We start from the raw sequence: 288,358 nt of genomic DNA, 5'->3' as shown, positions 1-288,358 counted from the left end.
TAGTATTTATCAGAATATCTCCAGGAAAGTCAGAACTTAGGGAATTTAAATGACTTGTTGTATGGTCCCCAAAATAATAGGTAAACTGAACCCACAGAATCTTAAGGATTCCATTTTAATGCAAGATATTGTGTTCTCTGTTCACATGTGATAAATCAGTGCAAGAGAAAGCTAAACCTCTGGAGGAGAAAAGTATGCCATAGTGCATGTTTGCACTCTGCATTTTCTCCTTTCCATATCTCTGTGAACAGTTTATTAAATCTTTTTAAAGACAAAACAAAACCCAAAACCAAACAACAGTATGGTAGGGAAAAGACCAACAGCTTTAAAGACTGAGGCAGAAAAGATAGGAGGGAGATACCATTATGAAAGCAGAGGCCATCCCAAGAAACTGAGAAAAATAAATTAAAAAGAAATAAATAAATAAAAAGAAAAAAAAAAACACACCAAAAATGTTAGTATTTGAATGATGTGAACTCTGGTAAACGCCAGCATGCAATATGGCAAAAACGAATCAATCAGTTCAGCTTAGTTCAGCCTCTGCAACTGGCCATCTGGCGCAAAATCAACCAAATGTAGCCCTGCATATTCATCTTCATTTTCACAAATACTCAGGAGAATGTCATTCTAGGGCAAAATAAAATTAAATCACCATAATTTTTAAGACATCTTTTCCTCTCATGCTCTCTGGAGATTAGCGTGTTTATGTGACACTACTCATTGCTATAGGGTTAGCAGGTAATTTCTAAGGGGGTACTCTCTCTCATATTTAAAATCACATTTCACTCACTCAGGACACTTAAGCATAGATTTTGTGGTAAACATTCCGAAGCAAGGATCACATGGGAAGTTACTGTGGCTACATGGACAGATTTTTCCCCCAGGGTCAATAGAGAGGCATTCTGCATTTAGCTTCCACAGCCATCCCCACGACACACCTGTGTGACCTACTGATGTTGTGGGACCATATTAGATAGACCTGAGGGCAAGTCTGGCACTTAATCCTTAAAGCAGATAACGTAAAGCAATGGATGCCTGAAGAGTGAGGCCACAACCAAATATCAGCTGTGATTAGGACTGTTTCAGATTTGGTACACATTTTGTCTATACAAATCACAGTGATGAGTACAGGGTAGAATAGTAATCAATATGAAAAAAAAAAAAAAAAAAAAAAAAACCAAAACAGGAGAAAGAAAATGAGAATGAGTTGTGGATGGAACCTCTACATGTCACCATCCTGTTAAAGTTAGAAACCACACTACATAGCACAGTCCTTTATTCAAGGTAATCAAAAAAATTGCTGGTCAGGATAGATTATTTGAGACTTTATCTTTTAAGTGCTTGAATTAAACTCTAATCATATTCCATCTAGAAGCCTTACTCTTAGGTTTATCTATTTGTTTGATTGAGTTAGGTGCTCCCAGAGCTGAGTTAGTTGTTTCGTTTTGGGTTGGGGATGGGAGGGAGGAGTTTGATCTAGGTTTAAGGTTGGTTGTTGAGTATTTGCTTTCTTGCAGCATTTAAATTATATTACATTTTAAGAAGTCGAACAAAATGTATCTAAAGTTTGGCTAACAAATGACTTCTTGAGCATATCTTCTGATGTTGATATTTTCTTCACTGAGTACTACCTTATCGCCAACAAAAAAAAAAAGCCTAAAGGTGCTTCTGCTGATACCATCTCTTTGCTCTTGTCCTAGAGCTGTCCTACTTCATTTGATAAGGCATAAACAAATGCCTGGCCTCATTTGAATAAATATGTTAAGCAAATGTTAAACAAGATGCATCAAAAGGCAATAAATACATTACAACTTCAGGCTGCTAGGACACACTAGCTCAACATGGAACCATGTTTCCACTCAGACAGGGAACATGAGATAGCTAAGGCCAGTTAATCTACTTCTATCTATCTGTCTTAAGGATTTAAACTAAAGCCTGTCACCATAGTATCTGACAGAAACTACTTCCTCATCTATTTACTTATGCTACATACAAAACTGTTAATTCTAAAAAGGCCTCCTGTAAAACTTAAATACAGTATATACAATTAAATATAGTATTATTGACTAGATTTTTCTTCTGAATATTTTAAAAAATCCTTTTATTTTGTTCTGCTGTTTTCAATTTGGTTTTGTTTTTTTAACTAAAGAAGGCTAAAATTACAGTTATTATTTTTGCTTTTGAAACCTTGATTATATTAATCAGTTAAAATTGAGTTCAGGCACCATACAACAATAATTTTATTTCATTTTCACATCTATCTGAAGTTTTATAATCACAAAACAAGAATATGTTGAAGAGAGTATAGTTCCACAAAAAAACTCAAAACCAAACACAAAAAAACCCCAACTGAACATGCACACACCTAAAACACAAATTCTTGGCAAACATTAGACTTGAGAATCTCTTCCAGTCCTCATTTCTATTCAGATATCACTGTGCTCATGAAAATTGCTGCAGTTCTACTTATGATTGTTTATTTTAGTATGTCACCAAAAAAGAAGTATTTACAAGAAATAAAGTAAGCTGTTACAAAATGTTTTATATTTGTTCTTCCATTTTTGCACATTATCATTTTGTTGTTTACATATTGGTATATTAGCAAAATGACAACTCTCTTTTTAGATTAAAACCAGATATTTATAAAACACGCCACGTAGGATTCAGAATGTCTAATTCTGAAACTGCCTTTGCCAACTATGTGACACCAAATTTATGTTTTATCTTCAGTTATGAAGAGGTTTGAAATAAATATTTTGTGCTGTTCAGAGAAAAAGCTGATGCATCACTTCATAACCTCACAGAGAGCCTTTACACAAACAGTGCAAACTTATCTAAGGTCATAGTAATGGCTTCAGTAGCTATAAACTGCAAGACCAATCTCATCTTAAGCTTCTCAAATCTGACCTTCTATGACAGAGACAGTTTTCTGTTTAGGATAACTTCCCTTACAAGCTTTTACTTGCTTCAGTACTTCCTGAAAATAAGAAAACCAGTTTGTGATTGCTGGACTAAAGCTTTGTATTTGATGTTAAATACATGCATTTTTTACTAATGTGTGGCAAGTTTTTGCATCCTAGCTTTTTTTTTCTAGAATGACAAGTGATCCTAAGATCTAGAAGAGTGTGTTCCTCCTCTCATTTCAGCATAGTCAAAGTATCTATTTGCATTTTCCCACTTGTTTCTATTTTCCACAAACCAGTACAATCATGTGCAATGTACAGCATACAATATTCTACAAGGTAAAATGCTAACACTCTAAAAATACTAGAAATTCATACATAAGAGTCCTATAAATTAGCCATATATTATAAGAAATGACCAAAAAAAATCTGTAGAATAATTTTTACTGTAATTGTGCCAGTATTTTGATATGTAGTAGAGCTTTCTCCTTTACTAAACTTGTGTTTGAACTTTCTCAACTTGAGAGAAATAGTAAAATTGTTATTGACTCAAAACAACAAGGCTAGTTTTATTTCTTCATAAATAAAACAATTTTTGCTTTATAATTTGTCATCCATATAATATTGGTTAGTATTTCTAATTAGTTTCCTCACAGTTTTCCAGAAACTCTTTGAGCAGGCTCAACTGAAAGAGCTCATTAAGAGGAAGAGCTTGCAAACATAACAGAGAAAATCGTAATCCACATTTTATTGATATTTGGCCTTCAAGTACAATTCTTGCCTTTAACATTCAGTCTTTTAAAATCTGAGCATCAAACATGATTAACTGAACATGAAGCTGGGTCACGTAGTTTTTAGCTCATGTAAGACCATCCTCAGCTTTACTGAGAGGGCAAAGTGAGAAAGACCCTTGCCAGACGCTGTTATGGAGCAAAGTGATGACAAGATGCAGTGGCACCCAGTGGGACTGGGACCAGTGCCTTAACATATTTTTGAAATTGCAATACCAGATAAGCCTACAGAATTTTTTGACATTTATGTCAAAGCCAACATCACTGACACCGATAGGACACACGTTACTACATAGGTGACTTCCTAAAAGACCTTTCCTAAAAGACCCTTTGAATGGGTATCTACTTCCAGTGGTTACAGTAGGTAAAATAACCAACACCAAACCAAGTATTAGGACTCTTATAAAGTGTTCACACCAACAGTATATTCAGTACAGCAAGTTTAATCCTAAGTCTTTGCTACATCAGCCTATTAATACTATCATAGACTAGCAAGATACATTCAATGAGAAATTTAAATATTTGTGAATTACATAATATACATAATTTCTATTTTTTCTGAAATTTAAATCATTACCTATTTCCTATGAGCCATGTCATTTAGAAATTGAATGCTGTTTAAAATAAATATAAAATCCTTACTGATTACATCAAAAGATGACAAATATTTTATGGTTCCTCACAATCTTTATTCACTGAGCAGCACATGCAAGAAGAAAAAAGACATTTAAAGGAATCAAATAGTTTGAAGTCAAACAAATCAGACAAACAAGTTTGAGCACAGCACTACAGAAATATTTGAGACATTTCCCCTGAAATTTGAAAATTAGACAAAAAAATATCACTTTATGCTTCCCACTACAAAACTGTCAGGAATTCATTCCCATTTCACTTACGCCAGTGCTGTTGGGAAGCAACGCTGCTCAGAAAAACAGAAACACTTCAGATTTACATTACTGTGTTAATGAAGTAAGACTTTGGCCCTAAGATTTAGCTCTTTCATTAGTAATTTATACCCTCATTAGGGATTTATAGAAATGGAAATCTAGGATCAAATGCTAATTGAGAATTGTCAGTTGTAAATAAGTGCTAACAAGATAAATTTGCTCCTGGTCACATTGAACAGAGACCTGCATTTTACAAAATGAAACTCTTCCTATAATATAAAAAACCCAAAACTCTTGGGTTAGTAGTATGCAAGGAACACTGCTGCTCTAACACATAGCCCCTCACAGGCAGAGCCATGGCTACTGTCTTTCCCCTGCCAGCTCTTGCAACCAATGCTCCAACCTCCCCCTCACCCCACCCTTCACCCACCCCACACCCACACCTCTGCAGGGTGTGGACATGGCCAGGACTGTGTATGTGAGATTTGAGGACTCTCTTTAGTTCCAGTGAAGACCCTTTGTGCTCCTGCACTAGCGCAAGCAGAGAGAGAGCCCATCCTGGAAGAGCCCTGTGTGGGCAGTGTGTGATCAAAACGCTGTGCGTGGTCGTGTGGGAAGGGAACTCACAGCTTGGCCAACCAGCTGGTCAAATCAATGTGAATTGACAGAGGAGTCTTCTCCCTAAGCTGTGCCAGTCCCTCACACACCAAACTGCACTGGAAAGAAACCCAAAGAGCACCAGAGAGGAACCAGAGCAAAACCTGGGCAGGTTTTTCACACCAATGACCAGGACACAGACAAGGATCACCTCAAAATGTGCAGCCACTAGTCAGTCTAGATACAGATTAAGCCACAACACTGAGGTAGGATTTCAATCTCTCTATATTCAGTGGAGATGGGTAACTGGAATTCTGATCCCTCAGTTTAGTTAAGCTTGGCAGTATGGTCTAGGTCACATCTCCAGCTGAATACTATTTTAATTTTAATCCAAGAAAATATATAAATTACAAGAAAGATATGTCAATTTCTGGATAAGGCATCTGGCTCATGTAAACCTGCAACAGCCAAACTGAAACTTGATCTCAGCATCAGAGAGAAAAATTCAGTTTTAATCCACTTTCCCATGCTCTTTCAGAGAAAAATAAGTCCTTCCTCACTCTGGGTATCTTTCACACTGAGACAGAATCTCTCATGCAGCCAGAACAAAGTGAATTCCACGCAAGAGTCTAGTCATCACCAGGAACCGTAACCACCACTCAAATTTACAATGGTTGTATACTATTTTCTGTTAAAAGGAAATCAACTTAATCTAGTAAATTGCTGTAGGCAGCTATTAAGAAACAAAACAAAACATTTTATGTATTTAAGGGGAAAAAATTATAAGGAATTTCCAGTTTTGCTTGTTTGTTTGTTTTTAAAAGAGACATCATTCAGTTCTTTCAAAACTCACTAACCAAACAGCAACAAGGGGCAGAACCTTAGCTGTTCAGAAAAAATAGATAAAATTTCTGGTTTGGTTTGGTTTGGTTTGGTTTGGTTTGGTTTGGTTTGGTTTGGTTTGGTTTGGTTTGGTTTGGTACAGTACCAAGAGCTCCTAGCGATGGGCTGTCCACTCAGTATTACGTACCTGAGCCAAAGAGAATTTCTGGGTTATATTTTACTGGTATATAACTTGCCATGTGATACACTGAAACACTGCACAGTATAAAGTTTCATAAGATAAACCTGTTGTTTTTTCCCAGAGTGACAGTCTCACCACCATCTTTTTTGCCTTTGCAATATCTTAAAGCATATTTTTTTCAATATCCATAGTTCCCTCAGAATAATTTTCTATTATACCAATGTGCTTCAGAGTCATAACCTCAAGTACAAAGGAAAAGGAGGAGAAAAGAAGCAGAAAGCTGCACTGTGCCCCATCATTAAACACACTCCTCCAGGTGAAGTGTCTCTCAGGCTTGGCACAGAGGCACATAGAGGCTTTCCTCAATCTGCCCTGACCAGACAGTAAAATATTAATCTTGGGATTCTTTATTTCAGTCAAAGCCTAAAAGAAAGGGGTAAGAAACAGAAAAAGAGAGGGAGACACAAACATTCTTTAGCTTAAATTTGATAACTATTTATATAACCCTTCTAGGTCAACTGGGTACACTGTTTCCCAGCTTCTCTTTGCTTCCTGAACTAGGGAGATCTTAGGTTAATAGCCTCTAAACTGCACAATGACCCAGAGAGGAAAATATCTTGGAGACAGAGGTAGTGAATTTAAATTTCACTTCCCCACCACACTTCTCGTGTGACCTTGAGCGAGTTACTTGTAGTGGGGATCTCAAAGGAAGGTACCTAAGGCACCTAAACTTTGCTAATTTCAAGTGGAATCAGATACATACTCTAATGAAGGCAGTTTCATGAGTTTTGTAGTATTGACAGAATATTTCCCATTTTACTCTCTAAGAACAGGTGCCTGAAACATAGAGATAAAAATTTGGTTGAGATTTTTTTTCTTTTGCTTCATCGGGGATATATTTTTAAAAAAGATTGATTAAGCACTCAGTGTCTACAGAAATTAAAGCAGTAAGAATAAGAAAAGTGCTCCTGTTTGGGCCTCTGCAAAACTAATGAACCCCTGCCTACTACTTGTATCCACCTTAGTACCAAAGTGTGCACAACACCTTACTTAGTTTACTCTTTTATAATGCTACTTTCCTCATCTTTAAAGTATTTTTCTTATTTTTACATCTCTAAATGTCTATCCTGCTTCATCCACTTTCCTAGCCTTTTTAATCTTCATTTCTTTACACCCCAAATCCCTCGTTGTTTCCCCTTATCCCACAGCAGGGCACACCATCCCTTTTCTCATGGCTAGACCCTATGGTCCCCTCTCCAGCTCTCCTGCCTCTCAGCCCTACACTTCATATAGCTACAATTTACTCCTTTCTCACCTTACCTCTGACAACTGAAAAATAATTTTCCTGGAAAGAGGAAGACAATATTTTTAAATCTGTGATTTTAAAACCAATATGTCTCATTTCTTTGTGCAGTTCCACATATGTTTGTGTTTAGATATTACCCAACTGTAAAAAAACACTGCTATGAGAAAAAAAAAGTCACTGCTACTGTGCAGTCCTGAGTCCCATAATTTAGGAAGAATGTGAAGTTCTTGAATGTGTCCAGAGAAGGGCAACAAAGCTGGTGAGGAGCTGGAAGGAATGTTCTGTGGTGAGAAGCTAAGGACTTTGGGCTTGTCTAGTTTGGGGAGGGAGGTGCTGATCTCTCCTCCCCAGTATAAAGTGACAGGACCTGCAGTGAGTGCTGCTTGATCCTGGGCACATCCTCTCCTGCAGAAGCTGTTTGCAGACACGTTGAATTTAGCTCATATTTTCTGGTCTTGATGGGGAGAAGCAGGGGATGCTTCTTCCAAAGAGATATTCATTCCTGTATTTCTTGGAAGATTTTAGGCTAAGTACAGCTGCTCTGGTCCTGTGTTCAAAACTTGTTCTCCTACTGTAGCAATTTCCACAAATGCCCTTCATTCAGTATCTCGTGTCTCTCCACCTCCAAACATGGCTCACCTTACATGTATTTCCCAGAATCGGACAGAACATGTCAAATTCCTTTATTCAACCTTAAACCTTGTGTTTGACCATCACTGCAAAATCCCAGGTAGCCACACCTTCCAACCACCACCATTTCCATAGCAATTTGTTCAGTCAGTAATAACCTCATACAGCAACAAACAGCTACATGAGAGGCCATTGCAAAACCCACCTGGCACCACTGTCCTACATGTGATGCTCAGTGGAGACGAATCAGCGAACCACAATGAATTTATTTATCAATTCATTGTTTGTCACTTTAAACCTCAACTTTTACCCCCACTTGACACAGGCAATCCTTAAGGGGGGAGAGTTGTCCCCTGCTTGGTATCATTTTGTTACCTATTGCTGGACACAATGGAGCCTGGACCCTTTTGACATATTAACTATCTTTAATCATACCAAGGTGCCATAGCTGGGTTATCAATGTCCTCTTTATGATTTAGTTTGACCATGAAGCTAAAAATATTGTTACTGCAGAATGCAGCAGTTAGTACTCGCCTAGACCATGCAAAAAATAGTGCTTGGTATACAGATCTTAATACTGTAACACAATTTATAATAAAAGCTTTCCTTAAAATAAACCAGGTGTTTAAAAATACTGTAGGGAGTATTCACATGATTAGCTGCCATTTGAAGCCAGTATGGTTTCTTGTATGAAATAAAGTAAGTGCATTTACTCAAGGCATCATACAGGGATACATAACTGCAGGACATGAAAAATCAGCTGTGTTAGCATCACGGTGAAACCTTCATTTCCTCTTCTGATTCTGTCTTTTTTATTTTCTCTTTTTGAGAAAGCATTTCCCATTTAAATTAATAAAATTGTTAATATAATTTATGCTACCATGAAGTATAGTTGGAATAAGTACCTCAGGGAAAAGATAATTAGAGAAGAAACCCTACCTCATAGGGTTTGTGGTCTAGAATGGTTTCCTCTCATAAAAATATTAACATCTTGTGCACATTCCCAGCCTGCTTCTGAGAGGTGCTGAGTGGACCTGTCAATGCAATAGCAAAGGGGTTTTAATTAAGGCAGAATCAGATTTAGAAATCTTCCACCTTAGGTAGGCCAGACCTATCCCTTTAACTGCTATTGTCATCTTCAGGAAATGCAGAGTATACGTAAGTAAACATTCTCACTTTTTTTCCTGTATTTGAACATTTATCCGTATCATAGAACCATGGAATTACCTGGGTTGGAAGGGACCTTAAAGATCATCTCCTCCCAACCCCCCACCATGTGCAGGAACACCTTTCACTAGACCAGGTTGCTCATAGCTCCACTCAGCCTGGTCTTGAATACTTGCAGGGATGGGACATCTACAACATCTCTGGGCAACCTGTTCTGGTGCCTCACCACCCTCACAGTAAATAATTTCTTCCTAATGCCTAATCTAAATCTACCTTCTTCCACTCTGAAACCATTCACCCTTGTCTTGTCGCTACATGCTCTCGTAAATAGTCTCTCTCCATCTTTCTTATAAGCTCCCTTCAGGTACTAGAAGGCCACAATCAGGTCACCTCAAAGCCTTCTGTTTTCCAGAGGCTGAATAATCCAATCATGTTGGTGGCCCTTCTCTGGACTTGCTACAACAGGTCAATGTCCTTCTCATGCTGGGGGCCCCAGACCTGGACGCAGTGCTCCAGAAAGGGTCTCACAAGAGCAGAGTAGAGGGACAGAGATGCACTTCTTTTAATTCAGCCCAGGATATGGCTGGCTTTTTGGTAAAGTGCAAGTGCATATTGCTGGTGCATCTCCAGCTTCTCCTTCACCCCAAGTCCTTCTCAGCAGGGCTGCTCTCAATGTGTTCAACCCCCAGCCTGTAATGATTCTGGGTGTTGCCCCAAACCAGGTGCAGCACCTTGCGCTTGATCTCGTTAAACTGCATGAGATTCCTACAGATCCACTTCTCAGGCTTGTCCAGGTCCCTCTGGCATCCCATCCTTCAGATGTGTCAACTGCATCGCTCAGTTTGATGTCAAGTGTAGATTTGGTAAGGGTGCACTCAGTTCCTTTGTCTATGTCATTAAAATAATGGTCTACATGTAGTTCATTAATTATGATTAATCCTAACAGGATGACTCTATTCTTTATCACAGTCCATTTACACAGCACCTAAGTTATCTTTGACTGACTAGGTAAATATTATCACTTGAAGTAGGGTTTTCAAGCTTGTTTCTAATGTTATTTATTGAACTTGTTAAAGAATATATCATCCTAAAAGAGAAGCAAAGCCTTATTCTGGCAAGTCTGCAGTTTAACCCAGATCTAACACCTCTACTGTGTGTAGAATTTTTATGCAATGGTTACAGTCCCTTCCCTTTTTCCATCACAGGAGCAAACATCAGGCTGGCCAATGTTAATTCCAGCTAATTGCACTCTACTAGGGCAAATGGAGTGCAGACAATAATGCTGAGGTGAGAGTCAGCTCTCCAGGTTTCAATACTCAGCACACGATTACTCTGCAAGTCATTTTAGCAAGAGCCCCTAAATTTTCAGCCCAATGTGGGAGGTGGTTTCCCTGCCCAGCGCTGCTGGCAGGATGTTTGCAGAGACCTCGCACACGTTGCACCAGCAATACAGCAACAGGCTGTTGTAGCTGCACTTCAGCTTCCCTTTATCAAACCCCTGTCGGCCCTCCTGATGGTGTCTGTCAGGTCTCAGGACTGAGGAAAAGCTACAGCTCGTACCACAGTTGAGGTCAAAGATTAAACCCTTCGGATAACCACACTCCTCTGTGATAGCTCACACAGACTGTCCTGCTCCTGCCCAATGACCTGATCTTCCCCGGCACCCCATGGTACACTGGATGCTAAAGTTTGTGGAAATCATGGCTTGTAATATGTTTTGTTTCTCCAAACTGTAGAGAGGGTAGACCATGCAACCCATTTTTCTGCCAAGATTTCCCATTATCAGACTACATACGTGGGTCATGGGGAGAAAAGAAAAAAAAAAAAAGAATCTCACAAGCAAACTTCTGAACCAAATTCTTCTGTTGCCAGTCAGGTCTTCTAACCTCTTTCCCTCACTCTTCATTAGACTAAAGCAAAGAGAACACTCCCTTGTCCATGCCAAACCAACATCTGACTATTAGTTAATTAACCTTTGTATTCATAACATTCTAGAAAATTATAGAAGAGAATGTGTGGGAGGACAGAGGATAATTTGAAAGAAAAAATGTATATAGGTAAAATAAATGTGACAGAGAGTGATATACCATGCAGTAAGACAAGAATAGAGAAAAAGAATTGAATTAGGTACAGGATATAGTCAAGGATGGTTTTTAACCCAGAGAGGGATATTGAAGAATGGAGACCCTACTTTTCAGTAGAATGTTAGAAACTTGTAGCGAGAATACAAGCAAAAGTCCACATCTTTCTTAAACTTCTAGAGAATTTCACAGTGGTAGCTTTTAAATATAACAGTGGGAATTTGGACCTTTGACAATAAACTAGTTTTGAGCCCTGAAAATCTGAAAGCAAAATTTAAAACTCATCTCAACCATTCTCAGAAACTGTTAAAAAATGCCAATCCACCTGGTCACTTTGATCCTCTTGTCTAAAGTCTCGTTCATCAAGCCAAAGGATAGCAAAAGAACAGAGACATGAACTCTCAAGCTAGTATTTTTAGAGGTAAGTCTCTGGGACTGACAAAATATAGCTGAGCATCCTTGCAAAGACAAGGGAAGCATTTTAAATCACAGCAGAGCATTAATTTTCCAACTTTGCACCTTCTGCTGTTGTTGGTTTGGCTGCTTCCCTGAATTGTTCTCTGGGAATTAAGACTGCTGTCCTGAACATTGTTCCCAGGTCTGCTTACAGAAACTTGCTCTGCTGTAAAGTATTTATGTGTAGAGCAGTTTACTAGGAGTTCAAAAATGTTTTGGGTAGGTATTATTTGGCACAAAGAGCTGACTGGCTGCCTTTAAAAAGGAAGAGAGGGGAGGAAAGGTCCATAAAATCTGAAGGATGTTGGCTAGACTGGGTATTACCAAGAAGCAGTTCATTTCAAATTTCAGTTAAGTAGACTTCATCAAATTAGCTGGTTTTTAGCACTGTTTATCTGCCTTCATACATAACATGCTATCTAGTGGTTCCCAAATAAGTGTCTCAAGGCACCCAGTAGAGCTATTAGTGGACATGTAATAGATCACTCTCAATGAAAACACAAAAAAATAATTCTTAGTTCCTATTATAAATAAATAATAATAATGGCCAGTCTTCGCGAGCGAAGATCCGGGGAAGGTCTTTACACCTTCCAGCCTGCGCGTTGGATTTTTTAGGTGAGACACAGTGTGCGTGGAACTGAGCCCACCCTTTAATCCTAAGGTTCATCTGCCGGGGCCAAGCGAGCTTGGATGGTTGCAGCGAGGTCCTTAGGACATAGGTGGGTTGCCTTTAAGGGCTAACGAGCCCCACCTGCCCGGGAGTGGCCCTGACCAGGAATCGAACCCGGGTCTCCGGCGGTGATAGCGCGGCGCCTTTACCGCTAGACCACCAGGGGCTCCTATTATAAATACTGACCCTTGATAAGCATAAAATCAATACAATGTTCATTGTACAAAGCACTAATTACTAAAAGATGATTTATTTGTTCCTGGGAGTAATGGAATTCATCATTCCACAGAATTGTGTTCCAGGGGAAAAAAAAAAAAACAAACCAACCAAACAAACAAACCCAAAAAAAAAAAGAAAAATCAACAGAAAAATAACACATCACACTAAATCTTGAGTCAAATAATCCAAAGTCATTAAAACTAGCTTTTTTTTGTGTCCCCCCCAAAAAAAGTTCCTGGTTTGACTGAAAAAGCAGTTACTTTTAAGAAACACCAAATTATTTTAAAAAAACCCCAATAAAAATTACAGATTAAGAGAGTAGAGCCAAAATGATGTTTTACACTGGAAACCTCAGATCATTAACTCCTACTAAATTCCACTGCCAAAAGGGCAAGTGAGTAATAAAAAATTAAAATCTTGTCATTTAACCTTTCATCTAGTATGGGTGCTCACATGCTTTGTTTTAAATGGGGGAAAGTACACAATAGAACAGAATTCAACATCTTTCATTTCCATTTCATCATAGTGTACTTGATGATACCATACTTTGCCGGTAGACATAGAATACTCAGTTGTCAAGAAAATAAAATAGATGTGACCATTTAAATGTACTGAAACACAATATAAATTAATTAAGTGAATTATGTGTATGATACATCTCCAAACTGTAATCTCACCTAAAAATTGCCATCATACACATAAAAGCAAGAAATCAAGAAAGAATGGCATGATGAAAAGGTTTTATTGGTTTTGTATTAAATTGTAGTACTGTCATGAGAAACAGGCAACTTATGCAGACTGCTTCAAATGAGTTCTAATTAAGACAGCACACTGTAGAAATATAAGCAAGACATAAAATATACAAACCTAACAGGAAAAAAACGCTATCACAGGATATTTCATTTTATATCCTTCCACTTATAAAGATAGCTGTGCAAATAACAAGCAGAACTGATGTAGAGAAGCAATGAGCTAAAAATATTAGCAAAACTTTTAAGAAGGCCTTTGTTAATTGACAAATCTGTTATAACTGCAAAGCTCTTATAGAATGAGAAAACTGTCTCACTCTCCTGGAAGTAAAAAAGCTCCAGTGCATGCAGACTCCTGTTTGCACTTCTGAAAAACTCTGGCTTAGAACCTAGCAACAATCTAGATTTTCATATTTTCTATTCTGAACCTTCATGAACTGCAGTTTGTGCTAAAGCTAGAAAGCCTACAAGCACCACAGAATATTCCTGACCTTTGCCCAACAGACTTTTCTCTGTTGGTCGTTTGCATGGACACACTTATATCACGACTTTGTAACAGAAATCTCATCTCTGCAAATTCTCATATGCCTTCAGGGTATTTCAGTGAACCATGGTAAACAGATCAGAGCAGAAATGGAGGATGCTTCTCAGAGGTTTTGTAAGTCTGCATCTTCAAAAGTGTTTTATCACTGTAAATGCTTGAACAAAGCTGGCTAGCAGGGGATTTAATCAGTGACTCCCAGTTTTTCAACGTATACCAGACCACTAACAAACTCCAGTCGTTACTGTAGGTCACCTGACACCCATATCATACTCTGCTTGATAACACTATATAATTTCTTTCTGTGGAGCAGGTGAGGAACACCTCCAACCTCAAAACCATTCTTGGAGAACCACAGAGGAGGCAGTAGAGTATCCCTAATATTATCAAACATACCTATTTTATTATATGTAAGGACAACCACAACCACGATCACCTATAATTAGAAACAGTTTTGGAACCTTTTTGTATTGGAATAAGAGATACTTGCAATAAATTCAAAAAATGCTGCATTTACCTCTTCAGGTGGGCAGTATCAACTGGCAGCTATCAAAACCTACCATCATAAAATATATTCTTTCTTCTTGACTTTCTTAATACATAAAAAGCAACCAACCAAAAAAAATATTTCAGAGTGACTATTTCCAGTTCTGCAGGAAGATTAAACAAGTTTAAAAGATCAGTATGCAATAATAATACCACTGACTAAAATTAAGAAAGCCAAACAGCCCCTATTCCATGAACCCATAACTTTTCAAAGCATTGATATTTGTAAAATTTTAATAAAATGCAAAGAGACAAGTTTTTCTCTCTGTGTTTTCCTCCCCAAGACAACATCTAACCATGTATTTTGGGCAGCGTTGCAGAAGAGGAGACCGTAGTGTGAAGCCAAGGCAGGAAATGACCACTGGTGTGTGTGCTTTGACTTGGTGGAAAAACAAGCAGAAGCAGTTGAAAAGCTGTTCCAGAAAACACACTCACTTCTCTTTTTTCTGTTACATGGACATCCTCCCTACTAACCAGGAGCCTCCTCATTAAACTCACTTCTTATGTGTCTTTGTACCCAAAGCCAATTGCAATTTGTCCAGAACTTGCATCTGTCCAATAAAACCTATGAGCAGTGCTGCGTATTTTTGCACGCCATCTACTGGTACATTTTACTGGAACTATGACATCTATCATTAAAAAAAAAAAAAAAATGTTGCCATGAAAGGCATACTTGAGCAATTTCAACCTTTCATGGAGTTCAAGCTTTTGCAGCCAAGCTGAAGCAGTTCTTGCCTGCAGCAAGCTGAATTTTTGCTGCGTAGATTATCAAATTTTATGTGCTTAAGCAACTAGTCATCAGGTGCGCAAGCAACAGCTTCCTTTCCAAACCCCTGCACCTGCCTCTGCAAGGAGTTACTGCCTCCATCCCTGCACACCTCTGTGATGCTCATCCATCGATGCACAGCCTCATCCCCAACACATCAGCAACAAACTTTATTCTCTCAGGTATCCTCTCCCCACATTTCCACAGTTCTTTACTGAGGATTTGTGAACAAACTCGGCCCCCTACACAAACCACCCCCACACACACAGAATGACAGAGGCTTTTTAAAGCCTTTTTAATAGTTATTTGATCTCTCTGAGCTATAAGACTTCACAATAATTTCAGGCCCTTTCCTTAGCTTCTTAATGCTGCCAGCTCTCCCACTTCCATGAACCAGCGTTTCATAAAGACCCAGCTGCTGCAATCAAGATATCTGCAAGGGAAGCTCAAATCTTGTTTTTAAAGTAAATTTCCAGCCTTTGCAGATGAAAAGTCTGAAAGTACCAGAGCCCTCAGGCTCAAAAGCAGGCAAACAAACCCTAAATGTATTATTAAAAAATAATCAAAGCTTTGGAAAGAATGACTCATTAGTTTTGAATTCTTTAGATACATCATGCTTATTTTTGGTGAACACTTCACCACTCAGATTCCACCTTAAAAAAAAAAAAAAAAAAAAGGCTATAAAAACAGCTTTCAAACCAGCCAACAGCTTCAGCCCTTTGCTCCCTGCCACTCCTCCCAGCAGGCCTTCAGCTCATCAGAAACTGATATCGTAGGTCCCAAACTCCTGGTCTACAAGGAGCTGAGACCTTCCAGCAGGTATGCTGTAATCAGCCTGCTCTTAAATGGAACCACATGTCACAGGCCTTTGAAATAAATGCCTTTATTAAAACATGGGACAAAATCTCCACAAAGGTACAGTGTTACTGTGTAGAACAGGAGGGAAAATTTTCAATGTGAGTAAGAGTGAAGGTGCATTGAGGTGTGTGCCCCACGTTTTGTTGAATCCCACACAGCTCTGAATATTCTGTGCTGTTAGTTAATTGAAACTGCATTTACACCCAACAAAGCATGATATACCTCTGACGCAGTCTTAAATGATTATTCTGTGTCTGTCTTTGCCAAAAACACCTTCAACCATAGCACTACATCCATAACACTACAATTTTTGGGGTGGATAAATAAATAAGTACCTTAGGAGGTAAATCATATATTCTTTTTCCCTATATTTAAATATAGCACACTTTCTAATGAATGAAAATAACCTTGGTATTCAATATCAAGGAGAAGACTTACTAAAATAAACACACAGATGTTTACACACATCTAATTTGCAGATTGAATACCCAGCATATGTGTATGCAAGATCTTTCCTTCATCAGTCTATAGTGAAACGTGTGAAAACAAATGTAAAAGGTGTAGCTATTCAAAGGTTTGTCAGACAGATTATCTGTACTAGACTAAAATTTGGCTTTTCCTTGTTGGATTTTCAGAACTTCATTTTATAAAACCTTGGTCTATATATCTCAAAATGTAACAGAGCCTACCCAGAAATAAGTTGGCTGGAAAGTCTTCAGCAAGTAGAATGGATACAACTCACATATGAGTAAAGCAGTCTTCACTGGATCTAAGATAATTTACAACAAAAGCTTCCAAATTCTCTTAGATACCTGGAACAGTTACTGTAAAGTAAGTAATTTCTAACCCAGGAGGTACTGTAGAGATGAGAGAATATTTTAAAAATCCTTCTACCTTAAAATATCAGTGTAAGGAAATATGAAACTATTTTAAACCCACAAATGTTGTATGAACACACAGATCATCTTGTGTTTTCTGAGTACTTTACAGTAGCTCTCTCAAGCTTCTTTTATCTCTTAAACCCTTCTCCAGCTCTATACTGGCCTTCCAGCCTAGCATACATGTCCCATGGACAAAGTGATGGTGTCCTCTCCTTCTGATCTTCATCACCTTAAGCCACACTTTTGCCTGCAATCCATACTCTGCAATTTCCATCCTTGCCAGACTCACATGCCTTACATATCCCCAGTGGCTTGTGTTTGTCTCTCTTGGCTGAAGCGACAAACTCGTAATGCAGAAATGTCGGCGTGTTTTTAAAGCACTGTGTAAAGATGGTGCTCTATACTAAAGATAGATTTGAGTATCCTGCCTCACTCCAAGCGCTATCTCATTCTTCCAATAGTTCCATTCAATTCTGTGGGCCAAATTTTGTCATTCCCTTTGTCATGTAGAGTAGGATCTCAGCCTTTGAATAGTCCCACTGATTTAAATGGGTCTTATTCACACAATCAGCCATTAGTAAGAATGGAAAGAGGAGCTGATATTATATAGTAACATTTCTAATATATGTCTTCTGATGGCACAGAACAACCTGCTAATGATGAAACCTTTGCAAAAAGGTAACTGTCTTTGCTTTTTTTTTTTTTTGACAAACTAGAAAAATCCTCACTTCTGTGAATGATATTCCTTTTAGAGAATATTATCCAAAGTATATCACAGTGATGCAATGAAAGCTCAGAATAAAGCAGACCTGTGAATCTGTTTTTACATTACAGTAAGCAGAAATGATGCATTATCTAAAAGAAGAAATGAGTTGTCTACAACTGTTTAACACCAACAGTCCATCCGTTCATAAAGCAAAGCCATGACAAAAAAGAACACAAAGAAATAAATATAGACCTAGCTCACCAAAACCATATACAGGTATAAATAAAATGCAGCAGTTTAAAAATGCTTTTATATATATTTTACACAACATTTTAAGGTAATCATAGATTAACATCATTAGATTTCAGTAGACAGAAGCATGAAGCCACTGAGCATCCTGAAGACTAAGAAACACAGGGCAAGGCTTCCAAACATATAGGAATTTAATGTTTGAAATGGTCATATATGCTGAATTAATGCATTCTCTGTGTTGTAGACCCAACCAAAATTCGAAAATAAAAGAGCTCCTTTAAACAAGCTCCGGTGAAAGAAACAGATCTGTTAAAAATAACATTGCAGGTGCCACAATATTATTGTGTATATATTGCCGCTGTATTTTTAATAGTCACTCATTCCTTTGGAGAGAAACTTGTAAAAGAATTATTCATTCTTTCTGTGCATACATTTTGAGAATAATTCACTGTACTTTTCCAAATTATTTTCAAAGTGTACACACACAGGATAGGATACAAAACTTTTCCCAGGCTACATTTGAAAGCTTGTCAGCACTCAGAGCTAAGGCCTTTAATCCCAGGCTTTAAATAATTTAGGTAACACTTGATTACTCCATTGCTGGAACGTCAAGCTCTGCAAAACCTGAGTAACACAATATTTGAGGGGGAAAGAGAGAATACTCTACTATAAACACTCAAGTAAAATACATTTCCTGCAAATAAAATGTGAACTGCAGCCTGATGTTTGCAATGCAAACTGTGGTAAAGCACCACTGAGGCTGCCCTCCAAATAACACTTTATTCCAGTTTCCACTAACAAAACCCTTTAGTGAGGAGTTCTTTGGTACACTACTTGCAGCTTGCATGATACAAAGTACGATATTCAGAGGGCTTAAGGAACAGCTTTTCCATATGTTCATAATATTTAATTATATACCCTAGCTAAAATGTGCACATCGACTTCAGAACAAAAAAAGCCCACCCCCCACAACACGACACAACACACACATATGATTTAGTTAGGGAAAGAAAAAAAAGTTTTTTACCTTTTTTGTGGACTACATTTTTTCTTGAGAGAACAATTTCATTTTCTCAGGTAATCCACAGGGGATTCAATATTTGCTGTCTCTATACATTTACTAAATAAATTTAAAAAATACAGTATAAATATCTTTGTTCTCTTAGGTACATCTTTACCTGTACTGTTAACAGTCTGAACTACTTCAATTTTTCAGTTGTGTTCTCCACTCAAAAAAGAGCTCAAACCAACAAAGAAAACTTCTCTGTACGAAGTTTTTTATATAATTTTCATGGGGGTAAGAGACATGAACATCATCATGTGGGCTGTATGGCAATCTATGCATATTATGTTACATAGAAGCACCAGCTTACTTAAGAATATTAAGACAACCTAAAATTTTATCAGAAGGCAACAAAGAAGAAGAAAAAACAAACAAACACCTCCCCCTGAGAGTTAAATTATCACTTATTAGGTCCTTTAAGATCCCTTTTCACTGCTGCCTTTGAATACTTTCTTGCACAGAGGAATACAAAGGTTTTTCTCTTATACCCATTAGTTCCTTTTCCCTCCAAAGTGCACCGTTTAGCCCTGTGCAATATATATTGCCAGAAAATCAAGATCAACAACAACAAGCCCACAATTGCACTCAGCAGAGTCAATAAATGGCACATTTGACTCTCTCTCATACTATTTTGAACCAAGTTCTCACACAACTTCTGCCCTGACACCTCATCCATCAGCTCTTAAAGCACAAGAGCAGCACCCCACAAGCAAACCTCTTCTCTCCTATGCCATCTCCAGAGTTGAGGCCCAGATGAGAAACAGCCTTATCTTCCAATATAGCAAGGATACACCTCTAAAATCAGACCTTGGCAATTTGGCCTAAAGCTATCCTTACTTGCAAAACAAAGTCTCCATCATCTTCAGAGCAAGAAGGAAAGAGAGTGAGAGGGAAAACAGGGGTGGGGGTAGGGGGGAAAGTCCAGTCCTCTCTGACCTGATTGGAAACTTTGTTGTGGCAAAAAGAAAAAAAAAGAATCTCTTTGGCCAGTTGAGAAAGTGCCTATGGTTGCTCTTGTATTGGGAGGGTCTGTTCAGGGTTTCTCAATCTTCTTTTCTCTCTCTCTCCCCCCTCTCTTTCTCCCCTTCTCTTGTTTCAAAAGGGGCCTCTGGTCAGCGCTGATTAATAAGTGTTTTTTGTTGTGAAGTGTTGAATAATAGAAGATGGCCAGTGACCCAGGAAAGACTAAACCTTGTGCTACTTTATTGTGGCAAGCTGAGAAAGGGGCTTTAGGACAGAGACCCCAAGCACTGACCCGCACACATCCTGTGGATTCCCTATTCATTCTCACAGCCTTCCAGTCGCCCAGAGCTCCCATTGTTTGCCAAGCAACAATGGAGATTTTGCACAGAAAGTAAAGCTCTCTTCGGATTCCTCCCTGATGTTTTGCATTTGGGGAAACAACCATTCTTAACAGGTTTTATTTTTCCCTATACTGAATTTCATGAAAACTCTTAGGATTTGGGCTTTTATTCTCATTACTCAAGACTTTCTCTACAAACCTAAGAAAACAAACATTTTCTCTTAATAATTTTTTTTTTTTAATTGCATAACACATTTTTCCTGGGGTACTGCTTCCCTAACGATTTAAGGGAAAAAGTGAAGTTTCTTTTCTTCTATTTCTTAGCGTATCAGTATATTTTAATGCACACTACATATCACTGTAATTCCTAAAAATAGCAGTATTCAAGCACACTCTTTTTTGAGTGAAAGCCAACTGGAGAGTGCTGCTTCTTTCAAAAAAAAAAAAAAAAAAAAAAAAGGCAGAAAATTGAAACTTCTTAGTTTATTTCTGCCCTGATTAGGCAAGCCTAGCTTTTATGTCCTCGAAGGCTGGCCCTTTCCCCACACTCCAAACAAAGAGTTCATCCACAACCACCAAGGAGGGCAAATGCCACTCCATAGACTTGCTCTGATTTACCTGTAGGGTCCAAACCACATTTCTCATTTCTCATTTCTCAACCTAGGCATTTATTTGTAGTCTAACCATGTGGATAAAAACTCTTGCAGTTGTCGAGCCTTTGGGTAGCAGAACAGTTAGACGAATCAAAGGCCTCAGGATCTCAGAATTTTGTTTAATTGCTTTCTCTGGCCTGTTATAAACAGATTTTTATTCCTCTATGGAATCCACTTACACATGTCACCAAGTGGCTAGGAGGTTTGGGTGTTTGGTTGTGCCTTGCATTTGCAGGTTTTGTGTCTTCTTGTGAATTTACTAGGCATTAAAAAAACAAAAACAAAAACCCAAGCCAAAAAAACAACAGCACACACAACCAACCAAGAGCAGGAGGAGGTTGCAATCAATAGGACAAATTCCTGTTAAATTGCTAAGAATGGGATTTCTTCTCCCTCGGTTATTTGAATTTATAAGTGACTGAGCATTATAAGTCCTGATAAAAAACCATTTGATAAAAAACCATTTTATCAGGACCATTGGTTTCTCTCGGCGTTTACACCTGCTTAGGGAGGTCTAGAAATCCACTCTTTGGAGGTGAGGAAGAAAAGACCAGTCTTTCAGAGGAACCTTTAACAAGTGAAGGGGGAACAACAGTCTTTATTAAGGATATTGGGTAGCAGAATTACCTTGGCGGGGGCGGGAGGCGTTGTAAAACATCCATGTGCAAAAGGCTCTCAGGCTGAAACCCTTTCATCGGTGGCGAGGGGAGGGGGAGGCAGGGCGGGGGCTCGCAAACCCCCAGCTATCTCCATTTGTCAGTGCCACAGAGGAGGGGTCGTAAAGCCAGCGGTGCGGAGGGGTGGGCTGCCCGGTGGTCCGCCAGCCCCGCACACCCAGCGGCTGATGCACGAAGCGGGACGCGGCTACAAGTGCGCTGAGAGCGCCGGGCTCAGCCCGAGGCATGCCGGCCTTTCACTTTCATGCCCACCACATCAACGCTAGGAAGAAGGGGGGAAGGAGAAGGGGGGCAAGGCAAGCGCCTTGCCGTATTGTTCCACTGCCGAATTGATATGCTAATTCCCCTTGTGAGGGCATCACAAAGAACACCTTGCACTTCTGAAAGACTTTTGTGTCCTGGACGGAGAAGTTTATTATCAACTAATTAGCAACAACTTCTAGCAATGAGTAGGGTTACATTTTCATAAGCTTTGAACAAACATCCCGAGCTGCGTTGTGTCAGGATGATGGGCTCGCTGAGGAAAATAGAGTCCTAAATCAGGGAATGAGCTTTAATAATTAGCGCCTGCTATATATGGAACCTCTGTCGACGTAGGTCTTCTTCCGAGGCTTTTGATTCACGTTGCTTCCAGGCTTGCAAAGGACCATGGCAAGCACTCTACAAAACAAAATCTTACTCAGGGATGACTAGCCATTTTTTCCTTCATAATAAGGCTCTTTTCTTCCAACCGAAGAGCATTTCAGACTACCCCGACAATGCACCAAGGATAATCAGTATATGAAGAAGCTCAGCACAATTAAACATATTCATATTAAATATTATTTTGAGAGGCTTGTTGTAGGCAGTCTAGCACTTCAAATATAAAAAATCGTCTGGGAAACAGGAAGGTCATATTTGGAATTACAAAAAGGAAACATCCATAAATTTCACGGGTTTTCTCTTAGTTTGGAGGTTTTATTTGTTTGTTTGTTTTATTTTTTGTTTGATTTTTATTTCTGTGATACTCCTATTATAGTCTTTCCAAAGAAGGAAGAGCCGGTTTCAGTACTAGGTTAGCTCAGTCCTCTTCCTCTGGACTTTCTGTATCTTTGGAAGCAAAAGGATATGGTGTTTCCTTGGTTGAAAGCAAAACTAGGAAAAAACAAAAGGACTTTATTTTTATCACTGTAGTAAGTGCTAGTTATTTTCTTATTGACTTTATGCAATCAAAATAGAGCAGAAAAAACCCTCTGAAGGTAAGGATGTTCTAGGGTTTACTGATAATTCTTATTGACTGGGAACAACATACTTACAGCTCCACATTTTCGTGTGGGGTTTTGGCTTTTGAGGTGTGTGATTTGACAGAGGGAGGAGGTGGGTGGGAGTAACATATTGCAGTTCAAATCAGTACTAGGTTGATTTTGGAGTTTATACATGGGGCTCCAGTGTGGCCTTCCAAAACCTGTCCTGGTCCTGAGGAAGCTACAAGCCTTGGGCCCATACTGGGATGCAGAAGAAAGCAGATCAGCTGTGGCTGCTTTTGCAATTCACCTTATTCTCTGCTATTCCATTCATTTAATGGGTAAACACACTCTCCATCACTTGGTCTCTTTCTGTCCCCTTCTCCAAACCAATTCATTTGTTTAAAATCCTAAAAGGTGGTATAAGGTCTTATTGAAACCCAGCAACGTAAGGGGTGGGAGTGGATTAGATTCCTTCATTTCCTTTCAATAATCCTAAATGCAGCTATCTCTGGTTCCTTAATCTCCTCTAGAGTCGGATTACCACCCATTTGAGCAAGTGCAGCTGGAATTAGGAGATGACAAGCATGCAAAGAAAGTGCCAAGAACTCCTGAGGTGACCAAGATGTCGGGGTGGCCCTGGCCACCCCGCAGTGCCCAGGGGTCCCTCAGGGCCCTGGACCATGGATCGAGGGGACGGTGAGTGGCGCTGGCCCGGGCAGTGCCCACTGGCACCCAGCACGGACCAGCCTTTCTTCTTGCTGTGGTTCCGCAGCTGCAGGGCCACCGCTGGGTCGCTTTGGTGCTTCATTTGCATCCTGACAGACTTCTGCCAGCCCCGCGGCTCTCTGACATGACCAGGCTAGCCACACTCTGCCGTACACGAAGATGTAATATATATATATATATACACACATATGTACACACGTACACAGGGATGGCTGTTCCCACATTTGCCAGAACAAAGAATTGACATAAAACAGTCAGTGAAATGTGGTGTAAGTTCGACCTTGCTTACGCTTTTCTCTGTCCACCTGGAAAAAAGTCAGCACACATTAAAACACATGTATGTGTGTGTGGTTACTTTTTGAAACAATGACTCATATTTGATTGAAATGGAATATGCTACCATGTATATTTAAGATTAAAGCTTTATTTTTAAAGGCCTGTAATCCTTTCAAGGAGATTTTGTTGATATAAGACTTCATCAGAAAGTAATTGTGGATTGTATAGCTCTGACCTTTGCAGCAAGCAGGGTGCAGGTCTGCACAACTGAGAAATACTGTGCATCAATTTCTTGGGAAACCCCTCAAGACCAGCTAAATATGCATACAAGTTCAAGAATTTATTTAAAAGGTTGCAATTAGTGGTTCAGTCGTCAAAGTTGGGGATGTGGTATTTTTATACTGAGTGAAATACGTGATTTAAATATACTTTAAAAAAAAATATAAGGCCAGGCCTTCTACACAAACTGGAGGCAGCTAAATGCTCTTTTGTGCCTGCAGCTCTAAGGAGGCTGTGATGCATGTGAAGGAAAGTGACTGAGTTAACTCATTGGGATTCAGGGAACGACCTGCCCTCTTTTGGAAAAAAAAAAAAAAAAAAAAAAAAAAAAAAAAAGGCAAGAAGAAGAAAAGTAAGTGTGTATGTGTGTGTGCGCGTGTTCGTGTTCCTGTATGTGTGTGTGTGAGAGAGAGAGAGAGGAGAGAGAGAGAGGAGGGGGAGACTCACACAGAGTCCTGCTTTTCTGAGCTGAGAGCTGACGGTTCCTAAGCAGAAAGTATTAGGAGAAACACAGCATCTTGTCTCTTTGCTGCATTTACACAATGAAATCACTTCTATTTTTATTCCTGCTAACCGACCGGTTTTGCTTGAATCCACTCCGAGCGATGGACAATGGGAACAAACAAGAACTTAAAAACTACTAGGAAAAAAAAAAAAAAAAAAAAAAAGAGGAGAAAACCCCAAACAAACCCAACCACGCTGGGATGAGGATTACTCACTTTAGCGCTGGCTGTAAGTACGAGGTCTCTTGCTGTATTTCAGAGCGATAGTGACAGGCTGTTGTTTAGGTTGGGGTTGCTGCGGTTTATTTTGATTCTTTGTTGGTCTACCTTTTTTTTTTTTTTTTCCTATCACCCCCTCTTTATCAGTCTTCTGCCGACTTACTGAGATAAGAAAATAATAGCGGGTGAGGGGCGGGAGGCTGAGTGGAGCGCGACGCGGCGGCAGGGCAGCAACCGGGGCTGCGGGGCTCCGCGGGCGCGGAGGAATGTCCGGAGCTGGCAGTGCGGGGACCAGAGGACTGTTTTCGGCATCACTTTGTGGGCTTAACTGAAAGGAAAATGCGGTGGTTTTTTTTTTCTTGGCACGGGAATTTGCTCGCCTGTGTGTGTGTACATACACATCCCCAGGCAGCGTGGTCTGCTCGGGTCTGTGCAGTACATCGTGCGTCCGCCCAGCTTGAAGGAATGCGGTGGTCAAAACAGCTTTCCAGATGTTTGGTATCTTACGATTCCAACTCTCCCCCCCCCCCCCGCTCCTCAAGTGTAAATGTGATAGTGATATTTTTCCCTGGAAGGATTTGCTTTAAATAAACTAAGACCAGAACTGTCTCCCTCTTGCCTAACCTAGTTGCTTTTCTCGCCCTCCCTTTCCTCCTTTCTTTCTTTATTTCTGTGAGAACGCTCCTGGGAAAGCGGATCGGTTGGAGGGGAAGGCTTTTGAAATCGTGGGGGAAAATGTAAGAGAATTGAGAGGGTCCGGGCTTTCTTTGTGTGGTGCTGAAGCCGCGGAGCTGCTTTGTGCTTTGGAAGGAGAAAATGGCGAGTCCTATTGTGTTTAGGCCGTTTTCTTCCGGTACAAGGGTTTTCCCCCAAATCTTAAATACTTCAGGGCTCTTTTGAAAGAAATCTCACAGCCTACGAAGTGTAAATGGCTTCAGCTCTGCCTTTTCCCCAGCCAGTAGCACCTCACATTCGAGAGATCCCACACATTTCTCCTTTGCAGGGCTAGTGCACAATTTCTAAAGCTGCTGCATTCAGACCCTCTTGCAGCGGAGGGGCTATTTCAGCTGCTCTTTACAAGCGTTATTCAACTCAGGAGAGCAGGTTATGAGAGAAGTGGGGACGGAAGAAATAACATTACGAGACCTGTCCTTCCTTTTAAATGTTAAGGAGCAGCGTTAGCCAATTATGTGTGTGTGTGTTTATGTGATCTGAGAAAAGATTCGTGAAGCACAGTCTGACTTTTCCACTAAATTATTTAAACTTTATGTATGCATACATATATGCGTATGACGCAGAGAGTGTATCTGTGTGAGCGTGCATGTAGCCACGGAGCAAGATCTTTCTTTTAGGTTCGGAAAGAGGCCATATATACGTAAACTGAGATTTTAGCGCACATTTAACCACTGTGTGCAAGGTATTCCCGTTGCAACGTGCAATGCAAAAAATAGTTTGCAGTGTTGTCAGTTCTTTTCAGGTCAGCCCATAGGTAGGTACCAGTTACCAAAAACAGCTTTTGAATTTCCACGTTAATCCGTTTAAGGAAACAAATGAGAGTCCGAGGTTTAAACACTCTTGTCCGATATTAACCACTTTACATTAGAATGTGGGCTTGCTCAGGCGTCAGTGATTAAAAGCTCTTTGAAACAGGAGAGCTATCAAACAAAACCCAAGAAAGGTAAATCCTCACCACCACCACCACCACCTCCTAAGGTTCTGAATTTAAAAAAAAAAAAAAAAAAAAGCTTTATTAATAATCACAACAAAGTAGAGGCGTTGGTGGAAGTGCCTCGGAGGGGTCGCAGGCTCCCCGGCCCTGCGGTGGCGCGGGCGACGCGGGCGCGGAGGGGCGCGCAGGGCCGCCCGCACGGCCGCGGGAGCAGCGCCCGCTGCCGCCGGCGGGTCAGGACCATGGACAGAGACCGGGAACAGACGGGGCCGGCCCCTGTCACCCCGTGAAAAGGGGGTGAGCGGGGCTGCCTGCCTCCACGGAACGCCGACGGCCCGGGCTGCTCTGTTTTTCTTGCTATCCCTTGCGTGTTGCTGCTCAAATTTCTAAGCAAAATACTTGAGAAATTACATTTATAATTCTCCTGCAGGAGAGCAAGTTCTGTTAAAATGCCATGATAGGGATTTCTCTTCTTACTACCTGCAAAAGAAGTAAAAGGATCTCTCCATTCTGCATACGAATGCTTTTTTCCCTTCAACTCCGAGCCAAAAATAAACCAACCTACTGCTCGGATCGGCTGAATGACAGTGGTGTAAATTAAATTGATTTTATCAGTGACCAAGTTCCACAATTGGAAAAATTAAATGCCACTTTGACAGACAAGGATAATATGGAACAGATCTATAAAACAGCTCCTTTGAACAACAACAACAACATCAACCCAACAGGAGTCTAGATATGGCGATCCCGTCTTCTTCATCCCGCTTCGTTATGTCACATCATCTACTTTGCCTTTCTACAGAACCGAAATGATTGAAACCATTATTTGATGCAAAGGGACTAGCGATGATGAGTCATGGACTTTATGCCACAGCAAAGGCAACAGACATGATTCTCAGGCAAATTTTTTTATTTTGATCGTGCTTCTAATTGGATTCCCTTTTCAGATGCATTTTGCGGCACTTTCAACCCACCCCACAGCTCCAGCAAACTCAGGGCTGAGCTCCGGGAAGGACAAGCCGCTCTACCTCAACCTAAGAATCGCACAAATGCAAATTCCAAGTCCTTTAACCAGGAAAAGCCCTACTTCTGCACCTGCCGCCGGGCTCCTTAAGGCGAGAGGAGGCCTTGAGCCACCTTCGCCCTTCCTGCATGCCCTAGTTCTGCCCGACCCGGCTCGGCTCGGCTTGGCTCGACTCGCTGCCCGCTCGATGGGGCCTGCCTGCCGCAGAGACACCGCGTAGCTCCGGGCCCGGGGGAACGAGCTGTCTCCGCAAGGAGACTGAACCGCTCCCGCCCGCTGCCCGCCGCTGCCTCGCCGGGACGGGCACAGTGGGAACAAAGCCCGCGGGGCATGGAGCGGCCTGGCCCGGCTCCGTCGTGCTCCTGGCCTCTTACTGGGCTCCAGGGTGCTGCGGGCGGGAAGCTGGGGCGGCGCTGGGCCGCGGGGCGCGGCAGTGCCGCAGTGAGGGGGGGTCGGCTGCCGTGCGGGGAGGGTGACCTCTGGGTGAGCCGGCGATCAGGCTCCTCTTCCTCGTTGTGACTGTACAGATTCATGTGACATTGAGGTTGGGGAGGTGGAAGGAAGGCGGGGGAGTTGGGGGAGAGGACCCAGAGGGAAGGGGGAGGGATGAACTTTCTGCCGGGCTCGGCTTTTCACACCTTTCTCTCCTGATGATGCGTGAGGACGTTTTGGGAGAGAGTGGCTTGGCGGGGTCCCCTCCGAGCAGGTCCCCCTCGACCTTGAAGGGACCCGGCCGAGCGGCGCGGGTCTGGGATTGTGCCGGGTTTCAAGGACACGGGAGATGATCAGGACTTTGGGAGCCAACATCTGCCTGGCTGGTGACGTCAGCAACCCCGTGTAATCCTCTTGTACTGAAGGCAGATGCCTTATTTGTTTGGCTGGAGAGGCATTAATCCCTAATTCTGGAGCAGCAAGCGAGGGGGAGAGACCGGACCGCTTTCTATCCCCCGAAAGCAGCTAGCAGGGTTCTCCTCTCCTGCTCTCCGCGGCTCCGACTGGGCGGAGGAGCCGTCCGCCCCCGGCAGGTTTGACCATTTTCTTTTTGATTATGATTTTTTTTTTTAGTATCCGGAGTTGTTTCTTTTTTCTTGTTTTTGTTTGAATGGTTGGATTTCCCCCTATGGATTTAGTTCTTTGCTCTCGTACGCTCTTCAAGCCGAGAAAGAAGGGGGAACTGCTGCTCCCCACCCCCCTCCACACACTTTTTTTTTTTTTTTTTTTCATTTTAAGCTTTCCCCTGTGCTTGTTCTCCGGGGATTTTGCAGCGGCGGGCAAGGAGGTTGCTCTCTGCGGTTGCCCGAGGCTGGCCCCTTCCCATCTTGCTGCAGAGACCCAGATGCCCGCTCGTCCCGGCGCTGCGGTGATGGGCGTTTCGCCCTGTCTCTCCTCGGCCGCGGACCGAGCAGCCCCACAGGCTTGGGTCTGGCCGGCCTCAGCTCCGCGTCAGTCCATGTGGCCCCCCTTCTCTTCCCTTCCCTTCCTTTCGTCCCCTTCCCTCCCCGCCCTTCCCCTGCTCTGACTCCCCCCTCTCTTCCTTTTGTCATTGGCAACCGCGCGGCGTGCGGCTCCCGCGCCCTTCCCTCCCCGCCTGCCTTTCCTTTCCCCACCTCCTGCCTTTCTAACGCTCTTGCTTTGTCTGTTTTCCAGGCGGCCGCACGCAGGAGCTGCGGTGCCGAGGAGGGTCGGAGCCGTCTGCCCAGTTTGCCCCCAGATGCCCCGGCAAGCTACAGGAAAATCTCTGGGAAGCACAGCTCGCCGCAGGAGCCCGGGCGCCGCCGCAGGCAGCCGCAGCACATCCCGCTTCGCCTCCTCTCTCTCTCCCGGGCCCTGGGGCCGAGGAAGCAATCGAGGTCAGCCGCCCAGTTCCCGGGGTCCGACCGTGGTACAGCCCGCAGGGTGATGCAAGGTGCCCGGCTGCTCCGCTCCTCCCTGGCGCGCCATCGTTACCGAAAAGGAATGGTCCCCGTCCTGAGCGGTGAAAGATGGCAAAAAGCGTAATAATAATAAAAAAAGCTTAGGCTGATTTTATTTTTAAAACATTATTGTAATGACTTCACCCCTCATTTCCTCACTCGCCAGTTCAGTGTAGGCAGGCCAGATGGGCTGCCCAGACCCTCCCGGGAAAGGGGCAGGTGCGAGTGAGTTAAATTTTTTTCCGCTTTACAAAGAAAGATGACACGTCCTGCCCTTTCATTTTTCATCGCCGAAAGACCCCCTCTCCCCCTCCTTCCCCCGGCCGAGAGGAGCGGGGATGCTCTGGGGGTGAGGGCTCCTCCCGCCCGTGCTCCAGGGAAGCCGCAGGACCAGGCGGACCGAGGCAGCGGGAAAGAACGGTCATCCCCTTGAGCCAGGGATGCCAAATCACAGACGTCGAGTCGGGGAGAGCCAGCTCCTGTGTTTAAAATCACTCGAAGACGCTGGTGAAATTAAAGCAGTCACCTGGAAATGTGTAGTAGGCACACGCTTAATTTCTCTCCCTATTTTTTTTTTTTTTTAATCCATTAAGTACATATTTAACAGCTTCCTGAGCACTGCAAACAACAGACGGGCTAGTAAGAAAATTCGAGCATGAGTTATATGCAGCCCGGGCCAGGATGGGACTAGGGCAGAGCGAAATCACCGGGTTTTTTTTCGGGGATCAGTTGCTGTTCTGCTTCCAGAGAGAGAGAGAGAGTGCGAGCGCTCTAAGGCTCTGACTCTCCGTGTTCACAGCGGACCTTGATTTAATGTCATACAATTAAGGCACGCGGTGAATGCCAAGAGCGGATCCTCAAAGCAGCATGAAAGATCTCGCTAGAACATACCATAACAAAAACGTTAATAATAAAAGTAATAGAAAACTGAACATTACAAAAAAAAAAATAAAAAGGAGAGACATAGTAATAAAGAGCTCGACAACCTGTACTCACCTACGGAAACCGAGACTAACTAGGACTGGCGTACTGATCGGCTCAGCCCAGTGGAGAGGAGATGTCGCTGCCACGGGACGGGCGCCCGCGGGGGCAGCTGTCATCAGCAGGTAACGGGGCCGTGGGGGACTACTGGAACGGTGGGGTAGTCGTGGTGGTTTTTCAAGGTAGTGGTGACTCGACCTCTTGCTTTCTTGGGCTGAACCATGTAAAGTCGATTAATGGGAAATAAATACATTTTCTAATATTATCATCGCGAGGATTGTTCTTTGCGCATCACCGAGCCGGTAGCTAGGAGTGCCCTCTCGGTAATGGCTCCTCCTCTTGCGGGGCTCCTCTGGAAGCCGAGGAACGCGGGCCCCGGGGCAGCGGAGCGGTGCGCGGGCGGCAGCGGAGCATCGTCTGTGCCGCGGGCCGGCAGAGCCATGTGCGGCGCTGGTGGATGGGTTCGGGGGGTGCTGGAGGTGCGGCGGGGACACTGCAGCAGAGCCGTGTGCGGAGAGGCAGCCGGGATGCGCGAAGAGGAGTGTGCGGCTGTTGCGAAGGGGGAGTGGGGGAGAGTAGCATACGGGGACGGTGTGGGGAGAGCGGCGCGGAGCGGTGCCGGCGGGCAGCGAAGCGGTGTGCGGGTTTTGTGCGCAAGGAGGCGGCTTGAGAGAGCGGAGCGCGGGGGTGGCGGGGTAGTGTGTGCGGGGCAGTTTACGCGAAGGAGAGGGCGGCGGGGCGGCGGTGGCAGCTCGGCGTGCGCGGGGGTTGGGGCGTGTGCGGCCGGGGCACCGGAGAGGTGGCTCCGGTGGAGGCTACGAAGTGGTGGGGCCACGCCGGCGGGGGCGGGTGCGGGGGGGGGCGGGGGCGGGGACAGGAGAGGCCGGGGTCTCAGCGCTGTCGGCGGCGGAAGTCTTTGTTCCGCGGGGCCTCGGAACAAAGGAGTGGAGGGACCGCGAAGGGGCCAGGTGGGGGCCGGGACCGCGGCGGCAACCAGACCACATGTTCCCGGTCGTGCAGGCATGTCCCGGTGGCACTGGGTGGTCCTCGTGATGGGAGCGTTCCCGACGGAAGAAAACCTAGTATCCATGAGGGTACGGCAGGAGAGCGGCTTGGCCTGTGCCTTCGTGTGTGCGCAGTGCACAGCCGCTGCCCCGGCGGAGTCTCCCGGCGCATCCCTCCCGTCGAGTCCTTCCCACCCCCACTCTGAAACAGCCAGGTTGGAAACAGGTCCTGCGGGGGCTCTGTCACGCTCCCGTCCCGGCTCCGTTCGCGGCCATCTGCCACGGCCTAATTCTACTCTGCCGTCTATCAAACGGCAGCCACAGCCAGCCAGGGCAGGGGATGCTCTTAAACACTAAATAAGGCAAAACAACTAAGAAACAGCAATAACTACAAGAACTATAATGATAACAACACCATCTGCCTGAAGGTCGTAGAGCTTTGTCCTCTTTCCTATTGCGATCAGGAGACAGCGCTGACTGCAGCGAGTTTTTTACCAAAAACTGGATTGCAAATTGGACTGATCACCCTTCTCTGCAAAGGGATAGAAGAGGAGAAATCCTGCTTTTCCCCCAGCCTCTTCATTTCCTTGTAATCATCCTTGCGCTGTCCAGTAGACAGATGAAGTACATGGGCTACTCCATCCTTTTTCTTCAGCTCAGCAAGCTGGGGACGAGTCTTTCTCAACACACTGCCTGCTCCTGCCACACCACGTAGTTTCTCTCATTTCTTGTTTTTGAGATGCCTGTTCACATATATACATCTATCTGCACGCACATATGCACATTTGCACATTTTCTATGTACATTCAGATTGCCCTAATTTCTATTTATCATTTCTTCTTGTTTATGTGTCTTTTGTAAGACCCAGCACTTCGCAGGATCTCAGGAGAGCCATGCAGAAAACAGAGAAAAGTCCATCTTCACCTGCTCATGTGTGGGCCAGGATGATGCACAGCTGAGATTAACCCTCATGCAGGTAGAGAGCAGGGAGGTCTTTTAAATGTGTTGTGTCCTGAGCAAGCTGAAGGACTCAGCTAAACTCTGCAGGATTACAAATGTGAACTGACTGCCCCTGCACCAAGGCATTATCTCCACCATACCTCACTTCTTCTGGTTTTCTCGGAAATCAATGCTAAAGATTTGGTATAAACATTCCGTACTTCCATAGCAAAAGAAACATAAATATTTAAGTGAACCTGCTACTGCCAATCTCTCAATGTAGTTTTAAAAATATTTCTTAATGCTTGGAAAGAAATGGAACTGTGGAATAGATGGAGGTTTCCTGGAAAGCTTCCAGAAACAGGGAACCTTCCTACTTCTAATCTACAGTATCAATAATAACGGTGGTTATGATGATGATGGAGCACCAAAAAAGTGGATGTAAGGAAGGTCTGAAGAGCCAGGTGATGAACTGTGCCATCCAGAGCCATGTGTTTCCCCTCCCGATGTCACGTTGCTGCCGTAGGCGCGTTGAGGTCTCGGTGGTGGCATCTGAAAGTAACCTGCATTTAATATTTACCACTTGCCTTCTTACTCCAAAAATAGAACAAAACCCCTGCTCTCAGCAATTTTTCTTGGGAGTAGTCTGATTTCCAAGGCTGCTCACGGGCAGGGAGCACTGCCTACCAACCTCTCCTTGAGTTAGAAGACACTCACGGCTTCCCACCGCCCCCCTACCCCCGGCTTTTTTTTTTTAATTGTTTTTCGGTTTTTCCTCCTTAAGCAACTCCTGCCCGGAACCAGGGGGGCAGAGCCTGGCCCCAGGACGGCCCCGGGCGCAGCGCCGGTGGGGCCGGCCGGGATGCGGGATGCGGGATGCGGGACGATGGGTCTCCTCCGCCGGTGCGGCCGCGACCCCTGGCGGCCGCGCCGGAGCAGCGCCCAGCGCAGCGCAAGTTCCGCGCAAGCCCCGCTCAAACCCAGCGCGGCAGGACGCGGGAAGCGTCAAGTGCGAACAGTTTAGAGGCAATTGTTCCGGATCAAAAATAGCTTGAAAAAAAAATGTCATTCTAAAATGTTTTGCAAGGTAGGGAGTGAGAAGCGAACTTTTCGTGCCTCCCCAGTGGGAAACAAGGCTATCTGTCTCGTGTAAATTCAGGTCTGTACAGTATCTGTGACACGAAAATATGAAGGGAAATGAGCTACTACCTGCTTACTGCAGCTGTTGAGGCAGTCTGGGGCAGCAGTTTCACTCAGGGACAAATGGTCCTACTATAGCAAGAGGCAGACTTGAGGTATTGTCCAGTTTACAGACATAGACCAGTCATTTTTTGAAAGTTAAAATCTAGCGTTTGAATCAGGATAATTAAATGCCAACATTTCATTTTGTTTCACTTGTCATGTACTCAGAGTGGTGGCTAAGAAAGGTGTAGAGCACAGGTAAGTCAGGCAATAAGCAAAACAAACCCTCAGTCAGAACAAGCACTGTCCCACTGTCTCCACCCTGCAGAGATGTTCCAGCAGCAGGATCTTCCAACTGAGAGAAGCAGAGGAGAAGCAACGTGTCTGGTGCTTCAAGGCCTACTGCACAGCAATGACTGCCACAGGCAGGAAAGTGGATGAGCCAGCCAGCAAGGTATGTCATGAGATTAATTTTCACACTCTGCACAAAATTCTTCACATTTCTTTTGTATTGCTTAGCTCCTCTGGTACTGATAAATTACCACAATAACTGAGGAGTGAGATAATAGAGATAGTAATTTGCAGTCTAATGTAAATTAATTTTTATTTAATCAGGAACTGCTTTAATAGCATGGTGGGTATTAAGAGTACCGCACTACTCAATGCTAAATATTTATGTGCCTGAAGTAGTCTTATAAAAACCTGACTAGAGAAGTCCCACAGTCAGAAAACAGGGAAGAATACCAGATCTTAAATATGTTGCTAGCATAAAATATTTTAAATTATAAATCAAGGACAATTTAATTAACACTAGAGACCTGTTAAATTAACTTTGTGTACTGTTCGTTCTAAGATTGTTTTATAATTTGCCATATTAAAGTAATTCTGTTTATAAGGCAGTGAAGTAGAAGTTGCATGTTAAATAATATTAACTAAATACAAGTTAATACCTGTACAATAGTACTTATGATTTAATCTGAAGTTGTTAACTCCATCACTAATAGGTTTTGTTTAAGTTTTTGGTACAAGAAAATGCAAGATGAAATACTCTGTTTACAGTAACTAACTAGTGTGTATTTGAACTGATCTTAATGAATGCAGCTGGCAAAGAAGTTAATAAGCAAGACAATGCCATTATTTTCTTAGAAATTTAAACAGAGAATTACATAATTATTTGAAGCATTATTACAGTACTTGGAACATGGAAAAACCTGACAGACATAGGTCTTTTCAACTTCAGAGGGTTATGACCCAGCACTGTGATGTCATTTGGTACAACCTTTATAAAACAACTATTCAGTCTTTTCTGAACCTAAAACTTATTCCATACATGATTCCTAGATCACAGACTAGATCTACGAGAGTTATTGAAAGTATTTTCAGACCATTTAAACCATTATTATTTGATTTACTGTTATATGTCCAATGTATGAGACAATCAACTGAGAGAACATTTTTTTAATGAATGTACAGGTCTCTGTAAAAAGCTCTTACCTTCACATTGTCATTTTTCAAACCTAATTAAGAACTTTTTGCTATTTGTCCTTTCCTTAGATAATATATGGTCAGCCTACTAATATTTGTGGATAAAATGAAAAGAGCAGCTGTGACAGGAAAACTAAAGGTACAGCCTTTAAATTTTTACCATCGACACTTCCAAGTAATCTGCCAGACTGGGTGAAGTTCATTAAAAATCAAGGGCACAACTTCTTTCAAATTAGAAAAATTTGAATATATCTGACTCCTATTACATTGAACAGAGGAATAAAAAAATTATGTTGCTGTCACTAATTAAAGCAATAATTAGTGAGATGTTGACCTATTTTAAAGATTTATAGTTCTCATCTCTCCTCTACAGAGGATTCTAAAGGCCAATCAGAATAAATAATTTCCTTGAAAAGAGTGCCAAAATCCCAAAAGAAAACAGAAAAATCAGTGGGTTTTTCTTCTTTGCATTTCTTTTGCTCAGTTTCAAACAATTAAAATGTCGGGTTCCTCACATTAGTCAAACCGGTGACATCAGCTGCAGATTTCAGGTCACGAGTATTTAAGAAATACATAGAAACCTCTCAGGCAAAAAGCAAGTGGTAATTTTATCTTGGTAAGTATAAAATCAGAACAATATATGTGCCTGTTCAGATAGATCTTCTGCACATATATGTTCACAAACTTAATTTCAGTAAGCTTGACTTTTTAGCAAGACATTGAACTCTTAGACCAAGAGTCATGTTTAAACACGCATGGTGAAGATTTGCAGCACATAGGGTGCAACACACATTTCAAAAGGAATTCCATCCTTCCGTAAACGAAGTCTTGATTTAGGATGGCGCAGCTGCACACACTGCAGTCCCCAGCTGTGCTTCAGATCCACAGCTCTGTACTGGAATACGAGCCCCGCGAACTGCCAGGACAGGACAAACACTTTGGGACTGCTGAATCCCTTTGAACTGAAGGTTCATACTACTCACACAGCAATGGCTCTGACCAAGGTCAGTGTTCACACTATACTCTCAGTGCAGTCAATTAAATGCATCCAAGCGCTTCCTAATAACATATGTGCAATAAAAATAGAGCATTAATCCTGCATAAAGAGAAATAATACATAATAATAGCGGAGTTGGCCCAGAAACACTTTTCTGTATCTATGAAAAATGTAGGACTCCTGGAATATTGTGTGAGACAGAACACAATTACTTTAAGGACTGGGAATAACAGAAATAGAGCAAAATGTCATTTGAGAACATGGAACATCACACTCTGGAATAAATGAAACTTTTTCATGTTGTTAGTTAGGACTATGAGTGTCTGGAAGCAGAGGGAGGAAGAGGACTTGGGATATTATTTTGTTGCATAATATCAGTATGCCAGGTGTGTGATATACACCTGAAAAAAAAAAAAAAAGCTAGTGGGGTACTATTAGAGGAAATTATTTTATGCTGTAACCCTGTATGTAGGCAAGCCTTCATTGGGATTATGTTGCCTCATTAATTGTGGTCAAGCAAAAGGCTACCACAATAGCAAAAAGGATGAAGAATCTCCAGTCATGAGCTGATCACAACAGCTTGATTTGTCAGCTCAGCAAAGTGGAGTCAGAGGGGAGGTATGACAGCTCTTGGCAAATACCAGAGAAGAAACAATGCTAGGATAGACAAAGAAGTAATTCTACTACTAGGATGCTAGTACTAGTGTTACCTTGAAAAAATTCCAAAACCCTAACCTAGGCATAAAGGGAAGTAAATTAATAAATAGCCTTCTCATAAGTTGGTGGAGGACAAGAAAAAATTATTTTAAGAGTGAGTAACTGAATTCATTTACTAGGAAGAGTATTCTGACTATTTTCTACTGAAATCTTAAAAAAAAAAAAAAAAAAAAGAAAAAAATAAAATAGATCTCAGCCTGGATCAAAAAAAATATTTCATGTGTATTTAGGAGCTCAAAATCTAGGACAGTTGTAAAATAAGAGCATGTTTTGAAAGGGAATGAGAAAAAGAATGAGAACAAAAGAGAAAGTGAAAGAGGAAGAGAGAAAGAAACAAGGAGAAATAAAGAGAAACAGAAAAAAAACTGAGAAAAGGAAGGAAGAGAAGTATTTTCAAATAAAAGACAATGTTCACAACAAGGTGTTTTAATCCATTCATTCAAGGTGAATTTTTGAATTGGGTAAATTAACAAAACGTACAATTTCACTGCTTGGTTTCAATGAATCAGCAATTTTTTTCTTGCAAATATTAAAAAATCCTAAGTGCACTGCTATATGAATAACCTGTGTTCTTCTTCGAAGTGTTCCTTCTGTCACTATGCAAAACTTGCATAATAAGATACACTTTAATATGTCAATAATACTGTCAGCTTACAGGAACAGAAAATCCGGGTATGTTATGGCTGTGCTAAAATTATTGGAAATAAATTCTCTAAATCAAGGGATTCAAAAGCTTTTCTCTTTTTTTCTACTTTTTTTGATTTTAAGCAAAGAGATAAGGCAAATGCAAAGATGACTTGTTTATAGGTTTTGTAGATTGACAGAACATTTAGCAAGGTTTATGATTTGGAACACAGATGCACTGTTTTTCTCTGCATGGTGATTTGTGTACAGGTATACAGAGATTAAAAATATGAATAAATAAATGCACCCCGGATACCAACTTTATTAACAATAATCCATTTTCAAACAATTAGCAGTCCATAAAGGCATGTTACATCACGTTATAAATTTCAGCAATTTATAAACTTTTTTCCTTTTTTTTTCTTTTTTTTCTTTTTTTTTTAATTTTCTTTCAACTTTGAAGACAAAGAACACATCAGAGAAAAGTCACCTAAGGATGCAAAATCTTAAGGAAATCCTAAATACAGGAAAAGAAGAAGTTAGAAATGAAAACACCTGTTTTTACCATCTTAAACTACAAAAAAACCACTGTCACCTTTGCAGACACAACACATGAGCCTGTAGGATGTGGATGTGAAGGAATAAAGACTACCTAATCTCACCTGCATGGAAACTGTGAAAATACCTGGAAAATCTGGAGGATACTGAGCCGAGCATTTATTAGGAAGATTGCCACTGATTCTGAGTAGAAACAAAGAAAGAGTTCCATTCAAACTTAAGTGAAGAGAAATAATTCGGCAACTTCAGAAGTTTACATAGCAATACAGAGAAGCACAGAAAGGAGTCAAATAGTTCAAAGTACAATATAAGTTTGAAAAGTACTTTTTTTTTTAAATTTATAATGCATTTTCTTCAGTTGCCTGTGCTCATCCTTTTGTGTTCAGCTTAAGACATTTGTGCAAACAAGCTTCTTTAACATTTTGTGAACAAACACAGAAATTGCTAGATTTTTATGTCTCCACATGCACATGGTTTCGTTCAATTTATTCAAGCACTCACCCTCTCAGAAAGTAAGAACAATTTTGTCCAGCAAGCAAGAACTACAGACAGGTCCCGAGTGATTAACGGATGCCTTTGAAGAACCTTTTTCTGGTGAAAACTTGTCAGCAGAAGATGTGTTTGTCGGACTCCTGACTGCAGCATATTTCTTCCTTGAGCCACACGAAGTAGGATGAAGGGCAGAGGAGATAGCGATTTGGGATAAACCTGGAGCACTGGGACTACAGTTCCAGCCCAAAGCCTAACTTGAAGGAGGGGATATGACAGTCTGAAAAGGAACAGGAGGACAAATCCTTTCTTCTTCTAATGTATGCCCAGATTTGGAACTTAGAAAGACCAATAAAGGCAAGCAGTAGCTAAGTACAGGCAGGAAAAGGCAATAACAACTCATTTGAAGCAATTACAAATATCAGAGCTAAATCAGAAAAGCCCTACCAGTGAAAGACGGCTGATCTTTTGAAATGCTCCTGAAAAATCCCTGCAAAATAGGCACTAGAAAGTTGGCTTTGAATCTGCTAGACTTACAGAGAAACACCAAATTATTGCATCACATATAGACTCCTTACCTAATGCAATACAAGTCAATGTAACACACACAAGTATTCCATATTTCCTCATCCAAAACTCTACATTTCCCTGTCATGTTTCAGGGTTTGCATCCTGTAGCACATGATTCCTACATTTTCCTTAATTTTAGAAACCTAGCAACCTAGTCATACTAGCAACCTCTCTTCTGTCTGAGAAGGATAAGGCGTTGTTTTAACCATCGACACTGCTCAGCGCTAGGAATAAAGCTGGATGAAATGAACATTCTACCCCTAGGGGATATGGATTGGAGCTGGAATGCCCAAGTTGCATACAGAGTTGCCATGTCCTTCTGTCCTTCCTGAGAGCTGATGCATGTAGAAACTGATTATATTGGTAGAAAGGGATTAGCAGACACCACACTAACAGATCATGCTTTCTGAAGGTTCTAGAGGAAAAACTAAGGAGAGATAGAGAGGTTCTGGAGACCAAATTTAGTGGAATTGAATTCCCTGCTTTTTCAGTTTGCCTAACAGTGAGAAAAAGTATAGTGAAATAGGTATCTTAACAGGGTCAAAAATTGTCTGAGCTCTCCCAAACAAGCAGCTTCAGAAAAACAAAATCGTGGAAAATGCACAGTAAGAACTTGAGAATTTATCAAGATGAATACAGAAAACTGATCTGACACTCTGTACTTAAAAATCTTCTATATTCTGGCTTCTGATTACAAATTATTTAAAAAGTGTTTGGAAAACATCATCACTTGTGGCAAAAAAATCTGTATCTCTAAGGAGATCACAGATTTGTAGACAGTATCCTAATTTATTATCTCAGCATACCACCTCAGGGGTACCCAGCTGCTGGCAAAAGTGATTTTAAGATTTTATTCACCCAGTTTTCTTTCATTTTTTTTTCCTCCAAATATGATTCAATAGGTTTGACTACCCTTCCTCCAGGCAGCTCCCAGGAGAGCTAGTGAAGACAGCATGGTACGGCAGGGTCTGCAGAACCACACCAGTAGCCTCAGACACTCTCAGCAATTCAGCCAGACAACTAGTATCTAAATTCAATAATATTCACAATCTTCCACCTGATGACTGGTTTTCACCATGGAGAACTCCAGGGATGGTCACTTGCTGGTAAGCCCACCTTTTAGTGCTAGTACTCAGTCTAGGCTTCAGCGACTACCTATTCAAAGCTCTCGAGACGCGCCTACCCTGGCAGGAGCAGAGAAGCACTGTACACATCATCCAGCCCTTTGGCAGGTTGTGTCCCCAGTGCTGGGGTTTGGGAAGCATCAGTACAGCTTATTTAGGTTCCAGCTGAAGTTTCTCAATTCCCAGTGTAAGAAAGCTGTGACCACCCCAGTACTGGTTATTAGAGAAGCTCTCTCATTCAAAGTCATTAAGTATTCTTGCAGGTCAAGCACTGGCAAGGTAGACGAGCAACGTTACAAACATTACATTTTCAGGATCTAATTCATGTGATTCTCTCTACTGCTATCTATTACTTATATGATACAACTGTTTTTATAGCAAAGTAGGGCCAGTAGGGACTACTTAATTGGGATAGTCTAACATACAGACAATTGTTCAAACCACAAATTATCTAAATTTTGTATAGGTAGAGATGGATCTTAAGAGCTCTATAGGCATCAGAGCTGTTAAAAAACTTCTAAGGGGGGCTTTGGGAACTAGATGGGCATAGTCAGAAAATCCAGAAATTCACAACGAAGAACTCTCCCAGTTCACTTTAACATTGCGATAAACTGCTCAGCCTGTGATTTTTTCCCTTTTTGTTACTAGTGGGGCTGAAAGTGTTTCAGAAGGGAGATACTTGGAAAACTTGGTCAAGCATGTTGTTGGGAAGTACTATTGTATAGTCAAATTTTCCTGCCAGGGCCCTCCTGCTTGATGCTACAACACTATGTTTGCAAGCTACATGCTTATTTATTTCCGTGTGTTACATTTGGACATCATGTGCATATAGTGTGTGTATATATATATATATATACACATATGTGCATATATATATATACACATACTTTTATGACACATCTACTGAAACGAAGGGATCTCGGGAAGAGAGAAACTTTAAAATATCACATTTACAGAAGAAGAAAAGATAAAAACTTCCAAAAAACTTAATTCTATATGCTTTTTAATTGTTCCTTTCACCAAGGTAAAAGTGCTTTCACTATACTCAACCTATTAAAGTCTGAAGACATCCTTGGTGTTTACTTCTAGTTCTAATCCAGCTCCTTTGTTACTGAACCAGTTCAGAAAAGCATTTAAACATACACTTAAGTACATTCTTAATGTTAAATGACTTCCTGAATCGGTCTAATAATTTAAAGTAATATTAATAAACATTATTTAATAAACAATTCCATTTAATATCTGTTAACAATGCAGTGCTGCTCTCATATTCTTTCACGTTTCCCTACTTTTACTACTAATAGTAGTACCAGTAATCAGATGCAGAAAGTTGCTTCATGCTTTTGATAGTCAAGGCTTAATGGCTTTGAAGAGGCTCATTTTCAGAAGCAGACCACTTCAGAAAATCAGGTTCTTGACCCTACATCAGTAATTTTTTGGGCAAACTTGACTTGCTCCTCTAGGTAAACTCTTATATCCATAGCAACACACAAAGGCTTCCAGTTGGACTCTGTGGTTTTGTAACTATTGCCTTGTGAATAGTTGTTGGAAATGATCACAGCTGGTATGTGCATATGATCATGCACACATCTCTGTGTGTGTGTGTGTGTGTGTGTGTGTGTGTGAGGTACAAAGTGATGTTTGCAAATACAAAGTGTCCTGTCTTCTTCTCTTTCCTCAAATCTCAGTCAGACAAGTTTCCACGAGTAAATAGATTTTCCTAAAACACTCTCCACCAAATATCTTTCTTTTCCGCAAAAAGCACGTGTGTTAAATTCACTAATGGGACAAATTCTGTGGCCAAGTGCTTCAGCAGTGGTACAGCAGAACAACTGTGGAGACAGTGCAGGAGGGAGAAGGACGATACACCAGCATTGCACTCTGATGCCAACCCAATGATCCCGGGTGTGCTCCAACACAGGGTTGGGTATTACTGTTCCTGACAGTATGAGGATGAGAGCATTTCCACTTTCTCCATCAATTACCCCAGCCACGCACCCCCTCTCTCCCACTACTCTCTCAGCTCTGGAGCTGCAATGGGAATCTCCTGTTTCAAGGCCTACTCATAACCTTCAGGGCGCCAGTGAAATCCAGAAATTTTTCTCCTATATTTCAGCAAATGCTACCACAAGTTGTACTTGCACAAGGACAAAAACACAAGGAAGAAATAAGCAACAGGAAACTGTGTAAGGGGATGGGAAAAAAACAACACTGTTACTGTTTTTGGCACATAATGCCTTTTAATACAAAGCTTGATAACTGGTCACACTTTACAATGGCCCAGGAACTACCCAGAAGCTCCTAAGTGGCATAATTTAACAAATGCCCTGAAGAATAGGCTTAGTTCAGAAGTGCTCTGAAGAAAAAAAAATTGAAATGCATTTGATATGTAAATCTAACCAGCAAGCAGAGCTGCTTACAGAGCCATACAAAAGGGATTTATCCTCTTTTAGATTCCTGGCTTTATAATGGCAGTGGTGATCTTAGGGACATCCCTAGTCAACTTCAGAACTCCATATTTGGTATAAATATGCTAGCTTAATAAAGTGAGGCTGACGAAAAGAAATTGAAAAAAAAAAAGTGCTAAGATTTCCAAATTCATCCTTTTTTCATATCAGAGAAAAAAATTACACTTCTCATATGTTACTGGGGATGGTGTGTGAAGTGGGATGAAGCCACCATACAGACATACACACACCCAAGAGAGCATCTTCCTCCTGCAGTCTTGCTGCTACAATTTTCTCAAACCCAAAACAGCCTCTCTCCTCTCAGAAGTGGAAAAGAAACATACCATTCCAAACCATGGTTAGTCTGATGTTGTAGCTACTCATGTAGCCTCTCCTGTGACAAGGACAACATTTGGCAAGTCCTTGTCTCTCGAGAAGCTGCGTTTAGTTTGTGGCACTGCCACAAAAGTAGACTGTAAACACAGAACTTCTACTTAACACACCAATAAAAATCCCAACCTAAAAATGTTCCAGATGACGTTGATCCAATATTCCTCCTACACACACAAAGCCTAAGATTGCCATAAGGACTGCTCTTCATTAAATTTTCATTAAATGGACTGTTACAATAAATAAGCAAATTACTTCTTAGAACCACAGCACACGGTTCCAGTCAGAATAATGCAGAAGGTATGACTTGTATCAGGCAGATTTTCAATCCTATTACCAAAACTATCAATCATGTCTTGTCTAACAAGAATCCTTCAACATTATCATTTCAGTGTTATTTATACAATTTATAATTTAATACACATTATAATTTAATGTTACAAGGAATGCAGATTGGCTTTAAGTTGTCTTCTTTATGCAGAAGAAATTTTGTGTTGATGTACCTGTATGCATCTCTACTGACTTCAGTCAAATTTGCAGGAAGATGTAAACAAGATAAATGTTGTCTGGAGTAACATGAGCTAACCAAAGCCTCACTTGTAGACTAAGGGTCTATTTCCCAGCTTCTTTTGGTCTCAAAAAGACAGAAAAAACAATATTCCTCTCATATTTTCATGGAAGAAGCCTCTGAGCTGGAGTTAAAATTCTCAGTCAAAACCAAAGAAAGTACTTGCCTCAGAGATGTTCTTCAGCTTTACTGGCAAACTCAATCAGGAAACCTCCTCAGATGAAGGTCTCAGAGGCAAAGCATTAGTTATCCCTCTAGCCTAAAATATCTAGTTAATCTCATACAAAACCACTAAAATCTGTCTATCAGATATGTTGAGAACACACAGGTTTATAGGCACTACAGATTTACAGTGCTTATGCACAGGGCCTACTCGCATTCTCTGGAGAACAGTTTTTTGAGGAGAAAAAGTAAGACAGTCTCCTGCTGTGGAGCTGAGATAAGTTTCATGTATAAGCCAACAAAATTAGAGCAGCATTTGCATTACCTTAATTTTCCCAGTATTGACCCCTTGCCTTTGAGCATGGGAATGCATGGCTAGGTTTTTGTTGTGATTGGCTTGTATAGACTGTGATATCTTGTAGATCATCAGCTCTCTAGCTGGCTACTGATGGGAAAAACTGTTTTCTTGTCAATCCCCTGTGAGTCCTGCAGTTTATCATAGCATGTGTCAATAGGATAACTCTGTCAAATGTTTCCAGTGAAAAAGTGGAAAAATACCTGTAAAACAGCTTGAGCACACACTTCAACTCTTTTAGTTGTGGAAGGTCCTTCAAAGCCAAGGTCTCTCCCTGCTAGGCACTGCATGTGTGGGTTACTCTTAAGGGCCTCTTGACTGCTGTCTTTAGATGAAAAAATATATAAAATTTAAAATTTGTGAGGAGTTGAAAGAAATTATGGTAAGTAGCAATTACAACCCAGTTCATTTATAGTCCTTGTAAGGTTACTTTGAGATGTCACAGAAGATACATGCCCTCTTGCTTGTACATCTGAGGAACAGATCTAGATCAGTGGGATTTCAGTGCAGGAGAGTGACCAAAGTAGATAATGTGGTCTTGCATTGCTCACCGACTTCTCATCCCTTTTTGATTAAACCAATTCATTTCCAGTCCTCTCCTTTCACTTCACCTGGCTTCCACCTGTTGAGTTCTGATTGATTTAAAGATGTACTTGAGCATCTAATGCATTCATGGGGTGTAATATTCTCAGGGTAAAATAATTCCTATTTTTAAGACTATGGGAGAAGCAAAAGCCCCCTTTAAAACAAACAAACACAAACATAAAAAGAAAATAAACCCCAAGATGTAATCCACCACACTCAGTTTCTGTAAGAGCTGAGATCACAGTCTCAGCTGAAAGAAAGCATTGGCAGGCAGGCAGGTAGGAACTAAACTTGTACCTCCTTTCCTTACACTACAAAGTGATTACCCCATTTAATTTAACTTGACAAATCCCGTAATTGTTAACCTTAATGGGTCTTTATATGGCCTATCCTTTCTCAGAGATAAAAATAAGGGTAATAGAGATGGACATGGCAACAGATTGGAGAGCCAGGAAGGTTTTCGCATGCCAGTACCCTAGGATGAACCATCACAATGCAGCACTACGGACATGAGCTTAGACATTTTCTAGGGAACCTAGAGCTGAGGGAGACATTTTGTCTTAAGGGTAAAACAAAACCAACTATGTATGGCAGTCTTTGTAAAATTAAAACAAATTAAAAATGTTCAGTGTCACGGTTTCCTGGGGTGATTATGAAACTACAGTTTTCCTGAGAGGTAAAAGGAACATCCTCCACTCAGTTCTGTAGTTTATCATTTGCATGAAAAGACAGAGATATTAGTCTTACCTAGACTTGGTGCCCCAAAAGGAGCAATTCATTCTCCCACCTACCTCTTGGGGAAGAACCTTTTCCCAGAGGTTCCTGTCTCTCTCTACCTGCTCTAGAGGAGCTCCAGCTCAGGCTGAGTGGTTTCTAGGCAGCTCAGGCCTGGCAAGGTGGATCCCAGTTTCCCTAACCCCCAACCCTAGGGTCACATCTAGGTGTAAAGACTTCAAGATTCAGGGCCATTACACTGGGCACAAATATAGGAAGATGCACTTTAGATTCCAGGGACAGAAGCTTAGTATATCTTCTAGTGCAATTTCTAAGCTGACAGTGCTGTCTTTGCTGCTTTAACAGCTTTTATGGAGATGTGGTCTCTGCAGCTACTGATAGGACAAGAACAATTTTCTTGGTATTGCATTCACAGCACTTCCTTTAGAGGAATTATGTCTTTTCCTGGTTTAAACAAATAAAATAGCATTTGGGCTACATGTTTCAGATGATTAAAACACATTCATTTGTGATACTGCTTATTCCCTGCAAGAGGGAGTGAATTTTTCGGATTATGCACATAGCTAAAAACCCATAAATTTTGTTATTCATATCCATAAGCAATATGGCAAGCTCGCAAAAGCTATTACTTTTCAGTTACACAAGTGTGTTAAATTACTCAGTCAACTGACATCTGGCATGAACTATAAATTGCTCTCAAAATTCTTTTAGAAAGATTATTATATTATTATTAATTTGCTGTGTATGTCAAAGCATATCACACACACAGCAATCCTGAAATTAATTAGCATTTTCAAGGATCACGCTGAAAAGGCCCAGAAAGCCAGCGGAAATAATCTCCAAGATACTAGCAGGTTAAGCAGTGCTGGCACAACTTGTCTTCAACGTATTTCCTTCAATTCATCTTTAAGAATAAAACACAAGAAACCTTTTTTAAACAAGCCCTTTGTCACACATATCCTTGACTATTCCAAATTAGGCTAAGGTTTCATTTGCAATTTATATTTATGAAAAACAAAGCATTTTGAAAAATGACAGCATTTTTTATGCATTTTTTACTCATTTACTTATTTCCAAATTTACTCATTTGGCAATTTAAAGCCACCCTGATAAGATACCCAGTTAAATAAAGGAACTCAGGGAACATCTTAACTACCTAAACATAATTTTGAACACAGGGCTCCTTTCTGGGTTTATGGTGGTCCTTCAAAATAACTAGATAGGAAAACAAAATAATATTTCAATAAAACTATAATTCAATAAAATTTCATTCAATGTAATTTTAAATAAAAAACATATTCAAATAATAAAGACAAGGTTAAATTCAACAATGTTTTATGAATTACTTTTGTGATTATTTTTCAGCACATGAGCAATCCTGATGAAATCTTATTGAAACCTTTTCTAGGTGCTTATTACAATTTTTCCCAGAAATACACCATGACATTTCACCCAAAGCCCCTCAACTGAAAGATCAAGAGCTACAGAAAAGAGTAGACACTTGAAGAACTTGGAATATGCTGGAATCACAGTTGTCTGGGAAGCCTCATTGCATCCTCCTTGAAGCACTGGCAGCACAGTCACAGAAATATCACATGAAATCCATTTTCCCAGTCATGACTGCAGCAGACAGCTCAGCAGGATGAAAGCAATACAGGAAATCCAAATTTGGAAGTTCCTGCTTCCAGGATTTTAGACTTTGCAAATTACCTCAAATGTATTTAGCGATGATCCTGGAATATGTTCTAGAAAGGAGGTGTTGAAAGCCCACTCACCAAGTTGGAAGCTTCACAGCATTTACCACCCATCTCTATGCACCACTGAGTATAATTTTACATGAATATAGAAAACATAACCTTTAAATAACTTAAGGACTATTAACTCTCTTCTACCCAGCAACTAAAATTTATATTTCCAGAAATATCATATTTGAGGGTTGACCATAACAAAAAACACCAGTGTTAGTTAAGCAATGCCAGTTTGCAGAATGAAAGCAACACCATTTTTGAGATCTCTGTACTTTGAGGGGTCTTTTTTTTCAAAGAAGTGAGGATAGGAACTAATTTCTCAATGGCTCTCCACAGCCTTTGCTTTGGATTTAAAAAAAGGAATGGTGATAAGCTTAAGACTGAAGTAAAAAAAAAGCCTTCAAAACTGGCATAACTCAGCATAATTGATACAGAAACACTTGCTTGGGTCCGCAGGAAGCCTGAGACCATGCCATAAAGTGAAACAACAAAGAAAAAAGATGTTTATTTCCTGAATCTCTTCTCTGAACAGCTAGTAGTGCAAATTACAAGTGGCACAGTCAGCAAGATGTCCACACTGCCTCTGTGTGTATGGAAACCAGAAGCCTTTCATCACTGTGGGGTTTATCTGCGTCACCTACTTGATGCAAACACAAGTATCCGAACTGGAGGCATTTTCTTTCCCCTGTGGGCCACTGTCTGTGTCAGTTGACACTACAGTGAGCTTAGGCTATGTCAAAATTAACACTTATACCCTGAAAGGAGTGGATACATACACTGAAACAGCTGGAGCCAAGAGCATCCATACCAAAAGTTTTGCGGGGGCTTTCCTCAGTCTAATCTCTAATCCTCATGCGGGGTCTGATTGCCTTAACACTTCTAGCAGATAAGGTGTGTTTGGAGAGTGACTTTGCGCTTCCTGAATAAGGATTTCTTCACCTCATCCTAAAGAAAACAATTTTGTGTGCTCTGAGACCACCCTGTGGTGCTTAGGTCGAAATATCACTTCTGATCCAAACTTAAACACTGGAACAGAGGTTCCTGTCCTGCAGGCTGTCAGAGGGAGCAAACAAGGAAACACTTGGACAACCTGAACATACTCTTTGGCTGTCAGCCTCGCATCCTCTTAAGCATACATAAATAAACTGGCTAATGCTGGGCCCGTCCTCACCTTCGAGGTGGATGTTCGGGGGAATGAAATTACGTTTCATTCTTCGGGAAGCCTTTTTTTTGACAGGCTGCCCCGCTGCCCAGCGCACGCGTGTTTTTGGACGCGGCACAGGCTTCTCAGGCTGCCCCCGGAGCAAAGCGCGGCCGGGACGAGCCCGCTTTGGGTGGCGGGGCGGCGGATGCACAGCCGGTCGCGGGGTGCCATCTAGTGACGGCCGCGGGCACGGCACCCACCGGCACGGCCCCGGCCGGGAGGGAAGCGCGGGACGCTTCGGACGCCTTTATATGTCTATAGGATTTACGTTTTCAAGCCACCATTCGAACATTGAATTAAGCGAAACGTTTGATTTTTATATACTCAAGTGATGCCAGGAGTCAGGGATTTTAAAAATGACCAAAAAAATTCCCTTCACAATCACAAAATCAGAAGAGTTTGTAATACTTTATCCGACTTAAAATTCAGGATTAGGGTAATCAAGTTAGTGTGGCCTTTTATAAGATTGTAAAATTATCCATCCATGGTCCCACACATTCAAGAAAGCCCTTCAAGTTGTTCTCCTATAAAGGTCAAAATAGCTGTACTTCACAGTAGTTTTCAATGAAGTTTGTAGCATTTTGCTATTTGTCTGACTGTCAGCAGTTATATTCATCCAGCAGCAGGCAAATACATTAAGAGAAGAAGGCAAAATTAGAGTCATGGAGAATTGAGAACTCAGCAGCTGTTTCCCCTTGAATTATCTACTTAGGAGTCCCTTCTCTGCATGCCTGACACGGGAACAAAAGAGGCTGCCGTCCCTCCTCCCAGCCGTGCCTGACAACCTATGACAGACTATCTGGCAAGCTGCAGATCCATTACTGGTTTACTGGGAAGGCTCAGGAGACATCTATGATGCCACTTTCAGGCAGGGCCCTACACCTGCTAAAAGGCTGGATAATTCCCATTCGGGCTCTTTGGTGAAAAGCCCTCTTGGGGCTCTCCATGTTTTATTTAGCATTTTCACGTCAAGTTGCTTCAAGTGACTGTACAAGGACACGAAGCATGTCTCTGTCTCTGGAGAGACGCATCTCCCGAGATCACCATGCACGGCCCTTCAGGATGTCCTGTCTTTCATATATAGCTCATCTCTCAGCTGGTTATGATGGGTAAGCTCTTTTGGCACTTTCTTCATCTGATCTGGACAACCCTGGAGTACACATGAGTTAACTTCCTGCAGCTCTGCATCCTGATTGACGCTTCTTTGCATCAACTGGATTCTCCCCTCAAGATATGAAAACCTTGTCACATGTTGACAGACCTTATTGTTCCATGGAATAACCTGAATTTTATTCTGAAAAAGATGCTTTGTCTCAGCCAACATAATTAACATGAGCAATGGCCTTTCTGGGCAAAACTCAAAGTTTTTCCAAAGTCGCAAAGTCATCCAAAGCAATTTTCTGTTCTTAGCTTTGAAATTCGAAGAATATGCTTTTATGTGAATTGTTATTTTGCTGTTTGCAAGAACCTAAAGAAAAGTGATCCAAGCTCTAATCATTAAAGCTGCTCAAGGATGACTGGAGAAAATAAAGGGAACAGCAAAAAGTGTGAAAAAATTCACCATTAAAAAGCAGAGAAGATTACAGAGTTCACGGAAATGATCAATTACTCAAAACCAGAAGCCAAACTAGGACTGTTTTTTCACTTTTGAACATCTGACAGACTTGCATGCAGAAAACATGGTATCACTCACTTGGCTCAGTGATGCTGCTTGGCCTCTGCAGCAGCAATGACATAGTTTGACTGGAAATATGAGTAGAAGACACCTTTCCTGGCTGCCTACAGGACAACAGTGCTGGTCATGCAGATAGCCAAGAGCCTGCCAACAAAATAACCTGCCAAGAGTCACTATGTGACAAAGTTGGGCTGCTACCATATTCACAGCTGAAGGCCAGATAGAATAGCATATGATGTGCCAGAAGCTAGGGATACTGCTTCTGCAGAAATATTTCCACCCAGAAGAGCAAAGTAAACTAAGGAGAAATCTTTCACTAACAATGACCCAAGAGAGATACACTCAGGTGAGGGGCTTCAGGTGCAACCCCATAATCACACAAAACAACTGCATGGTAATACTAGCCCCTTGAGGTTTTTGGTATTACTATCTTAAAGGATTTCAACCTTGCCAGCAGGGATTCAGAAGGATAAGTCAAGTATCTAGACCTAAGTTTCCAGAAATATTTCTGATTCTGATTTGCACAATTTTTAGGTATTCCTATATGAGGACCTGAAAGGGTCTCAAACACTCAACGGAGAAAGAACCTAGAGTCAAAAAAAATTACTGTGGATATATATATAGTCACATCGCAGATGACTTAAGTTATTTTTTCCCACAATTATCACAAAATTATCCTGATAATAATTGATGGCAAAGTTTAAACATCCTGAAACACATAGTCCCAGCAAATAATCCCACTTAAAACTCATTCTACCCAATTCAAGACTAGGTGATATATTATCAAAAACAAGCAAATAATCCCAATCTGCCTAATTTCTAACAGCAAATAGGGAGGGCTGAAGTTCCTCTCCAGCCTACACTGCATACCATTTTCCTCCAACGATTCACCCCAGAGACATCTTACCTTCTTTCCACCTTTCTTTTGTCTATGTGTTCATGTTCAGATGAAATGTCAGTCTATTTTAAACCACAGTTTATGCAAGTTTATGAACCTTTCAGTTCACCACACAGCACTTGAAAGGTCAGGCTCTAGGAGGATTCCAGTTTTCATCCTAGTTGCCCCTCCCTTGTGCCCCCTTTCTCCCTCCCCACCCCCCCTCCTCCTTATTTAATCAAGTCTGTAAAAAGAAAGTTCACAATGTGATAACTATGTTCATTTTGGTCACACCCCACCCAACCATATGCTGTTGTTTTTTAGCACACATGGAATTTTTGCACGCTAGCAATATGTTGGAGCTTTTTGGGCTTTAAGTGCTGAAATTAAATTACTTCTGGTGTGAAAACTGAAACCACCTCCAGCAACACGCAAGAATTTCTGAAGTTGTTGCAGATTCCACAATATTTTGGGTGTGGAACAGAGGAGGTATACCTCTTCTTTCCTGCTTTCTTAAATCAGCTTACAACACAGAGATGCTTCAGCCAACTCATTTAGGACACATCTATACAGCACAATGCAGTGTGGCATGAGCATGGTGCAGTTTTGGGAATAATTAGTCCTCTTGAAGACAAGTAACACAAAGACAAAGACAAAGCAGTAACGTAGCAACATTTAGCTCAAGATCGTTTGATTAAAACGTTCAAGCAGAAAACATGGACAGCGACAAGTTGTTTATTCAAATCTCCTGAATTCCTTGTTTTGCATTAATAAGGTAATGCATGATGAAAGCATCAAAATACAAGTAGGGGTTTCAGTGAATCGACTAGAGTTTAAACACATCCTTATATAATTCAAAGAACGAGGAAGCAGAACTAGTACTGCAGTTCACTCCTTCTTCAGAAGCCAAGTTTTCAGTATCAAAAGACATTAATAAGTCGTTGCTTATTGCAAATCGGCTGCCACGTTTAGCTTTAAAATGTTATTTTCTTTTCAAATTTAGTATCTATAAAATTACATTTAAGTATTTTTAAAATGTATTTTGCATATGTTGACAACAGAAAACAATTCTGAATTATGGAGCAGCTTCTACTGGGCAGCTACATATAAATATACTTGATTGTTTCATTAGAAATTTTTAAACAGCTAGTTGTACCATATTCAGATAACTCAGTATTTATAGCTCCAATTACACATATTCAAGAATCTTATAAACTTTACTGTACTTACCCACATGCCACCAATGAGATGTATTTAACAAGTGCTCTAGGATAGAAAAAGAAGAGCTCCAAGCTTCCAAAGATGACTAAGTCTGGACCAGTCTTTCCTTTAGGTGAGACACATTTTAGTAGGAGGTTGACACAGAGCTCAGATTTTGACATGCAGAGACAAAAGGTTTTGTCTCACAAGGCTGCAGTTCCTTGGTTTTGAGTCCATCCATCTTGAACTGCACAGGAGCATCCCTCCTCTTCTGCCACCTTAACTCCTCCCTTTTGTCCTCCTCCATCTTTGATTCCCAACACCACCAAAAACAGCACCTTGATATTGCCACCAAAAGAGGCTTAAAATCTTTCCCCGGCCTCTCCTAGCTGAAGAGCAGCTAACCTACTTTTTAAATAATCCTGCTGGACAAACGAAAACATTTCATTCCCCCTCTCTGAGTCCTCTCTGAATAACAAGTTGCTATATGAAATGTAGATTTCTACCTCTTCCTAACATCTTTTGCTTCTACCCCTTCACCCACAACAAGCTAGGTCACTGGCTTAATCTCTCATTTTCTTTGACTGTGATGGTTCCACTTTTCCTTTCAGTTAGTCCATTTCTCCTACACCATTTTATCTTCATACGCCTAAAGGTTTCTGAGCTTTATTATATATAACAATATTATTGAACCAGCCAAAACGTGGGGACCTGCTACACTGTCTTTCCAACATCCAGAGACAGTCTTTCAAACATCAGAAATCACAGAACTGACCCACAGGCATTATGAACAAGGATTCCACTCTGCTCACAAATCCAACAGAATTCTTCTCAAAAGCTAGTCAGATTTCAAGGAGTCAGAATCAGTGTTTTTATGAATTACCATCACTATAATGCGCTTTATTAAAAAAAAAAAAAAAATTGGTCTTCTGGCTTTGCTGTTTTTTTCTGCCTTAAGGATACATAATACTGTAAAATAGCATATTTTTAGTCACAAATGAGAATTGCCTTGGAATCATCCAAACAACAACAACAACAGAAAGTTAAAAAAACCCTGAAAGCCTGTTGTCCTGGTTCTGACCCAGATCAGTGTGGCCAAGACATTGTGTTATTTGATACCACATTACAACACTGCCAGGGGTGGGAAAAAAGGACTCTCTTCGGCTTCTGGAAAGGAGGGGCATCCCTTTCCAGTGGAAAAAAAGTGTGGCAGGATAGGGAACAGCATCCACCATTGTTGGTGAGCATTTTGCATGTAAATCACCCTCTCTTTGTACACTTTTGTTATTAATATTGTTGCTGTTACTGCTCATTTTCTTAATCTCATTGGTGTTTCCAGTAAATTGTTCTTATCTCAGCTTCTGAGATCTTTGTCTTTTGTACTTCCAGCTGGAGAGGGAGGGGAAGCAAGTGCCAGCATAGTTTTGGTGGGAGCACTAAACTGGGGAATATCATTCCTAAACCATGGCACCTGAAGAAGCATGATGCCTGTCTAAAGAGAATTTAGTAAGCAACAATGCACAAACATAAATATTTGGTACTGATGGCACTGTAACATTTAAAGAATCACCAACAAAGGAAAAGGTTTCATGGGAACTTACAACAAGAAGTCCAAACTGAATCTCATTTTCACTACATTTGGATCACTTTTGTCTTTCTTTCTATAATGATCAAGCACTGAAGCATTTCTTGGCTGAACACTGTTAAAAAAAAAGTATTGTAATTTGGTAATACTTGCACTTCAATGGCAGTGGAATTAAGAATTATTTCTAGTCACATTTCCAGATGTCATACTGAGTCAAAGATGCAGAATCAGTTACAGTTCATAGACAAACCATGAACTAAAAAGAGGAAAAAAAGAAAGAAAGAAAAAAAAAAAGAAAGAAAAAAAAAAGAACAAAAAGAAAAGGGGAAAAAAAAGGTGTATCATTTGGGACCTATTCACTGAAACTGCTTAGGGTAGATAAGGGGAAGCATCAGTTTCACGAGCTCTGAAAAATGCAATATGCTTCAGGTAGAACTTCCATCACCCTCTGTGGAGTGTGATTTCTTTTTTAAGAAGGCAAATAAACACTTTCCTCCCCCAAAACAAACCTTAAATCAAAGCTTCTTCTCAGAAGCTCAGATATGCCTTGTATAAGTTTTAACCATACACAGGTATGTATTTTTTAATCCAAAGACTCTCACCAGCCTCTTCTAGTATTCCGCCAGCATCATGAACCAGCAGCCATCAGCACGTGGCTCTGGGCAGATTGGTAACACCTTCTTAGGAAGGGCAGGAAAATTGAGGCTTTCTGTTTCACTTCCAGGAAAACCCAAGCATAGGTCTGAAGTGTTTTGCAGACCCTGAAACATTATTTTCTTGGATTCTAAATATAAATGTTTATTATGATAAACAGCATTCTGCACTGGCGTGTTACGAAGCCAGAGGAAGGGCTACTGACGATATGGTGTGGTGTCTTTCCTCCATTTAAATGTTCAGAACTACCTTTGGACAATTAGGCATAAGACTATATTTCCTAAATTTGCATAAAATGAGAATCACACAGATGGACAACACATGCTTCCCATAAGTCCAGTGTGAAAATTACTCTATCACTTGTCGTTGTACCCAATCTTTCCACATTTCTGGCAATTCACATCTTAAACAAACAAGAATTGTGACAAGCAAAACAGATGGTCTCTCCTCCTCCTTCCTAAAAAGTTCCAAAGGCACATTTCCCAAAATTCTTGCTTTATAATGGTGCTGTTCTACTTGTCACAGCAGTTTTGAAAGAAGTTTCAGTAATACACAAATAGCAGGCCTAAGCTTCTTTTACACCAAGGTCCTGGAAAACTTGCCTTAGAGTGCAAAGGATCCACAGAGGGAATACGCTAAAGCCCCCAGATCTTCTAGGTGAATTTAAAGAGACAACAGGCAAGCTGTTTAAAACAGGCTTGCTATTCAAAGGCTAATAGACAGATTCTGTTTCCTTCTCCATTTATAAACTAGAGTATTAATTGGTGTTTGGCATCAGGTCATGAGCATCATTTGGCATTCAGCATGCGGGAGCTTTATCAAACCTACAGATTCCCTAAAGAAAAAATGTCCTGCAACAAAGGGCACTCCTAATCAGTGGCATATGAGCTTTTTCATGGTGAATGTAGACAAGGTGTATACAGCCAAGAGTGCCTGTGCCCCCCAATGTGTCCCTCACAGCATAGCAACATTTTCATTTCTCTTTGGTCTCCACCCCATGTGGTCTTCTGCTCTAATGTGCCAACTATGGCTACAGGTACCCATCTCCTACTCAGAGCAGTGCAGGGTTTGGAGGGATGAGACAGGCTTGTTCACCTTGCAAGGGTTACGAGAGACGTGGACCACTATGTGGAGTGACTTATGGGCGAGCTTACAATGGGCAATGTCAGGTGTGAAGAAATCCCTGAGGAACCCATATGCCCAAGAGCATAACCTGATTCTGTCTCTAAGCAACACCACCTGTAAAATCAATTCCTGACTTCACAGGGAACAAGAATTAATAAGCAACACAGCCATCATGCCAGTAACCTCCTTAGACTTTGCATTGCCATTTCATAAGCTATCCTCAGTCTCTACCACTATGTGTACACATTTTGTAGGCATACAAATTAATTGGACTTACAAAGTAAGCTGTGTCCATGCCTTGTCACTGTCCGCAACTGAGCAAGCAGTTCTTGGTTAAGGTGTTGCTGAAGAAATAGCAGCTGTGCATCCCATTAGAAAATGAGACACAAGTCTGGCTCTTCTCTTGCTGCTTGTTTTCCCACCATTAGTCTATTGTGGAAAAGGTGTGGCATCATCACCACTATCTCTAAAGAAAACAACTGCAGTCAGCTGCATTTTGGGAGAAGTCTGATAATGTCAGAGCGTATCAGGTGGCAGCTTAAGGAGGACTTAAGGAGCTCCAAAGCCAACTTAGAGGATGAAACTGTATTCACTAAACACCATAAGGCGATGAAGAGGCCTGTGACAGCCCTCACCATGCACAGAGGGGCAGCTCCAGGAGCCACTAGGTAGCAGGTTGGCAAATGGTTTTTCCAGGTTCAATTTCAGGCTCATGTGCCTCAGTATTGTCTTATGTATAGCACTTTGACTCTAAGCCTTGTTTACAGGCAGGGCATTTAGTCCCCTGTCTAGGAGATAAAGGAAGTGCTACATATTCTATAATATGCTGCAAGCTTGCACTTCTTCTGCATCAGACTTGAAAAGTGTGCTTTTCTCAGTTACAGCTTAATGCATAAATTCAGATGCTTCTAGTAATGAGCAACAAACTCATACTTAATGGAAGAGAGTGCTATTAAAAATTTTCTGTATTTGTAGGTCATCAAAATCATTGACATCAGCTTCATAATTAACTGACTAGATGGCACCCAAGGCTGATTTGCTGGTTAAAAAGAAAGAGAGAATAGAGAAACTCTCACTAAAGATCAGGATCCGCCACTCTCTCACTTACAGTGTATATAATTTCACTGCCTAAACTATCTTTTCAGTTTCAGCTGAACAAGTCAAAACATTATCAAATAAGGTGAAGCAGTAATTTATGCCCAAAATACTCCCACTGGTACTACTGGACAATTTCTGTAATAAATTGCTATTCATGTTTATCCCCCTTATTGTTCCCTTCCCCTAAACAACAGTGAACATATCAGGAGTAGAGGTAATTTCGTATTAAAATACATAACAAAGGCAAGAAGTCTTTTCTGAGGCTTATAAATTTATATCCAGAGAGTGAAGTCTTCCATATTACCATAAATTCAGCATACACAACCACAAGTTTCCCCATTCCATCTACCCTGGCAATATGTTTGGATCCCAGTTTGAATTAATCACTTCTGAAGCAAAAAAATCATTCAGCTCATTGAAACCTCTGCTTTGTGCATAAAAACTGCATGTACACTGCACGGTCAGAACAAATTCTGCTTCAGCTGCACTTAAAACTAGTCAGGGCATCTTTGTAGCATTTACACCTATTAACAGGTATCTTCCAAGAAAGGCAATTAATCTAAATATGAACAATGTTTTTTTTTTTTTTTCTGATGAGAAACCTCTTTTGAGTTTCAAAGCCAAAACACGGAACTCATTTTGCATGTCACAAATGGACCTGGTCTACAGAGTGAGAGAATAAGACCTGTTAGCAGACAGCACACATAATTTATACACTGAGCATTTCCTTCCAGGAACGTGTCCCTCTGTTATCATCAGCACAAGCAGAAGTGTAAATACTCCACAAAACTGAAAGGCAGCTATGCACAAACTTTGCCTCTCAACAAATACTTTGTAGTGGAAGACTGAAGGCAAAAGGCAAGGAGATTCCTGGGAACGCCTGTGCCATTTGCCATATTACTTTCTGGTGACCAAAACTGCAGATTCAAGAGCATTCTCCCTAACTTCAAAAGCTCTGGGTCCTTCCTGATAAGCATGCAGGAATCTGCCTGGCTTGAGTCACCCCAGGACATTGCACAGAGAAGGAGCAAATAGGCCAAGTTCTTTAAAACTAATCACCACAATCTGGCAAACTTTTGGCATGCAGCCACCCCCAGCAGCCATTCAAACATGCCAGGTGGCTCTATCTTGCCAGTGAGATAATTTGGCAGAGATTTTGATATTAAGCAATTCAAAGTGAAAATCATCTGCCCTTTCCAAACAGAACTGTCTCAAACACTTGATTAGATTTCAATCCAAAATAGATATTTTTCTGTTCAAATTAGCTGACTGTGAGATAAGCCCTTTTTGCCCTAGCTTGTCTGGCTGATTGTGCCTCATAACAAACAGTGGTATTTCTGCATGTTACCTTTGCTCAGGCATGGGCTCTATTGTGGAAACTGGCAGGATAAATTTTCTACCCTCAGTAAGTAAGAATTTCATATTCATAAAAACTCTTGCAAGCCACAATGTACATCTGCCTGCAGCTTCTTGCCACACAGTATCTCACTTTCAGCAACAAGACTTACTAGGAGCAATAAAATAATGTGAACACAGCAGTTGAGAGGATGCTAACACAATTTTTTTTGTTTATAAAATAGGCTAGTTTTATAAATTTTCGGTGTTCAGAAATAATTCCAATCTTGAAACTGCTCTAAGATCTTATTTTTATAGGTTTTATCTTCAAATAATTTTACTCCTGAGTTGAAGATAACTTTTTGTTGAATGTGATTTTATTTACACCACGAGGAATTTAAAAGTTTTGAAAACCAAACATCCAAGCATATTTTAATTAACCTAATGCAAACTGCCTTTGTTTGTTTTTCTGGAGGAGCTTTTTGCAGTCCACAGTACCTAAGTATCAGAGATGTACGTGGGTTTTACCATGCTACAAAGCAAAATGTATAACTGGCTCAACATGTCTTCTTGCATAACAGTTTGTAAAGTTTTTTCCCAGTGATTCCTCCACCAAACTCATCCGTGCTTTAGATGTAGCAATTTTCATCCATTTTGACTTGCGCTTTTCAAGGAGAGGTGTTAAATTCTGTCAAGCCTTGAGGCAATAAAGCTGCCTTTTTTTAAACTCTCCTTTGAGATCTCTTAGAAATAGTCCATAGAGACCAAGAGTCTCCTGTCTAAATTGATTAGAGCTTATTTTGTTTACTGCTTCACCTGTGCGCGCTCCTGTCTCCCAAGAGCTGCCTCTGCTTGCACAGACTCAGATAACCCTGCAGAGAGCAGCAGAACTTCCAGCCAGGTGTGATGTTTAAGGGATGGGGGAGCAAGGGAAGCAGATTATCTCTACCACCTGTTTAAGTGTTCCACTCTGCACAGTGGTCTGAATCACCTTTTCCAGATCACCAGGATCTTGAGACAAATAAAGCTTAGGTTGCAGACCCAAACCAAAAGCCACCTGAATCTCTGTAATACTGAGTCCTGCTTAGTCCAACCAGGGGCAAAATGCAAGTTTTTTGTTATTATCTCTGTAGCCCATTGCTGAAAACACATCTGATCCTTTGATATCAAGTATTGCAGTTTATTTTCAGATATTAAAAGTCTATGTAATCTGTTTCTTCCCTTGGACTACTGCTCTCTTTCTCTTTGTGCCTGTTGCAACCAGACACAAGTGAACTGCAGCAGCACCAAAGTCAGAAGATGTGCAAGCAGGCAAGGCTTTCGCCATTAAGACTCTATTCCAGGCTAATTAAAGTTTCAGTTATTTAATTTGTCCATTTTAGGATTTACATTTTGCTTCAGGTCCCCACTTTGTCCTGAAGAGAACAGAGCTAGATAGTGCTGTGCAACAGAGGATCAGTCTCCTCACAAGGCCAGAACAGGGTATTTTGAACTCTACCTTGCACTACCTTGCAGCAATCTTTTACCAAGAGTGCCAGGGCAAAATGTAAACTGTCATAAAAAAGCAGGAGGCCACAAAAGCACCCGAATTAAGTAAGCACACTGAGCCTCCAGGTGGGCATCAGACTACAGGGAAAACTCTTCTCACCAAGGAGAAAAACCTGTAGTCCTGCAACACCTTGAAGCCTTAAGCCCACTAGATGTATTTGAAGTTTTACTATTTGTAAACTACAGTGTTTCCAGGTCGGGTCAGACTATTCCTTCTTGAGTGAAAACTCTTGGTTTTGGTATTAGGTACTCATAATGGAATCCTAGTCATACTTCTTGGAAGCAATACTCCTCCTTGGGCAATTTTGTAAGTGATCTGATGACAAAGGACTGAAATGTGATGAAAGTGCTACATAAACCAGGTTAGAATTGAAAGACAGAATTTCTAAGAGCAACTTATCCACTGTTTGATAGGTGGGGAAAAGAAAAAGGGAAAAGAGAGTGCTACTGAGGAAAGCATTGTCAGAAACATTTGTTCCCTCTGGACAGTAAATTGACCAACACCATGTTCCTAGGAAAGCAGGAGCTGCCTTCTCACAAACTGGGCTGTGAGATTAAAAATTGTGTTAAAAGAAAAATAAATTAGAAAATCCAAGCACTCCGTACTTTACAAGAGAAAAAAAGAAGCTGTCTGTTCAAATTTCATCCAATTGTTTTGTTTATAAGCACTGTGAGGTAAAATACTCTATTGCATGATATAGAATACAGACTGTGATATGGCCACAGCATCATATCCTAGATTCTCTGGGTGTGCAGAATAGCTGATGTGCAAACTCTTACTCAACCTTTCTCTGTACTTCCTTTCCAGGGATGGCTCAGGCATTATTTGCAGTGCCACAGACCAATGTCTTATGAATTTTCTTTGATGATGTCATTTCATAGTAACTGATCCATAGCCAATATGAATTTATCTCTCTGGTATGCCCGAAAGATGAGAGCAGGGACTTTGCAGAGGGGAAGAAAACTCAGGCACTGAGACATTTGAGTCCTTTTTAGTTGATTGTTCTTCAGGTGATTTTCCATTTTGCAACATCATCTGGCAGAGAAACCTATAAAAAAATCATATGTATAACACTGACAACATAGTATCTTAGCTCTGTAGCAAAAATAGAGATTCCACCTAGTTTTCCAAGTGACATTCCTGACGTGATCTTGTAGACTTCCTAACATCTATTAGTAACTTACATGAGGTTTGCAAAGGTAATGCTGATTTAGGTATTTCCCTACACTAATCTTCATTGCACAGAACTCTGTTTTATTTCTTCATGAACTGAGGCAAAGCTGAGGGTTTCACATCCACTATAGACACAGTTAACATTCATGTTCCTTCCCCATGCACCTCTCATATCTTTCCTATGTCACCTGAGATTCTCCCTCTGGTCCCAGCCACAGTCACCATCATCTTTTTGCTGCAGGGTAGCTCAGATTTTCAGTCCCCACCAATTCTTCCTTTTTCTTTTTTTTTTTCTGCCTTTCTATTTCTTCTGCAATCCCGTGAGAGAGACCTCTCTTTTTAACGCAGACACATTGAGAGGAAGTACCAAGAGAGCAAGACAGGTGTGTAAGTTCAGCAGGTATGACCAGCTGAAAGCCAGAGACTTACAATGAAAAGCAATAGAGAAACTGAAGTAGACAGTATTGCTAAATGCTCTGTCTTTAATGGGTGCAGTGGTGACTCCCACAACGGTGTCATTTTAACACAAAGAAGACAATTATCTGACTGTTACTGAGTTCTTGCCTCAGTTGTATCTCGTGGCAATGGATTCCCCAGGTAACAACAATAGCACCATAAGGTCTGGCCTATGCGTCAATGTTTCATCTATATATTTGCAATAGCTAAAAGTTTGGAGGAAAAGGAAACTCAACATGCTACAAAGAAGTTAATTTGATTGTATTAATTTTATTACTTTGATTGTATTAATACTTTGACTGTATTAATTGTGTCTCCACCAAGACAGTTTGCAAAGCCCCAGCCAAGGCCGTCTAAGGCAGACACACATACCCTTAGCACATAACAGTGACAGGCATCAAGCACCGTGAGGTTTCCTCATCTCTTGGTCCCAGACAACAAGCCCCAGAATAATCCTGAGAAGTGGTTTATTGTGATGTCTGTCCTCCGCTCTTGAAGAAGAACAAACCTCACATAACAGTTACACTAGGAACAGGATTTTAACTGCCTGCAAACCTTCTTAGCAGTAAAATACAACTCTCTTCTATGCTGTGCCACCGGCAAAGCACTTAGCAAGGCACTTGTTATAGCTGTCTGCTGTAACGCTTTCTTTTTACCAAGCTCAAATTCCTTTTATTTCAGTCTAAGTGATGGAATTTAGTCTGCTGAACAATCGGGATATCTTTTTCTGGTTGAAGCAGGGTTAGAAAGATCTGCCATAACTTTTTACTTTTAGTTGTTCTGTAAAGGGAAAGGGATAAAACAAAAAGGTAAAACAGTGTCAAAAGATTATTCAGTGTCTGACACTCAGTGGCCAAAATCTAGTACTGCAGCTACAGAAATCAGAACTTCCTCAAAACTGTCTCAGCTCAAAAGTGACCCCATTCAGTGCACCAATGGGAATATTAAAGGACACATCATCTCCTATTTTCATATTTTATTAGTATATTATTTTAAGCCATGGGATCAATACAGTAAGAACTAAAACCAGGGTTTAAATTACATATAATTGAACTTGAATAGAGGGCACAAAATCCAAACACTCTAATTTAGTTATTTCAGAATCAATGGAATTATTTCTACTTGATCGTTAACTACTGAGAACAGATAGATTTTGTTTTCCATATTTTTGTGTCTTTAAAAATTCTAGTCACATTACTGGTATACTTTAATAAAACTCAGGGGTGGTTTAAGCCTATCACTTGGGGAAATTTTAGGGAAAAAAATAATAAAATGCAAATTTGATCCCTCAAAAAGTTATCTACTTACAATAACTGAATTAATCTTAATTCAAAATAATCCATTAAATCAAAATAAATAGATACAACTAAGAATCACTAGTAAAACCCAGCAAGATATTTAACTTGCTGCAAGAGAAGTCATAATGCCTTAGTATACTACCAGAAGTTAGGCAGTGAACTATGAAAAATAATACTCCAAAACAGAATACAAATAAAAATGTTCCCAAAAGGCCTCTCACTGCATGTTATCAGGGACAAATAGGCTTTGTTTTGCATCTGCAGGCTTAAATCCAAGCCAGACTGGTGCTGAAGCCCAGCCACGGGTGGCAGGGTTGAGAAAATCATCTCCTGGGAATATCAGCTGCACTGCCTCACTAGACAGAAAAAGTGGTGTGACCGAACCACTCTGGCCTAGGGAATAACCTCGGCCTATGTGGCGGGCACCAGAAATGCAGGTTTAGTTCTGCAGATTGAAGGATTCTTATGAGCTACAAGAAAACAGTGGCACAAAACGAGAGATAGACCATCCCTTCCAGCAACATATTTCATGTAGGAGATAGAAGCTATCTGAGGAAAAAAAAAAAAAGAAAAAGTATTAAAAAGAGTTTGTAACTGAATGGAGGAGATTTAGGTAAATTCTTATAAAATCGCTTTGCTTAGTGAAGAAGAGGATTTAGCCAGAAGCTTTCCCGGGAGACACATTCCAAAAAAGACATCTGAGATACCAAACAGGAACTCAAAATCAGACTCAAGTTTTATTCTTCACTCTATGAGTTTGAATATTTTGACCAGAATATTCTAGATTACCCTCAGAGTACTGATGGCCTGGTTTTGAATCCCAGCCATGTATGCCAGAAATAACTCTGTGCATCTTTTCGAAAGTTACAATTCTTTGCACATTAGGAACTTTTCTCTCAGGTGTCAATGCTGGCCATGCATGGCATTTTCATCAAAAACAAACATGCTATCTTGAAACCTAAACTATATTGCAAACCTTAAACTATTTTGCAATTGTTTTACATTTTGTAGATACGCTTTGTTCTAAAAAAGAGAGACTGTGCAACCTGGATATTAGAGGGAATGGTCCTTTCTTTAAACAAGGAGAAACCCCACCAGGCCCTGATGCTCCTGGGAGATTTGAATTATTCCCCATTATCTGGTAGAAGGGCAACACAGAGCAATCCAGGAGGTTTTTAGAAGGTATTGATGACAAGTTCTTAGAACAGAGACGACAAGGGGACATGCTCTACTGCACCTCATATTTATAAATAAGAGAGAGCTTATTGGGGATGTGAAGGTTGGGAGCAGCCTTGGCTGTAGTGATCATAGGATGGTGGAGTTCAAGATCCTGACAGGAGGAAGCAAAACAAATGGCAAAATCTCCAGTCTTGGACCTCAGGAGAGCAGGCTTAAACTTATTCAGAGAACTGCTTGGAAGAATCTCATAGGATAAAGTTCTGGAGAAAAGAGAGATGGAGGAGTACTTGTTGATTTTAGGGGACCAGTACCTACAAGACCAGAAATTATCTATTCCTGTGTTAAGGAGGTCAATCAAATGTGGCAGAAGGTCTGCATGGGTGAGCAAAGATTTCTGGATTAAACTCAGACTTAAAAAGGGAAGCACACAAGGTGGAAGTAGGGTCAGGGTATGCAGGGGAATATAGAGACACTGAGTTTGTGATGGGATTAGGGAAGCCAAAAATCCAGTAGAGTTGAATCTGGTGAGGGATGTGAATGGCAACAGAAAACTTTTCTACAAGTACAGAAACAGTAAAAGGAAGACTGGGGAAAATGTGGGCCTGCTGCTGAATAGGGTAACAAAGTACCCAGTAAGAAAGGTCAGGGAAAATGCTTCTTTGAATTGTTGAATGCCTCTTTGGTGCAGCCTTTACCAGTGAGACTGACCTTCAGGAACCCCAGGCCTGTAGAGAAGTTCTGGAGCAAGGCAGACATACTCTCAGTGAAGAAAGGTTAGTTAGGGAATATTTAAACAAACTGGAACTTACATAATGCCTGCATGGGACCTGGCAGAATGCACCCAAAAGTGCTGAGGCAGCTGGCTGATGTCATTGCAAAGTCACTCTCAACTATCTTTGAAAGATCAAAGTGTTCAGGGAGGTTTCTGAGGACAGGATGTTGCTCCTGTCTCCTAAAAGGGCAGGAAGGAGGATCTGGGGAATTACAGACCAGTCAACTTCACCTCAGTCCTGTGAAGGTGATAGCACAACTAATCCTGGAAGTTGTTTCCAAACACAAGGTCAAGAAAGTGGTTTGGAGTAGTCAGCATGAATTTATGAAGGGAGAATCATGCTTAAGCAACCTGATAGGCTTCTACAACAAGATGATCAGCCCAGTGGATGAGGGGAGAGCTGTGGACAGTGTTTATGTTGTCTTTAGTAAGGCTTTTGATACAATGTCTCCCACAATAGCATTATTGATAAACTGGTGAAGTACAAGCTAGGTAAGGAGAGAGCGAGGTGGGTTGAAAACTGTCTGAATGGCTGGTCTCAAAGGGCTGTGATCTGCAGCAAAAAGTCCAGCTGGAGGCCAGTCATAGACAGTATAGCCCAGGGGCTAATGGTGGGCCCATTCCTGTGACATCTTCATTAATGACCTGAACAATAAGACAGAGTGCATCATCAGCAAATTTGCAGATGATAGAAAACTGGGAGGAATGGCTTTGCATTAGGAAAAACGTAGTTCAGAAGATAGAGGGAGGTAATCCTTCCTCTCTAGTGGTGAGACACATCTCGAGTGCTAGGACCAGGTCTAGTCTCCCCCGTACAAGAGTCTGAGGAACGGCCATAAAAATGATTCAAGAAACAAACATATCTGATGTATGGAGGGGGAGCTGAGCCTGTTCAGCCTGGAGAAGGGAAAGCCTGGGAGGATATTATCAATGTGTATAAATACTTTGATGGAAGGGAATGAAAAAAATGGACTCAAGGTCTTTCCAGTGGTGTCCAGTGACAGGAAAGGAGGCAATGGGTACAAACTGAAATGCAGGGAATTCCTCTTAAACATAAGTCGGAGGTTTACTTTTTACAATAGGGTTAGTCAAATACTAGAAAGGCTATAGGGTCTTTATCCTTGGAGGCCTTCAAAGTCGAACTGGACACTTCTTGAGCAACCTGTACTGGGTGACCCTGCTTGGGTAGGGCGTTGTGCTAAATGATCTCAAAGAATTCCTTCCAACCGCAACCACTCTGAGATTGTGTGAAATGTGTGGCTTTGACTTCACTCTGGCAATGGACTTCCACACAATCCTGTTGCTTCTGTAGTGCTTGAAAAGCTGTTAGCCAAGAGCAGAGCAAGCAGAAGTTACAAAAGGTGTTGGGCACAGATGTATTTTTTTCTTAGCCCAGGAACCCTAACACATTCCAACACAACATTCCAACACAAAAAATTCTTGAGAAGCTTTAGGAACTTCCAGCATCCTGAGAAGATTCCGTGCACTAAAGTTAAGTTTTCTGTGAAATGTGCTATGGAGTGTCTTTATCCTCATTGTATCTTAGAAAGTGTCTGTGTAACATGGTCCCCAAGTCAGTCACCCAAGGTGAATCAGGCAATGTTCAAATAATTATAAACATAATATTTTTTCTCAAACATTCACTGTTATAAATAATAATTCAGTACAACTGAAAGGGTTAGTAAGGAAATTTCTTGACTGCTAGTAATGCTTATTGTTACCCTTTATTAGGCATGACATGAGACCTTGAGTAGCAAAAAAATTACTTTTCGTTAATATTCAAACAAAATGTTTCTATTTGTTTTAGCTTTTCACTATGCCTGCAGCACAAAAAAGGGCAGTTTTAAGATAAAAGTTCTTGATTTGAAGAATGACCTGTAAATGTGCTAAGTGCTGCATATCCTCAAGATCTGACTGTTAAAACTGTTGTACTGTTCTACGATCAGCAGTAAGTAAGGATGAGAGGTAGCAAAAACATTTACAAGGAAAGCACTACAAATACTTAAGAAAAATTTTTAAATGTCTTCTGAGGACTATTTGCCATATCTTTTCGCATGTGAAGTCATGTTCTTACCTTTAGAAATCTATCTATTCAAACAGAGAAATACCTTCCTTTCTTTAAAAAGGGTTTAAAATATCTTCCTTAAAAACAACGGTAAGAACAAGTGATGTAAAAAACATAACTTAAAATGTCATTAGTAGGATTGGTTAAAATTTTTCTGTGTAAACTTTTTTCATAAATCAGAGATATTTGTGAAAAGTCAGGACCAATGTGTAGGTATTTTTGAAAAGTAAAAATGCAATCCAGTAATATACAAACTAACAAACAACCATTTATCAACCAAGACAGGACAGAAAAGTCTTTTAAAGCTTTTTTTTTTTTTTTTCCCCTGCAACTTTAATTGCTCTGAGGGCAAAAACTTGATATTAGGCATCCAGTGGTAACACTAATATCTTCTTGCCTGTGATATAGCATCATGTAGTCTGTTGGGTCTCAGATCTAGGCACTAATACAGGCCTCTAACTCTTAGTCCTGGGGGGTATAATTCTGGAGAGAAAATTCAATATTTTGAGGAAAGAAATTAAATCTGTAACTATTTGAATGGGTATCTTTCTGTACTCTTACCAGCACACTTGTGAACACATATATATTATATTCCATGTATCCAACAGTACAAGAGCAACCTTCCTTTGCATTAGGAGTAAAAACGGGCTCTATAAATCAACCTACAGCCTTTCCAGCAACTGTTTGAAAATAATATAACTGAAGTTACATCTAGACCTCTAGTTATCAGCTTCTGTGTCAAGAAAATCAAGGTTGCTAAAGTGTGCTGTGGTATCATGGGAATATGTTTGGAGGATGCTGTTTCACCAGTAGCTTTTCATCTTGAACTGACGTTTCTCACTATTCATATCCATCAATGTCAAAAACTATATCAGGTTTTACAGCAAACTTTCTGCATTTGCCTTAAAGGGTGTCAGTCAGCCTATGCTCTGCGCAGTTCGACGGGCTCAGTGGGCAGCAGGACTCCCAGCTGCGCTGAAATGCAGTCTGCACAAACAGTGGTGTGAGACACGTAACCATCCTGACAGCAGCTCTGCTCACAGGAGGGCACACTTTTACCCACACAGCTGATGTTCCCCCTCCCCGTAACTGAAATAGCTTTTCAGTGGAAGTGGGAGTTAGTGTTACTATGGTAGAGTGTTTTTGCCTGTGTTTGTTGAAAGGTGTTTAATTGTAAGTACAGGGTTGAGTGAATGTGTCATCTGACAGGCTCTGTACACACTGAATAGAAGAGAGGGAAGCTGAGTATTCAAAGTGGGTCCCCTGATGATTATGGGAGGAGGAGGGGTGGTTGACTGGCTGCATCACCCCATCTCATCTCGTCTCATCTCAACACCTTGTTTTGAATGTGGTCCTTTGGAAGAGAGATTTTGAAGACAGGAGACATAGTGGTAAAACTAAGACATCAAACAGTTTTCAGATCAGGTCCTACAAATAAAACAGTATCTTTGTTTTACACTCTGAAAGGGATACTTATTTTAAATAGCTCATGACAGGAAGGATGGCAGGACATTGCAGGACTATGTTCTAATGTTTTTGTAAGTATCCAACTATTTTGTGTCTACTTGGACAGATTCTTCATCTTTCCATTTGTGTCTTTTCTAAGTATATAATTGGGCATCACAATGTGATAATGAAAACACTATATAGATCCCAAAAGGGAAAGGTGTTTTGAGCTTGCACGTTTAAGTGGGAATAATTAGGATGGTGACCACTGTAAGGCTTCTAAGTGAAACTTTAGTACTGGTGGCAGTAAACCTCAAAACCGTGAAAAACTACATAAAAAGTTCAAGTTGATTTCCAGATATGAAAAGCAACAATAAACTGCAACATGAATTCTTCACTACAAAACTCAGTTCCATCCCTTGTAAGACTCACATTTGGCCATTTGTATATCAGAGGATTTCCTAAATGAGATCCCAGACCAGAGATGTTTGTCTAACACTACTCCAGACAGAAGCTTAGCTTTCATTTCCATGCTTGAAATTTCCAAGGTGTTGGGTCCTGCAGCCTTCCACTCACCAGAACACCCAAGGCAGTAAGATAACCATCAGACCTCTCCCTGATACAGAGAAGGTTTCTACCATGGCTAATCAGAGGAAAAGAAATAAACAGCTTTCATCCTACAATTAGAAGTAGACTAAATATGAAGAAATTAGCAAAAGGCAGCAATTAATGCAATTAACAAGCAGGATTAGTCCACTCAGAAGCTATCCATCTAGCCACCGTCTAACAGGAAATGAATTTTCTACATTTTTTCATAGTAAAAAATTTATCTGAGGGGAACAAATAGAAAAGAGGAAGATCCTACTATCAGTTTGGAAAACCTGGGGGCATAGGTGCATTTTTTTTGCTCCTCCAAGTCCTTTGGGAACAAAAAGAAGAATGTACTCAGGATGAAGGAATATGCACAACTATACTCAGTCCTTGGCTGCTGAGGAGTAGGGCCACTACAACTACAACTGAAACACAAATTTCCACACAGCTTCTTTCACAAGTCACATTCAGTTGGGGAGTGTTCAGTATATATTACAGTCATTAAAAACGAGAGCACACTCTACAAGAACTAGTTTATTGGGCAAGTTCCTTACTTTCTCTGCTGTCTGCACTGTTGGTGTTGAACTCCATCTTTCAAAGAACCCAACAGAAGCCACAGAGTGCACAGGCTTGAAAGCTTCAGAGGATGTTCTGTATGCATAAGAAAGTGTACACAATATGGATGGAAAAGGAAATTTGTTGGCTTTTTCTTGCATCTGCTTTTTGTGATTCTATCATGAAGGGAGCGAGATTTTCATACAAGCAGAATTAGGGGGTCAAAGTGATTTTTTCCATATTTATTTGTACTATTTGTAGCATACTTATCTCTTTCCACTCCCTCTTAATGCTACAGATTTATAGTGCCAACAAAAGTAATGAATGACCTGAATTCACCTTTAAATCCCAGGAAACTTGAACAGCCTGTATCCACTGAAATAACACTGTTATCAAAACAGCTTTGGATAATAAACTCCTAACTGGACTGACAGAAGTCTAGTCTTTGTTGAATTCCTCCTCTAATCACTTCAATACAGAACAAGCTGTTTACTTTAATGTTTATTTTCTTGAAACGCAACAAGACTTCATTGTTGGAATTACTGCTTAAATATGGAGCTGAAAAATAGTCACTGGTGAACATTATTCATGGATATAGAGGTCTTAAGTGATTCAGACTCTGATTCACTCACATCCTCAATAATTATCGCCATAAAAGCGAACACATTTTAAAGAACAGGATGTGAAATTAATGTTCTGAAGAATTTGTAAAACAAAACCTCTACAGACTTTTTTTTTTGAGGTCACTTGAATTCTTATCGACTTCTAATAGCTCAATCAGGTGTCCTTCTTTTTCTAACAACCATGGTACATGGATATTTTTTTCACGATAAAAATAAAAGAGAATGATTATGTAACTGGAAACTTTTAGAACTACTTTAGATCAGTGAGACCCATAAATAATGCACTTCTGCTAACATTTTGGCAAACACTACCAGATAGTATTTATCCAGTTTTAACTTTGGTATTCATTTGAACCCTTGAATACCTATAAAATCTAAAGAAGATTTCTCAGTCTGCTTGAGGTCTGCCCAGGTGTAAAGGAGTGATGCTATAATTAAGGTTTGCCTCATAACTATAAGAGATTGATTTAAACAATGAAGTAACTATCTAGTATTTTTTGATATTTATCTGGATCACCAGGAAACACCAACAAGTAATTTTGCTTACTTCTTGAGGAGCAAGTTGGACCAGATGACATTCAGGTGTCCTTTCCAACCTTCACGATACTTGGATTCTATTTACAGAGAAATCATGAGCTATTCAATAATGCAAATCGTGCACCCAGATCAACATTTAACATAGAAACTTTATGTTTTCTTCTCTAGGATTAACAGTGTTCTACCTGATTTGCACAGGTTGCATACTTGTAGAAAACAGGGTTAGAAGAAGGTACATGTAGTCTGTCTCCCTCCATCTAGTCCATGATAATAATTTCCCGATGAGTCTGGTCTCTAAATTAATTCAATAATACAAGTTCTGTTAGTGCCATAGGACTCCAAATGGGCAATTAAAGGGAAAGTTTATTCCATGCAGAAAATGGATCCATTCAATTTCATACATATACATATTGATTATGAAAAGCTTGGGGTGATACAAGATTAATTTATTCACTAAAGATTATTCCCTAGGAACCATTCTATCACCATTCCAGAGCAATAATGCCACAGCTACTTCCACTGAGTGCATGGAGATTTCTGATGGCTGAAAAAGGATGGTGCCAGTGGTGCCCAGCAACAGGACAAGGAGCAATGGCCATAAATTAAAACATAAGAAGTTCCACCTCAGTATGAAGAACTTCTTTCCATTGAGAGTGGCAGATCTCTAGAACAGGCTGCCCAAGGAGGTCATGGATTCTCCCTCTCTGGAGACATTCAAGACCTACCTGGACATGTTCCTGTGTGACCAGTTCTAGGTGACCCTGTCTTGGCAGGGGAGTTGGACTAGATTATCACCAGAGGTGCCTTCCAACCCTAAAAATTCTGTGATCCTGGGAAAAGGTGTTGGGTTTGGGTAGTTTTGGTTTGCTGGTTGTTTTTTTTTCTTTCAGAGCATAGTCAAAACAGAGGACAGAAAATAAATATCATGGTAAACAGTGAGGCAAGAAAGAAAGAATATGTAAGTCTGGAGTGCAAAAAAATAAAGAAAATGACAGTAGTAATGGTTCAGGGGAGAAAACTGGTAAAAGAAATCAAGCAGAAATAATGAGCCTCAGATAAAATAGAGTTGTGAAACACTTAAAACAATAGATATAAAAAGACTGTGTTAAATCTTTGGCAAGGCATCCAGTCATTCCAGCATGTCTAATCATGAGGCAAAAAATTCATGAACTGTTTTATACAGATATATGATTTCTATAATTAAAGATATTTCAGGAAAAAAAAAAAGCTTCAGTTTCAGCCCCAGAGTTTGTGTTGGGTCTGGGGGCTTTTTAAGGTTTTCTAGGGCTGGCACTTCATTGGGACAATGGATCCTTCCTGAGTGCCTGTGCATATTTTAACATTGTGTTCAGATGCAGGCAGATGTCATCTGTCATCCTGCTATGTATCAAGGCAGACAACACACAGGAAGATGTGATAAGCTAAAAATTACAGGATGAACAATATAGCTCAGCTTTAGTTCTTCATCAAAAACATAAGCCATCCCTTTCTCCTGTTTTAGTTCCCTCTTACCAATCTCTTTGTTTTGTATGAAACATACAAATTTGCTGAATTTGAAAGCTATTCTAAATAGCTATTCTGTTTCTAAATTTCTTGGTCTCATCACACTTCGAAAATAAAATAAATACAGTCTGCAGCCACTCTTCCAGTGACTGGAGAAGGATAAACACTCAGAAAACATGGGAGACTTCTCTGAAAATCATGTCAACTTGTTCATGGATCACCAGGAAACACCAACAAGTAATTTTGCTTACTTCTTGAGGAGCAAGTTGGACCAGATGACATTCAGGTGTCCTTTCCAACCTTCACGATACTTGGATTCTATTTACAGAGAAATCATGAGCTATTCAATAATGCAAATCGTGCACCCAGATCAACATTTAACATAGAAAGTTTATGTTTTCTTCCCTAGGATTAACAGTGTTCTACCTGATTTGCACAGGTTGCATACTTGTAGAAAACAGGGTTAGAAGAAGGTACATGTAGTCCGTCTCCCTCCATCTAGTCCATGATAATAATTTCCCGATGAGTCTGGTCTCTAAATTAATTCAATAATACAAGTTCTGTTAGTGCCATAGGACTCCAAATGGGCAATTAAAGGGAAAGTTTATTCCATGCAGAAAATGTATCCATTCAATTTCATACATATACATATTGATTATGAAAAGCTTGGGACGATACAAGATTAATTTATTCACTAAAGATTATTCCCTAGGAACCATTCTATCACCATTCCAGAGCAATAATGCCACAGCTACTTCCACTGAGTGCATGGAGATTTCTGATGACTGAAAAGGGATGGTGCCAGTGGTGCCCAGCAACAGGACAAGGAGCAATGGCCATAAATTAAAACATAAGAAGTTCCACCTCAGTATGAAGAACTTCTTTCCATTGAGAGTGGCAGATCTCTAGAACAGGTTGCCCAAGGAGGTCATGGATTCTCCCTCTCTGGAGACATTCAAGACCTACCTGGACATGTTCCTGTGTGACCAGTTCTAGGTGACCCTGTCTTGGCAGGGGAGTTGGACTAGATTATCACCAGAGGTGCCTTCCAACCCTAAAAATTCTGTGATTCTGGGAAAAGGTATTGCGTTTGGGTAGTTTTGGTTTGCTGGTTGTTTTTTTTTTTCTTTCAGAGCATAGTCAAAACAGAGGACAGAAAATAAATATAATGGTAAACAGTGAGGCAAGAGAGAAAGAATATGTAAGTCTGGAGTGCAAAAAAAATAAAGAAAATGACAGTAGTAATGGTTCAGGGGAGAAAACTGGTAAAAGAAATCAAGCAGAAATAATGAGCCTCAGATAAAATAGAGTTGTGAAACACTTAAAACAATAGATATAAAAAGACTGTGTTAAATCTTTGGCAAGGCATCCAGTCATTCCAGCATGTCTAATCATGAGGCAAAAAATTCATGAACTGTTTTATACAGATATATGATTTCTATAATTAAAGATATTTCAGGAAAAAAAAAAAGCTTCAGTTTCAGCCCCAGAGTTTGTGTTGGGTCTGGGGGCTTTTTAAGGTTTTCTAGGGCTGGCACTTCATTGGGACAATGGATCCTTCCTGAGTGCCTGTGCATATTTTAACATTGTGTTCAGATGCAGGCAGATGTCATCTGTCATCCTGCTATGTATCAAGGCAGACAACACACAGGAAGATGTGATAAGCTAAAAATTACAGAATGAACAATATAGCTCAGCTTTAGTTCTTCATCAAAAACATAAGCCATCCCTTTCTCCTGTTTTAGTTCCCTCTTACCAATCTCTTTGTTTTGTATGAAACATACAAATTTGCTGAATTTGAAAGCTATTCTAAATAGCTATTCTGTTTCTAAATTTCTTGGTCTCATCACACTTCGAAAATAAAATAAATACAGTCTGCAGCCACTCTTCCAGTGACTGGAGAAGGATAAACATTCAGAAAACATGGGAGACTTCTCTGAAAATCATGTCAACTTGTTCATGGATATTTTTAAATTCAATTTAGATTCATTGCTTTGAAAAACCCTAATTTTTTTTGTTTGCACATAACTGTTGCCTTTATGTATGCTTCTATTTTAAACAAAACTGCAACGGATCAATAGCCATAAGGTTTAACAGATTCCTAAGAAGAAGTTACACTTCTGTGCTTTTATCCAAAATTCCCAGTCTGAGTACATCCAGAAAAGATACACATCGGCCAAGTTTCGTGAACCAGAATTGCAGACCTGAGCAGTATCTAAAGTTAGATCATCACACTATAGTCACTAAACAGATCTTGTCATCTTCTCTCTCCTCCTCTTCTGAGGTAGTCAAAGTTATTCCAAATCTAAACTGTTAGTAGGGGAAGTGTGGAATTTACATCCAATACCACAATTCAGTTCTTCTTGGTGTAACTTCAGAAATTTGCACGTAGAAAATGTGGACTTAGGAATCAACATTTTAGGTTGAAAATCCTTCACAGTCAAAATCTTCACATTTTTCTGAGATGGTTGTCCATTCCTCTAGAGATCATGGAAACACCCTGGACTTCTACTATTTGGTCAGTTAATGTAAATTGGAGTACTCAATTCAATTTGTTTGAAAAAAAAAGATGAAACGTGTCACAAAGTGATACAAAAAGATATCAGCAAATAAGAAGAAAAATTGAACTGAACAACACAATAGTTCAAGTTTTCCTAAGAAAAGTATATTTAAACTGCACTTATCTATAATCATATGACTGTTGCTGTTACTGAACATTCACACATCCCATTTTGTCAGTAAAAAAGCTTCCCCTGGTTTTCACGTCTCTTCCATACCTCACAAGCTGAGGGTTGCTTTTCCCTTCCCACTACTGCCCAGGACCACTCTTAGCACAAGCAGGTTGTTCTGTCTCTCTAAGTGGGTACAAAACTTGGGCTGTCAGGACTTCTTCCACCCGTTTCTTCAGCTGGCAGTCTTTCAGCTATCATTCAACCTCCAGCAGATGAACTCAGATTTGCCGGGAATCCCAATTTATACTATCTGTTGTGTGTTTAAAAAAAAAAAAAAAAAAAAAAAAAAAAGAAAAGATAAGCATAGCATTTGAGGTAAAGTTTTCAGAAGAGATCTGTACGGTAGGACAGCTTATGCTGCCATCACACTGCCTGTGTGACAGTTTGTGCCTCACTCAGCCTTAGATCATTTTCTCCTGCAAAGCTGTACCTAACAATTACTTTTGGTGTCTGTTCCAGAGCTGTCAGCCCCTCATTAGATGTCAGGAGGCTGAATTTCACTCTGTCTGTGTCTCATCCCTGTGGCCCTGACTGACAGGCATCCTGCAGTGTGTGATCTGAATGCCCCAGTGTGCCGACAGCCTGCTTCTCCCCCAGATCAACCTTGCACCCTGGGGTCTTTAAGCTGTGCTTCCTCCCAGGACTGCCCAATAATGGGGAAATGCAGGCTGCAATGAGGGCCAGAAGCACGGGTAATGGATGGAGCAGCACAAGCTGCTGACACAGAATCTTCTTCCACTCCTAGATTCCTGGGTACTCGTTTCCTGTTCCTCGCTGTGGGACTTCTTCCCAGGATTAAACCCACTTGTTATTTACTCAGCTCTGCTAATCAACATTCCTCCTTGGCAGCTCTTGCCCCAAAAGCATCCCTGCCTCTGGAGTGCTCAGAGCAGAGGCATGCAGGTGCTTTTTCAGTTCAACAGACCGATGAACTGAAATGATGTAACTGCAGTGAGGGAAGCCCTGGTTGTCTGAAGCAGAGGAAGCCCCAGCCTTCAGAGCAGAAACAGCTACTTCATTCATTACATGTTTCTTTCCAAGTCAGGCCCTTCCTGCTCTGAATCCCTGCACCTTTTCACAGCTCTCAACATTGGCTCACTTTTGCTCTGTAACCTCAGGAATGTGTGCTGCTGCACAGCAGTGTCTGGGTACCTCGGATCCACAGCTCCATCTGCAGAAAGGAGGTAGTGGAAGGTCTGTTCCCCTGAGCCCATGGGTGACAGACACCCCCCAGGCACACACAGTGCCATATTCACACCCTGGCTGCTCTCGAAGAGAAGGGGGAAGGAAGCCTCCCCCCACATGCTGCAGCTGCTTTCCTGCCTGAGCAGCTCTTGCACCCAAGGGAGCACATCCCACATATCTGAGAGATATCACACATCCACCCAAAGGTGCACAGATCTTGTCTTTTTCCTCTGTCCCACTGGCAGCCAAACACTGCCAGGACGAATCACGCAGCAATGCCATCCTCTCTGCATTATCTTGAAGCTGTGTATCATAGTGGTACGACATAATATATCTTGCAGAAATCAAGACAGCTTTTTTAAAAAAACAGTATTAAATGTGCAATGATACCACCATGAAGAGAATACTCTCAATAACTCTTTGCAATATAGTCCAATTCTTTGAAAAGCACTACTTTGAGATTAAACAATCTCCCTTTGCAATTTGCAGAAAATATCTGTGGATTCTAAACCCTTACTTGCACAAAAAATCTTCAGTATAAAGTCTAGCAACACACATTAAAAAAAATACCACCAGTTATTGTCGTCTTGTGCCAAATGACAGTCCAAAATGACTCTGTTGACCCATGCTACCTGCATGGCTAAAGTGACTCCTGACTGACTCAAGAAACGTGTATTGCTCTTTATTTTTAACAAGCAGGTTTCATTTGGCTACTAATCAGCCACAAAGTGAGGTATTAAAAAAAAAAAAAAAAAGACAAAGCCACAAACAATGACATAAAAATTATGCCAGTTTGTCCTCCTTTATTTATATCTACTATAATCCAAAGTCAAGATGCAAAAAGGTTATTTTTACCTTTCTTTTTATGTATCAGTGTGCATATACACACATGCTCAGACAGACACATTCCAGTTTCTTCAAAGATTATAAAATATGAGATTATTTCTGCAAGCTGGTCATTAAGTACTTAATAAAAATAGTATGAGAGAAAATATGTCTTCCACGGCACAGTAGAATTAAAACACATGGGCAGATCCTTCTCTAACCCCCTAAACCTCTCTGCTTTATTCTACACTAACGCTGGAATTATTGTTTCCCAAAAGCTGTTCAGCTGTTATAAGAAAAGTCATAATTCTGTATTTCTAGATGTAATTTTGATGTAATTATTTCAGTTGTTGTTTAAAATAACAGGAGAAGGCCCATTTTCAACATTTAGTTACATTTGCTCAAGATTTCTCTCATGACAGAATGACAGAAGTGATAAAAATCATACTGGTGTTGAATGCTTTCATTGTTTGATTTTTTTAATTTCTTTCAACTGAGAAAAGTAAGGCTAAAGGTGGGAAAAACAATTTTTTCTGGTGTATATGAGTGGGTGTGCAAATTGCTTCTTACCCTTTCTTAAATCACATTTTCCCCTCTCCTTTAAATGTAACGGGAAAAACATTAAAACAACTGATGGAAGAGGAGACATCAAAGCACATGTTTTTTTTTCAAACTTAAACAAGATTCACATGTGATTTCATATTACCAAATCTACAGTGCAGTAGGGATGGAGACAATTCACGCATGGGACAGGAATGGAACAAGTCAGGGCTGAGCACCTGTGATCAGCTCATGTAGAACCAAATAACTTTGCCACCCTGGGTCACAATGCCTCTTGGGCACAGGACCACCCCGCAGGATCAGAGTTAGAAAAAAGGGCTAGATTTGCCAGCTGCAACACTCTGATTCTGGTTTAAAAGGGTGAAAAGCAGAAAAGAATCAGTAATTCCCTGGGATACTAGGGAATTCTCAGTAGTTCCTTGGGTGGGATAGCAGGAGAAGGACCTGAAGCTGCTGATCAATCAATACTTTATCGATACCGAAATCATACTTGATCTATAATTGAAGGGCTGTTTGATTATTTTCACCTCAAAAGAAAATAGGTGCAATGGAAAATACTTTGAGCCCTCCAGAAACGCCCCTGGAGTTTCAGGGGGAAAAATAAAACAAAACAAAGAACCTAACACACAACCAGTTTGTAGCAGACCTTTGGTGAAATCAACACTTTTGCTGTGAATTGGTGCTTGTCTGGGCAGCCGAGCTGCTGCTGACAGTGAGGTGGAAGTCATTCTCAATCCTCGCCCTTTTCCCAGCTCTTGCTCATCCTAATACCTGACTTTTCCAGTGCTCTGCACAGGCATTAGGCTATTACCTTATCCTTGGAGTTGGGGAAACCAAGGCACTGGTCAGCAGGAGCATCGGTCAGCAACGGGCCTTCCCCATGCTCACCGTGCAGCTGCGATAAGATGGGAACAGATAAGAAGTTGCAGACTCCAAATATAGCACATTATCTACACCTTCACTCTGGCTCAAATGGAAGCAGATCTTATGCATAATTTTGAAGGGAGAGATTGGGATTTGCTGAACCCACTGCTCATAGTTCTGAACAGGAATAAAAATGGTGAACCAGAAGTGTACTGTCCCAGCTGAGACAGAGCCCCAATTACACTGAAAGAGAGAGAATATTTTACGATATTTAATAAGTTTAAATATCTATACATATATAAAATACATATTACATAATATGTACACAATACATTTAACTAGGTACAAGGTTTATACCATATATGAGCCATTACGTATCATGTATATAAGAGGCTAAATATGTTTCTCAGTGAGCTAGATAAAACAAAAAACAAACCTCTAAACAACTGTTAGGTATTTATTCTCCCACTAATCTGTGAACACGTGCAGAGGCAAACAATGGTGATGGGGGTGTTCAAGCACAGCTGATGATGCTTTCAAGAGAGTCAAAGGCAAGATCTTGTGTCCCAGAACACAAAACACATGCTGAGGTCCGAGGTGCAGATGACTGAAGATAACATGTTGTTGGGGGATTCAGTTCAATGGTAGAGAAAATAATCACACCAGATATACAGGTGGGAGTAATGAAGCAGCAGAGTGATGCTCCGTGCAGGCCTGGAGAGAGGGCTCCTGAGTCCCAGGGGCAGCAGGTAAGAAGTGGACACACAGGATACCTCTGACCAACCTAATAAGCACAATGGAAAGAAACACTCACCAATACAGGCAGAACACTCTGCTTAGTCTGATGGGCTGTGCTATTACTGAGATTCTCCTGACTGGGTGAACCTAAAGGACCAAAGACCACAGTGGCCAACCTAGAGCATCCCGTTGCTTCCAACAGTAGCTTCCCTGGAGCCAAGTCAGGGTGACTGTGCAAAGGCGCCTGTCCCCATAGCCTTTGTTCATCAGAACAATAGCAAAGGTGGTAAAAATGGGGGGGGAGGGGGAAGAGGAAAAAAAAGGTAGAGTGTTTGAAGAAAGGTAATAATAGAAATCACAAATAGTTCCTAACACCTTACAGGAATTGAATCTTGTTTGCTCATGTACAGACAGTCTGCTGAGACCAGAACACTCGTCTGGTTTTTCTACCTATGGTAATCTGAGCCCTTACAGCTCAGTTTTCCACTCTTACCAGCTTGAAACAATAAAAGCAACTGTGAAAATCTGAGGCAATAGTGACAGAAGTGCTGTGTGAGATGGATCTGGTGCAACACTGGACAGAACAGAAAAGCAGGACAGAACAAACTGAATAGAGCAAAAGATGTATTTTTCTGAAAAAGAAACCAAAACAACTTCTCATCAACTTGCATGCCTTTACCTTTAAGCTGCCCAATTAAAAAAGAAACAAAAAAAACCAAACAAACAAAAACAAAAAACCAAAAACAAACCAAAAACCAAAACAAAACAAAAAAACAAACAAACAAAAAAACCCACCTAAACCAAAACCAAAAAACCACATTACAGTTTATTGAATGGCTCTAGGCCAAAACTATAGCACCAAGAGCTGCAGTTCTCACTTTTGACATGCTAGGAAGAGAAGGACTGCCTGTAGATATTTTCAGTATCTCCTCTCTGGAAATGTAGAAGGCTTTGTACAAAGTGGAGGTGAAAGGGTCCAGAGCAAGAAGCTTTCAAGCCAAAAGATGTGGCTTCCTGTAAGGGTCTTCTGAGGGCAAACTTGCAACAGCAGCACTTCCCTGATGCTCTGCAGCTGTCCTCTCACTCACAGTGACCCTGTACACCAAGCCCTGTGGGGCTACTAACACACAGTCCCAGGAAGCCAGGGCACCAGATGCCCCAAGCCACAGCCAGAGCAGGGCCACCAGGCACCACCACAAACCACAGAGGGAGAGGGCAAGACTGAAGAAAACAAAGTGGGAGTTAGGAACGCGTGTCTCAGCGGCAATGCGCAAGATCTGACAGGCCTATCTACAAGTTAATCAACACAACTCACCATCTGGGTGGGGTCTCCACTTTGCTAGGTATTGCATTTCTTATTAGAGGGGATAAGAAAAGGAAGAAAGCATTGCAGCGGGAGTGACAGCTCACTGGAGCTTCATGAGTGACTTGCATTCGGGAACTACCATTAGTTTTTTGCCTCAATTAAGAATAGGCCAAGTCCCCAGAGTGATTCAGTTGCTTTCAGACACTAAATCAAGACTAGGTTTGTTTTATTTTGTTTTGTTTTGTTTAAGAAGGCCAAGCAGCTTCATCATGGATCAGCAAAGAAGCTGCTTGGTGAAATTCTGGCCTGGCCAGAGAAATTGATTCCCTTGTGCCACTGCTTCTTTCCTTCCTGACCTTGGCCTCTGGATTTATGCTTCAGTTCTCTCCCAGTACGGAAAGAGGAGAACTTCTGCCCAGCAGGTTCCAGAGACAAGAACTTATCCTTTCCACCAACTGGAAAGATGGGTCTGAACTTCAGCACCGGTCACTGAAAGGCCTTATTACTTGAAGTGAAGACAGCTCTGAAGTGAAATGGGGTTGGGAAAATTGAGGCTCTATAACCTCTCAGTCCGCTTCCCTCTGGAGCCACAGAAGAGGACAGAGCCCTTCCCTTTGCTCCCAGAGGACTGGGATAGGAAAATGCCTCTCAGAATCTCTGATCTGTGCTTTTTAGGTGGTTTTCATAGAATCATAGAATCATAGAATAGATTGGGTTGGAAAAGACCTCCAAGATCATCAAGTCCAACCCCTGATCCAACTCTGATTACTATATCATGGCACTAAGGGCCATGTCCAATATCTTTTTAAAAACCTCCAGGGATGGTGAATCCACCACCTCTCTGGGCAGGCTGTTCCAATGCCTGATCACCCTCTCTGTAAAGAATTTCTTCAAGCTCATGGCTTAAATTCTTTGCTATGAACAGTAGAGGAAAAGGATTTCAAACAGTGACTCACGTATTGAGCTTATATTTCTTCTCTGCCATCAACCAAAAGCCAAGGACTTTTCTTAATTGTAATTTTGTCTGGAGTTTGAAGTAAGTTTGAGACTACAGGCAACAATTTACCAGAGTCCATCCACCCATCCTCCTCCAATCTTCTCATCAATCTGTGGCCTTTAGGCTTTAGAGAATTTGACCTTTTGGAACCAGCTGCCCAGAGAAGTGATGGACTCACCGCCCCTGATATTGTTCAAAAAACATGTAGATATGGTGTCTAGGCACATGGTTTATTGGTGGACCTGGCAGTGCTAGACTAATGGTTGGACCTGATGTCTAAGACACCTTTTTGAACTTTAATGATTATATGATTCTATGAATAAATGCAGAGTTTGTCAATAGAGAATGGAAAGAATGAGACTGCAACTTTACGTAAGCAGCAGGAATACTGTGCAGCTCTAAAATGGCAGGAAAAAGAGAATGCACAAAGATAGTACAGAAATTCAGTTAGCTACCTGCAAAGACCTCCTAAGGCTGCCTAGTTAACATGCAATGGAAGAGGTAATACACAGCATATGCCAGAATTTCCTAATCTTGGTCTGGCTCCACAATATTAGTCCTATTTATAGACTGCAAAATTAGAATAGACCAGAGCGATTTTTTAGTCTGATATTCTGTGTAAGAGAGACTTGAACATTCCCCTACATTAATTCTTGATACAAGTCCAAGAGTCAATTTACCTAGTCCATTAGTTTTCAACCTTTTGCAATTTGCATACCTTTAAACTTTCCAATAGATTTGAAGATGTTGTATGTCCACTGACAGTCAACTTGCTCTTCTTAGTTTGCCTCTCTAAGATCCCTTCAGAGTCACCCCTGGACCACCAGGTGTTTATAAACACGTTAAAAAGCACATACACCTTTCAAAAATCATCCAATCTTAATTTTAAACAAATTAAATGAAATTTTTAAATTGAGGAAAAGGAGTCCCTCACAATTCTGAGTAAGAAATTACTCTCATGAATAAAAGCTCACCATTTCTCACCTGAATTTCACTGGTTTCACCTTCCAGAAATTATATACTGTGTCTGTTTGCCAGCTAGGCTGAAAAGCCCTCCATTACCATGCTCCTTTCCTGGTGTGGACTCTCAGAGAGTGATCACATTACCCTTTTGCCTTCCCTTTGATAAGTTAAATGGATTAAGCTTCCCCCAGCCACACTACAGGGCATATTTCCCCACCCATTAATCATTCCCCATTATAGTGTAAACAAACCCAAAATGTATTAAATACATTCTTTGTATTTCTCTGTTCATACTTATGTCACTGTCTGGTTTAAAAGACAATTTTATCTGACTAAGTTATAGATCATTAAGCTGAAAAAAAGTTTGCCCGTTACTGCTGTTTTACCATCTTGCCCCATCTTGTCTCATTAGCAGGAACTGATTGAGCATGAAGGTGTTCTCTGGCTGTCAGTAGATAAAGTAGGTGCTCTTGGCTTTCATCTGTTCTGAATTCTCCTTGTCTCATTATCTTCACAAGGTCAGATTCTTTGACACCAGGACTGCTTGCTTAGCACTCCATTCTGGTAATTACTTGCCTGGCAACCTTAACCATAAGTAGATTGCATGTATATGGCAGCAATGAAAGTATCAGCTTACAGGCCAACAGCCATATATCCATATAACACAAATACCATTAGAAATGTGTTCATTCTACTGATGTAATTGCTCTGCTTCTGTATTATCATACTGCTGCAAGCACGATGTACACATTAAAATGCACAGTTTATATTACAGCACTGAAACTGAAGGTTCAATTCAGCTCTCTTTTAGGACCAATATCACAGCTTTTTTAGCCCCAAAAACTCTCAAATGGTTTACATGTAAAAGGCTAAGCCTAACTTCTTCTCTGTATCTTCTTTTGCCTTCTGTTACAAAGACATACTCAACTCCTAAAATTATGGAGTTGGTAGAAGACTTTGGGATATTCTGCATAGTAACGTCCATTGTTGGTGCAGACTATCCTTGAATCAGTGCACAGTCTTCTGCAAAATAAATGCATTCCCTTTGATCTATTTATTGTGAGAAAGTAAAAAAATATACCCTGTGATGGATACCTCATACATCTCTCCTTTTTAGTCCATTTTATGTTCACAAATATACTTCCTCTACAACAAATCTTATCTATACAGTTCATCAACAACAGTAAAATTGTATTTGAGTCACTTACTTCTGCAAAGTTGTAACAATAATATATAAGTTGTTTATGTTCCAAGAAAATCCATGAATAGGATAAAAATGTGAATGCTGCACATTTTGGCTGAGTGTCTAAGTAAAAATACCTTCATATCACTGCAGTTCAAACTCATTTATACCAGATTTAGACATGCTTCTTTTTTTAATGCAGTTCATTGTCTGATCACCTCATTCTTCTTAACGTGTCAGCGATATTTAGATTTACGACAAAGATTTCAAATCACCTATTCAATGTAATTTCAAAGGTGGTAGAGTATCTAAATAAAAATCTGTCCATAAGGCATTGGAGGTAGATATCACGTTGTACTTGCATTGTGCAATTTATTGATGGTGGTCACATCATCCACATTTCACAGATGGAAAAACTGATGCCCTGAGAAATTAGATGAGTTGGCACTAATCGTACAGCAAGTTAGAAATAAAAATTAGATCTGCTGCCTCCTGGGTTCATAATCTAATCAGTCTAGCTTATTATATTTTGACCCCTATAACAACCACAGCCCCACACTCAGATGCAAACCCACAGACCCCTTTTTTTTCTGTCAGGAAGCCCTTGGTTTTCTTCCAGCCTTCTCCACAGCTCACAGCCCTTCCTCCAGGCTCAGGACATTTCCCACCACCCTCTTCCCTGCTCATCACAGAAAATCCATCCTCATCTCATAGCTGTCTTCAGTAATGAAGATCTTTCCCCACACAGAAGTCATGACCTCTTTCCATTCAATTCAAAAGCACATTTAAAGGCCACTGACAACACCCTCCCAAAGTGCCTCACAGAAATCCAGGTTTCACCCCTTGTGACCCTTTAGCTGCACCAAAACTCCCTAAATGAGGCTCTGCTTCATTTACCAGTGTAGAGGTACCTATATTAGCTGAGTCCCTTAGTTCTCAATATATAGGCTTTACTTCTTGTCATACCTCCCTGCCTTTCTGTTTGGAAATCTCTGCAAATTCTCTTCAGCACAATAAGGGTCAGAATCAGCCTTAGCACCTGAAGACCCAGGTGCATTTTTGAGGAACAACCTTCTTACCAGTTGTAAGGAGGCATTCTCTGGAACATGGTCTGTCTGTGGGCAGCATGTGTCCTCACATCTCCAGTGTCTGGTCCACTCTTTAATGCCTTGTACTGGCTGCACTGGTGCCGCAAAGCACAGTGTGCATATTTGTGACACAGAACATTATCTCCTGTCTTGGACTGAAAATATGTAAGTGCCCATTACATATTTACAGGGATACTAATATATTTGAGGACTTTTTTTTTTTGCCTTGTGTTTTTTTATGCAGCTTTTAATATCAAATAGGGATTGGATTTGATCAGACAGAGTAGAATATGTTTTTATCGTCATCACTTAATACTAAAAATACTTATACAGGAATATTTGGTTAACAAGTGAATTGTGACAAGGAAAAACTGTCTACCTTTCATTTCACCAGGGAAAGCAGATCATTATATTCACTGATTATTCCACTCAGTGCAGAAGCCTCAATCCACTGCTTTGCTGAAACTGGCCAAAGAGCCAGAGCTTTATCATCGAGTCCCAGGCATTTGCTCAGCCTCTCACAGTATGCAGTTTACAGAAGCTGATAAGCAATCACATGAAAGCCATGTATATTTCTATGTTTATCTTAGCTCCAAAAATGACATCTATACAGATAACAAGGTGTAACGTTCACAATCTCCTGGTGCATGACCCACCTTCCACTTTGCTCTTTCCCATGGTTCCTGAGGACCTTGTTTCCTTCTGTGCTCGAACTCCTTTGGAGACTAACTGGTTTCAGTCCTTCCTCTTCCCCACATCTTTCAGCTCAGAAGGACTTCTGAGTCCTTAATTCAATCAGGAAGGAGTTGCAGTCCTGTGCACAAAAGATTATCACCTACCCTCTTCTGCCTTGAAAAGCTGATGTCATGGGCACAGGGATTTGGGGTTTTGTTTTTTTGTTTGTTTTTGCATAATAAAGTCAGCTAGTTACTGTTTGGCAGTACCTTAGGTCAGTCTGTTATCACCTGTTTACCATCAATCTAGGTAGCAGCCAAGTCTTCATGTGAAGTTTTTTTCTCATTCTGAACTTTGTAAAAATATGTACCTTTCTGACATATGGCAGCCACAAGAGGGACCAACACATCTAGTGTTTTCCTTCGTGGGATGGTGACTCTTGAGAATATCCAAAGGCTGAGAGAAGGAACTAGGATTTAATCAGAATGTATTAAAAGAGCAGTGAGTAACTTGTATTAGGAAGAGGAATTTGTCAAGGACTAAAAGAGAAAAACTCAGGGTGACAGTCAAAGAAGAATTCTGTAATAGCTGCAGCTTGGCTGGAGAGAAGCCATAGGAACAAAGAAAAGTAAGATTTATGGTAAATGAAGTAAAAAAAAAAAAGAAAAAAAATAATGGGTCAGTATCTCAGATGCTGAAACCTTAAGATTTCAGACTGTTTGGGCTTGAAAACTATGATCTTCTTTTAGAGCATAGGAAGGAATATCCCATGAAATGGACCCCTAGCAGCTGCTGTGAGAATGACTATATTCAAGCAAGATATTTTACCAGTTTTCCAGGATCTCATTCACAAACACCAAGGTGTAGGATGGGACCTTTAGATTGTGCTCTGTAGCCTTTCAGCCTGCATCTACTGACTTCCTTAATACATGGTCAGAAAATACTCATCCCAAATAAAATAAAAAAAAAATTCAGAATCTCCATAATTATGTTTAAATGGGAATTCTGTCTTCTGAATCACTGAGGTTTCACATTTTTTTATTACAAAACATTGAATAGAATGATGGAATCATGAAATCATAGAATGGTTTGCATCAGAAGGGACCTTTTAAGATCACTCAGTCCAAAGCTACTGCTATGGACAAGGACATATATTGCTAGATGAGGTTGCTCAAAGCCCCATCCAACCTGACCTCGAACACTTCTAGTGATGGGGCATCCACAGATGCTCTGGAAAACCTGTTCTAGTGTCCCAGTACCCTCATCATAGAGAAAAATTCCTTATATCTAGTCTAAATCTATCCTTTTCCCATTTAAAATTGTTAACAGTTGTTCTGCCACTACAGGGCTTGGTAAAACGTCTCTTTACATCCTTCTTATAGGCCCCCATTAAGTACTGAAAGGCTGCAATAAAATCTCCCCAAAGCCTTCTCCTTTCCAGGTTGAACAACTTCAGCTCTCTCAGCCTGGTTTTATAGGAGAGGTGCTCCAAACCTCTGATCATTCTTGTGGTCTTTCTCTGGACCTGCTCCAACAGGTCCATGCTCCTTATCCTGTTCTGAGGATCCCAGAGATGGATTCAGCACTCTGGATGGGGTCTCACCAGAGTGGAGTAGAGAGGCAGAATCATCTTCTTTGACCTGCTGACTGTGCTTCTTTTGAGACATCCCAGGATATGATTGGCTTTCTGGCTTGCAAGTGCTCTTTTCTGGCTCATGTCCAGTTTTTCACTCATGAGGATCTCCAAATCCTTCTGTACAGGGCTGCTCTCAAACAGTTCATCCCTCAGCCTGTTTTGATATTGTGGATTGCCCCAGTCCATGTTCAGGACCTTATACTCAGCCTTACTGAACTTCATGAGCCCACTCCTCCAGCCTGTCAAGGTGCCTCTTTACGGCATCTCTTTCCTCAAGTACACCAACTTCAGCACTCAGCTTGGTTGTACCAACAAACTTGCTATCCCACTGTCCATCATTAATAAAGCTATTGAACAGTCCTGATCCTAAGTAGGGAGCCCTGAAGAGGAACATTGTTACCGATCTCCAATTGGACACTGAGCCTTTGAGCATGGCCATCCAACCAATTCCTTATTCATGAAATGGTCCATACACCAGATCCATTTCTCTTGAATTTAATGAGGAGTATGTTGTATGGGACTGTGTCAGAGGCCTAACAGAAGTCAAGATGTTCATGTTTAGTTTGGAACTGTGCAAGATTCCCTGTTAATAGCTAATAAGATAATAAAATCTTCTGCTTTCTGCCTCTCAGTCCTTTCAGTCCAGGCCCTGTTTCAATGCTTTTCCTTAATTACAATCTCTGTCTTATGTGACAGAATGCTGCTACAGAGACAAGATATGAGTCCTGGATAGAAGTGTTAATTCCAGGACCTTTAAGCACTATGCTTGCTCCTCATAGCTCTAGAAAGGTGAGCTGATGGAGCTGCCCTAATGTTGCAAAACCTGAAAACCCTGGGCTTGTCAGTTCCATAGCAATCTGACACATAAGGCTGCCACAAATATTCAGTTAGTTCAGGCTTCCACACAGTCTAAGCAAAACACACTGACATCACTGAAAGCAAATAGTTTCCATGAGATGGTTCATGGAGGTGAGATTTTTCCAGCAAAATCTTGTTTTAACTGGAAATCTGCAGCCAGCTCTGCCCTGGAACTGCTGAAGTTAGCAGGGTTGTGCAACACACTCAATAGCACGTTGAGTTCAGTGGAAGTTTGTCTCAATACAAAATGAAGTATAAACAAAGAGGAAGGCTGCATAAATCTTTCCCATAATGGTTAAAACTTAGCTCCTATGAAGAATATCCACATTGCCCTTGTGCACCACCAAAGTCCCACTTAGGATGCTTTGTCAGACATAAGTGATGCATGAGTCCTCTGGTGGCACCCTGCACAAGGGTCAGCTCATCCCACATAGTGTTGATGAAGTGTGGTCCTGTATCCCTAAGTTTAACCTAGAACTGTAGATCCAGCTATCTCAGCAGATTTCTTAGATGCTGCCTCTGCAGCATGTTAAAACTTTCCCACCAGTATTAAAACCATTGACCCAGCCCAGGTTGTTTTATTTCCTCATTTACACAGGGAGAAAGACTATGATTTTTTTTTATTTTTTTTTATGAAGGACCATGTATGAGCAGTCTTACTGGGTCTTCTTCAATGTAAACAGGCAATAATTCTTAAGGTCAAACAAGTACAGATTCTCAGGAATGAATAATTAATAGGGATATACAAAATGTCAGAGCTCAAGTTTCTAGGATTTGCTAAAACACAGACAAATTGAAATCTGACAAAACCAAATTGTGTTTAATAACCCTTAGAGACGTGATCCCTGAAGCATCCTGCAGTACTCAAGTCTCTCCCTGTCCAACTTCTTTCATCTTCATTTACACCAGACAAAGACTAGTGAAAATAATGTTTGAACTTTAAGTAATAAAATCAGTTATAAAATCACTTACTTTATCACACATTAAATGCTTTTGCCCACTCTTGCTTCTTTTTAACCTTCCTGACTATTTTAGTGGCTGCAGTTTCCAACTGCATAAAACCACTCCTTGCTGAAGTAGCCCAGTGTCACGGGGTGGTGCCACGCAGGCACAAAAAGAAGCACATCTTTTGCCCTCTGCTCTCCAAGGTGATGCCAAACCTTGTGACAATACATGACACAACACTAAGCCCCAACCACCAAGCCAGAGACATGAGACAATATATAGTCTCTGGCTAATTCTCCTAAGTGGATTATAGTTGACTCAGAGCAAGGGCAGAGTGGGATCAGATTATGGGGAAATCAAAAAACTAGTATATAGCTCTTGGCTTATGCCTCTTATGTCCATCTTTAAGCCTGACATTGGTATCAGTCCAACTTTATCATCAGTCCATAAAAACTGAACTGCTTCTGAATTATGTCAGTGCCAAGTTAGTCTCACTGAAAGTGCAGAATCAGGCCATCTACTAATAATGAAACAAAGGGAGAACATTACACTGTTGCTATTTATTCCACACTGACCTTCTGGAGACTTCTTGGCCAGATTTCTAGATCAGCTCTTCACTTAGAACTCTAAAATCTGAATCCTGTGGAATTATGCAGTTGCAGGTAGTGGGCAGTCAAACTGTGTATGTCCAAAGTGAAACTAAAAAATAATGAGAAACTACTGTTCAGAAGGGAAATCACACATGAATCCTCTGCTTTCAGAAGGAGAAAAAAAAACCCCATACCCCAAGGATGTCAAGTGCTGCAAAAATTTTACTGCTCAATGTGTCCAATTTACACCAGTACATTTAGGCACCTCTTGTACACATTGCATTCAAGGAAAAGACATTTTCTCATGAACATCACTTAGCATATGCATGGGAAATAGTTGCAGTTCTCATCAGTATTAACAAAAGAATGAAAGATTACTTCAACACAGAATATAGAAATATGCAGAACATTCAGAATATCTAAGATGTTTTTCAGCACACAATGTTGTTAGTAGATTAGCTGGAAAAATTCTACAGCATTTATTCCATGTTTTCAGTGAAGTGGCGTAAGTAACAAAGAGGATCAAGCAGCACCCTGGGTACAGAATCTCCTCTTGCTGTGAGCAGACACAGTTGGTCAGTCAAAGAGCCAGCCAGTCGATCGATCACATATACAACCTATTTATATATATAGACAGAAGCAGCCTTAGACCTTGAACTGCAAAATTGGAGGCTCCCAGGCAGAAAGCTCAATGAATCCTTGGAGACCGAACAAGGCATGGAGCAGTAGCTGCTGGTCCAATGCCCCACTTCCTCAATGCGGATAACAATTGCAACCAGAAATGTCCCCAGCATGATTTATTTTGGTTAAAAGACAAACTAAAAGTGGAGGAGACACATAAAGAAGACACAAGAAGTAAGGTCAGTGGGTAGAATGTTAACACTTGAGGAGAACATGCTGAAGAAACACATGCTTAAGAGCTCCATCATGCTCTCTCAGGCAGTGTCTGTACTGACAAATAAAGTCTCAGGGTGAAGGCTCAAGACCATGATCACTCACTGTGTCAGCACATTCCCTGGTGCAGTTTTGGTCCGTGCCGAGCAGCAGCAGCCTGTGCTGCCTGGGTGTGGCTCAGAGCACAACCCTTGCCAGGGTGCATGCCCAGGTGGTGGATTGGATACAGCCATCCCCTGTTTCAAGGGGGACAAGAATTTAGGCATGTGGAAATGAATGTATCATGTTGTTTGGCCTCACTGCCAAAAGCCTGTCCTGGACTATTTTTCAGCAGCAGCAAAGGCATGGCTTAGTCAAGCTTTTGCCAAAAGATGTGGGTTTTTTCCACATCCTTCTGCTTGCCTTTGCATGTCAAATTGGCATGAGCTCTCACACTCTGCATCAGCTGTATGCACAGTGACAAGTCAGCTCTACCCCTCAGAGACAAACTCTCCATGCCTAATGTGGAGCCCCAGCACAATCTTTATCCTCAGATAAAGATTCTTGTGACAGATAGTTCTAGTATTTTCTCATTAGCTCCTTTCAGATAGATGAGACTTTAGACCCATATTTCATGTTTAACAGTGTCACACTCCTGAAGAAAAAAGTAATTCTTCTCCCTTTTCTTGTTCAAATGCTAGTTTCATACCTTCCTGATAGAAAACAAGGAATACAGTATTTCCTCTTTTTATGGTCATTCAAAATTTCACAAAAGCTTTTGCTCCCAGCTGAAAAATATCTTGAGATAAATAAAAAAGGTTTAAATTTTGTACCATAGATTGCATGATTTTGTTTGCCTAGCCTAGGTAAACTTTTTATGTGTTGTATCCTGGTTCATTACCTTGATGTCCAGAAAAAGGAAACAAACATATTGGAAGAACACGACAGTAAACTTTCTCCATGCTGATTCCAATGCACTTGTATGCAGTTACACTAGGCAGAAATCTTTCAAGGCTACTAAATTTCAGATATGGATAAAATTTTGTTTACAAATGTGAATGCAATATAAAGAAACAAAATTTAACTTTACCAAGTAACAAAAAGTCTCCAAGATAAAGGTTCAAATTCACAATAAATGTTGTTTTTCTAACTATTTATAAGTCTGGATATTGTCACTTCTATAAACATCCAGTCCTAGTTAAGCTCCTAGTCTCCAGAACGTCCCATCACAGAGAATTCTACAATTTGTTACCTATTATTACTATTGAACATTTCACCTCTCAGATTCACAGAGTAGATTCTGATTTCTAAATCCATCTTTACCTTTCTAGGATGATTGTCACCACATTTATCATGGAAAGTGTCAGTATCAAGGTTAGGAACAGTCACATTATCACCCAATCAAAGGCAGTTGTGTTTTAAATGAACCTTTCCAAACTATGAGGGCTTAAAGAATGCTTAGAGATGCAGAATATGGGATGAGTTTGGGATTTGAACCTTACTTAGCCTGAGCCATGGCTAACAATCTGTTTAGGGATTAGCCAACTTCCAATTTAGTGGCTGGGTTAGTCCTGGTCACCACCAGCCATGCTCAGGGGACATTAGCATTTCCACGGCAGAGATAGCCCTGATCTGCTGGGATTGAAGCTTCAGCACTCCTCCCTGGTGCAGCTAGGGATTAGGAAGCCCTAGGTGTAAAGACAGAAAGAAAATTTAAATCTGAATGGGATACATGGAAACCCCTAGAAAGAGGTAGCTCAGGGCTCTTCTCTCTGCTACCTGGAGGCAGAGATATGCACAGAACCACATGGGTTTAGGAAAGCATTTACAGCTTCATTGCTGAATAAAGAGATGGAGAAGGATCTTTTGCATTTGGCCCTGCAGACTAAACATGACTTGCTTTGCTTTTTCTTGCCTGTGACTTAGAGTGGTCTATTACATAATTTTATTTCACTTCTTGCAAGACTTTTAACCCTACTTGATTTTCAGCATAGCTAGAAAAGCACCAAGGCTAAGGGATGCTACAGGAGTAGCAAACCTTAAAACTTAATTAAAATCCTCTCTAAGTACAGTTTATTTACTTTAACTAGTTATTGTAACAGAAAACACATCTACTTAGTTGTTTAAAGTCCTTTGAGAGATGGAAATGCCTGCTGCTTTATGGAAGAATTGTCTTCTATCACTAGCAGCAGTCTGGAAAGCTTCCAGACAGTAGCAAGAATTAGTGAGGAGGAAACATGTTGTAAGAATGGGCCACAGATGTGAACACTCACTCCCCCACTTTGGTGAGCTGATCAATTAAAGGTAGTTAGCAGTTTCCTGACTTGAACATCTGCAGACCACAAATGCAGCTGCTTCCTATCTTCTCCATCCCACAGAGTATCAACCACCTTAGTCAAAGAGAATTTTTAAGAACACAACCGACGTGTTGAAACGATATTGGCCAAAAGCAACTTTAGTTGAATGTTTTGACAATTGCATTTTACATTGAAGTCATTTGTTCACTCTTGTTATACTAAACCAGAAGGAACATCATCACCTGTAAAGGTGCAAGCAGACAGATGACCCCAGAGTGTTCATGTTTGGGAGGCTGACAAACCACTTTTTAAGGTACTATTAGGACTAAATTATCAGTAAGCAGGAAAGCATCTGAATCGTGCAGACAGGTTTCACAGTTGCTGGAAGGCATTATACTACTGCTGCCTGTCTTCCTAGTAATGTCAACCCTACGAGTAAAAGGGGTAGTGAGAGATCTGTTCCCTGGCTCAAAGCACATACAGTACAATACCATATGCTCCCATCAGAAGGAACCATGGGTGCTCGCAACTAATCAAGATCAATCTCTCAATTAGGCAGATCATAGGGTTCAAACACAAAGGAGAAGTGGTAACTCCCAGCGATGCACTTATTCTCTCAGCCATGTTGTTTCTGTGTTGGATTATTGCTGAAAGGCTTAGGTGGAAAAAAAAATGCGTTTCAAGGAGGAGGTGTCACAATATGTCATTTATAAACAGCAAATTATATTGCATCATATACGATTTATAATGCATCCACGTGGACAGGTGCAGATACATGCAGGCTGCTTGGTCGGTGCTCTCAGAAGGCTGGATAAAAGCCAGCTCTAGTCTCAAAGCTGTTTAGACACAAACCAGCAATATACCCAGCCTGTCACCAGGCCTTACTGACTTGAGCACAGAGCAATGTTAACACAGTTATACAGACTAGAAATGGCTCATGTCTGGCCAGTTCAGAGGATGAGGAGACAAATCTCACATCTACGTCCACCCTCAGGAGGGTGCACCCTGAATCCCTTCAGCTTTTTAAAAAAGATGCCAATGTCTAAGATACAGAGAGTGGAAGAGGGTATTTTCAAAAACTCAGACAGGATTTAAAAAATAAAATCTTTCCTGGGGGTGTCTATATGGGTCTTATCTCCCTCTGAGGTTTGTGGACATAAATATCTATATAAGTCTAAGCTCCCTTTGAGGTTTGTCTTGAATTTTTACAATGTTCATAGACGTGCTGATAGAAAAAAAAATATCAGTGTTGCATGTCTTTCAAGCATATGGCACTCCTTAGAGCCAACAAGGCTTTTGTATGAAAAATGAATATGAAATCAGGGCAAGATTTTAGTATACCAAAGTAAATTTCCCCCAACACTCTGTACAACAAATAAAAAAGAGAAAAGAACAAGTGGAAAATGTGTAAGGTGATCAAGCTACCAGTGAGCTTAACTCAGGTCCACAGGCTACTTGAAAGAAAAGATATAAAACAAATGAACAAACAAACAAAAATCCTCCTTAGAGATCGCGCCCGTCAGCTGGCCAGAAAAAAATGCCAAAGCAACAGTGTACTGGTGCCATCTGGCTACTTCTCCTCCCTCTGATGGCTCCCTGCCATATTCCTGACCAGGATATTGGAAGAACCAGACACAGGCCACATCCAAAAAAATCCTCACAGGTTTTATACTGGGCCCAGTGGATGCTGGAAGAGGTTTCTGTGAGTCAATGTTATATAAATGTCATGCAGTGTGAATATGCCTGAAAGAGCTAATAGCTGAGTACCAAATCTTACTACATTAAAGGCACACCGGGACTTAAGGAAGTAAAAGCAGCTCCACATTCAGGAGACTTCAGGTTAACAGGGAGCAGTGTGTAGGAGCATGCTGGATTTTCTCCTCTGTGGCTACTTTTCATTTCAAACTTGCCTTTCAGATCTGAAATGGGACTGTTGCCTTAAAGAATACAAGACTGGGGGTCAGTTTGCCAGGAATTAATCTTTACCTAAGTTGAAGAAAACCAGGTTGTGATTATCAGACAGTTGTATTTATTTTGCTTGATATAAATGTAATCTAGGGATTGAAAGCAAAACACTACATATTCAGAAGATAATTCACAGTTTTAGATATCAACTGAAAATCAAAATATGCACCATTTGCAGTCAGCAACATTCGCAAACCACATGTATGGGATATGTACAGCTGGTGTAGAATTTAATTTGAATGCTATTTATGTGCTATGCATGCTGCATATAAAGCAGACTGTCAACTGTTCACTTCCAAAAAAGGAAATAAAAGATACAAAAATTAAACCTGTAAATTCCAGGAACCTCAAGATTTCAAAACAAGAACAATGGTCAGGATAAGATTTAAATTTGTTTTTTATTTAACGAGCTTTTACCAGTTTAACAGAACCTTTTACTGTTTGGGTGTTTTTTTCTAAAGCACAGTGCACTTTGTAATTGTTTATGTGTGGTTATAAAATTCATACCTCTCTGAGGCACAGGGATGACCCCTACTTAGTGAATATTTATTCCTTTGATTTTTTCAGCTTCTAATACTTTAATACAAATAATTTATGTCTTAAATAATTTTACTGCTTTTAAAAAGTGTGAGGTTGGTAGATTTTTAAGAGAGAAAAAATGTTGTTTATTCATACAACATATACAGCACAGGCCTTTACAGTATCCTGACACTGCCCTAATAAATAAGCAAAACACAGTGTCAATTGGAGACTTGCAAATTTTACTTCATGTCCATTTACTCTGAGTTAACACTACAGAAAACTGCTCCCCACTATTTTACAAGCTGGCTTCAAACGACCAGCTTAGAACGAAGAGCTTATGCAATTAACTTTATTTAAGAAAAAAAAAAAGATAAAAACAAACCCCAAACTTTTCTTCCTCCGGTCTCATTTCCTTTTATCTTCTCTACAAGTGTGAATGAAATTTAGCCCCTTTGCAGAGCAAATACCATGGTCACCAGTGTAGAAAGTCAGAAAATACATGGAAAGGCCTGTATTTAATCTAATATACATTGGAAGACCTTATTTAAATACATATATAGAGCTTAATAATAATAATAATAATAATAATAATGTAAGTATGCAAAAATAACTTTTACTAGTGTCAAATGTGCTATATCTGTGACAGTAAATAAAATAAATCATGTTCATTTGATGACCCTGAAAGCAAATGGAATAGAATAGTTTTAATCTATATGCCCAAACTCTTCTCCATTCAAAATGAAGTGGTCCATCTGCCCTGCCTATGGAAAGTCATTGCCACCTGCCAAGAGATGCTAGACATTCACTGCAAGAAATCACATGTCCCATGTAATGACCTCAAAGTGAGGAGGATGAAGGATCCCTTTTTTATCTAAAGCATCATAGATGGGGAACTGGATCATTTTTTGTCCCTTGTTTGCAAAAGGCATTTTATTATTAGTCTTGAGTTGATCCTAAAGAATTTCTACTTTGGCATAAATACAAACTTAATATAAGCTTGTAGCCCAAAAACTGAAATTACTTCCTTAAACAATTACTGAATCTTGGCCTTTTTTTCCCCTAAAATATTCTAAGTGTACATTAATTTGGTAAATCTCTATAGGAATTCACACTCATTGAGGAAAATGAATAGCAGAGTAAAGACTGCTCTTCAGGAGAGCAGGCTTTGATTTATTCAGACATCTTACAGGTAGGATCCTATGGGAGGCAGCTCCGAATGCTGAAGTAGCTCATGAAAACTAGTGGGTCTTTTAAGGACACCATCCTCTGAGAACAGTGCTTCATGCCAATACTCAGGGAAAAAAATAAAGAAAAAAAAAGTAGATGTATTAGGATATAGGCTTGGCTAAACAGGAAATATATGACAGAGTTCCAAAGCAAAAAGGCAGTATATGAGAGTTGGAATCCAGGAGAGACTACAAAGGAGAAATGTGTAAAAGTTCACTGGACACTTGGGGATGATGTTAGGAAAGCCAAAGCTCTCCTAAATTTGGCCTTCCAAAGGGATGTCAAGGCAACAAGATCTCCTACCATTGTGTAGTAAAAGGCTGAATGAGGAAAACATGAGTCCATTTCTGAAGGAAGCAGCTGATCTTGTGTCAGTGGACACACACAAGAGGCAGCTTCAGCCTCCCTCAACAAACAAAATCTTCCAAGCCTCTTTGCTTAGGAAGTTTGAGAAGGAGAACTACCAGCAGTGGTTGAGGATTCAGTCAGGGATTATTTATAACTATTTGACACATACAGGCCCACGGGACTGATCAAGTTTCATCCAAGAGTGCTGAGAGACCTGGTCAATATCCTTGCAAGGTGACTATAATTTTTTCTAAAATTGTGGCAACTAAAAGAGTTCCATGACTTGTGGAGAAAGCCAAGTGTTGCACTCATCTTCAGAAAAAGCAAAAGTAGTCATCCAGGAAACTACAAGCTGGTCAGCTGCACTTCCGTTTTTTGACAAAACAGTGGAACAAATCATCTTGGAACACATCTCTGGGCACATGAAGAAGATATTTGGGAAGAATCAGCATGAATTTACTAAAGTCCTTATACCCAACAGACCTGATTGTCTTTTACAATGAAATGAGTAAGCAAAGTGTGGTGATCAGCGTGAGAGCAGTGGATGTCATTTATCTCTGTTTTAGCAAGGCTTTTTGAAACTGCCTCCTGCAATATTCCAATATCCACATTAGAACGTTTTGGTCTGGACAGCAGACAAGTATATGTGTGAAAATATGGTCAATGGTTGGGCTGGTTAATCAGTTGAATTCCACCTGGGAGCCAGTTACAAGTTAAATACTGCAGGATCTATACAAAACCTGTCCTGTTTAACAACTTTATCAATGGCCTGGAGGAAGTAACGTAGTGCACTCGCATCTTGTTTGCAGATGCCACTAAACTGGTGCCTGTCCATATGCCTGAGAGCATGCCAGCACCCAAAGGGACCTAGACAGGCTAGAGGAATAGGCCAACAAGAACTTAATGCAATTAAATAAGGACAAATGCCAAGCTCTGCACCTGGGAAAGAAGATCCCACTGCAGGGATACAGGCTGGAGATGCACTGGTTGGGGAGCTGGAAAGGACACTGGGATTTTCATAGATAGCGAGCTGATCATGAATCTGGCAGACAAAAGGGTCAACAGCATCCAGAACTGTATCAACAGCAGCAAGGTTAATATACCAATGGGAGTTATTATCCTCCTTTGCCCAGCATTTAATTGACCAAATTGAGTGAAATCAGCAGAAGGCCAGAAACATGGTCAGCAGCTGGAGTAATTGTCCTATGAAGAGTAGTCAAGGGCCCCGTGCTTGTTCAGCCTGTAGAACAGGGCATTTCATAGCAGCCTTTCAATACCTACAAGGCAGTTCCCAAGAAGAGGGATCCAGCCCTTTGTGTGTGTGTGATTCCAGAGCTTGAGCAGGAGCTTGAACTGCAAACCTGAGTTATTCTGTCATTCTGTGTTCTATTTTAGCATCAACAGTGAGTTAAGGTCTAGCCATTATTATTTAATTTTAACATGTATATGTGTAGGGATAAATTATTCTGCAAGGTAGACAGAAAACTTGGCAGTCCTTTAACTAAAAGTACATCCCTTTTTCACAACAGTCTTCATAGGCTAGGCTTCAGAAGTTTATACACAGGTTGGCTGATGTCTCTCCAGATTGCATTGAGCAAATGAGGGATTGTCCCAGCACTCAAATGGAGCACTTGCAATCTTTTAAAGTTTTTTGAGGTTTAGAGTTGAAGAGGGATCACTGAACAAACAAAAAGCACGTGTTCTCTCTAATGTGCATTGTTTGTTTCTCATCTTCATTGCTCATAAATTTCAAGTCCTTGGAATAATAACCAGAGAAATACAGTGGGAATAGTAAGAGAATTATTATTCACATAGTACGCAGGATTAAGGAGACCACATCTGGATGGTTGCACTCAGCACTGAGACCTATACTTGGAAAAGGATACTGATTAGGATTCAGATTGAAAAAAGGTCCAGAAAATAGGTATAATTCATTGTCTGGGAAACATGTCTTATAATGAGAAAATAACACAGTTCAATATGGTTTCTCTAAGAAGATACTAGAGCTCTACAAGCCAGGGAAAGATCTCTATTAGTAAGAAATGTGTTCTATCAAGTAGACAGAAGCATAACAAGCAGGGAGAGTTAGCAGTCTGTGTGTAGTTAGAGGGTTATGACCTTTGGGAACATGGAGACATGGTGGGATGGGTCACAAGGTCAGAGGCCTGCAAAGGCCTGATACAGGCTCTTCGGATGGGACAGACCAGGAAGATAGGGAGAAGGAGTTACTCTTTAAGTCAAAATGCATGTGAAGTGCATGGAGCTCAGCCTTGGGACAGTTCTGAGCCCCCTGAGAGCTTATGGGTCCAGTTTAGCAGTCAGAACAGTATCAGCACCACTGGTATCTGCTACAGGGCACCTGGTAATAAAGGGCATAAAAAAGGGTAAGGTAATCAATACTGCCTTTGCTCAGTCTTTATCAGTAAGACTGGTCTTCAGGAACCCCAGGCTCGTTCTATAAGAGTGAAAACCTAGAGCAAGGAATACTCAGTCTTGATGGAGGAGGAATAGGTTAGGGAACACTTAGACAAATTAAACATATACAAGCAGTCCTTGAAGAACCATCTGATTTCATCCCAAAGTCACTCTTGATTATCATTGCAATGTCTTGGCAACTGGGTGAAGTTCCTGAAGAATGGAAGCAACAAAATGTCACTCCTGTCTGCAAGAAAGGCAACAACAACGAGCTGGTGAACTATAGGCTGGTTAACCTCACCCCAGTCACTGACTGTAAAGGTGATGATGAAAATCTGCCTGGAAACCCTTTTAAAAGAAGAAAGTATCTGGGAGTAGTAAGCATAGATTTATGAAGGGGAAATCATGTTTAACCAGTGTGGTGACCTTCTACAATGAGATGGCTGACTTGGTGGATGAGGGGAGAAAAGTTGATGTTGTTTACCTTGACTTTAGTAAAGCTTTTGACACTGTCTCACATCACAGACAAGCTGACAAAGTAAAACTTATGTAAGTGGAAAGTGAGATGAATTGGAAGCCGAGGGAACAATTGGGTCCAGAGAGTTGTGATCAGCAACATAAATTACATTTGTGGTCAAATTAGTAGTGGTATACCAGGTATACCACCAGGTATACCACATTGGTGCCAATACCATTGAGCCTCATTACTGACCTGGACACTGGGACAGACTGCACTCAGCAAGTTCATCACAGACTGTACAAAACTGTGTCTCATACACCACAGTGCTACCGTTCAGAGTAACCTGGAGAACTGGGCAGAGAGAAACTTCCTGAAGTTCAACAAGGAGAAATGCCAATTCTTGTATCTGGGGAGGAAGAACCCCAGGCACCAGTACATGCTGGGGACAACCATCAGGAAAGCAGCTCTGCAGAGAAGGTCCATGGACAGCAAGCTGATTATGAGCTACTAGTGCAACAAAAAAAAAGACAATACAGTCTTGGACTGCATTAGGAAGAGTGTTGCCAGTGGGTTGAGGGAGATGATCTTTCTCTGCCACAGAGCACTGATGAGGCATATGTGTGGCAGTGTGTCCAGATCCAGGTCCACCAATATGAGAGAGATGAACACTGGAGTGAATCCAGTGCAGGGCCATAAAGATTATTAAGAATGTAGAGCATCTTTTATGTGAGGAGAGGCTGAAAGAGATAGCACTGCTCAGCCTCAAGAAGAGGCGGCTCAGGGAGGATCTTATCAACATGTGGAAAAAATCTGATGGAAAAAAACTGAAGAGGGAGCCACTCCTCTCAGCAATAGCCACAGACAGGTGAAGAGGCAATGGTCATAAAGTAAAACCAGGAAATACCATCTGAACACAAAAAACACCCATACATTTGTCACATGTGAGGCTGGTTGAACATTGAAATAGCTTGCCCATAGAGGTTGTGGAGTCTTCCTCTGGGAGGCTACTCAGAAGGGGACTGCAAATGGTCCCAGGCAACCTCCTATAACAGACTCTGCATGGTGTTTGAACCCAATGACCTCCAGAGGTCCCTTTCAGCTTCAACCATTCTCTGATTTGCAAGTTCCAATAGGTAGCAACAGACACTGAATATACTGCATTTAGAACTTGTGTAAAATGTCAACGGTGAGGTAATTAGACTGATGAAATTTTTCAGTTACTCTGACACATTCTCATCAGCTGAAGCCTCTGAATCAAGTGAAAAATGTGAGCTTGAAAAAGTTGCTCCAGATTACACAGGAATTAGATGTTATTTCTAACAAGTACAGAAAAAGAAAGCTGCTGCTTCTCTTTGCTTCTTGCACTGAACCTGCTCTTGAATCCTCATAGACTGACATAGATAAAATTATGATAATGGCGTTTTCTGCTTTTAAAATCTGTAGTAGCTGAACACCAGTTCTCTGGTCTGCAATGCATATTTATATATAACTTCTAACATATTTGAAGTGCACATGCAAATCTTTGTAGATATAGCAGGTGCATTTAAATGAATATGAATTCTCTGACAAAATGTAGATGAGGGTTACTTTGCAAGATATTTTGTATACACGAATTTCAGAAGAGTTGACAAAGAAGCTTACTATATTCTATAGTATGTAAAATACTGGAAAAGTTCAGGATTACTAAAATTAGGGTAATATCAAGCCCACATCATCTTAAACAAAACTACTGATTGGATTTTAACTTTGTCAGCTTAACAAAGAAAGAGGGTTGGTTTTATTAAGGGAAAAAAATGCCTAATGAGCTAAACACTGTTCCAATTCAATTATCGGTCTCCTGAAATCTTTGAAAACATAAATGGGGAATATCAAGCAAGGGGGAAGAGCCTGGTATTCAGGCTCAGCATTCAAGCAGCCAGTCAACCACTGACCCCCTGAATGAGTGCAGCAGGAGCATGGTGTCCAGTTCTGCTGCCCGCTCCTCAGGAAGGCAGGTAACAATATAGAAAGGATTCAGAAATCAGCCAGAAGAGTCCCCGAGGGCTGTTTTAGTACAATGAACTGGAGGATTTGACTTTAACAAGTGTGAAGTTGACAGCTCAGTTACATTAGTAAGAGTGATCTTCAGTCTAGCCAAGGGAGGTACAGCAATGCAGTGCCAAGGAGTTGGAACTAGCCAGATTCAAACCAGGAGAAAGTTACATGTTTTAAACAGTGAGAACAGCTATCATTGAATCAATTTCTCTAAGGTCATGCTGCATTAACATAGAAAACCGAGATATTAAGATTTTTCTTTTCCACAGGCATGATCTGGTTTAAAGAAATTAGTTCAGTGCAGTCTTATGCATTGCACAGAAGGTTCAATTAGATGCTTGCAGCGGTTCCTTTGGGCTTTTTAAATGTAATCTGCACTTTGTGACTCTCCTGCCCTCCCCAAGACTGTCATGTACATGTAAATGCTGCTCACACAAGTACACATGCCTGCCACAGCTACAGGAGGATGAATTGCACACTCCCTCCATGGCACTGTAACCCACATGTTTTATGCTTCAGCATTTGACTTTGGCCCAAAGAAAGAGAGAACAGCTGTTGTTTAGACTCATTAAGAGCCAAGGAGCCCAACAGAGGTCTGTTCCATGCATTGCCTGTGCGTGAGCGGATCGGTACAGCGCTACAGGAGCACAACCCAACAGTTGTTTCCAAAAGGCATGTGCCAGCACCATCTACAACACACTTCCCCACACCTTCCCTTAGCAGGCACACACCATCACCGTCTTCATCATTCTCCCCTGTTAACACAGCAAAGACCTTCAAATACTTGCAAATGAACTATTAACTTAATCAACAGAACTGATGCTGAATTAGAGTTGCATATTTGTCATTTGGACCTCTGGGTCTACCCTGACACAGCCTTTTCCTCACTGTGCTGTATTTTGGGACTCGGTCAACTCTACCTGCTGGTCGTTGCCTGAAAATGTCTTGTGCAAAACAATTGACTTAATGCCTCTTGTCTGCTCTCCTCTTGGCAGAGCATGTGTCCATCTGGATTTACAACCTCCTATGACCACCAGGCTATCTCTCATGACACAACTGATATCCTCACATGCACACAGACTGTTTTTATCAAGTCGTGGCAGCTCCCAGGGTGTTCTGGTTTTGCCTTACCTCCCTATTTTATTTTTGCAAGTATCAATCTGTCTCAGTTTATAGCAGATATTTTGTGTTGTTCCTATAAGCAAAATCTAAGGTCATGTTAACTGTTTCATTGGCACTGTTCTGTAACAGAAGTACTAAACAGTCAGAAGTTGACTCTGTAGCCCTTTCTTTTTCGATAGGTATGTTATTATTTGAGTCATAGTTTCCAATAAAGGGAATGAAGAAAATGAGAACTAAAGAGTGCTCACCTAAGCCTGCACTTTACTGGAAATGGCTAAATCCATAACCACGTAGCTGAGACTGTGACTCTAAACTCCGCCTGCTGTTCCAGACAAACCATCAAAAATTACCTGAAATACCAAAACCTCCTGTTTAGTAGCAAGGCTGTCTCAGAGATGTGAGAACAGGGAGGACAGGGAGGTTTCTCAAACACTTCAGTGAATAATCTAAGGGATAAATCTGCACAAGCTCTGTCACCTATGGGGATAGTTTTTATGTTCTTTCACTTTAATTGATCTGTATGCTTTGTACAAAATCCTTAACTGTTCAAATATTCACAATTTCTTTGCAGCCATTAATAAAACTCTTTCACGTTTCTCTTAGATTTTCCTGTTCCAAAACAATTTCTTCTTATGTTTGTTTTCTTTATTTTATTTTATTTTCCGTAAAACTTTTTCTGTAACTGCTGAAGAATCACAATTATAACCTGAAATAAAATTCTGTAAAATTGTGAATTAACTATTGTGAATATTGTGAAATAAAATCCTGCCTGTTTTAGTCCCTTCCTTCAGCTGACAATAATTTTTTGTAAATAGCTGTTCTGACTACCCTATGCTAATATCCTTCCTTTTTTCTTCCAGGGTTTCATTCCAGCAGCAGTTCTGGCAGCTGTTGTCCACCTTTCATTTGGAATTGGATTGATTTCTGTTTTCCTCACAACACAGTGTAAACATGATCTAGCACTAGACTTTGTTACACTTCATTTCTATTAACTACCAAACCTCAGTCAGGTTTGTATTCAAATTGCAGCATCACTGATTTGAAGCTGAAAGAAAAATTTCTATAATCCCAAAGTAGAAGCTGCCAGATCCTCCTTAGTGATGGCAGTAAGTGAGGTATGGTCAGTCTCTGACTGCCATTGATTGGAAAGGTGGAAAAAAAAAAAACCATGGGCTGACGCCAGTGACACTGAGTCTCTAAATGATACTGTTTGTCCTAAATCTGCTGACCCTCTGTACTGTCTGGTTTGACCAATTCAGTAGAACAAACTTTCCTTCACCATTTAACAAGTTGGGGAAATTGCACAACCTTCACTTGTCATCTGAAACAATTCCAGCGATGAAGGTTCAAGCTTTTAGGCTATATCTGCACTCCTAAGTAAAGGGAGTGAGGAGCAGTCCCTAGTCCCCAAGACAAAGTGGCATAGACTGATACCCACACTGCTAAGGCCAAACCCCTCTTCAACAGACTGACTTTACCCAGAGCCCAGAGTATTTGGTCTCTGTTCTACCCAAGCAGCTGGTAGCCCTAAGATGTCATTGATAGTTTCTGTTTCTTTTGCCACTTTACAATACCTAAAATAATACAATACGTGGTATAGGCAACACACACAGCACGTGCACCATCACACTAAGGAAAAACAGAGCATGATGACAGGTTTGGCATCTGGAAACACAAAGCCTTCCAAGGTGGTCTAAGAGGACTAGCTAGCATGAAGGAGACAAACCTCTTTGCAGGCCATATTGCCCTTTGGGCATCAACTGGCATAAACTTCTTTCAGACTCTTAGAATCACAGATTAGTTTGGGTCAGAAGAGATCTTTAAAGACCACCTAGTCCAACCCCTCCTGCCACAGAGAGGGACATCTTTCACTACAGCAGGTTACTGAAAAGTTCTTTGAACCTGACCTTGAACACTTCCAGAGGCAACTAGGCAACTGCTGTGGGTAACCTCTTCCAGTGACTCATCACACTCTTCACAAAAAATTTTTCCTTATGCCCAATTTAAATCTACCCTCTTTCACTTTAAAACCTTTGTCCCCTGTCCTGTCACTACAGGCCTTGATAAAACATCTCTCTCTATCTTCCTTATGAGCCCTTATTAAGTAATTAAAGGCTGCAATAACATTTTCCCAGAGCCTTCTCCTCTCCAGACTGAACAACTTCAACTCTCTTGGCTTCACTTCATAGGGGAGGAGTTCCTCCCCTTAGACCATTTTAGTGACCCTTTTCTGGACTCAATCCAACAGGTCCATGTACTTCCTTTGCTAAGAACCCCAGAACTGGACAAGTACTCTCTGTGGGGTCTAATGTGAACAGAGTAGAGAGGAAGAATGACCTCCCTCAACCTGCTGGCCACGCTTCTTGTGATGCAGTCCAGGATAAAGCTGACTTTCTGAGCTGCAGATGTTCTTTCAGATCATGTCCAGTTTTTAATCCACCAGGATCCCCAAGTCCTTCTCCACAGGGCTGCTTTCAATCCCTTCATTCTCCAGACTGCACTCTTCCCAAACTGTTTTGGAAGTAGCTGGCTGGAATGGTTGAAAGCAGAGGCAGGGTGTGTACTAGCAACTGAACAGTGTGCACAGCCCAGGCTCGCTGTCTGCCTTTTATTTTCCTTTTCCTAGAGGCGTGGTCTACCTACTGAATCTCTAGTGAGCATATCTCTTACTTTTTCCTCTTACTGTATTAACATCTTTCCCTCACAAAACAAATATTTTTTTTAAAAAGGCACCTTATTTATTTTTATAGTAACATTAGGTCTTTTATATGAAAGCTGTTCGGGTCATGTGATCTATCATTTTCAAATCATCTTTGAGAACGATGTAGTAGGTGCCCCCCAGGCTTAATGCAGCTACTAGGATTTCCCATCTGGCCCACCATCTTTCCTGTAGCAGACAGACAACAGATGTTCAAGGAATTAAATGCGCTGGGACAGCTGAACTCCTTCGTGAAAGCCTTCAGAGCCCAGCCCAGAGACAAGCACACCACCGCTGTGCCCATCAGAGCAGGGGTGAGGACAGGAGGGCTGATAGCATTGTTTCTGCCCCTGCCCAGGTTTGTTTGTCAGAATCCAGTCTAAAATATCAGTTGTCCTCCTTTTTTATTGACTGAACTTCTGGGCACACAGGCAAGTTATCATGAGACAGGGCACAAACCACAATAACTCCTTGAGTACCCACTGGTCCTAGTTGACGCTCCTGATCCTACAGTGCTTAGGGAGCTGCTTAGCAAACCCACATTTAGTATAGGATGAGGTTCTGCAGCTACAGGGTGTAAACATAGAACTGAAAGGATTCAAATGCTTAAATGGTCTTTCCTATGATTTATTTTACTTTGCAATCTATTTACCTTCTGCTAAGGAGTTGACCATTTAGGGCATTACAATTTTTGCAGCTGCTATTGCTGCTGCTGTTCTTCTCGTCAAAATACCTTTGAGCTCGATGCACATCCCTCTTCTGCTCAGTTTGTGGTGTAGTCTGACTTAACTCCAAAGGAAGGGTCCTAGGCTCCAGGCTCTTCTCTCTGCTAACTAAAAGCCAGTAACACATTTAAGTGCTTCAAAAGTAAACCCTGTCATTTGTAAGGTTTGCTGCTGTCTGCCTTCCTTTCTCCTGCCACCCACTCTGCAAACACAGAGTTTAAAGTTCTGCAGCTGCCTTGGGAACAGTTTCAGCTCTGCTGGAGATTTTAACCAGTCTTCTGTCTGACTCAAGATCCTAGCTTTGCCAAGGCTGTCGTATCCCATGTCATAACCACATTTCAGGGGGCTGGCAGAGCTCTGTTCCTCTCGGGGCTTCGGTCCAACTGCTCCTTGTACCATGCACTGGGAACCACTGTGTAGGACAACCACAGGTTCCCACAGGCTTGTGCCAGAGCCTTTAAATACATATTCCCTTTGAGAAGGGGCATGGATTTTGGATGGAATGCTTTGTGTACAGACAGGAGGGCAGAGCAAAACAGGTTAAAGGGATCAGAAATATTCAGAAATAAAAGATGAGGTAGGTTTGATGTGTGTCTAATGACCATTCCTAAAAGAGCCCTATCTAGGGTGAATTTCTTGATGAGTAAATTCAGAAAACGCAGGGCACAGTTCCTTGGACTCCTGGCCCAAACACCCTACTCACAGAGCAAAGTGTAGCCATCTCTCCTTGCTGAAGGCCATTGGATGAGGATATTGAGTATGGACCCCTGAGGAAAAGATCCTCCCTTGGTCCATCCTAGAACCAATTCAACAATGGACAGATCCCAAATCCAATAAAATACACTTTATTGTAAGGAAATGCTACCAGAGCATTGACTGAATGGCATTGAGACTAGCAGAGTTAATAGAAAGGCTTGAGAAATGTGTATTTTACAGGATAAAAAAATAAAGGGCATTGGGGTAAGATTCTGATGTGGAGCCATTTGCACATCCCACAGCCCTACCCTGGGATTGCACCAGTGCCATCAAGTTCAGCGGCTGGCACTGGCTGAACAAGCACTGTTTGTGCCAGTTTCCTGGGGGGAGTGATTGATTAGATGCTGGTTGAGCTTGCTCTGTCCAGAGCAGGTGTGGAGCAAATTTGCCCTGACTCAGTCAATTAACTTTATCAGAGAATCAGAATCAACAGTGTGAATATGATAACAATGTGTTGCAGGGTCCATGCTTCTTACTGTGCCTGGTCTCACACTGATGGCATAATTCTGAATCTATCACCAAAAATGGTACCTAAATCTTGTGGTGTATGAGCACTTCGGTACAGATTCTTCCCATGCATGAACTTCTGCTATTACACTGGGAAATTCCTGCATAATTTCCTATGGTCACAGTTAAGAGAGGGAGGCAGGGAAGATCCCACACCCTGTTTGGTAATCTAAAAAATGTGTCTCAGGGAACTTTTGACTGTTCCAACGTAAGTCTCTCTGAGTCCAATGGCCAATCAGACTGGTATAAGGTTGACCTCCATGAACTCACCTCTTGGAAAAACTGCATGCCATTCTTCACTTTAATTCAGGGTTATTGACGAGAAGTAGGGAATCAACCACTACATTAAACAAAGCTTCTTTCCTGTGTTAACGTGGTCTGATGTTACATGGAGGTGTGTATGGGGCCAGGGACGTGAAAAGGCTGCCTATGGCCTTTGCCTGACAGTACCTCAGCTCACAAGTTCCCAGATGTAATCTTACATGTTTTGTAGATCAGATGCACCTATCTTTGCCTCCAGCCTCGCCATTTGTTTTCATGCCCATTTAAACTCAAATAAATCTAACCATTGTCCAAGTGGTTCACCAGTGAGAGAAATGGAACAATAACGAAGTAAATCAGTTTGAAATATGTTCAAATCTCCATGCAAACTTGCCTTTTCAAAGATGACTTGTCACCTTGGTGGATTCAGCCTGCAGGTGCACGGAACCCCTTGCTCCAGGAGTCCTCTCCTGGAATAATCAAATCAGTCTGCAAAGGAAACATCAGTAAATCTCTGTGACAGCCTAAGACAGAACTAAGGATGCTAAAAGCTTTTGTCAGCCCTCAAGCATTCTCTGGTCACTCAGTCTTACTCTCAGAAAGGAAGCTGTGTGTAAGCTTTGTGGTACTTGGACTGTTCTTGGCAATGGAGGTTGTGTTGCAAAATACTCTGAAAGCCAAAGTTCCTCACAAAACTGGACTGTATGGGGTTTTTCTCTATGGGTAGCATTTGGCCTCTGTCCTTACCCCACCCTGGTTTCTGGCTGAGCTCTGGTCGTGGGTGTGCTAATTCTGAGTTTGAGCAAAGGACTAATTGAGCAACACCAAAGTGCTGTAGGACTCTTCAGATGTCAGAATTCAGCAGCTGGGCCTCTCAGGAGTTCAGCGGGGTCTGTACCTCATTTGCTGATGCCTCCCTGCTTTTTCTTTCCTTGTCCTTGAGGTTGCAGTGAGGTCGAGTGCTTTAGCTTGCACCATACAGTCAGTGAACGGCTGGGACCATAGCTGGCAGCGTTTTCCTCTCTGGATCGAAAAGCAAGTTCAAATGCCATTGCAATGGTTTGGCTTAAAAATATTGTGAGTGAGTGTCACAGTGCTAACCAGAGCTATGCACTGCTGCAAGGAGCTTTCCTCTTGGTCATGATCGTTGCTGTCATTAAACAGTCCTGTCACTTTTAAAATTAAGCAAGGCCATATGTATATCAAGCAAGCAAGAAAGAAAGCAAAAGTAAGGGAGCAAGTGAAAGAAAAAGAAGTAATAAAGAAAAAGAGAGAAAGAGAAAGACAGATAGGAAGTCAGGAAGCCAGTCAGCCAGTTGACCAGAGAGAAGGAGAAAAAGAGAGGAGGAGAGAGAGACAAAGAAAGAGAGAGAAAGAGAGAATGAGAGAAAGATAGAGAATGAGAGAGAGAGAGAGAGAGAAGGAAGGAAGGAGGGAAGGAAGGAGGGAAGGAAGGAATGTTACCTCCCCCTTTTTATTACATGCTATTTCCCCAGAGCCAGTCTACAGTCAGTACTGTCTTGCACTCCAGTGAAGGCAAATAGAAATAACAACTACGGGAAAAAAATGTGATCTAAAAATGGGAAAAGTTCTCCTACCTTGTATTATGTGCAATTCCAGGGACTGTAACAGTGAAACATGAGCTGATATCTCTGCTTCTGTGAGCATGCTATGTTTTAGAGGATGTTACTCTCAGAGCTTCTAAACTTTGTGACATAAACAGCAAACCTAATTCTGAAAAAAGCACCTACCACACCTGATTACCATAACCAGGAGCACACACGCTTAAATCAAAAGTCAGTTGAGTTGGAAAAGGTTTAAGTTTTTTCAATAAATTACTTTTATAATGACTATAAAAGTTATATAGTACACAGAGACTTGCTAGAGGTAGATACTTTACTGTACCTGAATTGCTGGGAATACTTCCTGGGACATAAAGCTGACAATCAGACATCTGAGTGTGTTTGAAAAACATCATCTACCAAAAGATTAAAGTATGAATTTAGCAGAAGTAATCCAGGAAGGAAATTCTTTGTTCTTTCTTGTTACTTATGATGGCAACTAAAGGGATGTAATGGGAAATGACCTTACACTTTACTTCAAAAATAGTTGAAATATAGGAATAGTTTGAGAAAAAAAAATTAACTGGTTAATATATGGATTTTGACTCTTCCTGAAATGTATTTCAGCACATTTTTTTATTTTATGCCCATGATAAGTTATTAAACATATAAAATTGCCTTATTTATAGCATATAACAGCATTGCAAATGATAGTACCTCCATTTTTCAATGTAGCAACTACTTAGATGTGTATAGATTCTAAACTGATCTTTTAATTACAAGGGGAAGAAGGGAGAATAGGAATAAAAGAGATTTGTTATTCTACAAAGAAGACAACAAAAGGAGCGATGATTCTAAATTAGCAGAAGTACTAAATTGTAATTTTTGTGCAAAAATAAAGTACAATTAAGAAAAACAACCTTGTAGTTAGGATTGTTGAGAGAAGGTCATAAGGAAAGTTGTGGGAGGGAAAACTAAGGATGGGAAACTGAGCATATCCTTATGATGTGCAACATGGGGAAGAAAGGGAATTAACTAATGAACTTACCCAAAATACTGACAATATTTTAAAATGTTCCTGGAGAATTAGTGAGCTCTAAGGTATCTGAAAAGATAGGGGAGCATGTTACTGGTCTTCAAAAATTACACGGGTAAAGGAAGAGAAAGAGTGAACCTGTCATCTACCATCTGGTAAGCCTAACTTCAGACTGCAGTAATATAGTGGAAAAAATATTAAAAGGTAAAAATCTTAAGCACTTAGGGGAGAATGGATCCACAACCAATAAACAGCATGGATTTATAAGGAATGGAAGGAAGGCACGCAAAAGTATTTTTTTCTTCCTATAATTGCAAAGTGGTGACTGAAGGGAATACAGTAGGTATAATATACAGGCCTACTAACATATAGATTTTTATCTATGAACTTCAGTAAATTAAATAGGATCTAGCAGTGTGACCAAAAAAAAAAAAAAATCCAATGTAATTTTTGGGCTTCTAACACAGAGGCATCGTGTCATATACCTGGGAAGTGATAGATGTCTCTCTGAGTATACAATACTGATGAGATAGCACCTCGACTACTGCTTTCAGATTTAAGTACTTTCAGTACCAATAAAAGTGAACTGGATGGAGTTCAAGAAGCATGGAAGGAAAAGTAAAGGCCTACAGAAACTGTTTGACAATGAAATATTAACTGAAAATAGACATCTATAGCCTAGTCCAACAAGGGTGGGAAGAATAAGCTCAGTGCCATGTTCCTTACAGTGGGAAGTTTCCAGTAGAAAAAAAATAGGGTCAGGAGTGAAAGTGAAAGCTGGACAGGGAGTAAATATTAGGTGTACATGGCCAGAGCTCTAGGCTCTGCTCTTTCTGAGACCCACCCAGACATTTCTTGGGCTGTGTTTGAAAGGAGTGGAAAGAATGAGGACTTACTCTGAGAGCTGGAAACAAGAACAGAGCACTCAGACAGAGCTATGTGAGACAGAGTTCAGGCTGAAGTAGAAAAATAAGCATAACCAGCAGCTCTGTCAATCCAGGGAATGGGTTGCTAAGGAGAGCTACAGCAGTAACCCTGGTTTGGCCAAAGCAGAAGTGTACACACGTGGGGAACCAGATGTATGAGGAGAAAAATGGCTTGGAGGGCCTAAAGAGGCTTCTCGGGGGACAGGTCAGAAAGGAAGTCTTTCTCCGCAAACCTCAGTGTAATGCCTTGGTGAGTTTGTCACTACCTATACACTCTGTGTTGTCCCTGAAACTGGGACAGCATCAGGTTCTTCCATCCTTAATGTGTTTCAAGTACATATAGTTACTAGTGTATCTACGTAATTGGACAGACAACACCTACGGAGAACCTACTGACACTTGTCCAAGCACAGACATCAATCCACCGGCTTCAGCTCCAAAAGGGACACCAAAGGAATTATTAATCTCCCCATGCCAAAACATGTTCACATTTCCATGTAATTTCTTTTTTACATTTTCATGTAGTTTTCAATGGCTCCAGTCCCACATCAGTCTTTTCCCTCCACCGTCGCCACCAGCCCGGCCGCCTCCGAGGCGGGCCATGCACTTCTCCCGCTGCCCAGGAGATGGTGCTGTGGATTTTGGATCGGGAGCGCAGCGGCCGGGGCCGGGGCTGGGGCTGGTAGGTCCCCGCGGGGCCCGAAGAGGACCCACCAGACACCCAGCCGGACTCCGTGGGGATCCTCAGGTGTCCCTGACCTCTCTGAATTCCTCCAGAATTTCCTTCCCGTCTCCAGCGGTCCCTCCAGAGGCGCAGGGCCGGGGTGTCAGGGTAACATCCTTCAGCCCAAAAAGCCTCCAACTCCGCTGCGCTGTGAGTCAAGTCCTTCAACGCCGTTTTTCTCCTCCTCTTACGGACCTGAAATGGAGGGAGTTTTGCAGCCCCTAGCCACACAAATATCCCTCCCCATCCGGGCTGCACACCCGCACCCGCCAAGTCCCACCGCCCTGCCCGCTACCCCTGGCGCCGGGAAGCAGGATGCTGTGTCGGGCGTCCCGAGGGCTGAGAGCATTTCCCCCTTCTCCTCCCCTGCAGGCCTCTTCCCTGCGGCCCCGAGTCTCCGATGGGCTGCCGGGCCCCTGCCTGCTGCTGGGAACAGCTCCCAGGCTGGGAGTTCAGCGGCCTCTGAGGCTGCTTCTCGGCAGACAGGCATCTCTGAGGATGTTTGCGCTGGAAGAAAATGCAATGGGGGCGTAGTTTTGTTTATTTTTAACTGTATTTTCTTCACCTTGAACTTACATAAAGTTTGTCTCATGGGGAAGACTGCACAGCAGCAGTCGCGGCGAACGAAAGCGCTCTCCGACGCTTGACTTAGCGCTGGAAAAGCCGGGTAGACCCTGCAGCTGGGGCTGTCTCCTCTGCATGGGACGCTCGGCGCCCGGCTCTGCTCTCCCTCTGGCTCGGCGTGTCTGAGGCAGGACAGACTTGAGACTGAGCCGCTGGAAGAAAGACCGGGAAGTTATGGGAGATCCCAAGCCCTCCGCTTGCTGCGGGGCGGTCCTGCGGCAGCGGGCACACGCCGTGCCTCTGCCCAGAGCTGGCAGGGAGAGGCTGACTTCACCTGACTAAAATCTGTCTGCATTCAGCTCCTGGGCGTCTTAAGGGAAAATTTGGGAAGTGTCTTTAATCTCGGAGGCTTTTCAGCAAACCCAACCCTGGGAAGAGGGAAAGGGAGGTTTAACTTCTCTCATACCTGAGAAGCAGAACAAAATAACTCCCGAGTAGATATTGCTAAAGACGCCTCGGAAAATCAGCAATCGCCGTGCTATCCGCTGTCATCTGTATCCTGGGACTTCCAGCCTCATTTCCCCCCTTCCCCTGCCTCCCGCACCCCACGGGACGGCCCGTGCCCGGCCGCTCACGGCGGATCCTGGAGGATGCTCCGAGCCGGCGCAGTCCTTCTGCAGCTCGGCTCCGGGCTGCTCATTTCCCGAAATAATGACCCAAGTGCGGAGGAGCCGGTGGTGGAGGGCTGCGGTACAATTAAACCAGGTAACGAGACGCTGGGCAGATGTGTTTTCATTGCCCTGTAAGATAAACGCAGTGTTAAATGCCTGACAACTTCCCAGAAGCAATCAGCAAAAGTTTACGAGTGCATAAACCTTAAAGACCATTCCTCGGTATGTTTATAAGCCCCGCATTTAAAGCGTCTATAAATTCCTCTGCCTGCTTCCAAACTAAAGTTCTCGTAGACTATTAATCGGGCACAGGCAGGTCAGGGGGAGGCAAGAGGGGCTCTCTTTTACTCTGCTCCACTTTGCTCTCCCTACGCCCTCCCATACCCCACACAAGCTAAAAGTTTGTAAGAAAGTTGGCGTCACTAGAGCACAAGTCACAGACAAACGCATCGCCAAGATGACTGGGATACATCCATGTCTCAAGAACAGAGGGCAGACCCAGAAAGAAAGGGAAAGGAGAGGGTGAACAGAAAAGGAAAAGCGAGGTGGTTGAAAGGACAGGCTGAAGCAGGGATAAGCATACAAACAGATCCGGGGGTAGATCATGCAGACTGACCGGTGGACAGGGAGAACAGGAAAGGCTTTGACGAAGAGAGAAATATCAGACGCAGAGGAAAAATCTCAGCGAAGGCAGCCGAAGATGAGAGAAGGTTGCCGCGGAGGTCGCCGTGGTGCCCTTGTCCCCCCTTCCCGACGGCGCGGCCCGGCAGCACCCCTCGCCCTTCGGAGCAACCGCGGGGCCGCAGTCCCGGGACAACCAGCCCCACCGCCTGCGGAGCGGCAGCGTACGCCGTCCCCAAAGTTGCACATAAAAACGGGGGAGATAGAGCTACTGAACCCACAGATCAGATCGAGCCAGAGACCTCTGTCTTCGAAGAAATAAGCTGAAGGGAATGAAATGTTCCCACTAGCCATCAAATTATAATAACAGTATTCGTCATCCTTAAGTGACCACATGAGTTTTACAAGTTGGATATTAAACAGACTAAACAATAATAATAAAACCTCTAACCCTCTGTTGAGAATATAAAGCACTTTTTTTATGATCCCGGGGAAAATGAAGTTGCTAATTGAAAAACAATAAACCTAAAATGCCTTTGGATTAATAATGATAGAGGTTAACGGTGGCATCCATCCCTTGGAAAGGGGGAGGGGAGCGAGGCGTTCGGTGACTGTGCGCTTGGACGGCGACCAGGGACAAGCGCAGCAGCCAAATGGGGCTGGGAGGTGAGACACCCCCACCCCCCCTTCGGAGGGCTAGGCTTGTATGTTCGCCCCTGATCCGGAGACACGAGGTGAGGAAGGTCTGTATTGTAGTCATGTCCTGGCTAGATGAAATCTCAGTCAATTACTCTGAAATCTGCAGCTTGGCTTCTTTTCATTCTTTCCAGGTGAAAATTCAAACGTTTTCTGTTGTCGCCTGGCCCTTTCTTTCCTGAAACAAGGCACCCAACTGTTCTGATATTACCATTCAAAAACGGGTTCTGTGGCAAACCTCATTTGTGAATCTATTACAGAGATTAATAGATTATTTCTCCTTTTTCAACTAATTCTCAGTGGGGAAATTTAACCATATGGTAAGGAGAGAATTAGAATTTCATCACATTAGAGCAAAATGTAATGAAAAGAGTCCAACACCTGGGGCCAACTCCGAAAGACACAATTAAAAGGTTTTTAATGAAACCAGAGAAACCAAAGAATTTCATAGCCTTCAGTAATCCTGCCACATAAGAATGATTTGGAAGTGTTGGGAAATATTGTTTTTACTGATGTCATTAGAATGAAAACCTGCCACTAAATACTCTGAGTGCTACCAGTAAGGAGAGACCGAGCTGCTCGCCTCAAGCATCAGAGGAGCAGTGGGACAAAATTCAGACCGACTCCAGGGTTTCCACTGCATCTTCTGGGAGAGCGCAGAGGAGCGTGTGCCCGGCTCAGAGGAGAAGCCCCGGGAGTGGAGCAGAGGGCCAGGGTAACCGGATAGTGGGGTCGCCTCGCCCTGACACCGTCGGCGGCATCCCGACGTTGGAAAGAAGAATAGGGTGCTCCCGCCGAGCTGGGCTTGCCGGAGGGAGGCAGGAGGGCACGAAGCCGCAAAGAGTTGGTCAGTCACAATTAAAAATAAATTTAAAAAAAGTTTGGTGGGTTTTGCCCTTTCTCTCCCCGCCCTCTCTCCTCCCCAGATCCGTTCATTTTCAAGGTAGCTGATGGGGCTTTATGTTTTTTATAGGGACACGGGGGATAATCACTCGCAAGCAGCAATCTGCTACTTGGAAAGGGATAAGGAAAGGAGGAGGGGAACCTCCCCGTAGTTTGGTCTCCGTTTGGTGGAGGGGGGGTGGAGGGGAGTGGGGAAGAGGGAGGACTGGGGACCACCCGCCTCCCAGGGAAGCAAGGTGGACTTTGGCGGTAGGCAGAAGTGGGCACGACGGCTGGGCTTGCTCCTGGGGGGTTAATTTATTTTTTTATTTCCCAGGCGATGCTTTTCGGAAAGACGGGTGGGGGTGGGAGGGAGCTATAAGTTAATGTAAATGCAGGGGGTGGGTGGGCTGGGGGGAGAGGGTGTCACTCCTGACTCCACGACTAAGTTAGCAGAAGTCTGCTGGCAGCACTCGGAAGGAGAAGTGTTGAAGTGGGCTTTTCTGCAGTGCAGGACTGTAATTTGCTGAAGGAGGCAAAGAACATCCTTCGATCTAAGTAGGGCTTTTAGTGTGCTCATTGATGAGTGAAAGTCGCCACACATGTCAAGCTAAAGGCAGTTGTTGGGTTACTAACAGGACACAACGTCTTGCAAACATATGCGTTAAGCTGTGTATACAGATGGCAGGGAGAATAATGGAGCAGGCGCCTCTTATAAAGCTCTAGCTGCTGCCTGTCTTCAGACCTGGGAAAAGAAACTATTCAGACTCAGGGCCAGATAGTGCCTGGGATTGTTTGTTACCGTTTTAATCCTATTAATTAAAACGTTAACCTGATTGGGTAGAAAGCTCTGTCCCAACAGGCGAGTCTTCTTCATAATAACCTACTCTCAGAGATAATGATGTAAAAGACTCCCCCGTCTGCGGCGGCTGCTGGTTGATGGGTCCGGAAATCTCTTGAAGGTGAATCCAAGCAAGATAAACGGTGGAAGCGGCTCCACTGGCAGCGCACAATGCCCCAGCGCGGCGCCTGCTGAGGGCGAGCCGGAGCCACAGCCACAACCCGAGTCACAGCCGAAGCCACAGCCCGAGCCGGAGCCGCCGGAGCAGCAGCCGAAGCCACCGGAGCCGCAGTCCGAGCCGCCGCCGGAGCCAGAGAAGGGGCAGCCGCGGCGCCGGGCACGGCGCAGCCCCGGCGGGAGCCGGGAGACGATTTCTGCCAGCGGGACGCCGGGGAGCCGCCCGCCGCGGCGCGGAGCCTTGGAGGAGCGGGCCGGGAGTTGAGGGGGGCGGAGGAGGCGGAGGCGAGCGGGGCGCCGATGGAGCGGGCGCTGGGTCTGCCCGCAGAAGAGGACCTCTTCCACAAGAGCCTCGCCGCCTCGGCCAAGCGCATGGAGTCCGCCTTCCGCTCACCCCCGGGGCTCGACCTCTCCCACCCCCGCGACCGCCAGCCCTCGCCGCTCGCCTGCTACGAGGCGTCGGAGCCCGAGGCGCTGCTGCAGCCCGGCGTCGGCGGCGATCCGCTGGCGCTACCGCCGGGCTCCGTCTGCGTCAAGTACGGCGAGAGCGCCAGCCGCAGCTCGGTGGCCGAGAGCAGCGGCGGCGAGCAGAGCCCCGACGACGACAGCGACGGCCGCTGCGAGCTGGTGCTGCGCGGCGCCGGGGGGGACCCTCGCGTCGCCTCGCCGGCGGCGGGCGGCGGCGGAGGGGGGGGCGGGGGGCTGAAGGCGGCCGAGGGCAGCTGCTCCAACACCCACGGGCACGGCGGCAGCAAGAAGTCCAAGGAGCAGAAGGCGCTGCGGCTCAACATCAACGCGCGGGAGCGGCGGCGGATGCACGACCTGAACGACGCGCTGGACGAGCTGCGGGCGGTCATCCCCTACGCGCACAGCCCCTCGGTGCGGAAGCTCTCCAAGATCGCCACGCTCCTCCTGGCCAAGAACTACATCCTGATGCAGGCGCAGGCCCTGGAGGAGATGCGGCGCCTGGTGGCTTATCTCAACCAGGGCCAGGCCATCTCGGCCGCCTCCCTGCCCAGCTCCGCCGCGGCGGCGGCGGCAGCGGCGGCGGCGCTGCACCCCGCCCTCGGCGCCTACGAGCAGGCGGCCGGTTACCCCTTCAGCGCCGGGCTGCCCCCCGCCACCTCCTGTCCGGAGAAATGTGCCATCTTCAACAGCGTCTCCTCCAGCCTCTGCAAACAGTGTACGGAGAAGCCTTAAGCGCCGCCGCCGTGGTCGTCCCTCGCCGCCACCGCGGCCCCGGGAAGCGGCGACTGCCGGCGGCCCGGTCCTGGGCTGGGGGGTGCGGAGGCGGCGGAGGGACTGACCGCTGCCCGGCCCCCGCCGCTCTCCGCCCGGACTCGCCTCGCTCGTCTCCTCGGGTGCCGCCGGGATGGGACCGCGACGGGAGCAGCGTGCGTGCGGCGGCGGGGAGGGGGCGAGGGGCCAGGGGTGCCACGGGGAGGAAGGAAGGAAGGAAGGAAGGCCCGGCCTGGGGGGCGCCGGGGGGTTCGCTGCCCGTCCGGACAAAGGAGAGGCCGGGAAATAGCAGGCCGGGTTGGGAGCCGGGGCTATCGCCGGGGACAAATCAGAGAGGGCACTTGAACATAGATTTTTTTTTTTAATTAATTACTATTAGCAGTATTATTAATATTATTCTGAGCCAGGAAACAAACAAACTTGAAATGTAAACTTATTATTTAAGTGACTCACAGAAACAAAGAGACTGGACCATTGCTATGGAAGACTTTGTATTTTTTATCGTCTCTAAACTTTGATCCTGTGAAAATGCGCAAAGTTTGGTGAGAGTGATTTAAAATTGAGAGAGTTAAAAAAAAAAAAAAGACAAAAAATAACCGATCAAAACCCCTACTCCGCGTGGCTGAAAGTATCGCATTTTTAAAAGAAATATTTATGTGCACCTTGTTTCTTTCCAGTTTGCAATGATGTATAAACAAGACATGCTATTTATTTGTTATTCTTTAAATGACCCTTCCACGCCAACAATATTTATCATGTGTTAAGGTCACGGGTCTTATGTGCAGTTACTTTAAATGCTTCTAAAATTCTGTTTATGGATTAACTTCAACTGTGTGCCAAGTGTTTAAAACATTTATTTGCCAACAACGTATAACCAGAAATGTTGATGTATCCGAGCTGCTTAGGTTTATGAAAGGTCATCTGGATTTTAAGTTGCATCATCCCTGTATTTAAATTGAGCTTTAATAAATTGCTTCAGTCCAAAAATTAGAGGAAAAGTGTATTCTTAATTGCTCAACCAACTGATTTTTGAAAGGGTATTCTTTGCATTTATAACAGGTAATAGCTATTTACTTTTACAAGGCATCAGAGCAATAGCTGCTACAAGAACACTTGCCAAGCCAGTGTTTTCCCAGGCGCTGTTTTCAAAGGTATAATTTAAACCGCTTTTAATGTGTATGTAAATTATTCTGACTGTGGATGATTATTTAAGTTGAAATACTTTAAAATACTTTAGGCTGATTTACAAAACGCGTGGAATTCTTCTCTTTTCTTTTTCCGTGGGGGTGGGGGTGGGGTGGTTTTCTTTTTTTAAGGAAAAATGAGAGATGAAAAGCAAGAAGTAGCTATTTACCCAAAGTGAGCCTTCAGTTTAGTTTGCATGGCTGGGTGGCTGTCTCTCTGCCATTTGTAAACCAAGATTTTTTTTTTTATTTTTTTTTCTTTTCAAAAACGAGTCCTGCTATTTTCCACTACTTGCAGATAATACAAATTCGGACTGTCAGGTTGGATGGCAAAATAGGAGCCATGATGGATCTGTTGGCAGGTCACGGATGTGTAAAGAGTGATATATATTAAATAGGTCAATCAGATTATGACAGCAATGTACGATCGTTTGTATGTGTATCTATGTCGGAAAGAATCTTTATTAAAATATTTTGAACAAACGCTTTCATTATGCTGTGCTTTGTTAAGCATATATCTCCAGAATTAAGGAGGTGGAGAGCGGGGGTGGGTAGTTTCCTTTCCTTTGCCTTTCTCTGAATGCGACCCAGAACCGACCCCCCCGGCAGCCCGCTCCCGGCTCAGGGTATCCCAGGCAGGGGGGCGACAAGTTCCTGCCCCCACTGTGTTTCTCCCGCGCCCGTGGCGGGCGAACCCCGGCGTTGCGGGGCAGCCGTGGGGCAGCGCCGGGCCCTGCCTGCCCGTCCTGCGGCTCCACTCACGCCCTGAGCAGTGGGGCTGGATGCGCCCCGGGGTAAGCTGCAGGACCGCCCCCCCGCCTCCTCCCTAGCCCCCAACTTTTGGATCCGCCCCTCCCCTCATGGACCCTCCGCCCTGCCCCAAACCCGAGGGCAGGGAGAGCGCGCAGCCCCCAGAGCTGCCCGCCCGGCGCTGTGCCCGGGCCGGGGGTCCCGGCCCTGCGGGTCCCCCCTCCCTCGGGCGGCCCGGGTCGGCGCCGGGTGTCCGCGGAGCCGCCTCTCCCAACGGCAGCACCACAGGCGGGGGAAGGGGATAAATATTTTCTGCTCCACTTCCCATCAAAAAAGATTAATCAGAACCTGTAACTTTTCAGGAAACATAACTGTAAAGTGCCACGGAGCTGTGGGAAGGCAGCCCAGAGAGGGTGGGCAGATCAGCCCCCAGGCGCAAGGAGAAGCGTCTCTCAGCATTTACTAGACAAAGGCTGGGTGCGTCTAATTATGATTATTAAAACAATTTCCATGACGATGTCTAATATTATGTTAATTTGAAAACAACTGTATATGAAAACTGTCGACTATAATACCTAAATTCATTTAATGAAACACATCGTTAAGGCAATTAAACCTCCTGGATGTGATTAAGGAACATAATTACGACACTGTTCTGCGCCATAATTGGGTGTCTTTAATCAAGGGGTAAAGTGATCAGCAACACAGCCATTAGTTTGTATTGTTCTGTCTCTGCTGTCCATCATTCTGATTAGGAATTAACCACCGCCACCAGCTTGGCGTGGTGCGTGCCTGTGTGTGTGTGCGTGTGTGTCCGTGTGAGTGTGTGTTCGTGCATATAACATCGCAGGACACATTTGCTGCAATATTTATCGCTTAATGTCTTTGGCTACCGAGCGGGCTTTCTTCCCGGGGATGTTCCCCTGGAAGGCGTGGGTGCTGCTCGGCTTTGCCCGGTCGTGGGGTGGGGGAAGACAAGCCAGGTCCCAGCAAACTCTTGGAGCGGCCGGGACCTGGGCTGTGGGGAAGGCAAGGATCTGGGGGAGGCCCACGCTCTGCCTTCTGGCTTCTGTGGGCAGGGTCCGAAGTGTGCGGGACGGGCCTGGAATGCTCCCCGCCAGCTCTGGGGAGCGAGAGCGGCCGCTGCCGCCTGTGGCACACGGAGCGATTTCTCCCTTCACCACTCTCTCGTCTGCCACTGCTTCAGAGCGACGGGACAGCGGAATGAAAACCCTGGCTATTGGTGCCCGACTTTGGGCTCCCTTGCTACGTCTTCGATTGCTTCGGAGTGGGGCGAGAGGTCCGTGCCAGCTAGAGGTGCTGCCACTCCTGGCTCCACTCTCTTGTCTCCCTGCACCGAGCATCCTAGCTGGGAAGTGGCGCGAAGCCACTGGGCCAGTCCCTGGGAAGGTCTTGCCAAGGCGAGCATCGTGTATGTCGGGGCTGAGGGGAGGAGAGAAGCTCCCCCGCCCCCCTTAAATCTTGACAGACGACTAAGCCAGAAATGAACGTGTCCTCTTTTAAAAGAGCTTCTTCCCGGCTTCCAACCGCCCTACCGAACCGGGATCTCCCCCAGCCTCACCTGGAGCTCCCTCTGACCCCGCCGCCCAGCCCGACTCCCTTCCCGGCCCCTTACCCCGGCTCGGAGCCTGAGATTGTCCCAGCATGAGTGACATTGGCTTTCCTAATGTAATGACTTATGAAAGATATAATCATGTGTTAAATTGAATCCTCCGCTTAACTGTTAATGGTGTGCTCTGGGCACATTTACGTATTAGATGCTATGGTAACTAATTACCACTAGAAGAAGGGATAATACACTTTCCAGACTTTGACAAATAATTATGAGTGTTCACATCCCTGCTAGCAGCAGTTGCAGCGGATCTGCTGGAATGAGTAAGTGAATAAATGAATGGGTAAGTGAACTTGTGTGCATGGAGGGGACTAGATAATGAATAGTGGTCAAGTGAGTTTTCTTATTAAAACCTTTAATGAAAATGTGATTTAGGGAGGAAGGGGGAAAAAAAGTGCGACGCTGCCTCTAAACGTAATTAAATCGCGTAATATAAACATCAGAAACATAAATAAGTTTGCTTTTAATTAAAACGCAGCAGTCAAAGTAAATTATCCACGTGCTGGGAAACTTTACAGCAATTAACACTTTTTTTTTTTTTTTTTTTTTTTTTTTTTTTTGGTGGTGGCGTGGGGGGGTTATTGCGGGGTAAAATAGAGGAGCCAGGACTCTGCGACTCTCTCCAGGATCATTTGTAACTGTGATTGCACCGCCACTGCCCACAGGCAGAAGGGATCCCGAGGCTGTAAGCAAACGGCGGAACAGGTCCTTATCGGAGCGGGACAAAACTTTGGGGAAGTCGCTCTGGGCTCCGCGCCGGTCCCGGCCCCCGCCTCTCTCCCGCTCCGCGGGGTCGCTGCTGCCCGCCGGGGCCCGTCCGGCGCCTGGGAAGGCTCCGGCGCTAAAGGAGCCTATCGGAGGCGTAACAGAGGTTCTCCGTGGAGTATTGCTCTTGGCTGAGGCAGGCGCCGCAGGGGTTAAGACTCTTGCCATCCCGCCGGAGCAGGGGCTAAGGTGGGACCCGCTGCCGGGAGCGGGAGCCGGCGTGCCTGTCCCGGCCCCCGGCCCGACTCGGGGCTCCTACCAGCCAAATACGTCGCAGAAGGGACATCTGCTAAATGAGCAAAGAGCTGAAGCCAGTCCCATTTCCCCGTGGTCACCCATCAGCTCGGTGTCACCCAGCCCGCCCCCTGCACATCCCCGAAGCGCTCCGGAGGGGAATTTGCTCTGGTTCGGTTGGTTCTCCAGCCTCGGGAAGGGTTAAATCCTTCCCCAAGCCCCTAGTTGCCCTTGTCCTCTCAACCTGATTCAGAGACGTGTAATAAAATAGGAAGCAAATTTATGGTCTGTTTCAAGCACTTTACTGCTGTATTTTTAAATTCATATATGCACATATAAGAACTATGATCTGTGAATAATTTGAAATGCTATAGGAAAATGATGTATTTTAGATCAAAGATAACCGTTTTCTTACATAATTGTCTCAGATTAAAATAAAAAATAAAGATACATTTCGAACAGAGACAAAGCTGAAAATCTAATGACCGCCATAAACTGCTAGACAGCCATAAATTAACGTCTTCATCAAACACTGAAGGGATCAGTGCTTATCTAAATCAACAATTATTTCTTCCGAGAAGTTGCAGAACAGATTGCCCCTCTAATACTGTTTTTAAATCCTCATAATTGAGGATTAGGGGCAAACAATCGCCTTTCCAGAGTAAACCTCCTCTCCACCAGCCGAAGCCCTCCAAACTCACCGAACACCCGGACCGCTTCCCTAGGAACCTCCTCAGGGTCCCGTCCCCTTGTACCACTGCAGCATCCCTGAAAGCTCGGGTTGGTTTTAGGAAGGGGCGGTAGGAGTCTTTCCTCACTCTCCCTCTCCCCTGATTTTGTCGGGGGCCGGTGGGAGCGCAGGAAGCCCAAGCGCCGCCGGGAGCCCGGCGGGCAGCGGTCGGGCGGGAGAGGGTGCGGGTTCCTGACGCCGCCGCGGGCCGAGGGCATCCCGTAGCGGAGCCATCCCGAAGCGCCGGCGTCCCCCCGTGCTTCAACCCCGAGCTCATCTAATGGCCATCCGCTTTTCAGGTTCAAAGCTTTAGCGAGGCGGCACTTCTCCCAGCTGCAGCCACCTGCGATGCCGGTTTTGTGAGAAGCTGCTGTAAAGAATTCATTTTTAGAAAGCAACTGAAAGATACGTTGCGAAGAGAGGCGATTCACTGGCTCACAAGATGGAAATCAGACAGTGAAAGACTTGCTGCCTGTAGGAGGTTAGCTAGCGACTAAACTATTTGGAAGAAAGAGGTATTTGGAAAGATGAACTGATAGGAAAGAAGTCACTGTCAAAAGTCATCACAGGGTGCTTGCTTACTGACTTTTACTCTCCCTGTAGCCAAAACTTAAGACTTTTATTCAACTTTGCCGTACTCATAACTGCTGGTTTTGGGGGAAAAAAACACAGCCAACACATCAAAATTGCTTTAACAAACCTTTAAAGACAGAATCCTGCAAGGCTTCTAGCAAGAACAGCTGAAGCTCAGACTTCCTTTGATTATTTATTTTGGTGTAAATAGTTTTGAAGACAAGCACATTTCTGCTGTTATGAATGATGGACTCACACAGCCTCAGTACCTGAGATCCCAGGCAAGGCTGATGTATAGAACAGGCTATGTAGGCATAGTACTGATTTGTATGAGGATCAAGATCCCACTACAGTTTCTTGGTTTTAAATGAAAATGGGACATTGTCTCCTTTTTTTTTTTCCTTTTTTTTTTTAAATATATGCAGCAACCGTTTCTTTATATTACTATTTATATAGACAATAACTTAAGGATCACAATACTTTCATAAGCATAGGGGTGTTTTTCTAATGAGATTATTTTTCTGATATGTTGAGGGTATGTGGCCAGGGTACCTAGACACAGGTTTAGGCAATAGGCAGGAAAATACTTAATTTTCTACAGTCTGATAGAATAGCTCTACTCACATGAGTTAAGCATATGTCATGTATAAATTAATGCCTTGAATAATTTTAAAATACAGTGCAATGCAACTAATGGTAAGAAAGTACCTAGTATCAAACCAAATATTAGATAAAATACAATGTTAAGAGATCTAATTAATTTCTCCCTGCCAAGCTATCTTTCAGACCATTATGGAAAGCTCACTCAGAAATGTCCCCTTCTAAGATCTAAAACAATGCCACTTTTTACTTTATAAACTTTAGTAACTTCTAATATAGCCTGGAGTTAAAACAATTCCACAGTTACACATTTATCAAACCCAGAAAAATGCTGCAAATCTGTCTTCTCTAGGACATATCTTCAACAACCCTCGCAGACATACCTGACAAGCGTTTCTGCATGAAGGAATGAAGAAACACTGATGTCTTTAGGGTACAACCTTGGTATTAAACACCTACTCGTAGAACTCAGTAGCTACAGCGATACCTAGAAAAGTCAAGTTGTGCTTTGCTGGTGCAGTGCTGTATATTGTAGCAATTTCATTCATTTCCCCTTTTAAAATGAATGATCTGAGAAGACAGAATATTTTACACTAGGTAGTACATCTTGTACTACAAAGAGGTTTGCAAAGGGAAAAGCCTAAGAGCTGTATTTAGGAATAGCTAGTGGATTGCAGATCTTTATACTAATTTTAATACTGTCCTAGGAATCAGATGTACCAGTTTTTTTTCCTCATCTGATGAGAACGTGCTTATGTTTAATGGGGGGATAAAAACTAGACTTGATAATTTCCTAAATTCAAAAGAGTTGCTTTATGTCAGTGCTGAATTAAAGGTTTGGGCTTTTTTCTTACAGAAATATCTTTCAAGATCAAGTAACAGAAAAATGCAGTATGTTGAAACAATAATTGAAAAATCAGAGCAATAGTTGTGAATCTGTGAGAAAAGTGTAATCATAAGCTGGAAAAAATACCATGGACAGTCATTCAATATTAAAATAGATATATTCCTTTTTATTGCATCCTTGAAATACAAAATACATTTAAGATGTTAGATTACTAAAATAATGAAGTTTCAATTTTCTTGCTCAGAAATTCGCAAGATACCTTAGTCAATTTAGAAGCCCGAATGATGGATATTAACTATTAAAGTAGAACCTAGCTGTTGTTCATCTATATACAAAATGTCAGTTTGCACAATTAAGAGCACTTCACAGTCTTTTGAATGACAGAAAGTTCAGTAATGACAAAATAAAAGATCATGTATAATTCTACAAAAGAAATTCACAGACCAGTAATTATTCATAAAAATAGCAGTGCCAAAAGTAGTGACATGCAACTGGCTTAAAAGCATAAACTAAAGAACAACTCTTACATGGTTTTATGTTAGTACATTAGGACATATTGGCAGAGATATGAAAGTCTAATTTACAAACAGGTACACATATACTGGATCATTTTTTAAGTAACAGATTATAGCAATAGTGAGTGCCAGCATGAAAATGGAGAAAACACAGCCTGTAAATTACAATAATAATAATAATAAAAAAATGAGATTTTAGCATTCACATTAGTTCATGATAAATTAACTTTTCTTCGTCAGTGTTATAAAGGGCTGTATTGACTTTATAAACCTATTTTAAATGAGAAAAAAAGGTGCAAAAGATACTACTGAAATAGCCATAGATATCAACAACTTATAGTCAGAGGCTGGTAGTGACCAGCTGAGTCACATCTCAAAGTGATGAGTGAATGCACCATTTCACTGGAAGAAGAGCAGAGAAATTCACGGGGTACCCATGCACCCCTCCTGCCTGACCCTACACCTGCCAGGTCAGTGGATGCCAGACACTGCTGGGCTGGCAGGGCAGACGCCCCTGCTGAGGTGGAGAGGTGGGACGTCTGACTGCCTGCCACCACCCTTTCCAGCAGCCCCACTGCCACCTGAATGCTTGCAAATGGCGCTGCTATTTCTGCTTAGATGACTTTGCCATCTTAGTGCTCCAGTGACAGACACCAAGAACTGGTTGCTCCTGGGTACTGCATCAGAGGAGACCATCAAAACCAGCATTGTGCCCTGCGCTATGAAACATGCTCTCCTTGGCTTAACACTCTGTGGCCAGCTTGGCTCCAGGTGGGACTTTCAGGGATGCTGGGCCCTTACCCTGTTGTGCTGCCTCAGTTTATTGACCAGGAATACCAAAACCAGGGGCCTTTGAATCCCTGCTCCATAGAGACTGAGTCACTTCTGAGACTGAGCAGCTGTTGGCTCTCAATATGTCACCTCCTCAGTTACTGAGTACATGGACCCAAAGGTCTTAACATTTCCTCTGTCCTACTCTAGCTCTCATGACTTTAAATTGGGGTGAGGTTTACTTCCTCTGCAGTTGGGGTATGCCAAGGTATTGATGCACTGCTTACCAGCAAAACCAATCCACCAGGTGCCTGGGTTACCAGGGACACAATTCCAGGACAAGCTGGGCAGGCCCTGCTTAACATTTGATGATTTTGGTGCCTGAGCAAAAAGAGCATATAACTTTTTCCCCAGCAGAATGCTGGCCTCTTGTGTGGTGCAGAGACTGCTCTCCAACTCTGATGCAATGCCTCCAAGTTTCTTCATGGAGGTTTCCTGCAACTCTTGGGAAAGATTCTGACTATTTTTTTTTTTTTAAACAGAGCATACCCTACAGATTTAATTTGCTATTTCGTAGACAATCTAGTTCTTCTTTTAATTTCTAAATTTCTATTTCTATACCAACTGATCACAAACTAATCTGAAACTAATGATTTGCATGTCCTTTTGGCACAGTCCTATTACGCCCTATCAAATTATGCAGAAGCCAGTGGTATTCTAATTCAAAATCCTAAAAATAGAACACAATTATAAAAAAGAGTCTTCTGTTTAAAACATATACCCACTGTTATTTTCACAGTTGCTTCAGGTTTGTTTTAAAGTTGGATGCCAAAGAAAGATTTATCATAACTGTAGTATGAGACATTTTTCAGCTTACATTTAAACAATAATGTAATACAGTCAACAGTGTAATGATATCAACATTTCCTCTCCCAATAAACCAGGCTCTAATGACCAAACTGAATTGTGAGCTACAGCTGAGTACAGAATAGCTTCTACAGAGTAACCACAGGAGTAAGTAACCTGAGTACAAGAATCTCTCCATAAAACCCAGTTTTATTCTGTGGCACAAAGCAATAATCAGCTTTTGCTGGTGATTAAATGCTGAAACAAAGTTAAAGCATTGAATTAACCACAAAGCCCATTTAATGTAAGTGTACTCTGGACTTACAGACATTATAGATACTATATATGAATAGAAAATGTTTATCCAATATATCTCACAAAACCACAATTTTCTCCTTGGAGGACTTGGAATGTGTCTGTGCCAATCTCTGAAAGCCTTTCTACAGGTGCTGATGCTTATTTAGGGTATGTGCTTTACACGAGTAACTGAACAGGCTCCTACACAAATAACAATAAATAATTCTAGTCCTTAGTATGTAGGTAGCAGTTTTCATCCATAGATCATCAAGTCCTTCAGAGATGAGTAAAATTTCTGATTTTGAAAGACTTACACTGGCACATCCTAAAGAGATGGTTTTGGGGAACATAAGGCAAGGCCCACAGACATGGCTATTCTCCCATCACAATTATCATCTTGGCAAATTGAGACTGGACAGTGATGAGAATCCTCATCAGTGTCCAAAGTGATGGCTGGAAAGAGAGACAGGGTCTAAAATCTCAGATCCTGTGCACTAGGAAATTGATTTTTGAAACAAGAGCTGGTCACCCAGTGAAGCAGGTTGGGCAGTCAGTATACAGACAACTCCTGTGGCGGCCCAGGATTTTCACTCACTCAAATTTTGGCCCCAAGGAAAAGCCTACTTTCCAATTTTGCAGATGGACAAGTCTGTTTCCAAACATAGGTCACACTACTCTGCCTATTCAAAATTTAGGCACAGTAAAACAATATTAAAAAGTAGGTTTAGATACCACAGAAGCCCTCTTCTTCTTTTGCATTTTTTAGAGAAACGGACAAAGGTAAAAAAATAGTCAGAATAAATGCATGAACATGTTACTAAGAAAACAGTGAGACAAACAGAAGGTAATTTTTGAGATGATAGAATAATTTCAAACAGGCTCATATATTTCCTCCATGAAGAATATACTTTTTTGTTTGTTTGTTTGTTTTTGGTTTTGGTTTTTTGTGCTCAAAAGCCAAAATAGATAATTTAGGCTTGATTCAGAGCCTATTAAAATCAACAGAACTTCATTTCTGACTTTAAATGACTGCAGGAAAAAAATCATACATTAATCAGTTTGCAACAAAAAAATAGTAAGAGAAGCAAAGGATTCAACCTCAGTACATAAAACTGAAGTTAGAAATGTGCTGCCCTTAAGACATTCTTGCAAGTCATCCCCCACCACCCCACACAACTTCCATCACATCTTCCAAACAAGGGCTAAGACTCTCAAGACCAGGAAGGGAACAGAGCCAATGAAAAGTTAGAATAATAATCAGTAGAAATGCTTTCACTCCCTAGAATTACGTTTCCCCTTTCTTGCTACTATACTTCTTTGAGCAGATGCTGAGATTCCTCCAAATGATGGGTATATGGGATCCCCCAACCTAACAAGGGTGAACCCCAATGACAGAGGACTGCTGAGCCTGTTTCCCATATAAATGGCCTGGATTCAGCTTGCTGTCATCCTCCCTGTAAATCCTGCTCATCTCATGGCCAGGAGTATGGGGATCCATCTTGTAAGGATGCTGGGCTATTTACTTGGCCAGAGTCTTGTCATCTCACCTCACTTCTCACAACTCAGACAGGACAAATTGAGGTTGCATGTCCCTGCATCTTAGATCTACCTCCAGCCCAATGGCTTTTCTCCTTAGAAACAAAGAGGAAGGAGGTAAAAGCAGAGAGGGAAAAGCAAATGGTTTCAAAAATATAAAGCTGAGTGATGAAAGAGAGAAACATAGAGATTAGTAGAAGGCATATAGGCAGCTGCTCAATTTCTTAAGGACCTTAGCTTGTAACGAAAGGCAATATCAACGTCTGGCAGGAGGATACCAAGGCCCATACGACTGTTATCAAGTCTGACAGCTTTGTTTTCTGCTAGTTCTACATCAAAATGAGACAATAGTATGAAAAGAAACATCTTCATCTCATTCATTGCGAGGAACCTCCCTGGACACATGCTGATCCCAGAGCCAAAGGGCATTAGGAAATACTTCAGTTTTCTTCCTGCCTTGTAGAATGTGGTTTTCTTCTTGCCATTCTCTATGTATCGATCGAACTTATACTCCTGAAAATAAAAGAGAGAGAGAGACAGCGTGATATCTAACAAGGCAGTAACATGAGCTGCTTTCTTTGCACAATGGTAACGCGTCTGAAACCCAGAAAATAAGATAAAGAGGAAGACAAGGAGCTGACAGCTTCTTCTTTATACTTGGTTCCCTCAAGTTTCATTAACTCACATTATCTTTCCTGCAAAGAACACTCTTTAAATCCACTTACTTAGCTTAGCCCTTTTACATCAAGCTCCTTCAACTTCCACATCTCATCCACTGAGTGTCTGGCCTGTATTGATTGTAATTAGATTTTGACCGCTTTGTAGCAGGGACAATGAACCTTAGTGGAAGGACAATTTTCTTGTAAAGCATCATACGCACTTGGTGTGGTACATACATCATGAATAAGGATAATCTGACAAATTCTGCAAATGCCTATGAATAAATTAATGCATTGCACTGCTCTTGCTCTTGCAAGCTAGAGAAAAATCCATCCTTCTTTTGCACCTAGTGGTGCAGATTATTTGAAAACCAGATCTGACGCTTTGCAGTCAATTTTCATTTCAGTTGGAGATAGTTGCTGCTTAATTTGCCACATCTTTCCTTCAAATGTTTTGTTCCAGAAGCTGTGAGCAAAGCAGGACAACTGCCAGTAACTGACCATTACAAAGTAAGGTTTGAGGTTGTACTTGTAACCTATGTTCCATAAATTGAACATCTTTCTGACTATTTTCCCTGTGTAGAGATAGTTCATGTTTTTGAATGAAGGAGATCTGGCATCCTCACTCAGTCAATGGCAAATTAACCACTTACAAAACCCTCCTGCATGCTTTGAATAAAAATGACAGACACTTCTTGCTTATGGTCACTCATTAGCATTTGTCCTGCTTTGCATACATCTGCTATAGCAGCAGCCATTTGGAGCTGGCTGGGAACAAGTCAGACAGACAGAAACCGACCTCAACTGATTAAAAAACCCCACACTACCATTAAAAATGCACTGATACTGATCTACCCATTAGATTAAAGGCCCTAAAAACCGTGCACTGCAGGTCTTGCTGTTAATAAAAAGCAGTGTCAGGGGAGGTGGTCTATGAGAAAGGGAACAAGTACAAGGTGCACTGGATGTTAATTTTGGGTGCTGAAGAACAGGAGACTGTTTCTCTAAATGGCAGAGGCCTGGATTTTTCAAAAAAATAAAGGTGATTCTATGTCTGCTTCCACTGACAAGTAATGCTTTTCAATCCATCTGAACACTTCAGCCAAAAGGAAGTATGCCTTTATCTTTTCCCCTGGGAAGTTATTGCTTCAGTTGAAGTAGCACAGTAACAAACAAAAGCCCAGATTAACAACAAGATTCACTTCCTGAAATCTAAATCCTGCTGGTCTAAAAAAGCACCACTAAATATGAACTGCAATAGCTTAAAAACCCAACCCCTCCCCACCCAGAGCTCTTCACTTTGTTTGAACATTTCCACAAGGTCACTCCTGGTGTCTGGATCAACTAAGAACTGTGTTATTGAACATACAGACACACTGGGTCAAACCTTATGCTTTCTTTGTCATAGTAAGAGCCTTCTGAGACTTGTACTTGCTTTTAACCCAAAATAAATTGGTGTCTAAGGAATTGGGAAAGCAGAAAACAAGTGCAAGACAGGAATGTAACCAATGACAGTGACTCAGGCTTGTGCTGCTGAAACCCCTTGAGTTGAGTAGTGTTTCCTCAAAAGCTAGTTCGCTGGCTAAATAAAGACTAGTTTTTGACATTGAAGAAATTTTCAGCCATGCATGAGGTCTCCTAATAAAGACATGGTGGCTGAAGGCAAGGAAGAGGTGAAGACAGTGAGCAAAGACAGGCGATGAAGTTCTGTGTGGATGGCCTGCTAAGGGTATTGCGAAAGCTGAGCAATCTCCTGTAATTGATGTAAGTCACATCTTGTATTTAGCTTTGTTTGGGAAGCCACCACATAGGGTTTCCTGCAGGGTTTCCTGATATTTGCCTCAACAGGTTTTGCAGAGTTAATTTACTGAGCTCTACAGCTGGCTGCATTTAGGATTTAGGGTTCACTTATCCATTTTATAGAAAACTGACTCATTTATTTAGGCCTTAATGAGTGGAGAAAGAGGTCACCAATATATGCTTACACTTATACAATATGGTGCCAAAGCAGAAGATAGCTTGAACTTAAATTTATGTATCCAGGAGAAAAAGCATTGCTACAAAATTATCTCGTCAAGCTGCCTGTTTTCCCAGGAAAAGTTTTCCCTAAATACATGACAAGCTCAAGACTGCACCTTTCAAAAAATTCATTCTCCATCTCTATCTGATCCTCAGTAGTTATTGTTGAAAGCACACTGCATATTTTAAGAACCAAACAGAACAGTGATTTCCCCACTTTTCGAGAGGGCCCATGTGCTGAAATCAATGTACTGCAATGTGTGGATTGCTCATTCACTATCAAAAAGATAAAATATATGAACTAAAGCTGTACTGTGAAAGCTGAGCAGAGCTGATACTAAGCAGATATATTCAAGCAATGGAAATATGGTAATATATTCCGGCAATTATTGGATAAGGGAGGGGATCAGTTTCCACACTGATGCTTTTGGTCTAGGACCTAAACAAACAGATGGACTTTTGACAAATCAATAATGTTATCCAAAATAAAGTGTTAAGAATAAAATGAAAAAAGCTTATTTGTTAGCTGCTATCTATCCTTTTTAAGGATAAAACTATTAAAAAACTATTTGCCAGTAGACGGATTATTTTTAAAACCCTAATTTTTTTAGCATGGTTTATCTTCATTTTTGGGTGGGGACAGCCAGTAAAAGCCCCCTTGAAGTAATTTTAATTTTCATGGCTCCAGTGTTCATCCCAGTGACTACACCTTACTCCTGCTGACTCCAACATGCTCCACACCTCCTCTCACTGAGGCTGGCAGGGTTCCTGCACAGTGAGATGCTGTCCCGCACCAACCAGACACTTGAATCTCATCTTTTCTCTGCAACCTCACATCCTTAAATCCCTGAAAGGGAGAGCCTCAGGGAGCAATGTCTCTAACATGGGCTTTCTACAAACATGCAAAAAAATCCAGTTCTTCTTTGCCTCAAATGCCAAGGATGGAAATCAGCATGGGAGACAGCCATTTGCTTAGGAATTAGGGGTGAGGAGTGGATCAGGTAAAAGCTCTTGCCTTTGAGGCAGAGGAGCCATTTAACAGCTTCAGTGTGCACCCTTGCTCTTCCTTGCTCTTCCTCTGCGGCACCCTGGGCTGGGGACAGCAATCTGGGGAGCAACCTAGCCGAGAGGACTATTCAATTTGCATGCAGGTGGTGAACTTCTGAAGCCGTATTAAGGCTGAGGCAGGGTGGATTAATTTCGAGTCTTTGATATTCATTAACTCCAGCGTCAGAGAAAAATACAAGGAGATGACACAATTACCCTCCGAGCTCCGCTGCAGAGCAACAGCTTTACAGTCTCAAGTTCACAACACTCTAATTGATCAAGAAGGGGTGAATCCCTACGAAGGGAGGTGAAAAAGCATAAGGCTCAAGTAAGACACTGCTATTATAGGGCTTCAGAGAGTCAATGATGCTTTGCGGGCACTTAGCTAAATGGCCCACATTATTTGCTATTTAAACCACCTTCTATTATTCAGCCCTCCTTGGGTATCAAATGATCCACTGCCAAACAAAGCCGACATTTAGCCTAAAGTTTATGGTAGTCAATGTGCAATTGTCAATTCCTTTGAAAGCAGTCCCAGTCAGTCTCATCACCATATTTCTCTCTTCAGGCCATGAATCCTTTGACCTGTAGGGCTGTAGAAAATACATCTGAAAGTAGGAAGATTTGTTCCACAAGAAGGAACAGCAGAAAAAAAAACCAACAACCCACAGATCACAAACGGCTTGGCTGCGTTGATGCGCCTGGAGTAGAAAGAGTAGCACCAGCTGAATGTTTACCTTAGGATCTTCATAGACCTCAGGGTCCATGTGTAAAATCTGCGGGTAAAGGGCTATCCAGTCTCCTTTCCTCAAAACGACTTCTTGATTCCCTTCAAGCTTGAGAACAAAATCCTCCTGGCTGATGCGGATGTTCATGGAGGACGAGCACATCCTTAAACTCTCGTTTAAGGCACTCTCTGCGATTAAACAAAAGCAGAGGAGGGGGGGAACCGTCAGAAGTATGGGAGATGACTGGAAGTTATACATGGCTACAGCTGCTTAATCTCGACGGGTTTAGTAGGGCAGACTAAAGGAAAAGAAAGGAAAAAAGCACATAAACCAAACCAAACATAAAGCAGAGACCAGGAGGAGGCAATAAACATCCCCGCAGGGCTGGGGTGGGGCAGCCGGGAAGCTGAACCTCCCGATGTGATTCTCACTGATGGTGCTGAGAAATCCTGTCGGCTGTAAGCAGCACCAAGTTTTGGAAGAAAAGTCATTATTCAGGCATCATGTTGAAAACAACACAATAAAAAGAGATGAACGCTTTATGCATTTACATATATTTTGGCGGTTGCAAGCAAACACCGGCGAAAGCATCCACAGAGCTGTTTAGCTTGCTTTTCAAAAGCTGTTGGATGTAATGGCAGGGCTATATGTTAGAAAGATCATTGTGCTTGTTAATTCTGCAGTCATTCTGAGAATTTTTAAATGTATTTTCTTTTCAATGCGCTATGCTGCCAAATGATAGTGTCTGTTACGGTCAGAGTGAATGAAAGCAATTCATTATTTGCTTGGTAATTTTAAGAGAGAAAGACACTTCTAATTGAGCAAGAGGAAACAAAACATAGTTCTTTCAGGTTTGGGGAAAGCAAGATTTCTGTCTCCACCATCACATTCTGGAAGGCTCCAGAAGCTGAATGTCCTTGCTTTCCCAGTGGCCTTCACCTTTTGCTCCTAGCACGACAGATTTTATGGCTAATTTCCGGCAATTTATCCTGGCAGTTTGAGGAGGAATTCCTTTGGGAATAATATGCATAATTTGCATAAATCATTCTGATAGCATGTATATCAGCATGTAGCTCCTGTCTAGGGCTGCATCTCTCACTTTGTAATCAAAACTGACTATTTTTCCACCAGTGTGTATGGGCACTGTTATATGTGACTTGATTCCTTCTAATCATTAGTGTGAAAAATAGCCTAAAATAGGGTTTCACGTGCATGTAGTAATCCATTTGTGTCTGCATTTATGTTGTGTGATATCAAATAAGCCTTCTCTAAGTGTTCACCAAGGCACTGCAATTGCTGCACCCAAAAGGTTAGTTTATTAGAGACAGTAGCTACCCAGTGTAGATGCCTCTGAAAAAAAATAATAACAAACGTTCTTTCACTAAAAATTAAATCTGGTGCAGCATGCATAGCAAATAAAGTGGCCCTGGATGTTTTCTTGCAGGAGGTTTTTCCTTAAGCATGCATTTGTCTAAAGAAATGAGGCTGCGGTCAGCTTTGTGTGGCCAGCGCCGTGATTCAATGTGACGTACAGTGAGTCTGTGCATATTCTTTTGGACTGCCTTCGTTACTATAATCAGGCAGAGTCAAATCGGCTTGTTGGTGACGAAGCCAGAAAAGAACCCTGGTTCCAGAAGATGGCCTCTACTGCGGATAGCCACAAGGCACCTGACACGATAGATTTCAACTGGCAGCGCTCTGGCAACAAAACTTTGCGCGGTACAAAGAAAGGGTCCAGTCTCTGCTCCAGACTGCCTTCAACCCGCGGAAAATGAAGCTGGTAACTTCATGCTGGCCCACCATTTGAGAATGGTGGTGACGGGCGTTGCAACAGCAGAAATCAAACGAGGAAGAGGGAAGGAGGGGGAAAAAAGAGAGAAATAATTATTAAAATGATGCTGCGAAATAGCACGTTCATGTTTAACCGCCCAAGCGATGCGGTCACATCCTATCGGTGGACATCCTCCCAGAAAACGCAGCACAGTCCCTGCCCGCTGCCGGATCCCAAATGACAATTGGGCAGCATATCTTATGCAGAAGTTAATCACAATAATGGAGCACAAAGTGTGGCTTAGCGGTCAGATCGTAAATGACAAATCTGTTTTACCTTCCAGTACCAGTTATGTGTGGAAGGCAAGCTTGGCTCTTGCTCTGAGCGATCATGCCGATAATCATTAGATGACAAAAGTAATGAGTCACATTATGATCAACAAAGGAGAATGGAGCTTATATGGCTTTGCAGGCTTACATTAAAAAAATAGACAGTCAGCTTTCCACAAATGCCAGAGCTATACATTGAGAGGAATGACAACTGCACAATAAAACTGCAGCCTTTACTTGCAGTTGTCATAGTTCAGCAGACACCAGCCATTGCTGCTGACAGACCAGCTGGGTAGCTTGGGAGGCCTTCCATTCTGCACCGTGAGGTACAGTAAATTATCCAGCACGGTAGAGCAACATCTGTTTCTGTGCTTGTGCCGAACAAACAAGGCAATTTAAAGCATACCAAGGGATAACCAAGCAGCAAATGAACATGACCCTCATTTTTTTCCTCCCTTCTTACACACATGAGATGCTAAACTTCACTGTGTGAGCGCTACATAAAGAAGCCAGGCTGTTGTTTGATAAGGTGTTGTCAGAGAGATTTTACATATTTTCTAGAGAGAGAGAGAGGAGGAAAAAAAGAGAGATATCTCTCATAGTATTGTTATTCTTAGAATCCTCCCACTTCTCTCTTCATTTCTCTTATACTAAAGCTAGCACTCAGCTTCCAATTCATTCTAGACTTTTTTTTTTAAAAAAACTGTTTCAATATACTTATAAATATTCAGTCTTTAAACCCTAATTTGCTATACTTAGTTCACATGCCTTCAAGCATTTGTCTTCCAATTTCCACTGAATAAATGCGTACTAATGAGAAATAGAGCAAGCTGCTGAGGCAAAGCTGGGTGACTTGAGCCTGGCCTGCCACCAGCTTGTGATAGGCAGGCAAATTGAGTTAAAATGAAAAGTCTTGTCAGCTGAAATACAACATGGTAGCCAAACAGCAAGCTGTCAATCATCCAGCCAAAACAAGGGACTGCAGGTAATAAAAGGTCATTGCGAATCATAAGTGCATTTGGCTTTCGTAGGCAAGTTAATTTTAATTAAACATGATCTCTATCGGTAAATGTTTTATAAAACTTATTGTGCAATAATGGATTGTTAATTTTACACTAACACATAGCAGGTAATAGGGTACCATAATTATTAGAGTGTATTGTAGGAAAATAGCTATTGAGTATGCAAATATTTGGGGGGGTCATTTACCCACAGGCATCATGGTGTGCCAACACAAACGATAATTTGAAACAAGTACATTTGCATCTTAGTAAGAACTAAATGGTACTGCCCAGCCCATTCCAGAAAAATATATTTATTTCTTTCAATCCAACCAAGGATTTTAATGCTTAGCATTTGTGTTATGAATATGCACTCTGTATTAGTTGTTCTTGGGTTCCTACCCTTTCTCATGTACAAAACAATTTTTCAAGTTGTGCTTTTTTTGTAGGAAATATCTGGGATTCAGCAATGACCTGGGGCAAGAATACTTCACCATATAAATGAATGGACTAATATTAAACAAACGAACTGACTAAACATGCCTAGCATTAAACATGCACTAAGTATATCTCTGCTTTACCCTTGGCATTTTCATTATAACCATTTTAACTGACAGACCATTCTCATGTGTCCTTTGCCATGTTAGAACTCTGTTGTGAGCCGTAACGATGAACAATGTATGTTACTCTGTGTACACAAATATACGTTTCGATTTTGGGACTGTATTGTCTTATGTACATGATATGAAGTGTGCTGCCCCAGAAATGCCATCAGAAAAAGATAATGAGGGCCAAAATTTGCTAGCTTTGTTTTGGGTTAAAAGTGCTTTAGTTTTTTTTTTCATTTGTTTTGTCTCGGTTTTTTTGTTTTGTTTTGCTTTGTTTGGTTTTTTTTTCTGTCTTTTTTTTTTTTTTGTAATTAAAAAAATCACATAACTGTGCTTAGAATTTAGGAATAAATCAGGCCATGTTGTACCCTAGACCCAAAGAATCTGACCACAATAACAATGCTATTTTCTGAGAAAGACTTTTAGCAATTCATGCTTGTTCTCCATAGAATGAGGAATCAAAAAAAAGTCTCGTTACAGTAGGCCAAAAAGAGGACGAAGAATCAGAGCGCTTAAAACAGGAGAATGAGATGACAAGATGATGAACATGCAAGAATCCCACCTGGTCTACCTTACTCAAGAGCAGGGACACAAATCCCAGTTTCCTACGCTCCGGGTTGGCACAAGAGGAGCAGGAAGAAGAAAAGCTCAGCCTTAGAGGTTTGGGGTCAGTGGCCTGAGCCTTCCTGCAATGGGAGGATTTTTGGTGTACAAACAATGCAATTTGGAACCTTTGTCCCACCTACACATTTATTAACAAAACATCCCTTTTCCTCTTTCCACTGAAGCATGACTTTAATTCTCTTATGATACAGATTTTTTTTCTATATTATTATTTTATGGGACAGTATCCAGCCCTTTATGACTTAAGTGCCAGAAGGATTGAAATCGAGCTTCTGTTCATATCACATTATGTTTAACATGATTATAAAATTTAACAAAAGCGTTACAAGAATACTACAAAGTAGGATGTGGCACTTCCCTCTCAACACATAAATCAAATGCTACCAAGGTACTTCAAGATTTCAAGGAGAAGCAAAGGAATGACACAGTTAATGTTTTAAACTGTTCATACCATTTTGCACCAGATGGTTTTAGTGAACTACATGCCTTTATTTTCCTGATTCCTACACTTCTGGGGAGCCTTTTTTCCCCCTTTTTTATCTTGCCATTCCCATCTCAGTCTCCAAATACAAAATAAATTCTCCTTTGATCTTCTTTATGTTTGGTAACTTTTTTTTTGGTGTATGCTAGCTCTGATGTGAAGCAGATTTACTTGTGTTCCTTAAAAGTACATTAAATGCTTAGAATGTCATGTTATTCATCAGAAGTGTCCTTGTCATCCAATATCTCCTCTATTTCAAAAGCATTCTCCATCGGTTAGAGATAAATTTGCATCAAAACAACCATGACTCCAGATGAAACCAACTTAGTAGACTCATGCTATATAAGATTAATATTAATGCTCTAACACAAAGGAATCGGATCAAACTCAATTTTATATTTGTACTACAAGAAGCAAATCAAGTTTGAACACAGATTCTTGAGATATGTCACACTGGATTGTCCTAGAGAATGGCAGCTATTACTTGGATCCAAACCAGGCACAGAGACTGCACTGCTTCACCATCATCTCTTGACAAAGCTTTGTTTAAGAGTGGAACATCAGTTCATGCCATGAGCTACCAAGACCTATAGACATGAGCTTGTTTTGAACAGGGGACTGTTTCTAATATTTAAAAAGAGATTATTGAACCTTTAAACTTATATTCAGCTGTTGTCTACCCTGTGGAGACTTTCACGTGCTTAAACTTACCTGCTACACCCTCTCTCCTCTCTCGAGCTAATTTTACCATTTCTCTTGCAAGTGTCTGTGCTTTAGCAAATGAATTGAGATCAACAACTGATGTTCTGAAGGCCTATACAGTTTCCCAGTCAAACAACTTCCAATGGCTACTGGCAAAGGTCTCCCTTTGAACCTCTGATCCAGAACTGGAAGATGTGTAGCTCCCTTAAAGCTCCTTATTTTGAATAAAGGTACTTTTTCAGTACTGGAAACACCACTTATACTGTGTAAATTTTTATCTTCTTATATTTCATTTGGAGATATTGCCCAACAGAAGCCTGCTTTAGAAGTCTCTTTTGTTTTGTTGAAGAGAGAAGGAAAGAAACTGCCTGTGGAAAAAAATGTATTTGCAGTTTAAATACATTATCCCACTTTAATTTCAGAAAAGGGTCTTTCTTGGCAGTACCATACAGAAGTATTTGAAATGCATTAACACATCGGCAGATGCTCAGAATCAAACAACTTAATAGGCATCAACTTTTTTTCAAATAATTGCAAAGCTTCGATTTAGCCTTTTGCATACCTTGCATAGTTAATTACCTAGGCTTTAATGTTTACATGCAATGAGAGTATCTACAGCTATAAACTACATAATTTATAATTGATGTAAATGGCTGTTATTATGTCAATTAGGCAGCTGTGTCCTCCACCTTCTCAGTAAACAGAAATGAGTGATAAACTGAGTTTGCCGGGAGAGCCCCTCTTCTCTTCCTAACAGATAAAAATAAATTACCTAGGTAGACCAGGTTGTCCAATTGTTCTCTGGTGAGGTGGATGTTATATGTGGGCCCTCTCTTTTGACCTGTTGACTGCAGCAAATGGTCAATCTCGTCACGCACCGCTGCAAGAGCTTCTGGGTGCCGCAGAAGATAATACATGGCCCAGAATGTAGCTGGAATCGTGTTTCCCACAGAGGCCCACAGGAAGGCAAAATGATGTGCTGGGAGAAAATAAGTGAAAAGGAAGATTAATAGCGTTTATTACACTGATTAGATTTGCAGTGTGCTAATTAAAAGATGTTAGGACACAGACCCAGCCAAGGATCAGTGAATGCTAATGAGGACCAATAGGCTTCTGAAGTCTAATTTTCTGCTTAATGAGAATAGTTTGAAATGTAATGTCGGGGGGGGGGGGAATAAGGGGAGGAAATGCAGCTCAGTTATAATCTTTCTCATTATCACCATTAAGTATCTTGTTTTACCACCTCAGCACAAAAAAAAAATCAATTATCATAGAGGGTTGTTTCAGAGTAAAACATTTTATCATTAGCCAATTAGAAAGAACATAAAAAAATTTCAAGGTCGCCATTTTGCCTTTTTATTTCAAAGGTCTATAGTAAATTATTTTATTTTAGACAAGCAATCATTCATAAGTTTCCTACCTGCTTTGTCATAATCTCCAAGCAGCTCATATTTCTCAAATATATCTTGTCTGGCTTGGACCACTTTTGACCCTCCCAGCCATTTTGTCATGTTCTTAAGTAAAAAATGATGTATAAGCTCCTTCCGAACCTTCTTGGTAGCTCCTAGCAACTCAATTGGTATGTTTGCAGCTAAATAGGGAAAGCTGGCATCAAACTTGATAAATTTGTCTCTGATTTCACTAATAACTTTGTGGCCATCTGCAGCAGGAACTCTTCCATATAGTGTTACAAAACTGGCTTCAAACATTACAGAGCAGCAGAATTTGTACATTTTTTCTGTTTCCCAATCTGTTGCTTGTGAGCATTTCCATTCAAATATATCCTGGAGATTTTTCATCATGTGGTCAGAAATGATATCCAAAGGCTTGCCTTGTAGATACTGGTAGATTCTGTGCAGGTTTTCCTTGAGATCGGGGAATTTTCCTTTTGACAAGGCTGGGTAGTCAAAAGTTTTGGAAGCCATTTTATTAGCAAATTCATGAAATTCAAGTTGCTTGCTATTCCGGATGACATAAACATATTGAAATGGGTCCATGATAAAGGTAATATATCTACCTGAATAGAAGAAAAGAAAACAATAAGGCACTTTTGAAAAGGCATACGCACTTTTGTAATCTGGTGATACTTTCAGAAGTAATAACTGAAAAGGCAAAGACTGTGAAAAAAGCATGCAGAAAAAAACCCAACCAAACAAAGATATGTGAATAAATCCACCAAAAAAAAAAAAAGAAAAAGCAACAACTTTTATTTAGATTCTCCTTGTCAGGTTGCAGATTCCACCTGTGTACACTTTGAAGGTTCTTCTAAAATCAGTGTGAAGTCATTTCCATGAAGACCGACCTACTGCTCGTGCCAACAGTCGAGTGCGACCTCTTCAGTTGTAGTGCTCTGAAACAAATCATTTACTACTCTGGTCTTATTCATGAAAATACAGTGTGGAGTCGTAGCAACATTTGAAAATTGAAGGTTTTTACCAGTGCAAAGTGAGAAACACACGCATTTCACCTGCATAGAGGAAAGCGGATGACGGGGGCTGGAGTGGAAAACATGCCACCTAGGCAGCTTTTTTCCAAGTAAATGACAAAGGAACTCAAAATCTGTTGGTTACAAGTTTAACTGCACACTGCAACCTCCCAACATTTAAAGCTTCTCTCACATCTGGTTTTTTTCCCCCTGAAGTTTTGCTAACTTTTTGTTAAGAATGTGCTTAGTATCCTTATTATGACTACCCTTAGGATGTGAATTGGAAGTCACAGCTTACAATGTAGGGGGCTACCATTTTTATCATGGGTGCTCCTTTGGGGTACACACAGTCCTAGTACTACCACCCATTGTGTCAGAGTACACCAACAACTTCCTACCTTTCCCAGGGTACTTAATTAGGTGACACAGTGATAACTTCAGCTTCTTGAACAGAAGGATAGGATTGCATCAAGTTTGATGCTTTTTCAAATTGCCCCCGCCAGAAAAAAATCTTGCAATTTCTCCCTAAAATTCAAGTCAACTTCTAAAGAAAAGCCTTTGGGTGAACTGTCATGAATAAAATGTTAATGCTCCCAAAGCTCAATTAAATCTTAACTCTTCATACATGATTCTAAATTAAGAGTTCCTGATTCTTACCTTGAATGAAGACAGAAAAAGGGTACCTATTAAAGTGTACACATCCTCTGTGAAATATCCCATTTACAAAATCTGGAAAATAGCAAAGCTTCCAGCACTTACAGTCTAATTCTGTCTCAGTAAAGGGACAAATCTCCTTTGATTTTAATGGGAACACTACATGCTTAACTGAGGACCAAATTTGGCTCTGTGACAGATGTCCAGAGATAAAGTAGTCACTACCACTAAAAATGTCAACAAGTATCCATGGTTACCATATAGTGATACGTGAATTATCACAGTTATCCCATATTCTGACTTATACACACACACAGTGCTCTGTGGTATCTGGGTATACTTTGGACTTCCTCTACAATTACCAGCTGCCATAATTTCTCTCCCAGTTACATCAACTGCAATCCCAGTGAACCAGTAAGGAAATGTAAGGGATAAATTGAGACAGAATTTGACCCCCCTTTTTTTTTTTGTCAACTGTGTGTGAACGTTCTTAAGATACTCATGTATTTTGCTTTACTGTAACATAATCAACCATAGATGTAATTTTAATTTTAAAGAATAAATATACTGAGAAACTGGCATGAAATAGAGATCCTGAATTCTCAGTCTCCTCTTTTTTTTTTGACCAGTTCTTCCTTTCCAGACCACAGAGGCTGAAAAGAATTTTTAGTCTCGACCTCTGCAGTATCTTTGTTATGTGTCCTAGAATTGCTTTCTCTTCCCAGCTTTCACCCACTTTCATGCTCTTTATTGAGGCTACCATCTTTGTGATCAAAGCTTGGAAAAAATGCCCATTGGAGCAATTTTTAATAAATAGATTTGGAATGTTATTAACCCTAAAGATGAAAGCTGGCTTCTTAACTTTGCATTTACAGGGTAAACAATTTAAGTTAAGATTTTTAATTAATATTAATTTAAACCATCTGTCCACCATCTGCTTATTTCTGATGCAAAATATGAGTTTCTTTGTGATCTTTAATCAGACACTTAGCAAACGCACATCAATTCTTATCATTTTTAAGTAAGAAAATGATTTTCAGCAAACGAGTTTTCAGACGACAAACTATTTTAGCAATAATTTAAAATCAAAACTCACTCGACACTAGCACACACTTTGAAAAAAAAAAAAATCCCTGAGAAACAGAATATTACAGATCCTGATTTTATTATTCTCATCAGGTCCCTGGTAGCAAAAAGTAAGTATGTACCAAAATATAATTCATTTTGTAGAATCAATTCAGGCTCCAGACCACATCACTGCAAGTCAACAACATATATAAACACATAAACCAAAATATTTCTTGTTGCTGCATTTAGTAAAGGTCTAGACAGTCAGAAAGCGGAACCCCTCTATAACAAAGGCAGCTTGTTCATGTATGTCATCATGAATGTAATTTTAGATCTCTTAATTAGAAAAATACTAAAATCTAGGGGTAATTAATGGCAGTTAGAAACTTGTTGTTGTGAGAGTGGGTATGGAAACCTTTAACAATTACATTCATCCTTGCACACAGATGCACTACGTGGCTACAATGCTTACCCTGATCTCCTCCATATAGGAACAGATTGCTAATTACAAAACTGTGCCCCAACACCTCCTCTACCCTGAACACCAAACATCCGAAGTGGAAGAAACTTTCTCACCTCAAGTTATGATTTTAAATTTTGTAAGTGTCAATATGGTCCTTAATCCTGCTTTCAAAATCCTGTCATTGTCCCCAGTGAGGTTTCTTCCTCTTGTCCCTGGTGATGTCAGAGACTAATAAATTCAAATCTTTCCCAAAGTTTCCAATTATTATTTGGTATTTAAAAATACATCTTCCCCCTTCCCTCCCATGTCTTTTCATTGCAGCTAATGCCAAGACTATCTCTAAAAGGTATCCTTTTCTGAAATCAAACCAAAATCTTGATACTCATGAATTTCCATCAGAGTATTGGAAAAGGTAAATGCCAAATCAACCAAAAATGGAGGCATACCACAGGCTCCACAAATCAGGAAGCCTTAAATATTGAAGGTATTTATATAGAAACCACTGGAGACTAAGCCTTTCCTTGTTAGTTTGTAAAAAAATCCTCCAGTACCAAAAACTAAGTAGACATGTACATACAGAAAAGTCACACTCCAATTTTAATAGTCTAAGTCTCAGAGCTATTTTATTTAATACAGTAGAAACAAGTCAAAGTAAGAGATGTATCCTTGTTTCTGTAAAAAACCCTCTGATTTTTTTTTTAAATGGCTACAGAGAATTTATACTTCATTACCCAGTCCTTCGGTCTGCATTATACCCATGCTGCAAATAGCCTGGTTATCTCCATTTAGTTTCTACAGTCTCCTAGAAATAGAAGATTGATGTGGAAAATATGAAAATTGTCAACTTTGGTAAATCTGAGCACAGAAGCCAGTATTTGTATGATAGTTAAGAAATTACTCTAATAATGCATTCTGGAGCTTTTTAATGCTAATGATGAAAGACAAGCATTTCAGACAGCATTTAATGATGGATGTTATTTCAGTAATGCTTGCAGCAGGCTTCAGCTTGGTAAGAAGTTAATGTAAATTACCTTTTTTCCTAAGAGAGAAAAATGTGGTATGTTACTGTAGGTGCATCACGGTTTAAAGAAAAGAATGACTTAGCAGCAGTACTTGAAAAGGCAAGTGGGCTAAGTAAAAAACAATAAGATTATTTTATTTAAAGTTGAGTTAGTCTTAGAGAGAGTGATGCAACGTTCAGCATTACTCCTACTAACTTGTCAAGAAAAGTTTAATCCCGAGAAACAATGACAAAACTGTTTCAAGCTCTTTAAGTTCTTACCTAGCCATCTGCCTGTGCTGCTGACCCTTAACAAGCAGAGAGACTTGGGAAGTATGATCATCTCAATGCCACAGGCTCCCTCTCTCTCTTTCCCCTCCTTATTCTTTTCTTTTCTGCTTTTTTTTTTTTTTTTTCCCCCCAAGACTATTGCATTTACGTAATCGTCCTCTTATTAGGGAGATTCTGCTGAACTGCTGACAATGATGTACAGTGGTGCTGCGCTGGCATGACGTTTGGGGAAAACGATTCTGCTGCACCACCACACAAAACCAATTAGAGAACTATTTTCTGCGACAGGTCAGGAATTTACATTGTTTCTCATAGAAAGATTTGCTTTTTAATTTCTTTATTAAGATGACATCCATGTCCCTTGTGACTTTTAGGGATGACAATCATTTGCTCATCACATGGGAAAGTACAATCAGCAAAATCGCATTACCGGTACGGGGCAACGCCAGAAACTCCGAGCATCGTTCTGCATTTTCCAAATGAACTAGTTTGAGAACCAATAATTAGAACAATATATATTGATAGAATTTTTTGACAGGACCTTTAGACATCCACCAGGGGGGTAAAGTAATGATAGTGCACATACAGCTGGCTACGCTATGTTTGCCGAACGTATAAACATCATCTTTGTCAAATCAGTAAGACATATAGAAATCCTGTACATCTTCGGATCAGGACACGTTGACAGGTACTAACTAGCTTAGGCTTCTTCCTTGACTTGTGGATGACAAACTATTTCCCTTTAGTGAAGTCTTGACGGTCAGTAATTCTATACCGAAAAAAGAGAACTTAGAGTGGTATCTCTATCATGACAAATGCACAAAATCAACCTGAACAAGGCTGAAATGATATCCAGAACTCACTCTATTTACTTCAGTCTTTATCAAGGGAGGCTTGCTCAAAACACTTGAACACAGGGAGATTATCTGAAATGGAATTTGGTTTATCATGCAAATAGAAATTTCTGAAACTAAATTACACTCATAGATTGCTTAAACACACAAACTTCTAAACATAGTCTTGCACAACATAATAAAGAGGTAAAAGAGAAATAAATATTTGATTAAACACATTTAGGATTATGACGTATGACTGTATCTGGTTTTATAAATGTACTAAGATAATATCTGAATTACAGTTATTAACCTGTATTTGTAAGAAGCCAAAACTGTATTGTAGTGTGAATGCACATTAACAATAAAAAAAGATTATTTCAACAAAAGTTGATGTTGTACTGTGTCAAACTCACTGTCAAGTTGGAAAAAATCTGACCATACTAGTTTCCAAAGACAAAATCTTGAATGAACTAAAAAAAAAATCACACATTTAATAGAGTAAAAATGCTCTTCCAAAGGAAAAAAAGGACAGATTTGTTAAGAGAAAGAAAAATTTTATTAATTAAACACACAACTTGCAATTAAATTAGTTACCATCTGAAGATAAAAATTATTTCTATTGCAAAATATTACTTACATGGAAATATAAAGCTAAGGCTTCTGCCATGGAATTACAGAGCAAGCTTTATACTTTACCCTTAACATTTTTCTTTGAAACTCCCTAAAAATATAGGAATAACTAAAAATGAGATAGACTTAACTATAAAGTTGATCATTTGAACAAGGATATCAGCATGTAAAGGGGTAGAAGACAATTACATCCACCTACATTAAAAAGAGCTTGCCTTCTTCTAAACAGAGGGAAACACTGGATTTTAAATTGATTTTAGTAAAAAGTAGATCTCTGTGTATATATATATATATATACACATACATACATGTAAATTTACATATTTAACTTTCATTCAAGATTCCAGTTTCATTCTGTTTTTCTTCTGCAGCTAAGTGTCTATGCAAAATCACTCAAATGTTTGTATTCAATCTAGTGTAGTAATGCAGTTATAAATGCAGAAAGAAGCGAGGTTATATCATACTTTATTATATTGTTATTTTCAGTAAGCATGATCAGAGAAAGAGGCTGGCAACGGGAAGTTTCTGTGTTCCAGTCCCGATTGTATCACTGAGTCAATGTGTCATTCATTCCCTTGTGTTCCTGTCAACCAGTTGTAAAACGTGTGAGAGCAAATTCTCCACTTTTTTTCTGAAGTGTTTTCTAAATTTAATCTGATATTTTTCTGTGCAGTGTCAAGATGATGTTAGTTCTCCCTTCTTTAGGAAAAAAAAAAAAACACAATTGAATGTGCTGGCAAAATCTACGTTCATACATAATATACCTACAAATTCTGTCAACATGCATATATATATATCTATAGATGTATATGAATCCACATGCTGATAGTGATATTTGATGAATAACTATTATGCTTATAATATGTGTAAATATGAGTCATTTTTATTGGTCTACGCTACAGAAAAATGTTTTTGGTTAAGTTAGATTCTAAACTAAACATTTGAATTAGTACTTAACTTCACTGACAGAAAAAAAAAATCGAGAGATATACTAAGATATTTCTCACCAGCAATATGTACAGTGAAAATATCTCCAAGTTTCTTTTGCTGATCCAGTAAGAATTTGAAAGCATCTTTTCTAAAAATCAAAGCTTTCCCAAGGTAAGGAATCCAGCCATTTATTAGTGGGGGCTCTCCAGTCTTCCTGTTAAAAACAGAAAAAAAAAAAAACAACCAGGAATTAACTTTGGCATGAGAGCAACTCATCTTTATATCTATTTATATATTATACTTGGACCCATCATTTACATACATAATTCCTGCAATGTATAATATGTTGTACAGAAAGTTCTTCAGCTATGATGGCAGGTTAAATCTAATCACACCTCTGAGCACTGAAGGCTCTGTATGGTGATTAGGAAAAATAAGTGAGAGAAATTGAGACACATTTAACTACAGGTCGTCCAGCTATTACCATCAAGTTATGAACACAGAAAAATGATATTCAGTAGAAAGTCTTCCAGCAAAGAGTCCTCTCATTTCCAATATTTGGCATGTCAGAGGAAGATGTATTGGAAGGCAATTATGACAGATTTAGGTAAATAGGACGCCGACATACCACACAAAACAACTAGCCTTACAGATAATGTTTTAGTAATTTCAGCTTACCAGCACAGAGAATAGCTACCATTATAACTAAATACCTTTAAAATATAGGATAATAATAGAGGTTGAACGTTAACCGTAATAAATCTTAGTCTCTTCATATTTATAGTCTGAGATAGAAACGCGTATGAACAGTTTACGATGAAATTCTAGATAACGATATTTGCATCCCAGTCTAAAAAAGCAGCCATGGTGCATTAGTTATGTTTACAGAATAGTATAAAATACCTTTTAAGAATCTACTAAGTTACATTTTTCTTTAAAAAGGAAAAAAGGTTCCCACACTGTCCTATTCCTCACTGCAAGTAAATGTCTTTCCTTCATGCTGGCATTTAGTTGCTTGACTCTGATTTACAACAAAGAAACATAAAGCGTGCTTGTTCTGGAAAGGATTAAAACAAATATTCGCGAACAACTCTGCTGCTACATCCCATCTGTGAAGGTGACTTATACTACATGCAGAACAACTCATTCTGATTAAACACAAGATATTTACTAGCTTGGATCTAATCAAAGATCAAGGGATCACAAGCTTTACTACTATCATACACAGCATGGATTTTTATGTAGCTGGATTAACCCTACCACAGTCACATTCTCCCCTGAACTGCTGTAACAGAAACGAAAAAAAATTAAAAAGAGGTAACCATGGTATGATGTACTTACTGTTTTATTTTATTTTCATAATTAAAACTTTTTGAGTAGGAAATTACAAGACAGAGATTTGCTCACTTATTTTTAAAAAGTTAATATAATTTTAATTTATGGATAAGCAGATGTGGCCAAACCATGCTGCATATCTCAATCTGTTTCTGTGTCACTGACTACCAATTTTGAATTTTAGTTTCTCAGAACATCCTTTTGTCCTCTGGAAAACCAGTAAATCTTCTGGTCCAAACCTGACAATCTCACAGACAAAACATCTGCTGTGCCTTTTTCATTTCTTTCAGTTTTGTGGGTTTGGGGTTTTGTTTGGTTGTTTTGTCCTATGGTTTTAATGTTGAGGAGAAGGTGGAGTCCCTCTTTCTTCAACACCTCCCAGAAACCATTCCATTAATCATCCTCTAGTGGTAAAATCACAACATTATTTACACATGTGGTCCAGAAAACTTTGTAACGGTTAATTCTGTATTCAGTGAATACAAGCAAAGAACTAATCTGAGATTACACGAGAGAGATCACCATCCCTGGAAGCATAACAGCCAACTTGATACCCTCAATTATCCTCTCCAAGCCTGTAAAGAATCTGGATGATTTACCCATTTTTTTTCTCCCCAGACTATTAAGTCCTGAGAGCGGCCACCTTTCACTTCCCTGCCTGGACACTACGCCCCGTAAGTAGCATCCTGACAAATATTTAGATAGGCTTTTTGTCATCTTCTAATTGAATGCATCTAATTTCACCCTCCATGTTCTGTCATTCGGTCAGAAGCTGTATTCCTCACGAGCTCTCCGCTGGGTAAAAAGAAGGCAGCTCAGAAATCCAGGGGAAAATTAACTTAATGCTCCAAGTCTTCGGGATCACATCACGGAGACATTTTGCTATTGCAAAGACGTGAGGGTCATCGTTCGCTTCAGACATGTTTAGCTCAGCAGCAATAAGCTTAACACTGTTAAACACTGTGTCAAGGCTGCGTGGCTTTCGGAGGAAAATATAACACCAGTTCAACTTACGACCCACAGCAGACTGATAACAGAAATGTGTCTTCATTTCTAGCTTTCTTTCTCTTTGGAAGATGGAGGTCATCTCCATGACTTATTGATGTCTGTTAACACACAGCAAAGAAAAGAGCGGAGCGTATCTTTTAGTGCCTCCCCAAATACAACGCTTCTCTGCACAAACTTTTGAGCAGCATAGTGCAGCTAACACCATTTCCTGGAGGACTCTTACCTGCACCCCAGGTACCTCCAGAAGTTCTCATCGCCCTCAGATGCTACACTGAACCATTAACAAAGCCCACACTAACTTTTACTGCTTAATAATTTGCTCATGCACTTTAACTCTGGACTGACACAGAATTTACAACTTCACAGAAGTTGTAAAATTTGATAATTAGGCAAAATTTTACAAGTGTTAAAGTTATATTTTTCTCATGACACAATATATATTGTTGTACCAAATGCAAAATACACCTAAGAAATACAAAAGAGCAGCATGACGTGTTTTGGTGGCAATTTAAGACTGCAACTTTTTTTATTGAAGCATGCAGAATGTCTTACAGATTACGTTTTATTCAGGTCTAGCTTAAATCCTAATTCACTTTACAAACCTCATGATACTTCCAGGTTTTTTGCTCCACATATTGGGCTGGGTTAGCTTATATAGAGAAATATTTTTACTTGTCTGAGAAGCCTCTGTGAAGTCAGTAAGACTTAGCTAACAAATTTCTCACATATGTGAGTGAATTTTACAAATAAAGCATCAGCAACATGTCCAATGCAATCTATAAGTAGACAGATCAGTTACAAAGTGGAGGGAGAGCAACACAGTTGTATCATCCATCATTGTTAAATGGATAATTTCAAATGGCATTATGCAAAAATCAGCTGGCTACAAATACAGCCCATAAATAGAACGAACAGATTTTGATAACCGTAATTTTTCTTTGCTTTAAGAGTGAAAAGATAGTTCCTTGTTAGCAAGTAATAGAGTTGCAATGTCTACTTGAAATAAGCAAAGTTTTGGAGTTTGTTTACAGTTTCTTTAAGGGAAGATTTTTCAGCCTACCTAAAACACAGAAGGCACTGACTTAGTTGTGATTATTTAAGTACTGAGGTAAGGCAGTACTCAAAATTGTGGATGCTGTATCTATAGCTCACTTATGCTAAGCAGCAGTGATGCAATAAAGCAGGTGAAAAATGGGCTGCAACATAAATATTGTGAAAATATTCTTTTTAAAAAAACCCAAACCATTAAGTTCAAGGTCTCTAAACGTTATGTTTTCAATTAGTGAAAATGAATTATCTGTAAAACCCAAATGAGGTCATTTGTTAAGCAATCTGAACATGATTTTTTTTTTTCTAAGTTAAAAAGAAAATACCCTAAAGATTCACAAGAAAACAGACTTTGCCAACATTATCTCTCACAGAAATATTATTGTTTTATAAAAATATGCAAGACTATTCTTTTCTTGGTTACACCATTTCAACTTCACTGCACTGTAAGGCATAGGATCAGTGTAAATGAGAGGAGAGAGAATCTTTCTCATTTCACTGGTTATTTGTATTCCAAAGGAGCAGATGCCTTTCAAATTATGCAAAAATCCACAGTGCATCTTGTACTATAGCAGATGAACAGGTTAATTTTTCTTTTTGCACATAATAAATCATAAGTGCTTTAACACCCATAGTCGCATTTCATGAACATAAACCTTCTGTTTAATAATGTCTGTTTACAACTAGAATCAGACATACAGTAATCTCTTGCCTGGGATAAACATTAATCCAGATCTGTCTAGAAAAATTATACAATTCATTACCATAAGTAATCTCTATTGTGCCCCATGCTTAACCTTCATCTTTTTTCCTGTCCTATAATCTTGCAAATCCACTGGTGGTGTATGATTGGCATCTGGTGTTAACGCAGCCTTCAGTGCACAGAGCACAGCTGAGGAAGCCTGACGTGAACACGTCACTCTGCAGGGTAACGCCGGTTCAGCTGACCGCTTCCCAACAACTTTCACCAAAGGGTGGAAAAAACCCACAAGCCGAGGAGAAAAGTGTCTAACGATATCATTAGCCACAGAGGGGTTATTTTTACTTTCCAAACCATCATTATCATCCACAAAAGTTAAAAGTATTGTTCTGATTTTTTCATGATATCCCTGGACAAACCATCACATACCATGTCCAAGCTGGAACACACCGTGTCGGGGGACTTTAAGGAATGGAAATGGATTGGTACAGAGTAGAACAAAAGCTATTATGAACATGTCAAAGCAGTTCGAGATTATTCACAGGCTTGATCACAATATTTAAGCAACAAGACATGACAGACAGTGTCTTTCCAGGGGCTTATGAACACTCTAACTGTGAGGAAAAGAATGAGGCCAAAGGCTTCAACCCCAAGAAAGGTAATCCCCAGAAATGTGGTGTCTGGAGTGTCTTCTTGTATTATGAGAGAAAGAACATAGGAAACTTAGGACAAGAGAAAGCCAGTAAGTCTATTTATTTTTTTAAATGCAGCAGTTACAGTTTTTGCCCAGACCTGCTCATGGCATTAGGCATTTTACATCTATGAGGACAGAAAATTATCTTTCAAATATTTGGCCACAATGAAATTTTTGATACTTATAAAATCATGCATGCCTTAAATAACCCACTCGGGTTATCTAACTCATTGATCTCCTGGAACTCTAAATCTCCCAGGTTGAATACATGCAGTATGAAAAAGTATTCCCTGCAGAATAAGTCAGATGAGAGTTTTAGCAATTACAGTCTTCTACCCTTAAATTCTCAGCTTACATACTTCCTATGAAGGTAAGGACCAGATGTTGCTCCTCCCTGATCACTGTTTTGAGGCTTGTGTGGAGTAAATGGATGCATCACCTTGACAGAGAGATGCAGATATGGATTGACTCAGTGAAGAAGAAGCAAGAGTCCTGGGATGGAAAAAACCTCACACTGCTGCTGCCTAGATTTATGCCTAGGTTAAAGTGGTTTCATTCTGCAGTACTGATAAACTTCTCTTTTAAATTAAGATAAAGATGGATCACAAAAGAAAAGGAAAACAACTCAGGAAAAAGTAGCAAATGCCTTTTTCAGCACACCAAGGAGACAAGAGTTTATCTGCACTCCCAAAAAGAGCAGTACAGCAAAACAGACTCTAGTGGTAATGTGAGACAAACTAGAAGAAATGCTGACAGAAACAAATAAACCAATCAGTGAATTTTTATAGCGATTTTTTTTTTCACAGAAAAATGCAATCCTTTTGTTGAAAGTTTTTCATGTCAAGAACTTCCGGGATTTTAGTTAAAAATACATCTTTTCTCCTGCAAAACCATATAAGCTTTTTGTTGTTAAGATCTCCAACTTCTGTTGTAATCTGTTCATCATGGGAGCTCCCTCTTTTTTCTCTTCCAGTAATTTCCTTTAGGTCATCCCCAAACACCAAAAAAATACCAATATTAACTCATTCAGTAGCTCTAAAATATCACTCTTTAGGAAATCTTATTCCTTTACAGTTTAGGTTAAACTATCTCAACAATTGTCAACATTGTACATAACAATATCCACCCTTCAAACTGCATTGAAGGACACATCCATAAATTCTAGCACTACTTGTAGAGACTGGTTGGGACATTGCCTAAAAAGCCAAAAGGCAAGTAAATACCATTGTGGGAAAGTAATCTGAGCAGTTTTAAAATGGAAACCCACTGAAAAAGCCCTTTTGCCTCAGGTTTTACCAGAACCTGAAAATTCTGAGAAATTTTACACTACAAAATGTAATGTAAAGTTTCATTACAGCCAGGAGAAGAGTCATGGTAAAGACAAGATGTGACCAATGTGGCGAGAATTCAGCAATATTAAAAATTAATACAAATTGAGTGCTTATAGCCTACATTTTTGCAATCCCATTTTGTTTCTGCTCTGGGTGAGGGCAGTGAGAGCAACCATGACTACTCAACACTTTCCATGACCAAGCCCAAGGTTATTCTATCACACTTTACATTTATTTTTCCATCCCAGGAGTTTTAGTTTTGTAATTCATCTTTAATCAAAGAAAAATAGGCTAGATGATGACACGTTACTTATTCCACACCTTGTATCCCAGGTAGGGTGCTGTGCACCATTATCTTCCCTTCTATTTGCCTGTGCTCTTCTTGAAGATATTCAGTAACAGAGTCCCTAGAGTCTCCCCAAGCAATCTGTCATCTTATTATCAGAAAGTTTCTCCTCACATCTAACCTTTATCTTCATATTGTACCTCAAGCCCACTGCTTCTCATTCTACCTGAAAAGGATAAGAGAATAAATTATTTCCTTCACTTTTGCAGGAACACTTAATGTATTTAAAGGTACTTATTTTGTTCTCCCTTAGTCTTCTGTAGGTTAAACAACCTCAGTTTCTTCCAGGGCTTCCACATAACTATTTCCTAGACCTCTACATACTTATGTCAGCTTTTTCTTAATTTTCCAACATTAGCCCACACCTTTCTTCCAGCAGTGTCCTGCCCTGAGCACAACAGAGCAATTTCCTCTTCCATCTCAAGGGTGACACACCTGGGTTTGCCTCCCAGCACAACCTCGGCTTTCTGTGCAAAAACACCTCCATGTCGATAAAAATCGAACTCAGGGAACCATTACAGCCCTCAGCCTTTTCCCAGAGAAAAGATCATGCTCCTGTCCAGATGCTGTTGATCAGTCCTCTGTGTTTTCCAGTTCACCATTTGGAATGCTAATCCCTCCTTTGCAGACTTGCAGTCGCTCCTCTTTAGGTATTATCCACAAACATAAACACTTTTTTATCTTGCATTCATGTGAGAAGGATGGCAGCAGAATTTGCAGTCCACCCCCTATTGCCTTTTACCACTATCAGGAACATATTTATGCTGTACATCAACTGACTTTACCTAAGAGAACCCAGTAACTTTTGCCTAATATTCATTTATTTCATAAGTAATTTCTGCACTTTAATATACTGCCTTGCTGCAACACATGTTAAAACTGTACGCAGCAAGTAGCTCATAGTAGGAAATCATATTAACCGTCTGGCCTAGAAGTGACAAGTGAAGTGTGGATAAGAATGTCAGCACTCCCCACAGAAATTTATTCAAACAGGCAGAAATCATTCCTTACGTAATAAAGAGCAAACAAATAAATTCAGGAAATCTCAGAAACAGTGGTGGGACATTATCACATTTAAAAAACCCTGGTAACAAGGAAAGAGAGGAGAATGCTAAATGGAGAGATATTGCTGCTTCTGTGTGCAGCAACTGTATTTTCTTTGAGCATGTAGTATATAATTTCAGAGGTAAAAAAGTAATTATTGTAAAAATCAAATATCATTTCCTATAAAACTGTATGAATGCTGAATAATGCAGCATTATCATTAGAACAAAAAGGATAATGAAAATAGGTAACTGAGCTGTTCAGAAGTTTGGAATCTTGGTTAATTTGATGTTCTCTAATCACTAGACAGAAAAGGAGCGCAAGAGCTTTTTGCAGGTATTGGTTTTTATTAATGATACAGATAGATTAGAAGTGCTCACTTAGGTGGCCAAGTTGCTGACTCCCCTAGATTTCCCCTAATTCTGTCATGTCTCTTCTCGCATTTGTTTTTTGTGTCAGTTTTCCTGGCCCACTCATATACAAATGCTTTTCTCCTTCCCTTGGTTCCTTCTGCACATTCTCACCCTGGCTGCCCATCCCTCTTGAGGTGCCTCCACGGACCTGCCACCACCATTCAGCCCCTTTGCTCACTCAGTGTTAACTTTCTTCTCAAACCAAGCTCCTGTTCAGATCTGGGGAGCCTCTGCTCTCATCTCCTAAAATATATTCTTAGTCCAAATATTGTCCACCTGCTTTCCCTTCCAATTCATCCTTACTCAAATCCCTTCTTGAATCCCAACCACCGCTGCCACCATTGCGAACCACTGCATACTGCACTAGCACAGAGAATGAGTAAGGCTGCTGGTGAGTCTTGTCCAGTTTCCCCACTGTGCCATCCTGTCTGCCCACATACATCTGTTGTCTCCTGTCTTAGGAAGAGACTGGAAGAGCCTTTCTGCAGTGTAAGTCTACACTGCTCCTTGCACAACTGATCTTCAGTTGCAAAATCTACTAGTATTGATAAAATCACTCCCTCTCTCCATTTCCCCTTTCAGGGAGTATTAGCCATTTTCAAGAGGCAAGTACAACTCATTCAGAATGCACGTGTGTGTGTACACACGTATTTATCAACACAGACTATGTGTATATAAGCATGCTTATTTCTATATGCACACACATATGCATATATGCAAACAAAGAGTAATTTCATCATAGGAAAATTTGAGTGGTGCTGCAATTTTTTATTTTTTTTTTTTAGTCATAACACAAACATTTAGTTTTATTGCAATATTTAGTTTTATTGTAGCAAACTCCAGATGTTATAGCCATGGTGGCATCGTCAGTATCAGTCACACCCTTTTGACCTGAGTGCATTATATTACATTACAGACCAACAACAGAACACTGCAGAAAACTGTTCCCTCCCTCGCTCTGTCTACCATGCACAGAATTTTCAAATATGAGCAGCCCACTCCTGATTTATTGAGGTAATTAACTAGAGAAATGGGGCCATCTACCCTGTCTTAAAATCTCCATGCGCATAACTGCAGAAGAAGAAAAAACTTTACATTTCATCTTTAGAAAAGGATGCGATACAGCTAAGAAGTTTTTAATTAATGATTTCATGACTCCCACAGTTATGGCCATGCATTCCCCAAGTGGAAGCACATGGTGATCTGCAAGCAATTTCTCTCCTCTCCCCCATGAGTTTCAGATGTCAGACATTTCACAAATGGTACTACAGAATCAACAGTCAGGACATATTTTGCTCAAAAATCTATTGAAAAATTCCAAAGTATGGTTTCAACAGTTGAATAAACACAAAAATACCCCAGGCACCTTATTTAGTTCCTTTCTTTGCAAATAAAACTCGATATAATGAGAGAAGGTAACTAATTCTGTCAGTAAGGCATATATCACAGGAAAACAGTAGCTGAACACTGTATTTAGGTGAATGTTTCAAAAGCCTTAAAGTCTGAAAGATGAGTACAGTGTTAGTAGATCTTCTTCCTTTTTGAAGTATTATTTATATTGTTTCCCAGATACTTGTTTTCCATCTTTTCAGTGCTACAAGTCTATTGAGCATGTTAAGAAAAGCAGTCTTGTAACTGGATTCTCCAGAAACGTTCATTTGCCCCTGCTTCATCTCGTTCTGCCACCAGCCTTGATTAACACTGCAGTTTCTCCATCTGAAAGGATTTTGCTTCTCTCAACAGAAACTGCAGGTGATCTATTTCAGAAAAAAAGCGTGCTGCAGAGTCTGCACTCATCTTTTGCTCTTCGCCAGTTGCAACAAGTCCTCCTTTCCCCCCACGCCGCCTCCTAGATGTGCTTCTGCATTCTTTCCTCCTCTTCCAAAACTTCTCTGCTATGTTTTCTATTTCACTTGTACCTTTCCCTCCTTCTCTCATCCTGAGCTCTGCTCTGGCTCTGCCCCTGCCTGCAATAGCACACAGATCTTTTTCAAGTCAGACGTTCTCATAGTTCATAGTGGGTAAGTCCTGTCCCTGCCTAAACAAGCTGCAATGATTAGGGAGCAATAAACTCGATTACTTGCAAATTATTTTCCTAGGTCTGCATAGTGATATTTTTCACATTACTGTGCATATGAGCAGAACTCTTCTATAACTCATGCTACACACTATGTAACAGTAACCCGATGGACTCTCTAGTCTGAAGTGAGTGGATATGAAAAGTGCAGTCTTTTACTAAACATTCCTGGATGGAACTAGCCTGAAACTAGATCTCTCATTACGAGGGAAACTCTGAAGTATCTTAAAACATTTATATTAATAAATAAGTAATAAAAAGCCCCCTCAAATATATTTTCCACAAAACAGTTGCTCCCCAATTTTATTTAGCAAATATCAAAATGAAGAGAGCAAGGACTTAACAAGAGGTTAAGTCTCCTCCTTCTCCTCCTCAGGTAGATTTGCAGAGCAGCCTGCAGCCACCCTCCGCTCATGTAGACATCCTGTGAGCTACACAGTTGTTCTTGTGTCTCACAGGCAATCTCTGCCCGACCTCCCTCTGGAGTGCTCTCATCTGCTTTTCCCTCTCCTGAGCCTAAAACTCTGCTAAGCCCATAACAGATTTAATATGTATTAATTTAAGAGCTTTAGTGCATTGCCTGAAAACAATGGTTTGATGCTTGCAAAATATAGTCCTCTAATTGGTCTGTGGCTGCCTGTCTTAAATATTTATGTAAACTCTATTGTATTCAAGAGCATAAGAGTTAAAATTAAATGAAACTTAAATGAAACTTCTGACCTTGTATTTGTGTGAGTTCTCTCAAATGTAATCCTTGTTGGTTCTAAGTAAACTAAGTATTTCCAGTTTTAGGTAAATCAAAAATACATTTTCACTCTGCAGTCACAGAAAGTAAAATATCATTAACTGAAAATCATGAGATGGAACAGTAACTGGGACACTGTAGGTCTGAACAAGTTTTAAATCCCTCAAATGTGAAAGATGGAGCAGAAAATATAAATAAAATTCTCAATTTTTTTAATTAAAGTGAGTAAATGTCAACTTGGGGACTATAATCAGAGACATTACAATTGCAAATGAATACTTGTTTCATTTTTTCCCTAAGTCATTTCCTGCACAAAATAATATTTAGGTTATAAAAGGATCATCTTTCTGAAGAATCCAAGACTTGCTTGTCCTAGATTTACAAAAATATATTATCCTTTTTTTTTTTTTAAAACCAGATACCATCCAACTGCATAATATCATAAAATAACAATCATTTAAGCTGGAAAAGACCTTTAAAATCATCAAGTCCAACCACTGCCCTAGCCCTGACACATCTACCACTAAACCATGTACCTAAGTGTCACATCTACATATCTCTAAATACCTCCAGGGACTCAACCACTTCCCTGAGCAGCCTGTTCCAATGCTTGACAACCCTTTTGGTGAGTAATTTTTTCCTGATATTTAATCTAAACCTCCCTTGGTGCACCTTGAGGCCATTTTCTCTTGTCCTAACTCTTGGGAGAAGAGACCAACCTCCACCTGGCTACAGACTCTTATTAGGTAGTTGTAGAGAACAATAAAGTTTCCCCCGAGCCTTTTTTTTTCTCCATGCTAAACAACACCAGCTCCCTCAGACCCTCCTCATAAGACTTGTGCCCAGGCGCCTCACCAACTTTGTTGCCCTTCTCTGTACACGATCCACCACCTCAGTGTCATTCTTTTAAACTAAATACAGGAGCTTAAAACTGAACACTAGGTATGAGGTGTGGCCTCACCAGTGCTGACTACACAGGGACAATCCCTTTCCTAGTCCTGCTGGCCACACTATTTCTGATACAGGCCAGGATGCCATTGGCCTTCTTGGCCACCTGGGCACTCTGCTGGCTCATGTTCAGCCAGCTGTCGACCAGCATCACCCAGGTCCTTTTCTGCTGGACAGCTTTCCAGACACTCTGTGACCCCAGCCTGTAGTGCTGCCTGGGGTTGTTGTGAACCAAGGGCAGGACCTGGCAACTGGCCTTACTGAATCTCACAATTGGCCTGTCCAGATCCCCCCGCAGAGCCTTCTACCCTGCAACAAACCATACTCTGCCCAACTTGGTGTCATCTCCAAACTGAGTAAGGGTGCCCTCAATCCCCTTGTCTAGATAATTTATAAAGACATAAAACAGGACTGGTCCCAGTACTGAGCCCTGGGGAACACCACTTGTGACTGGCCAACAACTGGATTTAACTCCATCCAACAGCACTCTCTGGGCCCAGCCATCCAGACAATTTTTTACCCAGCAACAGTGCACCTGTCCAAGCCATGAGCAGCGTTTCTCCAGGAAAATGGTGTAGAAAATGGTGTCAAAGGCTTTACTGAAGTCCAGGTAGAAAACATCTACAGCCTTTCCCTCATCTACTAAGCAGGACTGCTTGTCATAGAAGGAGATCAGGTTGGTCAAGCAGGACTGAGCTTTTTTAAATCCATGATGGTTGGGCCTGATTCTCTGGTTGTTCTGCATGTTCCTCATGATGACACTCAGGATGATCTGCTCTGTGGCCTTCCCTGGCACTGAGGTCAGACTGACAGTCCAGTATTTTCCTTGTTTCTCCTTCCAACCCTTTTTATAGATGGGCATCACATCTGCTAACCTCCAGTCAACTGGAAGGTCCCCAGTTAGCCAGGACTGCTGGTAAATGATGGGACATGGCTCAGTAAGCCCTTTTGCTAGCTCTCTCAGTACCCTGGGACTTGTGTGGGTCTAAGTGGTGTAACAGGTCACTGACAATGTTCCCATGGATTATCGGGATTTCATTCTGCTGCCCCTTCCTGTCTCAGGGGCCTGGGTACTCCTAGAACAACTGGTCTTGCTGTTAGAGACTGAGGCAAAGAAGGCATTAAGTACCTCAGCCTTTTCTTCATCCTTTGTCACTATGTTTCTCCCTGCATCCAATAAAGGATGGAAATTCTCCTTAGCCCACCTTTTGTTGCTAATGTATTTATAGAAACATTTTTTATTGTCTTTTATGGCAGTAGACAGATTAAGTTCTAGCTGGGCTTTGGCCTTTCCAGTTTTCTCCCTGCATAACCTCACAACATCCTTGCAGTCCTCCTGAGTTGCCTGCCCTTTCTTCCAAAGGTCATAAATTCTCCTTTTTCTCCTTAGTTCCAGACAAAGCTCTCTGTTCAGCCAACCCATGATCGAGAAAAGGGTGACACCAGGCTCGGAACCAGCTATTGATCTGCTATCTCTTCCTGTTTCTTACCCCATCATTTCCTGCAAATAGAGGAGAACACTACTTCTGTACCTGACCCCTTAAACAGTGGTCCCAAGACCCTGTGGTCTTTCTTGACTGCCCTCAGACCTCCTGTTGGGACTTCAGTGCTGCCACCTGAAAAACCAATAATGGATGATAATCTGAGGGTCATACCATGGTAGGAAGGTTTCTCTTCACATCTTTAACCTGGGCCCCAGGAGGCTGTAGAATTCCCCAAGAGGTGCGCCCAGTGTGCATGCTGGGCCTTCTGTTCCCTTCAGAAGAGAGTTTCCTGTGACAGTGACCTGTCTTCTTCCTTTATGGAAATTGTTTTGACAGAGGGAGTAGGCTGACTTAACCTTGACAACACCTTCATGCTACATGAGCCATTGTGCTCACTATTGTTCAGTTCCACTTACAGAACCTCACACCTATTATGTCAGGGCACCTGGGGAAGTGGGGCAGTCACAAATATGCCTGCTGTACTGGGCAAGCATTTGTCTCCATTGCTCCCCTATTCCTTAAGTCACCGTGTTCAGACAGGTGGAGAGAGGACAGGGAATCCTCGGTATCACTTGTACTGCTTATCTGTTGGGCCTGTCACAGGGAAGGCAGGGTGAGATTTCAGTTTGTCTCTCGCACTCCCTGGTACTCCTCAACCTGCTCATCCCCTCCTGGAGCTTTGCCATTAAGTGGAGGAGTTCCTAGGCACAGGGAGCTCAGTGGTGCTGCTGCCTGGCACTGGTGACAAAGCAGGGCCCACCTTGCAGCCCTACACCTGGGTTGGCAGCATGTTCCCCATGGAGTTCTGTCTGGGTAGATGGGCAGTCATGGTGGGTGCAGAGCTTGGAGAGGCTGTGGCTTTCTGCTGGATGGACACCACTGCTCCCTTGCCAAGCTGCCAGGGCTTCAGTGCCCTTCCTGCATGCCCTTCCTGCATACCCTTCCACACAAAGTGCTGCGCTCCCTCAGGGCTTCTTTTAAAGGCATGGAGAGTTGGCCATCCTTACTTCTGGCCCTGTCTAGGTCCTATCAGCTGCAGTGGCACAACCACAGGCTCCTGGCAGCTCTCTCAGCTCCCCCAAGGTTCCTCCAGTTTAGGAAACCCCCCTGTGAACCACACTGGAGCACTGTTGCCAATCATACCATACTTGCCTTGGTGACTGAGTAATTTCCTATTTCGATTCAAGGACACAGGATAGATCTCAACTCCCTGGTGGAAGTAACAGCAATTTCAATTTTCCATCAAGTAAAAGGCTTGAATTTGAAAATTAGATATTTTATTAAAAAAAATGTTTAATATTTTCCAACCAGTTATTTCAACTGGACACCATTACAACTGTCTTGGAGCCCCACATAACTGAATGCTGAATCCCAAACAGCAGATGAGGCAGCTGTCTCTACACAGGACACAAAATTCACTGAAGTGTCAAAAGTTCATGAAATCTTAGTTTAAAACATTTCTGGTGGAGAGATAATGAGCTTTACAGGTTCTAACAAAAAGAATGTGCCTGCAGACAAAGAGACAAAGATTTAGGACACCTCCTCCATGTTGGTATTCCTGTGCAGAAAAGGATGCAAACTCAGGAAGGGTGACTCACCCATTCATCATTACCCTTGCGGAAATGCCTCCAAGACTGGCTGTACAGCAACCCATCTAGTACAGAAGGCTGTAGGTGGCGTATTTTAGAGTACACTCAAGGATGGACTCTCAAGTGTCTTGCTATTTGGCCTAGCAGCTAGCCCATTTGCATCCCAAGTGGTGGGGTGCACCATCAAGACTGACGCTGAATAGACAAAACATCCCAGATTTCCTCCTAGGAAGGACCTTAATATTGCTTCCTAGAAGACAGTTGGATCTGTAGGAAGCCTGAAAATCCTCTAGCTCAGGTTGTCAGTAAAGTTGATATGAGATGCTGGGTTTTGTGGATGCCCTGGGCATCAGATTCTCCTGGGATAGGAAACCTCTGACAGATCATAGATGCAGCATGCAATCTTACTTCCATCTGTATGCCTGAATCCCAAAGCATGTACTTCCCATTGCCCCAGTGTTTGAATATTTGCAATTTTATCATATTCTGCAATTTCTGTTAGTTCTGACTGAAAGTCATTGTGTCTTAAAAGTACAATGTAAATACTTCCTTTATACCAAAGGGTGGATATCAACAGCATCATAAACTGTTGGAGAAATTTGCAAAATATGGACTCACTGAAGTCAATACTAAACTGAATATTCACACTAATTGTGAAAAGTTTCAAACAGCGTGCTGTACCAAGAAGTCAGAAATGGGGAATGTCCTGAATTTCATAATAAAATCTACATGCTGTCCCATTGTTCATAAACAATTGGTGACGAGGAGTGCATCAAAGGCATGGCCAAAGGGTGCATTAGCCACGCTGAATTTTGTTTTGAGGGTAGGCAGGAATCCTGTATAACATGTTTTCCTAGCTATAGCTCGACTTTGGTTATAAACTTGAGTTCTCCATCACCAATAATTGTTCCATATATATCCTGTATTATGTACCTTTGCTATTTTTCAATTATGAAAAAAACCAGAAAATGAAAATTAGAAATGAAAGGTTATCAGTAAAAATTTTTAACATTTCAATTCCAAGTATTTGCACCATTCTGATCCAATGCAGCCTTCTGTTAATGATACATCTGTCATTTTATTGACACCCCTAAACAGCTTTATTCTCTTTTCTAATTAAGAGACAAAGCTGATTATGTCAATCTATGAACTGACATCTGAGTGCTTTTGTTATAATGTAAGAAGCATGAATATGACTATTGTTATGCTAAAACAAAAAACTTGGGAATTTTTCTGGAAAACCCAAGATACCATATTATAAAATGGTTAAATTAGAATAGGTTCTTCCTATTCATGCAAATGCATGTGTGATTGTATTATATAATTAAATGAAGATACTGTGTGAAAAATTAATCCCCAGTAATAGAAAACATAAAGCAACAATGATACATAATATGCCTGATTAAAATATGTGAGAAGAAATCATCAGATCATAAAATATCTCAAACAAATAAATGACAGACTAAGCCATCAATCCTCCAGGAAAAAATACGTTATTAAATAATCCGAAATACTTGCAAGTCAAGATATGATTTCAGCTCCTAAATCAGACATACCTACTCAGAGGGCTCTGCCATGCAAAGGAATATATCTGGAAGTATTGCCCAGCGTGGCCCTACGCATGAACTGGAAGTGCAGAGCGTATCCAGTTTGCGCAACTTCCTCCAAGTACCAAAAATGCTGCTCTGTTTTGTGAACCAGAACTAGCTTCAATGACTGCTTGACCTGGTGAACTGACAGTATTAAGACAACACTGGGGATGGGATGAAATGCTCACCATTGTAGGAAGCTCTTTGTGTTTGGATTGTCGCAGGTGAGACTCTGGAACAATCTGCCACTCATCAGCCTGAATTGCTGCAATCTGTCCTACCTAAAAAGGCCAGGGAGAAGACAGCAGCAGGGAAATCCCACAGGATCAGATGATCTTCAATATTTTGGGATGTTAGCAGTTTTCAGACTCGACGATAACACAAAACAGTTTTTCCCCCAGTTGTGATTAAAGGCAACAGACAGAGGTTATGTGTCTCTTCTGGCAGCACTAGATCTTCAGGACCACTGCTGTTGCTGAGCTCCTGGCAGGAAAGAACTGAATCCTTTCCAAGGAACTCTACTGATTCCATTTATGAGGTTCCTGCTGATGGTAGTGGGTGTCCTCAGGACAGAGCTTAAAGTACTGCAGTCTGACACAGTTCTCCTGGCATCAACTGCACTAAACGAATTTACACCCTGAAGATCTAGTCTTCAGCTGCTGACTGTGTCAACCAGTGTTGACATAAATCCAACTAACACATACATATTTCTTTTTTCCTTTAAAAATTTCAGTTCTAAATTATCAGAAAACCCAAGACATTATAAGGTATAGTATTAACAGTATTAAATTTAATTATAGCATCTGTGCTCCCTCACATGCTCACTGCACCTGTGGTTACAAACTACCACTCCTCTACCATTTGCTTGTCAAGGGATCGTATACTTTTGTCTCAGATAACTACAAGTAGTGAATGAAATGTCCATGACCTCCTATTTCTGCCTTCACAGAGGTTTGGTCAGTGGGGAAGGTACCTCCTCACACTCTCGTTAAAATAAATCTGAAAGTACAAACTATAACCCTTCCATTCTATATGTGCAGGTTAAGCATAGGTCTCTGCATAACCTGTGCAAGATAGGAGATGTGTACTACTTATAAGACCAATGGTCTTGCTCAGTACCTCAAAACATCACTCTCCTTCTCTTGCACATCATGAAATACCCAGTTTAGTGAAAATGAAAATTTGTGAATGGTTTTAAGGAATTATTAAAGGGATAATATATTGCCTCTGCTGCAGGATTAGCCCATTCAATAACCCATTGTTACTAAATGTTCCAATTCTGACTACTCACTAGTAAGGTTGGTCTGTTCACTGTTGAGTGAGAAAACAAGAAGGTTTCAGAATGCATGCCCTTTGGCTTGGAAAGCATCATGATCTTCTTCTAAGCCACAAAAAAATTTGTTTACACTGAAGTAGCAAGATTGGGATATTTACAGAAGAGTTTAGAAACAAATTACACTCTTAATTGCAGCTTCCATCACCACCTGGGAGGTGACCAACAACAGCATCAAACCATCCAAATTCAAAATGCAAATGTCTGGAGTTAGGACAACTGATCTCTAATATTAGTTGTTAATAGTATTTAGAATTTTCTTGTTAAAAAAAAAATCAAATCCCAGTCTCATGTTTTTCTCCCAAACTGAGCTATGTTTTTAGTTTATAAGCGCAGTTAAACAAAAATCAAATTAAAATAAATAGCTAGACTCAATGGTATAAATATACACAGCAGTATTCATTTAGATACTGGTATTGCTAGGCCAAATGATACTGGTAGGGATAACATCTCATTAACACTGGTTCACAATAAAACTGATTGTGGTGGTCACAGAATATGAACATGAACACCAATCTGTAGGAGCTACATACCAGTCATGATCCGATGAGATTTCCAGAGAAAACGGACTCTACATAATCCGAAGAACTCTCAAAAAGTGCCTTTGAAAATCAGATTAATAAAACCAAATCCTATCACTGCACCTGGCCATGGCCCAGCCATAGAATTTTTCTTGCCTGTGCTGGGATCAGTTCTGACCACAGCCAGCCACTGAACCTCTGCCAGCCACAGCAGAAGCAGGGGTCTTCCAGCAGAACAGGCATCACAGCCCTTTCTGTGCTTTCCCTTCTCTTTTTCTCCCCCAATTTCCCCTCCTCACCCCCACCCCCAACAGGTCCTCTGGACAGGCTAGAGGACATGGCCAAAGGAAGAGGAGTGCAGCCAAGACTTTGCTATGCCCCAGCAACCCTCTCTGCTGTTGCAGGGTCACTGGCAGCCAGAATGATTTAGAGCAGCCTTCAGGCTATTCTAACTTACAGTGAGGGACTTGACTGACTCATTGCTGCTCCAGGACTGTGGGAACATAAAGCTACCTTAAAGCCATTTCAGTCATCCCTGCTTCTGAGCTGTGCTATTTTATTCCTGCCTTTGAATAAAAAAAAACCTGAAAGCATGGGTTGTTTACACATCTTGCAGCTGCAGCAAGTGGTGGTTTCCTTTTCCTTTCTTCTGCCTTCTTTTTTTTTTTTTTTGTGTGTGTGTTTGTGTCTGTTTTGGCTTTATAGATAGTTCTGGTAGCGTTCATAGCCCTGTGCTCCATCTGAGATGGTGATTTATGGCAGTCTCTGCTCTATTGATTGGTCTTCCAAAGCTGAGGCTCCCGTCAGCTGCAAGGCTGTGAGAAGGCATGCTGTGCTGGAGTTTGCTGTCTGCAACCAGGACAAGCAACATTCTCGTGGTTCCCATGCATGCCATGCCCATCAAGAATCATTTTGTAATTTATCATCTTAATTCTCAAGGAATCAAATGCTACTAACAGGCTAAATTGAAGAGAGATCAACTATTTCCTTTCATTGCTTATCAGCTTTGTTTACATTTTAACTCTGACAGGACTTTGGATTAAATTTCTGCATCAATAATCTATTTTGTTATGCACAGAAAATATCAAACTACACTTATTCTACTAATTCCTGTAGCGTTCATGCACTTATATATACCTTCTATGTTATCCTACTTTTTAGATCTGACATTTTAATTTAATGTTCTTCATTGCATATTTTTCAAACCCTCTTTGTCCTTTTCTTCTGTAATACCTTTATTAAATACAATCTTTTTATAAAAAAGTACTTCCATTTTTTAATATTATTGCTTCTTCTCTATCACTATCTAGATTTTACATTTCATTAAGCAGACAGTTTTAATTTTACTTTTCTCTGACTGGTCTTTCATTAGACTTTTTCTTGTCTTAACCCTCTCATTTTATTTTTCTCGTCTGTAATTTGCTTTTACCCTGCCTAATGGACGCATGTTTCTTTTGTAATTTGCTTTTATTCCCCGTTACTCTCCTTGTGACTTCTCTTTGTTGCTCAGTGCTAACAAGAGTTCTTCCCCATCCCCTGTGAGTGACAATGACAGCATTTGAGTGGTAGCTGGCAGATTTAGGGACAATAAGTATCTGCCTGAAAATAATTTATTTTATTTTATTTTTATTTTGACTGTAAAATAAGACCTCTTGAATCCTAGAGCACCAGGGGGCATTGTTTCATTTAGAAAATAAAAATTGACATGATAGATATTAACTTCCCAACAAGTCCACTGCAATACCAACCAGAGCCAAAGGAAAAAAAATCAAAATGGAGCTATTAAATCAAATGCAGCAATCAAGCAGAGTTACAGGTCAAACGTTTTAATGCTTAAAAATGGGTACTATTCTGAAACTCTTGACAGCCAAGGGAAATTGCACATCAAAGTAAAGAAACTGCCTGAACTGCCATTAAAATGAGCGGAAATGTAAGGCAGCAGGAGAAAGCGGAATGTTCCCCAGGATTGGGCCCAGTGCTTACATTTTAGTGAAATAATTAATAGGCTGCATTTCATAACGAAGAGCAGGGTAATAACAAACGTAAGTGCAGCTTCACAGCTGGCTAAACTCACAATAGCAACAGGCTATTACCACTACTGAAACAATCCTGTTTGCCAAAGAAAAAGAGAAAAACAAGGCAGCAAAACTCTCTACAATTATGAGGGAAATCATCTATGTAACAACTTAACTAATGCCCAGAAGCTGAATGACTCACAGCAGTAAGAAAATTAAAAAAGGGTGCTCAGTAGTATTATATAATTCAGGACACGCACATTAGAATATCGTGGTCTTAACACACCAGCAACAAAATTAAGCACTATGCAATACAAGGCTCCACACCCTGCAGAACTCAAGCAAATGCTTAGCTTAAACCACACTGCAGAATTAAGTGTGCAGCTATTTACAGACTACAGATCTACATGTTCAAAGATGGATTTTTGTTATTGGGTTTTTTTTTGTTTGGCATTTGTTTGTGGGTTTGGTTTTGGTTTTTTGTTTGTTTTAGTTTTACTTTTACGTGATTTGATGCTCTTGTAGCATGAAGAGTTCTTGCTCTAAGTGTTTTTGTAAGGAAAATGAAATTAAATGTAGCTACCTATGAATGTCTGCTGCAGATGACGACCTCCTGATCAAACTGATGGACAGCACTGTCTGAAATGTGCACTCTGCTCATGCTGCCATGTCTTGCTACAGCTCTGCTAGCTCAAGTCATCTTGACTCAAGCCCAAGGTCAGGCCATACACAGACTAGAAAAAGAAACTAAGAACAAGCTTGATGTCATTTACCAAAACCATGGGTCTGGGATGGTTTCCAAATAAGGGTAAAAAATTACCACTTTTTTAGTCCGGGCCCCATTTCAACAAGAAGAATCACAGGTTCCTTTGACCAATACCTGCTGAAACCCACAGGAGCGCCTGCAAGTGCAGATTTCTCCTAGGTAGAGGTAGAGCCCAAGACATACTGTGCGTGCCCCAAGATGAAGTCAGCCGGAATGCAGCAGAAATTAGATATCAAGCTCAAAACTCATACAGCAAAATTCTTACAAAGCAATTATTTCATAAATCTCCACTTCTTTATGTTGTCTTCAGCTTCTGAGCCTCTGCTGCTCTGCATCTCAACAATAGGGCACATCATACTCCTCCTCTGAACAGCATATCAATTCTCCATAGAAAAGAAAATCACACAGCAGACACTTCATGGTTTGCTGAGAGACTTCTTAAGATTAAAGAAATATATGTCTCTGTATATATAAATACAACTAAATCAACACCAACACATCAAACACAAAGACTGCCTTTTATCCCCCTATATTTCATGATTTCAAGTTTTTTCTATTTCTTGCAATAGATACATTGTTTCTTCATTTTTTCTAATAAAGCTCATATTGGCCTCTCTTCTTTAAAATGAATAAACAACAAAGCATACATTCATAGCACAAATAACACATTATTATACACACTTATACAGAGCTATTTCAATTCTTGCCATTTTCCTTACTATCAGTGCTGTATTTTACCTACTTGTGCATTATAATTTTATGGTTCCAACTCATATGACTTTAAATGCTCATTTTCTTGTTATATTATAAGCAACCTGTTGAAGTCTAATTGAAAACCAGATAAGTAATTTAATCTTGAGCTTCTACTGCCATCTGTAATATTAGGAAAATATTGTAGGTAAATTATAACCATATACCCAGTTGGTTAAGAGTGTACAGTCTTTCAAGAAAATGTTCAGCACAACAGCTTGCAGTAATTGTGTATTATTTGCCATACCTACTATTAACAATATCAGTTATTTATTTTCTTGTACATCTGCATTTTAAAAATAAGTGTTTATGTTTATTGTTTCCTTCATTAATATTTGTTTTGGAAATAATATGGCTAAGTTTGAAATACAGTGTTTACAATTAACTAAAATCCATGTTCAATGAATGCTTACTTGTGGAGCTAGTGTATTTAAAACACAGGTTAAAACTCAAAACCAGGTGGACACAGAATCATTAACCCATCAAATAGATAAAAATCCACCTGTGAAATTCAGCAGCATTGACAAATTTTATATGCAGAACCTATGAATACATTTAGGGTAAGTCTTAAAATTTCTAACTGAAACACTCTTTTGGAATATCTAGAGAAAGACTGTGAATAGATCTGCATTTTCAAGAACTGCTCTGAAATCTCAACCTAGGCAACTCTGTAGGGCTGCAGCTATGTTACATCTCCCATTTCCTAGACTGCAATGATAAAGAGAATGTTATTGTTCATTTCAATTTAATGTGTGGATAATACTGTCCCTAGGCACCAACTTTTTACCAAGGAGGTTAGATTATTGTAATATCCACATAATGAATTGCATTATCAATTTTCTTACTTTTTACACATTTACTTTTGGTTAGAGAAGATTATTGCACTGCTTCTAAAAATGTCTTTACAATTAATTATCTTTCACTGCAGCAAGCAACTAGGAAATGGATATTAATCATGTAAGACTTTCTCAAATTGCTGGGATTATCTTATTTTTAATTACAGGTGGCATAAACAGTTATGAGTCTCATTGTTTGTGCAAGAAATGTGGTAAAATACTTATAGCCTCTGTAATATGCTCTTTTGCACTGCAATCAGTCCATTTTTTTTTTTTTTTTATACAATATTCCAGTCTGCCTTGGAAAGGCTCTTCAACCTTCAATATCATCTGAGGGAAGTTTCATCACAGAAAACAAACATCAGCCATCAGTTCAAATCTGCCTTGCAGCCAGTGAGTCAGGGATGTCTTCCTAGGGGCTTTAAACCAGTTGTGCTCTCAGACAACACAGAACAATGCCAGCAACTCATTTTAAAGACATAACTGACACATTAAAGACCCATGATTCTTAATTAGAAGCGCTCCTTGACCAAAACATGGAGCTGATAATCCCACTAAAATGACTGTTTTCTACGCACCAGAACATCCTCAGTCCACCAGACACAGTTGGTTGTGCTGGCTCTATGCACAACGTGCCTGCAACACTCTGTGCTCACCTAGTGGGTCCCATCTCTACTATGTGGGAGCACAGCAGACACATTCCCAACCAGCCAGCTGGGCTGAGCTGCCTGAGATAAGCTCCTGGAGAAGGAAAAAGGTAAGAGAAGTGGGAGAACAGGATCAAGAATGAAACAAAGGGGAACATCAAGCTGAAGAAGAAAGGAATAGATTTGGAAGTCACATAAAGACCTAGGAAAACAGAAAACAAGAGAAATAAAAATGCCGAACTCCAGGGACAAGGTGGTAGTATCTTAACCAAGTTGGTCCAGACCTCATAGTTTTTAAAGGACTGTCCTTTAACTAGAGCCTCTCAGGGTGTCTGTGGAAACTACTGTGGAAATTAAAAGTTCAAAATGGTAACCACCCAGTGAAATACATCTTTGGAAAGTCTAAAATTATAAAAATACTGCTCATAGTCCAGACAACCTCTCAGTCTCTGATTCACAGGAACTGCAAGATGCAAAAGGTATGTTTCTGTGCGTATTTCTCCTGCCATGGATTCCCTGGCACACACCTGCTTCTGGCCTTAGAGTCACCAGGAAATACAGCTAGGGGAGGTATTAGTCTCACCTTGACCATTCTTCCCTTTAAATCCAAAATGACAAACACGAAATGTTAACAAAACATGTTTTTGACTTGGAGAGTGGAGGAAAAAAGCCAGAAGCAGACACAAGAGAATACACAGTCTTCATTCATGTGTACTCCTAGACCAAAGGCTTGCTCATTCAGTATTAATACATCATAAAAGTCTACCTGTGAAAGAAAAATACTAGATAAAAAACTACAAGCCAATATAAGCTTTTTTGCAACTAGTGAAACAGAGGTCTCATCTTGCAGCTGTAGTGCTGAAAACTGTACTGCTTTCATGTGTGTGCTCACTGCACTGCTCACAATGCTGTTATTCATACAAACTCATTCCTATCTAGCTATTTACTTTATCAATTCAAGTTTTGCCTGAAGTTTTAACCATATTAGAGCCTTACACAAAGAACAGGATTAACGTGATTCTTCCCTTTCTTTCAGGTTCTTGTATTCCTGAAAAGCTTCTGTACAACTATTTACCTGCTCATCTTAAAACTAAGCAATTGTGGGTTACGTAAAGACTGTTATTTCTAGCTAATATCATCTTTCAGTCCAATTACCACTAACATACAGCCTTCCTGCTGCTCAAAACTGTACCACCTCCAAGAACAACTCTCCAATTCACCTCAGAAAGGTTTCTCCTGTGCAAATCTACATTATTTTTCTCAGAAAGTGCCTATGTCTTTCTGATGTTAGCATAGGACTAACCATTTGATTCTTGCAGGTGATACGATCCGCAGCTGTTCTACAAAAAGTTTATGAGGCAAAATTCCCACTGAACAGTCTTTGCTTTCTTATATCATCTCCTTCAGGTAACTTATTTCCTGAGCCAAATACTGTCTGTAAGTGAATGGAAGGGCCTGAGACTTGTTTTCACTAATTCAGCTCTACAACAATGAAGTTTTATTAGAGCAGACAAGGAGAACAGGTAAAATATTGCTACAAAGGAAAGGAGAGCTAAAGGAGGAAGGATGATGGGATTGAGCAATGTACAGTTAAAAGCAGTAAGGCAAATGAAAAGGCTTCATCCCTTCACAGAGTCACAGAATCATAGAATCAACCAGGTTGGAAAAGACCTCTGAGACCATCAAGTCCAGTCCTTAATCCAATACCGCTGTGGTTACCAGACCACGGCACTCAGTGCCACATCCAGTCTCATCTTAAAAACCTCCAGGGATGGTAAATCCACCACCTCCCTGGGCAACCCATTCCAATGCCTGATTACTTTCTCTGTAAAAAACTTCTTCCTACTGTCCAACCTAAACCTCCCCTGACAGAGCTTAAAACCATGCCCTCTTGTCCTACTGCTGATTGCCTGGGAGAAGAGACCGACGCCCACCTGGCTACAACCTCCTTTCCAGTAGTTGTAGAGAGTGATGAAGTCTACCCTGAGCCTCCTCTTCTCCAGGCTAAATAGCCACAGCTCCCTCAGCCTCTCTTCATAGGACTTAAAAGATTATGCAGAAGAAGAAACTGCAAAGAAAGCATCATGACATGAAGTAAGAGATAGGAGAACTCAGAAAATGTAGGATTGTGCAGTTGACCCATGTCACAAGACTGCTCTAATAGAAAGCAAGATCCTGGGCAGAATTACTCTGAAATAATCTATCCTAAACAGTTTGTACACTATTAAATGTGTTAGCTGGAATTTAAATTCAAAGCCTACATCTCTTTCACAGTTACTATGGAAGCGCCTACCCTCTGTATATTTCAGATCTACAGTCTTAGACTTGGCCTTCTTTGCATATTAGATTATAACAAAATGTTGTCACTTCTTACTGAAAATATCTCTGAAGACTGACCTTTCCCTTTTTTCATACAACTAGAAATCTCATCAAGTGGCCATGTCATCTTGCTCCTCAAAGCTACTGGACATGGTTTTGTATGGATTAAGTTCTACCTTCTTCATTCTGAGCACCTCTGGGGTGTTCTGGTAGGGAAGGAGCCCATACCTGCCTTTCAGCTTTCTTCTCTCCCCTCTGTTGGGTTCAAACTTAGCTTCTCCACTAAGACTCTTCATGACTTTCCTGTATTCTTGGGGAAAACAGAGTTTTCAACTAAAGCTCCAATCTGCCAGCAGTAGTTGACCCTCACTGCTCAGGTGTCCCTTTCCTGTTACACTGCCAGCAATTGAGAGGAGACTGCTACATGCACCCAATGCCCAGGATGGTTGCACCTGAGAGAACGGTGGGAATGTGGCCCCCTGACTTGGGCCACTTGATGTAGGCATTCCTGTATAAAATCAGACAGCACCCAACTAAGATGTGTCTCCTCCTCATTTCTATGAGTGATTATTTTCTCACACTTGGCTCATTATGATAAAAAAATTTAACTACCTACTTGCTGTCAATAGTCAAGGTGAAATGAGATTTCTATTTAACAGATGGATATATATCCATAAAACCACCATTACAGAACTAGAGGTGACTACCCATGGTAGATGTACAGGACTAAGGCCTTTATGTGCACATTTCTGTGCAAGATCTTTTCCATTACGGTACAAACTTGATTTCAGTAATGTTTATAAATATGATCATTCTAATATTGTCAAACACTACCAAATGTTTTTTTAAATAAAAAGACCAGGATAAAGAATGCTCATTTGTTCTTGTCTGGAATAAAGCAAGAAGTTCCACATTGTTTGGCAATGGTAGGTGTAAAAGTTAACTCAAAGTTAGTAAAAGGAATAGGAAGCAGTGATATTTTCATTTTCCCCATGCTTATTTATAAGAGAAATATCTACAGACATAAGAGCATAAATAAACCTTTATGAAAAGGTAACTCTTTGTCAGAGTACAGAGGACAGACATGGTAGAGGGAGTTAGATAACACGTTGCTCAAAATAGATCAGAGCTAAATATGCCGGCTCTGCTCACTTTCCAAACTTTTTTTTTTTTTTAATGCTGACCAAGCTCAGCTGGGCAAGACCTGCTTAGTGTAGTCATTTTCACAATCCCACTGAACATATCAGCTCTGACAATATTTTTTTTTTTAATCTCAGCACTGGAGAGTAATATATAATACTCTCTAACTCAGCCAAGAAAAAAAAAAACAACAACTAAACTTAAGAAACTAAATGTGCAGATACAGTATTATATGAAATTGAACCAAATTTTACAATGGTCTGATCTTCCTGATATTTTTATCTTAACACATCAAGGGTGATAGAAGCTTCTTTTTGCTGTCAAAGTGATCAAAGAGAGGTTGAGAAAGAATCTATAAACAGATGCTGCCCAGTGACAAACCTTAAAGAACAAGACTGTGGGGCCAGATGTTTGAGTGACCTTCGGACTACAGAACATGTTGGCATGGTGTTGATTTAGATAGCTGTTGGCAGGGGCTTTCGATCCAGCAGCTGAAAAAAAAATCTAAATTATGGAAATATTTTTTCTCATCTTTCCCCTAACTACAAAAACTGAAACTACTGGTCAGTGGGGCTGATGGCTGTCAAAGAAGTTGAATTCACCACACAACCCTGCCAGTAGGTATCACATCAAAAAGGAGTTAGCTGAATGAACAAGAACATCTTCAGGCTGTGCCATTTTGCATCCCCCTCAACTTTCAACAGCTGTTTCTTGAGTGAATACAGATGCAGAATAATTATATGAAATGTTTTACATTTTCAATATACTACATAATGTAAATACGCAATCTATAATTACCTATGGGTGATATAGCACAAACTACCATCAAGAAAGGATTTGGGAAGTGGAATACGAAATAGAATAATTAATGAATAATGGTGATTTTCCTAAATTATGTTCTTCATACATGCTATATTTATATACTTAAAATGACATTACAAAAAAGACCCAAACACACCAACAAATTACAATAACGAACGTGGAGATAACTGATCACATACATATTGATTATGTCAAATACTAGAAGATCCTGGAAATTAATACTATATGAAACTTTAATTGTGCTGCCTTTTTCTGGATATGTCTCAGCAAGCCCTTTCATTTTTTAAGGAGACTGGAGAAATTAGTCATATATTAGGAAATACAGAAAGAAAAGAAAAAGTTATCAATTCAAAATTCCAGCAGATACCCAAGTCTGAGCCACCGCACGCTACTAGAATAAATGGAGAAAGCAGAAAAAGTCTTGCTTTGTAACATTAAATGTGATTGAAGACTGTACAGTTCTTCTTACGCTTTTAGACGTTTTGTCACTTTACCTGGAGAAATATACACTGCTTATTCTGAATTGCTGCTGATGTCCAGCACTTGTCAAAACCGCTATCTGTCAAGCACTTCACAAAGTGTTGCAAAATGACAGATCAGGATGTCTGAATAGATGGAGCCCCAGGAAAAACAGAACAGATAGAAAATTCATGACTCTAAACTACATCAAAGCGACTTCTGTCAACATCATGTCAAAAGAAGGAAAAAAAGAACTGTTCATTTTAGAGGGTTTTTTTCATTATATAAACACTTTTTTCACGTATGAGCTAAGTGTAAGGAAAAATTAACTTGGTGTACAGTATGATCATTTGAATGTGCCAAAAATACTCTTTAAATAATCCAGGAATAAGGAAACTTCTAACAGTAGATACTGTCTGGCAGTTAAAACCAATGACATCCAAAAGAAATGCATGAAGAATCTATCAGCTTAAAATAGGACAAACCATCTGGCTCCAAAGAAATAAAAGTATTCTGTTGTGCGTGTTTGTTGGGTTCACAGAATCCTACAACTGGATTAATTTTGTATTTCCTCTCCAATCAGTTTTGATCATCTCTACTTAGTCTGTCAATTGCACAACCCTAATTCAATGTTATATTGCAGGCAGCAGATTTAGTAATATCAAGACAATACTTTAATTTAAAAAAAGAAGCACCCCCAGCATAATCGGACATTCCATCACAGATAAAATCTTTTAAATAGTTCCTCAAAGGTTCCAGAAGGTAAGCCGGTCATGATAAATGATTATAAACATTCAAATTATGCATAATCAAATTCTGAGAAAGAATCACACACTCAGAACACTATACCTAGTGCAGATCTAGAAATGCTTTATGTCTCACATTCCTTTCACCATAGATCCTTGCCATCAGTATTAAACTCAAAGAAGTTTACTAACACTGTCGACTTCCAGAAATAAAGAGGCTAAATGACCCTGTACAATGGGTTCAGTGGCTTTTAAAGCACTGGGAAATACGAAGCACACACACTCATGAACCTGGAAAAGGGCAAGTGGTGCTTCCTATGTAATCAAGTAAGCATTAGCAAAGTACCGCATTTGCAGAAGGCTGGAACTCCGCATTGTCCGCACTTACTGTCTCTGGTGTCATCTTTGCTTGCCAGTCTGTGGCATGAGGAACTGTATGGAATGGGTTGGGTTGGAAGGGGCCTTTCAAAGGCTGTCTGGTCCAACCCCCATCCTGGGCAGGGACATCACTCTTCCACCGACTTTTTCAGAGGGCCTATAAAGCTGATGCTGCCTCTGACAGGGGCAACAGCTGATGCAGAAACTGGAACTTGCTCAGTGGTGCAAACGTGCTCAAATTTTCCTTGTAGAAGCTGCCTGTTAATGGCTAACCAGCAAAGTTTCGCTGGCTTCAAAACATCTACGAAATATAAAAGAGCGTGGAAAGGAATAGCGCCTTCTGATTCAGAAAGGTGCTTTAGGATATCCTGTTGAATGTGTACACGTCTGGGAATTGCAATTTATTAATACTGGAGTACGGTCGAAGGCACGTCTGCTTCTTACTGTACACAGAACTCAATATATCTTGCTTCCTACTTACAAAAAGATGTTTATTACCTGTAACTGTACAGAGGTGTGTGCTTCACAGCAGCAGTGATTGGTAATAAGCCTCCTTTTCTCATTTACATTGATAGCAAGCATTAGTGAAGATATATGCATTTCATTTCATGGTTCAGAAAGAACAAAGTATATGTATATGTGATAGCAGTGGGTGGTTAATGAAATGGTCTGACAAACATAAGCTAATACATAATCATACCAGAATGTGGACTGGAACACCTGTTCCTGCTTCACAGGCTTACAATTCTTAAAGAAAAGTTACTATTCTCAAGAACTGAAATCACTACTATTTAGACATCAATATGCTCCAAGGAAATTTTAGTCATTTTTTGCAAACACTAAAGGGGGGGATTTTAATGATATCAAATCTCTTTTGCTTGTGTCCTAAGAGTAATGAAAACTTCACACATGCATGAAGCTCCAGTAATTATTTTAAACTGCCTTCTGTTGTCCCCCTGAGGAACACGGTGGTATTTGTTTGATGCAGTTTAATTAGTGTCAGGGTAATTAATGCTATGCTATCTACATGAGATCAAACCCCTTTCTTTGTAACACTCTGGTAACTAAGAACCAAGAAAAGGAAGTGGTTTGAAAACGTGGAAGCTTGGTAGGCTAGATTCAGAAACGAACCGAATTGCTCAAATCTGCATTTATGCACCCGAAATATTAAACGTGTCCAGCCAAGTCAGAACCTACAAGTGTGAGATTGGGATCATAATGCATTAGAACAGCGCCGTAAGACAGGAGACCCACTGCCTCCCATGTAAGTGAAATGCTTTTTCTATGGATGTAATCAAATTAAGTGAAACATTCATGGACACCATGCACCTTGTAAGGAGTTTAAATCCTTTAATAATGAAATTATATACTTTTGCACAACCAGATCACCATAGTTATTTATAAGCAGCATGTGGTGCTACCATGTGCTGATATATTTTTCTAAATAAAAGCATCATTTGAGTTTAATGAATGAATGTGATTCTGCTTTAATGCCTGAATAAAATTTGCATTTAATTGAATGTTCAGTCTCCACTTCAAAATAGTGCCCTCTACAAATAAGGACCAAGGAGGTACCAGAGTGCAGAAGTTGGGAACATACAGAAATTCCAGACACACTCACTGTACACACTACATAAATCCTTTTTAACTGTTTCTTTGGTAATAAGGAACTGCAGTATAAATCTCACAACACACAAACTCAGGGTGATTACAGGCTTAAGGAAATAGCTCCAGTTATCTTGACTGGATAAATTATTATATCCTAGAGGTTATTCTAATAAAGCTTCAGCAGCAAACAGGAAGGAAGGAAGGAAAGAAGGAAGGATGGAAGGAAGGAAAGGAGAGAAAGAAAGAGGAGAAAAAAGAGAAAAAAGAGAAAAAAGAGAAAAAAGAGAAAAGAAGAGAAAGAGAAAAAAGAGAAAGCTTCTAATTTTTTTTCTTTGTAATAATAGAAATTTGGGGCTTGCCATAATGCCTTTGACACTATTAATTTGAAAAAAATAATTGTAGAGTCACAAGCATAGCCTATAAAGCCTAGTTTATGCAATAATACAGTTTCTGTGAGGCTTCTTACAGAAAAGGAAACCCTGATTTGAAGGCAAAGTGGCTTGGTCTATTGCATGCATGTCCTGAGGGTGCAAACAATAAGAGCCCTGCTCAGAACTGGCAAATATTCTACCAAAAAGCACAAGCAGTAGCCCTACAGCAGTCTGCAGATTGTGTTGGTATCCATTACCATTAAATTCATGTTTATCTTTATCACAAGAGATTTCACCAGCTTATGCTGGTGGCACAGCAGGGTCTGAGGGTCTCTGCAAAATGCTGGTTTTTCAGGTCATCCATGACCGAACACCCCTGTGGATCAGCTGACCAATAAAACATGCTCCTTCTTCTTTCCAGTCCTGCTTCCTGCAACTTGGTTGTTTATCAATTAAAGCGATAAATACAAATGACTTTAATAAGGCAGGCGATGTAGTAAAGCAACCTGACGAAAGCCTGCCATAAGAATCACCCGCAAAGTTCAACAACTGTGAAAGAACTATTAAAAAGGACACACAAACAAGTGACCTTGACTGACAAGCGCACTTCATCCCTGCAATAAACAGCGGCGGGACTGATAAGTGTTCATTGGCGCAGAGAGTAATTACCTATCTGTCAGCGTTGCTGGTGTGTGCGAAATAGTATAAATGAAACATACATAATGTACAGCAATAATATCGGGCATGCAGAACCTAATGCATTATCATCATTCTCAGGGCTCAGGTTTATGTGGCTGCCACCACTGAGTAAATGCCTTCTAGCCATGATAATTTCATTCTAATCTCTGTTCCATATTATAATTTTCATAGCTAAAAGATACTGAGGAGCAATACGTTTCAATCAAGGGCTAAATAGAACACAACCTGTAACTGGGTATTTTATACACCTATATATATTTTTTTCTTTCAAAAAAAAAATTTAGTCAATTTATGAATAGACTGAAATAAGCTGTAAATTTATGGATGACAAACTCTGTCTGTAGCAATGTCACAATGTCTGGAGACAGGCTTTACATATCTTCTACAAGGGATGCCAGCTTTGTCTATCATATCTCACAAAAGAATTCAACCCTCTGGAAGAATAAAGGTTTCTGTATCCCTTCCTAGAACGTTATCAAACAAGGCTAACTACTAAATGAATAAAAGAAGGGCCCTATTGAGTTAAAAATAATAATAAAAAGAGCTGTTATATACCTTAAACAATGTATATAATTATTTTAAATGCTCTTTAAGATTTTATCTTATAATGTCCATAGCTAGACCACCACTGTGATGAGCAAACTGCCTGCTTCCTCACGAATATGTATTTTATAATAAAGCCTTTGTATATTTTGAAATTATTTTGAGAATCCTTATAAAAGGAAAGGACAGTGATTTAAAGGTATGCTCAGCCTCCCCTTCCCATCTCACCAGGAAAAGGGAGAGAACATTGCTTGCTGCTTTATCAAAATCCATTTGACTGGATGTTAGTACTGGGGGAAAAGTGCACTGGAGCCTGTGTGTCACTAACTGGAGCCTGTGTGGCACCAGCGGTCCCAGCCTGCCAAACTGCTGTGCTGCCAGCCTCCCTCCCTCCCCAAAGCCGGAGGAATGCGATGTGCACACCTAACGCATTCACTCTCAAGAAGCCTCAAAACAGGGCTACAGCTGAGCAGGTGTGCTTCACCCAACTGCACCCCAGGGGGCAAAATAGAAGCACTTTAGGGTGAGGATGACTCCACAGGGCAGAAGTGATGTTCTGGGAGCAACTCTGTGCTGGCTGGAGGAGAGGGAGGGAGGAATTTGGATGGCCAAGCCAGGGGCAGGCTATCCTGCCCCAGGGCCCTGCCATGGCCTCCACTCTAGTGGGCTCTCACCCCACTTCTAGAGGATTTCCACGCACCTACTCTTGCCTTGGCCAGTCCCAATGTGTGCCAGTAGTCATTACACCAACACCCATCCTCATTAGATAAGCAGTGCACATCAGGGAAGACAGGCAAACGTGAAAGCTCAGTGATTACAACAAGCAGGGGTGGGAGGTTCATGCAAGCCTCCATTTCAATTTCCATCAGCAGCCTGTTCTCATCATTTGCTTTTATGACCTTCCTTCTATCTGTGAGAAACTCAACTCTGTTCTGAGGCTCACCTGGATGCACTCCTGGTTTGCCTAAATCTTCTGGCAGCATCCATAGTGGCAGGCAGGACCTCTGACGGCCTCCTTGGGAAAGCAGCCCACCCTCACTGACAGATTTCATGAGCAACCTCTTCGACAAACCCAGACGAAGCTTCAAGTGGTATGGAAACCTGAAAGCCAGCATGTTTTGCCTGGCTGGGAGTTTCACTAGAGAAATTTCACATGGTTCTAAATATATCTCAACAGCAATATTTATTTTATTTAAATGTCTCAGAACATTGCATTTGACAGAAGACAACAGACTGGAAAATTGCTTATACAGAATGTAAGAGGTAGTTGCAGTATTTTCTGGTATGTGGCATTGCTCTGCACTTTGCTGACATCCGTATGGATGCAGCCACCCCTTGCCCTGTCCCATCACCCCCTCAATCTCTCCTTTCCTACACGAGACCCTAGACCATCACATTTCAAGTAAAATCCGGGATGCAGGAGATCAGCAGACATGGGGAGGCATTTGAGCTGCTGAAAGTTTTATTTTTACCATATACCAACAGCTGAAAGTCAGGAAGGTGAAACTTTTTACTGACGTCAATGCTGGATCCAAGGATGGACATATCAGAAATGTATTATGAACTCAGCCCATAAATGTAATGCTGGTGATCCACCTTACAAATTTAACAACATGCTACCAAATGCAGAAATATTACACATTTCTTGTGAATTCAAAAACAGAACAAAAATGTTTAAGGAGGTTTCTGTGCCCACCTTACAGGATTAAAAGCATGGCCCAAAACCTATTACACCACTACTCCTGGATTTACAGTCATCATGAAGTTTAGAGGAACAAGAATTTAGAAACAAAAGGTTTTTTCTGTCTGTTTTCAACAAAACAAAACAGTCTCTTGGAGAGGAGGAGAAAATAATAATGGAGAGGAATTTTTTCTCTGGGAAATGAGGTGAAAATGAAAATGATTTTTAGCCCAGCTCAGCGTGCTGGAGTGAGCAAAACAAACCCGGAGCTATTCTGTCCCACTTGCATTAGTTTGCTAAGCCAAACTGGCATCCTAACTGGAATACAACCCCGCTTTTTGCAATGCTTGCTGACATCCAGACGGTATACAAAATTTAGTGTCTTGCTCCCGAGTACCGCTTGCAGGTGCAATAAAAAGGAAATACAGCGTGGTTAAAGGCAGCCAGTGGCAGGGTCCCCAGGAGCCATCACCCCAGCAGAGCCCTCTTCTTTTCAGACTGTGCATCGACCCTGGGAGCAGCCAAATCAGTCAGAAAGCAAAATCATCCAGGGCTCAATACACCCTGTCCCAGGCTGCTGGGGTCTCTCCCTTCAACTGGTCTCCACTCTTCCTTTGTTTCTTTCTCAATTCCACTGGAGAATGCACTGTTCAAACGTGATGTGCATACCCCTGGATTACCTGGTGCCCAAGGGATAAAAGGCTTATTACTCTTTCAGTTAAAGTTGTTAATCCCCTAACAAGCTACAACAGCCTGGGTGGTAGTCTTGGAGGCTGGGGTTGGATGGGCTATCATTACCTACATAGGATGTTGTTGCTACAACAGCAAGCAGCATACTTCCTTTGGGTTCTCTGAGAATACAAGGGAAACAAACTCAAGGAATGACACTGTAGATCTCAAATTAAAGGTACATTTTTTTATCAAGCATAAAGTTTGGATGTACCAGAATTAGAGTTGCTGAGCATTACTGTATCCCTTTCCATTTCTTTTTATATATTATGATCCAGCCACCAGCTGCAGGCTTGTATATGTTCCCTTCTTTCACAGCCCCTGCATATCATAAGGATGGTTTTCAGGGAGCAAATTAAGACTACGCAGTAAACATGGTTGGTTTTAGTAAGGCTTCAAGAGCGAGATAAAAGAAATTGTGTTAGGGAACTGGAGAGAAGCGCAGTGGGGTCAAAGGAAATGAACGGCACATCGAAAGCAGTCCTGCGCCTCACACTCTCCCAGAATTCTTATGTCATGTGTGGCAAGGTTATTAAATCATCATTTTGACAGACATCTTAACTATATGTCTTATGCTTTGGATGCAGAATTTGTGGTACCTGGACCCGGAACTTTAGTATGCCTAAGGCACTTACAAGCTGGCATAGATATGAAAGAGTTTGGAGATGCAGTAGTCCAGCAATAAAACAACATTGTTTGCAGCTGAGGCAGAGGGCTAGGAATCAGTTAAGAGGTGTTATGCTATCATCCTTGCTCCACCAGTAGTTCACTACATAGAAGTGAGTTGCCTGAAACTATCTCAGTTTCTCCATCTGTAAAACAGGACTAATAACAATCTTAAATCTCCCAAAGGAATCATAAATATTAATTAATTTCACATTTAATGGTCTCTAAAATACTCTACTGAAAAGTATGAAAAAACCTCAGCTAACTCTGGGTTGGTTTCAGTTGCTAATGCAGTGAGGCTTGTTTCCAAGAAGTTCTTAAATCATCCTCACCTCCTCTATTACAAACCAACCAATTACCTGAAAATAAGAAATCAGATGGTTATCACGTGGCAATAAAAAGATCATTATTGTCTTATCGCATTGGTCTAACCTTCAGGACTACCTGTCTTGAACTGAAGAGAATCAGGATAGCCTCAGGAAGCTTACAGACCTGTTAACCCTTTTGAACCCTGCATGTCTTCAACATGACATGAAAGGGGAATTACAACATGGTGTATATTAGAGATGGCAACTTGAAAGCCCAGGTAAAGCTGTAAAGGTACTCGGCCCCACATCCTTACTGGAAAAGGATGCCAAGAGGTAGGCTATCCTGGTTCTTTATATTTAAAACAGAATATTCAAACTGTGGGGGGGTTTATCCTGGTAGAAATAAGTATTCTTAGCTGTCCCTTTACCTAACCCCAACATGTAAAAAACCCAAGAAAAATGCAATGGAGAAGAAGGATTCTGATATCCTTTCATGTTCTTCTTTGCAATGCTCTCCCCAGTAAATGGCCCAAGCAGAACATACGACTCATTGCTAAAGTAATGCAGTACATTAGCAGCTTCCCCCAAGCCTAATGATGTCAGAAGGATTCTACTGTTTTTATTTAATTAATAAATTCTCCAACAGTTAGTATTGTGGAAGCAAACAAAAGTCCAATTAAAATTTGGAATCCCTTGTAGTAGGTGCCTTCATACCTGCCTCTTATGTCCTTTTGTATTACTGTCAAACACTGCATTTCCCCCAGTATAAATTTTCCTCTTGGAAACCACTGGCATCCTCCCTCCTAAACAGCCTTGTCAGAGAGTGGACTAAGGCAAATTACATTGAAGCCAAGAATATGCCTATTCTGGCTATATACTTATTTAAAGTCAAGGACATTTTAAAGAGCAGCTCCGAGCTACTGTAGAGATGCCAGCCTATGATATTTTGTGAAGTATGTCTATGAAGTAAATAAAAATAATAATAATAAAACCCCCAGCACAAAAATAATCTTTAATCAGAGACATCACACATTATACAATAACACTGAAAACTGCTGTATACATTAGCCCTTAGTATGAAAATAAAATACAATACACTGCAATTAAAATGCTTGAATATGCATTATCCATCCCCAGAGACAAATTATTTAAGGAATTACAAATTTCACTACGTGCTTTATACTGTCACAGTAATAGTTCCTTTTCCTGAAGTAAATAGAATTACTCTAGTGAGCAAGAGTGGCACATCTGGGCCACATATATACATTTGGGCTTTTATTGACAAACATCTATGTTTCTTTAATTCTCAAAAAGATCATTTTCTTGTCCATAAAGGCTGTCGTACGCAGCTTCCAGAACTGTAAGAATTCATGACTGACTAGTTTTCTTCCAGGAGAGAAGAATTAATAAAATATTGCCTCAGCAATAAGAGATTATAATACATTTCCAAAATAAAATAAATACATAAAATAATATTTATTTCACGCTGTTAGAGATACCTACTGAAAGTTGTATCTCATCTTGTCGAGAATATAGGTATTCTGTCATCTATACCATGCACCAGATCATAATCGCAACAATGAAAAATACCAGAGCTTTTCTCCCAATTTTTATATAACATTATTCAGATCTTTGTAAATTTCTGATAGAAGAAGACCGTATGGCACAACCAAACATATCTGCAAAATGTCTGAGTTATGGAGCAGGAGAGAAACATAAACATGGAGCTGTTTCACTTTTATTAATTTATCACTTGGTATCATTTGAATGTATGCTTTATGGTTGGATCTTTGGAAAAGGCCTCACATGATTTCTCATTTCACCTCCACAGTTTAACAGTGTTAAATTTAAATCTGCACTCATAGTATGTGGAGAAGTAGGGTTATCTTATCAATGTACCTGGTTGTGGTTTTGAGCATATGTTGTACTGAACATCCAAATGACATTAGCTACACCCAAGCCTGGCTATTATGTAACAAGGAAAGATTGAGGGTCTACGGTTTTTAAAAACAGACAATTCCCTTCTCTAGTAATTTTTATTATAAACAAAGGACCATAATGAGTATACACATACATACATTAACTTGTCATACAAATAAGAGAATAAAGAGCTTCCATATTCCTGTGAGAATGCTCATATAAAACAGCTGTATTAATTTCAATAGCTGTGTTTTGAAATACTTTAATTCAATCACGACAAAGCTATTCTTATAAATGCTATAATTGATGTTGAAAACATATCAATTTTGTAAATTTACAAAACAATAATCCCACACTCTGACATTTAATAATTTAATATAATGGAAACAGTTTCCAACTGAAGAGAGGCACACACAAGAAACCATAGCCATGCCCTAGTAAGGACATAGTTTAAATCACTCAGTTTCTATCAGCCTGCAGGTTGGCATGAGATTGAACCCAGTGGCTGGAGGTGAAAGATCTCTGTACTAATTTACTACACCACCAAAATGCCTCCTAGTCCCCCTTCTGTGACTCCAAATTAATTTGAATCTGTCTTTGTAATTCTTTTTATCTTGTATTCTAACATATTCAACAACAGCTTTTACTAACAGTGAAGATTTCTGTTCTTTCTCTGTAAGCAAAATGAATCTGAATGGATGTCAGCATCAGCTGTGTTCCTGGGATAACAACAAATTTCATCCTCTGTATCCAAATCTAGTGCAGCGCAGCAGTTCACATCTGCAGTCGTGCAGGTTACCAGGAGCACCTTGGCTTCACGTCTTTATATATAGTCTGCATTTACTCCCTGTTTTCAAAACCTCTGAGAGACTTGCACAGCATTCATAGAAGACAGCCTCCTCTCCTTTAAATGTCAACAACTCCTGACAGCTCTGCCTCTCAGGAACTCTGAATCCTGAAGGATGAATCCTGTGTGCTCAGAACAGGGCTCCCTCGGTAACCAGCTTCCTCCAGAACAAGCCTAGCATACAACCTGTGAGCATTCACACTAAAGGGAAAAAATATAGAGGAGGCTACTTCTTTAGGGATAGTTGTGAGAGTAATTTTTCTTTAAGATGCAAACCATCTTATGCTTTGTCTCATATTTCAAAAAGTACATGTACAGCTCTAGAAATATATATCGGTAAAATATATCTATCAATATATTTTTATATATATATATATATATACACAGTGAGTTTTACTACCATAGTATGCAAATGTGGAGGAATACTTTGTGTTTCTCCCTGGGCTTTATGATGATTTCTGATAACAACTTGCCTTATGCTCAGTTCCAGTAAATCATTGTATCAGTCCAAGAAGTTCCTAACCTTGTAATCAGAACCAGCAGAAGAAACATCCTGCGGCATGCCATGGATTTGTGACAAACATTTCACCTGGCCTTCCTTCAGTACAACTTCTACCCTAAACTTTCACCTGTGGTTTGTTTTGATTCCAGATTTTGTCATTGTGTGGAAAGATGACTGAATTCTGTTGGGGATATCCTGGCTATGGTTCCATCAAAAGGAACACCTTCAAAAAGCATGCAAGCTCTTGAATCCAGACCATCTATAGGACAAATGGTACTGGAAACCACCTACTAGCTGTGATTGCACAAAGGTCAGAGACAACTGAGATGACAGTCTTCTGGATCTTCAGTTTAATCCAGCACAGTCACTCCTCTAAGCAGGCAAGCTCCTGCAGTGCTAGAGAAGGGCCATTTCAGTACAGAGAGTTTTTAATAAAAAGCTGGAGCTAGAGAGAAGCTCCCAGACTAACTCCCAGACTTGGGACTAACCCCTCTCTGCAAGGGGAGAAAGAAAGAGATTCCTCATACACTGGGCTATCCAATTCAGTAGCAGAGATGAAAAGAGTGATATATGTAAATTAAAGCAGGATGGCCTGGGTCACCAAGGATGCTCTGTGGATTTACACTGTTTGATGTCAAAGGAGCTCTGCTATTTTTCAGCAACAGAGACCCTGTCCTATTTATCTAAAAGCTTTCTGCAACTGAATTTTGCCCACATTTACCTCAACTGCACATTCACATGAAGGTGTGAATGGATCTAAGGCAATCTCTTTACATGCACATTTTATCCAATATGCATGCCTTACACAAAACTGCACACACCAGCAGAGAGGTAACATCCTAAAGCCCATCCTTTTATCAGTAGGATGATAAAGTAATCAGCTCATTAGCAGTTTCAAAAAACACAGCACACTCATCAGACTTAGGAATTTTAAAAGCTTTGCAGGTAATATGCATATTCTCTTTTCTCCTACCATATCTTAAAAATCCCTTCCCCTCCCCTCAAATTTCATAATTTGCCACACAAAATTATGATGACACAGTGAAGACCATCATCAGCATCATCTTGATTTAGGTAAAAAAACACACTTGTCATATCTAGCAGCACATTGCTAAGGTCCTTTTGATAAAGAAAGAAATTAGGCCTCCACATAGGGAACACTGTCTGCCTAATCTTTCTTCCTCTGTTGCTGTGTCAAGAGGCAGATCTTTCCAACACACAGATCCTCATTGGACTCAAAGCTATTGAAGGAAGCTTTAAAACGAGATATATGGGCCATTCTGCTCAGCTCCTCTGAAGTCTTTAGGGCCTTGTGTGCCTGCCAGATTACAATTTGCCTCTGGCAGAGGCCACTATTTTTTGAGTCAAAACTAAAATCTACATAAAAGAAACTAAGAACTCATTTTCTAGGTAACTATTCTGGTGATGCCTATCTTGTCAAACAAAGTATCAATCAGAAAAAAAAAAAGAAGTTAAAACCATCAATTAATGAATTTGGGATTTCTCTTTCTTATCCATATGAGGTTGTTAAAAAAGAAGTAATCTTTAAATTCAGTCAATTAAGAACATAATTTAAAATCAGCTTCGGGGCCCAGACCTGCCCTCAAGACAATTTACCAATTTTGTAGCTTTGCAATCAGATTTATGTATTTTTATTTTAAAAATCCACCCAACCTTCCTTTTGTATCAAAGGCACAAACAAACAAATGTCAAATCTGACTAATGCTCCACTGGCTTCAACAGGCTTTGAATTCATTCTCACCATCTCCTTCAGGGAAACAGTCGAACCGTTTATAAACAAAATAGTATAAAATGTAAGCAAATGGAGAAAAAAACATTTTCCTTTTTTCCAAGACTGTAAACTGCCTTGAAATAATAACAGAAATGCAGCCTAAATTGCTGGCATCCTTTATTTTTGTGTTCAGTAGTCCTGAATATTTATGGAAGGTTTTAGCTCTTACTTTATAATCCCAGAATGAATTGTTCTGACTTGGAAATTTACAGAAATCTAAAAGGTACTACTTGTAAATAAAACTATAAAAAAGACAAGACATAAACAATGCTATTAGAGGTAATCACTAGTACAAACAAGTTGTACTTTATTATTTTTGGAACTGTGTCTATAACCTGAATCATGGTTCAGAAACCCATTGCATTAGGTACTGCACAAAGCCAAAGCACACCAAGAAGGCATTTTCTTCCTGAAAGATCTTACTTTTTAACAATAGACAACAGCTGTTTAAAGACAGAAGGAATTAGCATAGGAAAAGCATTCAGTTAACATCAATTAGGAGTCATCTTGGCACATAAGCAGATAAACCATTTTTGTGTCACAAGGAAATGCAAGCTCTGAAAGTCATTTCTCAAGGGCAATATCCTCAGTATCCTCAAAGATGAATTGGCATTCTGGGCTGATAAGGAAGAGTGGGTAAATACTTGGATACTATATGAAAGGTTAGTTGAATCTGTGAGAAGACAGACCACGAGAGACTGCAAGAATGAGACTAAGTATGTTGCATTTGATGGATTCATCCCCAGTGGTCATATGCTGAGGTGCAATAACTAAGGCATAACAGAGCAGGGAACTGAGCATGTGGGATACACAGAGAGAGAAGAAAGATGGTCTTTAAAAAATGTTATGCAAATTAAGATTTGGCATAGTCTCACTAGAAGATATGAGTAGATGATAATGATGTCTGCATGACACACCTGATTCACAAGAAGACTGGTGGCAGGGGGGTACAGCAACAGAGAAAAGAGCAACAAGAAGAGTGGTGTTAGAAAGAATGTTGGATAAATGTAAACCTGTTTTGTATGACAAGGGCAGAGATGAGAAAATGGGTTATTCCAATTAAAACCAAGCATGTGCATATTTACACCTTTAAATAAACTAGTTCAATTCTATTACTGGTGTTTAGGCAGTGAGGAGTTTTATTTGCATACATAACCTAGATGATTACTTGCTGCAAGCTTTTGGAAAAGATCAATTTTTTTCTGTCAAAAAGACACTGGTTGTTCATCATAAGGGTAATAATAAACACTGAAGCACCAAGTACTTATTCCATGGCCTGTAACCTTGCAGTGAACTTAGAAAACCAAATTCACACAAGATGCCATCTAATGTACATAATGCCACATCCCTGTTTTGTGACCAAGGGATCAGACAAGGGACAGTTTCTCATCCAAGGCAATGGCATTTATCTTAACTGAGACTGGCATATCTGGGCCCAGTTTCTGAACCACCCCTATGATGCCCTTTCTTTACCAGCTATAAACCATGTCAGAGAATATAAAAGACAATATACATTCAAGCGGATGCAACAACCATGTGGGGTGTGCTCTGACTTAAGTAAGGATGGAATATATCAGATAAAGAGAAATTATTATGATTACAACAGCAGAAACAGCACAAATATTTATCCTAACAGTGTCCATTTTAATTCTGCTTTCAGTTCGTCCCAATTATCACGTTCCTTCTGAAACTTTCCGATCTTGATTTCTGTCTGAACATAACATTTAAGGAAAGTTTGAGCATCAACAGCTCAGCCATCCATGAGAAGTGAAATAAAGTCATGCCATAATGAAAAAAAAAAAATCATTGCATCCTTGCTTTAAATAGCTCCCTAGTCAAGATGGCCACAGTTGGAGAGCCAGCATTTGGCAAGAAAAATTCTCTCAGTGGGAAGATATCTTGGCTTCTTTGAAGGAAAACTTGCTTTGATTTGGTACGTTCTTTTCAGTACATACTGAAAGTTCACGATACAAGGTCTGCTGGAGCGAAATCCTGTCACTGACTTGTTTGGTCTTGTACCAAGCCCCAGTAACTGAGGAGCTATTTGGTACATGAGGCCACTTGCATACTCTCAAACATGCACAGAAAAATGTGGGGAAATCAGTGTTGTGAAATGGCAGGGATACCAAAGATTGAAGAAAGAGCTCCTACAGCTCTCGAAAAGTACTCCTGTCACCTTCCATGATCTGAAGGAGCTGTAACAGATGAAAGAATAGCTCCAGAGACATTCAATTACACCAAGGGCTTGCATTTTAAGCATTATCTTACCTACAATGAAATGGATTTATTTTAACATCTCAGGAAACATATGCCCAGTAATGAGCAAAGCTCTACCAATCCCCTTCCCCTATTTTAACGTGTGGTTTTGCTGCTATTGAATCAAAGAAGCCAAAAGCCCTGTAACCAATTTCAGCTGAGTCAGACCTTGTACATTTTGGAAACCATCAGCCTTTTAAAACAGAAGTCATAGCACCTTGAAAGCAGAAGCTCCAAGAGAAAAGCTGATATATATTTTAAAAAATAGTACTGCCATCACATTTTGAACAACTCCTTGGAGTTTGCTAAGCTTCAGACTTCCCTGTGCCTTTGGGCTTTGCCCTCTTGCATATCAGCTATGCAACTGTTGCATCTGAACTGATAAGGAACGGTAACTCCCCTACATACAAATCCACTTACACTTCTACACAAAGCTCCACTGTACTCTTTGTGCATCTGCAAGTCTGCTGTAAGAAAATCATTGCAGAGCAACTATGATGGTGCTGCACAGTGTCGGGGCACAAGTCACAGAACTGGAAGGGTGCCAGCAGCCAAAAGAAAACTGCCTTCCTGGCACCAATCATTTTACCTGTCAGTCTCTGAAATGAGCCACCGCTTAGACAAAATTAAGGCTTAAAAGGATGTTCGCAGCCTTGCCTGTTTCTGGAAGACAAACACAATCTAACTCCTTCTGATCTTGCTTTATTATTCCTCATCAAAACAGTTTTACTTTCCAAACAGAAGACTTGATAGGCAGGTTGTGCTGCCCATAAATGTCGATTTTCATAGAGGAACTAAGCTTTTCCTTTTAAGTGAAGGATTTTTCCTAAAAAAGAAAACATAGGAGAAGTGCGATTTGCCCTGAACTTTGAGGAATAACTCCTTTTCACCATTGCATCACTAGATGTTTCTGCCTATCCTAATCTCATATGCTTTTTCTGTGTTTCTCCTTAGAGCATATCCTATCTTTTCATTCATTAGACCTCTCAGACTGATGAAGAGCTGCTTTGTGGCAAAAAGTCATCAAGATAATCTTTCCAGGGAAATATTTTTCTATTTTTCTTTAGTACACTAATAGAACTAACTACAGTTTACACTTTAACAAGCATTCTAAATAAAAGGTGTACTTACAATTCCTTTGATAACATAAAAACATTTGGGTTCAGTGGGGTATAATTAAGCAAGTTTTCACCAATCTGGACCTCAGTACTGAAACCAAGCTGCAACACCTGGGAGCACTTTCCTTACAATTAACTTAATGCTGAAATGTTGCTGCCACACTCAGCCAGCATAAAAAATGTACAGTAGTGTTTGTCAAATGTTACAATGTATTAGTATTTGTTTCTCAAATAGCTTGCAATAAAATCCAGACCATGGAAGAAATTCTTCCTTTTAAGCAGCATGCATTAGAGGTGGGTGGGAAGGGATAGAGCAGAATGCACTGCTTCCCTTTCAACAGCACGCTAAAACCAGTAACAGAGTCAGTGGAGCTAGGCTCTGAATTAGCAGGGTATCCATCAAGCCATCATCAACAGTTTGAATGGAACACACAAAGGTGCAGTTCATGATGTAAACACACACTGGTCTCATAAACAAGGTACCATACAAATTCAAACATGATCATACAAACCAGCACTTACTGCCATAAAATGCAATTTAAAATATACACCCTAGACTTGCAATTACACAGTACTGCAATGCTCAGAAACCAAGGTAATGTGGTCAGATCATCAGACCTACAATCACTGGATGAAACTCAGACCTTGCTGATGAACAGAGCAAGCACCTATCTAGTCAGAAGTGCATCAATGTCTTTACATTGAAAATGTCCAAAATGCACTTTTCCTGAAAAGGTCAGTGATAAAAATCTGTGAGTCTCTGAACGGAGGAGTATCTCGCACAGGAGTTGATGCATCAAACGCACTGGGGACACCTGATAGTTGTCCTCTGCTGAGAAAAGCCAGAGGATAGGAGGAGTTTGGAGTGTGTAAGGAGGACCTGGAGCTGCTCCAGCATTACTCAGCGTGGTTCCTTGTTTCCCTTGCATATGTATGCACGAACAGGGACAATAACCAATCTCGTCTGGTAGGAAAACAAGGCCTATCAGGAACATTTATATCACAAGTTCAGACAAAGCCTGCAGATGCAGCCTGCCACAGGAAGGGTTTACTGTCCATACTACAGCCTGTCATTGTAAGTGACTGTATAGATACTCCACAGTGATAAATTAACTAAAAGACAATCAGCTGTGCTTAGGATGCTTAATTTCAGAGATACATTATCATGGCTGTAAAATGCTTCTGAACATAAAGCTCAGAACTGGTCTGTGCCTTAAGGCACTTCTACTCTGCTTGAGCCCTACCTAACTAAGACACCAAAATGTACTTTGTGACAGTCCAGATCAGTTAATATTTCTGTGCTAGTCACTCCCTGATTTTAAGGCTGATGGCACTCATTTTCAATTCCTTTTAATGAAGAGTCAGGACTGTGGTAAACTGTGAAACTGTTGGCATTATCTTTTATAAATATTATATAAGAGCAGTCATTTTCCTGCCCAGATTTGCTCTGATGCCTACTTATCTGTGTGATTGTGCTCAGAATTAAAGGAACTATAACAGCAAATATATAAAGGAAAGGTTAAAAAAGTAATACCAGCTACACAACCTCTGAGGACGGAAAAATAACCACAGTTGGGTTTTATTCAAGCTGCAATTCTCCCAAGATCAAGCCTGGGATGGCCAGAAGCCTGATGTCTTCAGAGGCTTGGGAAGGGAGAGGGATTTTTCTAGGCACCCTGGAAAAATCAGCGTATATGTTAGTGAAACAGTCAACAACTCAGAAAAACTGAAAATCAGAAAGTAGAAGTATGTTGTGGGCTGAACAGGCCTCTGCAGAGGGATCTGGATAGGCTGGATCAATGGGCCAAGGCCAGTGGTATGAGGTTCAACAAGACAAAGTGACAGGTCCTGCACCTGGGTCACAACAACCCCATGCAGCGCTACAGGCTGGGGGCAGAGTGGCTGGAAAGGAGACAGTGGAAAAGGACCTGGGGGTGTTGGTCAACAGCTGACTGAATATGAGCCAGCAGAGTGCCCAGGTGCCCAAGAAGGGCAATGGCATCCTGGCTTTTATCAGCAACAGTGTGGCCAGCAGGACTGGGGCAGCGATCAACCTCCTGTCCTCAGCACTGCTGAGGCCACACCTTGAATCCTGTGTCCAGTTCTGGGCCCCTTCACTACAAGAAAGTCATTGAGGTGCTGGAGCATGTCCAGAGAAGGGGAACAAAGCTGGTGAAGGGTCTGGAGCACAAGTCCTGTGAGGAACGGTTGAGAGAGCTGGGGTTGTTTAGCCTGGATAAAAGGAGGCTCAAGGGAGATCTTACCACTTTCTACAACTACCTCCAAGGAGGTTGTAGCAAAGTGGGAGTCCGACTCTTCTCCCAGGTAACTAGTGACAGGATAAGAGGAAATGGCCTCAAATTGTGCCAGGGGAGATTCAGTTGGACATTTAGAAGAATTTTTTCACCGACAGAGTAGTTAAGCATTGGGATGGACTGCCCAGGGGGGTGGTAGAATCACCATCCCTGGGAGTATTCAAGAAATGACTGGATGTGGCATTAATGGTTTAGTTTACATAGCAGTGTTCAGTCAAAGGTTGGACTCAATGATATTGGAGGTCTTTTCCAACCTTAATGATTCTATGATTCTAGGAGTAATGCAATACAGGTCCTAATTTCACAAATGGCATTGAAGCTAAAAATTGTCTCTAATAATTAATACCTACAGCATGTCCTTGTAGGTGAGGAGGCTAAAATAGCAACACGAAATTAAAAAGCAAAAAAGATATTCTATTTTACATTAATAGGATAAAGTAAAATATATATCATTAGTACTGGACACTATCTTGATGGGCAGCTTGAAAGTCTCTGAAGAATATAACCTGTTAAGGCTACGCAACAGACTAAACTATTAAAAGATTGCCATTTGCTAAAATAATTCTTTAAGTGTATGCTAGCTCCAGACTGTATCATGAGAAAGTTACATACTTAAAAGAATGGAGTTTTCCATGACTTCTGCCTAACAACATTTTGATTGAAATCTAAGTGTCAGCACTGAGAACACAGGGTTGACATAACAAATGCCATAGCCAATTTGAACAATTATGAGCCCAAATCTGCCACCATTTACATATACATATGATTCCAGCTGGTAAGCTCAAATTATGTATGCACAACGAACAGAGAATACTTTTTTATATATCTCCAAGTTTCATCACAAAAGATACAATGGATATTCAAGTCAAGAGCATTTAAGCAAAAGATGCTTTGTGGAATATGCTGATCACCCTTTTCCATGTATCTGTCCCAAATACTGCAAGTTTGATAGTGATGTACTGCTTTACATGTAAACTTGCACAGTAAATACAAAAAGAATGCAAAAGGATGCACTAAGGATGTCAAATGCAGCAACAAGTCAACAAGTTTTTGCATCTCAGCTGTTGTATTCCTGTTTGTTTTGTTATTGCTCTCCTCTATGGGTACCCAGCTCAAACTGATGACAGCAAGGCTTCCCAAATAGGAGCACGACTTGTGCAAGTCTCTCCTGTGCCCAAAACAGAACAAAATCATTCCTGAATATGAAAGATTCAGGCTGGAATATGAAGCAACCAAAGATGAAGATGATCATGCTGTGCTTCTCCTTCCAAGTGGGAGATGAAGGAAGTTGTGTTTACACTCTTCCTTGGGCTAGCTTTGTCCATATGTGGTCTGACAGTCCAATAACAGAGTTTAAGCAGCAAGGCAGCTTCTTGCGGGTCTGCCTATTCCACCATAGCTCTCTACAGCCACTTCAGAAATATCAACCATACCTGTAACCACCACCGTGACCACTGACTGATCAGCACATAATTTTAGCAGCTCAGACAGCATGTAAAATAAGATGACACTGCCCTCCACATGCCAGGAGTTTTGCAAGTATGATCCCTGAATCTTTGGCAATCAGTGAGTTGCATCTCAGATGTCTGCAAAGTTTAAGTGAGAAAATCAAGTCTCTTGCAACTAGGAGATGCCTGCATCTCCAGAAGAAAAAGATCAAACAGGTGACCACAGATCAAACACTTTGGGGTGAAGGCACTAAGATAAAATGTTATCTTGGAATTTACATGACAATAAGGTGGTGAAATTTGTTGCTTTGCTTCACACATCGTTTCTTTAACACACTCCTTTCTGGGTGGAGTTGATAATACTGCCTATGGTTTATCTACCAGTGCCTTCCACTAACTTAGCTAAGAGATCACAACCCTTTCAAAATGAAATTTCTAAAAAAGGACTGATCTAAACAACATTCATATCATTTGTGGTTTAAGACCTGGATAATATTAGAAGATTCTGTGATTAATTTTATTTTTCCTTATTATTTGTTTTCCTTTATATGTTTCTTCAGTGCTATTACAATACTGTTTTGTACAAAGAATCATAGAATCCCAGAATTATTTGGGTTGGAAGGGATCTCAAAGATCATCTAGTTCCAACCTCTTTGCCATTGGCAGGGACACCTTCCACTAGACCAGGTTGCTCAGAGCCTCATCCAGCCAGTTTTGAACTCTGCCAGGGATGGGGCATCCACAACTTCTATGGGCAACCTATGCCAGTATCTCACCACCCTCATAGTAAAAAATTTCTTCCTAATATCTAATCTAAATCTGCCCTCTTTCAGTTTAAAGCCACTTCCCCTTGTCCTGTCACTACATACGGTTTGTAAACCCTCTCCAGCTCTCTTGCAGGCCACCTGTTCGATACTGGAAGGTTGCTCTAAGGTCTCCCCTGAGCCTGGAGGAGGCTCAGGGAGACCTCATCACTCGCTAGAACTCCCTGAAAGGAGGCTGTAGCCAGGTAGGTGTCGGTCTCTTCTCCCAGGCTAACAGCAGTAGGACCAGAGGGCATGGACTTAAGCTCTGCCAGGGGAGGTTTATGCTGGACGTTAGGAAGAAATTTTTTACAGAGAGAATAATCAGACATTGGAAGGGGCTGCTGCTCAGGGACATGGTGCATTCACCATCCCTGGAGGTTTTTAAGATGAGACTGGATGTGGCACTTAGGGCCATGGTCTAGTAACCACGGCAGTGTTGGATCAAGGGTTGGACTTGATGATCTCAGAGATCTTTTCCAACCTGGTCAATTCTGTGATTCTGTGTGATTCTCTTCTTCAGGTTCAACAACCTCAACTCTCTCAGCTTGCCTTTTCAGGGGAGATGCTCCAGCCCCTTCATGATCTTTGAGGCACTCTTCTGGACTCACTCCAAAACAATCTGTTCTATTTAATAAAAAAACCAAAAACCAAAAAACCCACAACCAATCAACCAACCAAACTAACAAAACCCCCAACATGTGAAAGGGGAGCTTTCTTTTACTAATATGAAAATACAGTTTTAAGATATCTTTGCATTCAAATAATAAATGCCAACTTCAGTATCTCACCTACAATAGGTACTGCATTTTTGTGATTTCTTATGAAAAAGTATAAATCAGCCAAAAGACTGTAACACACACCTATCTACAAAACCGAGGCAATATGTGACCTGCTCTTTTCTGAGACTGGTGTCCAAGTCTAGCAAGTTGAACCAGATGCAACACATTATTCTTCCATTTACGTTACATCCTTCTTTCTTTACTTTTATCAAACACTCAGTGTCTCAGAACCAAAGATTTGCAACGTAACTGACTGCATTTGCTCACAAGCTTCTTCTCAAGATATGGACAATACAAGTTAGAGACAAAAAATGACCATCAATCTCATAGTGAAGGGCTGGAGCAAAACACAGAATGTAAAATGGTAAAATAGAACGCAACCCCAACTTGCTATGCTACAGCACATCATTTGCTCTTTTGCCAGCATACCTAGAAATATATATTGAGAACAAATGGTGCATTTGACCTTACTGACAGTAGCACCAGAGGGAATCCTGTGTTGTTTCAGAGCTTGTAAACCTACATGTATCATCACTGGACTGCAATTTGCCCTTATTTTCTTAAAAAAACAACCACCTCAAACCCATACAATATTAAAAGCAAACCAACAATTTCTTTCATAGCACTGGTATTTTAAACCACTATGTATTAGCACATATATGTCGACACTTTTTGGAAAGGAAATGGATTTGCTTGACATTGTGAAGGAAAATTAAGCTTATGCATAAATACAAACCAAAAAATACTATGTTTATGGTGTGATGTGATAAATAAAATCAACTTCTCATGATTCATGATGAATAAATTTACTGAACTACACTTTTTTACCTTCTGGGTACACACGTTAACCCATGAAAAGAAAATGATTCCTGGGATACATAATTCTTTGAAGAAAAATCTCAAAAAGGACTGGGCCTTGTAACAACATAATGTCTAAAGCTGCAAGGCTGGGGAGCTTAAACAGCAGCAAGGGGCAGACAGAGACAAGACTGAGAGATTTTCACCCTTTTGAGTCAACAAGGGAGTGTTCCAGCTGACATATGCAGCCTCTGCTTGCCCTTTGTCATGTCTGTGTTTCACCTCAAAAACTGTCAGTGACTTGTCAGAATCAATCAGAAAAGCTAATGCAATTCTGCAATGATGTACAAGTTTGGACAGCATGACATCAAATTTCTGGTAGTGTGTGTCAAGTACCATATGAAAACAGATGTCCTCATTACTCCACTGCTTTGGTACAAAAGAGTACATCTTACCTTTTTGACCCGTATCTGGCAATTGGGGGATTATAATAAAGGACAGCAAGCGATTACAGCCTCTAGCCAGTATTTTTATCATATAAATCGAATTCTAATCCTCTTTATCTCCCGGCAAAAGAAGTTTGCTTTATCAGGTACAGTTTTCCTAGTGGATGCTGCTTTATGTTGCAGAGACTCAGAAGTCAGACTGTCAGTGGTCTGACGACTTGACACAACCCACCATTTTGCTTAATGCAACAGGGTTTTCCAGAGTTCCAGTCATTAACTGCTACAACTTGACCAGAAAAGCCAAAGCTTGTTACTGAGCAGTTGTGCAGCTCCTGGATGAAGCCCAAGCTCAGAGTATGATTAGGGACCTGAGATGCAGCCTCAGCAGTGGTATACAGATATCTGCAGTCTTCCCTACAGCCAAAGTCCTTACTCCTAATATATCCCATGGTCCTCAAGTGTCATAGCTGCAGGTGAAGTATGGAAAAGCACGTATGGCTGAAAATTTATTCCAAATATAGTTGGTATTTTAACTGTGCATTTTTCATTATCTTAAATGATGAACGGCACTCCTCCAACAACCTTCCCCTTCATTAAACCAGGACATAAAAAATCAAACTCAAGCTACACCTCTTTTTGATACTGCCACCAAGCTCTACTGATGCTATATAAGAGAAGAGAGTGTTTTTTAAAGAAAGAAGTAAGTGAGGGTGCCAGCAGACTTCAATTGCCCAGGACTCTTTTGCCCAATATGTAACTGCTGAAACTGGTAAAATCCCCAGATGAACTAGTCTATCCAAAGCAAAGCATGGATAAGGATGCTTACTTCAGAGCATCCTTGTGGAAACAACCATCAGGTTCTCTAATTCCATATGTAGAGGAATTAAAGGAACTCTATAACCTGAGGTGTATTAGAATGTAAAATAAACTTGATATAAAACTGATTTAAATGTAAAAAGAACTAATTCCTACCACTTATAATTAGAGGGAGAGGAATAATTTTATCTCATGAGGAAAATGCAAGCACACATCTCTGTACCACATAATACCCAGGAACAGACTCATAATTAGATGCCTTAGGAAGGAGCACCACTCTCCCTGCTTGGAGCCAGCTCTGGAATCTGAAACTTGACAGAGAATTCTCTTTGTGCTAACCGGGAATGGCAAAGTGAATCTCTGAATTACTTTGTTTGCTGGTTGTGCTCTCTCTCTCGCTCAGTGGGCTCTTTGGGGTGTCCAGCCTGCTGTTATTTAGGACGTCTGTACAGCCACAGTCCCTTCCTGGGAAAGAGCTGGCAGCAAAGCTTCTGTGCAAGGATGGGCAGTGGCAAGGGAATGGATCTCATCTACAGGAGCTCACATTACGTATTCCCCAACAAGGAGATCTGCTTGCACAAAGCCACTAGGCATAAAATAATACAATAATATTTAGAGTTTTGTATCACTATTCCTGTTCAAATCTCTAAGCATATTACAGAAGAGATGCAAAAAGCAGTAAGAAGATCTGGTTCATGAAAATGTGTGACCCCTGCTTTATTAGCAGGTCATGCTACCACCAGTGCCTAGAACACAGTATTCCTCTGCAGCAATGAACAACAGATAAATGTAATAAGGGTGGAAGTGTCATCAGTTGGAATAAGATGGTATCATGTCTTTGAGTCCTTTCAGTTAGTGGCTTTGAGAGAGCCAGAAGAGATCCTACACTGTACAAATCATGGTTAAATTCTTTGTGATTTGTGCAATCAGCACACTCACTCTCACAAGGGCCTGAGCAACTCATCTTGCGTGCTAAACAACTCTGGTTAACATCTAATTAGCCTGACCTTTAATCTGCCATGGAATTGCCTTCATCTGTGTCCACTCCTCACAGAGATTTTAGTAGCTGGCTTTCCTCCAAGTATTTCAAAGCTTCTTACTCTAAGTTCAGCCTTTCCAGCCACCCAAATACCCCAGTAGTTATACTTAAAATATTTTACTCCAACATCTAACGTGCTTGGAGTTAACACATGGTTTGCAAGAACATGGTAATATCAGCATATTTAGCACGCAAAAGATATGAGATCTTTGTGATCATGAAGACCAGGGCTGGCATATTACATTGCAGGAGTAGCTACTGTACTGCATGTACAATAAAGGACTTCTATACTTCACCCAAAGTCTGTCCTTAAACACATACTGGTGCAGTTTAGAGGTACCATAGCTATAGTCCAGGATTCTTTGGTATACACTAAATGCATCCATTTGACCTCCCACAGCTTGTACATTATTTCCCTGTGCCACCTCTTCTCACAAGACCAACTTCTAGAAAATGGAAAAAAGGAAGAAAATAACGATGAAAATGGCATTTTCATCCTCATCAAATGTACGAGTGAAGAATGATCAACAGTGTTCAGTGCAGTGCCACGCAGTAAAGCAAATATTATTGTAACTATTAATATTGTTAAGAAGAATAGAGGGTTTTTTTTTTCAGGCATAATAAGTGTGCATCAAAAAGATTTGCCCACCTTCCCCATGTACTGTATATGAGTGGATGTTGTTTCAATTACCATTGCAGATTAAAAGATCATCATTACAGGAGAGGAGTTTTTGGCAGCCAGTCTGAGAATGACCTCCTATTCCATATGCAAGCTGCATCTTTCTCCTCTCTCTTTCCTGAAAAACATGCCAACATGGAGTATTAGAACCCTAGCAACAAGCCTACCAGAATAAAACACTGCACAGTACACAAAAACTTGCCATCATTTAGGTTGGAAGGGACCTTTTGAGATTGTATAGTCCAACCCACCTGCTCAAGCAGGGTCATTTATAGCTGGTTGCCAGGACCATGTATTACTAGATGGGGGACTCCATATCATGCCTGAGCAACCTGTTCAGTGTCTGACCACCCTCACAGTAAAAAAGTGTTTTCTTGTGTTGAGATGTAAGGAGTAAAGGAGCAGACCACACGTGACAAATCTTAGCCATGTTACTCCATGTGCCAGCCACCAAAAGAGGTTCTAGAACCTTGACGCTGAAGGAGAGTAAGAACCTCTGAAGATCAGGAGGGGCAGATCTTAAGTGACCTTAAGATCTCAACAGACACTCCCAGAGAAACCTCTCTCCTATTTCCCCACAACCTTATGCTCTTCGTCCTGCACTCCATCCCAAGGATACTCACACCTGCACTCCTTGCATTTTCACAGCCGGTCAGGGCTTTTCACCCCCTTTCTTTCCCTCTCACCTCAAGAATCAGGAAACTACAGGATACATAATGCATCTCTAAGGCCAAATATCTTCCACTATATCTGCGTGACACCTTCAAAGTTAGGCAGCCACTAGCTGCCACACAAGTATTGCTGCTCAGACAAAACCAGTTAGAACACAAATATTGAACAGATTTTCTTCTTAAAATTGAAATGAATGACATTTCTTCAGTAAATACACAAGAGTATTTTAATTGAATTTGTATTTGCTCTTCTGTCCATTGAGTTCTCTTCAGACCAAGCAATAAACAAATCTGTCTCTAGACTGCTCTATCTGTAAAATAAATCTCATTTATCACTGAAAAAACTCAAAACCCTAGGTTAATGTTCTCTTTCCTTTCTATACAGAATCTGAATCTTCTTACGGTTCTTTTGCATTTGTGACTCTTGGTGCTGTCACAAAAATATTTTATTAATGTCCTCAAACATTAGCACAGGCTTCCAGTTGTTAAAATTGTTCTTTCTCGTGTGTGCTTTGTAAAAACACAATCAAGGACAGCACAATTTAACTTCTGCAGACATCAATTTTTTATGATAAATCAACAGGGCAGCAGATACATGTATTATGAAGTTAATGGTCTGTCAAGATATTAACAATGTTGATTCCTGAAGAGAAGTCTAGAATTTAAAAGACAAACCTGGGTTTATTGGATAGGACAGATTGCTGCTTGTCTGACCAACTTAGTCTGTGTGACAGAACTACAAGCTGCCTTTGGGTTCACAAGTCCTTCAAAACCGAAGATTCATGGTAATAGAAAGCTTTTCAGCATAAAGCACCCAACAATCAGAGTTAAAGTTTTATTTATTGGCTCTGACCATCTACTTCTGTTATCAACCATAAGGGCCCATACACTTCATCAACTCCCAACAATAGCCGCAAGCTTGGACAATCTGTCTTGTGTCTTCATTGGGTAAAACTTCAATGGAGCAGCATCGATTAAAGAACAGCCCACGCATAAAATGGAAACTCATTAAAATAAACTTTTTCAAAGGGGGAAGAAACTTCAGTTCCAATTGAATTGAACTGTTTTTATTTCAGAGATGAAAGCTCCATTACCCAGCTATACATTCATGTGCTCATGGCTTAAGTGCTTTTTATTTGACTTAAACTTTTGGTTTCTTCCCATGTCTTTTTGGAGGCTTGAGAAACATAATAGGAATTCAGAGCTTATTGAGCTTGATTGGAACACAGTATCTGTGAACCTCATCATAATACCTCCTGGACCTTTATGTTTATCGTCTCACTGTGGCCTCTTTTGTGTGTTTTCCAGGCCTTTCCTACAAGAACAATTGTCTCCTTTCACACGTATTTGCAGAGGCGTTTTTAATGTTTTAAACATTTTTAAATGAGCAGACACAAAATAATGAAGAAATAAAAATAACGCAGGTGTAGTCATTTACATTATAGATGGAAGACTGCATAAGCTGCTGATGTCAAGATGGCTTTTCTAAAGTGTTTATATGAAAACTGACTTGCAGCTTACTGCCTGAAAATCTCACCTTGAACTTATTATGAGGGCAATAATAATATGAAAAAATACAGATGGTAACCTGTGCTATCTGGAAACCCCAGTTTAAACAGAGCAAGCTTAATACACAGTAGATTATTCATTTATATCAAAGCTAAGTAATAATATTCCAAATGCTTTGATTTTAGATGACTGAACACTAAATGAAATGAACTATATTCTCAGTTACTTACATATACTGAATGTCAAGAGAAATTTGTTTAACATTGTGAAGCTATACAGAAATATTCAACGACTGTGCCACCAAATACCCTGCATTGCAGAAAACGAGCCCACAAACGTTTTACGAAATTTCATCACACTATGTGCTTTTGCCTTCATACATACGTTTATGAAACACAAAGCAATTCAACTCTATTAAAAACACATGCAAATATTTCTTAGAACTTTCTCCTTAAATAATAGCATACAGCTTGCATAAAGATTAACATATAGAAGATGAATATGTTTGTGTTCAAATTCAGCCACCAATATTTTTTTCACCTAAATTCTCACTTGGAGTGAAAAATATCAAATTACCTTTGATTTCAGCTAGACATAGATGCACACAACAGAACTCAGTTCCTCAAGTTTACATATGGCCACACAAAGGCTGAGAAAACACAAAGGTCTACTAACGATCATCTCCCTAGAACACAAAAAATGTACTTCATGCAGCACATTATTTAAAAACAATGTGTGGGAATCAGACAGATTTAAGACCTGCATTATTCTAAATTTTTGCATAAAGACTCAGCGTTGATTATAAATTAGTTTTTCTTATCAATGTGTTCATTCTTGCACATTTAATTCCTGAGGCTGATAGACATTAGTCTAACACTTAAACAAGACAAGGAGAGTCTGAATACTCAAGAGAAAGCCATGCAAATCTGGGAGTCTGGTACTCCCAAATCTGATCATAATCTTATAATTTCTATATTGCATTTGTCCTTTGGATACTGAATGAAGGTACAGCTCACAGTCTAGTGAAGCAAACCCCAATTAGCTTTTATCCTGGTACTAGAGACAGCATCACTGAAGATATACTTAGGCTGCCCCAAGCCCATATGCTGATCGCTACACTGCCACAGCTTCCCTACCTTTACTGCTCTCACCTTAACTAAATGAAAAGTTATGGCAGCCCGTGCTTCAATTGTTGCAATAGAGATGCCAATCACTGAAGATATTCTTAAACACACCAGAAAGTCCAGTTTTTCTTTCTCTGCCTCAGTTTCACCAGCCGCAAGTTTAGCCTTCTCCACCAGGATCCTGCACTTATTAGCTGGTGCTTGTACTTAGTGTAGTCGGGATATTATATAAAGAACAGTTTTCAAAATCGTTTCTTTTATGGCATTCAATAGCTGTTTTCCCCCCTAAAAGCATTTTTAAACCCCGCAAAAATTCTCAGCATTAACAAAATTTATTTCTTGTATTTCTTATTGAAAATCTCAATCTATAAAGTCATTTGAGAGAAAAACACCAAATTAGTCGGGCCCCCAGAACGTGCAGCCAGGGTTTTTCTGCACAGAAAATCACCCTAGAGTAGGGTGGGAGTTTGGGTACATGAAAATTGTGGGATCAACTGCAGAGAGGTTAGATTGCTTTGCTCTTTAAGTTTTTCATGAAAAATTCAAAAGGCAATTTAGAACAAAAAAGGTGTACGTCAAATATAGAAATGTGTAATTGGCATCAACATCAATTATAAAATAGGTAAATTAAACATATTTGAAAAATAGAGCATTATTACTAACATGATGAGTATTTTCACAGTATTTCTTGATGGACTTGGCAGTTCAAACACAATTACCTCAAAAGTTAAACACACAAACCAAAGCAAAAGTCTGTAAAACTGAGCTATGCTTCTACATTGCTGTTCCTAGAGTTTATGTTCAGTATAACTCACAAGGATTGCTACTCCCTATCAGACATTCTCAAGTGAACCGGAGAGCTTTTAAGAATAAAGCAGAAAGGAATAAAGTAGGATACAGAATTCTTGCTTACATTGTCTTCACAGTCCATTTAACTATTTTACAGGTCATTGCAATCTGCGTATATTTTGCAAAGCTAATATTAGATATGGTCATATTCAGGTTCAAAAGTGCCTTTTATAGCCCAAACCTGAATGCTGTAGTTTAAAAAATAAAATATGAATGCATCAAATTGTTACAGTTTAACTTCAGACAATTTTTTTTCCTCTTCTCATAAAATACAAACTTGCACTACATACACACATAAAAAGCAAATATTCAGAAAACTTTGCTTATACTACTATTGTAAGTGCTGGCACAGAGCTCTATCCCAATTAGACCTTAAAGAAATGTACTGTCCTATTATCTGAGTGTGTTTTTGGAAATGGCAATCAAAGAAATATTCTAACATGAACAAGTGTTTCTAAGTGCTAATTATTCATGGTATCACTTGCTGATTGGTGCCTGCGGCCATGAAAATTTATTTCTAGGCTGTATTTACAGTAAAACCAAAAGTGCTTAGTGGCAAGTAGCTTAATCAAATTTAAGAACAGCAGACAGATAACATAGGAGAATTTTTTTTTTTTTTTGTTGCTTTAATCCTCTCATTTGGTTTTGAAACATAAGGCCCTGTTCACTTCATTTAAGTCTCACAATGACTGGAAGCCTGATCAATCTGTCTTGTGTCTTCTTAGGGTGAAACTGCAATTGAGTGGAAGCAACAGATGAACAAAGCCCACATTCAAATCTGTAGCTCATTAAAATAACGTTAAAATAGGGTAAAATCGCAATTGTAAGTGAATTGTAGTTGGCTTCTTTCAGCTACATACATTTGATTAATAAACCATACATTCATTAGCCATGAACCACTGGTCTTTAAAGTAAATTTAAATGAATGACCCTGCTTTTTTGATCTTCAGACAGTTTTGAAAACATTTATGAAATAAAGCTTAAAAAAATAGGTCAAGGGCTGTTTCCTACAAGCCAAAGAGCTAATGGGATACAATCCGTCAAATCCCATAATCAATTCACATTCTGATACAGAAACTTAGAAAGCTGCAAGTTTACAAGAGACATATTGTAAAACAGCTTTTCAAGAGGGTGAAAAAAAAAGAAGTATTGTTAATTTGCTTTAAACTCACAAGCAGTTCAACACTTCCAAGAACATATTTTAAAAAAAATACTCTAAGAAGGCAACCTTAATTAAGGTTACAGCAACTCAAACAGCAATAGGAGAACATGGGGATGGAAGAAACCTCCTAAGTCATGAAGTTGAGATTCCTGCAGGAATTCAGACAGTCCTTTCCAGAAACCTAAAATATGATGTTTCTGTCGTGAAACATGGGTAGAAGTTAACCTAGTATTTTTACACAGACTTTCCCTCAGGATCATAGAATCATATAATGGTTTGGGTTGGAAGGGACCTTAAAGATCATCTCATTCCAATCCCTCTGCCTTGGGCAGGGACATCTTCCACCAGACCCGGTTGCTCAAGGCCCCATCCAACCTGCCCTTGAACACTTCCAGGGATCCACAGCCTCCCTGGGCAACCCACTCCAGTGCTTCACCACTCTCTGGATAGAAAGAATTTCTTCCTAACATCTAATCTAAACCTGCCCTCTTTCAGTATAAAGCTGTTTCCCCTTGTCCTGTCACTATCAGTTGGTATAAAAAGTCCCCTTCCCTCCTTTTTTATAAGCCCCCTTAAGGTACTGGAAGGCTGCAATGAGGTTTTCAATGAGGTTTCCTTCTCTTCTACATGCTGAAGAAACCAAACTCTCTCAGCCTATTTTCGTAGGAGAGATGCTCTATCCCTCTTTCATCTTTGTGGCAGCCTCTGGACTTGCTCTAACAGGTCCACGTCTTTCTTGCGTTGGGGACCCCAGACCTGGACACAGTACTCCAGCTGGGGTCTCCTAAAAACAGAGTAGAGAGGTAGAATCACCTACCTTGACCTGCTGGCCACTCCTCTTCTGATGCAACACAGGATGCAGTTGGCTTTTGGGGTTGCAAGTGCACACTGCTGGCTCATGTCCAGCTTTTCATTCAAAAGAACCCCCAAATTCTCCTCTGCAGGGCTGCCCTCAATGAGTTCTCCCAGTCTCTACTCATGCCGGGATTGCCCTGTCCCAGGTGCAGTACCTTGCACTTGGACTTGTTGAACCTCATGAGGTTCCCATGGCCCACTTCTCAAGCTTTTGCAGATCCCTCTGGATGGTATCCCATCATTTTGTTGTGTCAACTGCAGCACTTAGCTTGGTGTCATCTGCAGACCTACTAAGGGTGCACTTGCTCCCATTGTCTGTGTCACTGATGGAGATACTGAAGAGCAACAGTCCCAAGACAGAGCACTGAGGGACACCACTTGTCACTGGCCTCCACCTGGACACAGAGCCATTGACTTCAACCCTCTGGCTGCATCCATCCATCCACTTCCTTACCCACTGAGTTTCCCACCCATCAAATCCCTGTCTCTCCAATTTGGAGATAAGGATGTAATGTGGGACCATATCAAAGGCCTTACAGACTCTAGATAGATGGCATCTGTCAGTCTTCCCTTGTCAACACTGCCATCCCTCCATCATAGAAGGCCACCAGATGGACCTTGGTAAAGGAGCATTGGCTGCTTCAGATCACCTCCTTGTCTCTTACGTGCCTCAGATCTTCCAGGAAGATCTGCTCCATGATCTTCCCAGGCACAGAGGTGACGCTTACCAGTCTGTAGTTTCCCGGATTTTCCTTTCTCCTCTTTTTTAAAATGGGAACAATGTTTCTCTTTTATTTTCAATACCATCATCACTGGTATTAATCACAGCTGATGAGACAGGCTGCTGCTGGCAAACACGAGGTTGCAGCCTCTCTGCCACCATCTGCAAAGCCTCAGGCCCTGTGATGACCCTTCAGAGATGCAGGGTAGCATAGGCGCCAGGACTTCACATTTGGACAATCCATATCCCTCCCTACCTTTCAGCTTTGATTCTTAATCTTGATAAACACACAGTGTTGTTGCAATTAAGTGGGATCTCACTGCAACAGAGCAGGAAATACAACAGATGAAAGTGCCTTAAGCCCGAAGTTGACCCTTTATAAGCAGAGCCAAGTCCCTCCAAGTTATGCCTTCTTCTGCAGCTCTTGTGCAGATCCAAGAGAGAGCAAAAACACAGCTCCTACTAGCTGGACAAAACTTTGGAGCAGGGGTCTCTGAATCAGGGACCTCTGCACAGTAGAGATGCTCTCGAGGTGGAATGTGGCTGCTTGGCTTCTCTTTTTTTTGGCCACCTTGTTTTATTTCCCAGAAAAACTCTTCTTTCTGCTTTCTGGAGAGAACATAACTAAATGAAGAGTAAAGCTGTGTCCCATGAACAGAAACCATTGTTGGAGAACAAAAAGAATTATTGGGAATTGCTCCTAAAGAACTTTATTTTATTCTAGGGACAATTCAGTATTCTTGGGAATTACCAGTGGTTTCTCCTTCCTTCCCACTGGAATAATCACAACTGTCTGCTACTGGTTTTTTATGAATTCTCCATGGAGAAGACACAGGCTGCAGGTCGTGATGACAGCTGGAATAAACCACTGCTAATCCCATACCTGACAAAAAAACACCAGGGCAGCCTTTAAAAGAAGCAAGCTTTTAAAGAGCAAGAAAATAGTTCCTAACTCAAATTCAACACTCAAACCAACACCTGAGCCAGCCAACCACTAAATCTGTTTGGTATTTGCCTGTCTCCCTAACACTGCTGATGTAGCACTCCACCCTCTTTGCATACTCTTTATTATACTTGTTTTACATTTCAAGGGCTCTCTCTGAAGCTGTAACATGAGACAATTTAGGTCCTGATTCATTTCTCTTAAATTAAAGCAATCAGTAAGGATCCTAATCACTCTGCATATACTATACAGCAGATGGAAAGTATAGTTCCTAGTGTGAGTGCTAAGTCAGGTGCTCAGGATTCGAATTCCTCTCTAGAGAGACCTGTCTTAGCTCCCCAACACAGGGACAACTACAGTCTTCACTTAAAGTGATCAGGTGCACAAACTTAGTAAGGCTGAATATATCTTACACTTCACTCACCAAAATTTCACATTTTATTTAAAGATGAGTACACACCACAATGGCTTTAGGTTGGTAGAGGGTGGCATGCCAACAGTTTCCAGCCTCCAACTCGTGCACCAATGAAGACAGTAAGTACCCTGTTTTTGGCTGCATGCGTGGGATTAGGTTTCAGAGTAAATTTAGGTACCAGAATGTAGGTATCTAAAATTGTTCTATCTGTGCACTCTCCCTGTGCCCTAATCTACAACAGAAACTGCACCATCAGTAGAGCTCAAACTGATTTACTTCACCTGAAGTAAACAAGCAGGGCTCAATTCAGCTGCCTCAAGACAGACATCTAGTACTGTGAGATGCTCCACCATATTTATTCCACATTCACACAGAGCTGGCAGGTCTGACAGTGCCATGGATGGAGAATTACATCCTTCTGGACCCACAGCTGGAGGCCACACAGGACAGAAATCTCTGTTTAGGAGAATGACTGATGCCCTTTATGTCTTCATTACAGCATGTCGCTGCATCATAAATGATTTCCACAAAACCATTATCAGTATCTCAGGAGAACTGACCAGGGAGAGAACAAAAACAGAGGACAAACACACTTGAACTGCTCCGAGTGCCTCTTTGGACGTTCAAGTGGTTCAAAGAATTCAACACACTGAGACAGAAATACCACCACACTCAGGTAAGGGATGCAGGTATCCCACCAAGCCCCAGGTAGGGCTCATGCTAAAAACTGGATATCACATATAGACTAAACATGCTGAAAACTGAGCATCACATATAGACTATGTGGAACAGTAGAGCACTCTCACTTCCTCACATGGCAGTATTGATTTTATCCTTTAATAAAGCAAACACTTTGTCTCATTTTCTGGCAATACCCAAACACTGTCAACACCCATTTTTGCAAAAGTTACTGCAACTATGGCAAACATTTTTAACTCTCCCTTAATATATGCCGTAACATAGTGATTCTCTGAAAAGGCACATTATCCAGCTGATCAAAAAGTGTATCTCAGTTTAGCTGGGCATGGGAAGTCTTAAGTTAAACTCTTTTCACATTTTTTCTATACTGGCAATATAAATCAAACCGATCAACCCATAGTGAAATTTCTCATAGAATAAAGAAAATACTGCATTTTACTGCTAAGCCTTTTTTAAAGAGGGAAAACAAAACCGTGGGTTTGGTTTTTTAATTATATATAATATTTATTTTACTTTATTCACTATCCCTTGGCTGTATTTGAACCATCACTGTGCTATGTTATTACACAGCATTTTTCATCAGTATTTTATATTATATTTTTTATGTATTCAGTGCAGGAGAGAAACTGGCTTTAAAATAGAAGGGGAAGTAGATATTCATCAGTTAAAAACAGTGATGGCAGCAGAAGGTTTTTGACCTAAAATCTTTAAGATTCTAGAACTAATTTTATATTTATAATCTTTGTATTTATTTCATGCATAAACTCTGTTAATTTAGCCTCATTACTGTCATTAAACTTTGATTCACTCAATGCTGGAATGAGAAAGTTAACGTCTTGTTTGAGAAGAAAGCCTTTACTTCAAGTGAAGGCTGAGTACACATTCCTCATTTGATACGTGTACATACTGAGGACTGAATGTGCACCATTTGTCTGCAGTCAGTACTGAATACCAAATTTGTTCCATAAACCTGTACACAAAAGTTTCCATGTCGTTAGAAATATCATCCACTTTCACAAACAGAAAATTCACATAGGAACTGAAAGGCCATAGATTCCTCCTAATAAAACATGAGAAAGCTACCTGAGAGCCACCCTTGCTTGAGGAAAACAGAAATAACTTCCATTCTGCTGGCATCTAGCTCTGTCTTAAGGGCTGATGCCACTCAGTTACACGAGAGTCACAGCAGTGCAGCCACTCAGAAACCACTTTCACTGGTTTGGGATTAAACCCCAGACAGCCGAGGATGTAAAATAAAGATTAGAGTATCAAATCAAACCTAAAGCACATATTAGTAAAGGGAAGATATTTTCTGAGATGATTGGGATATGTAACTTTGTAAGCATCTAAAGAAGAACTAGATGAGCATGCCAGAAAGATTGCTGAAGGATCTCCTAATAATCCTAAGCAGTTTCCTTTTTTAAAGCTCATTTGCAAGAAAGTAGGAAAATTTTCTCTGTGTAAATGGGTCCATACCTGTCAGCTTCTACTCAGAAAGCTGGAAAGACACGTTTCAACACAAGTAAGTTTCTTGTTAAAAACCATTCAGAAACAGAAATTCTGCATGATAAATTGCTGCATAAAACTCCTTCTTGTGACATACAACATCCATGAAGTGTAACTGAACTTCACTTCCAAACACTGAAAAAAAAAGATTAAAAGTCAAGAATAGTCTGCTTTGAAAAACCACTGTACTAATTTTTGTCGAAATAAACACATTCTTCATAAAAATCAGGAGTTGGACAATATGATTATGCCTGTATCTTTCTAATGGCAATAATGTAGAAAAAGGAGTCCTAGAATACTGCACACTTCTAGAGATCCTGACATTTTTGAAAGGGAACAGCTAGACATGAAATCTTTCTTTTCTAGGAGAACATGTAGTGATAAGACAAGGGGGGTGATTTGAACTGAAAGAGGGCAGATTTAGATTAGATATTAGGAAGAAATTCTTTACTGTGAGAGCAGTGAGGCTCTGAAACAGGCTATCCAGGGAAGCTGTGGCTGCCCCATCCCTGGAAGTGTTCAAGGCCAGGCTGAATGGGGCTCTGAGCAGGTGTCCCTGTCCATGGCAAATGGGTTGGAACGAGATGATCTCTAAGGTCCCTTCCAACCCAAACCATTCTATGATTCTATGATTCTGTGAACCAATATTTTACATTAAAAACTAAACCAACAAAACCAGTAATTCTTAATCTGGAACTCAGCAGAGAATCTCCAATAGTCACAAATAGTTACGGAATCAGCCACCGAACGCAGTAGTTTACACACTAAAAACAATTATTTATATGGGAAGGAGAATACTAGTACTTTAGGGACTGGCTTTAAGGTTAGTTAGTTTTAATACTTTCACCACTAAAATAATAAATGCAAGGATGCTAAGGAGAACGTGAAGTCAAGACTCACTCTTAACAAAAAGAAGGACCAGAAATCACAAAGAAGAAATGCGGGACATCAGTAATGGAAGATCTGTTAGCCTTAGCTGAGAGGCCGTGCACTACAGGACAGAGACAAGAACTTCTTCTGGGTGCTGTGCTTCCACAACTGAAAACACAGAGAAGGCCAAGGACCAAGAGCTGTTAATTTCTTTTCTACTAATGAGATGCTGAAACACAATAGTACTGTCAATCCACATATTGTCAACAGAAATACTGTATCACCCCCAAAAAATCTCTGATGAAATCTCATCTGGAATTTCAAAGAAAATTTAGTGGACAATTAAAAAATAAGTAAATAAAGATATTAATTTATATGCTAAAGGAGCGAGATCAGTTCTTTTGACAAGGAGTTATACTTATTTAGCATAGTAAGTTTCCTAAAAATACACTGGGTGGAAGTGGAAGATAAAAACAGCAGGTTTATTCAAGCTGGTATTAAAGTGAGGGAAAAAAGTCTGGTGTAGATTACCTATGAGCTCATCTGGGTTTGAATCTAGGAGTCTAATTTTATGGGGATTTTTAGCCTTTTTGTCTTTGTCTCTCTGCTCTCTCAAACACAAGACTGATCGTGCCCTTTTAAAGATGAAATTCCTATTCAAGCATTTCACTTGGCAAGTTGAATCCTTTGGAGAAAGATATAAACCAACAAACCCAATCTTCCCCATTTTTCAAAACTTGTAATAAAATGACAGCTCACCCCAGTAAGAGTAGAAAACAAATCTGTGTAAGAGAAGTCCTTCCACGTCACAAATTAGGCTTGATAAATCAGATGCCTTGTCATACAAGTTTTGAATTCATGTGCCAAATTGGGGGTAGCAGGCAGGTCTGCCTTCCCACCGTGGTGAAAACCTGTCTCTGCCTGAAGTCCACGGGCGATGTGAGAATTCTTAGCCATCTGACAGCTAAAAACGTGACCCACCTTCAAAAAAGAAGCATATGGCTTCCAGCACCCAATTCTGACAACATTTTGTCCTTATTCCAATTTTGTGCCAAATTCTCTAACTCCACTACATTTTCGCCTAACATATTATTCACCTTGTGAAAGGATGTTAATCAGTATCATTGTCAAAATGCTTCTTTGGGAAGAAAAATTTCCACCAGGAAAAGAAGACTGCTTAAGAAATCTTTTTAGGGCATATAACAACATATCTTAAAACAAAAAAATAAGGAAAAAAGAAAAGGTGGATTCAAATGTATGCATTTTTATACTAATGCATACAGAATGCATACACTAAAGCAGATGACAATCTGAAAGGAAAAAAAAGTGAAACAAGCTTTATTTCTGTGTGACCATCCCAAAGAAACATTATTTACATCAGACTATTTCCCTGTCTCTCATAGGATTTAGAGATCTGAGTCTTCACTCAGTCTGAAAAAGAAATTCTCATATTTTTTCCCCAATAAAATCTCAGTCAAATAAGATTAATACACAGGCACACAGTACTAACAGTTTGGCATTATTGTTTGCATCTATCTCTTCTACAGTCCATGTTCACACTGGGAAATGCACAGCAGGCATAGGCATTGGGTTGACCAAAGTAGAGTCTAATCCAGCCTGAGACCATAGGCGAATGATTGCCTCCGGTAACTGCAGCATAAAACCACAACCCTATATCTGTGTCCAAGTGCATCTCCACAGTTTTTCTAGTGAAAACTGGCTATGAGGAAACGTTAAAGTGCAATACACTAGTGATGTATCATTTTTCCAAGGCACTGATTTCTGTCTATCTGTGTATTTATACTGCTCTTGATCAGAAGGACTATAACCAAACACTGATATTCCATAGCTCCTGTTTGTGTAATTCCATTTGAAGTAAGGCAGATCCAGGAATTGCACTTGGTAAAATCTCTGGATTTAATTGAACAATAATTTCAGGATGCCAATACTCAGCGAAACTGAGTACCACTGGAAGGAGCCACTGGAGTTAATTGCTCAAGGCATATATGACAAAAAGGATTGTAATAAAAGCCTATGTCCAGAAAGCCACATGAGAGCAAACAAAAGATTAAAAGCAGAAGGAAGCTGCTAATGCTTGAGAGCGGCCAGGGCTCTTTCAGCATAGGAATGGGTCTTATCAGTACTTTGTGAAGTGCACTGTACACAGCTAAAAAGCATCCTTGAGCAGATGACTTCGGACTCCACCACAACACGAGATGAGACAAACACGACCCTGAGATTGACACAAAGAGTGAAACTTTGATCAGACTTTCAGAGATACGACAAAGAAGTACCTGAGAGTAAGCAAAGATTTCCAGGACTCCTCCACTCCACCCTTTCCAGGAGGTAAAAATAGCAGGTGTCTTGGCTCCTCACCATCCCTGAACTTCACTGGTGGTACAGCATCTCCCTGTCTCTCTCTTGCTCAGAGGCTTGGTCCTCTGGCAACCAGCAAGTAGGTGTCTGATACATTTTTTTCAAACTTCATGGCAAGGATTGCACTTTGTTAATACTGCCAGACATATATGATAGCTGTCAAGCTGGTGAGTTATTTTAACACTTGGAGAACTGGCTCTGAAACAGTCAGGTAGCAAACTGCTAATGAAAAAGATAAGCAAATGAGTCAAATCAAGCATGCTACACTGTCTGTCTTAAGTACTTACGTGCTTGGTACGTCTGGAAGGAAAAACAAGTCTTTCTACTGGCCAAATTCATTTTTTATAACACCCAAGTGCCTTCCTGTAATTCATTAACTGACATCACTCACAGGTCTCTCCACTGGAGATAACTGCAGGTGCAGTCCATGTACTTGAGGTTTTATTCCTTTTACCTACCTCCAGTTCTTCTCTATGAAGTTTTCCTGCCAACTGCCATGGACCTAAATGCACTCAGAAGGGTAGAAGTTTCTGAAGAACATTATTCTTCAAAATTTAGTAGAAGGAAATGCTTAGAATTGTTGTAATACTATATGTGCCTGAAAATGAACAAGTTGATGCAGAATTTTGCCCTTACTCAGAAAACTGGTCATTTCTTGAAGCTAGTATAAATCATACCTCCTCTGCTTTACCATAGTCTTTTTCTCCAAACAACTACGCAATCAAAGTGAGGACTTCATTTACAAACAAAAATAATAAATAAATCTATAAAAGTGGGCCAAATATAGAGCAAGACTTAGTCAAGAAAATCAATTAGTTTTTTGGTTTTTTTTAAATTCACATTAAATATTTACTAGTCAATTGGTAATTCAAAGTGCTGCAGCGACTGGACATTTATACATCAGATGGAGCATTCTGAAGACTAGTAATTCAAACAAGAAGAAAGCCCAGGAAGGAAGCATTCAGAGATACTGCTAAGAAAATGACTCACAAAGAAGTTAATGATTGTGCAAAGGCAAAAGGACAATGTCACTATTATTACACGTTTTTCCACTTTTTGCACAGAGGCTGACACTGGTTTAGTAATAGTTTAAGTTAGGCTGGGGTGTCCCTTCATTAAATTATGCAAGCAGCCTGAAAAGAGAGCTGTGAAAGGAAACATGTTGCAGCTGGTGCAGGTGATCATCTTTTCATCCAGGCTGCCATCCTCTTCTTGTTTGCTTCTCTCCTACATGCACATATACGTAACTGTTAATTTTAAAAAGACATATCCTTGAATGTATTCCCTCTGCAGATTCTTTACTACTTCACCATTTCCATCCATGAATCACAAAGAGACGGGAAAAAAGATTCTTACGCAAAGAAATAGGTATTAGGCTTTATGGGACTGTGATATGATTCTTAAAGACAGCAGTCCCCTAACCACAGTTCTTTAGAAAGTTACATTTTTTAAAGCATAATTGCAACTTAATTGTAAGTTTAGATTTTGTAATATCACAAATAAACAAAGAAGATGTATCTATGTAATTGGCTGATCATACAAATACTTATTAAATATAAACACATATGCTTTTGTAGATTTGTTAGAAAGATTCGTTAATTGCTTAATGAAAGATGTCTTTCAGATACTAATTCCTTCATTTAGTTCGACAGATTAAATTTTATATGAGGAGATATTAGCATGCATGCAATGAAGTGACAAGGACAACTAAAAAGCTTAAAATGTTAATGGATGAAGTGCAGCTTTCTTAGTTCCTCTAAACTAAAAGCTATAATCTTCATTACATGCACTAAAGATCATATTTTCTCCTGCTTTCTGCAGAGATAAGACAGCTATATTTAACACAGAAACATACACCACAATATGTTTCGATTCAGCTGCTATATTTTCATCATCATAAATAAATTATGAAAACTTTAAACACTGCATGAATGATTCCACATAGAAAACAACAAAAATGCAATTAATTTTTATAGAAGGGAAAATTGATAGTTGACATCCAGGCAATCCAATTACTTCTATATTTCATCACAGTAGTTTTAGGTAATTATCTTCTTGATAATCTCTCTTCACAATGTGCTTGCAGAAAAAAAACCCTAACAATTGACTTCAGTTACTAAGGCACTACAGGGTTAATGTGAAACATTGCTGTAAAAAGCAAATTAGTAGCAATACCAACAGTCCAGAGCCTTCCTTTTTGCTGTAGACTGAAGTTCAATCTGGCATCATCTTTTCTCTGTCCCCAGTAGGGTGCAGGGAGCCCTCTAGCTTCCATGTGGGATTCCTACTGTGGTACATATTGGCCAGCATACAGCTGCTCTAAACAACTATTTGCATCTACAATGCGGTCATCCCACCACCTTCTTTTCAGATCAATATGATTGGGACAAACAATAGTTTGATTTTGATTGCTCTATAGTACGCTTGGGTAGAGCCGCTGAATGCAAGCGCATCGCTCAGAAACAATGGGCTGGTTCATCATCCAAAGCGTCCCTTTTCAAACAGCTGCCTCTGCCACACTCACCCTGACAAACGTCCAGAAAAACAGATGGTTTCAGCATTCATGGGCAGTTTAGTGAAAGCCCTAGAGTCAACTATTCAAGACATTTTATCATCTAGCTGATAATAGAGCAGTGCTTGGAGATAAAAATTAAAAATACATTTAAAAACTCTATTAATTCGCACCCACGTGCAGCCCCCCTTGCACACACATGAAACAACTTCCCCATGCTCTGTAACACTGCAAAGTGCAAGCACTTAAAGGAAGCTTCACTCTTGGGATAGCTGCATCACTATGAAATATGACAATCAGTGGGTACTCTCACCAACCATCTATACTGCAATATCCACAAACAAAAGCAATGAATTAGTAGTTGAATGGGAAGCTTAACTTTGAGCTGCCTGGGGTTTGCTGTGGATTAAACCAGGTCCTGATATTTTTTCTCTTTTGTTTGTTTTTGTTGTTGTTGTTTGTGTGCATCTAAGAGGCAGAGATAATTTTTTGCTTGTTTTTCTCAGGCTAAAACACAAATGCTTTTGAGGCATTGTATTGAAAGGCACAGGAAGAACTATGATAAAGATTCTCCTCGCACCTATAGATAATCACATCATTTCCAACTAAGTCATCAGTATTAAGCAGCTTCCAAGGCAAAGAAGCTGTGGTACTACAAAGCTGAGGGTCTCTGCTCCCTGTGCCACCTATCTGGAAGGATGTATAGGACAGGCTGAAGAGCAGCCACAACAGTGGCTCCTCAGCTCCACCAGCCACAAAGCCTGACTTGTGGATGAGAAATGAGCAATATTATCCTTCCAGGATATCTGGGCAGTGTTATCCTTCAGAGGACGTATTACTACTCCCACTTGCTCCACAAATCCCTAAAATTTGAGGAAGCTTAAACTCCCTCAAACCACACTGGAAAAGTCCAACTCTCCTTGAGGGAGGATGTGGCTTCCATGAAAAAAAAGGTATTATATTTATTATTCCTCACTTAATGTCTTAAAAAGATTCATTATTACTTATCTGTTAATATTTTCTTGGAGACCACATGAACTTTCCACAGCAAAGATAAATGCCATACTTGGCACTGCATTAGTCCAGTAAGCTGAGCTGATGTATAGTCAACCTGGATGTGCTTACTCTAACTTTGCTTTTCAGAGGAGCACATGGGACTGAATCTTGCAAATGCTGGGAACTTTCTGGCAGCTGCATGTAGGTATGTGTCATACAGTTCTAAAGAAAAGCAGAGAAACAGAAAGCAAGGATCAGCAATCATCATTGCCTCAATGTCTAAAGGCTACAACTCAGAAGATGTATTTTTGAATTGAAAAATAAACATAGAAAAGAAGGAGAGAAAAAGCTGACCATATATTGCAAATGTGGACTTATTTTCTTCTTAAAAATTTTTGCTTCCAAAAACATTGTTCTTACTCTCATTTCAGCTCAGGGGAAAAAATATTCTGGATCCAATCAGAAATCTCCAGTGATGAAAACTTTACTGAAGGAAACCCCTGGGTGGTGAAGGATGGTACCAGCTTGTCAAAATGATGATACTTCAGTCCATGTGGCCACACAAAAAAATAGTCATCATGTATAAAGTGGGTTTTCTCCACAGTCAGTCTTGAGCACTGGCTTCTCTATTTCCCCAATAAACTCTTTCTTACTGCTGTACTTGCACACAGAAACCCTCTGAAGTCACTCCAAGTATCTGCTTCCTCTTCCAGAACTTCTCTGATGCCTCTGCTATGACATCAACTAATCATAACTGAGATGAGTATGTTATTCAGATTGATGATATTACAGCTAGGACTACAAAAACATACAACTCTCAGGAGACTGTCTAGACCCTCCTGCTGCATAAAAGGGGTAAGGGGCATAAATATTCTAGGAAAACCTAACTCCTTGAACCTTTCATTTTAAATCATATTTTAAAATTCTTCATTTTCTCATGATTTCTTTTGGAAACTCTCCAATTTATCTACATCTTTCTTTATATGCAGTCCCCAAAACTGGATTCAATACTCCAGCTGAGGCCTCACCAGCACCATATGGTGCAAAATAATTACTTCCCATGTCTTACACATGACACTCCTGTTAAAGAATCCCGAAAAAAGAGGTGCTTTATTTGCAATAGCATGTCCTTTGTGAGTTATATTTCACTTGTGATCTCCTAAAACCCCAGACACTTTTCTCCTTTCCAATTACTTCTGCCTTTTGTCTTTGTGCATTTACTGTATCATTTCCAAGGCCAGTATTTTGCACTTCTTTACCAAATTTCACCTGGTCGATTTTTATATAGATCCTTCTGCTCCAATTCATTACTCCAAAGTGTTGCAAACATCCCCGCCTGCCCCTGTTAAAAAAAATAAATAAAAATAGTGTGTTCTCTCATTAGCATTTTGAATGATGGATTAGATGGATTAGAGAGCAGAACTTTCCGTGAAGAGCCCAATTAGCAATGCCAGGTGAGCTGCCCCTGCTGCAGCTGGGAAGAGTTCTCTTCAAGAACACTTTTCAACTGCTTTGCAGCCACTTATGGCGATTTCATCTAGGCCATATTTTTCAAGCTTGCTTAAAAGAATGTCATGTCGGACAGTGTCAAAAGCCTCACTTAAGTCAAGATACATCACATCTCCTAGTTCTCTGTTATCCACTAGGCCAGTTACTCTGTCAAAGCAGGAAATGTGATTGGTTTGACACAACTTGTTCTTGACAAATTCATGCTGGCTGTTTCTTATCACCTGATTATTGTCTAGGTGCTTATGAATTGTTCTAACATTTCTCTGGGGGATCAACCGGGGCTAAACTGGACTTGGCAACTGGAAAAATGGGTATCCAGGGAATTAATGACAAGTCCTAAGCTTGACTTTCTTCAGCCCTGCCATGCTGTTTCTGTTTACTTTAAGCATAGCTTACAGCTAAAGATCAAACCAAGGAAACCTGGCCAACTTCTACAGTAGGACCCTCTTGCAGTTAAACAGTCCAGTTGCACTACATTGCTACAGTGCAAAGATCATTTCAATCTAGAAGAATCATTTGATCTAATTCCTGTCCCAGAAGTTGCAGGGCTGGAGTCCTATTCCCACTTTCTCCAATAAAGCCAGGACTTGGTCTTGCATCTTGAGGGGAATTACCTCAGACTTGTGATGCTCAGACTTTCAGGCTGGCTTTGCATCTCCTAGTGACATGCTATTGCAATATGTAGACACGTACTTAGTTTTCTAGCACATCTAAAATGTTGCCCACTCATTCACATTAAAGGAGGTCTTCACACCGCTTGTAATAGCCTTTGAAGGAGGCTTTAAATAGCCTTTGAACGAGGCTTCAGAACACAAAATTTATCATCTTTCTTTGTTTTCACAGCCTCTTTCCCAGAAAGGTCCTGACCTTGTTTGAGACTTTGAGTGGTACTGCAATAAGAGTAATAAATATTATGTGAAAGTTATAAATCTCATCTCAGTTTACAGAATGAGAAGATATTGGGAGATATTTAGCCAGGAAAAAAAAAAAAACAGAGGGATGGGGGGAAGCAGCAATCTGGGAATATTCTGCTGCCAAAAAAAAAAAAAAAAAAGGCAAAACCCAAACAAATAAGCCCTTTCCCTCTCTGTTTCACTTCCAGTTTAATGTTTCCCTGGTCACCCTTCCCAATTCTTTACATTTTTCTAATATTCAAGTGAGCTCTTCTTCAAGTGCACATTTTTGTGCAAGAGACAAAGAAGAGATTTTCTTTCTCTTTTCTATCACTTCTCAAGCTTCCTCTTACTTTTCCTTTTTACTCCTCTCAGTTTCCAGTACATCCACGCTCACCCACAGCCTCATCTCTGAATCCCCTGTCATGCATTTTTTTTCTGTCCTACTGCATAGGAACTATTTCTTAGTTCCTTTCCACAAGTCTTCTTAACCATTTATACAAGTATTAAACTAAGTGCTGAATATCATTTTGCAACCTGGGTTATCTCAATTCAGCTTCCCACATTGCTGTTTCCCTTCGTGCCTGCTACAGCACATCTCACCCTTCGCATCACAGAGGTTACAGAGCATCAAAGGGAAGTAACACAAGCAGGGCCATGGAAACAGCCATTTCAGCATCTCTGAAGGCAAGCGAACGTAGACAGAGAAGACTGAGCAGAAGAATCCACAGCACTGGACACGGCTTCACCAGAAGTCTTCACAGCCCTGAAGGACAGCTCACACTTGACTCTGGTCACGGCTGGTCCTCAGCTTTATTTAGATGAGTGATTTTGCAACTGCTGGAGACCCCAGGTGGTCCACATACCATTTCTAAGGAGGCTACAGTAGACAGCTAATGTATGGTACACGGCAGCCTACGTGTACCAGGGTCCTTGGCTTTAGAAAAAACAGATAAGCTAAAACAGCAGCTCTAATTTTTTTTAAGGTGGTACTTAAAACACTCAGTAAGACCTTGTTCCAGTACTCCTTCATGAAAATGTCTGAGCTACTACAGAGCAGTCCATTCTCAATTTCTGCTCTTTTTCTCTATGGCCATCTGTTTGTCTTGTTTTCAAGATGCAGATTCTTGCAGAAATTATTTTCAAGTTTTACCATGCTCAGCATTATTTTAATAATAAATAGGTCTGCATTTATAGGCAAAACTCTTAAAAATCAGATTCTCTAATTTCTGTTTATTATGTGAAAATAGAATTTGTGTAAAAAATTCACTTAGGAATTTGTGTTAGAAAGTATCATTTTGTTTAAAGTCTGTCTCACGGCTACCCAGCATAAATAGATTTTCCCCTGTTTTTGCGAAAGCCTTGCAGTCCAACACAAGGCATAAAAGTCATTAAAGAGGAAAGTATAACAGCAGAATTACAGAAACTGGCAAGGTAACACAGAAATAGAAACATTTCCTGAAACTACTAGCTCTATTTTTTTATGAAATTACTAGGTTTCAAGTTGATGTTGTCAGTGCAAGTAATCTTGAAATTTACACTGCAGTAGTTTCAACCATCTCAAGTCAAAGGCAAACATTTTAAAGGAAAAAGTCATTTTTGAGAGCTTATGCATTAAAACTTTGAAAATTATTTGTTGGTCTGATGAAGATTACTGCACTATAGACAAAAAGACCATTTTTAAAATTAAGATCCATATATTTTGTTGCAGTGTCATCACTGTTACAGAACAATACATGATGAAGTTTTAGGTTTTTCTATCCAGTCAAAGTGCGGTGAAATCCAATCACCTAAAAGCATTAAGCAGTAGGTTCAGATTTTATACTTAGTATTTCGTAGGAAACATAACACTACATCATTTAGGGGTTAAGTGCAAGATTAGAATAAAGTATATCCTGTAAATTTTATACATGGTATAGGCTGCATATGGACAGTTCTTCCATCTGCCTAGATGACTTCAACAAAGATACAAGTAGATAAAATTGAAGTTAATTTAGTAACATGTACCCACATGATAGCAAGTCCAATTTTGATTGAAATCATTTGAGGGTTTTAACATTTGCATCTCTTCAATCAGCTTTCATTTCTTACAGAGATTCATCATCTTGGTATCTAACTGGATTGCACAAAAATATGGACCTCCATTAATTTCTAGAAGGAAAAATTGAAACTAATCCCAGAGACCATCTGGAAGGCATGAGTAGCATAAAAATTCATCTCCTTGCCTGTAAGGCCAGAGCATTTCTTTAAAAAGAAAGAAAGTAATCACACAAACTTGTTTTCATATTCACTTAGAGATGAAATTCAAGTACCTCTTTATCTCAGTCACACGCGTCTAAGCCATGGTCATAATGAAGGCAACGAGGCACCCAAACTCAGAAGTCCAAAGCCATGAAGTTGGAGCTGATGACCACCATCTTTCAGAGCATTCACTTTTTCTAGCTGGAACAGTTCCAAAATCTAACAAAGACTTTCTGTTGATGGATACAGAAGTGAATGCAAACTGCATATTTTGGGACAAATCTTCAAACCATTTCTGATCCTAATTAAAGGTGTCTATGTGAACATCAACCTTGCCAGAAAAAAATGGAACTGTCAAGTCACAGAAAGAAATGGTAGATGACACGACCCTTGTCTCGTGTTACTGCTACTTACATGTGTAGCTTCAACGCAGCAAGCTTGATCATACACATACAAAAAGAGTTCATATATGCATATGCACGCTTATGCACAGGTTAAAATAAATTTCTAATCTTTTACAGAATCAACATGTATCATTCTTTTTTTTTATCATTCTTTCTCTTTAACAATAAATCTCATTACAAGGTTTTGAAAAGGGTATCTCATAACAACATTAAAGATGTTTGTATAAATGTGTTTCCAGAAAAGATTCTGTCTACATTTTGTTTCAGGGCTGAAATGTATTTGGGGAAGAATGAGCTCATTCAGAATAAATGCTTCTTTAAATCCACTTTAATTTTTTCTCTTGAGTTAATCAGATATGACACTGATTTTACCCTGTACTCAGAACCTGTTAGGTATTCTGTCCAGCTGAAATACAAACACTGTTTCAATTACAGAGGAAGGCAGGTAGAAATTAAAGGAGGCATTGCTCCTTTAGGTTTAAAGTCGCTTGGCTAGTCAGATCTTCAAGAAGAATCTCTGTTACCGAGCTGAAGATTTAAACAATCATGACTTTCAAGAGTGTGTTTCCACCCCATTAGTGATATAGTAGTTCACATCAGAAAGAACTACTGCATTTTACAGAATTCAGCAGAGAAATGATTCTTATCTAGTACTCAGTAGCAGCAATATTTCAGGTTTTTTATGCCATGGTTTTTACAATCTAAACACAGAAATTAAATGCCTGTAGTCATAACTCATATCTTCCAATTGCTTTAAAATGGACATTTAGCTTCTCAAAGGGGTTGACAATGTCTTTTTAAATTATTACTGCTGATTTATATCACTGTAATGTGACAAAATAGACTTATACTCGTCAAATCTGGAGATAGAACAAATATTCTTTGCACACAGTAGTGGGCAAAGGTTCTTCAGAAATAAAATATGCCTGCCCTCTACTGACCATCTAAGAAACTCTTTTATTTTTTTTTAAACAATATTTGCACCAGTAAAATTTTAAATGAAATTTTGAATTTAATTTATTTCCTCATTTAAAATGTCTTATAACATCACGTCTCCAAATTAAACTACCGATCATCACGTACTTGTTGCAGCCCTCCAGTAAGCTGAAAGTTTGTTGGTTTGCACAATGTTACATGTATCCATATAATATTTTCATTTTGTTCCGCTGGCCTCCTGAGGAAGTGGGGGAGAGAGAATGGAGTAGCCCAGAGTTTAAAATGTGAGTGCCTGCCCAGAATTGCTAATGTAAAAGACTTCTTTTTTTGCAGCAGCTGTTACAAATCAAGAAGCAATTGTACTTGGGACATTCACACAAAATGAATTTTATCCTCAGGAGAGCTTAGAAAAACACAAAAGTGTTTGCAAAATTCGTCGGATACCAAATTTCCAGGAAGATTTAATTCGGTTTGGAACACTGTGCACATGTGCTATTGGAATGAACAGTTTTTAGGAGTAACATAAAGTCCTGGCTAGATGTATGTGTCCAGTTCTGGCAGAGACACACAAGGATACAGCTGGATTAGCCATCTCCTTTTGAGTTGCAATTTGTTTAATCTGTTTTAGACTTACTTAAAATGAGATGAACTGTGCTTTAGAAGTGCTCCCTTCCCCCTTTTGTACATGTGGTCAGATGGACCTCCAGGAAGGTTCTCTGTATCAATACTTACTGTAACCACAAGCTAACATAACCCACACCGAGGAATAAAAGGAACAAAAGAAATGCTCCTCTGCTTGCAAATCCAAAGCGCAAGAAAGAAGAGTGAGGATTTTCCCCTTGGACTCTGTGGATGAACGGCATTCCAGATAATGAACTTACCACCATTTTTCTTGGGCTAGATGGGATCAGTACTGACCCCAGCATAAACCAGTGCTCACTGCTTCTGTTTTCAAAAGCTTTCAGAGATTGCCTGTGCAAAATTAATATGAACAAATCAGGCTATGTACTCCAAACAGACCAATTATTTCTGTCCAGTTCTCCGTGTGGGAACTCAAAGTTAAGAAAGTGCATCCACAGCACAAGCTAACCATCTGATCACACAAATGGGACCTAAGGGTTGGGCTCTCCAACCTTGACACTGATTTTAACAGTGATTTCAGTAAGAACTTACCCAGACCAACTCATAAGTGCTACTAAAAGCCAAAGACTTAATGTATAATTAATCCATTGCTCTTGCCATTGAAAATCCATAGTTATTCACCACGTGTAACACAGGACTAACACACTATGCTTTACTTTCTATATTAATGCTACAACTTTCTGTATTCACCAGCAAGTGGATCCATTCCAGTCCAAGTTTTCATCAGGCTTTGGAAGTGAGTTGGTGTCTTCAGAAATTGTAGAATGTCTGTAAGAGCAAAACTCTGAAGAGGAATATAAATAGACTAGTGGAGAATCTGAACAAAAAATTCCATTGAGGAAATATTTGGTTTTTTCCTAACTGTGCTATGTAAATAACCCGTGAAGAAGAAAAGCAACAGAAGTCGTATGTTTTCATAAGCCATGTGGATAGCTTGCCCTTTTCTGAATATATCTTTCAGTATAAGGCACAGAGAGATATAGAGAATATGTAGAGAAATATATTCTTCCCCAATAAGAATAATAAATAGCAACATTTTTATGGAGACATACACTAATGGCGCTTCTGCTACTGCTGCTAGACAGATGCCTAATGCTTGTCTGCTACTAAGAACCAAAAATGGTTTGCAAACAGCAACTTTCTGAGGATGAATAAAAAGAAAAAAATCTCTGGAACAGTGTAGTTTTAAAACAGAATCAGCTGCGTATGAGTGAAGCTTGAAGAACAAAAGCTTTTATAACCAACTCTCCACCTATCTGGGCATTTGACTATTCTCTCATCACTGCAATTTATAGTGCCCTGTTTTGAATTTTTTTTTCCTACTGGGAAGCTGAGGCTCTGCTATGGAAGTCCACACGGCACATATGGGAACAACAGTATTATGCAGTGACTGGAAATCAGTCCCTGAAGAAATGAAGGTGGAAAGGAGAAGATACACCAATGCTTCTATCACCCACTTAAAGATGAGCTTTCAGCATAAAAAACCATAATGACAGTAGGGAACAATATGAATTAGATTAACAATATGGATTATATGCATATTATTTACCTCTTTTTCTTAAGATGAGACCAATAGTTCATGACAGAAAGTAAGTTTCAAATAATAAAAAAAGTCATATTGCCCAAATACTGATCATTAATAAAGCACACATGATGTTTCCTACACAAGCCCAAAAGGATTACTTATCCATGTGGAAGCAATGAGCAGTAATTAATCCTCACAGTATTTACAGCAAAACTTCCTCTGGGAATTTTTCATCACTCTTTCTTTAAGAGTAGTCACCGGCCAAAAAGGTTAGTATTTTCCCTTACACAAAAATTATTCACAACCCTTTGGAAAACCTAACTACAGCAACACTGAAAAACGGAGTCCAGAGACATCTTCACTATCTATTTCTTCCCTACCAACTTTGCTATAGATACCATAACAGAGACAGATGCACAGTATCAAGAAAAGCAGCTCTGAGCGCTGCCGCTGCCAGACTATTGAGCCTCACAATGTACATAAAAAAGTGTTACCCCTGAGGCAAATAAACATAGCAAACACAGTCCTCCAAGAAATACTACACAGCATTGGGAAGTTTTATGCTATATTTAAATCTTGTCCTCTCATTTTAATAAGGAAATACCGATACTGAAAGAGAAAATTACTCTTCCTGATAATTTAAAACAGGTTGTTGATTTTTGCTGTAGGACTGCTAAGTGTCCTTTTGAGGTTCACTAATCCACAGAGCCTTGTAGAGGCAGGATACATCTTTGGAGATGGAGGCTGAACTGAGCAGCAGGACACAGCTCTCTCACAGACACTGGAGAAGCTTCCATTCCATTGTCTGGGAGATGATGGCTTCTCTCACCTTAGCACTGAGACAAGAGACGCCAGGATCTTACACATTATGGAAACGTGTGGTTTTGAAAGGGAAGGTCCTAGGGAAGAGTTAGGTACAGCCACCACCTCTTAATGAGACAGACAACCAAAGAAGGAATGATAACCTATGCTCCACAATTTATGGTTGAACATTTCCCAGATTTAAAAAAAAAAAAAAAAAAAAAAAGTAAAGTTGCTTCTTTAAAAAAATTTTTAGCACTTCTTTTTACTTGCATGCCAGGACACAAAACTAATTGTTGGAAACTCTCATCTTTAAAAAAGAAAATCTATCATGGTAGCTTTCACTTAATGCTATACATTTTAGTTCCGATGTTCAACTTCTTCCTTTTCCTTCTTCATTTCAGCTTTCTGAAACCATCTGCTTTCTGTTAAGATGAATTCTTAAAATCCTGTGAGCTGCTCATATGAAGTGAGTAAAACTTGGATTTTCTAAAAGAGGCAGAGATTTGCAATGTAAACAACCTATATGCAGCTTATATCTTCATTCAGGTTTATAGCAAGTGGGTGGATGCATTGCATAACTACACTTCAGGAGAGGTAATTAGGTACCGAAATATGCATTTGCTTGTGTAGTGAACCAGATGCACTAAACCATACAAACATGCATATTTTTGTGCTTGTAACTGTGTTTCTATACCTTCTGAAAATGTGATCTCCTATGAGAATGAATATTCAAGATTGTAGGAGTCCACAAATCCCTTTCACCACTGTCCATAACTTCTGAGCTTTTCTGTATCCAGTTACTCTTCTCCTCTTAGGAGAAAACATTTAGTGCGGTTAGCTACGGTTGCTTCACAAACATTAAAAAAGAATTATACCATGGCAAACTGTGCCTCATTTGCTTTCTTTAGGTATGTTATATAGCAAAGAAGCCAGCTGCAGCCCAGAGGCAGCCTAGCTGAGGCTACACAAGAGGAGCATGTGCTGTAATGCATCTGCCAAGATGACCTACAGGCAGGTTCCTGCCCCATCGCTGTGCAGAGCACTGCACAGCCTCGTTAGCTTCTACTTGTTTAGATAGGGCTTCTGTTCCCATTGTGTTGGTTCTTCTTGATTGCAAATTAATTGAGATGGTCTGCAGGTTACAATATTAAGACAGCATATTAATAAATGTTCAGATGCGGAGGCCAATGCCCAGTACCTATCCAATGCATGGGATTGCCGTAGATTGGTAATGGATCAGACGTGGCTCCTGTGGCATCTAACTGTGGCTGCACAGCCCAGGCCCATGCCAGCCCCATTCACTCCCTTTAACAGCATCTTAAAAGTCTTGATCTGTGCCTCAGTACCCCATCAGTGGGTTACGGACTATAATGCTATCTAGCCCAAATGACTGTAATGACAAGATCCTCAGAAATGAGGTGAAAAATGATTGTATAACATTACCAAGTACTGCTTTATTCTTTCTTGAAGTAGATGGAGCATAGATCATTTTAGCATTTAATCACATATATGTCTTTTGCTCTGACATACTAGCCTAGTTCAGCCTAAAGTTAGTGATGAAGAATATTTTTAGGTGCCTAAGAAATTATTTAAAGTCTTTTGCTTTTAAATACAGGCAGCTACTTCTGTCTTCTTGAAAAGAGTGGATCACATTCCCAATACGGTTTGGCCCTGATCACCGTGGCTTAGAAGACCTCAACAATCTGGTACTCAGATGTTCCAGGCAAAGGACAAGTTCATATCCATAAGTGAACCACAAGCTTATATAGCATCTGTACATCTGATCTTGGTTTGGAGAAGAAAGAATACAAGAGGGATGACTGCATTTTCAAAACATGAATTAGCAGTTTACTACTCAGCCCTGGTGAGGCCACGGGCAGTACTATGTGCGGGCTCCACAGGACAAGAGAAACATAAAGCACCTGGAGTGGGTCCAGTAGAGAGCTACTAAGTTGGTCAAGGGTCTGGAGAAACTCTCTTACAATGAAAGACTGAGTGGGTAGGGCCTGTTCAGCCTCGAAAAGAGGTGACTGAGAGGGGACCTCATTAATGTGCCTAAGTATCTAAAAAGTGGGTGTCAAGAGGATGGAGCAGGCTCTGCTCGGTGGTGCCAAACAACAGGACAAGAGGCAATGGCCAGAATGGAAGTTCCACCTGAACATGAGAAAGAAATTCTTTATTATGCAGGTGACCTTGCTCTGGAACAGGCTGCCCAAAGAGGTTGTGGAGTTTCACTCATTGGAGAGATCCAAGAATGATCTCACTGCAATCCTGTGCAATCTGCTCTGGGATGATCCTCCTTGAGCATGGAGGTTGGACCAGATGACCTTCTACAGTCCCTTCTAACCTAACCAATTCTATGATTCTGTGACTATATTATCAAACACATAGATGGAACAATGTCATGTGTTCTGTTTCATAGATGATGAACACAACCAAGTCTGACTATGAGAAGAGAACAGCTGTAAGCAGTAGCTCTGAGGGAATAACGTTGGCATGGTAAATACAGCTCTCCAAAAGCGAACCACAATCCTAAAAGGTGGTATAATCTTACAGGTTCTGGACCTGAATCCCATTTAGTTCTGCATTAAACATACAAAACCCAAACAACCATACAGTGTCTGGGCTATTAAAATGCCTGTGGTGTGATGTACCTCTGGAGACACTCAAAAGGTTACGAGTCCAAGCACAAGTCAAAGCATTCCTTTTGCCAAACTAATTGGTCACCGTAAAAGCACTAAATTAGGTATGTAGTTGAGTTTCAAAGAAAAAATTGGGGAGTTGTGCTGCAGGGATTGTTAATAAATCTGCCCGTTAATGAGAATGTTCTATTACAAAATAATTTGTAAGTATATTAACCTGTAAAAGCAAATTGCTGATGGGTTAATGGGTTTAAAGACCTTGTTACAGAGAACCATTAAATACAAAAAAGAGTATTCACAACAAGGAAAGGGTGAAAAGTATAGACTGGAAGTTAGAACTGCACTTTTTTCCATTACATCAACAGCATACATGCTGATACAGAGATAATAGTTTATGACAGCATTTACACTTTGTTCCCTGTTTCATATCTTTTATTTTGAACACTTTTCCCCCCTCTTTGCATTGTGTGAAAAAAACCCCAAAACAAACAAAAAAACCCTTCCTTTTTTCCCTTTTCATCACATACAAATTTTTTCATGGTTTTAGTAATAAATACACATCCTATCTCTTTGAGAAGGATGACTGGAAAATTAGTGGGACCGTAACAGCAGAGGTCTGAGCCTCAGCAAAATGCAAAACAGATTTTTAACCACACTTCTGAATGTTACTTTTTGTAGAGGCTCAATTAATTAGTTCATTCTACAAATCAGATTCTTACAATCGGAGCAACCACTCTCAATGAAACCATGCTTTGCATAACTGAGGTCTTTTTTCTGGGATATTCAAGAGTTCTTGTAAGGCAATTTTTTGACCACAAATAGGTCAGTCAAGTTCCTAACAGATATTTGACAGGAGGCGAAGTGAGGATGACTTAAGGACTGGAAATCTGAAAATGGTGAATACAGAGCAAGAATGCTACAATACAAACTTGAGTTTTGAGGTTACTTAAATAAAACTACTGACCCAGGAACCTCAGACCTGACCACTGAGGAGATTCTCACATAAAGCACAAACACCGTAAGGAAATAGATGAAAGACGACAAGCAGGAAGAAAGAGTCCAGTGACGTAGAGATGAAACCAATGAATCAAGTAGCAGAGTTTTTAGGTCCTAACTCAAAGCTGAGAGTTCTCTCCTTAATATTCCTCTCATGGCATAGACACAAATGAACAGAGAACTGGCAGGCTGCTAAAGACACTGGCTGTGTAGGCACTTCTAGCACGTAAGTTTGTTATTTGCATTATATATTACTCATGCCATTGCAAAGGCCACTTTTCCTGCAACGTTGTCCATACAGCTCTTAACATCTCTCTTGTATTTGGTTTTTAGCATCCTTGTTATATTTACTGAAGAAACACCCCCAGTTTCCCTGGAGCAGGCCATTTGACCACAACTCTCTCTGCCAAGTGAAAACACTTCATTTTCTCTTTTTTGGTGTTTTGTGGAAACAGATAAAAACAATAACAGGCTCAACATAAAGTAAGAAACTTCCAGTGTTAACAGCAGAGCAACTTCGGCTACTTCAGTTAGACTGGTAGAAAACCACAATACTTAACATTGTTGTCTCTTTTTTTTTTTTTTTTTCCTGGGGACACACAGTCTTTTCCCAACCGTGTACAGATAGCTGCACCAAACCTGAACATCCTCTGACCCCACACTATGTTCTGACTTCTCTGCAAGTGGAGAATAGAGACAGAGACATGCCATTCTTCGTGGCATGGTTCCAACACCAGAGCAGCTATCAGCGATATATATTGAAAGGAAGAAGGTGAATCATTTCTTGCTATGAAAAGAACTGCTACTTTGCCATGAAATCCTTTGTTAGAACAAAATTTATTTAGTTTCCATCTTTTTTAAGAAGGAAAATGTTCTAAGCTGGTATCTTAAAATTTGCTTATGCAAATTCAAAGGAGACCTCTTGGACACACTTCATCATTTCAAAATATACACTTTACACCTAGGAAAATGTATCAAAGCCACAAATGCTTTGGTCAAGAAGTCTCACCCCTCTTGAATTGACTGATGATATCATATGTTCTAGGAATATTTTTATCATCTGGCATGTTGCTCGGCACCATATGGCACAGCACACTGACAAGAAAGAAAGGACTAGTTTTAAATATTATATATATATATATAGGTAGATAAAAATAAATGTTACACTTCTATAGAAGTACAAAGACACTATTGCCCATTTCTGTAATTCTTATTACAGTAGGGGCTCATTGTGGAAGGTATGTTTTTTGTCCTCACACTGAAATATAAAAGCACTACAGAAGCAAAATATAGAATAGTTTCAAAAAAGGAAATGTAACCCCTCAAAAAGAGCTTGAACTCAATGCAACACTTATTTTCTCACTTTATAATGCTTCTTTTTCCAAGACTTGTTAGTATTGTAATAATGACATATTAACCCTTTCTCGTGGAATTAATTTCATGCAGTTAATTCAGATAGACAGGTTTTACAGTCAGTTATAATTTTTATATAGAGCAATAGCTCCAGTTCTTTCAGTACTGGAGGGGATGAAATCTGCTGGTTTTTCCAAGAAAACTTTTTAAAGGGAAGCTCATGTCATTTGACATTAATATACATATATATATTATCTCGCCATTTGTCATCATTATTTGAGGTAAAATGACATTATGAATTGTACAAAATACTGTACTGAATATTTATTTAGGTAGAAATAATAATTTTTTTCTATTTGGCAAAGGAAATGTGAACTTTTGGGGATTTTTTGATAGGGTTACTAACTGGGTAAGACAGAACAATTAGCCCAGAAAATTGCTCACTGTATTACTGAAATTCCTCTTTTCTTTTCCTCCATGATATCTTGATAATAATCTTGATAATTCTTTGTTCAAACTCAAATATAGCAAGATCTCATCTTCTCCTCTGACATGAAGATAACCAGAATGCGAAAATGTATCTAGAGAAACAGAAAGTTTAAACATAATCTATACTAATACAAAAGCAGAGCAATGATGTCCCCCATAGTAACCTTCTGCTGCAAATTTCTCCTGCATAATTCACCATTTTAAGAACAGGATACTAAACTGAACCCAAATCTTCTCAAGCCTTTGAGAACACCTTCCCGTGTGTTCCCTGTGTCTTCAGCACACAAACACTTGCCTGTTTCAGGGCTTTTCCAAAGTACTCTCAGAAAACTCAAACCTACAGGAAGTCTGACCCAATGACTGTTTATCTTCCTCCAACCTCCAGATCTTCCACCTTCTCCCAAGCCCACACACAAAAGTCTACCCCACCCTCACAGCCACTTGTGCTTATGAGACAGTACTTTGCAACTCTGCTACTGTTCAAATTTTTACTAACCTATTCATGCCCACAAAGAATTGGTCCATCACACAAGCTGCACTGAACTCTCCTCTTGCCTTCCTGTCCTGGCACCTGGAATGCTCCCCATCCTTCCACCCAGTCTCACCATTCTCAGCAGGAAGAATTTTTCCCAGTTCCAGGTTTTGGAAATGGGTTTTCATTCTCTTCCTCACCAAAACTTCAAGTCATTTAAGATCTTTAATGAAATCAGAATCATTCCTGCATCAGAAGCTTGGAGGGGTGGGGGCTCATGGCTGTGTATAGTTTGTAGATCCCATGGCCCAAAGCCATGTTACTGCCCAGTTTCACTGTAGTTTCATAGTTACAGCTGTGCACTTGAGTGGTTTGGGGATGATGGGGGTGATAAGAAACTGCATCATTAGTAAAGCTCTTCTCACACTATGAGGGATGCTCACCCTCATGCACCTATATGAAATAAAATTATTCTGCTATTTAGGTTCCAGGCAGACAGTAAGAAAACACAATTAGTTTTCACCTCTTATCATTACTAGAGTTACCCTCTTCAAGATAGAGTAACTACACAGACATACATAGATGAAATAAATCACTGGGCTGGAAGCTGGTATTGCAGTAATCAGTAACCATGCCCTGGATTATGGCCAGCACGGACAGTTCCAAAGTCAACAGCTTCAAAGAACACAGTTTCCAAATGTTACAGGAAAGCTGTAACTCCAGAGGGCAAAATGAGAAAGAGAAAATGTGAGTGAAACTTAAAATTCTTCAAAAAGACTTATTAATCAAAATACCAAAGGACGAAAAACTACAACTTGGGTCAGTAAAGAACTGAAAACAACATTTATTAATTAAAAGTAAGCACAGAAAAGGGATATACTATGGGTGTAATGAAAAATACATAGTCTTACCTAAAGATTATACTATCCCCACTTTACTTCTAACGGGTATTACCTTTTAGATTTAATAATCCTCTGTGACAACATCTCTCAACTCCTGAGTCAATTAGTTTGTTACAACTGAGTAAGGGTACTTGGAAGAGGGAAAGGAATCTAACACCAAACAGGTAAATGAAGAAGCTTGCACAAACTCAGATAAATGAAAAAATTGAGCCTTAGCAGGCTTTCATCTTAGAGAAACACATAGCAACCACCAGTGACAAGGAAACAAATAGGGTTATAAATATGGTGTCTTAAACACAAGGATGAGGAACAAAAGGAACTGGCTACCAGGAAAGCTACAGGGATGGTCTGGAAGACGTATACTCTCCAAAGACATGTAGGTATTGCACCACCAAGTGAAATGCTAAGGCTTACTCTAAGCAAAGGGTCAGAGTACATGGTCTCCCAGAGTCTTGGATTTATAATCAAAGGGATGATAAAAGCAAACAGCTCATGCTCAGAACAGGCCTAAGCATGATGAGGCAGCACAGAAACATAATTTCAAAAACAGTAATGCAGAAACAACAGCACTTTATCTACTATTCAATCCTCTATTTACCATTAATTCTTAAATTACTTCATCTCCAGTCCCTCTCCCTGCCACCACTTGCTCAGTTCTCCCACACTGTGGCTAATAAATCTCATGTGGCTGGATATTACTGGCATTTGGTTATACTCTCAAGCCTTTGAGAACATCTTTCTGTCCATTCCATGTTTCTTTGCAGACATATGTGGCTAATAAGTCCTATTATTTTTACAATATTTGCTCCTGATCACTTTTTCACCCAAAACCAGGGATCTCTGAGTCCCTGTGGTTTAGTTAAGAAAGGAGGTGAGGTGGTTTCACAGGCAGTGACAATGCTGAAGTCTCTGCCCAGGTTCTAGCCACCACCCAGAGGCTGCATTAAAGGACAACAAACATTTCAATATATAGTTTAGTAACACAGTATCAATCCCAAATTAAAGTCTCAAGTGTGCATTTACAGAACAGTGGAAAAGAAGTCAAGTTATCTACATGATCGTCTTAACTTCAGCATTTAAGGAAGGAAGGATTTGATACACAGCAAATATACCTCAGCAGGCTTGAAAATCTGGCCTCTAAGGATCATGTTTTCTGTAAGGGCCTCATTAAAATAAAACTTAGAATTCTCTACTGACTGCTTTAATAAAACCTCACCTCCACTTCTAGAGTATTTGTAAAGCTACTAATATATAATTTTACTATGACAGGACAATTTTATCCATCTTTGGGAAGACCTTAGTCTAGACAGAGTTTATCAAACCAGTTAGTGTGTGAGAAACCTGTTTTACAATTTTCATAACTTTCCTTAGAACACAGTTGTGTCATGCTGGCATGCAAATGGCTACGCCCTCTCTCATTTAGTTTCTAAAGTGGTGGAGGAAGGCTAATGAATTGCAGTTGTACAGGAAAATATGGTGAGATTATTTCATTCAGTGTTATGGGTGCTCAAACTTCAGTTTTGTTTCCGACCAGAAACTTTTATGCATTGGATACAGCCAAGTGCCAGTAATATCCAGGCTGAACAGGAAGAACTGAGCCTACCAGAGAACCAAATCCATGAGAGGTGGAGATACATCAACTCCCCACAGTGACCAGTGATGCAGGTGGTCAGGATTTCAATGATAAATGACAGGATTTCTCCTGTTAAAATCACTGTCAAAACCTCATTTTGATAGATAACTTTTACATCATCAGGCTCAAGGAATTTTATTTATAAATACTATGTAAAAAAATTACATGAAAAACTAAATAAAATTTTTCAGTGGATTTAAGCGGCTGTTCAAGTGAGCTGTTCGCTGAAATGAAGGACAGATGCATGGTAGCTAAAACTCCGTGAAATACTCTGCAAATCTGTGGGTATATATTAGCAACAGAATAAAACACTCCCCTCCAACTTCTGACAAAACTGAAAACATGGAAATAAAGATGTTAGTTAAACAACCCCCTTCTGGAAGAATGCTAATTAACTTTTATAGGTTACATTTTCTTGATATACCGAAATCAAAATGACACAGCCATTTGTTTTCCCTGGCAAAGTCATGCACATCACTGATTATTCAGGTTTTGAAAACTGTGTATAATACATACTACCACCTACACAACAGCACAACGCTGACATTTCAGCACAGAACATGTTGAAGCAGTATTTCTGTACTGGAAAAAAAGAACAACTAACAAAGACATTTCCTAGAAGGTATCCATCGAAGAGAAGAGAATAATGTATAAAACATGGGCCTTTTCTTGAGAGCCTGAGGTTACAGATGCCTTTTTCACCACATCATGTTCCCAACATAACAAATCTGGCAGAAACACCAGGTTGAAAAAATGGAAAGCAATTTTCATTTTGATTTTGTGGAGCAAAAAAGACTTATCAACTTCTTGCAGTAATTTTTGAGAGGCAGAGTATAGTTAAGGGAAAATTACAAACAAGTTGCCTGAAGATCTTTGTTCCATATTCTTTCTTATATAAAAAAGTATTAATTATTGCAGTCATCACTTTTAATAAGCCAAGATAAAATGACTATTCTTAATACTGTATCAATCATCTTCTATTTCTCCTGCTTATGAGAGAGCCTCTACTTTTCATCCATGAGAAAATCCAAGTGATCCTATATTGTACATGAGTTCCACCCTGATAAATTTCTAATTACTCAGAAAAAAATTAACAAAACTTCCTTGTATAACAGGATGGTCCCTGCTGAACAAGGGAGGCACTCTCTGCTCTGCAGGAGCCAGATACACTGGGCATCATCCTAATCCCTGCTGTAAATGGGCAACTTCAGTGAAGTCCATCAGTCCAAGAATGGTGCAAAGGACATAAAAAGCAAGCTGGATCCTCACAGCACCCCTGGCACTAGCACAAGGGTGAGGAACTAGCTAGGCTGTCTAGGGAGAGGTGTTATGTCCGATGCTCTCACACACAACGCTGAGAAACACGGCAGATGACACAAAGTGTGGAATCCCAAGTGTGGACTAACTGCCCACTGAACTCTTGACTAATCAGTCTGTAAAAGGAGGTTAAAGTTTCCAACACCACCACAGGACTGTGCAATAATAAACTGAATTTTGCCATGAAATTTAGTGGTGAACACTCAGCATTATAATTTCAGTGGTCTTGTTGAAGTAAAAGTGGTTTGAGTCCCAGCGTGGCACCATCACTGCAGTAACAAAGTGAAGATGACCTTCTGGTACCAAGAACCATCACACTCAACCATAGACGACATGATTTAGAGATCATCAATACAGCACACACACAGTGGGATTCCAGCACTGCCAAAGCTGCAGCACTACAGTCATGCTAGGGAGTCAAAGCACAAATCTAAAAAAAGCCAGACTGGTAACAGTTTGGTTCCCCTAATATGCTTTTTGGTTTAAGGAAAAAAAAAAAAAAAAAAGGAAAAATGCAAGCTCAGATCAAATGTGAACTCTGAAAACACATTAATTTCAACACATTAATAAGACACAAACTCATTTTAAAGAAGTTGGACTTGCTTCCAGTTTCACACAAAGATCTGTAAGTGTCTGAACTGATAACAAATGGTAATTGACACTGAAGAAAATGACAACCAATGGAAATCAGTTTTAAGGGAAAACGAGATCTTTTTCTTTTAGAAGTTATTGTCATAAAGCTGTAAGCTGACAAGACCTATGTATTGATATAATTTAAAAGATAAATATCATTAAATATTTATCAATATTTTTGACACAAGACAGTACAGGTAAATGAACATAGCACTTAGATCAAAATAAGAACCTCAAATTGTATCTTCAGGAGTTAAACCAGAGTTAAAGGAAAATCACTTATTTACAAGCAACCATAATGTCTCAGTTGTGCTTAATGAGCATGTTAAGACTACAGGAATGTTTGAGTCTGGTAGTAATTAAAGGATAGTTGGAGTTTTCAATCTACCCTTCTCTTTTTATGAGCTCTCTTTGTTTCAAGAAGTTTTACCACCTATTATATACCAACTAAACTACCTACCCTACACCTTCCTCATCATACACCTGGAGTTATCTTCCCATTTACTTACAGTCCTCATTAACTTAGGAAGAACTGCCTAAGAAAGGAATGATTTTAAAGCTGAAGAAGAAGCTGCCAGTTCAGGGTTGAGCATCAGGATTATGAGAAGTGATACTCCTGATACTGAGGAAAAACAGAGCAGACGACTTAACACTCTTCACGATTGCAATGTCATAAACATGATTATTCATGCAGTAAATGTCCTTTCTTTCGAAAAAAGAATGAATTAAGCTAAGTGTGGCTCTGTCTGCAGGGTAGGGTAAAGACAGCTTCCCAGACACTGACTGGATCCTATCACTCACCTGGAGACTATGCTGGGATTCCCCCCAACTTCTCCTGCCACAGCTGGTTTCTGTGGGAAGAAATGCACTGAAACACAAGCAGATTTCACAACGGAAAAAACCCCATTATTTTTACCACCCACACACTTTTGTCCCTACTAGAAGGAACTACCTTGTACTAAAGTGACCAGAAGAAATTCTCAAAAATTCAGTGGTAACAAACGGTGCAGCTGAAAGGTACATGAAGAGCTTCTTGTGGGAAGCTCTCACAAACTCAGGATGGATTTTGTTAAAGAAGTTCTCTCTACATGCTCAAAACAACATATAATGTCAGAAAATCTTCATGGCTCAAAAGTGACTTTGCGACACTTAGCAACTGTGTTATTAATTTCGTCACCGTGATTAGAGAAAATTCACATACAATGAAGTCCCCAGTTGGAAGACAGAAGTCCTTGACTGTGTTCTGCATCTTACTACTTACAACTGAAAAAAGGCTCTAAAGGCTTCATCTCAACCACTGAAAGAGAGTACTTTTGTTCTGTGTAAGTCAACAGAATTACACCTCCCCATACTTTTCATGAAAGGAGAATAAGCTTCAGACTGCTTTTAAAAGGTTAGTATCCCACTGGGAAACACCAGATCAGACTCGTTAGCAAATGTGGTTGCACAAGTGTGCCAGCTTATAGAAAGAAAAATAAGGGGTGGGTTTAGTAGAAGACAGCACATTTGCCAACTGTCTAGCCACAGGCAGCTTCTGGCATTACAGCCCCAGAAAGGAGTTTGAGACACAAGTCACTGCTTCACAGCTTTAGGAATGAGAGAAAAGGTTGCCTTGTGATCAGGGCCATTAAGCCATCATACTTCCATGCAATCCATCAGTTCAAACATATGTAGTATTGCATATAAAAGGAAACCTAAAACCAGCTCCAGCCCTATAAACTGTCATCCAGCATGGCTGTGTAAATGGAAGTAAAAGTGTTGTTTTTAAGTACCAACAAGCAGTGGTTTCATTCTCTATGAACTTTGAAATTCTGTTCAAAGTAAAAAATTAGAACCACATTTTCCCCTGGGAATTAGTAGCACTAAGGAGAGGAAATACTACTGTATATTCTGTATCATACCATCAAACCAGAAATTCACATTTGACTCAGCATGAAAGTGCTGATCTGTCCACTTAGAAGCTCAAGTCCCACTAAAGCCATCACTTCAGCAATTCAGTGAATCAGAACACAAGGGAACTTCTATGAACCCCAACTAAACTTGTGACTATTATCCTCTACATGGTGAAGTTAAGTCACCATGTAAGGACAGAGAGATGGTGAAGATGAGGTCCTGCAAGGAAGTCATGCATGGTCAGGCTGTATGTCTTTAGCATCAAGATTTCCACTCCTTCCTGTATGGCCTGGTCTGCCCTAATGTCAGTAAATTCCATGTAAGCAAACATGTCTTGAAGACACACAACCAGAAAGAGCTATGATGGCAATCCCCTCTATCCCCAAGTACTGCTGCCACTGCCGGGGGGCTTCTGCAGGCACAGCTGTGGTGGAAAGGGACAAATCACAAGCCTACCTAATGTAGCCAGGTTGGTAAAACTATGTTGGTGTTTAAAATGTCCCTGAGAAATCCAGTCTCTGCAGTTCTCCCAAAAGTACCCTTAACTATTGGGCATTTTCATCCTGCAAAGTAAAAACACAAATCTCCCTCTGTAACAAAATCCAAAGCTGTTTCAAGGTGGAAACAGGACCACAAACCAAAGCACTGTTACCTTTTCGAAAGCCCACAGCGGCTGGATTTGCTGTGATTTGGAACAGATTTTCTTACTGCAATAGTATTTCATTGTTACAAAATGTTACATTTTCACAAAAATGCTAAATCTACACACATCACTTACAAAACAGATTATTTCATTTCCCTGTATGATAAAGCTGCAGCTACCATTGAAGCTGTATGCTGTGAGCAAATTTATAAAATAAAAAAATCCTAGGCTTGCTAAAATATGTGGAAAATCTCAAATGTCTACAGTAAAGCCAAAAAGTCGTGCTGAACACTGAAATAATACAAAGTCTGATAAGGGTCTGTTATCACTTGTTAACTGCTTTGACATGAGATTAGGAGAATTACAGGTCTAAAGGTTAGAAAATACCAGCTGTAGTAGATATTTTATAAGGAATAAGATAAGTACAGAAAAAAAAATCAAAAGGGACTTGAGATAAAGAAAGAAAATGCTAGACTGAATGACAGAGAAACTGCTTGAAAAAATCAAGGAAGACTTAAATGCACTAATTTTTTACCCTGTCTAAAACTGTTGAAAATCAGTTTGATCAGCCAGTCAAGAAGATTACGCTGATGTCAAGGCAATGACAGAATTATATAAATGAAGAGAATAGTGATGGCTCCAATTCCTTCTCTGGGTGAAGGAGGGAGTCTTGCAGAAGACAGGTGTGGTAGGAAAGGCAAGAACCTCTCAAGTTGCTCTCCACCAAGTAGAAGATAAGAATGACTACATTGTAGCTCAAGGGCAAAGCTTCAAGTTAGAAAAAAAAAAAAATAATCCAAACATATCTTGATTTAACACAAACCCAGTGAAGTTTGTAAACATCAATAATAACAAATTTAATGGTTCAGGAAATTCCACTAAGGTGCAATGTAAATTTTATTCAAAAGCCAGAGCACAGGTCTACCCAGGACTCACGGAGGCTGCCTCCTCCTAACTAACTAACAGCCACCATCTCATTTCTAAGGCTTGAAATTTATTCAGTCATATTTTCTCAGGAACGTCACAAAACCTTATACCATCCTCATGCTGAAAAAAATTATACGATGCTGGGAAAGGTGAGTGCTTAGGCTGATGATCAGCATAGTGAGCAAGACTTGGGGCAGAAGATGGATACAAACGGATATGTGGGGGAGTATAAGCCTTTGTGAAGGGTAAGTGTTGAAGTCCCTATCCCTTAGGACTGCAGAAGTGATAGGTGCCTCACATGAGCTGAGCTGTTATGGGAGAAATGATACAAATATGAACTGGGACGGCAAGAGACCAGCCACAACCACAGGACAGGGCAGGAGACTGGATGAAATTTTCCCTTCCTGATGGTTGTTGACCACCTTAATTTCATTCTTCTGTTCTCCCTACTGCTGACTGGAGATGCACTCCATCAAAACCTGCTTTTAGGTTTCACTCCATCAAGTGAGAAATCCCACACAAGGAGAACAGAGGGGAAATAAAGGACGATTAAAGGCATTGGACATTATGGAGTCACTCACGTTTGTTGACAGATATGTTGAGGATCCAAGAGGAATTGCCAGGTGACTTACCGACAAAAGCGCTTCATTTTTTTGTTGTCATTTTGTCTACAGAAAATCCCTTTACAGGTTCCGGTGTGATAAAAGCAATTAGCAAAACCCACTCAAATGAAAAAAGAAGGGTCTCATTAGCCCAGCTTACCTGCTGAGCATAGCAATGGGAATTCATGAGGACAGTTACTATGCAGCACAGTGAATTTTGTGAACGGTGAAAAAGCTAAAAAAAGCACTCTAATATCTAGCAGAAAAAATGGACGATACAAAACATAAAGCCTGCTGAAAAAGTGAGGAGTGATAAATACAGACTTTATCCTTTAGTGACATAAATCTAGTGCTAAGCATCAGGAAAACTCTACAGTCAGGTTGTAACAATTATCAACAGATTGCAAAAGGGCCTAAGGACCTTACCTGTATGACAGAACCTAACTGTGCTGGTTGCTTTCCATATACAGAGCAGTTTTGAGAAATTTAGCAGGTAAAGTCATATTTATTGAGGCTGCTTTAACCAGCCCAACCTTGGAAAATGAAGAGGTGTCCACTGGAACAGACCACGTAAGGAAGCTGTGGACACCCTATCCCTGGAAGTGTTCAAGGCCAGGTTGGATGAAGCCTTGAGCAATGTGGTCTAATGAAAGATGTCCCTGCCCATGGCAGGGGGGTTGGAACTAGATGATCTCTAAGGCCCCTTCCAACCCAAACCATTCTATGATTCTATGATTCGATGTTATTCCATACTGTCTTGACAGTAAAATTCATACTTTGGCAGGCAATTAGCCAATCTGTCCTTTCCACAACCTTGAGAAATTACCTGACTGCCATGAGCAGGGCAGACTTTCCAGTATCTTGCTGCCTTTAAGGAGATGATTTGATACTTGTCACAGAAAGTAAAAAGAAGCATCTGATACAGCAGGGTGGAAGCTCTAGCTGTAACTGATCAACTGCACCTGGGACTAAACAGGATACCAGAGGTACAAATGGCTATGGGTGGCAAGAGCAGGGATTTTGTCACCCAGAGCCTTGGGTCCTGCCCATTGAAAAAAAAAGCTATGGGGAGGTGACAATGTCCTGCACATGTGGGAATTCTAGGATAGCCTCCTTCACTTTGGAAGCCACCACCATCACAGCACACAAGGCAATTTCCATCTTCCAGTAATCTCCAACACTGCAGTCATTCCCTGAGATCTGAGCCTGGTATGCACTCTTCAATGCAACAACCAAGGGATCAAAACCATATATATGTTGGGCATTTCTAACACCACCAATTACCTACAAAGTTACAACTATATGCACACTGGAGGGTTTCTTCAGAGGATCTGATGACAGATACTAACTGACATCATTACACTTGTGCTGAAAACAATTACAAGAAAAATCTTCCTGGGCTTTCATTTGATGAAACAAAATTGTATCACTGCAGTTGAAGTAGCTTTATGCCTCATATTTCTACTGTATGCAGTGCATTTGAGACTCTGGAACTGCTGCAAAACAATTTAGAGGCATGAGATCACACATATGCCTGACTCTTAAACGATGGTCTCAGAGGTATTATTAATAACAAGATATGATGAAATAGTGTGCAAAACAAAACAAGATTTTTTTTTTATGTCTAAGCAAAAAAATGAAGCATTAGTTCATCTACTCCCATCTGAATTATCTCTGATTTTCGTAGTCCTGGTTAAAAAACCTGGTTGATCTTCTCACCAAAACAAGCAAGCAAGCATGCAATGCAGATGTTACAGAGCAGAAGCAGGAAGTGCACACACATTAGTCCACTCTAACATTCTTGGGGTGGGAAGAAAGCATAAAAGCAAGTTGCTTCAGTCTACACTGAATTGCCATCAAGGCACAAGCAAAGATGCATCACATGAGCTTGCCTATGCTTTAAGCACGTATTCATTTGGAACAGCAGGAACAGGAGATTACCTTGTTTGTTTGTTCTGGATGACATCATGGGATAACTTTCATCACTTTTAACTGAATCTTTTCAATGTTCAAAAGGAGATAGGCATCCACTAATGAGACTGAATCCACCCCCCTTTCTGAAAGTGAAAACAGGGTAGTAAGAACAACCTACTGGATTAGCACTAGACTATTCATCCCTCAAGGGGAAAAATAAACCAAAGGTAGGACGCTTGCCACGCACAATTTTAAGTACAACTATGTTCAAGCACCTTTTAATGTAACTAATGCAGGAGACATTGCAATGGCCTTAACTACATGGGAGGTAAGGCTTGATAGGTCACAACAACAGTGTTTTATTGGACTTTTGTTCCTGAGAGAGAAACACAAAGGTTTCCTTCTGCAGAGGAGATCATGAAGCCAGGAAATCTAAACTTTCTTTTGAGCCCAACATATCTCAGCATTGTCTTATTTTAGCTTCTTACCACTGAACAGCCACAGCCTGCACAGTTTTATTTTAAAGTCTTCATAACAACAGGTTTTGAGGCTCTAAATTTATTATAGCTGATGTGGTTCTATCAGAGGAAGTCTAAAGGTTATGGAAAAAATCCTTCCACTCATAATGTGGTAATACCAAGTAGGATCTACCAGTGTTTTCACTATATAAGATGCAAGAAACTAAACAGCTTATAGAGGAAAAAATAATTCTGACTCATTCACATATGCAAGATTTCTTTGAAGTTTAATTATCATTTTTGTATCTTAAAGCAGCAATGCCAGAAATTGAGCTGCCTGTTCATCCACAAAACCAGACACTGCGCAAGCAGCTGTTTCCCAAGCCACCGAACACTGACATACAGGGGAAACCTCTCCAGTCCTGCTGTGAACAATTCTGTGTCGCTCCTTAACGGCGACAGATAATTTAACCTGGCTTTAAAGGACATTACATGCAAGCTGCTAGTACACAAACTTCCAGTTTCCCTCATCTGGTCCTCTGAAGGAGCCCAGGCTCTGAACTCAGCTTACTGCACTTGTTCCAGGGTCTGGAAATGAACCTTCATCAGTCAGGTATGCTCTGATGGCAACTGTTACTGAAAGGCCTAAACATCTTCTGTGTAGTGCACTATAAGCACAATTTTGTCATCACATACACACACCTAAGTCCTACTGCTGTTGAATCAGAATCTTTCAGGCACGTATTTAAGCTTAAGAAGAGCACCACATACAAGCCTGTCCTCCCAGTAGTTTCATTTTCCCTCCCAAATATCAACTCAGTCGGTTCATCATGTTTTACAATTGGTTCTTGGATGGCTCCTGAACTGAGAGACATTTTCACTTCCCATACAGCTACACAGCTGCTACTTTTTAAACGGGAATAGCAGAGGAACATTGCAGAACGGGCGCTGGCAACACGCCTCACCCCCAGCTGTAGGTCTTGGAAATTTGCTATATAAGCAAAACAGTCACCATGCTGAAAACTAACCTAGTCATCTTGAAATCTTTTTAAAATGTGAAAAAAATACCATCCAACAGAATAACAGAAGTTTTTGAAAGGAATATGGAAGAAATACACAATGCACTGGAAACATTTTACAAACACTGGTACCCACCAAACCAAAAGTAAATCTTCCAGGGAGGATTTTTCTGTCTTACTGAAGATAAGTCAGCTGAGTAAATATCGCAGATCAATTCCTGAACAACTGAAGGAAAAAATTATGCCTTGTCATCAATCCACTGTTTGAGCTGTTTACAGAGAAGCTTCCCAAATGCAACTACCAAAGCTTCTCATGCTGAAAAACCAGCTGGAGAGAATTAGCGTGGCTATGATCTACCACACACCAGAAGCTCTGAAGAGGAGCTATTGTAGCCTAAAAAACCATGCCAGCACTGAAGAGGAAAACATGGAGCAGTACTTTCCAGCTAGGGAAGCGATGACCAAACACTACAGTGGCATCAGGTGAATGGACCAGGAATGGAAGTCACTCAAATTTTCTCTGAGGAGATACTAGCAATTGTCTTTCCTTCAGTAAGCATCCTTCTTTGGTTAACCAGATTAAATAAGAGCTTCTAAAAATAGGTTGGTTTTCCTTGGGGCCCTACTATAAAGTTAGAGACCATCTCTCTAAAGCCTTCAGAGACCACAGAATTACTCAAGGGGCAGATCCACCTTTCTGCTGGCATACATACAAAGGGAAAGCAAGAGTACAAAAAGACTGAAATACAGACTTCTCAGAAACTTAATTTTAATCACCAGTTCTCCATAAGTTCTGTCTACTGTGCTTGAACAGTGGTAGTTCCTGCTGTTAAGGAATATATGGGTTCCTTTCTGGTTTTGGTGTGGTTTTTTGTTTGTTTGTTTTTGTGGGGTGTTTTTGTTTTGGTTTTTTAACAAAACAGAGCTGCTAGAGCTAATAATTGCAAAACCTCCATTCTTACACAGTGCTGAAATGACATAATAATTTTTTTCTAAATACTATATCACTTTTAAAAGTAATGAAAATGCATCAATTTTCTATGATCATTTTTTCAATACATCATTCAAAAATTTCTAATTTTGTTCAATCTTTTTAGGCAAGGCAAGTGACATAAGAGTTTGTAATGCCCATTTGGGAGAAATCTGGGAAGCATCTTATGAAAGCAAGGCAATGGGATAAGAAAAGTGCAGGTGACTACGCAGTTTGCTGATTTTTCTGGGGAGCCACAATAAAGCAGACAGACGACCACACTTAGCAGGGCTGCTGCACTCTGCCTTAGACATCAGAAGCAGGTTGACTCTTACAAATCAGAGATCAGTGGGTGCAGAGGAAGGCTTGTCAGCAAGGAAAATTGGTAGCTTGTGACAAACATGCTCTCTGCTAGGTCCCTGGGATGCCATGGGCCAGGAAGGAGACACTTCTTCAACCTCCCACTAAGGAAATGAGCCTACAAGGTGCCATGTTGCAGTCCAGGTTTTCACTGCAGCGTCAGAAAGGCACAGCTGGGTGGTGGAGAGGATACTCCTTTAACATCCCATTTTAGCTTCACTTTGCTCGTCTGTTCTTTCTTCACGTGCCTCCACAGGGCTTGAGCAGGCTACCCGGTCAGGACTCCATGCATACTCTCCAAAATCAACAGAGACACATCTGCTGCATTCAGCCAGAACCTCCTACCACTAGCCTACAGTATGAGGGAGCACTATTTTTTTAACAACACTGGAATATTGCTTAGGAACTACAAGATTAAATCACGAGAAGCACAACCATAGCATTTTTCTGCTGATTTGAATTACGAATAGAAAGTACGAGCAGTTAAGAGGAAACAAGATATGTTCTATACAAGAGCCAAGATTTTTTTTCCTGACATGTGCCAAACAAGGAGAAGAAACAGAAGAATCTGGCACCATTAAAAACAGTTTGTGGAGAAAGGGACTGAATATCTACAGCCAAGCTCCATGTGGTTTGTAAAGAGGAAACTTTTGTTTTATGGGACTCTCAGTCAGCCAAAATTCTCCCAGACGGCATGCAAATGGATATTAGCCTAAAAACCTACACGCTTCTTGTAGAAGGATCAGTAAATGGTGGGGAAAGAAAAAGAACACTACTGAAGTTTTAAATCAGAATTCAAAATCTGCCTCATGGTTGAAAAAGTTAGTTTACCAGACAGCTATAATGTCATACATACATGGTAAGTGTCTTGGAAAGGAAAGGCAGCAAGTTAAAGCACAAAACTAGAAGTCAGGAAAATGTGTTCCAAGCCTGGCTCCACTACCAAGGAGATTATAAAACTTGGATAAAAGAGAAAAAGACTGCCAACTTAACAGTGAGATTTTCCTTAACTTCATATAGTGTATTAACATTGCACTTATGCTGTTTCTTTTAGCTTCTGTATTTCCCTCACTCCCTGGCATTACAATGCACTAAGTTAAATAAGTGACTAGATGGAGTACTGAGAACAGTTATCTTACTTTACTAAAACAAGTCCTGACCAAATTCTTAATCAAAACATTTGACTTACTTAAAAAACAAAAACAAGAAACCGACCCAAACAAACAAAAAACAAACCAAACCAACAAACAACAAAAACAAACCCCAAACCAAACAAAAAACCCAAACAACTTTTTTGGGACCATAATTCATATAACTGAGCAAAACACTAAAGTGGCTGACATGATTCAACAAGCTTAGCTGAGTATTACACAAATACAGCACCTACAGCTTATATTTCAGCATACAGGAGAAAGGGAATGGACAGGCAACACTTCCTTAGCACACGCTGAGTGGCTATACCAGCGAAGAATTTTTTTCAGCTTCTCTGACAACTCTGTGAGTGTCCAGCGAAGCATTCGTCTGCACTAGCCGTAAATCAAGAGACCACACTGACCTCCAATTTACAGCAGGGGAACTGAGGGGGAGTCCACAAGCAAGACTGCAAGCCTGGGACTCATCCAAATCCCTGCATCCCACTTGCTGGGGGAGCTAGCGCCCAGATAGATTTGTGGGTCAGGACTCCAATCATCACCTGATGATGTAGTTCTCTAGTTACATCACCAATGATTGAAACACATCACATGGAAAATTTCGCCATCATTCACTTAAAGGAGAAGTAGCTAATATCTTTTGTAAGAGGGTAACAGGCTTAGGATTTGCCCCTTTGTGTTTTCCTTCACATCAGCCTTTACACGTAACGTTTCCGCTAAGATTTGTCAACCAGTGTGCTTTCCTCCTCTAAATATAGTGGTAAACATGAATACAATTTTTGAAACACTCTGTATTCGCTTGGGTTGTCCTCATTCATACCACTAAGACTATCAGCTTGGAGAAGGAGCAGAAGGGTTAATCATTCAGAACTTTCCATAAGCTCTGTACATTTGTACACAGTGCCCTAGATGGACACTCCATGCTTCATGTTGCACTGGAGTAACAAAAAGAGCTGAAAGCAAATTCCTTTAGCTCTCACCCTTTAATTTTATTTGCTTCAAAAAATAAAGAACAAAAGTAAGCAAAATCAAGCATTCCAAGAGAAAAAAAATATTAAAGGCCTTTTCCAAAAAAGCACCGTAAGCAAAAACCAGCGTAAACGTAAAAATTATTGTATTGTAGTGAGAAACCTGAAGCTAGCAGTTCTTATTGCTACTAAAAATATCTACACCCCACACACGCACATACATTTACCATGACGGCATCTACTGATGGGTTCTGGATACTAATCAAGACCAGATCCAGGTACAAACTATAAAGCTGAACAACCCCCAACAAAGTAGGTCAAGAAAACTGGGAGGGAAGGGAAACTGTTGCTAGGTGGCAGTGTACCTTAAGCAAAGAACACTGTAAATCATAGATTATTGGGAAAGTTCATTATCTGCTAAAAGAGGTCTCATCTTTTAGATGACTCATCTTCAGTGCCATCTTCAAAGCTTCAGTAGGAAGCAGAACCCAAAATGTACATGATACCCAGAGTACACATCAGAAGGATGAGAAGCAGCACTGAAAAAATAAAAAGAAAAACCTGTCTTGAGACATGCTACTGTGCAAGACCCATGACATAAAAGCTCTCCAGATCTATTAGTGCCATAAGAAAAACCAAAAGCCAGTGAAGGGAGTCTTGTACACCTTGAGAAGGTTATGATTTTGTTTACTTCATTTATTCTACCTTCACTTAAGCTCTGACCAGAAGAAGCAAGTAAAGAAATAAGCTTCCACCACATCTTGGCACAGCAGTGAACAGTTGACAGAAAACCCAAGTGTGATGGTGAGAAAGAAAGGTTTTCTAAGGCTACTTAAGAAACAGAACTGTTACTTTTCTGCCTTAAACAGCTTCAGTCTCCAGTCCTTTTCAGAGCGGACAACGACAGTAAACAAAAGGAGGTCATGAAAACGCATGCACTCCCTAGAACTCCAACCAAAAGGACGGAGGAAAAGGCCTCTGTAGAAACCCAAGGTAAGAAGGAAGAGGCCAGATTTTTCTGATATCCTTGTATCTGTCCTTCCTGATGTTCCCTCCAACTGAAAACTACCTTAACATATTGCCTAAATTAGCAGAAGTGGTAAAAAAGACAGGCTGATGACATCTTGTGAACTACAATTCACTTGGTAAGAGAGCTGTTAGCAAGCTCACAGCTTGTCACAGAGAAGGATAAGATGTTCTTGAAGGCAAAGACGAAATCTATATTCTTTTCAACAATATCTGTCTGGGTTCAAGAGAGCAATTTTGGGAAAAAGTATCTTAGATGAACGTGATTGTATAGATTGGAGGTATTTTAGAGAATAGAATAAAAGGGAAAAATGAAAGGCACTTTGCTCCAACAAGGTTTTAAATCTGTAACTCAGGTCACAGCAAAATCCTTCCTGAGAAATATAATTCTTCTTATACTGACTTTAATCTACAATTATACTGCTTAAGTTGTTTGGGTTTTTTAATACCCCATTGTGATGCATTGCAGAAACAACATATTAGAACGTAAATGTCCCATCTAACACAGCATGGAAATTCCTATACTGCTGTACATTAAAACCCACACAGAGACACACCACGTATCGTATCATTCCTCACAAGCAATCCTGACTGTGAAAACCGTTTATAATAACTGGTTTGGGTTGGAAGTGACCTTAAGGACCATCTAGTTCCAATCCCCTGCCATGGGCTGGGATACCTTCCACCAGACCAAAGGGGCTCCAACCTGGTCTTGAACACTTCCAGGAATGGGGCATTCACAACTTCTCTGGGCAACATCTTCCACTATCTCACCACCCTCACTGTAAATAATTTCTTCCTAATATGTAACCTAAATCTACTCTTTTCCATTGTTAAAGCCACAGAATTACAGAGGGAATACATTTTACAAACCCTTTCCCTGATGTAGCTCACATCGGATGTGCGTTAACCTTCTAAGCAGTAATAAACCTCTGATGAGGATTTCCAGGTTTGGTCTGTATTTTCTCTATCTGAAAAACTTTGGGATTCAAACCTCAGGAGAAGGACCCAATTTCAATAGATAAATACAGACACAACAATCTCCGTTCCCCTTCTCTCCACCGTTCCCTTTCCCAAAGACAGTGGTTTTAATTTGTGGCCACAGTCTGACCCTCTTCCTCTTCCTAGTTATCTGCAGCATCTGCCTTGCAAGGAGGAGAGTCAAAGAATACCTTGTCCACAAATTTTTAGTTACAATCTGTGATCATTTTCAGCCATGGACACACAGTAAAAAAAAGGCAGCCAAATATAAGCATCAACTTGAGCAAGACGTGGAATAGTACCACAACTATCGAGTCAGTAGAAGACAGCCCCTGTGGATCTCCAGGGCCCTTCACTGACTTGGGCAGCATCACTGCTGGAAGACAAGTAGGAGTTGGCTTCACCTGCCATCTCATCTCCCATTCCATGAGACCATGCACAGCTAGTTGAGAAACAGTTTGAAAACACCAAAAAAGACCCCACATAAATCTTTTTATGAGGACAAAAGAGAATAGTCTGTACGGCCTCCAGGCAAGGAAGTCATCAGGTTTTGCCACAGCAGAAATACTTTTGTACAGCAGCAAAAAGGAAGCGCTCTCTGAAGAAATTACGTTCCCCAGCAAACAGCCTAGATAGGCTTTTCTTCATTAACCAGTAAGAGAGAGATGCCTCTGCTGCATGCAGAACACACTGATGCTCATCTGACATAGAAGTTTAACTCAAAATAAATATTTCTGTGATTATGAAAACTTTTGTTCTTCTGTTTCTTCACCATCTGTGGTACAAAACCTGGCAAAGACTCCAATTAGTTTCCTTTGTATTATTACTGCCATAAGCACTCAAATGATAAACACTTATACAAAAGGAAATTCCTCTTCCTTTCTACCTTGTCTCTAAAGAGCAGATCTAAATACTTTAAGAAGAAAATCAGTACTGAACTCACCCTGAAATCTTGTGATGCCAGATTACACCGACTTCATCACAGAAAAAGGCAACGGCAGATTAACTCAATCAACACCTCTTCTGACAAAATCTTTTCTCTAGTAACAAGCACTTAGCCTGTGTGGAATCAAGCAGAAGCACCTCACACCAAGAAAGGTGAAATCCTGAAACATCTGCTTAAGGAACATCAGTGATGGACTTAAGAGTTCTCTTCTCTGGGAGACCCTCATCAGGCTCCTAGACATGTAACTCTTGGAGCCACAGAGGTGGCTGTGCTTTGCTTCAGTGGAGCAGGACAGAGGCATCATCTAGCAAAACAATCATACCAAACTTTGTGGTGCAAGCTAGCACTTAGTGTTGTTTATTTATGTACTTAGACTCTTCATTTATATATACACATATTTGATTGCTGTAGCTATCCTGATGGAACCCATGCATGGCTGTGGTTAAGATGTCAAATTTTATTATTTTGGTCAACTTTATATTAGTACCTTAAACAAAACAATCCCCTTATACAGTTTGCACACTGGTACAAGCATACTAATATATATATTAATTTATATATTAATTTATATATTAATTTATATATTTATATATTTATATTTTATATATTTATATTTATATATTTATATTTATATATTTATATTTATATTTATATATATTTATATTTATATATTTATATATTAATTTATATAAAAACACATGCATATGTGAAGTAGCAACAAGCACCACGAAACTAATATTGTGTTTCTGTCCAAATGGGTGTGATCCAGGAAAACAACCTTGACTTTGGCATTTATTTATGCAGTAATTTACCAACGGTCCCTACATCAACAGGTTCTCAAATGTTTACAGTGGATTCCTGAGGGGACTGGTAGCCCCACCTGCTGCTTAACAAACCCTCCCTAGGTTTGTTAGATTCAAATAGAAGAAAAGGAAAGAAATCAGACACATGGAGGACACATGGGGATGGATAAACAAATAAGGGTCAGATAAAAAAGGGGATATCACAGACTTGCACCAAATCTTAGAAGCATGAACGAAGATCTATCCCTATTCTTTAATCTGCTGCACCGTTAGTACAGCTTTTCTTCCTACTGATCAGAAATGGCTGTTGAAAACAGCCAGGCTGCTCCCAGGCACCTCTCCAGATAATGCATATTTCTTCTCGTCCTTTATGCTAAAAGAATTAATTGCACATTTTATTGGAGCAGGATAGTACCTCAACACCAGCCCCTTATGCTGAGAGCTGTGCTATACAGAGGTTGATGGCTTATCGATTTGTTATTTTCAGTTGCTTGTATGTTAGTGCTTTGTACACTTCTTTGAGAAACAGCACAGGATTTAAAGTGGTTTATTAATCAAACAGAAGTTTGTTTTTTAGGCAAGACAGTATGCCTTCTTGCTGAGGCCTCCTGTATAATATCATTCTGCTGTGGCACAAATGTCCACACAATTTTGCTGAAGACTCCAAAGAGTGCACTTTAAAAACTCTACAGCCACAAGGGTTATAAAAATAACTCAAAACGGGTTCTTTGATCCTTTTCCCCTACCATTCACATCTGGCTGAAAACTTTACAACCAAGAGCTTTGCTTGTTTCCATTTTCAAAAATTCAATACCTTTTGAAATTGTACTAGAATTTCAACTAATGATACGCATAATTTTATAATATGGCAGAGACAGTATAACAGCTTCTAGCCTTAAAACAACACCCAATCCCATTTGGTCTGACCATGTCCTTTTGCTCCCCTTTTGTTTACTGTGTTGATGTTCTTTAGGGAGCTAGGCTTTCAGCAAACTAAAGCTATCAAAAAACCCAGGGTTTTGGCTGGTTTAACTCCCAGTACCTAGTTTACAGAGGGTCAGATAAGCAACAGGGATGATGATGAGGACGAGTGACCAGTCAAGCAGCAGCTACCCAATTCATAAACCAAGCTGAAGCACGAAGGTGCATCACAGACTACTCTGTCAAGTAGTTTGTCTTATGGGATGACCCCACTTAAACACTGGGATCATCATCTGCAGAACAGACGCTGAAGAGTATCAAGTATTGGCTAAACTTGATCAAGCATTTCACTCCATCAAGTGATAAATACCTGTGAAAATGATAGTATATGAAGCAACAGGTACTCAGAAACAGAAAATGTAGTACCAGACAGTACTTCTTTCCCCTCAAAAGCAGTGCAAGTTCTTAAAGACTCCCAAAACACGTGTGTACCTTCTGTGACTCCCTGGATGGTACAGCTGACAGAAACTAAAGGCAAACCCGTGAGATACACTAACAGAAGTCACTCGAATGTCCATGACCCGAGCTACTCATCACAGAGAGAACTGGCAGCGAGGGTCGATGTCGCAACCCCGCAGCGGCCGCAAGCACGGCCCGCACCACCTCGGGCCCCGCGGGACCGCTCCCGGGGCCGCGCCGGGTCTGCCCTGCTCCGCGAACAGCTCGCGTTCAGGTTCGCAGCAAACCTCACGGCCACGTATGTTTTCACACGCGCCAAACTTCTCGGAGCCTGGATGTGCACACCTCCTGTCGGAGCTCGGGCTCCCACGTACCCACGGGAGGCGACACCAGACTCCCACGTGCCGCGGTCAGGAGAGGAGCCACCGCCCCCATCGCACCTCCCCGGCTGCCCCCGGCCCCCGGGAGTTCAGCTGCGGCCGCGGCCCCGCAGCCGGCCCCGGGGCCCGCCATCGCCGCCCCCCCCGGGCGCCGCCGCCCCCGGCCCGCCGGGCGCTGATAGGGCGTCCCCGCGCGGGGGGCGGGCGGCGATAGCGCGGCCCAATGCGCGGCTCGGCGGCGCCGCGCCCGCCCGCCGGCCCCGCTCCCCCGGCGCGGCCGTGCGGGAATGCGGCGGCCGCCCCCAGCCCCGGTACCTTCTCCTCCTGCAGAGCACGCACACGGCCCAGAGCAGCAGGGCGGCGGCGGCGGCCGCCCCGCCGTAGGTGCCGAGCGGCAGCGCGTCGGGGCCCATGCTGGCGGCGCTCGCCTCGGCGGCCGCTGGTGCCTCGCCGCCGCCGGGGAGGAAAGTTTCGCCCGTCCTCCCGCTCCCGGCAGGAGAGGCGCCCGGCCGGCCGTCCCTCCCCGCCCACCCCGAGCCCAGGGGGCTGGGTTTGGCTGCTCGGAGCCGGACTTGGCGAGCGGGCCCGGTGCGACCCGGCCGGCTCCTCCCCGGGGAGCGCCCGGCGCGGGGAGGGTCGCGCCCGCCCGCCCCCGCGGCCTCCCGGCGGCGGCGGAGGGGAAGCCTCGGCCTTCGGCGAGCGGGGAAAGGCTCCGATGTGGCGGAAAGGTCCCAGGACGGAGTCTCGGGATGAGGAGGGGGTCTCCGTCCTCCCCGCCCTCCAATCCCCGTCAGCCCTCCCGGCAACCCGGGAGCGTCTCGGGGCCCCGCAGAGGGGTTCGTGTGCTGCGGAGCGGCGGTGGCATGTCCCCATTGCGAACGGGGATGGGTTTGGGCAGGTAGCGACTCTGACATCCCGTTGACCCCTACTCGGTTTTGGTACAGACAACCAGTGTGTGTCGCCCGCATAAACAACAGGAGAACACCCCACCAGCTTCATAAAACTTTACTTGAGATAGGATAAATTAGATATGAATAGTGAAGGTTGCTTTTTGACGTTGTGCTATATGAGAAGAATCTGGGTGTGGTCCTCCACTGTGCCCGTCCCTCTGATGTGTTACGAAGAAGTATAAGAGCGGAGGAGGTGGGAAACCAAAACTGAGGCAATGGAAAGATCCCCAGCGTGGGGAAGTGGGATGAGGTGGAGTGACTCAGAGGTCCAGGTAGTTTGGTACTGCGTGGCAGGATACCAGGGCAGCAGCAGTACTTTACAGCTTCACTGCCATTGGTAAAACGTACGCTCCAAAAGGTTGCTGTGGTGTAAGATACCGTTCAGTGTAAATTCACACTGAAGGAGTAAAATGCTTCAGTTTCTGGAATCGTGGTTCGGCTGAATGCTGACAGACGAAAAGTTCACGTAGCTTGCTCACTCAGCTGCATGTATTATCATGCATTATGTGTTTCACAATGTTTGGTGGTTTATACGTTCCTTTTATCTTGGAAACAAGTTGTACAACACTTAAGTCTTCTGGCTTGCCCTGTTGTAAATTTTCTCAAAATTGTAGAGTCCCAAATGCATCTTAGCAGATGAAAAACCAGTTAGCTAAAAGCCTTCCTGAACTTTAGAAGACTTCATCATTTTTAGCAGCTTGAGTCATACCTGACCATTTGCAGTCATCCGGGTTGTGTTCTTCCTCAAACATTCCTACTAATTTCAATTAAATACTCAAAAATGCCATTGTATTAATCAGCAAAAATCTAATTAGTGTGTCTCACATTAGTTTTTCTCAGAATTGGGTCACTGTGGCTTAAAACCATCAGATCTCTGTCCCTCCTGTGAAACTAACAAAACCAGAAACCCTTATTGTGCAATATGATGCACAAAGGGAAACCATAAGAGAAACTGATGTTGCACTTGTAGGGCTCTTTGCAGGGAACAATATTTGAAATCCCCAGCTTGGGAATCCCAAGAGGTTTCTTAGCTACTCGTCCAGTAAATTCATGGAAAAAGAGTAATTCGAGACTGAGGTGCATTGTGCTGTAAGACATTACACAGTAAAATATTACTCATTTTACAAGTGACCTTTGCTGTGAAAATTTAGTGTTTCAGTTCAGTTTAATGAGAAATAACTGTTCATGTACAACTAAATAGCTATGACAGCTAGAGGAAGCCCTCATCCACAGTCAAACATCAAAACACCAAGATCACTGTATTTCTGGCGGAGGATGTGAAGCAGTTACAACAGCCTTTTTAAGTTTACACTTTTCATATTTGCTGAAAGTTACTGTCTCAGGTCAATTGCAGATGCAAAAACCGCACCCCACACACCAAAAAGCACCACACCATCAGCAAGACTGTTATTTTGGAATACAGAGAACACAACCCGAAAGGTCCTAAGTACCCTAAGAATGCTGTGTACTGTTCTGTGTCAACTCTTTAAAAAGCCCAAGAGGATGGTTTGAATTCTTAACTAGCAAAGGATTCTCAAAGAGCTAGAAACCGAAGCATGTTTAAGTTTGGTGTCTTATATATAGTATGAATTACGTCAATGCAGATCCAACTGGATGATATTTACGCATAACGTATCAGTTAAAATTATAATAGATGTATCCGTAGATATTGGCATCTCAGCTAACTGGAGAAACATGGTAAGGCTGAACAGTTCCCTCTAATGTAGCTTTATCAGGAAAGAGGAAAATTATTTAATTTTCAGAAGGTGCAGGCCTAGTCTTATAGTGATATGGTCTCATGCTGAAAAATTTGATTTTTGAGACTTGGAGGGATTTTCAGTTTCAAGCTGTCACGAGATCTTTATGGAGGTATTGCTGCAGCATGGTCATAAGTGAGGAGAAAGAATGCAAATGCTGTTATATTTGGGAAAGGATAATGTTACTTTCCAGCTGGATACAACTGTGTCCAGTTGTTATCCTTACTGGTGGGGTGTAATTGCTGTTTTTCCATGACAGTAGTATTGGCTGCTTAGCAAATTTCTTCAAGTGCTGTTTGTGTGATTAGAAAGCTGCTAGAAACAACTGCAGGCTGGATAGAGGTGAAAGCATTTGCAAATACTTACTGGGTTGGGGGAAGGGACAGAGAACTCATAAGGTAAACTTTGAGGACTTTTCAGTTGGAAGACACCAAAGATTTCAGAGAGGTTCCTAATACCATGGTAGTAAGGTTAGATAGATAGATAGATGGGTAGATAGATAGATAGATAGATAGATAGATAGATAGATAGATAGATAGATAGATGCTCAGCTACATTTCTCCTGTTTAAATTGTGAACATTCTGTACATATGCTACAGTTCAAAATGCATACTGTGTGTATGTTTCATACTGCCAATGTTGTAAGATGATATAGATCATATTTTTTTGTCTTATGAAAATGCAGAAGACTCAAAATAAACTTTGAACAGTATATACTGCAATCTGTACTGTATGTTACACATCACAGTGTGATTTTGCTATATGCAGCACATGGACAAATGCCTGTTCTACTGGGTAGCTTTCATGTGCACAAGGATTTAAACTCCCAGGCTTAGACAAGAGCAGATTCTCTGTCACTGAAACATCAGTGACATAATGTGTTATAAATGACGGCAGGAAGAAGGCTTACTTTGCTACTCGCCTAACACTACTTATTCAAAGGCTATTTTCAACAGCTTATAGCTTTGTTCTGCCGTAACCATTGCAGTTGTAATACTGCAAGTCCATTCTTGCCTTCAGCTTAAATGCACATGAAGTATTTCAATCAAAACAATCTATGTGTTTTTGTGAACAATGAGAAGGAAAAATACCCGTGGTAACATTTTTAGTGATTTTGAGAAACAGCAGTGGCATCAGACTTTGAAACGGGGTCAACAAATTAACCTCTGTGTCAAAGATAATCTGTCCAAATTTATTTAGGTTATAAGCCCCACAAGAAAAGAGGTTTTGTACACTCTAATGACCTGCTGGACCTTTGGGGCTTAATTCTGTGAAGATGCCACTGGAACTGGGTCTGCTTCCAGCTCTTAGCTCAGCAGCTGTTTTCTCTGGAAGTGAAGCTCTGAGCTAATAGAGATCAGGCTGTATTCAGGGCAATGAAAGTAAAAGCCTTTTTGTTCCCTGCTCTCCATCTCCCTTCCTGCTAGAATACAGGCAAAGGGAAGTGCAGTGATGTAAGTGTAGGACAGAAAGGCTACAGACCTCTCAAATCTCACTCACTAGATGCAAGATTAATACATTTGATTCTCACTTTGTGTTCTCGCCTTCGAGAACAGGCCAAGGTGCATTTAATACTTTTGGAATGGGCAGCACTGCAGCCTCTCTCACATGGCCTCCTGTGTCAATCACAGCCAAGCGGCCTGATCTCTGAACAAGACACCATGCTGAGACAGTGGGGAAGTCCCACTCATCTGCCCCTGCATTTCAAATGCTGTAATTCACTGTCATGTGGACTGCTATGCCAAACATACACCTATTACATACACCAGCATATGGACTCATATTGTGTCAGAAAAAAAGGAGCTGAGAGGTCCACAGGGGCAGGGAGGGGAAAAAAAAAAAGAGGGTTGGGTACAGATGAGTAGAAACTGGGGATGAATGGGCCAGATGAAATCTGGTACACAAAGGAAAGGAGAGAAGAGGACAGTAAGAATAGCAAAGATTTTTAAGAGAAATGGATAGAATGGACAATTGCCTCAGTGTAGAGATTAAGATGTGGAATTGTGATATGACTCAAACGGGAAATTCAAGAAGAGAGGTGAAACTGGAAATGAGTGGGAACGATAGCATGGGAGAGGAGAAGCCAAGAGGGCTGAAATGGTTCCTACAGTTTGCAGTCTAGGACTCAATGGGAAAGAAGAAAGGGATTTGGATCAAAAATTGAAACTAGGAAAGCATAAAAGTGATGGGCAAGAGCATCAAGAGAAGAAGGGACCAACAGAAGACGCTCCATCTTCCTAGCTGCAGTCTTGCTTTGTACAACTGCAGAGCTTTAAAAGACATGGTCCTGTTTCTCTGTACTGCTATCTGTGTCATGCAATCCCATATTTTCCCTTCTGTTATAGCTAACTATCATGTGGTCACAGTGAGAACTGGTTACTTCCTGATCTGGCATAAAACTCATTCACTGAAGGAAAAGAAGGAATAGCTACCATGCCACCAGATAAGCCATTGATTCAAATAATTCTGAAGCCATAGAGTCCTTAGCTTTGCAAAGAAATGGACTGGGAATCTCAATTGTGGACCATGGGAAAATAAGGCATCTTATTCTGCGAGTTAAATACAAGGGAGCTGTGTTACAGCTGCCACGAGGGAGAGTTTTCACATTTTCACTCTGAGTTTTTAATGAGAAAATATATACATATATCTACAAGGATGTAATTTAGGAATGAGCTTTACAGATAAATCTAGATTATGTAGACAAAGAGAGTGGAGAGCTCCCCCTTTTTCCTTGTTGTAGATGGAAACATGGTGTGGCAAGGAGGTGACTGCAAAAGCAGTGGCTGTCATGGCTAAGTTAACTCAAGAGTCTCCTTTATAGTTATATTCCATGCGTTTTTGTGGTTAAGTTTTATACCATCATACCACTCATGGGCTAATTATCTAATGCACCCTCATTTTCTGCAGGTTAATTTGAGAGCTTGAGTCTGATTTGCCAAAGTGCTAAGCCCATCATAAGTGATGCATATCTATAGTTGTCTAGATGTAAAAAAACAGTGGTGTATTCAGGACTTGCCCTTTGAACACCTAAAGCACTCTTAGCATAAAAAACCCCAGCATTTACCTTTCCTGCATATAAGCATCCATGAAAATATTAATGCTGGCATGCCCTAAACAAAATTTATATTTGCAATACAGTAAGGTATTCAACTCTGAGTAACATAAAAAAATTTTGAAGAATGCTGTATTCCCTGCACAGGATTATATATTAAGAATTTGGCAAAGTTATCCTGAAAAATTGATGGAACTACATCATATTTAACTTCATGAAAAGCCCACAATTCTGGGGTTTTCTAACTTTCCAGTTAGAAAACCAGACTTTGTAACCTTCAAAATACACTTTTTATTTTTCATTGCTATAATTCAGTTTTATTTGCCTTGGGAATACTGCAGTCTTTTCTAGCAGCAAATATTTGGGGCAACTAAAGAGTGTTTGTACTACTATAAAAACAAATATCATGTATTAACTCATTAACTGGCAGGTGTATGTATATAAACAACATCTGGACAGTTTTCATTTCTCTGGAGTACTGAACACAGCTATAGCACAAACTGGAAGAGAGGAGAGGAGAGGAAAAGGGAGGGAAGGGGAGGGGAGGGGAGGAAAGGAGAGAGGAGGAGAGGAGATAAAAAGGAGTGGGTGGGAAGGGAACATTAAAGATTCAGCTTTCACAGTGCTGTCCATTGTAAGGGTGAATCAACAGTAGGGTGAAATATCCTGTTTTGCAAACAGAAACAGTTCAAGAGAAAGTCTAAAGAGTACACAGTTACCCAAGTAAAAAGAATGAATGATTGAAGATTGCAGGTGAAAAATGCTAGAACTATTAAAAAGTATATTATTGATGGACTGTGATGTAAGAATATTACATGAATCAAATGGTTACACAGAGATGCAGCGAAAAAGGAGACAGTAAAATCAGACAAGTTTGTCATCAGGATGATAATACAGTTGTGAATCCACCCACAGACATTTCTGAAACCCCACATAGGGAAATGCAGGAAATACATGATCATAAACAAAATACAATCATTGGCTGGGGTATTGCCCTAAAATGATAAAGCATTTATGCTTTATTTAGGAATGCTAACGATTGCAAAACAGGGCAGATACATACGGCAGATACATTTTTACAAAATAGAAGAAAATGTTTGAAAAGGAGACTAGACTCAGACTGAAATAAAATCAGTAATACACTCAAAAACGTTTGAGCTGTCCTGGCAGGAGCAAACAAGGTGGAGCAGTGCTAGTCAGATCAAAGTGCAGTAGAAAATGTTTCAAGAGCAATGCTAAGGGTTACTGCATACATAGAAGTTAATTAGTAATAAAACACAGGGTAATTATCAACTAAAATCATGTTTTATGTAGAAAAGGGGACATATGCACAAGTTTTGAATGCATGCTTGTGTTTTCACACTCACACTAAAAAGAAATGCCATTAACAAATAAGGATTCAAGGAAAAAAGGCTCATATAGACCTGAAATGTGACTTAAATAACATGACTCAGTGACAGGATTTCTAAATCCTGATATCTTAGACTGGAGCTGATAATGATTCCCATGGTGCTAATTATACTGCTGCACAACCAGTTTTTTGTTTTATTTGTCATTTTTGGACCACAGTTATCAATATATTAGTACTACATATTTTTTAAACCATGTCTTTAAATGTGATGAATTTGTATTCTTTGGGTTTTGCTAACTTACTGCATCACTTGTTCCTATGATATTACTTCGGATAGTGGTTTTGCTGATCAGTGATGTCGTGATTAAAATATTATTTAAAGGATTTGAGTTCATGTTTTATTGTGGTTAATAATTTGAATTAAGCCTAACTGTGAAAAACAAAAGGCAAAACATTGTAGTACAGGAAATTCAGACCATATTTGGAGAGTCCAAATCTTGGCTTAGCAGTCCATGGTTCAGAGTTAATATGCAATCAGTTAAATCAAAGGTACATGATATTACTCAGCACTTTCTATAGCTGACTTTCAAAACGAAATCAGATACACTTCAAGATGGCTTGTACACTGCTTCTTTCTTTTCCATTATACTCTCTTTCTTCTCCTTGGGAATCTCTTGGTTTGAATCCTATAGAGAAGTGTTTTGAATCTCAAAGTGCACTGGCAAATTAAAACCTGGAGCTGTTCTTTTCCCCCTACATATGGTACCTTTGTTGCCCTCCAATTTTTGAGGTGAAGCCATTTGATTTGCCCTTGAATCAGCTCCTGATCCATCAGTTTTCAGTTGCCCTATCAAAGTAAACCAAATTTGAATGAGTCTTTTGACATTTAATGAGCAAGACTCAGCTGGTTCATGGGCCATGTAGGTTTTTGCACCAGAGACATTATGTCAGGCCTGGGGCATAGGCTAATGGTCCATCATTATGCCAGTCAGATTGTAATCTTGTGCTGCAAATCTGTCAAAGCCTGAAGTTGGCTGGTAAAGCTGCTGGGGTTGCTAAATGTATACCTCCCTGTGCGTGGGGCACACCTATGGGCGGTGTTCTGATTAGAGCAACTGGGTGGAGTGTGGGGATAGAGTCTGTACTTTGGACCCTATCCTAAATAAACACTTTTTCCAAATTAATGTTCTGTGCGTGGATAGACTAAGTTCAGGCAGGCCTAAAATGGGACCCCAGAGTTTCCATTATTATAATTTCCCCCTAAAGAGCAAAACAAGCAAGATCCTTTAAAAATAGGGGTGGGAAATAGGTATGCAGGCAGCGTATGCTCGTAGTAATTCTTCAGGTTTCTCACAGGCTAAGCTGAAACTGAGGCTTTCAAATTTACTATGATACTCATACTTTATTATGATATTGGAAGTCACCGGAGATCCTCTCTACACATGTACTCAATTTGGCCTCCAGGAGGTCAATGTATGAGAAAGGAGGTGATACTTTCTTGAGTGTCGCCTCCATAGGCAGAACTGATGCTGGTAGAAGATGATGCAGGAATAGAAAAGTAGATATAGCCCTATGAATTCAAGCTTTCAAAATAGGAGAGAGCATGTAGTTCCTGAGCAGAAACACTGGGTGCACCTAGAAACCCTTGTCTTTGAAAAGTGCTTTGGTTTTAAAAAATAGTCTCTGAAAACATGCTTCTTGTTTAATATCTTGTTTAATATCTTGTTCAATGCAAGTTAAAACCTGCAAAAAAAATATAATGTGCTTGTGAGGGAATGTATTTGAATTTGTGGACTTACCTGTATTTTAATTCAAATGATGGTTTCATACTTTGAGTTATATTCTGCAAATGATGGAGAAGTCAACATAATATTTTATCAGATGCAGATCTGAGTCATTTAACCAAAGCAGCAGTCTTTTGTTCATATCACACATGATCATGCAAAACCAGGCCAAAATGGAGCTTTTAAACCTCAATCAAATAAATGGCTATTATATATGTAAGCAATTCCTAGAACAGAAGTATTTTAAAAAGTAAAATAATTATTTTCCTTGAAAGACATCAGTAATCTTGTGATTTTATTTTTCCTTGGAAAGTCGGTGCTGAACAGGATTAAGATATTTCCTTAATGTGATGCAACTCCATTTCTCCACAGAGAGCAAAGGCCTGATTTCTAGCTCAGGCTAAAATTGGATGTTTCCATGTTTGCATTTCCAAATCTTCCTCTAGCCATTATATTTTTCTTCTGCCATGTCCACTGTTTCCTGCTTTTGCTCTCTGCTTGATGTTTCGGACTGTTTCTCTGTTTGCAGATTATAGAATCATAGAATGACTTGGGTTGGAAGGGGCCTCAAAAATCATCCTGTTTCAACTCCCGTGCCATAAGCAGGGACACCTTTAATTAGATCAGGTTACTCAGAGCTCCAGCCAACCTGTTCTGGAACATTTTCAGGTATCACAGTCGGTTTCTGCTTCCAGAAGCACACAGTACCTAATGGTACCCTCCATTTCCCCAGTTTCCCCAGTTTCAATATCTGGGGTTTAGGCTGTGACTTCCTTTCCTTCTCATTACTCCAGAGAGAAGCATCACAGATAAAATATTTGTAGGAGGAGAACTTGTGAAGGTCAGTAACCAGTTGCATCAGCTTCAAAGATGTGCAATCCCAACATCCATTATGCTCTTGTATTATATTCACAAGCACTAAATGGTGATATATGTATTTTAACAGGCCCATGTAAATTTCAAACTTCTATACATTCAGAATATAAATGATCATATTTCCTTTCTTATTTTGGAAAAGGTCCCATTTAATTGAAAAAAAAGGCTTTCCTATTCCTTTTTGTCATAACTTAAAGAATTCGCCATTGCCTCAGACATAGGCTGGTTAAAACATAATCACAACACAATCATTTACTGCTGAATTCATTTCTGTTACACCTAATTACATCTCTATGATATTATGTTGGAGTTATCCCTAGAATACCATGCATTTTTTTCTAGGTAAGTTACAATTAACTTTAAAAAAGTGAAGGAAATATCTATCTAGTGGTACAAAATTCCTGAGAACTTTTGTGCCTCTCTGAAAATTATAGTTTATTTCTATTTGCATTTAAATTTCTAACCCAGTGCTTGGCCTTTGGGGTGAATAAAAATTGGTTTGATTAAAGAATCTGTTTTTATCAGGTTACTTGCTTAAGTATCCCAATCAAATATTTCATTCTATAAATGTTTAAGTTCATTATATATATGTTTAGAAAAAAAAGTTGATCTTCATCCAATGCTTATCCTTAAAAGCCTGAATGGTCTCATTGAACTCAAATGGAGAGACTACTGAAGTTCAGTGACATAGTCAGAGGCATCTGCTGGAAATTTTGTGCTTTTAACAGATACTATTTCAGCTCTGAAAACAACACCAAGGACTTGACCCTATACATCCTTCACATTTAGAACTCCTACCAAAGTCAGGGGAAATCTTCATGAAGCAGAAAAGTCTAATAGTGTAATTATTCATCTGCTGGGAAATGGCATATTATTCTATCACATATTAAAATAAAATCGGTACTTCTATAAGTTCCTATCTCAATAATTTTGAAAGTAGTAAAATATGTGCAGGAATTGCTGAATGGTTTTTCTTTTTTTTCCAAATCTTAAAATTTTGCCCTTAAAAGTCTACAGAAAGTCAAATGCTAGGCAAATATTTTCTCCTTACAATGGTATCCACCTTCATATCATTTTTGAGAGCAAAACCTCAGGGAACCATATAACTACTAAATAAAATTCAAATATCTCAATTCACTTTTATTTAAAAAGAGAATTTTAATTAACACTGGAGCAAAACATTTTATGGTGTGATTTACTGGCAGTGCAACATGTTGAGTTTCAAGTGAGCTGTTTGTCTTCTGGAATGGGCTAAGAAGAGACATTCTGAAAGTGCACCCAGAACATATGAATAACTCTGGTACTTCTCACTCATTCACTGTTTAACAATTAGTGTTAGTTATTGCAAATAGGAAAATAAGGACTAGTATTGAAAGTGTTTGCAAAAGTAACTTTTCCCTTTCCTGACTAATGTTTCTGCTCTGGATGACAGCAAATGGAGTGAGGCAACAATCAGGTCATGCATGATCTGGTATACTTGAGAGTGTCTCTCTCATCTCCAATACAACTATACCGGGGCTATGATCCAGAACTCCGAAAAGTAGGTATCATCATACTGGGTATCACAAGTGCCCTACTCTTTTCTTTTTCTTTTTTTTTAGGCAGCAATTTGTATCAAAAGCAGTAGTGTAAGTGACTATGTCCTTGCAGATGTTGGTTACAGCATAATTTGTGTAAAGACTGTCTCCTTCTATTTTGAAGGGAAATTGTGCTTCTGGTTGGAACAGTGAGATGGTGTAGTCCTTTCCAAACACCTGATTTTACTGTAATATTTAGAATACATTTATGTATAATAATTATTGTTTTTAGAAATGTCTGATCCTGCTAAACACTTGGCCCTTAGACTTCCTCTTGAAAGATTTTCTGTTTATACTTAGCTTTGAGCATGTGAGTCCAAAGTGCACCAGTATTATGGCTCCAACATCTTGGCAAAGAGCTGCTCCGTGTGGGAGCTGGGTGCCTCTGCTCCACCTTAAATCTTTGGGTCTGGTCCAGCACTGTGCTTTGCAAAGGTGCCAGATCAGTGGCCCTCAAGGCTGAAGTTCTTCTGTGCGTTCATGAAAAGGCAACAACATAGGTCACAGCTATGCAAGATTTATCACATGTCTTAGCAAACAGTGCTGCACAGAGGGAGCCGTATCTTCCCTGGCAAGTTGCTTCAACCATTGGGTCATTCAGATTGATCCAAAGTATCAAGGGCCTTAATTCTTCAGCTTAGACTGAGCAGTCAAGTCCACTAATTTATTTGATGTTACTCCTCTATGAACAGCTGCCTAACACAGATAGTGCATATTTTGACCAAGAGGTAATAGAGGTTCAAAAACACATGCACTACATTCCAAACTACTCAAAACAATGAAAACAAGTCAAGTGTCTTTCCAAAGCCCAGCCTGCACTGTCCTCCTCCCTTACTAAGAAGCTTTGCAGTGCTGCAGTTTGGCACTCAGCAGGCTATTGCACTGAGAGAGAATTTCAGATTCAAAGACCATCCTGATCTTAAAATGTCAACAAAACACCTGCTCTTCAAGTGTCAGGAGGCTGCTGCTGAACCACGAACACCATTTTTAATTATGTACAGATTACTATATAAATCTGTATAAATCACCTATGTCAAATTTCTGGTGTTAACTTATAAAGCAGTGAGTGCTTATCTGCCAAATCATGCAGGAAATGCCTTTTAAAACAAGTTACTGGTAATACTCAATGGCAACAGACCCAGCAGTTCCTTGCTGTCTTTCCTGTGACAGGAATGTCTCAGTCAGACTCTCTTTTTTATATATGGCATTTTGAAAAGGACTAACTAACACTAGGACAAAACCAGATAGTTGATTTCCTTCTGATGCTGTTCACAAGGTGGAAATGCTTGTGGGTGCAGGATTATCAATGAAGTGCTGCATGCAGGAGATGTAGCCTTTAGTTCCAATGTGCAGACAAAACCTGTGTCCCTTTGGTTCTATCTGACTGCTGTTGATCAAGTTTATCTGATGCTTGAATTGTTCTTACAGGTTTTGCTGGCCCTCTGCATTACACTGTTTTATTGAAAGCAAACAGTAAACTTAAGCTGTGGCTTGGGATGCTCAGGTTGGTGGTTAGGAAACCAGAAAGTAATGCAGCAGCGGTAGAGGATACACAGAGAAATCAGTTTATCCCATCCATGGAGATTTTCAGCAGCTGGCTGGAAAACGTCGCACCTGACCTGATCTTGAGTGGATGATAGTCCTGTTTCAAGTGAGAGGCAGCAATAGAAAATGCCCATAAATAACTTCCAACCAACATGAAATAATTGTCCTTTTTGCTGCATTCTTAGGATTGTTTAAATTAACATTCTGCTTTGAAAAAGAAAAGCAATTGTTAAACCTGGATATTTAAACTGTGCAAAAGTGGTTTTGAGTAGTGACTAACAAAAAAGAAGAACAAATAGAAATTTTAATACTGGTATATAAAAATTAAAATGAAAATAGACATGGCCACAGAGAGCTACAGAGGGAATGTCTCCCTCCTCACCAGTCCACAGAGGTTTGCACATATGGTAGCCCCCTTTACATTGCTTGGAAACTTTATCATAACATTTGCAAAAAGTGATTTGTGTTTTGGGACAGTAATTTATTTTTTAGAAACTTTCTTTTTATTCACTGCTGGAGATGGGCTGAAGCCAGTTGTGTCTGAAATGAAACCAAAAGCCTCATGAGCAGATGGCCTAGCATGTTCAGCAAAAGTGCTATCTGGAAATGTGATGTATTCTTCACTAATGAAGAACCTTGAGGACTATCCTCTCTGTTTACCATCAACCTCTGAATGTGCACCATTCCCTTATTCTCACAGGCACTGCTGCAGAAGAGAAATAAGAAGTAGGAATAGCACTAAGATTTAAAAGTCACGTTTGTGTTTTTTTCATATTAATGATATCAGATTTGTTTTGTGTGGTTTTTTGTTTTTGTTTTTGTTTTTCCTTGATACCTAGCAGCAGAAATGCTTCTAAGGGTTGACTTGTCTATATATATTAACTGGAATATATCTGTGTCTGTCAGTTGAAACCACACTAAATGGACATTTTGATATTCCTTTCAGTGTCCTTAGCACAGGCTACCTCACCTGATTTTCCTCTCGCTGTAGGGTGGGAGGACGAAAAGAAGACACGGTTCCTACATGCTTTTAGCCAGTTTCAAGGTTACAGCTTCCTTCCCCATCCTCTACTTTCCTCTGGTTAAATGTTATGTTTGCCTGTCTTCTAGTGCCACACCTCAGCTTGACTCCTGCAACATCATCACCTCCCATTTCAACAGAGCCTATAATGTTCAAGATCAGGACACTTTGGCGTGTTCAGTGTGCAAAGATGAATATGTCTACTGGTGCCTACTGATAAGGTGGATAGTTAAACTCCCATTATGGTAAATGGAGACAGTTATCTTTAAATGGACAGGCATTATCATCAATTGCTCTGGGCTCCACTCATCATAGCTCTCCACTGAGCACCAAGGGGAGCTGGTCACCAAAAGCATATGTAAACACCTACAAAAGCCTAAGCTTTAGGTGTTTAAATATGGAACTAAGTCCCACCCTGGCTGATTGCCAGCAATACTTTTTCTTTCTCCCAAAAATTCTCACTCAGTGTTTTTCTTTCTTCATTTCACTTGTTTACCTCCTTCTCTTGCTCCTACATGTCTTGTTTAATGCTTTGTTTTGCTGTCTGGTATCATCATTTGTTCTGGAACAATGTATACAAAATCTGCTCTTGAACGAGACAACCTTTGTTCGTACCTGGCTGAACTGCCACTGTGATAAAGTGCCTTCCTCCTCCTGATATTGAGACAAACCATTTATCCTCTCACCTCAGCTTCATATTTAATGTGTAAACATGCTTGTCTGTTTGTTTGTTTTCTGAGGGAGGAAGATTTGTCATTAAATTTTAGTTCTGTTAAAGAAAAGTGAGTTTTTTATGACTGGTTAGTGTTTTAGCTATGTTTCTAAACCAACACAGCCTACACTCTTATTAACATGCCTCATCCTCAGGCATGCTAATTTTTAAAAGCCTTTAAAATCAATGGGAGCTCTGGAAGCTTAGTATGTCTCCTGATTTCTGGGAAGTGTTCTCTCCATGGGGGTTTGTGACTGTGTCTATATGAACAGCACAGCAACAGTGAAACAAATGAAGAGTAGAGCCTGTGTGCAGTGGACAAATAATGACGATAACACTGAACAACCCTCACGTTCCCCCACATGTATCTCTCTGAGCACATACAAGAAGACCATCTCACACACAACAAAATTATGGGCTACATTCTGAGCATCATTATGCAAGTTTAAATCTGGAGTGATTTCATTTACTTTATTCCAGCCTGAGATCAGGATCTGCCTGTATGATCAATACAGTAGGCATATTGACCTAAACCTTCTGGAAATAAATAAATACTGTCAGGAATAGTCCTCTTGCAGGGAAACACACAAAACCACCTGACTTTAAACAGACTTTTAAAAAACACATCCCTTATGAAAGCTCTTGGGAGCAGGAGTTCTTTCAGTCTCCCAGGGCATAGCAAGCAAAGCAAGGTAAGTTATCTTGACACCAAGTCCTCGAGCAGCAGATCTTTTGGGGAATGAACAAAGTGCTCTGTAGAGCCAGCCTGGCTTATCATCAGTTATCTGTATCCTTGAAAAGTACAGCTGGGGTTAGGGAAGCTGCAGAGAACACTTCTGTTAGACTGACATGCTTCTCCAAGCAAAGGAACCATCATGACTTCAGTTTCAGGGTAAGTATTTTTAGTGTTCCTTCCTCCTGTGGGGGGTTTCTATCATAACCCATTGACTTGCATGGAGCTTATTGTGAGATATAGGGTTGTTTATTTGTTTTGGTTTTTTCCCTTTAAATTATTTCTTTCTTTAAAAAGAAAAAAAATGCTTGGAAAAATTCCATGCTTTTAAAGAATTTTTCTTAATACAATAACCCTGTATGAATTACTTCTGGCAATCCTGAACTTTGAACTGGGAATATCTATAATATTAAATAGTTAATGTGTTATGCAAATAAATGTACATATCTGTATTCATACAAATTTTAAAAAAAAATATTTATTTCCACTGTTTGATAATGTCAAATAATTCGTTGACACTGTGGGAGTCATACAACTTAATGAGAACAACACTCAGTTGACCAGTCTGCCAGGAGAATTAAGTCTTTATTGTAAAAAAGGAACAGAGACTATATTTTTTTGTCCTGGTATTCTGATTCTTCATTAAATAGTAAGTTACTTTTGACAGATGTTCATTTTTAATTTCAGCCATATGGAGGCATAGTGGAAAGATGTTTCAGACATTCTACCAATCCAGGACTACTAAAAATGAGGAAAACAAATGTCAAATCCACAAAACCATACAGAAATGGGTTTTTCTTTATTTTTTTCCCTCCAGAGAAAGTAAAAAAGAGAATTTCGTAAATGGATCAACTAAAATTCCCAGAAGCCTTGACCAGACTGTGTTAAGTGACTGTAAGCAGGAAAAACTGTTGCAATCCTGTGGTTACTTAGTAGGATTTTGAGAGGTGGGTGTTCTTGGTTCAAATGAGGTTAATGTCTGTACTTCCTCCTGCAATTCATGTTTATGAGTAGTCCATTAGTGCAATTTTTCACCAAAACTCCCCAAATTTGATATAGATTTTTTTAAAAATCATATTTGTATAAGCTAAACTAACAGTGTACAGACTGGTGAGTGGATGGCTTACGATTTTCATTCACATGTGCTGTCATCAGAGAACTTCACCTGTTTTCTAGAACAGGAATGTGAATTGCTAAGGAGAAGAGACATGGCTAGCTGTGGCCCCACCAATATTTTCAGGCTGCTGTTTCTGAAAGAAGCAATTCTAAAGCTAACATTTCATCTGTTTATTTATTACATGCAGGGGGCTGGTTTTCTCAGTTGGTTGTTAAACAAAACAGCTGTCTACTACACATCTGTTTACAGAACATGTTACCAGATTGTGCAATTAAAGATTAGGGAAGCTTATTTTAATTTGAAATGAGATAATGCGACAATCTTAAATCCAGGATCTGTTCCTGAATCTTTGTTTTGCTCTGGAACAGTGCTGAGCAAGAAATGCTCAGTGTCTTCCTACTGCCCTACCTATTGACCTGGATCACATGGCAGCAGCCTCTGGTCACATCATTTGAAGCTGGGGGAGACCAGTGATCAGAAGACAAGGCAATGGAAGATTTATCCTAATTTAGCAAATTATAGCAAGTACATCAATTAGCTACTTAGGTATTTTACAAATTGTGGTTGAGAGGCCTAAACGCAGGATTAGAAAACCAGTGACAAGAGGAACATTGTTGTGCACAGTCTAAGCCACCTCTTTCACCACAGACTGTAGCTGGCTAATTAACCTTTCCTTTGCCTTGGACTAAGCATGTATTCACAGATATTGCCATTCAGCTGATATGAGATAAATAGAAAAGCTGCAAGAATATCATGCATTGTTTGAGCCCTGAGTTCTGATTTGAGCCTCCCTTCTACTTGGATAGCTTCTCACTGTGTTCCTTCACTTTCTCCACACTTTATTAGGGGTTGAAAACAATTTCTTCACTTGTGAAGGATGTTGTGCTAGAAAATACTTGCAAGGTCTTTGAAGATGTGATGTTCTTGGTCATTAAGTCAATGACCCAAACCCCATTTGAACTAAGGCCTATCCGGTTTCTTTCTTTGGGGTGGCTGTGTTGTGATGCCTTAAAAAATGCCCGTCATTAGAAAGTTCTCAGCAGCTGTTCTCTGAAAATCAGGGCAAGTGAAGACAGTCGCAATACCAGTTGCATTCAGGTGGTTGTCAAAGCAGATCTGACAGAGCTGCTTACTGGAGGCAACAAGAAGCAGTGAATTTAAAAAAAAAAAAAAGAAAAAAGGAAAAAACCCCAACTCAAGATGTTAAATAGTCAGAAATCAGGACAGACCTAATCTCCTGTAACTTCACTCTTCCCCTCAGTTGATTCTGGACCCCTTGCATTGGGCAAGGAGATGTATAATGACACTGGAGTGGCTCTTGCCGTGATAAAGTTTGCAGCTGTGTACAATAACAATTATTTTTTAAGTATGAAACTCATTCCTTTATGTCATGGAAAATTCCCACAACTTTTCATTTCTCAAGGGGAATTCCAGGCACACCAAGTGAAAATTGTTTAAAGGAACATCTGTTTTCTCTCATAAATTATACGACAACATCTTAATAGAAATGCAACCTGCCTGTATTTACTTCTGTGCTCTCACCCATTAATTACCAAGAACATTAAGGTTCTATTTTACTGTGCTTTAAACATCTGGGTGTCAAAAGAAGCAGCAAGAAGAAAGGAAGCACAGTTATGTTACTAGACTCAGTGGTCCCACAATACTGATTAGTACTGATTATTGTCTGTTACTTCCATATGGAGCTAGTATTTAATGTGCAACTCAGTGAATACACATATATATATCTTCTGAAATATATATTTTAAATAAATATATAATAGTTTTTATCCTATTTTTCAGTATTTTTAATAACCTCAATTTATAGTAGTTAACAAAAGCACCATGTTGTCTAAATTCAGCCAACTTTTATAAGCAACTTAATACACATCCAAATTTAAATTAAGTGTCCCTGAAAACACCTGCAAGTCTTTCTTAGAATCCAATACTAAACCAGGAAGAACATTGCAGTCAAGCTTTTCATTTGGCCCTGTGATATTCATGTGCTAAATAACCAGCAGATACAGAACAATCACCTCTGACACAGTGGGAGCGATACCTCCTTCATGTTTGTGGTGACCAAGCCAAGGACAGTGTTGAACACCACGTGATAGTGGGAATCAACACTTCAACACTTCAACCTGACTTCCCAGCCTAAACTGGCCACAGCAATACCAGGAGAGAAAAGCAAATTACTGGGAATATCTATAGGCTTCCAGAGAGAAGGCTTCCACTTTTTTTGAAAATTCACTAATTTGAAACTAAAGCAGCTCCAGATTCCAGCATCTGTTTTTATGCCTTAAATTACCCCCAACTAGTTTCTTCGTTTTCCAAAATTGCATTTCCTTAAAATGCCTCCTATTACACTATCACATTTTATTGTGCATTAAACATCTGGTATCAACAGCCTAAACAACAAAAAAGCATGATTATGCTGTCAGACTTAATAATTCAGAAATATTAACCAGCTCTTATACTATCAGGAGTTTTTCATGTGAAATTGGCCCTCAATGTGTATTTTGCACTTATGAGACTTTGCACATACCGGCATAAGATAACAGTGTTCAATCTTTCATGTAACTAACAGAGTTAATTTGCCTAAATGAAATCACTTTATCAGCAATATTCTTACCCTGCAAAAGCCAGGGGATTATCATAGTCTGTTAAAACATACCAAACTGTGATCTGGAAAATGGGGGCGGGAGGGACTTCTTCTGTGCAATAATAGATTAGGAAAGCTATTTAGCCTTAAGCAAACTTGAGAGCTATGGAGGCTGAACCATGTGGAAGGAGATCGTAAAGCTCCTTGCCTGTTCAGTAACCAAATGACTGCTGCTTAGTTAGCTGTAAGCTTCAGTTTGAGACCTTTTGCTCCCATATTTAATTAAAACATCATTGTCATCTTCTGTGAGTACTGAGCTGTAATACTGCAGGCCTATTCAAGATCTGTTTCTTAATTGGTCTTAAATAGGTTAATTGCAATTCAAAGAACAAGTCATTACCAGTGGGATGCAAGTGTATGATGCAATGGGACAGAGCATGAGCTATTGGCTGTAATGCCTGATGAACAGCATAGTTATTATTTTAAGGTTATGGTTGGAAACATTTTTATTGCATAGATTTCTGGAGGTTTGTTCACCAGCCACCTCTTCCTTCCTACTTTTGCTCTGTGATATATACCCCTGCAGCTGTTAAAAACTTCCCAACCACTGCCTGTGTGCCTCTGCACTAATGAAGGGCTGGGAACCTTTGGTGAATGGGGTAACACCAACAATAGGAAGAGACTTTTTTCTTCTCTTTAGTGATCAGTTGCTTTAGTAATAATTTGTCTCAAGACAACAAAACCCATCTAATTCTGAGTACCTGTGAAGTCTCACTGCCTACAAAATACAACTCTTGAGCCCCATGGCGTCCCCAAGGCATCTGTATGAGCATGGTATGAACATGTACCAGGGATTTAGTGGCAACATCATTACATTACAAACACTTCCATGATCAAAGCATTTCAAAATGATACCGTGAGCATTTTCTAATTTGTCTAGTATCACTTGATTGAATAACACTCCACAGCTTTGTTTCCCAGTTATACAAACAGATACTATTAATATATTAATGCTTCTGTGTGGTGGGCTCTGGATAGCCACCCTTTTCAGGAAATCTCCTTGAAATAGTGTTGTGTATGGAAAATATATAGTTATATAATCCTTAGAAAGGCTAAGTGATTTAGGCATTCAACTAGGCAGATACAGATTTTGCATGAATGTTTTAAGGAAAGTTGCATTTTTAATCATTTTACTGTCTCCTAGTCCTACCAGGCACATAGTAACATCCCCTGGAAATTGAACAGAGGATAATGTAAACCTCTTCAATAGGCAGCACTAACTACTGTCTTCCCCAAATAACCTCAAGCACCAGGGGCTGGCATGAGCCTTGGCATGAGGAAAAAAATACCTGACCAACTTGACTAGCACTTGCCTTTGTCTTTGCTCACCTCTGTGTCAGCCTACAGGTCCTGGTACAATTGTACCACCTGCCCTCTCAATGTCCTGGGAAGCACAACACTAATTCTTCTGCATGCCTTGGAGTTTTATATTGCTGCCAGAAGTCATGGTACTATATGAAGGCATTTGTAGTAGCAAAGTGCACAGGGAATTCCCAATACATTTAAGGCCAAAACTCTGTTGGGGTATGGCTTTCTCAGATAAGAATTTGAGATGGAGAGTGCGAAAGGCATTCAAATTGTGCATTGTTGTTTCTAAGGCTGAAAAGCTTTCACGTGGATTTTCCAGCATTTCCTAATGCTGTTTTCCTCTGGAATGCTGTTCCTTAGCCAGATGCCCTGAACAGAGAACACTGTGTCCCCAGCTTCACTCTAAGCTTTCTGGTCAGTGTAGTCTCCAAAGAGCTTAGCTGTCAGCAGGATTCATAGATGCAAATTTGATGCAACTTGGGGTTAAACCATGAATTATTTTCAAAATTAGGACAAAGGTCTTAGTTGGCATTGAAAAATCATATCAAGACAGTAGAGAACTTCAGTGCAATTCCATATTTAGGAAGTCCCTGTCTCCTGCTATCCTGACTGGTACTTTACTGGTTGGTAATAGCTCTAGACAATAGAGTTTGCTGTCATGATCAGATAAATCTGTATTCTTCCCCTTATTGTTGCATTTGACATAATAATTACCTAATGAGCTTGTTTTCAAGGAGGTACAAAAAAGCATGTTTAACATGCCTGAACAAACACCCCAAGCATGCAGGCAGTGGCAATGGAGCAGGTGGATGGCAAAAAGAAGGTTATTTTTAGGACTTTGCAAAACCTAAATCTGAACACTCAAAGCATATCACATAGGTCACTGAACAGCTGTTAGACTGTGAGCACTCTCAGTCTGCATTCAGATCAGTGAGCTGGAGGTAAAAGAACAGATTTACAAATACTGTATGTTCTCTTTCAACTGCTTCTGTTAATCATAGACACATAGAATGTTAAGGGGTTGGAATGGACCTTAGAGATCATCAAGTCCCAACTCCCTCTGCCATGGGTAGGGACACTTCCCACAAGACCAGGTTGCTCAAGGTCTTATTCAACCTAGCCTTGAGCACTGCTCATGGGGCATCCACAACATGTGGCAACCTGCTCCAGTGTCTAACCACCCTCACAGAAAAAAAATTTCTTCCTAATATCTAACTTAAATTTCCTCTTTTCAATTTGTAGCCATTATTCATTGTCTTATCACTACAGTTCCTGATGAAGAGCCCCTCTACGGCCTCCCATTAGGCCCCTTTCAGATCTTGGAAAATTGCTATGAGGTCTCCACACAGCCTTCTCTTCTCCAGGCTGAACAGCCCCAACTTTCTCAGCCTATCTTTGTAGGGGAGGTGCTCCAGTCCTCTTACCAACTAGGTGGCCCTCCTCTGGACTTGCTCCAACAGTTCCATGTCCCTCTTATGTTGCGGACACGAGAATTGTATGCACTGCTCCAGCGGAGGTCTCACAAGAGTAGAGTAGAGGGATAGAATCACCTCCTTAAGCCTCCTGGCCACACTCCTTTTGATGCAGCTCAGATTCAGTTGGCTTGAAATTTTAGAACTCTGAAATTTTACAATTGAAATTTTACATCTCTGAAAAAGTGATGGCACACTCTGTGTGGGATTCATTCAACCACATAGGTTGACTACAGAGGAGACTCTACATGTGAATTACTGGCCTTGACCCTTGTGTTAGCAGCAGAGAGACATTCCAAGGTGTGATCCATCCTATCACAAAGCAGACATCTAAGACAGGTCAGATACATTCTCCTTTTCTCTTGACCACTCAAGAAGCCAAGGGAAACAATCTCAGATATAGCCATTAGTTACAACAGATGTCCAAATCTTTGAGATCATACACTCCTTATACCTATGCTAAGAATGTCAGAACAAGGACCAAATTTTTTATACAGTAATATTCAGGGAAACTGGATCCAGGAGAACAATAGGCAAAAAAACCCAAACAGAAAGTTTTCACCAACTAAATAGGGTCTTTATAGGTCCAATTAGCTGGCAACAGCAATATGAAGACTGAAGGAAAGAGTCAGTCTCAAACTTTCCATAAATTACCCGAGTCTTTTGGCAGTGAGAGAATCAACAACCTTCAAAATTATCAGCAAAAAAGTGATAGAATTACTGCTGATCACTACCCACAGAGGTTTAAGGACATGCACAAGTCAGGGTTCACAAGTAGCAGTAATATCTCTCATCAGAGCAGCAGATCTGGTCATTGAGACAAGTCATTGAGAAAGCTACAAGCTTTTAGGTACAGAAATCTTTTCTCTGAAACTTTCTGCTTTTTCAAATAGAGCTGGACAACTTCTGAGCTAAATACAAATGGAGAACACTTGCTTGGTTGCACAGTACCCACTAATAAAAGGACATATTTTAATGTACATTTAGTGGTACCCCAATTAAATAATTAAATAATACCCTTTATTTACCCTTTCTTGTATTAGTTTGTTATTTGTGGAATATGATCCTGTCCATCTAAGTTATTAATCTCTTACTCATAAATTACAACACTATTTGATCATGTATATGAAACTCTAGTCACATGAAAAGAACAAAAGTTTCCCAGATGTGGTTAGGAACAAACACAGAAAAATACTATAGTGAGTCGGCTGTTGGCCAAATTAAAGAGTCAGATAACTTGGACACAGCAGTATCTATGTGAAGGCATTTGCTGTATTTTTCTCCCACATTTGGTGTTCCTATTTCATCAATTTCCTTTATCCTCCACTGGCAGAGACGATTGAAACCTACATTGCAACTCGATAAATATCCCTTCTTAAAAATATCCTGAGACTGAAGTAACATAACAAAAAACAAATCCTTACACTTGAAATCTAAACACCCTTCTTGTCCAATTCTTCCATCCACCATAAGCTGACAAAAGAAAGATGAGTCCAGGATTTTATATAATTTCTATTAAGCGCTGGATTTCACTCACTAGACCAACAGATTATTTCCCCTTGATAATTCTTAAAATATAGCAAATAGCTGGGGTAAAATCAAACAAACAGAATTTTCCCTACAGAAATACAAGGGTACATGACCTCATTACCAATCCTAATTTGGCAGATGTGAACTGCCTGTGTTGTCAGAAGGTAAATACAAGGCATTTTTATATTTTCATTTGCCTTTTTCCATTCATCCAGATGTTGCTGGCATTTAAAAAGACTTGATTATTACAGTACCATCTATATTCTTTCTTGTATTACTTACAGCTGCAGAAGAAGAGTGTGAAAATGGGGTAAGAAGGATAGGGAAAGGCTTCCTTCATGAACAGGGATTATATAGACTCAACTCCCCTCAATTTGGAAAAGGAAAGTTTGAGGGCAAGTCTGTAAAGTTACAAGTATCATGGAGATGGAGAACTGGGAACTAGTAGTAATTGTTTCTTGTATATCAAAACAAGTAAGGAAACAAAAATACGTGATTTTTTTCACATGGCAATTTAATCATGGAGCTCATATCTAAAGGATAAGATAGGCTCTGTGCATGGGTGTAAAAATAGGGCTGTTTAAATGGAAAGATGTGGCTGGCTTGTCCAGCCCATAAACTATGTAAGACTGCACAAAAATAGGAGTGTATTCGAGGGAGAGTTGTGCTGTGCGTGCTCTAAGATTGTCATGTTTATTATTAAGGATCATGTATTGGATAGAATAAAGCTGGCCTGACCCAGTGTGAGAAGATGTGCAGGGTCCAGTACATCTCAGAAGCTTTCCAGGCTTTCATCATCTTTAGTTAATGTCAGTTTGTGCCTGTCTAGTAGATACAAGTGTCTCAAGTTAACAAGAGATTTCTGTTTGAGAAACATCTTTAAGAAACAACACTGCCTCTATGTGCCACATAGTATCACTTGGTAAGAATTAATAAGAGGATTTATGAAGAGAAAGAGATTCAGTGTGAGTGTTACTGGTCTCTTTTTTGGGGGAATGAAGGGAGGTTAGAAAATCTCAAAAATTTTAGAAAGCAGACTTTTCTTTCACTCTCTTAATAAACATCCAAACTCTCTAAAGCAGTAAGTTCTGCTGTAAGTTATGTCTTGCCTATCTCTGGTAATAGACATAAACAACTCTCTTTATGGTCTCTCTTAATGACGGACATTCTTCTTTGCAGACAAACATTTTGCTCATTTCTGCTTTTAGAGACATTATAAATCTTACCTCATGCTTGGTGCTAAAACTGCTTGCAGCGGGAATGGGAAAACAATGGTTGCAGGAAAGATTATGCCTCAAGAAATTAAACTAACATAGTACCAAAGCCTTCTGTAGCAATAATTTTTCTGTGTCCCAATATTTGGGGTCTTTGTGCCATGTTATTTCCCACATCTGGGCCTTGGCAGGTGGAGAGGTGCACTTAACTTCCTTCAGCTCCGTGCCATTACACTGTATTTGTTTTCACTGTTTGCACAGATGTAACTGTAAAAACTTTACTTGAATGGGAGCTGTGAGAGCTTGGGAAAACCCACCTGGAAAACCAGCTTGTTTTTTAATATATTTTGTTTAGAATAGCTCACCAAACTTGTAGGCTTAGGGAAAGCTTAAATAAAACAAGTGGAGAGTTTTAAACTGGAGAGAGGGGAAAGGGACATGAAGCAAAAGTGCAAAATCATAGTGTAAAGACTAGATGGCAAACAGCTAATGGGGAGTCAGAGTCAGATGGTGCCAGTCATCATTGATTTTGTAGGTGAAATGTATGAAGAATGTAGAATAGGACCGTGGAACCACCAAAAGGTTGAGAAAGAATTTGTCTGATCACTCTGTCCTGGAAAGGACACACACCTGCTGCCCTCATGGCAACCTGCTGAGGCTGTGGGAAGTAGGCTGAACTCTGAGAAATGACAGTCTAGGACTAGGTGTTCAGTGAGACTCACAGAATCAACACAGATGTTTTGCCTGCTGATGACAAATAAAGAGTGTCTCTTTTTAGCTGATAGCTTTGAGACATCATGGCTTTGCAGCAGCAACAGCACAGAAACCCCCGACCAAAGATGGGCTTTCAAAGTACCCACACAATACTTCTTGTGTGGGGCAAGGCTGTACAATGTGCTGTAGAAATTAAGGGTCTGAAAAGGGACATGAAGAGTTGTTCCTGGCAGTGATTCAGAAGGAGGAAAGAGTAAAGTTTCAAAATCCAGAATGAGTCTAATGAACTTAACAGCTTTCCTATTTCCATGGGGGCAAGAGTACCTCTCTATGCTGTCTGTTCAGAGTTACCGTTGTAAGTTCAGCATGATTGGTCAGAAATATTGGAAAAAAAATCTGTGATAAGGTCGAGGATTGAGGAGTGAACAATTTTTGCTGTTGTTTCATTTGGAAAAGTGATATTCACAGCACCCTAGACAACTCAGTATTATTTTCATCTCCATGAATCCTCGTGTTTTCCAAGTGGAGCAAGGGCCAATGCTTCAAAACTGAGCTGGATGCCAAACAATAACGAATAGAAGGGAAGATTTCCCAGCAGCTTATAAATTTCTGAAGACTGAAAAACAGAAACACTTCTCATCTTCCTTGAAAAATGAGGTACATTCTAAGATGAAATCTGTAAAGTGATAGTGAACCATTAATTTCTGCAAAGGTCACTCAATTTTAAAATAACAATCCTGTTTTAATTTGTGGAGTGTGTAAATATTCAGAAAATAGCTGGTGACAAAAATGGGAAACCCAAACTCTCAGTAATTTTAGCCCTTGAGGAAAGAACAAACTAAACTGTTACTACTTGTAATACGGAATTAGTCAAACACAGTCATGATACAGACTTAACAGAAAGGCATCAATGTCCCAAAGAACTTAATGTTGATGAAGATAGGAAAAAGAATATTCAAAATATAAGGAAAGAGGACTTTTTTTTCCCATCATAAATTGATAGAATTGATAATTTCAGGGATTTGTTAGTTTTTGTAATGCAAGAAGTCTTTCATACTGTCCTTTGAGTCAATTATTCTTAGCTGGATGATTTCTTCAAGGTTTGGAAACAGAAAACTGTTTTGAAAACTCAAATTGCCACCCATGGTTTAAGTAAGTGTTGTTGCAGAAGTTGCTTAATTTCATATCTGAACTTGGTGAGCAAAATAAAAAAACAACAAAAGCCATAGTTAGAAGACGTCTTGATGGAGCATAAATGGATGTCACTCCTCTGACTTTAGTTTTGCTAAAGTAGCTTGGACCTAACTATCTGGAAAGATTTTCTATATATCAAGTAACCAACCTGCATTTAAAAACTAGGCAATCTTTTTTTCTTCTGAACCTATTCCTCTGAAGTTTCAATACATGTTTTCTGCAAAAGGGTACATAAATTAAACCATGAGATCACATCATCTTATTCACAAATGTACAGCCTCTGATATTCTGATCTGCACTTGAATTTTTGTTTTTGTTGGCATCCCTTTTGGGAACGAGCCCTCTGAATTCTTAGTATAATTTATGACTTGGTGTACTTAGAGTTTTGGTTTGTGTTTTGTAGATTTATTGACCCATTTCCCAAAAGCCTGGCTTTGTCAGACTTTGGCACTGTCTGTAGTATGGAACTTAGAGCATCTGTTATCGGAGGTGTTTGCTTTTCTGGCTATACCTTGCTCCATATCAGGATGTAAACTCCATATCAGCATGTGAACACCACATCATTTTCATCCAAAAGAAAAGCATGAACAGCAGAAAAGAACAAGAAGAGCTTTGAGGCATGTCCATAGTGCAGCTCAGAAGACAAGTAAAGAAACAAGCCTAAATCAGGTACAACTTGTGCTGTGTGCATGTGATGTTCACAGAAGAGTTACAGTGGACCAAGTGAATTTATTACTGCTCTCCTGGAAGTTGTCAGGACAGAATCTATTTGATTATATGAATCTGTTACTCACTTGATTGTGCAATGGCAGGGAAATAAGTATAAGCAGTTTCTCAGTGCAACTTGAATCATCTTATTGTTCAGTTTTACAAACTAAGGACAGGACTTGGAGCAAACTGGTCTGTAGCACAATGACTGGTTTTTTGCATCATTAAAATGAAGAATAGTTTCACTGCAGTCAATTGAAAAACATACAAGGAAAATTTGTCTATGTTAACAGAATCTATCTCATTCACTTCATGGGCCTAATCTGCATTTTCAGTGATACAATTTGGTAGAACCAAGTATAATGGGAGTCTTGTAGCTATTCTGGAGTACACAACAAATTTAATCCATGTGCTACTGAAAATATCTTACTGGGCATTAAGGAATTTTGCAACAAAACATCAGCAGCAGCATTTGCATCATTGACAAACAAATCTGCTTTACTGTATCACTAAATGCAATACAATGCTATGCAATGTTTACCAGCAACAACTGTCCTCCTGCAACTATTAAGGGTATAAAATTATTTGGTATTCTCCTTAGAGAATGATTCACCCATCAGAGGCATTTCTCTCAAACTAATTTATCCGTTGCTGTCAAAAATACGTATTTTTAAAACTTTATTTCTAGAGAGTCATTAAGTGATTAAAACAAAATGAGGGGAAAGCAGACAGTTGGTAGCACAACATAAATCATAATCAAAAACATCCTGGTAGTGTAACACCGCCAGACATTTTGAATGGTTTGTGAGGCTCTGAAGAGTTCCACGGTAGTATGGCTTTTTAACATCCTGCTCAGTAGTTAAAGGGTATTCAGCCTGATCTGCCTTTGTTGATAGCTGATATTATTTGACATTTTAACAAGGTTCTGTATTTGCAGAAGCATCTTATGGCACCACTTTCAACATCAGAGTCTATCACAAAAAACATTTTAACTGTTTTGCAAACAAACTTTCTTCCAGTTAATAATTAAACAGAGGAACAGCTTGCGGTATATGCTTGGAACTAATTTTACTATATATAGTTGGAAATGACAAGAGCACATGAAGATGTGACTGAAGCCTGGTAGCATTTAAATACTCAGTACTTCCTCTGTTACCTTGACTAGTGTAAAGTTGGTTCCCAAGGTAAAAACTAAGTGGTCTGCTGGCATATGGTATAACCTCCATTTGAGCGCTAAAAGCTGGATACTGTTTTTGTGAAACAGATGTTGTTGAGTGCAGCAATGCACAACTGACTCCATCTAACAGCTGGGAATCCTTCGTGACCCATATAGCTAGAAATAAACATGGTCCTATGCTTGGCAAAAGTGTAAGGAAGCAAATTTTCATTTGTTAAGGGCTTATCAAAATGAAGAATAAATGTTTTTAGCTATAAACTGATTTTATTCACAAGAGTAATCTTTCCAGCAGCTTATGTGATGGCCTCATAATATTACAGGCACCCTTTGCCAGATGAAGGCTGCAGTTGCACTGACATATAGTGCAGATGGAAAATAAACATCTGCCTCAATCAAGAGAGAAGACCAAAGACAAGGTTGACGAATATTATCTGGCATGACTATCTTTGCAGGAAAGCATATAAATGCTACAGGACCAAAACCACTGGCATCGTCTGGTGTTGTCCTTATGTGGTTACTGACCATGAAGAGAGATGATTAGTATGCACTCTCCAAGGAGGAGTAGTGCAGATGCTCAGGATGATATGATTCCAACTCACTACTATGTGTTTTGCTATAGCCATACTATGCTAGCAACAGAGCAGTTTGAAATATTTTTGTTCTTGGGGTTTCAATGACATTTTGTATCCTCAAATGCACTTTTTCTTTGGGGGGGTGTGGGAAAGGGGAGGTTTAGCAGGAATTATTTTGTTTAGCGTAATTTAAAAATTGATATAGCCATAATTTTCAGCAATTTTTTTCTTTAATCACTTCAGGAAAAATTATTCCTGTCCCACTCTGAACACAGTCACTTTGTAGAGAAGGAGTTAAATGTGAAGATCACTCAATTGACAATAAACTATTCAACTGATTCCCAATTTACCTTTGGCAGAGAGAGTAGTATACATTTAAAGTAACTCTACATACATGTGCGTATGCACAAACCTACTCTGAGCTGGCATGGAATTCCTCTGATTGTCCAGTTCTTCCACAAAGCATTACATGATGCAGCATGGATGCAGCTTCACAGGTTTTGTTTTTCTAGGAGGGTTTCTTTGTCAGTTTAAAATAGTAATCTTACCAGTTTCTGGTCATTTTGATGGTGTCCTTATCTAATTTTTGACATTTGCTCTGGAATAGAGTTACCCAGGAAGGGCACATTAATGATTATTCAGTGTTAATTAGTGGTTTTGACCTGGTAAGAATTACATGCATGATGTATATTAGGTGAATAACAACTTTAGCATGAGGTTGGAGGTGTAAATTTGAAAGTTGGAGATTTCGGTTCTAAACAAATCCTGGATAACTACAGGCAATGTGCCCAGCAGAGGAAAAAAAAAAAAAAAAAAAGGACACACTTTTCCAGTCTGAGGTTGCATTGACAATATTTTAGGTACGTGTAAATCCAAAAATCACAGCTCACAGTAGCCTGTGGGGGAGTCTGTACACACAAATCACATCAGTGTGGCCATTCCTATTTTCCTTTCACCAAGATGAATGTTTCTATTAGAAAAACCTTGTTCACTAATGTGCCATACTATCTGCTCTGTTTGCACCTGACTAATATGAGGGATCTCTTCAAAGGGAGTCAGGATGTGAATACAGTCAGAGCTACAGGCTCTGGACAGACTTTTAGGCTCAGCTTTCCTGTTTCTCAGTGCTAGCACAAACCTCATGATATTGAACAGTGTTTCCTTTAACCTCCAGATCTTTGAACCACAGACGAATCTCAGTTTCCTTTAAGAAATAATAATTTACTTTTAGATATTAGCTAAAAGGTGAACTTTCAAAGTCCAAAAATCAAAAAGAAAAGAAAAAAGGAAAAGGGAAAGGTAAAGATAAGAGAAAAGCAACCAGCACATACAGTCTCAGAGTATTGATGACAATCTTCTGATTGTCACATCTGCTTTCTTATTCTTTTCTATCTTACAAATAAAACTCCCCTTGGGGAATGTTCTGTGAACTTGGAATTTGACTTGCAAAGTATAATGGGTGCACCGAGCTGTACTCAAAATGACATTTTCCTACCGTGTGCCACATGAGATGCATCAAATGGAGGGGTGCAGCTACAAAAGAGGCAACTACAAAAGGGACAACAACAGCAATCACTGCACCCCACCTCCCAAGTATCAGTGGGCAGGACACAAACCCTAAAGCATTGGCAATTTTTAAGTTTTTTTAACCAGCAATTCTCAAAAGTCAACCACCGTGATAAGAAAAATGTGTAGGATATATTAAAACTGGAAAAACTCAGTTTCAGTTTGAGATATTAAAGAGGATGTGGACATTTTTCCCTGTTTTTGTTTTTGTTCTTGTTTTTGTTTTTGTTTTTTTAACAAGGTTTCCTCCCACCTCTTGCCTGCTATTCAAACAGAAGTATGTTTCCTTTAGGCAATTTTCTTCCCTTATGTGCTGTTTTTATTTCATAAACTAGCCCTCAGACTTGTCTTTCCAACTGCAGCCCCAGCAGACATCCTCTCTAATGCTTTAGTCTTAAAAAATTAATTTGAAGTAATAGACTAAAACAAGCTTGTTAAGCATGGTGCTAGCTGAGCCAATCACTGAAAGCTCTAGTTTTCAAAAACGTATACATGTCTATATGTGTGTATGGTACAGGGACAATAGGAAAGTGACTTTCTCTGAACGTGTGTGGAGTTTCACAGGCTATGGCAGACTTCAAAATGGACAGCAATATCATAACAGTACCCTGAATATCACCCAAAATACCTGCTCCACAAACTGTCAATTTTTATGACAACCATTTGCAGCATTAAAAGTGAATTCTCAGTGTATATACATGAAACAAAGGAAAACTCATATTATCAAGTGAAGGAAATCAAAAGCTGGGGGTGATGCTCTTTTTCCAGTGGCATCATCAGTGAAGGCAGAACAGCTCCAATGACTTCTCAAGATATGAATAAGGAATGACCTTCTGGATCACAATCCAAAATAGCCCTAAACTTTTTCAAGCACCAGAAGCCACAGAATGATCTCTAAACTACTTCTGTCACATTGCCATTTGGCATTTTCTTGATGCAGTTAGAGCACTAACCACAATACTTGCTTCTTAGCTTTTTTCAAAGTTCTTCATTCTATGTTGTATTTCAATAGTTTTATCATTTAAATCCCAGATTAGTTTTTCTTTCTGATACATAATCTGGGAATTGACAGATTGAAATGGCACAGCTGATCTCCTTTATTCATCAGTAAAAAGTACAACTTGGCAAGTGATGTCAAGATGTGACCTTTCCTACTTACCAAAGAAAACTTTAATCAGTTTGAATCTTGGAATATGGACTACAGTATTCAATATTTTGTACTGTTAAGGTAGAAGGAGAGGACTTATAACATTTCTTATTTTTTTTCAGTTATTTGCTATTTTTTTATTTTTTTAAGTAGCTCTATCACAGCTTGAGAAATTAGAAGAAATTTCACTACAATTTTGCCCTCTCCTGATTTTTTTGAATAATTTTATTATTTCAAAAATGGTTTTGATTGTTTGGTTTTAATTTTGTTTGTTTGTTTGTTTGTTTTAGTCTTCTGCATACCATAGGCTTTCTGTTTGATACTAAATGGTAGCACAAAAAGAACATGGTGAGATGCTGATAGAGTGAGATGACAGATTTTTGTCATTCCTAACATGTTAGTCATTTGTTTGGCCTAGTATTTCTGCATAGGGTACCAGTCTGTTCAACGATAGTGGGTTTCTCATGTGATAAACCTTCAGTCAGAAATCTATATATTTTTCATGCCTTCCCCAGCAATGTCTGTGTTTTCTATCAAAAAAGGCATTCAAAATTATCCAGTGATTCCATAACATTAGCAACTTTGTTCTTTATGGGGATGGAAGTGAATTATGAGTATATTTAAAGCCATTGTGTATATTTACAGTACTTGCATACTTTTCAGATTTTCAATATTTTCAAGCAACCTGAAGGCTGGTTTCATTTTGCTCAATGCTACTGTAACTTCTTCCATAATTTTAGACTAAAATGGTCATTTAGGCCCCTCTATAATCAGTGGAAAAATAAATGCTTCCAAAGGACAGAACACTACTCCTTCCTAAACACTACTTTTCAGATAAGAGGAAGTGCTGTGTTCAGGTTCAGCTGGCTTAGACTGGAAAATTAATGTTTAGGAAGCTTGAGTTAACACAGATAAATATACAGCTCAACATACCCTCCTGCTTTGGTAATATGGCAAGTATTGAGTTTGTCTTGACATTTAAACATGGAAAGGAGGAATGAGACTTTCTTTATTAGGTGTTTCAAATGTGTTTGCATATACATAAACACAATATGAGTAAAATGAAAAAAAAAAAAAACAAACAACACCAAAACCACATAATCCTGAGTGTTCTTACTGGAGACTACATTTCTTAGCTGAGACTGCTTAATCCCAACACAAGCATAAAACTGCATCTGGGAAAAGCTTGGAAATATAGGAATCACAAAATGGAGTGTTCTCAATTCTGCCTGTGCCTTCTGCTCAGTGCAGCACTCCACTAGGAGCAAAGTGGGCCCAATCTGTGCCCTTAAGCAGACACACTGAGGCCATTTTCACAAATTTAATCTCATTTCTGCACCCAAAACAAAGAGACCATGCCCTTCATATGGACAGTCATGGCCACAGTCATGATTTGTCCTGCGATATGGGTATTACTGCCTCAGTTTTAAAGATAAAGACCCTGAGGCAGAGGATTGACAAGCTACTTGAAACAATGGGATGAGTTAATGACAGAGCCAGGTTTAGGAGGCCCGTTCTTCAGGGCCTCAGCCTTGAAGACTACGGCTTTCCACAAAGCCATGGCTTGTTAATTATGATATTTCTGCCAAATAATGTTTATTGAAGCTAAAATATCTTCAAGTTACTACTATCCTAATATATATATATATATATATTTGAAAACCTGGACACAGGGGAGCTAGTTCTACAGGCTATTTTGATTTCAGTGAAATAAAGATATTAATAAAATAATTTCAGGGCTATATCAGAAATTCCTTCCAGAGGAAGAAAAGGAAAAGCTCAGTGGAACACTGAAACACATGAAAAAACACATGGAAACACAATCTTTTATTTTTAGAAGAATGGTAATATTTCCCTGCAAGTAACACCTGATTAAGCAAACTTATTGAATAAGGTCCATTATGTCTGCTTGGAAAAGCTATAAGTTGGGACATTTTAAGTTAATCAGATTGTAAAAGTGCACTAAATTCCCACCATTAAGCTACCTCACCTTCATTGAATCCTGAATTCTCATTACAACTAATCATATTTCCATGCAAAGTAAAAATAATTCAGGTACTTGGAACTCGTGCGTTTTCTGCTCTCAATACCCACATACATCTCCCACTAGCAATAATGGCAGTTAGACACAGAGTGGGAAAAAATGCACATATCCCAGGTTGACAGGTCCAATTATTATTTTTGTGAGCAGAAAAATTGGCAAAGATGCCTAGATATTCCAAACACCAGTTTATCTTCACACTTGAGATTTTAGACAGAGCATTTATTTAGCTGCAATTGCCAGCACAGCTTTGCTGGGGATGGTATTTTTCTTATTTAACCTAAGCCACCAAAAGTTAGATCCTATATCTAAGCTAGCTATCTAGAAATACCTCTTTCTTTTCACCATCTGGGGAGCTGAGACAGTGATTTTAGAAGGTGTTGAGTATCTCCCTCTTCAAAACATCTTAAAATTTGAAATAAAAGTTAGATGAAGCCCCTGCTAGCCTAGACATCTTTTAAAGAAAATGCAGCACTTTTTATGGAGGTGCACCTTCATGTGAAGCAATGGGCATAAAGAATGGAGGCAGTCTCCAATTTCCAAGTGAGAAATAAGAATTTGTTTGTTGGTTGTTTTATTTCTTTTCCCAGTTTCTGAAGATTGATACCGGAGAGAAAGGTATATTACTTGCCAAAGTCAAGATGTGAGATGTGTAGCAGTTGTGTGTTTGAAGCTCTGTAATCTCATTCCCAAGGTTTGCCCTCCCGTGGAGTTAGTCGAACAATTACTTGAAAACAGGATTTCTTATTAGCCTCCTTTTTGGGAACCATTTTTTTTTCAGTCACATTAGCTGCTGTCTAAAGTCAGATACAACATTCTTAGCTGCCTACAGTTCTTGTTTTCTTCATCACATGTAAATGGTCAGTGAAACATTTCCTAAAGGAGGGATTCTTGAGGCTAACCCCTAAATTTGTTGAATTTCAAAAACATGATCTCAGTTTAAAAAGATTTTACATTTCTACTTCATCTAAGATATTTCTGATATTTTTCTTCTCATTCCCCATTAAAATCTGTAGCTTGGTCCTTAAATGGGATACATAATTTATGTGCTGAAAGTTTCTCATCATCTGCTTAAGACTTCCCAATGTTTTTATTTGTTTATTTTGAGTGCTGAATTCCTCATTTATATTTAGTTTAGTGTAGGATTTATTTGAGCAGTTAATTTCAGCCATCTCTGAAGATTTTACATCCGTGTGATGATGCACATTGGTTGCTCTTGTTTAGTATTTCTAGGAATCTTAAACTTGGCAAATGGAGTTTTAGTGGTTTAAGGAAGACTAGCTCAATAAACCCCACCTTAGTCTTACAGGGTGCTTTCCGGATTGGAACTCAGTGGGGAGGTCGTGAAGAAGACTCTCAGTGATGTGCTGCTGTAGTCCATCCTACTGTAAATAGAGTTGCACTACGTAGCCTTACAACTTCTCCGGTGGAGTTGACATATTTATTTTTTTTGGCTGAAACAAAACATTTTTACCACTGAAATGGAGCCTTCCTGTCCTGCAGCATGGCTGAAAAGAAAGCCAAGCTGGTTAAAACCAAAACAACACAATGAAACGAAACAGCATGCAGCTGCCTCCTCAGGAATATCCCTGCAAGGCAGACAAATGCATACATTTATTATCCCAGATTTATTTGCTAATGTAAAGATCCCAGTGCACACATTGCACTTCAAATCGTTATATTGTTCTGGGGCAATCTTGTGAGGAGGTTAATTTCATTAAAACAAATCAGTCATTTGAGATTGCAGTAA

General features: G+C 40.3%; 4 protein-coding genes and 2 long non-coding RNA genes across 10 annotated transcripts; 4 read left to right on the top strand and 2 right to left on the bottom strand.

Moving 5' to 3' along the window:
* Positions 1–24,480: 24,480 nt before the first annotated feature.
* On the top strand, positions 24,481–30,810 carry LOC126638823 (translation initiation factor IF-2-like). The gene is made up of 2 exons (XM_050313034.1): positions 24,481–24,965; positions 29,296–30,810. The coding sequence occupies exons 1-2, from the start codon at positions 24,938–24,940 to the stop codon at positions 29,625–29,627; spliced, it is 360 nt and encodes a 119-aa protein (XP_050168991.1). The 5' UTR covers positions 24,481–24,937; the 3' UTR covers positions 29,628–30,810.
* A 726-nt stretch (positions 30,811–31,536) lies between these two features.
* Positions 31,537–46,434, top strand: LOC126638825 (uncharacterized). Of its 2 annotated transcripts, XR_007628699.1 has the most exons (4): positions 31,537–32,522; positions 33,996–34,121; positions 35,222–35,291; positions 37,954–46,433. It is a non-coding gene; the product is annotated as an uncharacterized LOC126638825 (long non-coding RNA). The 2 variants fall into 2 exon arrangements; XR_007628697.1 differs by having other exon boundaries at positions 31,537–34,121; positions 37,954–46,434.
* Positions 46,435–108,956: 62,522 nt separating this feature from the next.
* On the bottom strand, positions 108,957–112,516 carry LOC126638833 (uncharacterized). The gene is made up of 3 exons (XR_007628700.1): positions 112,224–112,516; positions 111,902–112,101; positions 108,957–111,520 (listed from the first exon to the last, which is right to left on the bottom strand). It is a non-coding gene; the product is annotated as an uncharacterized LOC126638833 (long non-coding RNA).
* A 2,652-nt stretch (positions 112,517–115,168) lies between these two features.
* On the top strand, positions 115,169–118,684 carry BHLHE22 (basic helix-loop-helix family member e22). Its single transcript, XM_050312934.1, has one exon. The coding sequence runs from the start codon at positions 116,078–116,080 to the stop codon at positions 116,975–116,977; it is 900 nt and encodes a 299-aa protein (XP_050168891.1). The 5' UTR covers positions 115,169–116,077; the 3' UTR covers positions 116,978–118,684.
* A 1,794-nt stretch (positions 118,685–120,478) lies between these two features.
* On the top strand, positions 120,479–122,313 carry LOC126638793 (uncharacterized). Of its 2 annotated transcripts, none has more exons than XR_007628693.1 (2): positions 120,479–120,846; positions 121,181–122,313. XR_007628693.1 is itself a non-coding variant. In XM_050312966.1 (2 exons), exons 1-2 carry the CDS (start codon positions 120,859–120,861, stop codon positions 121,785–121,787), a joined length of 615 nt encoding a protein of 204 aa, XP_050168923.1. In that variant the 5' UTR covers positions 120,479–120,858; the 3' UTR covers positions 121,788–122,313. The 2 variants fall into 2 exon arrangements, 1 of the variants encoding a protein (XP_050168923.1); XM_050312966.1 differs by having other exon boundaries at positions 120,479–120,866.
* Positions 122,314–124,470: 2,157 nt separating this feature from the next.
* Positions 124,471–253,342, bottom strand: LOC126638722 (cytochrome P450 7B1). 3 transcript variants are annotated; one of them, XM_050312845.1, is made up of 6 exons: positions 253,147–253,342; positions 146,641–146,777; positions 139,687–140,283; positions 139,039–139,245; positions 132,760–132,938; positions 124,471–128,810 (listed from the first exon to the last, which is right to left on the bottom strand). In XM_050312845.1, exons 1-6 carry the CDS (start codon positions 253,242–253,244, stop codon positions 128,514–128,516), a joined length of 1,515 nt encoding a protein of 504 aa, XP_050168802.1. In that variant the 5' UTR covers positions 253,245–253,342; the 3' UTR covers positions 124,471–128,513. The 3 variants fall into 3 exon arrangements, with proteins under 3 accessions (XP_050168802.1, XP_050168811.1, XP_050168819.1); XM_050312854.1 differs by lacking the exon at positions 253,147–253,342 and adding an exon at positions 252,485–252,585; XM_050312862.1 differs by lacking the exon at positions 253,147–253,342 and adding an exon at positions 247,681–247,721.
* Positions 253,343–288,358: the final 35,016 nt, after the last annotated feature.

The sequence above is a fragment of the Myiozetetes cayanensis genome, unplaced genomic scaffold (assembly GCF_022539395.1).
Source record: "Myiozetetes cayanensis isolate MyiCay16 unplaced genomic scaffold, myiCay2020 scf1, whole genome shotgun sequence".
NCBI lineage: Eukaryota > Metazoa > Chordata > Aves > Passeriformes > Tyrannidae > Myiozetetes > Myiozetetes cayanensis.
This window is presented reverse-complemented; position numbering and strand designations above follow the sequence as displayed.

Excerpts from the sequence above, each read along its gene's own strand:
- LOC126638823 (XM_050313034.1), top strand. The coding sequence starts at position 24,938 with ATGAGGATTACTCACTTTAGCGCTGGCT. Across the intron at positions 24,966-29,295 it reads TACTCACTTTAGCGCTGGCT|GCGGCCGCACGCAGGAGCTG; the intron begins GTAAGTACGAGG and ends TCTGTTTTCCAG.
- BHLHE22 (XM_050312934.1), top strand. The coding sequence starts at position 116,078 with ATGGAGCGGGCGCTGGGTCTGCCCGCAGAAGAGGACCTCTTCCACAAG.
- LOC126638722 (XM_050312845.1), bottom strand. The coding sequence starts at position 253,244 with ATGGGCCCCGACGCGCTGCCGCTCGGCACCTACGGCGGGGCGGCCGCC. Across the intron at positions 146,778-253,146 it reads GTGCTCTGCAGGAGGAGAAG|GAAGACTGGAGAGCCCCCAC; the intron begins GTACCGGGGCTG and ends TGTTTTTAACAG. Across the intron at positions 128,811-132,759 it reads AGGTCTATGAAGATCCTAAG|GAGTATAAGTTCGATCGATA; the intron begins GTAAACATTCAG and ends TTTTATTTTCAG.